Source organism: Trematomus bernacchii, unplaced genomic scaffold, assembly GCF_902827165.1.
Source record: "Trematomus bernacchii unplaced genomic scaffold, fTreBer1.1, whole genome shotgun sequence".
In the NCBI taxonomy this organism is placed as follows: Eukaryota; Metazoa; Chordata; class Actinopteri; order Perciformes; family Nototheniidae; genus Trematomus; species Trematomus bernacchii.
Window position 1 is genome coordinate 13741740 of NW_022987705.1, and position 288358 is coordinate 14030097.

The following is a 288358-nucleotide window of genomic DNA, read 5'->3' on the forward strand; positions in this document are numbered from 1 at the left end:
GCAGCCGAACCATTTATTACAATGCATTCATGTGATGACTTTCAAAGAGTAAAGCAAGCACTGCTGAATAAAGTATGATTTTATCTTTTACGAAACGTTTTTTTTCATATGGAATACAGTCGGAGGTCAACCAATCACAGAGCTTGAGGACTAATCACGGGGTTTGTCGAGCAAAGCGGAACGATAGCTGAGGATTCTGGGTAGTGTAGTGTCTTCGGCAATCCTAAACTCCGAAAAAATATTTGTTTCTCCGAATCGAAGGGGAAAAATACAAAAGCATATACAAAAGCATATACAAAATGTAAACCAATCAATGTTGTGTAATTAACAAGGATAATCTGGTGTTTTTGAGTTGAGTAGTGCAGATATCACTGTAAAATCAATCGACAGTAAGGAGAATATTTACTTCCGGGTGTAAAATCCTCCGTTATCCAATGAGAATGGATGCTCACATTGCCTTTAACTGCCGCTGACATGGACCGATGTGGTGCTTCCCTGAGCGTCAAATACCGCCGCCGATGGGAATACATTGCAATCAGTTGAAAGCTCTTTGCGTCCGTTTATGAAGCTGAAGGAGACTCGGCGCATCACAACTGCACGCCAAAGGACCCTGACCAAGCGTCGCTATTGGACTATCAGGGAGTGAGATTGTGTTGCCCACACTGCCTCAACTACTAATTAAACATGACAAATGAAGGGATGTGCCAGACACCAAGTTTCAGCTCTGTTGTTCCAGTTTTTTCCAGCGGAGTCAGATAGTGACCTGGAAGAACTCCGGCGACACCTCAGCAGCTCTGACTCTCCGTTGCAGAGCTCTAGAAGCCTCTCGGGGGCAGAAGCAGTGATTGGCGTTAGCCTTGACTTCCATTCCAGCCTCTGCCACCTGTCCCACTCAGTCAATGTCAGTGCACATTTCCTGAGCAGGCCAAAAGCCATCGGCTAGATATAGCCACTGGCTCACAGAAGGGTTCCTTCACGGGTCATTACTTACCAGAATAGCGGGCTGTTTACGAAGCCATTACCGCAGGCGCTCAGGGTTTTTCAGGAGTTTTTCGGGGCTCTATTTGATACCAGTGTTTGAGTGCTTGGTGTATCTAATTATATCTCATCATCTGGGATCGTGTAAGGGCAAAGTATCCAGTTGGATGGGGTGAGGTCAGACTTGGCGGGGAGTCAGAGGCTTCATGTCTGACCCACCATCATTAATTCCTTCTGTGAACTTTTTAAAATGTCCTTCATTCACAACAGGGTTGCAGTCGAGGTCCGGAAATGTTATTTAAGAAATACAGTAGTTGAGGAAGAATTTCCTGTCAAAAATAGTGGTTCCCAATTTGGAGCATACTAAGAGGACGAAGGGAATATTTTTGATTTTACAACAATATTTTGTGTTACTGTGACAGTGTAAAATGTTTGAGGGTAATGTAGCAACAGTTTTTTTTAGCTTTGTTTACACACTACACACTCAAATAAATATGGTTCTTTCTTTCAACTTTCTCACAACTATTATATTATATTATTATTATTATTATTATATCGTTGTATAATAATAATATCTTCTTTAAAAGAAAGCAAGCAGTGAGTAGCTGTTTAAAACACATGAAAGCATATCAATTGATTACCTTTTCGCAAGAGAGCAATCCTCTTTTTCCTAGCATCTGTTCTATCATTTCAAATACAGGCCTCTTTGGACAGGGTCACTCCAATATCCCTCAACTTAGTCTGAATAAAGACATTCATCTTTTTGCTAAGGCATTAATAAAATCGCTCGTATAATTGGACACTCCAGTAAATTTTGATTAAAGACCTCGAACACTTCAGCCGCCTGATGGCCGTCTGAAAGGAAAGCCCTACTGTATGTCATAAAATCGTTGAAGAACCCCTCAGGATGAAATATAAAGCACCTTTCATTATCTTTGCTTATTTCCGTCCCCAAACTGAGAGGCAGTTTGTTAAATAATACGTTCTCAAACGTAAGATAAAGGCTAGGTTCAGTAATTTATCTAAAATGCTAATATTTTCTCTGGACAAAAAAAAAAGGCAGAATAATTTAATACAGTTCAACTCTATTACATCCCGGTGCAGAGATAAGGGGGAGCTATCTGCTGGTGCTGGCCTTTTTGAATGCTAAGTAGTGTCATTTTGTGGTCTAGTGAATTATCTTGTGCTGGTAAAGCTCTGAATAAACACAGAGGTGATAAGGACTTTTTGGACTTGTGTCATTTCAAATTTAAATTTTCGACAAGCTCTAATCTTCCAGCAGTGAAAAACGTTGCATAATCAAAATCATTTTTGTAAGTGAAATATGTGAAGTTTATGGTATATTTTTACCCTTATCACAAATACTCATAATGTCGTTTTTGATACTTCTAGTGACCTTTACTATACGTTGTCACAGTGACACTGAAGCCAACTATGATTTAATAAAGTAGACTTTCATGTTCACCTTACTCAAGACCTTACTGGATTGAGCATTAAAGTGAGCTATATTATTTGTCAATACACTATACACGCTTCATTATGTAGACTTTGTAGAAAAACAATATTAATGTTGGTACCATTTTCAACTCTATCAAAAATATTTTTATTTTTTTCGTCTAGTTTTTTATTTATTTATTTAATATCTAAGAAAGATGTATTAAATATTTTTAACTGAAGTCGTATTGACATTTTTAGTTCATTTTAATATACTGTATTTCTGCAAATGCTTTGATTTATTGCAGTTGAGTTGCTTAATGCTGTAACTGCTTGAGGTGCAACTTGAAATCCCCTTTTGTGAGTCACTCCTATCTAGATTCCACTTATCAAAACATAAAAAAAACAGAAATGATCTCTCAGCGAGGTTGAGTTTTTTTACTTCTTTCTTGTGTACCATTACTGTCGATTACAAGTAAAATGTGCCGTGGATTTCTCCTCAGACAGTTGAACCACTGATACAAGAGGTGATATATTCTACGTCAGACCGCCTGACTGGCATACATTTGGAATCCCTGCCTCAAATACAGCAAAAATATATAAACTCATTAAAACAAAAAATAGGAAAAGTGCAGCTGTAGGTAAAAGGGTTCCTTTACATGTGGGACTTCAACACTGGCTGTGTATGCACATTCCCGGAACCAGGCTTAGGGTTTTTGCAGAACCAGGTTAAGCAACTTTTGTTAAAGTGGACCTATCATGCTATTTTTAGGCAATAGCATAGGTCTCAGATATATAAAAATATAAAAAAACATGTCTATGAAGTGTTTTGCTCAAAATACCAAACAGATTCCCCATTCTAGCCATGCCTCATATCCCTCTATTTCACTTCCTGTTTCAAAAGTGCTGATTTGAGGTATAAAGCTTTAAAAAAAAAAAAAAAAATTGATAAAAAAAAAAGGAAGGGGCTGAGCTCATGCGGGAGATTCTACCTGCACATTCTGCGGTGATGAAACGCCATATCATGGATTATCAAGGATTATTTCTGAAACAGTATGGAGCTCAAAGGCTTTCTCTCTTGCCGGTTATACCACAAGGTGAGTTCCTTTTTATTTCCTGCTTCTTCACACACATTCTCTGTGCAGTACAGGTTTGCTCTGAGTGTTAGCGATGCTGGTGTAAACCTACCATATTACGTCCAAAACAGTCGGGCATTGTTTCTGATAGCAACGTTTCTGATAGGGCCGTGGGTGTAAAGGCAGCCTACATTTCCGATATTACGTCATATCGGACGCAAATCTGGATCAGCTCCGTTGTAGCCCCATTTTTATAGATTTGGGTATTTGAGGAAAAGAGAGAGGGTTTTATTTTCTGACGCTGCGTGAGTTCCCCGACACACCGGGGACACATATTTATGTATAAAAAACATAAAGTGCATTTTGCATGATAGGTCCCCTTTAAAGTTTAATGTGTCTTTGTTTCTCTCAACACTGCACTTTGCTATGGCAAATATTTATTGACTCAAAACTTTAGCAAAAAGTACAACCATATATGCAATACCAGAATAAATAGAGTGAACACACTCTTTTGCTTTTAAACATCCTCTTTAAAATACATTTTGCTCCTCAAAGACTCACCCTAAATTATGTTCTGGGTCAGTTCCTTTTTTGTGTGCATGGAGTGAAAGCCTCTTTCTCATCACAAACCCGCCTTTACTAAATTAGTAACTTTATGCTGTGAGTTCAGTGTTTCCCCTAGGATGGAGTCATAGCAGCGGTGCTAAGGCACATGCAAAATGCAAAATGTGAGCGCGGAGCGCGTGGAATTTTTTTGTGTGTGCACGTGCGAAGTGCGCCCCGCCAATATGTTTCTATGTGTCTGCCAGCACAAGAAAGGCTCTTGAGGCCTAGTACATACAGTGGCAATGTCAAGATTTAGCAAAATACACCTTTATTGAACATACAGTAACACAAATACTACAAATCCACATAACAAACAATCAAAAATCAAAAAGGGTCACCACTTATTATTATTTTAATAAAGTGGTGACGCATATCTGCGCCGCCGCTATTTGTATATAGGGGAAACACTGGAGTTCTCCCGGAAATGACTCGTGCTGACATTTCTATGAAGGCGATCACTCTTTGTTGGCACTGTTTAATCTAGCCTTTTTCCTCGGTGCATCTGCAATCTTCAATCATTATAAAGTCAGAGGAAGAACCTGAAAAAAGCTCAATACAGGATAGATGGAGCTTCGCTGTCTTTGTTTTTCGTCGTTGTTGTTTGCCACTCGCTGCTGTCTCTTATTTGACTGTCTTTTCATCAGATCATTGTGACTGTGCTTTTATTCCCTTTTAAGCAGAAGCATAAGAACTTTCTTGGACGTAACAATGAACATGGTTGTACTGTTTGAAACGCAAGGTTGATACACAACACAGTTTGTGGGGTGAACTTAGTATTCTCATATGGCTGGTCATTTGCTTTGTAGCCTGGAAACCAATCATACATTTCAACAAAACATCATATTTTTATATTTTCAATCCTGGATTTGATCAAACTACTGGTCACTGAAAGGGTCTTCACACCTGTGATTGTGACTATGAAGCTTTTTTTCCACAAGTGTATGAATGTGTACATGTGAAATATTCTAGCTGTATGGAATTATTTGACTGAAAACATATCTATGTATGAGGTCGGCTTGAAGGATTAACACTGGATTGCTCCATCTGAGTTATATGAAGTGAATGTGGCTTTAGACCCTTCCTGCCCTATAAATGACCATATATATCATACTTTATGCCCACAGTTTGTAATAGAGGCTTTCTGTTATAAATGTGTATTCTTCAAGCTAAACAATCCCTGAAGGTACCACTATAAAATGGTTTTGTTGTTTTCAGATGCCAAAAAATGATTTAACAGGCTGTGTACTCTTCATGACTTGTTAACTGACCATGTGTAAAATGTTTCAAAATGACAAAACAAGCCTAAATCAACAGGGAGTGTCTCTTACAGGTTCACAGTTTGATTTAGGTCGTTTTTGCGATTTTCAGTTATAACTAATGTCAGGGAAAGCAAACCGAGCACACCTCCGACATTTTGGATTTTTCAAATGTTATGTCATCATGCTTGAATAAATATCCAAACAAGATCAGGATATCATTTGCAATACTCAATGTAAATCTCAAAGCTCTTGTGAAAAGCTTCTTTTGTTTCATCATGCCTCGGGCTCGGAAGCAGGACGCAGAGGAAGGACCGGGTGGGGGGGGGGTTTAACTTTATATCAATTTCAAAGACTATTTGCTGTGGGAGAGGAGACATGGCGGCCTAAAACCTAATCTTGCAAGTACATTTGTATCTCCTCAAAAAGTGAATTTTAGCCAAAGAACACAGATGTGATTTTCATGATTAGCCCTGTGTAAGATAGCGGTTTGCAGATAAGACGGTGTTTTACCCTGATGAGCTGATAACTGAGGACAGAAAACCACTTCCTACTGCTGGGACAGAAAGGCACACATTTTCCCCGTTGCTGCACTGTTGCTCAACTCCCAGGAGCTGATCAAATATTTTTGTGCTTTTTCAATTGCCGGAAGGCACTGAGGCAATGAACCGGCAACTAGTGGTTTGAAAGGCTTGGGTTTTGAGTAACAATATGTCTACCGAGGTCTATTTTGCAGCATTTTGAGAAGTAATAGGTCTCCCTGGCTGCTGCTGCTGCTGCTGTGTTAATGGGGGTCACAAACCAGCAGAGACTGGGATATCTGCGTTCTGGTTCTGAGTCTCACTGGTCTATTTCCTGGTTGTAAAGAAATTACAGACATTCACCATTTGCATTTGACATATGCGTCACCGGTCTGCCTTCAAGACAATTTGACAAATGAGTCATAATCAATCTCCCTTTATGTTTTTCTCCTTTGAAGACAGCCATTAAAATAACCCAAATGTCCAACCATGTAAATGTTGTGCCCTATCTCCTATGAACTAAATGTGTTTTGATTTGTCTTTTATAAGATCAATGTGTTGCTTCTGACTGGATTTTTTTAATAATTTAAGTTTAATGATCAGCGTCCAGAAACTGTAAGACTTTAAACTAACTTGTGATTTGCTTACAAAGACATAAGACTTGATATAAAATATAAAAAGAGCTCTGACTGCTGCTACTGTATGAACGTTTTTACTTTTCTAACTGGCAGTTAAGCTTCTCCATATATAGAATAATACATGTGAGGTGCAATCCCATTAGATAAACATGACCTTCTTAGGTTGTCATAGTGGGCTCATAATTGAACCTGTGTCTGTCTATTTATATAGACACTTATTTGTGTTGGTATTTCTCATGTCAGAGTTTCTGTTAAAGCGTAAAGGAATGTTCGTCCTTCCTCCGTCTGCGTTGCTGAACATAGCTGGTTGTGAAAAAAGTGACAGCCAAAAACGTCAGTATTGCGATGGATTGCACAGCTTGTATACTTCTTTAGGAGTAAGTCACCCTTTTCCACAGCTCAGCAGAAACCACCTCTGCCCAGAAACATTTGGTGTAAGAAATGACGGATGCACTCTAGCTAACAATGAACCACTCAATCTCCTGCAATGGAAACGGATGCAGTAAAGCTCATTCTGTTTTTTGATGAGACTGTCAGAGGTCTTGGCACCGTTAAATGTCTTCCTGTCAATTTAGTCAGTCTGTTCACCTCTGTTTTTTTAGTTTTTGCTTTAATCAAATGTCCTCATATTCATTCAGACTTTTCTTCCTGACACATTACAGACGTTTGCAACTAATTAACCAGACTGGCAGTGTCTAATGCAAGTTGAATTTTAACGTTTTGGAAAGTGACACGAGAAAAATGTCAGAGCTCTATTAAAACACATGCAGCTAATTGGTATTTACCTTGATATCCCTCACTTATCAAGCTGCCTTTGTCACTTTGATTTAAAGAAGTCACTGCCTGAATAGCTAATATTGAAGTTGTAAACCATGCACAATGAAAGGCAATATAAGACCATCAATGTTGTTTTATCAACCCATTTGGTCAATAGATGTGGGTAAAGATGGGATCTACTTCATTTGCTTCAACTTTGTTGTTAATTCTGCAGTTTTCACCTAATTTATTTTACCTGAACATCACCAAACCAGAGCCTATAGAGTTCTTGAATGACAAACAGTTTGCTGTGGGGTTAGGTTAGTCAGAAAATGTGTGTGTACTTGCATTTAGAGGTGTTTATCAGAGGTTTATAGCTCATGTCTCCCATTGGATTTACCTGCACTGTTCTGTTGTTGTGAATTTCAGTGATAGTCTTCACCCACTCTGTGTGGTGGCAACATCCAGAGCTGCAAGCTGAGGTTCCCCAAAGTGCACACTGCATGCTAATTACTTAGGGCAAACATATTTACTGCTGAGATCTATAGAAATGCAGTTGGCATCAGTAACAATATTTCAATATTATTTACTTAAATGCTTTTACTAAAAATATGACCCATCGGGTGACTTAAATGAGCAAAATATTGTTGGTCGAAGCAGTTTCTCCGTGGGCTGAGCAGAAATCAAGCTCTTTATGCCTTAATGTTATTTTGTAGTTACTGTAATTACCTTATTTCTTTTTTTAAACCTAAATAGGGGTCATGTCAACTCCTAAGTTGTAATTACAACTGGGAAAAGCTGAATGTTCTGAAAGGTATAATTTATCTGATTTGGTACTAAATTATATATTGCATTGTTCCTGGTATGAGAGAAAACATAGATGTCATTGTTCGAACACGAACACTCACAAAACACATCCCATTAACACCTTCTCTGAGGATGTGATATCTTTATAAATGTGAATGTTTATTTTCTGTACCATCAGTTTCATATGACATTATTACACATAAAAGGGGCTGAGTTTCACTATATACAGTACATACAAAAGTACACTCATGAACGTGGCAGTACATGAGTTGTATTCAGTTTTTTTCACATTTGATGAATTTGGGTTGAGAATCGAATATATTTGTGGACTTTTTTTTCTTTTTTTAGATTCTTTGATGTTAGTCAGGCTCACAAGAATGTTGTAGGCGTTTTTGAAATGCCTTGGCCTTCGTGAGATGTGCTTGTAAACACTTCAGATTTTGTTCTGTTCTCTATTCTGGGGACCAGTAGTGTGAAATAATGCAGTAGGTCACCTCCTAAGAAGTGTTTGGATTAAAGAAGAAAAACCAAGGATAAGCCTCTATGCCTCTGTGGATTCCTCTATATCCGCACACACAGCATCACTCCTCAACGTTGTTTCTTTCCTTTCTTTTTTTTGGCTGTCACATAAACACACACATGCACCCCGTCCCACACCACCGCCCTCCTGTTATTTGTTGCTGTTCTGATCCGACTCCTAATATAATGATGCCACAGGATACACATTGCCCTCCTGCAGCCGGCAGACAGGCGGGTCATGATGCAGAATTAATGACTGTGGTGTGGCCAACTGTTTCTCCTGGGACGTTTTATTTTCTAACACAGAGAGCTTTGTGCAACACTGTGGGTTCGCATCTCCCCGTGGTCGTTTGTCTCCAAACCCAAGCTACACTAACACAGCTTTTGGCTTCTCACAGAATGAGTCGGAACAATTCACGACATTTTACTGATCACAAATATTTTATTTGGCATTGTAGATTGATTTATTATCATGTTTTTATTTTAGCTTCTAATATAGCTTCCAAGAACTAAATATTGTGTCTAGTTAACAATTCTTCCAAGAGTTTCTCTTACTGTCCAATATGCTGAGCAATCCAGAGACATCCAAGCAAGATTGGTTGGTTTGATATTTGTCGAGAAGAAGCGTGTATCAATAAGATCAAATAGGATAAGGTAAACCTTTATTGATCCATGTAGGGAAATTCAGTTGTAAAAGCCGCATCGGGTATAAGATTGAAGCACAGCATAGGACAGTTTGGAGTTCACACAAGGATATATAAGAAAAAAAATAAAGAATGTAAACAACAGTATATTAATAAATCTGAAAAACAGAATTAGGGGAAGCTGTTTCTCTGATATCTCTGAAGTCTATACCTTGAAATATTCAAAGAGACTTAAACCTTCGGCAAATACCAATTGAAATGTAATATGTGGAATTTGATCCAGGGACTTTATTTGATCACCGAAAAGTGGGGGTAGATTATTGAGCATGGACTCTCAGACTGTCCTCCAACAAAAGCTCCTTTAGCTGTGTTGATAGATCTGGAGGTGGAACATGAAAAGAAAGAAATATATGAGACGTCAGCCAAAATATCATCGTTCCACTAATTACCAACACCCACAGGGTCAAATGCAGTTTAATGTGATGGGATCGCCAAATGCAGAATGACTCATTGTAGGAATAACATTTTGTAATGCTACAGCAAAAAGAAGGAATTGAAATTAACCTAATTAATTTGTTTCATCATACAGTAGTTTTTAATTCATATTGCAGCGTAATCCTCAGGCATACTGATTATTGTAAAATGTCAGGCACAGCCTTCTCTGAAAACACAATGAATTGCTTGACTTGGCTCAGGTCGCATTAACTTAGTGTGAAAACTTTGATTATAAAGCCTTACAATTACATTTTAATGAAGCAAATGGAATTATTTTGCTGAACCTGGATTTCGGAGCGTTATGGGCTATTCTTAGCATGCACCTTAGACTGCCTCATGGCTCAAAACTGCACCTGGGAAATGTATATGGAAATCTAAAGTAGCACATTTCTGTGAGGAAAGATCTACGTCTTTATTTTTAGAAAAAATAATACACAACAATGATTTGCCTTTCCAGCATCTCAAAGCACCATTGCAAACATGGACTACTAATCCTTCTGTTCAGTTCCCGGACCCTGACTGATGCTATGCTAACAGTGGTATACATCCGACCACTTCTCCCCACTGATATCCACCAGTCCATGTCAGTGTGACACCGGCCGAGGCGTCCTGCGTTCGTTTCAAACTGAACTTTGCGATTGAATACTCACAATAGCAGCTCTTCCTCTGCCTGAGCAGCTGCAGGCATTATTATAGATGTGTGTACACTTCCTAACAGGAAAGAGAAGAAGTTTGTGAATAACCCACAGCAGCTGGAGGGGTTTAGACTGTATCTTTTGGTGTTTGATGTTGCGGCGCAGAGTGTGTGTGAGCAAAACTTCTCACCCTGCTTTATCCCGCACCGTATCCTTACTTTTGACCTGTTTCGGACGGTTTATTTATTTATTTCTTACACTTCCAAAGATTCTAAGTCATACAAAACCATAGAAAAAAGAAGACATTTTAATAATGGGAAAGATGACTCTAAGATAAGTGATTAAAACTCTTGACATTCAGATCAGTTCTGGTCTATAACTCAACATAATGTGAAGAAAGGGATCAATTCCTCCTCTCTGAAGATATTTCATATTAAAGTTTCTTGACTTTTCCATATCCATTTTCTAGATCTGAATTATATCTGCTTGGAAATAAGAGGTTGACTTTGACAATCATTGTATTGGAATCTATTAATAAGACCTATTAAATAATTGGTTCAATATAAATGCTTGATGACTAAAGTGATGGTTGTCTGCTATTGAGTCAGTCATCGTTCCATTCCCTTTTTTGCTAGAAACAGGCTGATGTTTGTTTGGAGTTGTGTGTCCATTGCATTCCAACAAACACTTAGAATGTATGGATATTAACATTTCCCTTTACTTGATGCAAATCATTATTTCAAAGCAGAAAAGAGCAGTTTATAAACAAAATCGTGAGGTTTTAAGTTAATTAGAAGTTCATTGGAGTTAACGAAACAAGATCAGCAAAGAGCAGAAAGTGTTATCGCTCAATGATGATTCACTCTTTTCAAGTTAAACCAGTCAAATGATCTTGGTTTATACTCGGGAGATATCAAGCTTTTGCCTCCCAAGACTCTGCAGCAAACTATCAATGTTCGGTGGGCCAAATTCAATCTTAAAACCCATATGTTGTGATAAATCTGAAGTCCCGCTGGTTATGTGTATTTTATTCTTTATGGGTTTGACAGCACTTTGGCCTTTTTAAATCTGATTTATAAAAGTATTCCACTTAACTTGAGAATTATAGCTAAAGAAAGATTGCCCTAACCATAGAAACAGAAGTCAGCATTTGTCATTTTCTCAAGTACTAAAAACCTCCCACATGTACCCCTTCCTGGCAAGTGACTCTCATACAATTATCAGAGTAATGACTTTATGTAATAATAGAAAATGACTCCTGGAGCCAATTTCACATATGATTGGTTAGGTTGAGCTCAGTCAAATGCAATTGGAAAGCACATACCGGTATCATACAATGTAAATGCATGTGCTTTACTCGCAGCAAATAGAATAAACGGCTGTTTGGGCAAAGATTGTCTCAATCTGACCCTGCATGAGAGGGTTGGTGTTGGTTTGGAGATCATAAAGTCCTTCAAAGTATAATTTTGGGTTTGTGCAATAGGTCGTCATCATTGTTATGGTGGTGGCTAGCTCATGATGGATGGTTTGCAGTTTGTCATTTCTTGTACCAAAAGTCAACATACAGTCGTTTTTTAACACTGCATCGATGCATTCCTAATAATAACTGAGTACCTTCATAAGCCTGGAATTAAAGCATACTTTACCTCAACCAGTAGGCCTTCTTTTTTTCTTACTGGGTCCATAAATGAGGCGAAATGACATGCTTCAAATCTTGCCATCATTTAGTTTCCGTGGTTATACTTATTGATGACAGCCTTCAATAATTGAAATAGCTTTGCTCCATAACGCTTTGAAGCCTCAAGGCATGACGTTGATACTTTTAGTTGTCTCTGACTTTTTATCGCATCGTTAGTGTGAGTGCTGAAGGCAGAGTGCATTTAATTCTGCAGGAAATGTAGTATTTTAGTTACATGTGGAGCTTATACTGTCTGACTAGTTCAGGGTTTTTTGTTGATGGGTAAAAAAATAGAAACCAAAGAGATTAACCATGGTGGTAATAAATGCATCACAATCATCTCAAAACTCTTGTGTTTGTTAAGCTGCATTTGCCATTTGGAAAATAAATAAGCAATGACTAAGCAATGAGGAGCAGTTTTCTTTACCTTATTTTAGATTTCTATTTTAGTTTTCGAAAATAGGCATAATAAATAAATGTATCCACTTAGGTCGGTATCATGGGGAGGAAAATATACTTAGTACTTGATGGATATTAATGTTAATAGTTCTAAGCGTATTTGCATCCAATACAATTGGTGACAATGCAATCTCCCTCAGATTTATTACAAACACATGCGCCATACAAATATGCGCTGTTGTTTTGTTGCCTGATATCAGCAGCATGCTCATTCAGTAATCTTCAACATATTGGTTTGTGACAAATGGCTCAATCGGAGTCGAAAGAGGAATGGGAAGCATTTGTAAACAGCCAGAAGCATTCTTCAACAATTATTACTGAGAAATTCATCTCGATCAATGTTAGCAGACACTTTTAATTGTTGTGTGACCCCATATGTAGTTGGTAGTTGTTACATCCGGTCAACTAACTGTCCCGCCTAAATAAATAAAAACTTAAGCTTGAAATGTGAAACATATTGAGCTCTTTCTTATGTTGGAAGTCATATTCGAGTATGGAGTGTTGTTGTTTTACAGATTGCATTGTACTGTTAGGTGAAAATGTTACTTTTCCCAAGAAAAATATAAATCAATGGCTGTAGATACTCATGTTTTGTAATAAAAACACTCCAAACAGACATATACACACACAAATATATATAAATGAAAGATTAATTGTATTACATTTAATCAAAACAGTCAAAGTGATAAATAATATGTAATCTGTAAACTAATCTGTCAGTGTTATTGGAGTAACTACATTTTGACACTTTTGTTGTTCCATTGTAGTCTTGTGAACATTCTTCTTTGTTTCTTCTGGTTGATACAACTTGCCCTATCGTAGTTACAAATCTTTCTGCATCATGAACAGTGACAACCTTCCATTTGTTCAGTCTCTCTGGAGCTTTTTTTGTGAGATAATGCAACAAATCTAAAACTTTCTATGTTAGTATCTTCTCTCTTCTTACTTTACGGTTGAGTAAAATGGATATTTGAAATAACTTTGTGAAATTGTAATCCTGATCTAATCCCCTCATGCTGTCTTGACTTTAGCTGGTATTCATAACTCAACATCAAGAACAGAAACTGCATTTCAGATGTATTATGTCCAGTCTTCCAACACCCACTGCTCTTATAACAACATTTCTGCACAGCAAAGACCGTATCCAGTTGCTTTATTGTGACTACATGCTGATCCAATGCCGAGTCATTTTGCAGAGATCTGTGTGTCATTCTCTGTTTGGGAATGAAAATGGTAGCGAGACAGGGCTTTTATATGCTTTATCACAATGGGCTCATATTGAAAGTAGATTACTGCACCTATCCGCCTGTGATGGCATGCGGTCCTGCAGGACGACCGGTGCACTTGAATCCTATAAGACCAGCAGCTAAGACCCTGTTGGGACCCTGCAAATCCTCAGGCTTACACTGCTGCCTTTTGAAGTGAAATAAATCACTACATGACTCCTGAATGAGGTTAGGCAGTGGGAGCCATTGTACAGGTCTTTGCTAATGCACCTTTCCTGCTACTCTACTGGATTACTGCTGCACATTGTTCTTTTCTTAAATGAAGACAGTAGTTTAAAGTGATCTGAAGTTATGACGAAAAGGACAGAACATAGTGAGGTTTTGTTCTACTCAAGACTATTAGGTTAGGCCCTCCATGGAGAACTTGTTTGTGCCTTTACAGAAACCTTATATTATCAGTGGTGACTTCCTTGAGTTAGTTGAGCACTTCTCAAATTCATAGGGATTTCAATAATGTATCTACTTTTTCTCCAAATGTAACTCATTGATAAAAGTAAAAGATAGGGAAGACTGGATGACTCATTATGCCAGGATATGACTCAGCCTTCAAATTTGTTCTGTGTTTCGGTAGACAACTTTTGAAAGTATTCACAAAATGAAATGATAAACTAGATTGTTGAGGTGAAATATCTTTGAAAGATGAATTGCAGGAAAGTAAGCTTTCAACATACCATTCCTTATTTGGTCACTTTATGAAGATAACTTTTTATAGTTCTTTAATTTTGAAACACCTGAGCAATAACAAAAAAAAATAATTTTGAGATCAGTTTAGGTAAAGACTTTGGATACAAAAGACATGTGTGTGCATCATGATGGCAGTCAAAACCAGAAAAAAGACTAGAGCATGCCCAAGAGACCCGAAAAATACGAAATATATTTTTCAGTATATCTAACCACCGACTACTTTTAAAGGAAATAATGGGTCATTTTGGATTATGGTATTCACTCCTTTTCATACATCATTTGAAGTTAAGGTAAATGCATGCCAGCTGAATATCATATTTGACTGAGGGCTCAATGTAATGTAGAAATAGCTAAAACTGACCTTTTTTCATTACTGAACTGGTGTAAACCATGGATTATGCATTTGCATTTGAGCAGGTAGTGAGTGTTGTATCTGCTCCATTTACTGGGAGGGAACAGTTGTGCCTTTTGGTATTTGCTTTCTAATGAAAATAAGATTGCACATCACATTTGCGGCTCATTTTCTGCTTGGTGTTCACATTTCTGAGAAACATGTCATCTGTAAGCCCTTCTACTCATCTGTGACCTCTCTTCTCCATCTGTTCTCTCTCCTTCCTTGACGCCCTCACACTGATCGACTCTCTTCTGTTTCGCCTAACTCTTCACATTTGTTCTGCAGAAATCCAGCCTTTTTACCATCTTCTTTCATTTTTCATTTGCTTCCGCTATTGTCTTCCCTTCCTTATTTCTTTCCTTCCCTTCGGTTCCTGCTAGTGTCTTTCTGCTCGGCTGTGTCACTTCAGTATGCGTGATCCGACTCTTCAAATGCGATCGCTGAGCTAGGTAACTTCACGGAGAGCCACACCACTGTGTTCGTTTATTAGGAACTTTCAAAGAGTTTCAATTTCCCCGAGCAGACTGCAGTATGAATTATTCCCCCGATACATCCCACTTTCTGCTGCTACACTGCTGGTATTCAGTTTTTTATTTTACCTCCCTATTAGCATGAGAATTTAGAGTATTTCGGAACATGACTCGTTCATTGCAATTGGCAAGAAAATGAGCAACGACATTATTTATCTTTTGCTTTGCTGTGTATTAACTCATTTGTAGGTAGAACCAGACTCCCTGCTCTTAATTTCTTTCTCTCCACAATTGCCTGGACTGTCTCTTTACTTTCGTCTTTCCCCCCAACAACCACTTAATCTACTTCTCTCTCCATCAGCAGAGCCCTCAGTCCTCTTTCACTCTCATTTCTATCAGGAATTCCATTTAGAGCTTCTTATCCATTCAATGTGCGTCCCCCTCGTACCTCTGTACAAATGAACAAGTGAGCCAGCAAACAAACAAACAAATAAATAAAAAGTCAAAATCATATAACAAGATGTAATTCATCAACACACAATCAAGAGTGCAGGGGAAAAGCATGCAATGTCAAACCCAAAGTCAATCTGCAAAGACAGGAAAAGCAAGAGCAAATGCAAAGAATACGACAAAGGGACGTTCCCTCGACAGATTTGCATGAATTATGGCTCTAAATTTGAGCAAGCAATGATTGTTAGTCTCTATTAGAGGGTCTGTCTCTTTCTCTCATCAGTGTGGGGCAACACGCTGAATAATCATTGGTTTCAAGGACAACAGAGCGATTTTAGCGAGCTCGCAGCCACACTGTGAGAGCATCACCCACTGTGGGTTTGCTCACCCGTGGGTGCTGGCATTAATCTCGGTCACTTCTCGCAGCACTCAGACCTTCGCGGCGCACCCTCAGCCCTCTGGTTTACTGCTTGTACTAGCAACTCTTTCCAGTCCGCCCTCCCGGGGGCTCCGTGCCCTCTGTCCCGTGCTCCGGGGGCCTCTGCACCCCCGCTGCAGGGTGGTGCACGCCCGGGTGAGGCCGGTTGGTGGTGATGGTGGTGAGGCATTTAATGCTGTTATCACGCCCTCTTAACTTCCCTCTTCCGTCTCTCTGGGCGTGACTTTCAGACAACTTTGAACCACTGTGCAGAAACGTCCTTGATGACGGTGTTGTGGATGTTGCCGGAGCAGAATACGGATGCTTCTACAGAGGCATTGGCATGGCCGATTGTTGTCTTGTGTTTTTTATTAAGCGGCAAATAATGTTTGCGGTCAGACAGAGGGCGAGGACATACAGGTGGTCATATTATATTAGAGTTTCCAGAGACTGTTTTTCTGCGACCTTCTCCTCCGTCTTAAGGACGATCCGTCCATTCGTCTGCTGTCCTTCAGGATGATAAGAAATCATTATCTCTCTGGATATTTGAATGTGTCTGTAAACACAATGAATCCGTTTGTAAATAAAAGGCCAATCATAGGTGATGTGCTTTAAAAAAAATACGTAGTCCAATTGAAAAGGCATACACACATCTTACCTAACACATTCCAAGCGATTATTTGTACCAACATTAGAAACGAAACCTTAAGATATCAGAAAATGAAAAAACCTATCATTCATAAACTTGGTTCCTTTTTAACAAAATTAGGGTAGGTAAATTATTCTTACGTTGGCCTTGATTTTCAATTTAAAAAGTGTGAATCTGTTCTACATGTCCCCCCAGTTCTCATGTTGAATGTTGGGTAATTGATGAATAAGCTTAAGATTGATGTGTTTACCATATATATATATATATATATATATATATATATATATATATACCACATACCATCACAATAATAAGATGAATGTTTTAAATAACAGAATTTGGTTCATGTTTTCCTCCTATCTGCGGACACTGTTTCAGACACCCTCTGATGTATAACATTACAATGTATTGCTACTACAAACTGATACGTGTGATTCAATGTAATGAGATCATTAGATCATATTAGCTTGTTAACTTGCAAATCATAGCTTTAACTGCTTTATTGTAAACTCATCTGCTTTGCTCATGAGCTTTGAGAAATGGACATGTAATATTACCAGTGAACAAATTATGCATAAACATACAGTATTAGCATTAATTAGTATGCCAAGAGTTGTATCATATTCAAGAAATGTGCTTTAATGCATAGGCACAGTTTCAAACGCCCACACATACTTAACAGTGTCAGCTATTTAAGTAAGCTAACACAATATGTGCTTCAGAGCTTAATCATATAGTGGAATCTGGTGGAAGGTCTTTAACAGAGGACAAATCACATACTGTAAACTGCACATCATAAGTCAGATTGAATAAACACAGTAATGCAGAGAATACAGAATGTAAAACAATTATAAATGAAGAGTTATAAGACAAAAGATTAAAGAAAAAAAGTGCTTTATCGCCACCAACAATGTGTCCAACAGCATCGTACCAGTCGCCTTCTCTGTATGTAAAACACATACTTATCTTAATGTAAAACTTCCGTTACAATCACCAAACATGGCGGGAGGGGGGTGCAGTCAATTGGGTGAAACTTAGCCGATCGATTGGCTCGATGTCCGCTCAGAAGTCAAAAGACACAGCTCGCTAACTGTATGGGGTTGGAGAAGAATATGTTATGCATGCTGGAGGGTGTCAAGGATGTTTTCTCTAATACATTTCTATTGTTTTCCCTAAAATGCAAACAATGCTTATTAGCATACAAATATATAATGGAACAAGGCAGCAACATAAAACAGACAATTGAGCAGATAATTCCCCTTCTTATAAGTAGGAGTGTAGTTTATGTTTGAGGCTACAACTGTTTCTACTCTGTTTTGTTGAAATACAAGTTGTAATATTGCAAGTTGTTCATGTTATTGTGCTCCAGTACTATTTGGGCAGACACAACAACAGGAACACTGTGCGAATATTGAAGCTGTTAGCAGCTACTAACCTCACTCAATAACAGATGGTTGAACTAAATACATTCCAAACGGGAACTAACAGTCTAGAGTTTCCTCAAAAGCCTTTTTAAACATGTCATTATAACAAAGTCATTTAAGAATGTTTTAAGTAATTTGGTATGAGAACATTTTGATGATTTAAACAGATATCGCAAAGCTTTTTAGGCTTTTTAATGGGATTATTTGAAAGAAAATAACTAGGAATTTTAAAGCAGTCATTCACTATAGTTCTGGCCTTCACATGTTTTTGAAGAAATACCTGTGCTGATATCTTTCTGTGGGAAGGAGGCGGGAAGAAGATGAGACAGGAAGATAAAGAGAGGGAAGAAGGGAAACATGTCAGATGCTATGTTATTGAATTTATTGGAACAATTATGGAGCCACAGCCGACATCATTATCGTACAAATCTGTGCAACCATCAGGCACGAGCTTTGTCTAATCACGTTAATAGAACTCTCCAACCGCAGACATTGTGCCTTGTCAAACACAGGTGTAACTAATTATATTAATGATGGCTGCTTTCTATTTGCTTGTTCCTGCTCATATGCCCAGGTAATATGTACACTTGTGTACAGATGCAGATTACTGGGACGAGCTTACTTTGTAATAATGCAAGGGGAAACACTTTAATGACAATATGAGGACACAAAGCCCCCAATCTTATAGATTGAAAATAGATACAAAATCATATGAACAATAATGATATTAAGAGGGATTATAATACTTTTTGGAGCTGTATTTTATTTATTTAATTATCTTTACCTTTTTACCTTTTTAATTTGTTATTATTATTTTCTTTACTTAAAAAAACCCAAATACTTTGGGATCTAAAACACACGATAAGGTCTGTATTTTGAACAAAGCAAATGTACAGAATGGATAATAAAAGTCAATAAACAGCAAGTAATACAAATAAATGGAACTTAGCTATTATTAATATTATTCCGTTACACCAGCGCTCTTTGCTATTTAATTGCAACATCTGAGTTTTTATCATTTATTCTTAAATAAAATGCTCTTAAACAATATCCCTCAGGGATTGGTGGCATATCATGGAGAGTCCTCTTTTTCACGGTAACCTACTCAGATGTGATGAAAGAGTCTGATGAGCGTTTAGAGTCAGCGGGAAAACAGAGGATCCAGTGTAACATGAGAGAGGCCTTCTGTGCTGTGACTCTAATGAACACAGCGGTTGTTGGAGAAAAGGTCAGTGGATTTTGTTGGTATTCTGCAGCCGTGCCCTTCTTTTGGCAGGACACTTGACGGCTCAGTGGGCACTCGAGCTTGAAATGATGTTGCCTCCTCCGGCCAGGAGGCGATGGCTCCCATGCCACACAGCAGACGCAGGATGCCATAAATCCTACGGTGTAAATAAAGACCCGCCTCGCTTCACCACCTCCCACTCCTTCTGTGTCCTTGTGCTTTTTATAAACACTGTACTGTTTCTTTACATTTTCACTCTCCTTCCCTCTCATTTTTCTTTCATGTGTTTACCCCTTACTATCTCTTCATGTTTTTTTCCCAGTGGATGTGGTGGTAAACAAAACTGTGTCTGACTGGAGGGGGACCTTTTATTTATTATATATATTTATTTGTAAAGCTGTACCACCAGTGCCAATTCTAATGAACTATGTGTCTGTTTTATCATCCCTTATTCTTTATTTTTGTTTGTCCCCCATACTGGCTCATTCTTGTCTTTGAAATAGATTCTCTCTCAGCTGTTATGTAAAACGTTATCTTCATTTTCATCTGACTTTGTAGCACTACAATGCCGTTTGAAAGAGGGTGTTACGGAAAAAGAAAGGGAAGGTACATTTAATTTAGTCACAGTTTGACTTTATTAACTGCACAGCAGGCAGTGGCAGAGGTTTATCCTTTGACAGATGTTTTGATTGCTGCTTGTGGTGTTAGAGCACTACCCCCCATCAACTGGACACACACAGACACACACACACACACACACACACACACCCCCCCCCGCAGTCCCTAATTACAGCCTCACAACTCCCCACTAAGCTACAGCATTCAGAGCCAGCAGGTATATCACTGCCATTTTGGATTCTTTGTTGCTGTATGTCTTTCAACAAATCCAAACAGCCTTACAATACAGACCACATGCGTCTCACACAGAAGGCGGCCATCTTTACTGAATCCAAGCCATGAAGGCGCTATGATTTGTGTTAGATGTAGTCATAGCGAATCACTTATTTATGCTTGGTGGAAGACGCAGTGTCACATTTTTTTACAGAAATTAAATGTGAGATTTCCCTAGACAATAGCTGACACTGTCATCTCATTAGAGGAGCACATCATTTAATTTGAAAATAAAAAAAAGTGTGTGGGGGGTATACATCAGAGTTTATGTGGGCTTTTCCAACACATACTCCACGGTGCACAGGCCCAGATCACTCATCATACAGTGTTTGAGCTGTCCATCAAAGCCATAGTAGCCATTCAATAAAGCCAAACTGTCGACACACTGATGGTGATAGCTTCCCTTTTGAATCCTACCTCAATAGCTGAGACGCTATGTTGCTATGATGCCGGAAATGTTAACATATAGCCCTAGACATACTAAAGTTTTGAAGCTACTGTTCCTCCATGAAACATTACGACCCCACCACGGTTTACTCCTCTTTCACACCAAAATCACTTCCTCTACCTTTGTTTGCTCTCCCTTATCCTCAACCTATGACGATTTGTCACTTGACACCTGCAGAAATTCTTCAAGCATCATGCGCTTGCGTCAATAGTTATTTTTTTGAAGATGTGAAGTTTTTGTTGTATTCCAACGTGCATTTGTGTGCGGTTGTTGGTTTCATGTGAGGTGTGTGAAAAGACCGGTCAGATCGGATTTGGGGTAAAATATCTGAATTGACGATAAAGCACTGTAATGTGGGCATAGCATTGAAGATACGAGTATAGCAATTTTCGGAGGACTCAAGAACGGTTGTTATTGATATAAATGCATGGTGATAGAACATGTTAGAACTTTTTCTGAAGTCTACCACAGAATAATGAACTTGACCTTACTAAACTTTTTTAGTTTGGAACGGTGGAGTTGTTCGGGTCAGTGGCCTATTAGCCATATCCAACCATAAATAACCATACTCAAAATCAGTTACAGTTTTCTGCTTAATTTTCTGACCTGAAAGTGACCTCAACCTGCTCATACAATGTGCTTAAGAAATTGTTGTGCAGATTCAAGAGACCCTGCTGCCCTTCTTTGGTCTGTTAGCATTTTGGCGTGGGAGTGGTCAAGGCCAAGCAGTTGGTCTTCTTCCAAAATAGAGGTTTTCGCATATTAGGCAAAGATTATATATCAGGTCTTCTATTCCAAGTTCCTGTCCCTTAATATCATTTCCATATCAACATTTAGGTAAACTTAAGATTGGCTTTGACAGCACAGTGGGACAATGAGGCTCATTACCCACATTTTTAAACGTATCTGAAAAAAACACATACTTTTTTCTACTTAGACATATATTAAATAAGTGTTGTTTTTAAAAGTTATTTTCCATTTGTGCTGTCGAGTACTTTTTTTGTAAAAGTGACACCTTTTCTTTAACACTTGATATTTTCTTTAAAATAAACTCTAAATGTCATTCAGGAATAAGATGTTATTAGACTAGATGTAAAGAACGAACTTCATGAAACTACATGCAGCCAGTAATCATCTACTCTACAGTATAATGAGGAATCCATGCCGACACCTTTCATTCAACTCATTAACAGTATCCATCTTGTTTTTAAAGTGTCCTAATGAACTCCATTACGTTGAGCATAAGGAACAATAATTAGGTGTATTGCAGTCCATTATGCTCCTGTGTTATGAGAGTGAGAGGAGCTGATTCTATTATACATCGGGACTGCATTAAAAATGTGATTTTACTCATCAGTGACTTTCAGCCTTAATAGCCGACTTTCCATTATTTGGATCACATCCGTCCATTAACACTTCTTGTGAAAGCGCTGGTTAGAGCTCTTTATGCCATCCTGAAATCAGACCTAAGCTCTCTGGATCGAGTCGTGACCGTTATTCATTCCTGCTGCCAAGTTGTCTGGTTACTCTTGTCACACAAAATATATAAGGCTTCCTCGTATATGAACAAAGGGCCAACAGTTCAGTTGACCCAAATTTGAAAACGGAAAACAAGTATCATAAATAAACCAGGTTCTACTTTTTCTGTTTGTGGATGTGTGTGTTCTGTGTGTGTTTTCATTCTTTTAGCACCTGTGTCTTTCAATTCAATCCTGGCACTAAGAGTGTCAAACGTCCTTCAAAGTCGACCGCCAACTTTATTTTGTGTTTCCAACGATTCGTCTGAGCGAAGGGGGAGGATGGGAGCTGGAATGTTCTGATGTCAATGGATGCTTGTATTCTTTATGGGGTAATTTTGAAATGCTAGAGGTACCTTGATTGAGATATAATATCTTTGAAAGGATCCTCCTGAGACATATTGAGGTGAGAAGCCAGGTGTCTCTTGCGTCCTTAACTCACACATGTGCACTCTCTTTGTAGAGGCAATTACCAACACTAAGACTATGACAAGAACAGCAACATATGAGAAGCTGTGAATCGAATGTGACAAGACTGAATAAATGGCAGCACTTAGCAGCCATTGTTTTGCTTCCGATGTTCGTAAGTAACTGATGAGTGGATGGCTCTGCAATACATTACAGCAGCCATGAGAATATGTTTAGGTTTGACACACCATTTCAGCTATACTTTAACAATATTTGGTGGAGAGCTTTCTGCTTTTATTTAGACAACAGGGAAGAAGGGTTTACTTGGCTGTCTTTCAAATGCTTCCAAGTTCTGCTTGTTAATAATAATTTCAATACCTCTTTAATGTTAAAAAAAAGCGTAATTAACATGATTTAATTTTGACACGCCCTATTACTGACCCTATTGTGGTAATATACAGCTGTTTTTACCCTTAACCGCACTATTGCACAGCAAATGTTTTACAGTCTTTTGTAAAACCCCAATATGGAGAGTGTTTTTAATCAACATTTTCAAAGATAATAAGGGTATGGGTGAAGTGAATTGTAAGTTGTTGTTTTTCTTGCTATTGTTATGTTTTATTCTCAAAAGAAGGGTGTGAGTCAATACGATTTCCCCGATATATGACATTTAAATTGGTAGATTTTAGGATGAATCAGTTTGCTTCATTTGGGCCTCAAAGGATATTCAAGAAAAGAGCATTCAGATTTCTTGCATAAACGCAAACAACTTGAAAGATAAAGTGGCACATTCTCATAATTTTCCTCTATTCTACATTAAAACAGAATCGTTTTGGTTTTTCTCTCCTAAGCACTACTTTTCTCCCCTCCTAAAGATACAGTAAACCTCAATAACTGCTGTTTAGACTCAATGTTTGATGTGAGGCGAAGTGTATGTGTTAGTGGGCCGACTAAGAGAGGTTTTATAAATGCGCATATTCTTATGCCATATGTGTGGAGAGGCTGGTAATTTCCCTGTAATGAAACTCGGTTCCGGCAGCTAACAAGATTATAGCTGAAAAATGAACATGCAGAATTTTCCTGCGAGGTGCAGACAGTTTTGTTTTAACAGCCCTCAGTTTCATAGTGCTTTGTCTCATCACTTTTCACAGATTGTCTCTCTGTTTTGCTCTTGCTTTTAGCTGGAGCCATTACAGAGAACCTGTTCCCAGCATTTACAGTCATGTGTCCTACCTGAAGTGCAGCTGTAGCCATTGTAGAAAATCTCGATTTGTTCAATTATCCTGCCTCATTGGTTTCACTGAAAAACTAAATGAGCATATTATGACACAATTTCTAATTTCTGATGACAGTACAGCTTTGTCCAATTAAAGCAGCACATCTCAATTAAAAACCTATCCAAGAGAGTGTGTTAAGTGTTTTTGAGCACATGCTGCAGAGTCAAAGAAGAAGTGTCGCAACCAAGCAGAGTGTCAATTAAATCTGTAGACACCTCTGAACATGGAATACATATCGTGGTCACCAGTTAAAATCCCAGGGAGCATTCATTTCATATTACCGAGTAGTTTGTTGAATGGAAACCTAATGAAGCAGAACGTAGCTGTTCATTAGTTTCCTGGGCTTGCTTCCGCTTCAGTGTGTTTCTGTGGTTACGCAGGTCGGTTAGGACATTTGTGGGCAGCTTATTAATTAATATCAGCAATTTAGATCCGCGGTATGAGTGTGTTATTGTAAAGCAGAATTAATCCTCTTCATTTGCACTGTATTATCCTGTTTGTGCATCAGACCCATGAAAAGATTCAATATACAAATATTGTTTGTTTAGACTTCAAACAGATATACTCAACGCTTTTGATGGCACATTGGGAAGCTGATCATGATCACACATTTTTTTTTTACACATCTGTAAAGAGTCCGCAAATTCAAATCAGTCAGAACGTAGAGTGTAATGCAAACCCTCTAGCAAGGATGGAAAGAGAAAATAAAGTATTATATATTTTTTCTGAAATACTTTACTGATAATGCAAAATTGACAATTGATGTTTCCACATAATATTAACACAATGAGATTATTTATATTTAATCAACAGTAATTTCTAAATAATGACTAAGTGGGCAAAGGCACGTCTTATAAAAGCCACACAGTCCGTTATATTAAAATTATTATAGAATTTGTTTTAATATATTACAGCCTATAAAACCATGGGGAAGAAAACTATTATGCCATATTAAGTTGACAATATACACTCTTGTATCACTATATTGATATAATATTGATGTATTGGCCAGCCCTACCCTTAAGGACCGAAAAATACTTTGGATTAGATTCAGACAACATGGTTTTTGCTAATTTGGGTCAACAGCAACACATTTTGTGAAATAAGGTTACACAGAGTCGTAGTGTTTATTCCTTCCTCCCACCCAGCCTCTCTCTTTTTTCCCCTCCAACTCACTAATTACCTTTGGTTTTAAGTAGCTTCATTAATTCTGTAGTAACGATGCTGCATTGACCACAGTACCTGACAGTAATTCATAATTAACACATAACACATCCACGCACACCAACAGGCAACTGCCTCCAAATTAACTACGGAGCAATATGGAAGTGTCCATGAGCTCATGGTGAGATTATTTGGGTGAAATGCTAATATACGCTTTTGGAAACATTTTCTATGAAGGGAAGTGGCTTTCTGACAAAGTGCTGTCATCAGCATACAGTGTATGATGTGCTCAGCTACAGTAAGTTGAGAAAGAATAAGACAACTCTTTTAAGCCTCAGCACCGTTCCTCCCATTCTTTTGAGCGTAATATCTTAGTAATGCCTTTAGTGAATGTATTCAAATTTGGCGAAAACTTCCATTCGGACTCAAGGATAAACTGATCAGAATTTGGTGGTCAAAGGTTACCGTGATCTTACATCCGTCCCATTCTAGTGATGGCAACAAAATATGTTAAAATGTGTTTCTGCAGTAGCTACAGCTTTATTCGTTTTTTTCCTCTTAATTTCTTAACTCTTTTATACTACTTTTTTCCAAACTATGGAAATGCACTCACATACACACACCCAACTGTTATTCAAATGAACTCTGGTTTGAGCAATGGGTCCTTTTCTTTTCGAACAGTGAACTCTTTGAACAGAGTCCTGACAGAGATGGAGTGCAGGAATAATTGTTTCATTGCTCCGTTTGAAGCAGGCCCATCCATCAGGCTGCCTGTGTCCTACAGTGAATGCGTACAATGTGTGGATGATGAAGGGATTCGGTGAAGATGGGGATCAGAGAAACCAAGTCGCTGTACTTGAAGTGACTGCTCGAAGATCTGCATTGGGATGCATGACATTTTCCCTCCATTGTATACAGAGACAAATCGCACAATCCTAAAGGAGCTTTCTCTAAATGGGCGGGATGGAGCTATACCTTAAGGGAGGCTGCTTAACATTACATGGACCTTGTCAATGAAGTACGAGGCTCCCTTTGCACCGTACGGGTCACATTTGTCTAATTTAAGTTTGAAGTGCTCTTGCAAATTAGAAATAATGTATGAGTTGGTACCTTGATATTCAGAGAGCATTTTTAAATTGATAGGCATTTTCTCAAGACTTTACCATTATTATGAATTAAGGTTAAAGTTAGTAGAGTTTTAGTTTGAACTTCTGATTGTCAGAGTTCAGGTTTTTTGCAACGGGGATTAACCCAAACACAGACGCTGAAACCGTTTCAGAGGTCAAACAGAATGGCATACAATATGTGCCTTTGTGAAGGCAGTAAGACCAAGCTAACTAATCCTAAATGTATCATGTGACAGCACTGCTGAGGTGGATGGGTAACGGTGTGCAGACCTGAAACCAGGAAAGATATGCAGAAAGGCTCAGAACAGCTCAGACTGAAAGCAACATCTGGCTCAAAATAAACTCTGATCCTGTCTCTCTGTATAAGATAAGGAGATTTTCTCAGGCTCATACATGAGTGTAACTGAAGGGCACTTCCAAGTCCAAAACTCGTAAAACTTGTTTTGCCCGGTTTGTGTGTAGACCAACTAGATTCATACATATATATGGTTTTCTATGTTGACAGCCATTTTGCTTTCCAGTTGTTGTATACTGTTTTCCTCACAATACAGCAACTTTGTAAAACAACTGTATTATCTGTTGTTTCAGATGTGCATTTATAATTGTCTTCACTTGTCTTTTATCCAAAGCGACATACATACTCAATACTGTGGACAATTCCCCAGGGGTGAAGTGTCTTGCCCAGGGACGCAACGACATGCTGACTGCAGTGGGGTTTGAACCTGTGACCCCCTGATCCCCAGACCAAGGCTCTATCCACTGCGCCACACGCTCCCATGTCACTGCCACCATTATCATTCTAACCAAGTAGTGAATTAAACCTGTCCAGATTTTGTTATTCGCCTACTCAGTTAATTCAAGATGAGCAGGACACCAAAGGTCGGGGTTGGTCTTTCTGCTTCTTAGTATCAGAAGCTCTCCCTCCCTGAACTAAATTACACCATAAATCAGCTGCTTGCAATATAGAGCAGCCAGTAATCCAACCAGTGGGAGGCTGCTGTGTTTGTGTGGTTGTTGAGACTGAGTGCATGTAAGTGTTTACTGCCTTTTTATGATGCTGATTGCATGCTAGTATTTCCTTTATCACCATACAGTGGAGCCTTGGCTGTTTATGTGCGACTACTGATATGCGTGTGTGATGCCATACATTTTACCAACACCCCCTCGGTTCTTGAACTTTTATAGAATCTAAGTTTTCTTGAAATGGTAACCTGCAATTTAAGTCTGAGCTGTATGCAAATAACTTTTTAATGATATCGTTTTTCTCTCAAAAGAGTGGAAGGGATAGACAAACATGTTTCTGAACTCGCTCTTATGCACCACTAGAACCGCTATGAATAACATATTCATCGGTCATATTGGCAAGGCATTTTCTAGGGATGATGACCTCCAAAAACTAATATATACCAAATGTAGTCATTTATGGAGTGCAGTGATGTGGTTGTGTTCCAGAATAATGTTGCCTGTTTGGTGAATTAAAAATAACTTTAGTGCATTTCGCAATAATTATACCAAAACTACACAACAGCACCGGAGTTTGTATTTAACATATTGACACACAGACCATAACTGCTTGTAATTGACTTAAAGTGTATTTTTCAATGATGGTTTCAGACTCCCCGCATATACAGTACAGTAACACCAGTTGTTTTGTGTTTGTAGTCAAGAGAAGAAAAAGTGAAGCGGGGAGTGAGTTGGCCTAGTTTCGGATTTACGGTATAGACTAGTTTTTCTCAAAAACAAGACACACTGTCAGCATACAGCACATGTCAAAACATCTGCAACCACCATTGACACATGTCAGTGACATCTCTTTTTTTAACAGCAGCAGTTTCATCACATCCGCTCCTAAGACCAGCGCATCAGGAAACATCATTCTGAGGCGCATTTCAATATGCTGATCATGACAGCCATTTCCTCCCACCATGTCATTTTGCAGGGTGTGTTATCTGTTTATATAACTCAATAATGTTTAAAACAGTCACACATTTAGCAAAGTCCTGATTAATGGCCACATTCAACTGTCTTAATTTTTCTTTAATGCTAATTATTAAGCGTTGTTTGTGAGGAACTATTTGATTGTAAGTCACAAAAAACAACAACAATGCTGTCATTTTCCACCACAGATCCATGAAGCTGTCAGTCCTTCATACTTTTATTCCTTGGTTTAAAACTATTTGTATCATTAACATAATTTAAGTGTTCACTACCAAGGGACCGAACAGCTAACACTTTAGTTTTATATTATCACATACATAGTGTAAAAACTGTTTATTCATGTTCACATATGAGTACTTCTTCAGAAAGGTATAGAAAATCAAAGCAAATATTCAATATGTCATTTAATATTTACTCATGGTCCAGGCAGTTAAAAAGCCAATACCTTGGATCCACTGTCACATTACAATTTGATCTTCGATCATCATTTTGCAACCAGCTAAAAAAGACATCACCCTAAATAAAAAATTTGCTGTGTCACACTTTTTGGGTGGTTATAATGTAACTACAATAATACACTGCTTGATGTATTCCAACGTCAGCATTTTTATAGAGCAATTACAATTTGATTTCTGCAGATGAAATGACCACGGTCCCTTACTAGTTAGCTTAATTACAGTCTCATTAACCCATCAATGCTTAGATTTAATATCGCTGATGAACAAAAACTTTGCCTCATTTATTATACACCAGGAGAAATTTGAGAATGAAATAAAAAGAATAATAACAAAGGTTTGTTATTAATTTATGATACAAAAGAGCTAATATTTCAGAGTTAAGGGAAACCGATACCACTAAAGTTTAATGAGAAGAGGAACGTGAGAAGCCAGCAGCGCCACACTCGGCTCATCTCCTCAAATGAATATTCATGAATATGTAATCACAGAATATGAAGCAATGGAACAGACTCTTGTTAAACTCATTATATCTGAATGGTCATTTCAGTGGAACAAAGAAGCTGCTGTAGCGAGTGACGTTCATTAAATCCAGCAGCGTCAGTGAACAGCATAATCTCCGAGAGATGATGCGTCTCCATGAGATGCTGAGTATCTTGTCAAAGTCAAGAACTCAACTCTCTGCCCTATACAGTATGTTCATGGAGTTTCTCAAAATAATGCTATAATGTATGTGATCAGCATTTTGACGGACACCAAAGAATTTAGGCCGGGTTCAGTTTAAAGGTAATCTAAAATCAGGCGATCAAGCAGCATCATGTAGAGAGGAAAGGGGTTTCAATCAGTAAAAATAGCATCAATGGACATGTTTCACATCATAAGACTTTGCAAAGAGTCTGCTTTTTTCCCTCAATGGTTGCAAACATTAACATACTAAAGGAACGGAAAGAAAGTCCAAATTACATAACAAGGTTTAGATAAAAACATTCTTTTCCATTGTTAGAAAAAACAAAGTGAATAGTAAAACTAATAAAAGTTGATCAAGCTGCATAATATGGATGGACCCTAACCTTTCCCTGATTCCAAGACTTTTGAGGATGTCGTTTTTCCACAACTCTAACAAGGCTTAGACACAAAACAACATAAAATAAAAATCTGATGAACTAAATGTTAGCTTCTGCGTGTCCAAAAATAATGGTCTGTAAATGTGAGATATTTTGCAATTTATATTTCCCTGAGTTTAAAAAAAATACCCATAATCAAACCTGTTTAATTGAATCCTCTTCATGAGGCTCTCATTATGGTGCCAGCACTTCCGAGAGATTCTGCACAACTTGGCATCTGTCAGCAGCTGCAGAATCGTCCCAGTTTGTTCCCGTCAGCCTGAGGGGAATATTGACATCTACACTGCTTCATTAGAGGAGGTTGGTATAGTCAGGGAAACATACATCACCAAGTTTAGTGAATAGTTGTCAAAGTCTCTCACTTTCTCTCTCACAATCTGCTGTCTGTCTTTTCTCAAACTCTAACTATTTCATGTAATCTCCATCTTGCCTCCTACTTTTCTCCCCATCCTTCTACCTTCGTAAGACAAAAACAATGACTTGATCTGCCTCATCATTCTGGCTCATCACAGCACTGATTACATCACTAATATCTAATGACCTCCACATGTTTCATCATGGTGGCTCTTTAATTGTTCGCCTCTACCAGCCGTCATAAACTTTCTAGGAAAGTTAGTTAAGACTTTAGAGGAAATGTTGAGTGGCACTGAGGAGCAGATACTGAAATTCCCACACAGAAAAGTTTAGAATGTACATAGTGTCCTACATGTACGTGGACCAACAGAACTATCCAAAGATGAGATGAAGCATCATATTTATAACTTCAACAACATTTTAGTTGTTATCAAGTATCTCACAGGAGAAATGGTCATGGGCTTTTGCCATTCAACAATAGTGTGTGATTTGTTGTGATGCTGCTAGAAAGACACATTCAAAGACACAATTATGGATCCAAACAATAGGTTCATGATCAAATAAAATAACCACCTCGGTATTTTTGCAGTTGATGCCACTTTGTTGGAGCTGGTAATGTTCGGTTTTCATTGAGACTGACAGAGGCATTGATTCAAATCACTAGTGATTTTTCTTTTACAGAAAACAATCCAATCATGCATCTTTCAGCCAGTGTGGAAGATGTTCTGTCATTACTGAAAGTACTGAAAGAAACTGTTTATGATTTCTCTTCAACTCTCTCTCATGAACTTGCACTATTATCAAAACCATATTTTAAATGCTTCAATTCAGGAATAGAGCAATAGAAGGAAACAACAAACAGTGACATGCGTTCACTGAGGGTGTAAGGTGTGGCTTATTTTAACAGCTGTTAAAGAGCCTGATAACAGTGGAGACTAAAAATAGAATCTCTTGAGGGTGAAAGTGTGTAAGCACATATGTGCTGGTTAAGTTTGAAAATGTTGCGTGGAAAGGGAATAAGGGCCATTTTCTCTTTTTCACTTTCAAACTCCCATCAAGTACCCTTGAGCAAGGTACTCCAGCTGCTGCAGTGTAGCTGCTGAACAAACCTGGCTGTGTAACTGAGCCAATGTGAGGCTCCATAATGCAAAAAAAACAAACAGATGTAAGGTCTCGAAGAGCATTCTCATCCCTGAATGAATTAACATGGAGAAAACATGGATACTCAAGTGTTTTTCAGCTGGATAATGCTGTATTCATGTTCTCGATTTGCATCACTGGTTTTCATCTTCAAAGGACTTGAGGTATTTTTCTCCGTGCTTCTATGCCTCTTTTTGTCACTCCTTCCCATCTGCTGGAGAGAATTAGCTCATATTAAACATCTTGTGGAAATGAGTTGGCCAGTGATTAACAATTGAAGCCATCTAAAATGATTTCAATCCCTAATAATGCATTTAGTGTCTTAAAGTGAAGAAATGTTGTATAATAACTTTCAAATGAAATGTACTCAATGTAATATTTAATGTTTATTTAATCTAAATCCTACTTCTCCAGTAAAGCTGCATTGATTTGGAGTCATAAGATAACATAAAACGGGCGCTATTGTAAAAAAAGAAATTAGCTTTTTAAAGACCATACAAAATGGGTGGGTGGTGTAAAGCAATACACAACAAACTGATATGAGCTGAAGAGGTGTCATTGAGGGTGTATTCATTGGCATTCATAGCGTTGGTATTGTCTGGTTTTATGTAAAAATGTAAAAATAAAAAAAGGTTGACCCTTCATAGAGGACATGTCATTTCTAAAAATACATCATGAAAAGAAGAAACGATGGATGAATAATAGGTTTAATAGGCTATATGAACACATACAAAAACACATGTATTCCCTCTCCTTTCATACACAATTTCTCTTCATTTTTTAATGCCGTTGGGATTGTGGGATAAGAAAGTGGCTGACTCACCCCTCACAATGCCACATTAAAGGAGCCACCACAGCACCCCTGGGCTAAGACTTTCCAGGCCGAGCACCATCACGATTCAACTATTGCCCCAACCTGCACAAACATCAGCCATGCTTTATTTGCGTTCAATACTGCATCACTCATGACTGTAGCTTGGATTTTTATATTCATTTACCGTTTTAATTATAGCAATAGTCAATAGTTTTCAGCTCATAGAGTCCACAGTAGCTCTCTATATCCAATGGTAGCAACATCATGGTAGCAAATATGGCCTCTTTCTGGTTAACTGCCTTTTTTTATCCTGAACATTTCTGAAATGGAATCAGCATCCTCAATAACACCCAAAACCACTCCCAAATTGTCCAAATCGGCCAAGTCATTATTTTTGTAGGTTATAAAGCCATTCATTTTATATAATGCAACATTTTGTTATTTTGTAATTTGCCCAACATATGCGAGTTAGCATCCAGCAGTTTCTATGTGCTGGGGACCTGTACTATACATTTGTATCATACAACTTTTAGTGTATCTTTAAATATATATTTTTCTACCAAAAATGTCCCAAATTGGGATCAATAAAGTTCTATCTTATCTTATCTTACTCAACGTTTCCGGGTCCACTATGCTGGCAACTAGACTATACGGCTTAAAGTTGCTCATTAGAGGCGAGGGTTGTTTGGGTAACAGGTGGTTGCCATCTCGTCTCGCTAGCTGCTTCGCTGCCTCAGCTCCATCAGCGAGGCCCATTCTGGTACCTGTGTCCATTGACTTTGGCTAATATGGTACTTTGAAGGACATGCGTTGTCTAAACTCCAGAAGTGTCATATTGATTAGTATTATGCAACAACACTGCAATATCCAGAGGAAAGCAGTGGAAATACTTTAGTATTGTCTCTGAATTGTGCTTCATTTTGTCCTTTTCAATTTTGGTTTGAAAGAGATGCTGCACACAGTAAAAGGGAGGGCACTTTTTCAGGTCACACACATTTACTCACACACCTACATATAAATCAGATAGACACAACATGGGAGCCCACATATGCTTTAATACACACTCAAACACACACTGATGGCTTTCTTGGAGATTCACTGTGGCTGTAAAATGATCTTGTAAAAGAGTGGTGGGGGCCTTCCACTGCAGCTCTAGAGGGTTCATTAACTGACAAACACACACACACACACACACACACACACACACACACACACACACACACACACACACATTCACACACACACACATTCACATACCCACACACGGACATAAAATGATACCTGCAAGGAATTCATTCATGTTTATGCCCCTCTTACCTCATAGCTGTTTATTTGTTTTCCGAACCATTAGGTAAGCAGCTTTTTAGGACGTTATCACTTTTTTCGGTTCCCTCTCAGCTTTATTCACTGTAGCGCTAACTGTGTCCCAAGAAGGGGAGATGGTCTACTAGAAATGGCTATAAGAACTATATACTGATGTTTTTTGTACTGTGGATAGTGTACTTCTTCAACCTTTTCCTTCTACTACCTTAGCTCTGATTTAAAATGTAAATGATTCTCAATCGTAAAGATCGTAGCTCTTGAAAACATCTGACTATAATCAAACAAGCTTTTGCTAGTAATGGTTCCTCTTTTAAGTGAAAAAACGGCAACAAAAAAAAAGGTAGAGTTAAAGGAGAATAATGCATTTGTTATCATTGGTATTTGAGTCTCTTAAAAACAAAAAACTGAGTTTGCAAAGCATTAAAGAAATGTAAAGTTTTACCTTGGACTGAAATTCATACCATAGGGAAAAATATAACGTTCAGGAATAAAGCAACATAACATCTGACTGTGTTTTCTGTGGGGAGCTGGTGCTAGAACGACTGTGAGCACAACGTGTTCAGCAGCACTATCGGAGTTCATGAGGTTAAAGTCTCTGTTGATGTGTACTTTCTGCCTCAGTGCTCTTGTTCAGCAGCATGTAACAACCACAAAACAAAATAGTCACACTAACCTTGTGTTTACCTCCCTCCCTTCACATGTTTACCACCTACATCCCACCAGACCGTGCTCCCACACTCATTTTCTTTTGTAACATCAAAGAGCGTGGCAGGCGAGATGTGATTCGTATCATTTTGATGTGCTTCATTGCACTCTGCTGTGCATTAAGAGCTCGACGAAACAATATAACAGGATTAAGGAAATAGGTAATTATCTTTAAAGCTCCTATGTGAGGAATATTTATTTGATTATGGCATATTTTAAGATCTGGAAGAGAGACTTTAAGAGACTCAGAGGAGAATGAAAGCAGTCCATTACACATTTATTCTCATGTATTTTATTTGGAAAAATCAAAACAAAAAAAACTTTACTGACAGCATACTGTACCAGATGACAAAGTAATTATCAGGGAATGGGCACATTACATGACAACAGTGTGATGTTAATTCAATTAAAACAGTATGGTGTTAATGTGCCACATTTAGCTGACTGGATAATCATCATCAGCAGTCCTTCAACAGGTAAACAATTCAAAACTAAAACTAAATTAATTAATTAAAAAAACATAAGGCAAGATAAAGCACACAGAATGACAACCATGTAAAAAAACAAAAGTGCATGCATGACAACTTTAAAACACAATTGCGGTTTGTCCAACCATCCCTTTTAGTTCCTGCTAAATAGTCTCTAACTGCAGTCCAACCACATCTCCTTAAAAAGGGGATTTTTTTAATATAGTAATAATTAGCTTAATATGCTTTGAGAATATATGTCAAGTTTAGTATGTTAACTCAATGTACTTATCTGGCAAGTCAAATCTCACTTAACATATGATAGAGAAACCTAATTTCATTGAGTTACAATCGTTATTTTTGGCAAACATTCACCAACAAGCTTCTATTTTCAAAACACAAGCAGGACTCAGGTTGTGAACCTGAATTGTTAAACATTAGAAACCCACCTTTCACCTCCTACTTGTGTGTGGTATAAAAACATATTGCTTACTAAAATCGGCAAACATAATCGAGGCAGAACTTCTATTTCCCTTACAACATATTTTCAGCAAAAAATAAACGTAGACACTAAAAGACAGAGTGGCACTCTGGGTTAAAATGGTTGAGTAGGACTGTCTTCATGCTGCAGTGATGCTGTCCAGATGGTAGCAGTGTAAATAAGTGATGACGTGAGTGGGTAGTGTACCTTATTTAGACAGTGTACCCTCCTGCAGACTCTCCAATGTCCTCCGTGTGAAGTGCTTTCCTCCCTGTGGTCCTGGTTGGCTGCTTAGCAAAACTGTCAACCCACTTCCAACATTTCTTTTAGACGTGTACCCAAACGGCCCTATTATGCAGGCGTGCTTTGATAAGGATGCAGCTTAGGATGTGGCAGACCTGGTGAGTCTCTAGGCGATTCTGCATTCTTACACATTTAAAAAGGTAATTATCTTAACACCCTTACTAGTTACTGGGGAGTGGTTTGGATTGTGTTGCCTTAAATCAAAACAATCTTTAGTTTTGTTTACATTGAGGGACATTTTGTTCTCCATGCTTCACAAGGCAACCTTCCTGTCCCAGATATTTCTATTATTGTCATGCATGGGGTCAATAACAGTTGTCAGGAAGCTCTAAACTAATATTTGCATGTGATGTTACATTTCTTCGTTGTCTGAGCAGGTGGTGTATGCTCTGTTGACCTTGTTCCTCTGGGTTTACAGTCTCCTCCTGTATATTCATGTCAGCATATTCATAGCTCGCAGTGAACCATCTGTGAACTCGGCCTGTGCCAGTACAACTTTTCTGCCTAAGTGATATGAGCCACGTTTGACCCACACTGCATCATTTTGCTAATGTATGTACATCATATGGAAGGTGGAAAATGATGATGACAAGACAGGTTATAGAGATGAGAAGGAGAGTCTATCTGTATTTCAGCATAGGAAACGGAAAAAAGGGAAGCTTATATCATGTAAAACCAGAGAATATGATTAGTCATTCATCGCTGGGTGAATAAAGGTTAAAAGCAACATCTCTGTAGCAATTTGTTAGCCATGGCAAGTGAACAATGCTGGGAATCAATCAAGCAGGATTTGGAATACACCTGAAACCAGAACTGACAGTCAAACTCAGACTGTTTTTCAGGAAATATAATGGAGAGAGCAAGGACTCGTGGGTGTGGTGGTAGTTAAACCCACTTACACTGAATTTAACCAGCGTTTCCAGCTGACCTTAATCATTCACATCGGTGAAAGCACTTGTTTTCTTCATCTGAGCAAATTTGAGGTCAGTTCTTTCCGGCGGGAGCTACAGTTTCTCTCTGACTGAGCATCAGGCTGATGAGTGGCAGAAGCATTTTGTCACTTGTTTTTATAAAAGTGGGTGATAACAACAAAAGTTTCTGCGGTGCTACTTTCAGGGTTAGACACCGACCAGATTCAATTTGAATTTAGCTATTATGAAATTGCTTTTAGTCACAGTTGCAAAATCAAGCAAAAGTTAAACACATTTTAGCGGATTTCCACACATCCATCTATATTTGTCTGAAAGTGTTCTTACATTTACTACATTTTCACATGTAATTATCAATGTTGAACCATTTGTAGTCAGACAAGTATTTACAGTGAACCCAGGTCATGTATCTCATTGATGAAGGATGTTGGGGGCGGGTTCGTTTAGTTAGGGTGGTGTAAAGCAATACACAACAAACTGATATGAGCTGAAAAGGTGTCATTGAGGGTGTATTCATTGGCATTCATAGCGTTGGTATTGTCTGGTTTTATGTAAAAAAGTGAAGAGTAAATTAATAGAAAAACAGAATATCATACACACTGAGCTGCTGCAGTTTTAAGCAAAAAAACAAGACCTTGAAAATAAGTAATTCCTAAAGCTAGCCCCACCTCCCTTCTTTTTAGTATCCACCTCAGTGAAAGGAGGCAAAGAGAGGTTGATTTAAAGAAAAAGCCTTTGTTGTCTTTCGCCAAGTTCAAGGCAGGAAGTAAAGAAGATGAGATGAGGTGAAGGGAAAGGAAAACAAGACAAAGGAGAGGGTGATGAGACTAGTGGGGCCAAGTGCTGTTGAGTTATATTATGTTCAGGATGTGAAGAGCAGTGGAGGAGGTAAGGTGAAAAGGCAATGTTTCTCTTAAAGGATAAGACGGAAAAGGGCAAAGCTAGAAGGAGGAGTAAAACAAAAAGTGAGTGTAGAGCAAGAGGATAATATACCACGGGTGATATCGAGTTGAGTTGGAGGGGAGGGGGTTCCCAGACCACCTGCATGGCCTTCTGTCCCACAATCCATCAGGTCGTCTGAGGCTGCATGGCCACACGCCACAGTGATAAATCTGCCTTTCAACCCAACACGGTCCAGCATGACAACTTGGCATTTTAACTTTCAAACTAAGATACTGAAGACATGAAATCCACAACTGCAGAGAGAACGGGTATTTATTGGTGGCGGCTAAAAAAGAGAAAGTACTTCTTAGTTACGGATAATGATAAGATATATCTTTTTTAATGGAATGTGATCCAATTAGTGGGCAAACGATACTTGTACAATAATATCATGTTCATGTGGGAGGATTGAGATGAACGCAATATGTGTAACCATATATGTTGGAGTGCAGGAATGATTAATACTGTAGGATTGGTCTTTACATAATTATATGTACTTTATGAAACATGGTTAAAGTTATGCAGACATAAAACTTGGTTAAGTTAAAAGGAGAGCATAAATTGCCATTCTGTGATACAGTCTCTGGTCTCCATACCTATCTTTTTACCCAACCGCCCTTACTTTACATTATGTTCATTAAGTTAAATACTATATGGTAGGGCTGTGCGATTATGGCAAAAATCATAATCACGATTATTTGGGTCAATAATTGATATCACGATTATTTTGACGATTATTCATTGACCATTTATTAAACTTTAAAACAAATAATATTTTACCAATAAACAAGGTCAACACATAATGGAGCGCACTTCCAAAACCATACTAAACATATATTAATATGATAAATAAAAATAAATTAGACCAAAATAAATTAAATCAAATATGTTGCAGTGCACTGTCACAACCTACTGACAACTCCTTAACATATAGCCAACATGGCCACCATGGCAAATGCTGGTAGGGCTGCTCATGTCATCTCTTAAAGATTTTTTGCAAGAAAAACCAGCCTGTTTACATGGTCTGGTTTCAGAGACGAGCGCAGGCAGGTGACAATATTGCCACCTGTACTGAAGACCCTCTCTGAAGAGGAACTTGTGGCTGGGATGCACAGATACTTCCTTGCCAGGATGGAGAGCCGTGGGTAGAACTTCCGGGATTCCCTCCACCACTTTAGTGGGTCCTCCTCAGCATCCAGTGGCACTGCCTGGAGGTAGGACTGTAGCTCAAGAGCTATGGCCTTGTCCTTTTCCAGAGCAGGTTGAGGTTCTGCAGCTTGGTCTACGGTGGCCTTGAAGAAGCTCCCCAGTCCCTTCTTTTTCTTCTTTGGTGCAGCTGCAGCAGCATCCTCCGTGTCATCTGCAGGCACCGCTGCCGTCTCAAGAGGGGCGTTCTCCTTGGAGTATTATAAAGAAAATAAGAATGACATGTTTAATCAGACTAAATGGTTATGGGTATTAACATTTATACCTAGAATTACATTATAACACTTTGACAACACATTCATTCACTTAATTGTATTTACTGTCAAATCTGTCATTTTAAATTTTTATTATTATTATTATTACCATGAGTCTCATCACCCTCCTCATCTCAGTTGTCAGGCTGGCTTCAATGGATCCTCGATTGTCCTCACTGACATATTTGAGCTTGAATCTCGGGTCCAGGGCAGAGGCCATGTCAAGCAGCTCTTGTGTCGCTGCGTCATCATATTTATCATTGAGATAGTCTAGTATCTTCTTTTTTATGCTTTTTGTGAGGTCTGTGTCATCCTCCTGCACTGCCAGCAATGAGTTGTTGAAGAGGTGCAGGGTTGGTTTAAAAAAAGACACACTTACATACTTCTCTCCAGAAAGTGTGTCTGTGAATTCCACCAGAGGGCTAAGCGACTTATTGATTGCCTCCAGTACATCAACGTCCTGCCACGTGAGGGAGAGATGTCTGGTTTTTCGGTCGCTGGAAAGGACCTGGGCAATGGCCTTCTGCTGCTCGAGGACCCTGTCGATCATGGCCTGCCTAGATCCCCATCTGGTTGGACATTCTGTCTTTAGGGAGTGTTCAGGCAGATTCAGCTGCTGCTGTGCCACTGCAAGTTCCCTCTTCTTTTTCCAACTGTAGGAGAAGCTGCTGACCAGCTTCTTGCAAAGCCCCATTGCACGGCCGATCCTGGGATCCTTCATTGCATTCTCTAAGATTACAACAAATACATATTATTTAGTATCATGATGATAATCATGATCTTCATCAAAGCATAATTTGGTGTGTTGTGTGTGTGTGAGAGAGAGAGAGAGAGGGAAAGAGAGAGAGAAAAAAAAGAGAGAGATGACAGAGTAGCTCACACATAACATAATAATAATAATAATATGTAATTAATATTATCATATTAAGAGAGAGATCATCAATGTTAATGACTTACTATTGCTATTATTGTTGTTGCTGTTGTTAAAATGACATATTACATACAACAGGAGGAAGGAATCCTGCTCACCTATGGCCAAGTGGAGTCTATGCCCGAAACACTGGAGCCTCATCCATCCATTGACCTCAGGCGCCAGCTTTATATTTGCGGCATTGTCCGTAGTCATACAGACGAGTTTATCCTCTTTTAACCCCCAAGCAGCCATCGCTTCCCTCAGTCCATGGGCGATGTTTTGCCCCGTGTGGTCTTCAGGGAAAAATGCGGTTTGGAGACACTTTGTCTTCAAATTGAAATCGGCATCGATATAATGAACTGTGAGGCTCATGTATGGCTCCATGGTGCGGCTAGACCATAGGTCCGTTGTGGTGGCAAAGTAGTCAGCTGAAGCCACATCTCTCTCAACTTCCCCACGGCATTTGTCATATAGCGCAGGCAGCGCAGACCTGCTGAAATAATACCGAGACGGCATCGCGTAACGCTTGTCCAACGTGTTGACAAGTTGCTTAAAGCCCTGGTTGCTAACAGTGCTAACTGGGCACATATCTTTAGCGATGTGAAATGTAATGGCACCTGTAATATCTCTGTGTCTCTGCGAGCTCGTCGCGTAGGCCGTTGCTCTGTGCAATGCGTCCTGAATCGATGACTGTGATGATGTTGTGGATGAAGTCGAGCGGGCATCTTTTTGGTCTGCTTTTTGTTGTATTATTGCCCCGTCGTATTGCACTTTGTGGTTGTATTTCAGATGATTAAAGAGATTGGTTGTGTTAGCGTGTGGTGCCAACACAACCTGGTAACAAATCCTGCACTGTACTTTGTTTTGCTCCACGTCGGACTCCTGAAAGCCAAAGTACTTCCAAATAGTGGAAATAGTTTTACCCTTCTTTTTAACGAGTTGCTGCTCTTGTTCTGACATCTTCGCTCGCGCTGAACACTCACACATGTCACTCCCACGTGGCCGAGTGGGCTTTTAGGGAGGGGCGAAAGCGCACCCAGCAAAATAATCGTATTTTGTCAATTATGCTGTTTTCATAATCGTCGCAAGCCATAATCGTAATCGCGATTAAAATACGATTAATTGCACAGCCCTACTATATGGTACACTTCCTTTGCATTGTCCTTTATGGAAGAGGTCCTATGCCCTTGAATATGGTGCCCTTCCAATTTGTTTATTATAACAGGTTATACTCCGTGGTTCCATCATGCAAAATGCAATACAACAAAGACATGCAGTCCAAATGACAAACCTTTTAGAACAATGCAACTTCTCACCCAAATTTGACATATTTATACTGTCAGTCTGAGTCTCTTTTCCTTTAAAAGTATTTCGTACACACAGATTGGAGCATGCATACAGACAACTGCTATGATATAATATCTCCTTGTCACAATAATACAGCATGGGTCCAAAGTCATCTGCCTTATCATAAGGAGAAGTATCAGGGTTTAGTCTTTTATCAGTGTGCTGAGTTAACAACATAAACATTACTTTAAACAAGTCAAAACATATAAAGCATATGGAAGAATGAAGACATTAGTCACCCAGAGACATATTTTCGAGGCAGAGATATGCAGGACTTTTAGTAATATCAGATATGTGGGCAGAGGTCATTTCTCTCCTTCTCTCTGCTCTCTCTATTAAACAATACACACCTAATTATGAGTAATTTGTTGGATGCTGACTAGTTAAAGTGCTATGCCTTGAAGTAAAGTATGCTTTAAAGACAGTTCAGTCAGACAACTCGCGTGTTTCTTTAACATGCTTATTAGAAGCAGCATATCGTTGAGTTTGGCGTCTAGGCTCGGGCCTCATCACTCCACAGATATACATAGCACGATGAGTGATGATTAAATGACTAACCCCCCCGAGCCTACAGGTGGAAGCTGGGGTGGTGGTGGGGCAGGCAAGCAGCAGCGACGTGGAAGTAGCTGCAGCAATAGCAGCAGCAAGCAATGCATAGAGAGAGATCTGGCAGGTTAAATAGAGCGGCATATTAAGGAGACTCTGATTGGTTGGTTGTAGAGTGGCAAGGGGCGTTATGTATGAATGCAGCATAAGTGCTCGAGTTGACTGCCTGAACTAGCTCGCAGGCTTCGCCCCATTTATGTGAGTCATTACAAAGATTCTGATCAAAAGCCACTTGAAATGTTTTGACGTCTTTATCTCTGTGCGGTTAATAAAATGGAGAATTGGTTGACAACATGAAGAATAAAATCAATTTCGTTGTTTCATATTTCGTGAAACAGCAATATTACCATGGCATTGTCTTTTCAAAGGCATGTAATTGTGAGATTCTTATTCCAGTGTAATGATGCTGTGAAGAAGAGAACAAAGCCTCACGCTCTGATTTTCATCAGTTTTTTTGCCATTTTTTCTCTCTCGCTTTGACCATTGTTCTGGTTTCTCTGCATGACTTCTGTTTCATTTTCTGTCTTTCATAAGCTGCATAAAATGTCTCAGTCAATGGCATGTATTCTCATTTTTCGAGTTACATAAGCTCTGGGTTTTAATGTCATTCAGGGACATGGCAGGGACATTCAGGGACATGAGAACCCTTTTGATGTTGCATATACGCAACATCAAAAGGGTTCTCATGTTGCCTGCAGTAGGGCACTCATTAGACCAATGACATACAGGTCAAAACGTCAGTATTTGAATTTGCAATTGAGAATCAGGGACTGATCATCAGAGGCCCAAAACATCCAAGAGTTCATCAGTGTCAGCAGGTTTAATGGATAAATATCAAATAAAACAGTTATCTATACCATAAACATTTGGCTAAAGTTAACTATTTCTCCTTAAAATCACATTTCAAATATTAAGCTTATTAAAAACACTTTTCCTGTGACAATGTCCTTGCCATATGTTGCACTGCTAACGCTCTCTTAGCAAATGCCTGTTGTGTGCTCTGCAGCCTGGCTTGTCCTGCTTGTTTCTCATTAGTTATGCAGGTTGTGGTGAGATGCAGGGTGGTTTAGGTCATGTAGCTCCCTGGAGATTCCCATCATGCTCCTGTGACCTCACTCACCACATTAGCATCGTGATGAAGATTCTGAACAAAGCTGCGGCATATGTTGCAGCCTGCTTTACTCTCTTCTCTCGTATCATCCTTCGAATATCCAAGGTAGGGAACATGCAGTAGATATGTCTGTTTGTACAGAATGTGGCTAATGCTAAGGTTAGAGAATAAGAAATACAATGTGTGAAACTGTTTAAAGTTGACATGTTTGTAGTTTCCTGAGAGTGCTGTATGCGCAAGAGAGGCAGAACACACTTAAAACAAGTAGCTTGCAGCAGAAGCTCAGTCTTCAGATGACTTCAATGAGTTTGGACATTCTTCACACTGCATTTGAGCTCCAGACATCTTGCAGTCATGTGTTGAATGTGCCCTGTGTTATTTGGAGAATTTCAAACACATAAAGGAGGCAAAGAATATCTCACTACATTTCTCTGCTCTGAAATCCAGCAAAAGCAAATGCAGTGATATTCATTCACATTGAATTTAAATCAGCAATAGCTTCAATATTTAGTTATTGGTTACAGGGCAGTGATCTAATTTGGAATTCTTTATCTTTCTGTATAAATATCACACTGCTTACTGAAATATTTCCCAGTTCAGTGGTTGCATATGAATGTCGCTCTGTTTCAGGGCAGATAACTTTGCAACATTCATTATATCATAGTCCACTGTTTTAGTCAGTGGACTATGATATAACTTCCGTATTCAGGAAATATGTTACCAGTTTTTGGTCAATATATATAATTAACTACCCTCATATTGAAAAAGCCACTGCAGCAAGTTAATCATAGAAGTTAAATTGGAGTATTTTTTCCTTTTGTCTCTCTCTATTGCAAAACATTAGGAGGTAGATATGTGTATGACATAATGGGATGTCAAATTAATTTGATCACAACCCTATAGTCTGTGTCATAGGCCCAGTGGTTCTCAACTGGTCAGGCCTCGGGACCCACTTTTTTCCTTTGTCAATAAATCGTGACCCGAAATTTTGAACCACTTGCTCGTGCTGTAATATATACACTTTTCAACATACAATATTAATTAAAGTGAAGTACAGTGCATATATCCCTTATATCCCTTCACAGAACTAAAGTATGCTTTTAAAAAAGGTTTGACAAGATGATGGAATCAAAGCTGAACTGTATAACATAAAAGGGCACACATGCTGAAAACCCAACCCCAGAAGGGGATCTGGGGGTATTCTCCCCAGGAGATTTTTAGAAATACTAACATATAAACTACGCATTCTGATACACTCTGAGAAGAAAATAAATACATCTATTACTACCGGACATATTAATAATATTTTATGCCATTGTTTATTTTTCACTTTGTTCTGACAGCTGAACTTGCTGCTCCACACAGAGAGAAGAGCAAAGAGGAGATAGTTTGTGTGAATTACTTAAAATTGTGGGTAAGGGTAGATAGCCCCCATTGTTCTGTGACCTGTCAATCATCAAACCGGAGGTCATATTTATCTGAAGTTGTACCCATGGATGTATAAAGAATAGTTCTACCGGAAAGTTATTCTCCGTGGGGACTTCCGGTAACAATCTTGATTCTGATTGGCCAGAAGACTCGAAAAAATATCTTTAATTGAGAAGATGATCACCACGTGACAGAAGTTTTCAAAACCGTTTATGGTCTCCGGTACTTCCAGTCCAACGCCTACTGCATGCACAGCGTTAGAAAATCGGGCCTTCAAAATTTGACTGTTTTCCCAAAAAAAAAAAATGGAAACGGGTCCGCGACCCGCTTTTGGGTCGCGACCCACCAGTTGAGAACCACTGTCATAGGGCATACCAAGATTGTTAGGAAACTAATACAAGGCGACTAATAGTGCATCATGTTAAATCAACGTTAATAAAAAAAAGCTGGTTCATTATGCCATTATAATGTTTACTGTAGAGTACTCTCCAGAATAGTCAATGGTTGTCCAATTGATGGCAGCTGCAATGGTAGTGTGGTGTGCAATGGAATTCAACTTGACATTGGCCATTTATCTAACTAACTCATCATTAAAAATGAAAAAAACATAGTGTATTACATGATTTGTTAGATGTGATGACAAACGTATAGAATAGATCAACCCATCTATTAAACTGCTGCTGCTAAAATGCAGGAATGGCAGTGGTTAATTATTTGCTCTACATGTTGAGCTTTTTTTATGTACAAGCTTGTGTGTTTGTTTGCACTTAGTTTGGCGTGTCCCTTGTCAGGAGAGGAGAGTGTTTAACAAATGACAGCCAGCTCAGGGACACAGGGGCCAGGGACCTCTGCTAGAGAGTCGGCCAACAATAAATCTCAAAAATCAATATGACAGGGCCCGGGGTAATCAGTATCAATGATTTTAAACTGGAATAAGTCCCTCGGGAGAAGAATGATAAAATCCACTGAGCTCCGAGTCTGAAAAACATCCCGAGGATGAAGGATGGAGACGAGGAAGAAAAAGAGGAGGATGGGGGAAAAAGAAAGAAAGAGATTATTGATGATTTTTACCCAGAAACCCCTGCAGCAGGGTTAGGATCTCTGTTGTGCTTTCTCTGTCTGACACTTGTGCTCTTTCCAACTTTTTTTCCCTCATACCTATCATCACTCATTCTTCCACTGTCTTTTTGAATCCCTCTCACTCTCTCTATACACTCCTACCCCCTCTTTTTGTAGTTTCAACCCACTGCTTTTTGCCTTTAATGTATTCTGAGTCACACTCTTTGTCACCATTCTCCACTTTCTCTGTGTTTATCTCTGTCTGTATCAGTTCTAAATGATAACAATTAGATATTTGTTCTGTTTTGTGCGAATCTTCATTTTATTTTTTGATACCAGCCTTTCCCTTTTTTTTTATATTTTAATCAAACACTTCAGAATCTAGAGGCCAAATCATGTTTAAATGTCTCACCCACTGATCCATACCAACAATGCTGTATATTGTATTGATCTATGTGGTGGGACTGAAGGGGGTACTTTCCACAGTGATGAGAAAAGTCCCAGCAACTTTTATGCATTTATAGTTTTACCTACAAATATAACAATAATGCCTTTAGTTCTTATGGTCACTTTCAGCAGCTGTTTCCCCAGTTGCATGGCAACACTGCCAATCAAAGTATTGTCATCATCCTGCACCAAATCCAGGAAAATGGCAAAACATTTTGGTGAGATGCAGTCATACAGTTTATTATATATTGACTTAGAAAAATGACAAATTGCTTACAGTCTTTAGAAGCTCTGACACCAGCGTTTGGTTAAACGACTTCTGGAGATGTTTGCTTTTCATTTGTACTGTATATCCTGCTCTTTATGTGAGGCTCATTGTTGGCGGAACAGTTGGCTGATTTGGGTTTCATGTGCAGTACCAGCAGGCCTCTGGAACTGCAGCTTGTGCCCTTTGCTAAAGACAGTATGATACCCTGTCATGCTTAAAACATCTGGGCTTCTCTGTGGGTAAATGTCAACAAATAACATTCTGTCAGCGTTTTAAACATTTATCTGCCGGAGTTTCTCTTTACCGAGCGTCCTCCCCCCCTGCACTGGGCTCCCCCCTGGATGTATTCTAAACCCAGATAACACCCTAATACCACAGGCATTCATTTCAAATATTCGTTGCCTCTTTATTTCCAGCAGATAAATTCTGGCATCCATAATAACTCACATTCAAAGGAATGTAAACCACTGAACGCAGAGCAGGCAGGCCTCATTTTGGCTCTACTGATACGAGAAGGCGAAGCGAGCCTGGCAAGCCCAAGAGAACCAGCTGCACAGCATCTTTCACTATCACTAAATACACTTGGTTTGTAAAACATAGGAGTACAATACTTATTTTTCTATTTTAGGGCTTTTATTGCATCTGTATTTAGCCTGATGTCTCTTCATTATATTCTTTTATCCTTAACTAAAGCTGATATCCTTAACAGGGCTCTTATTTTTCTTTATTCACCTGCTCAACTAGTAAGTGATAAAAAAGTTATTGTTTTTGTTTAAGACAAAAGACAAAACATAAACCTTGCACTTCAACGTGAACATATAGAGTTTTATTGGGGTTGAGGATTTATATCCATCTGATAAGCTATGCTGGTTTCCCCTTTCCCTGACATAGTTTCTCATTATTAAATACCAAATCTGATAAATACAATATTTTGAAACATTACATTCCTCAACAATCATAATGTAAGAGACAAAACCAAATTGAATAACTTCATTTAAATAGCAGGTTATGACACACACAAAACTTGAATCCTTTGACTTCTTGGTCAAAATGTCCACCATTTGACTGGGTAAAGCAATGTCATATCTTGAAGGGAAGCAGTTGAGCTCAGAGAATGTTAGTCATATAAAAAAATACAAAAGTGCCAGATCTTTTTTTAATAGACTTATAAATACATAAAGGTACAAGTATTCAAACCTACTTAGCCATCATTTTCATATGCATTTTTCACATGGGGTAAGTGGTATCAAGACAGGACCAGCCAGGGCCATCAGTTAGCATGCTAATATCAGTAGATATCTCTGCAACACAATATGTAGGTATACCCATGTCTTTGATATCAAATCAGCACTGTTACCTCTAGTTGTATTAACATTCTGACATATGGTGTACCTTTAATCCCAAGGGTGAAATATTGTTTGTATCTTCAGCTACCACTTTATGTAATGTAGGCTACATATTGGTTCACCTGCCTAATTGTTAACATCGTATCACTCACCTGCAGTATCCAGATTATTCCTGATGTTTCATAGTGAACAGATGTCTGATATGAGAATGTCATGCTAGATCAGAAGAGAACAACAGTCCATCTTAAAGGTCAATGGGGGAGGGGAATAAACGTATCATCCACCCCCACACTGCACATTTTGACTTTCCCACAATGCTATGCAGGGATTGGGACTGTTGGGTGGTAAAGCAGACGAGATGGAATAGAACTGCTGCTTTTTTGTGGTAATCTCCTCAGTCGGAGAAATCGAGAAGCTTTCTCATTTCTTTTATTTTGTTGTCTTTTTGCTCACTCCACTCATGTCTCCTTCTTCCCTCGGCCCCTCTGCTCATCATTTCATTCCCCAGCCTCCCCTCATTATCTTTCTAGACTCCTACTCATCATCTCGTCATGTTCTGCGTCATATCTTAACATTCCTTCCCTTCTCTCGTTCTCTCTGTATCTGTCTGTCACTGTCTATTCAGAGCAGATTAGAAGCCGTCAAACTGCCAGCAGACGCTGACTCATGAGCCTTTGAGACTGTGTTTGTGTGTGAGAAGCTCAAAGAGCATCAAGGTTAATCTTTTGTCAAATCTTTGAGTTTAACCTTTGCTGTTAGTACAGATGACTTTGTTTTCTAGCCTGCTTCTGCTCATAGCGCACACACACACATTATAGTGTATGTGCTTACATGCTCAAACACACGTATACACAGGATTAATGCCAACATGATAGAGGTTAAACTGACAGGCAGCAATGATGAATTACCCACCTCTGCTAGGTTTAACCTCTTCGACATTACTAGCAAAACTGCACTTTCTGCTTCAACAACCTGCCGCAAGTCTAGAAACAATACAAACTGTTTTTATTTCATTTTAATCACATGTGCACAATATTCAGCGTGCATTTTGTATACATTGAGTCATAAATGAAATCAGTCGTGAGGTTTTTGAAACACGAGAATAGCCGAATAGTGGTGTGAAAAAGGTTTAGATATATAACTCAAATCTTGGCTGGATTTTGGATAGGAAGTGAAATATTTGGTTTTCATTCTTTAGAAAGCATTTCAATGACCATATTTCCATTATTTTGTTAGAGCCTATAATTTACACTCATATGGTAATTTAATGCTGTTAAAAGAATACAAGCCAGACATCCGAAGGACTTTAGCTTTTTCACCAAATTCAGACCAGTTTCGTTCTAGCTGATACATTTTAGTCCTGGTTTTTCGTGCAAATTATGTAATAAGAAAGACATCCTGCAGAAACTACGTAGAGCAGTTTAAACAACTAGTTTATCTTCAGTGTCTGTTGTTTGAAAGCTTGAGAGGAAGATGCTCGATGTAAATGAAAGTGTTCTCAGTTGTGTTGTTGTTACTGTGGATGACGAATCTTTCACAGTTGGGGCCATACATCATCAGAAGTCAAAGAAATGTACAGCAGGTCAATTAGCAGTCAGACAACGCTTTACTCTTGCAGCCTGACCTTCTGGTTTGTGAAGTGCATGTCTGATAAACAGCCAGAAGGTAGCATTATTGGTTGATCCATCTGTCTTGCACTTTAATCAAGAAAATGGTGTCTTGGCCGGGAATGACTTGAAAATGGCATAATTTTGGAGACATTTGGAAAGCTTTGTATGACCTTACGGTTTTTACTTTGATACGTCCTACCTAGTGACGTAGATCTTCTAACTCTTAAGGAAAGAATAATCCAGAAAATAATATTTTTCAGATTTATTAGGAAAATATGGGAAAAACATACCAGGGAATATTCTACGCATATGATAGTTCAGTATAGAGAACCGCAAGATGGTTTTACCTCCGGTAGAAAATAGATGTGAGACCTTTTGCAGGGTGAACAAGCGCACAATCTTGATGTTGATATGTTCTCTATTTTTAATAGGTATTTCCATTTCCAGCTAAAGGTCAAGGGAAAAAATGAATGTCCGCTACACAGTGCACCCTCTGTTCGTGCTGCATGATGAGAATTATGAGGTTAAGTTAGACTTAGAATCAGGGAAATAAGAAGTGGAGGTATGGGGGAGATGGATAAAGTTGTTGTGAATTCTGTATTTCCATTTTCTGTCCAGACACGCAGGCAGAGGAATGCTTACCTGCACACACATTTTAGGAACACACACACACACACACACACACACACACACACACACACACACACACACACACACACACACACACACACACACACACACACACACACACACACACACACACACACACACACACACACACACTGTGCGGTCATAAACCCAGTCATGCCTCCTCTCTGCGGAGCTGTAGCGCAGTGTTCAGCTTTGATACAGCTGGTAATAAGTCATCAGAGCTGTGAGAGCTGAAGGACCCGGGGAGGTTTATTATTCCTGTCTTCACACACAGGAGCATCACTGACGGCTCAGGATTTACAAGATCACACACATTTGTTCCGGTGGTGAGTGTCCAGGGAACATCAGGGCGTAGGGTTTTGCTCTAGACGGTACTCTGGTGTCTCCCTAGGGAGATTTTATTCACAACAATAATTTCACATAATGAATGTTAAGGCAGTCATAAAGAAGACACTAAATTAATGTTAGCAAATATAATCAAATGGAGTATTATTCAGATAATGGAATCTCTTAAGGTACCACAAGTCCAAGTGTTTAAAAGAAGTAGACTATGTATCCATCCATTTCTGCTGCTTGTATTCGTGTTTTCGCTCTTTCTGTCATAACCCATCCTTAATGACCATAGGTGAGAGTAGGAATAAAGATGGACCAGTAGATTGAGAGCTTTGCCTTCTGACTCTAAAACGATGACAGATAAACAATAAATGTTAGTAATAACAGCAGATGTCTTTCATTACATCAACCCAACTGAGAGATTGATTTGCCCTTCAGAAAGTAGTCCAAATATTCACAATTGCAAAAACTCAACTTGTAGTCTTTGCCCTCATCCAATGCTGACTCACTTGAGGACCTCTATCAGATGTCTCAAAATGAGTAAGTTTTCACGTGTAGTACTCCCAAATACCTGTAAACTAGACTTTAATGTGTAAAATATGCGTACCCCATTAATCATATTTTATCAAATTGTAAGGGACATGTTGAGCAATAAACCTCCAAAAAGCGGAAAAAGTAATTTTAATCCAACTTTATTCGATATTTTACTAAAAATGAAGAATTTGACTTGTCAAAGTTGGTGACAACCTTCAAGAAAGGATACATAACCAGAAAGGTTACCTACCACCCCCTCTTGTAGTTGTTCAATACAAATAAAAACATTCCACCTCCAGTTCTTTACACCAATATTGTATACTGTCATTTCAAGATCACAGTACATTTTAAAATGTGTTTTTCATAAAATAAAGCTATTTTAAATATGCCATTAACTCTGTTGGCAAGGTTACTCATCTCAAATCTGCTACGATTTTAGTAAAACAAGTTTCTAAAGACACATTTCAACAGTTGTGCATGTTCTTATTTTGAATTGGATAGCCTTTACAACCCTAAACGGAATTTTTTGCATAATTTTCTTTCCATCTCTATAACACACTGCGGGAAGCCTGCCCGCTTACATGGTGCAATACATTTTGAACCACAAAGTATATACATAAGTGAAATGTAGGTAAAACAATTGTATAATGGATTATAAACATAGAAAATGCTGGCATATCTTTTACATCTTATACTCACTAATAGGCTGTGAGGGGGTTATGAAGCTGCTATTAATAACTCACCCATGTTCTGGCTCTGTGGACTAATTAGACAATACTGCCGGATGTGGAGGCATGAAGCTGTGTGTTCCTGTATTCCTATAGGACATAAGCTTCAGACTATTCAAATCTGAACATTTTTGGACAATCCTTTCTTCAATGGTACAATATTGGCTTGATGCATCCAGTAGTGGAATCTCATACAGACATTCAAACCAAATGGACAACAGCCAACCATGCTGAGGTAACACAAACATCTCTAAGCCACAACACAATAGGACATTTTCTGCCACCACATTTTTTTGTGATATTGCAGTTATTGATTATTCTCTCGATTCTCACCCCAGAGTGTGTAAATGAATGCATGTGTCAGCTTTCAGGTTTGGTTTATTTGCAAAAACATTGAGGGCTGTATTGACGATCATGCTTACTACCCCTTTATTCAATACAGTATTAATGAGGAACATAAAATGCATAATTTCCTATGCAATGGCAACATTTGTGTTTGTAGGGATATAGGGATATCAATGTGAGGAAAAGGAATACTTCACCCATAAAAGGACAGTTTGTATATCATTGTCTTGTCCCCTGTGTTAAATTGTTGAAAAATATTTATTGCAAGTCTATTGTGAATCAAGGATAAAAAACTGAGGCAAATAATTGAGACATTTAAGTAAATGGGAGCTTCATCCGTTTTTTTTACTGGCGTACATCCTTATGGTCCTGCAAGTGATGCTTTAGACTTGAAGTGATGTACCTATAAGAAGAACAGGAGCAATGAGACAACGTGTATGCAACACCATTTGTAAAAGCACCAGGATTAAAAGGTTGGTCACCATTTGTCCCTCAGTTAGTGTTGATTACTGTATAGGGTAAGGTAGGATTAAGAAATAAAGTGCAACATCCTCATGAGAACATACAGTGTAGGAACAAAGGTGTGTGTTTGTGTGTGCTGTGCCAGTTTCATTGCCAGAGGTTTTCCTCTCCACTAATTAAGCTGGTAGGCGCTGCAGAGAGCGAACTGCCTGCACAGAGTGAACTGATGGCCATTAACGTGACTTCTGCTTCCGCTTTAATCTTTCTTAGCTGGAGAGAGATGGATGAAAATAGTGGGTAAAGGATGAATAGCTGACCTAGAAAGGAATGCAAGTTTGAATGGGGGAAACCAATGGAAAATGTGAGATGAAGTTACAAGGAGCAACGGAAATCCAAACGAACAAGAGAATAGGGGGGGATTAATGGAGCAAAACAAAGTGCACGTTTTAAAATAAGAAGGAAATGCCATGAGGATAACTTGAAAGAAAGACAATTTCCTATTTGGGTACATCTTTTGGCTGCAACAAACAGTACGGTGTTTAATCAGGCATATCTTATTTCACCCTCAAGCTTTCATTAGTTTAATGCAACCTTTATGCCTCTCTCAGTAATTAATAAAGTCAGTCAACATGAAAATGAAAAATAAATATCATCTTTCGGTGCTGAGGGCGAGTTCTGTGAACCGTACTTCAGTATTAATCCCCCTGAATGTCGTGATTCTCATTTATGTGTTTCCATTCTTCGCCAGAGAAAGAAAGGATGCTAATAAGTCCAAATGTATAAAGAAAACATTGACGATTGCTCAGTGCCCTTTCCCATCTTGTGTAACAGGTGTCTTCTCATGTGTGTGCTGCAGACATGATAGCCTCTTCTTCTCAGGCTCAGAGCGTGTTGGTTCAGTGCAGCCTGATTGGTTTGCAGTAGCTCATTTCTCAGCTGCGCTCGCAGGATGTTTGCAGTGTTCAGAGTTTTTGAGTCCTTGTGAGCCCTGTGCGCCGTCAGCCGCTGCTTCTGCGGGGCTGCCTAGGAAATTGAAACCTTCAATTTCCCAAAAGAGTCAGTTTTCTGCTTATTTTTGGTAATGCTGTTAGATAGAATCCTCGCAAATGCAGAGTCTCCCGCTGGAAACATGTTCACTTTTAGCTTGTTAAGGGAACAGGTTTGTTTCTATTATGCAGTTGTTGTTGTGTCAGCAAGTTTAAATGATTCTGTGGATGTTTTTCAGTTGTCTGCTTGGGTTTTCTGACTCGTATAGCTATCGGCACGTATCTTACTAATAGCTACAGATATACAGACAGGTTTTTCAGGGGACTACTTTGATCATTATAAATTGCAATATAGAATAGGAAGGTCTAGATAAATAAAAAAACGAAAGATCACTCAGGTATAACATGTTTGCTCTCAATTCAACGTTGAACTTTTAGCAGTTCACAGCATCAAATGTATTGGAGCCTCCTCTTTTAATAACACATACTCATAGCACCTCAACCACAGCACAGATACATTTTATATGTTTGGAGTACAGGACAACTTTGGAGGGTGAACATACATAACACATTGTGCAAGTGAAGACATCTATTAACGTCTTTAACTTTAGACACCTTTTCACCCACCACATGTCATGCTTTTGGTGTATAAGTTGAGTTTGTGTAACACATATATACATCTAGCAGATACAGAGCAACACTAGCATTCATTAGAAGTCTTGTTTCGTAAATTCAATTTCTATTTTCTTTGTTTTGTCCAGCTAACAAGCTATGTTGTTTCAGTAGGCTGTTGGGTTACAGTGAAATCAGCACTTTAGACATGATTCCATTATCAATTGTTATTAAAGAGTTTATCCTGATTAGAATAACTTTTACTTGCAGTCAAATCATCAATGGTACGTACATTTCACTTAGTGGACGTTTTATTTTCCAATAATAATTTTTTTTTTTTTGTCGTCTTAGTTTCCCTAAACTGAAAAACCAAGTATAGATCACTTGTAAAATAAATGACCATCTCAAATAAACACATTATTTAATAATTATTCTGCACTAGATAATTTATTTCTTTTCACTTCCAGCTTTTTTTCCATTTTCTTCCAGGAAACAGAGAAAAATAATGCCCCGCAGGCTGACAGCAGACTATAAAATATGACTCGTCACTCGCCGCTCTCACAGCCGCCGCTCAGCACTGCAAGATAGTTTACAGAGTTATAGCACAAACACAAGACAGCGTGATGATAACAAGTTAGAAGGACGCTTCTGTGAAACTTTATTTGGACACAATATACAGCTTTACATTTCAGACCTCAGCAGATCAGCAGCACCCTTCATTAACCTGCTCTGACCTGCTCATTAATTCACATACCTGCTCTAATTGGGCGGCGCAGTGTGTAATTGGTGTTGTGTTCTCCTGCTCTCCATGTAGAAGAGAAAATAAGTGATTAACAAAAGGGACATTGGTAAGAGTGTCAAGTATTCACATCTCAGTCTTAGCAAGACAGCCATGAGCAGCAGGTGTGGAATTAATAGTGTTTTCATAAAGGATGAAGACGTAATTAAATAAAGGAGTAGGGGGTCAGCTTGCTCACTTCATCATATAAATAGTACGGAATGGGATCATGTAATGGCTGGAGTGGATGGAGCCCTTTTGCCTTCTTTGACAAAGTGCCAAAAGGTTGGTTGTTACAGTCACTATAATAGTTGTGAGAATGTGTCTGTTACTCTATTGTTAAAGTAGCAACAGGAATACGATAAAAACACAGATAGAACAGGTAAGAGTTAACTCGGATAAATACAAACAGAATACAAATATTGTAACTAACACTACAAAATAACATGTCGACAATAAAATTAGCATTTCATTGCTTCAAAGTTGTGAGTAAGGACACTTTCCTTCACTGTCTTTTTGTATTTTCTTGTGAACAAACAGGAAGTGTTTTTTTGTTGGTTAGTCATTCTGTTTCTGTAGTTGTTGTATTTAAAAGAAAATGTCCCCCAACACAAAGGTTGAATTACCATTTAATTTCTTAAATTGTTTCCATTCTGATTTAATTAATTTAGAGCGCCCAAACAAAGGAAATGTGTGTTTCCTTTGCATGTTCTGTTAGCGTTGAACAGCTGGAAAATATCTTTTGTGAGATTATTTGTTAAAACCAATAAACACGTTGTCAGCTTGCATGGCATATTATGCTTGTGAGCAAGTAGGTGCTAAATTAATTTAGGGTGATTGATTGTTGTGGTAATCGAAGGTAATGCTCAGTTTTCAAGTGGTTAGTCAAATTGTTTTCCATCCACAGTTAGTGTGTTTTTTTATTTGTAGTAATACTCTTGGGGCTGAATAGGAACAGTGAGCTGTGGCAACATAATGGCATATATTAAATAGCTTTGGAGAGGCACAACCTTTATTAACCTAATATTGACCCAGACCAGTTCAGCTTTTTTAAATTAACATGATAATCAATAGGTCGTAACATGTTATTAGACTAAATTGTAATTACATTTTATTTTAAATATAAAATAAGGATATTGGCCACGAACACCAGGCAGCTGCTGACCTTGCCACGTGAAGCGGTAAATAAATATTCACGGTATATTTCAACTTTCCTGTAAAAGTGGCCGTTGTGACTCTCTATGGCTCATGCTTATTTGGGTCACCATGCCATTCTAGGGGATATATTTCCTTAAAAAAGCATGTGTGTTTGTGATTCTGATGTTCATGAAGTTTGAAAAATGTACACAAAGGGGTTAGATGTTACCCATGTGACCCATAAAGGCACAATGGAAAGATACATGGGAAGTACAGTTTGGGAGATATCATATTATCTAAGTTGTTAATGAATAAATAAATCACAGTCAATCATTTCCATTTGATATAGTTATAACTTCATTATAGCACTTATATAATATATGTTGTATAATACTATGTCAATTAGTCATGCTGTATATTGTACCATCTGATTACAACTTGGCCATGTGTGTGTAATTCATGTGAGACATACTGGTGCAATGGTAGCGTGAGTTGTGGATAGGGATGTTAATTGACCTAGTTGAGCTTATTATGCTTCAAGAAACACACTGAAATGCATATGCAGTGCATTACATTTACTCACACATGCAGATACACACTGAGAATGCTGCACAAAGGATCCACTTCTCACACTCGATAAGATTCAAACTGAGTTGCCTTTAAGTAAAAGCTGCTGATTCGTCCACATTTTTAAAACCTCCATATGCTGCGGGGCTCCACTCCACTGAGCCCCTAATTCCTATAACAGTATCTTTATTCCCCAGCCTAAGAGGGAATCATTAAATGCTCAGTCCAGGTGTGTCACATGCGTCTATAACAGCTTTGAACAATGGCTTTTAACATTCAATCTCCTCCAAACTGTCTTCTATGCAGTTCTTATTATTAACAATGATGGATACAGCTGAGTTTATGGCCAAATGTGTTTTTTTCTGCAAAAAGAGAGAAAAAAACACCAATAATGATAAATATATCCTGATTTCTATAACTAATAAGTCTTCTGGTATGTTGCTCTATATGTGAGACTGTTCATCGCTTCTGCCAGTTTGTGCTTTGCTTATAAATATGTGCTAACATTTCAGACCTGCATCAGTTTTGAGATATAGATTTTGCCAAGTAAAGTTTTGCTGCATTTTAAACATTAATGCGGCTGAGCATCATCTACAAGCTCTGACTTTCTCTTAGATTTTTTACACACATTTTAAATGTACTTTAGAAATTCTAATTTGTTCTTTTTTTGGACCGACCGTTTCCTTTGTGAAGTTCCAAAAGCTCTTGTACATGCTAACTGTATCACTCTTTATCACTTTTATTTGTGGCTCTTTTATTGTCAAATGAGGCAAAAGGCTGTTGACCCGGAACATTACACTATTTTCAGACACCCTTTATGTAACGATATTCTTATAATTTTCTCAATTAAAGTGGTTGGTTGAATTGTTGCATGATATAGTGTTTTGTTAATGCCACAATATTGATTGTGATAATATTTTTCAACTTTGTAGTGAAATCAGTCAGTTGTGACCTTTATTCTCTAGTTAACACCATATTAGTAACACTTCTTGACAACACAACACATTATTACAACCAATGAAACAACTAACTATGAGTTGTTGCTAGGTATAGTCTTTACTATAACAGTGACACGGTACTAAATACTGTACAGCAGCTTAGACGTTACTGTGAACACACTACATGCATTCATTCGTTTTCCGCATTTGTAATATGCCCACACTGGCTGCAATATTTAACACAACAACTCAGAGTTGAAACGACCTCTGGAGCTCAATAAAAACTGCGTTTGAGAAGGACTTTTGAGGAATTCTGCTGATCCGGTCCCTCGGTTCTTTCCGATTTTGCTGTTTTTCTCTGTAATGAAAGCGATGACTGTGGGAGATCTGTGCACTGATCCCACATCAGCATCTCTTAATTGGAAGTAACTTGGGAAATAATAATATGGGCCTTGTGGGAGATGATCAGCTTAGAGGGGGCCCATCCTTCACATGCTGCTGACCCTCTCTTTCTACCTCCTCATCTCAGGTGATTAGAGAAATCCCCCGGACCCTGTCAGAAACCCAGAATCAGCACACTCATACACTGAGGTGAGTTAACAGTATATGTGTGTGTGTGTGTGTTTTTCAGTCTGTAATCTGTGCATGTAGTTTGCTCTGTCTGTTTGTTCCTATACGTGCTTGAGAGCAACCGCACAAATCTACACCAGTGGTAGAAGGAGTAAAGTTTGTTACAAACAGACAATCTGCATTAAACTATAGTTTTTTTGTCAACGTAGGTGTTACCTTTGTTCATTATGTCTATTTGTAAAAAAACAAAGCCGATCGACGTGTTCGGTGTACCATTAAGTATTTTTGTAAGCAGGACAGTGTATGTGGGATAAAGTTAAAATAAACTGAAGTGTGAAGAGTATTTTTTATAGTTTTTGGTCAACAATGGAGCTCTCTGGTACATAGTTTTATGATGTGTTAGGCTTTGCATACACAGATAATACTTGTTTGAATGGGATTTGTTGGCAATAATATATATCCCTGGCCTTTTTTCCTTTAAGAGAAATTCAAACTCATTGCATCCTAATAAAAGAGTACCATGCCCCTTATTGGGTAAACCCAATCTAAACATTTCTAATTGTAGGGATTGCAATGATGGCCAGAAACAGAAACTTAACCGAACCAACCAATATAGGCAATAAGTGTTAGCCAATCTGAGGCAGCAAAGGATGGGAAATGCATTTTCTGTAGTTGTGTTCAACCTGGTAGTTGATTGAAAGTGGTTAGCATCTATGAAATTACACATTTTGGAACTCAGAAACGTGCAGACATGAACCATCTTATCACTTGCTGCCACTACTTTATAATGGGGAAAAAAGCATGCCAGAGCTGCAGACTATAATCAGCCAACTAGTGTTGAAACACAGATTGACATATACCAGAATTGTTCTTAAAGTACAGAAGAAGAATTACAGAAAACTATCCACACTGAAAAAACTGAAACGTTGACTTTAATAAATGTATCATGTCAACACATTTCAGATAACAGTATTAGGTTAGTTGAAAGCAATAATATTAAGTTGAAACTAGCTAACCTAATACAGTTTTGTGAAATCTGTTGACATAATACGTTTAATTAAAGACAGCGTTTCAGTTTTTCAGTGCAGTAAAACACATGTCACTGAAAAAACAAACAGTTAATACAGTTAAAGTAGAGTGTGACAAAACAGATACTCAAAGTATATCAACATGACACTACAGTACAGCACCTATGCACTGAGTTACTTTCCACTACTGGTGTTTTAAGTGAAGCTCAGGTGCCTCACCGGAATTCAGACCTAAACAGCATCTGCTTCGGGGAGTGACGGTAGCCGGTCGTTTCTTTCTGCTGGCTCTGTTTTACTGGTGTGAATAAAAACAAAGGCACAGAGCAGTCAGCTGCATTCTGCCACATATTGTCATGTTGCCAGAGGAGCGGTAAGACTGATTTCACAGGTGTTTCCTAAGGAATGAAAGCACAAAATGGCTTTACAAAATAAAATAAAAGCACAGAGAGAGGCTATGCCTGGAACAATAGCCAATGCTGTCGGGATTTGTCGACTCGTGCATGTTTGGCTTACCTTGCTGACAGTGGATTGTCAAATAAAAAGACCCACTTAGACAGGAAAGAGGTTTGATAGCATGTGTGTCAGTGGCAGTGTGCACACTGGGCATTTGTAGCAGCATGTCAGTGTGGTAATTGGTTTTGTTGCTTATCTTCCGTCCTGCTGGTTAGATTATCTTCAGTGTGAAGACCAAGATATGGGTCAGCTTTGGGTCACCCAGTTCCTCTGAGGATTAGAGTCCTGAGCATACTGTGAATGTAGAGTGCTCTTTTCTCTGTTCCGATATCATTCGAAGGACAAAGGTCCATAAATCTCCCTAAATGTATCAGTAAATACATTGGCCAGTAAGTGTGAATGAGAAGCTGATATTTCTTGGTTGAATGATATATCAGATACACACTGTACTATTTTCAATCATTGAAGTTGCTTTTTTCGAATGTTAGTACAAATACAGCAGTTCTAGCAAAACTGGAGAGTATTGAAATCTTTCTCAACGGTAAAAGAAAATGTTTCGCTCTTCTCTGGACTGACCTCCAAACAAATTTGATTGACAAATGGTTTAGCCAGTAATCTGTCACGTTTTTTCAAGAGCCTGCTTTTTCAAAACAGTTGTGTTTTGTGAAACAAGATGGCTTTTGTTTCACAAAACATCTGCTGCGTCAGGTTTTGGTTTTCAACCGTTCCCCTACAGTAAATGTTTCTTTTTACTTTCAAATGTAAGTTTGTCTTGGTAGCTAAATAATCTAAGTTATGAATGGGAATCCTTCGACAGTCCACTGAGGTTTTGTGATTTATTTCTTCGAAACGTTGTGTCTGTTGTTTTTAGCTTTAATTTTTGAACACACTCTTAAACACAGTTTTCTTTCTAGCAATAACCTGCTTCGTATTTAAACAGTGTCCATTCTATAAGGGTTGGAATGGATATACGATACATACATATTTGACTGCCTGGTGTTAGTATGTTAATGATTCTGAAGAAAGGTACAGTAAGTAATAATGGGAGAGCGGGGTCAAAAATAGAAATAGAGGTAAAGGTTCAAGACACAGGAAGAGGAAATAAACAGTTGAGGGAATCTGGCAAAGGAAAAGGGATGGAAAGGGGACACAAATATTCCTTTAAAGACAACACAGTGAATCAGTGTCACGACCGATGTATATCCCGTCTGCCTGAGGTCAGGATTACCGCACATTGCAACACGCATCGAGGCACAGATTGCAACACAAACCAGGAGCTGCCTCTCATTTTCTGAATGGGTTGCAGGTTAATGTATTACACTTGCCATACCAACTAGAGAAAAAATAGATTTCTGATGTTTTGTGACATTTCTTTATCTTCAAACAAAAAAAGAGTCCCAACAAAAATCACAATTAACCATCTTTGAAGTGTTTTTCAACAGTTTTTAGAAACATATAAGGTCCCGATATCAAATACTATTTTCTTAAATAAAACCTGACCATGGACTTACCTTGTTTTGGCCAAATGCATTTCAGCATAATTGTTTAAACAGACCCAAAAGGCAGCGAAGGACATTCATACCTGGTAGGAAAGAGAACTAAAGATAGACCTGATACAAAATGTGAATGACCCAATCGGGTAGATAAATTGGTTAGTGTGTGAAAAAAGAGGAGAGCTAAGCCATGGAGGAAAAGTGTTGTGATATGTCCTTGTTAGTCACTTTATTTCTGGAGAATTGTGGTAAATGGATGTCCTCCCCTGGAAGTAAAAACAGGCTGTCAAAAGTTCTAAGTATTAGTTCATAGTGATGCTAGTAGAGCACTATTAAACGTAAGCTTCATGGAATTCCAATTTTGGTTTTGACAGTGTAATGTTCAAGAAAGATTGAACAGAGATTTAACTGCACGATGGATTCTGGTGGAAAAGCGCAACAAGAGATGAAAAGATGCGAGTTGGAAGGGAGATGCTGACAAGCGAGGAAATGCAGAAGCGTAAGAAGGAGGGATAAGTGAAGAAGTAGGCTAAAGGAGAGAGAGGGGGAGGATGGATGAATGGTTGCGGAGAGAAAAAAGAGATTCAAATGTGTGAAGGAGGAAAAGCAGAGGTGGGCAGGCGGTGGAGGATAAAGTGGAGAGCGGCATATGACGTCCTGGATTATCTCCAAAGACTCCCAGCGCGATCCAGCTGCTACTGAAGGCCACTCTGGAAAGCCTGTTAGCATTGCCAACAATAAAGGGAGGAAAGTAGTGAGCCTAGAAATGGGAGAGAGAAAGATGGAGAAGAAGGAGATAATATATCAAAATATGTAAAGCGAAAGCAATCTGAAAAAAGAAAGGATTAACTAGAATACAGTTGAAAGGTTGATCCTGACAAAATGCAACTGAGGGGGAAAATAAACAAAGACATTACCTCCGAATTCTCAATGCTGCTCCTGTGACAAACAGCAAATACTACATCATTTAAATCAATCAACACAAATGTTCAGCTGGGAAAAGCTCAATTTTCAAGCATAATAATTGTGCAGACCTCATTAAATAAAAAGTTCCCCTGATGCGTTTTGTGTAAAACATTTACACTAAATAATTGCCAGAATCCCCAGTTTCTCGATACAGTTGTATAAAGCCTCATTTTCACAGTGTACAGTCTCAAATCAGGCAACTTTAACTTTGCATTTAAGTTTGCACATTGAATAGAACTGTACAGAAGACTCTAGAGAAAAAAAGGTGCCCATTAGAAAATACAAATCAAAACGGCTTTTACTTTGGATAAGCATATCAGGGGTGTCTTATCTAAATCAAAATATGGCAAGACATCTGTGCCGGAGTTTTGAATTCACAGCTTGCATATTCTCAGGGGATTTCAATCTAAAATGATCTCCCCAGGTAATAATGATTCCTGTGGGACTTCAGGCACAGGTTGGGGACGTTCCAGGCTGGGCCTCCGTTATTTGCTTGGATTAAAGATATGTTTTTTGCATATATTGTTTTCCTACCTCTCAAATGTGGGTCTGTTTAGTTAATGTCAGTGACAATGTTTGTGACCCTGAAAAGGTTGTAACATTTACTCATATCCAAAATACATTTAATACTTAATAATAAATTATTAACCTAACATAAAGTCAACCAGCCGAGCTCACTGATGCACAAAACACCATTTACTGTGTATGTAACACACCAGGCTTTCAGCTATAAATCCATCTCGAGACATTTTAAGATTTCAAGCTACTTGCATGTTCCCATTTTTCTAATTATTTTACTCATGTTTCACTAAATATTCAAGGTCTTTTTTACAGTTCCTAAAATATCAGACACCAGGTGCTCATGGACACTGACCCTCTCTAAATCCACAGTCTGTTCAGAGAATGCCAGTGTCACTGTCCCATGGTGCTGAGAAGGTTAAAGTCATTTGGTAACTTTAACGATGCCTTTTTGCATATAAGAAATACCTATAACTCTATGAATAAGAAGTTATTGCTCTACCATCTTGTCATTCCAAACATCCTTCTCTCTCTTCGCCAAATCTGTTAAACAGAAATGATCTGCTTTCTGCTCATCTCTAGTCTGACTACAGAAACAACAAAGTAGTGAAAGAGAAGCCTGTTGGCGTTTTAAACGTTCTCTGTCACTTCCCACGGAATAATGGTAGCAGGAAACATCCTCCCATGAGGCTTTATGATAATAGGCCCATATGTGCCGGGCCACAGTGACGGTAATTAATTGCTACAGAAAACTTGTGAGGTCGCTCTGCGGCGTACAGTGACCTCCATACACGGGTGCAATGACACAGCGGGGTTTTTACAGAGCGGAGAGCCGCGTCGAAGGACGACTGTGAGAGGGGGGCAGATTAGTTAGCAATTTGACCTTCCCCATAAGGCACCAGCTCATCGCCTACTTCCTTTTGTCACTAGATTAGAGAGTTTAAATGCAATGGAAGGCCTGCGGGGTATTAACTGAACAGTACTGTAGACCATGGCTCTGTCACCATATTTTTTGAGGTCCTGTTGCTATGTGGAAAACGCGAGGCAAAGGACAGAAAGAAACTGAAAGAGACACAAATGAGCAGTCATGACTGTACAGTACGTGTGCTTAATTTATTTCCAAAGTTATGATACACCCATGTGGATATATTGTATATTTGATACACATGTTGTGGTTTGGAGCTTTGTAGTTTTGGGTCTGCATCATTTTATTTCATCAGGGTTTTTCATCTCATGAAACATGGAAGATGCCACTTGGCAGTCCACGCATTTCAGTACTGCTTTAAAAAAAGCAAGATGATCACAGAGTTGTGCAACTGTGGAGCGTAGAAACACGAGCTGCGATGCGCTCTGACTCTAGTACAGGCCATCAACATTACTTCACACATAATGCTGAACAGGACATTTTAATCCTTTCTTTTCTGTGAGATCTTTTCTTGAAAAAAACAAGAAGTGCTGCTGCCACTTAATTGGCAATCCAGTGCACTAAAATATGTCATATTGTCTGAGTGGTTTATTCATTTCTATTAATTGTGAATGCATCTACTGAAAAACGTCAGATAATGGCGGCATATCTAGTTACTTATTGATCATCAAAACCTTCTGCTAAACTAAAGTGATCAAATAATATAAATGAACTACTGTAGTCTTCTACATATGTTGTTCTTTTGGGAAACGTCTATTGATGATGTGTTTGAATCTGTAGCCATCCAGCGTAAAGATATGATTTAATATGTACAGTTTTGCATTGTGTTTTTCTTGGCAACAGTGAGTGGATTTGATTGTTTTCCTTTCTTTTGTTTTCGGTGCTTGACAAAGACTCAAGGCTGTTGCATTGTCTACGTGACAGAATGCCAGATTTCTCAGCTGACGTAAAGGATACGTTGCTCAGTTTGTGCTTGGGCCAATAGAAGAAAATAATCCACATTGAGCATTTGGCTGCTGCTCAGCTTTGATACACTTTCAAATGTGACTATGCACTGTCAACCGATCCAAACAGTCTTGCTAAACTAAATCATATGTTTTCAAAATGTGGTTATGAGATAGCAGTAAACAATATTTAAACTGTCCATGTATAGTCCAGTAGCAATCTTAGAAGGCAATTCATGCTCGCTAGCGTTAGAATGTTTGCATCTATCTATCTTTGTTTCAAGCTAGGATGTTTCCAGTGTTCACATAAGGAACTAAATGCCAACCAAATTAGTGTCAAAGGACATATTTAAGTCTGAAAAAAGCTTTGTTCCAATCCAGTTGAATCAATAAGATAAAAGAAAAAAAGGGTTATTAACAAATGTAGTTACCTTTTAGTTTATCAACAGTTTTCTGTCAATGCATTTCTATGCAAAGCCACATGATATTTTCACCCTTCTGTGTTTTTTTTTATTGCCAAATATCCAGTTAATTAATCAAAGGAACATTCATATTAGGTAAGATATTTCCATCAGCAGTTGATTTATTACCCCGGCGGTTCCTGGTGTATTCATCCATTTGCCCAATGCTTTTACTCATACACACAGGACTGTGCTCCCCTATCAGTAATAACAACATCCTCCTGACTTGCCTTCGGCAGCTGCAGGCTGAGGGAAGAAAGAAGCAGCACTTGAATAATTGAACAAATCAAGGTCTCAGGCTATATATTTATATGATATTGGTAATGAGGCCACTAGAGATAGTGCCTCAAGTTGCAGAGAGGAATAACATCTTTATAAGCTCTGCAGCCTTTCTATACTCCACTGAACATGTGCTCAGGTGATGACTTCACTGACCGCACTATGCTCTCTTCCTTTCATCCCCCTGGACCTGCTGACTGATCACTAATGTTATTGTTTGTAATATCTCCAGATTCTTAAGAGAAGCCCCTCCTAGAGTTCATCTTACTGTGTGTTGGTCTGTGGGTATCTTTTTCAGTGGTGTAATACATTAGATTATATGTGTGTGTTAGCACCAGTTGTTTAATCCTTTCTATCTATTGCAATTTGACATATTGAGCTCCTTCAGTCCCATGTGACTCTGCAAAGGCACCAAATAAACCCGGAGAACACAGTGGATTCAGAATTGGGGACCAATTTGGGGCATCTGCCAGGCTTTTTTTACATAGTTATATATCCCTATAAGGATTAAACAAATCCAATTTAAATGACCAAACCTGTACACCTGCTTCAACACACACACACACACACACACACACACACACACACACACACACACACACACACACACACACACACACTTGATCAATCATGTGAACCTCCCATTTCCAAAGTATATCCTCAACCATTTTGTTTTTCTCACTCCATCCGTTATGTCATAATGTGAGAGTTGAAGGAGTCTCTTTTTTTCCAATTATTTCCTGTCTTTTCTGTCTCCAACATTATTTCCATCTTCTGTCATTCCTTTTGTGATCTATTAAAGCTCTTCCTGTTGCTGTGATCTCAAACTCATATGCAGAGTAAAACAACTGCTGCGAGCCTTCAAGTGTGGCCTTTACCTCATTCTCCTCTACAGGAAACAGCCACCAAGTTTGGGACAAAATGCCTGATTATAGGTATACAGTCACACACATTTTCTCTCTGACACACACTCCTCTAGCTACAGTTGAGTGGTTGGACGTGACATGACTTCTCTCTGGGGTTCATCGTTTCACCTGGCTGTCCATAAAAGACCTGTTTCATTTTCGCTGCGAATTTCATCCCTGATCATTTTCTGCTGACGGGCAGCGGCTCACTTATCAGATCCCAGCTCTCCCTAACCCAGCCCTCATCCATCAATCCCTGTTACATTATTTAAACTGTGGTTTTAATGTAAAATAACAGCCAGCGTCTTGGCTCTGCTAAGGGAGAACTGAGTGTAATCTCTGTTGAGTATTTAAGGAAATGTTCACGATAGATTGAGCAGAGCAATGCTATCACAGTGATGATGTGCAGGATTAGCCAGGCCATGGCAGAGCAGAGAGGTTCAGAGCAGAGGTGGAGATTTTGAGGTGGAGTTTTATATGCTCACAGTTCAAAAGGAAGTCCAGGTATTTTTTACAACTGGACACAAGGTATCACAAATAAGCTTAATCCGTTACACACACACTCCAACATATGAACATGTTTTTCACAACATTCTGTATGTTGGTTAGTTATTCTAACTAGTTTTAAAACCAAAATATATCCTGAAGATATAATTCCTCCCACACATGTTTAGAACAGTAATGGTACAGATTGATGTTGGGTGACATCAGTTGATACCAGTGACGTGCGGTGAGGTTCATGGCTGGTGAGGCACTGACTCTTTCAGAGTCAGATTTACAAATATTATAGCCTATTTTGACCTTAATCGAAATATTCTGTTATTTTCAAAAGCTTTTTTAGTCTGATGCTATGATTAATTTTAAACAGACCGATCAACAAAAGGATACCCAAAATCTAAATATTGGATTGTTCTTTCTAAGTAAGATCCCATTTTCATTACAGTTGTGGTCTTACCTTGACTTGAAGATGAATAGAAGTCCATGCTATCCTTCTGGACAACAATCTCTATTACTGTTTTGTAAAAGTCGTCCTTATCTTCCTGTAGTTTCAAAAGTCTAGTTTGTTGTTTGCGGTAGAATTACAGTAGCAACAAGAACCTGTGGGCTCACGTGCGCCCCCTTCAGTGCGGCAGGGGTTATGGCTGCCTCCCCTGGTGATTTTTTCATTGCCGTTGTATATGTGTAGCGAGCCTAAATATCATATATACGTGAAATAAGTTATTTAGAGACTATGGATGGCGAGGATAAATGTAATAAAGGGATCTACAAACATTACATTGGTGACCTACAGTGAGATGGTAACAGGCATGCGCTTAGGGCCCGCTTTCCAGACAGTTTCTGTGGGGTGACGCATTCTGAATTGAGGCAGAGCTCATCTGTGCCTCACCTCACCCCACAGTAAATGGCTTGAGCGCGCTCACAAAATAAGTGGCCGCGCTAAATTAGTGCCCGCGCTCCAGCAAGTTACTGTGGGCTTACGAGAGGCAGTGCTCGTGCCTGCCTCACTTCTCATCGCTCCCGTAGCGGAGCTCGGCCAATTTGCTGATTTTGACTATAAAATGCGATTGGAATCATACAGAAATCACATTTACAACACAGATCAGTGGAGACATTTTATTATTATTACTATTTAGTTTTTCTTTAATTGTTTTTCCGTTACATTGGAGTATGACAGGTGAGGCTCTGCCTCCCCTGCCTCCACTGACTGCACGTCGCTGGTTGATACCCACTACTACTATTCTTATCTGTCAATCATTGTTCTTGGCAAAAGTCAAAAACATGTTTAGTGGGATTTCCAATTAGATCCATACGTCTTAATGTGACCCTGTTAACATTCACATGGTTAAGTTCTGGGTCCACTGCTTTTCATGTTTAGTTTAGTATGCTGACACTATAGGTTAAAAAGCATGAGCTATTGCTCTGCGGATGACAAACAACTCTTTATAGCTTTTTATACTGGTGATATCACAAATATGAAAAATGCATTTCTAACATCAAACAATGTATGAATGGTCCTAATAGTGTATCCGTCCAGCTCAACAAGTTGGTGTTGTAGTACATTAACAGTGTTGGGTGTAACGCGTTACAAAAGTAACGGAGTTACAGTAATGTATTACTTTTTGCTATAACGAAGTAATGTAATGCATACTAATTAAATGTTGTTAATGCTACCCGTTACAATTCTCAGTAACGCAGTTACAACTAATTTTAACCCGAAATGAAATGGTGTTTTGTTTTTTAAGAATTCACTAACATCGCGAGACATTCCGACACCAGAGAAAAATTGTGCCGGTAGATTAGTAAGCCTGGTGTTTATCAGTCAGGCTGATCTTGATGAGCCTGAAGGGTGTTCTTTTCCCTATAATGACCAAGTCGCTGCACATTATCCCGCTTATTCCACGGCCAGATACTAAACAAACTAAGGAATCGACTCCCAATATTAATTGAAATTATTTTATTGACTTAAAATGATCGTATTTCTTCCGCTAAGAAAAAAAAAAACTCCGTTCCTCGGCGCACCAACGGCTGGAACTGCGACAACAACAACTTTACGGCAGCACTGTCCAACTCTGTTCACAGTTTCTGATCCACTAACAAGTCCTTAAACACTGCAGAGCCCATACCGTGTTCCTGTTAGTGTTTTCTTCCTGTCTGTCTTCTTCTGTTCATTTATCTGACGTCCAGCGCTCCATCTTTTACCCTCTTTTACTTTCTCTTTCTTGATCCTCCTTAGCAACGGAATTGACCAATCAGAATCGAGTATTCAACTAAGCCTTGTAATAAAAGTTGTTAGCCTTAAGGGCCTACACAGTTGCTGCAATAAACTACATTTTAGCATTTAAAATACCTAGCCATTATTTTGCGGATATTTTGGTGAAAGTAACTCAAAAGTAATATAAAAGTATACGTGTAACTCATTATATTTCAGAGACAGTAATATTGTAATGTAACTTATTACTTAAAAAAGACAGTAATAAGTAATATGTAATGTATTACATTTTGGAAGTAACTTGCCCAACACTGTACATTAATCAATATCTTGCTCCCCTGGACCTGGATCTAAGGAGGCGTGTGGCGCAGTGGGGGAGTGTTGGTGTTCAGATCAGGGCACAGGTTCAAACCCCGCTACAGTCAGCATGTCGTTGTGTCCCTGGGCAAGACACTTCACCCCAAATTGCTCCTGTGGAGATTGCCCACAGTATTGAGTATGTAAGTCGCTTTGGATAAAAGCGTCTAACAAGTAACATGTAATAATCTTGTTTAGAAATGATAATCAGCTTTGATCTAACTTTCCATCCCAATAAAACAGCAGCCCTTTATATAAAGAACAGATCAGGCCGATTCCTTTGTCAAACTTTTAAGATTTCCATTTTCTATAATATTAACATTTCACTTTCAATATGAGAGAATTGTTGTATTCACACTGGGCACATCAATGCACAGACCTATTCACTCTCTGCTTTTGTGCAAGATGCTCTCTAACATTCAATACAACTCACAGCTCAGCCGCTTCACTGCCAGCGCTGACACGTCGATCAGTCTGCATATGCCAAACATTTCATTGAATAGAAATGTCTGACATTCAGTCGCAACAATCCCGACAACACTAATCAAACAGCAGATACAAGGCTTACAAACACACACCAAAGCTATGCGCTTATCAGCAGCCGGCAGCACAGGTCTGTACTCTCTACGTTAAGTTCATACCAATAGATGGACATTTCAATGGCACTTTGAAAGTGTTCACTCCAGTAAGTTCAGCTTTATTCAGTTTGACTCCCTCCAGCTCAATGCAATTTAACACATTGAATGCAATTCTCAGCTTATATGAAATGAGTCGCGAAATGTGTTTTTGGGATTGTGGCCAGCCCAGCAGTTTGTGTTTGGTAAGAGCAATCTGATCTCAGATCTCACCTCAGAGCAGAGGTGTTTAATCCGCACTGTAGTCCCTTTAAATCATATACTGTATGGGCATAAAGCTAATATGAAACAAGTGTATAAGACGTCTGACAATCTCCAATAAGTGTCCACATTTGCATTTAAATGAATGTAATTGTGTCACTTTAAATAAACGTAAAAGGAATTTAGCAGAACAACAGTTTAAACTCCTTTTTCCTTAAGTCACTGTTTCCCCATAAATTAAACCCTAATTAGATTTTATGTGCGGAATATTCTTCCTAGAGATTGGATTTCCATTTCATCTCAGCAATGGAATTAAGATACACTAAAACCACGACCCACTGACCTCACATTCATTTAGGATTGTAGCTGTCCAACCCTATCCATTGCCTTGACATCTGAGCCCCGACCTGGGTCATAATGAGATTTTGCTGAACCTGATCACTTAAGAATAAGCCAGAAAAAGTGACTTTATTGGAACACAAACATGGATGCTTAAATCAACTTGTGGCATATATGATGCACTGTAGCTTTAAACCTTTACTCTTGATCAATCATTCCTTCATCAGCATCACTTTCCTGTAAGGTGAGAAATTGGAGCATTGCAGGAGCGTGCAAAAAGAAGAACTTCTCGCTGAACTTTGCTGCTGCAGGAAACCGATGAGAAGCAACATCCTCCTCGCTGTGCCGTTCAATAAGCCGTTTGTAGAACAAGGATTCCCATTTGCATTTGGAAGCAAAAAAAGAGAAGATCCTGAGATTGTGGATTACTCCCCCGGCTTTGCTCTTCAAGGGAAGAATTAAGAAGAGGAGTTTTGGGAGCTTTACAGGGCAAATATAATTTAAAAAGGACGGTGTGTGTGTGTTTATACATGGGAGAAGCTTGCAGACCTTGTGTGTCTCTATTTGTCTCATGTTGTGTGTGTGTGTGCAAAAAGCAACAACTTTCCTTGCCTCTAGTTGAGTTTGGAAAAGGGAATCTGTGTAAATTAAATGAGAAAAATATGAGAAGCCTTTATTAGTTTTTATGTAATGTTGAAAAGTCAATTAACACTATTGAATTGTTTGAATATCTGTTTGCAGGTTTAGCTGAGTCTGCTACTCTTTATATCCTTCATCTACATCCATTTATCAGTATCTTTACATCCTTTATAGAGAACCACCCTATTTTTGGAGTATGCTAAAACAGGGTGGATTCAGGTATAATCTGTAATGGATATTATTGTATCCTGTGCCTCTACACTGCAAACATGATCAACAAGTCAGTGGAAGTAATTTCCTGTAGAGCTGAGAGCAAAAAAGTAATTTGGTGAATGTGTTGACTCTAGCTAACCTTGTCTACTGAGAGTGTGATGATCACTGCTATTTAAAGTCCTTTCTATTTGTGAACACCTACTGGGATGGCACAGAAGTGCAATGGTTTGCATTGTTGCCTGACAGCTGAAGAGCATCATGCAATTATAACAATGAAGGGATTTTGGACACAGCCAATCACTTATTCAAAAAGCCCCATGGAAAGGCTGTTCTGTTACAAAGGCAGCTTTGGTGCGGTTACCGGTCCAGGGACAGAATAAGTCTGGTTTATGCCCCAACTGCGTAAGGCAGAGATGTCTCAACATTTATTTATTGATATGTCTGAGCTCCTACGGTTATGCACAATGTAACAGCGCCTTGTATTAAGAGCATTGACCTCATTGTTAAGCAGATTACAAATTGAGTGTTTCTTCTATGCTCTCATGCATATTGACCGATATAGTCTGAATCTGTATATGTCGTGCACCTGGGAGCAGAGGTTGCTCAACATTTACATAATTCATTTCCCTTTAAATCTCTTTGACCTTCGCTTTGCAGGATTGATAGACAAAGTCCCAACTCTGCTTTGAACATTTAATGTGTAACTGTAAAACCTCAGGTTCAAGCCCAGCTTTTTAAACATGTCAGTCCTCATCTCCCTCTTAACCTTTCTATTAAACCCACCCTCAATGTGTGCTGTGGCATACACCAAATAAATGCATCTTGGAGAAATTAGAACAATAAATGTTCCTCGTGCTGTTTAACCACAGCTTACTGTCGGCTCTATTCTGGCCGTGTACAGCTGTGTTTTGGAACAGTGTGTTGTGTAACGACGTAAGAGATTGAAACCTAGCCTAGGGCAACATTCACAGAGAGAGAGGCTATGCATTCAAGGAAGCTAACGGGAGATTTGTCATGCTCCTGTTTGTTCTTGTCCTTGTCTTTGCAGCATTCAGTGTGTAATTCTGTTCCATTTCCCAAACAGAGAAATGTTCCTTCCAGTGCTTTTCCCCTGCGTCCTCTCAAAACTCTCTGCTAATACCTCCTTTGAGTTTGTCTAGACAGCATGAGGTCCAGTGGACTTCTGTGACTGAGCCATGAATTGAGGATGGGTCATATGAAAGGACAACCAATTGCTCTAATTTCATGCTTTTTCATCATGTTTCCCTCTTCTCCCATGTCCTTCCGTTCTTTTGAAGATGTAGACAAAATGTGACAATTGTCAGTGTCAATCTGCTTCATCTGAAGGCTCTATTGAGTCACAGTTACACAAGTCCTTGCGATATCCTTTTGGTGCAGATGGTGGTTTGTTTATTTTGAGAAGGGCTTTTAGATTGAAAAGTTCCTCATCTCTTTGTAAGTGCTCTCATTCTTGGTTGCCCTTGGCGGAGCGCACTTGATATGCGTTGCGCTGCAGATCCATACCTCTTCTGCTTTTGCTCCTAAGATAAGCTTTGCTAAAGGATTGAAGCCCTTATTTGCTTTCAAGATGAATGGGAAAGGCATAGGAAGGATTTATCACAGTCACATGCAGGTCTCATAGCCGCCATAGTATATTTGCAGTTGCATGCTCAAGCATTACTTTGCCTTATGTATGACGTTGCCAAAAGTAGCCTGAATCTCTAGATGTGTATCTTAAGATATTAGAAAAATGATTGTCTCAGAGCTGCTATCAGTTTTCTTGTGATGGAACAATGATCATGCGAGAGCTGGGAGAAAAATGACTGTGGGGAATTTGTGATGGTTAGGAGATTAACCACCTCACCAGCTTTTCTCACTGCATGGCAAACTCAACAAATCGTATTGCACAAATACAGCCAGTTTTACAGTACACTGCTTAATTACTTTGCTTTTAGCCTGAGGAAGAAATATCCATTAAACAAATATAAAGGACTAAGTTAATTCTCTTTTATTAAAGCTCCGTTTCTCAATATTATTATATTAGTAGTGGTTTCTCACAGCAACAAACTGACAGAGAATTATCATTAGGTATTTGAGCCTTGTAGTCTTTTTTAAGTAAAGCTTTGGGTTATACAAACAACTTGCTGTGAAACATAATTATAGGACATTTCAGGACAGAATAAGGTAAATATTTTTGAGCTCTTGTACAATGGGTGACTCAGTGACCTGCATGATCGATTTGTGTTGATTTAAAGGTACCGTTCAGCTCAACTGACAAATCCCCTTTGATGACCAGACAATGAGATAAGGGAATTAGTCACAATCTCTTAATGTCCCAATCTGAGGTAGTAAGCTCTGTTTGGCCTCTTATGGAAACCAGTTTATTGAATTCTTAATGCCAGGTTGTCATCTTGTTCCCTGAAGTGGCCAGCAGTTATGTCTTATGCCAAAAATGCCATTTGCTTACAGATCAATATGGCTTTTCCTACCTAATATGTTCAGTGAGGAAGAAGTTGTGTGAAAGTAGTTTTCTTCTTTTGTTTAGCTGAATATTTTTACCCTAAACTGGCAGTTTATGTCACCAGTTTTCACAGTTTCACAGACTTTTATTTCATAACCATTATCTCAGCCTCAGTGTTTCTCAGAGGACCCAGAATGCAATCTGTCATCCGACAGTGACAGTCACACCCAACAAAGACGGCCTCTTCGTTTCTGACTCACTGAACCCATGGCAGCGGTGCCAAGCGACGCTAAACGTTGCACCGTTTTTTGTGCTTTTTCTCGTCCTATTCTCCTCCAGCGGAGTGTTCGCTCATCAGAGCATGCCTGTCTGCCGCGTGCCAAAGTCATCATCTACATCACCGCGCTCCAATGGAAACACAATCACTACTTTCTATGGAAAACCAAACGCCAGGGTATAATAGGAGCAATATGTTTAGCTTCTGTCTCCATTCAAACAATGTTAGTGAAATGGTCAGAGAAGGCGGGTGTATGAGGGAGAAAGAAATTAGTAAATGAAACAGAACAAGATCGACTGATGGTGGAAATGATATGGCTGGAAATTAAGCAGCTGTTCCTCCCTGGGGTTAAGATCTGCTTTAGAATACAAACATAGAATTTAACCTTCACGATGAGTTAAATCATTACTTTAATATGTTTTCTGGCATCTTCAAAGTTGTGAAATCCTGTTGTGCTGGCAAATAAGTTTTTATATTAACACTTTCATTTAGAAATTCTTACCCAAAACCATCACATGGGTATTACAAAATACAAAGTACTACAGTATTCTTTACAGTTATTCAACCAGTTTTCACCTTCACATGGAGTTTGCTTAGGTCCAACAGACTTTAGAAAAACTACAGCTACTTTAAGTTAAAGCAGCCTCAATCTTTACAAAGAGATATTTGCATATGAATGGAGAGCAAAGGGACAAGATTTTGCTTAAGGAAGCATCCTGGTTTCTATTCAGTAGTCCCAGGCCTAGGATCAATACTAATAAACAGTCCTTTTGTGGAAAAAAATGATGATTTAGGTTTCCATTAGTTCAAAAATAGTTATAACCGTCCTCTTTCAGCTGGAATTCAATTATTGCGTCTCAAATTGCTAAATGCCATGGGGTGTAAATCACACATGTTATCACATATGATATATTAATATATTCACCCTTTGTGGGGAGTGCAAAAAAACTGTGCAATTGTTTTTAATATCACACCAGATTAATTTCTATTATGGTGATTCATTACTATTTAAAATGTAAATTAAGAGAGGGATAATCAATACCTAGCCACATAACAAGAGATACATTTTTGTTTAATTTAAATAATAAAAGTAGGAAACTCATTTGTTAAATGTCCACATTCATTAAAATAATACATTTATAATATTTATTGTATTTATTTAACATTGTCTCACTTACTTATGTCTTATAACAAGGTGTGTTGTAGTCCGTATATGTACAGTAGAAAGCGAACATGCAGTCCATGTAACATTATGTCTCAATCCATACAGTACACTTAAAACAAATTGAGGTCACACATTAGCACAATAAAAATGACTTTGGGAATCACCTGATACCTGATGTCAAAAACTTCTTGCGTCTTCTTTTGTATTATCCAAAAAGTGAACTTTATGTTTCAGACTCTGTAATCCTGTCACTTTTAATGGAGTCATGGTAGCCATTAGGATACCCTGTATAGATTTGCTGTCAATCATGCTGGCAGAATCTGCTCACTAAGAAGCAAAGTTGCCACCGTACTTGTTAGCATCACTGTCGCCTTTAGCTCAAATCCTAATAACCCGGAAGCAGGCGCTGGACTGTACCTCACACTCACTCTCACATTTAATGAGAATCTCTACCAGATTACTACCACCGTGACACCAATTACCTCCTACCTCCTCCGTAGCTTCAGTTTTGTTCAGCAGAAACTGCTTCCCTTATGAGCTAACCACATGGCAGGAGCCTGGCAGATGGCACAGTGGTCATTATCCTACTGGTCTTGTCTCTATATGCACCTTTTCTCTCTTAACTCCACTCTCACCTCTTGACTCCCAACACTTCCCTCAACTATCCAACTTTGAGGCCATGGAGAGCTGAGAGCTGTCTTTATAGTGAGTTCATGAGGTGAACTTGACTGTTCACTCTTTGATTCTACGGTAGCTTGCATATAGTGGGATCAAATCATAGTTTATTAGCAATAGAACTGATTTGAAGGATGCTTTCAAAACCACTTTAGACCCGCTTGAAAGAAAACAATCTCACATCTGTTTCAGACAATGAAACCATCTCACTCAATCCAAAGTTTTTGAAACACTTGTGTGCATAGTTGTTTTCTTTCTCTGTGACACATTTCAAAGATACTACATCTCTGATTCTGCAGCAGTAAAGTGTCCCTGTGCTCACTGTAGCTTAGCTGCTAATAGGAATTTAATGAGAAACAGTTCCATATTTAAGTTCAATTCAGTGCAGCCGAGTCCACAATTGGTTGCAATCCTACAGTGTTTCTGCAAATATAACAACTGCACATTTTAACATTAGAGTTGACTCCATTCAGGCTTGATTCCTTCAAAAACCCTGTTAATTTCTTGTTAGAGCGTTTGCGTATTGGTCTGCACCCTACGACGTTCATAGCATAGTCCTTATGATGATTACTTACTGAGCATACAGTATCTGCTTATATTGCACATAAGCCGGAAGGCCATTGTTACTTATTAAAAATGCATGGGGACAAACTTTACTGATGCAATACTGTAAATTAAACACAGTGGGTTGGTTTGTTGCGCACAGCAGCGTTTTGCGAGAATGGATAATGGTTTCTGTCGAGCTGTGATACAACAAAAATCCCCTCTAATCCATACAAATGACTTTGAATGTAACGTTTTTATGACAAAAACAAATCACAGTGTCGGAGAAAATTGAAGGCGAATCACAGGGTAGGAATACAACTCGAGTCAACGTGCTTTGCATCAGCTGATGGTGACTGACAGTGTCATTGATTGTTAGTGATTTCAGATCGCTCTCAGGGATTTCAGTGAGTCCCCTTCCTCTGATAGAAAAAGACTTGCCTTCTGGCAAAGAGGAAGGCAAGAAAGAAGATAAGACGTAGAACACAGCACACCACCATGGAAACTGTGAAGAAGGATATTAGATCATAATAGTTAGACACATTTCTAGAAAAAGGCCTTGTATGACCTCTGGTTCCAGTAGCTGGTGTAGCAACAGCAATACAACAAATTCAATTCTACAGCTTAAAGTATAAGAGAGTAAACTATCTTAGAAATCACTATTCAGTGCTTTAGAGAAAGAAATTATAATATGTTAGAACAACAAAATCAAACGTTCTATACTTTTTCTTTCTCACGGCTTCAGTTTATATGTGATGGTTTGCCAATCAGGATTTTGTTTTTCTACTAAAGTGGCTTTCAAAATGGCTAATTAAGGGGGAAATTAAGTTAAAGGAGCTGAGGAAAAAAGGAAATAGCTGAATTAACCTCTTTAGTTCTGAAGTTTCAGAGCTGTGTCAGCAGCACTGAGCAAGTTGTGAAAATAAAGAAGTTACGGGAAAATAAGCACTCGTCCTTTAATAGTTCAAACATTGATTTGAATGTCAAAAGGTCTTGCATATAACACAGTGTTACTTTATATAAACACTTGTGCTTTTATTTACATATTTTAACCTCTGCCGAGTATCCTCCCGAAGTTTCTGTGTCTTTATTGTCTCCCCTCATTCTCTTCCGTCCTGAGATTTTGTAGAGTAACAAGGTTAAAGCCTATTGACAAGATATCAGTCCTATACAACTCACATAATAATTGCCTCACTTTGAACACTAAAATCATTTTATAGCTATAGTTGGGTGTATTATTGCAACTCTTTTATCATCTTTCATTGGTAACAATAAATTGGATTATGAGGAAATGATTACAATCCAAAATGGAAATATAGATTTTCTTTGGTAATAAACAACCTCTGGCATTGTGCTCATATAAGATTAAACTGTAAAAAAGGCCCCACAAGAGATTTTTAGTCAATTTCCAAATAACTTTTGCATCTGATGATGATAATCACCTCGTATTCAGCCTTGCTCTGTTGTTTTGTTTTGGTCTGTGTTGCTTTAATATTTGACAGCATCTGATCATTCCGATATTGTTATGAGGAGGAAAACAATAAGGCCTTTTTGATGAACTTGAGTTAATTGTTTAATTAAGAAAACATCCAAACTGCCTGATGTAAGCAGAACAGGACTCACCCAGAGAATAAAGAATAGAGAAAAAGTGAAATTGTATTAAATAACTATATTTATTCATGATGACATCCATGAAACAATCCATATTCAACCAAAGGTGTCTGCATCTGGACTGGCTGTGCGGACAGTCTGGGCCTGTAATTGGCTGTTTTCATGCACAGAGTGAAGCAGGCTTGGCATGATCCAGACACTCTGGCTGTAAGGGGCAGGTTGGGGATTTTCTGCCTTTGGTATGATTCACACAAGAACACAATACAAACAACAGCATCCATTATATATCACTGCGGGGATGACGTACAGAGACATACCTGGAGGGACTCTCTGACAGATGAAGAGCTGAAGCTGACAGAGAGACAAATGATGGGCAAACAATATAGAGAATGGCAAGTAATGTTCCCTGTGTATTCTTTCATCCATAGAGAGAGTGATGAATTTACACAGAGGCACACAAAAAAACAGGCAAGAGTAGATAGATGGTTTATTTGTTATTCAAACCTTTCCCAGACGCAGAAATTATCTATTTGGATGAATTAAACATCCGAAAGGCGGAGCATCAGAAGCATAAGGGTTCTGGAGAAGTGACCTCAGATTGAACTATACTCAAAGATGCAGGAGTTGGTGGAAAACTGTAGCTGCAAACCTGACTTTAATGGGGAGAAGTCTGTTAGTAAACCAGCCTGTATAACATTGTGTTAACAAACGTCATGTACATTTTTATTTATTTTGTTCCTGATTTTTTGGCAACTATGTTTGGAGACTCAAAAGAGGCACATTTCTAGTAAAACAAGGAGGAGTATTCTTATCATTTTCCAGTTCCCATTAGCTCCTGCAACATCAGTTGCTTATATTCCTGGGGTCAACACAAAGCTTAACGTTGATGAGTTTTCTAGCATCTTCAGGTAGATTCTGGAAAAACAAGTCAAAAAAGTAAAGTTGTGAAATCCTTTTGTGCTGGAAAGTACGTTTGTTAAAGTAACACTTTCATTGAGACAGGCTTACCCAAAACCATCACATAGACATGTAGTATTGACTCAATGCCAAAGTATTGTTCAACCAGTTTTCACATACACATGGAGTTTGCTTAGATTTAACCGACTTGAGAACAATTACGGATACTTTAAAGGTCACCTATTATGAAAAATCAATTTGTTCATGTCTTTTAACATTTGTGTCCCCTCTGTGTAAAGAGATTCTGAAAGTTTCATGAAAAACAATTGTCTCTCTTTTTGTCCTGATCCATTTATATAAAAACCTGTCTGAAAATGAGCTGATCAGATTTTGGCCTCTTTATGATGTCATAACGATGTTGTGGCTTGTGTAACCATTAGCCAATAACCAACCAAGGTAACACCTGCCCACCTTATCACCTGAATCTCTTCCTAGAGCACCATTGTGTTCTTTTTAACCAAATATCTCGCAGAGGGGAGTGGCTCCTTATTTTCTTCTAAAAGAACAGACAGAGAATCAGCACTTTTGAAACAGGGCTGAAACAGAGGGGATTATGGGATGCTACAATGCATGATCTGTTTGGTATTTCAAACCAAACACTTCAGAGACATGTTTTGTATATATCTGAGACCTATAATATATTGATGAAAAAGTGTATAATAGGGGACCTTTAAGTTAAAGCAGCCTTAATCTTTATAAACATGCATTTGCATATGAATGGAGACTTTTAAAGCATTACTGTACATACACTGACAACATCCAGTAATAACAGCATACATACAAACATTGCCTGACTCCTATTAGTTCAGCCCAAAATCTCAAAGCAATCATAATGTTGGTTAACCATGAACGACTGAAGTGTATCTATGCGATCCCCATGCTTTTAAAGGAGCAGAAAATACCTAATCATGCGGCGCTATATTGTGCAAGCTAAAGTTTTATGATTTTTTTAATACATTTTTTTGTAGCCCACAATCACACAACCATACACTTTTACAACAATATTAAATAATAATAATAATAATATATATGTTTGTCTGGTCCAGACTGCCTGTTAGCCATGCAGAATATTATTTTATTTTAAGGATGAACAATTGCACAACTGTGTGTACTGTACTACAATTCAACCTGAAATGAGTCTGTTGAGATGTTTTTTTTTAGAATTAGATTCCAACTCCACCCACTGACATTGAACTCAAACAATGAGTCTTTTTAGAGCATCTGCCTCCACATCAGCTTTGCTCAGCTGCCATGTCTTCACAATCTCATTCATCTTCTGTTAAACTCTTTGAAATTGGTCTGTGCATGTGATCTTCTGCCTCGCTTCCCCTGAATATTGCCCTCACTATATCTTCATTATGAGACCGAGCCTCCCTGTGTTCCCCCTTTATTTACTACAGGCCTATTAGGGATTTCCCCTTTATTTATTGATTAATACATCATCAAGTGGAGCGCCAGCCGCAGCCCTGGGAACAACGGAGAATTTCCCCTGGTGTCTGCAACCTTCATCCCGACTGCCCACTTAAGATTCAGACTCGCCTTGCCTGTTAGACAATGAGTGTTATTATTCTTTTATTTATTGATATCTTTGTTCTAGCCACCAATGCTAGTGAGAAAGTGGCAGCATCTTCATCGTGGCTTATGTAAGAGTAAAAGAGAACAAACAAAAACTCACAATTGTTGAAATAACCAGGCTTCAAAAGTTTTTTTTGGGCGTGGACATGATGTAGCTTAACCTGTTTTATTGGCAAATAAAAGGATTTGAACCTCTTTTAGCAATAAAGCACCTTGCTTTTTTCTTATCAGAGGCAGGCGCTGTGAAACTGCTGGATGTTACATCAAAGCGTGAAGTACTCCCCTAACCTATAAAATCAGCCTCACCACAAACAAGCAGGCAGAGAGAAAGGGATCAGTGTGGGAGCGAGGAAGAGAGGAGGCAAGAGGGGAAAGGAGAGGAAAGAAAGTGGAGCTTTGTAGGAGAAGCTTTGTAAGGCTTTTTCCTCCCTCGCTGTCAGGCCACAGAACATTAAAGTGGAGGAGAGGAATTTGCATTCTTTAAATCGCTTCTTTCTCTCTTTCCCCCGCTCACATGCTGACCGCCGTGCACGTGCACTCACACATGCATGCTCTTACATAATTTACTGAACTTTCCTGCCAAGATGTTTCCATTCCCCACATGTTGCTAAAGCAAACGGTTACAGAAATGTATGTAAGTTATGATAAATACTCAGCTTTACAGTGTTTGAGGGTCAACTCAAAAACAAGAAACACCTTTTTGACAGCCCATGAAGTTGAATCTGCACCTCTCTTAAATATCCAACACTGAAGACTTGAGTTGGAATTCAATCCAAGAAATGCAACTTTGAGACTTCAATAACTTGAGACTTCAATAATGGGCTTCACATGAAACTTGAAAGCAAGCTAAGAAGGGATATACTTCCCACAGTCTGCAGTGAGTCAGTGGAAATGTAGGGTACAAGAAGAGGTATCATTTTCCTGAAGGTACATCATATTCAGTGGGAGAACACAAGTCTGCTTGGCTGGAAGCAACTAAAAGAAAACATTCTCATACATTGGAGCAACAAAACACAGCTGGTTGTTTTTCAGTGCCTTCCAAAGCTGTCAACACACACACACACACACACACACACACCTCATGTGCAAACAACATCCTCAAAATGTCAAACATCTTTGCAAAAGGACAAAACAAATCTGAGCGATTTCCTCAACTAATTACACAGTAATCAATCAATATTTATAAATCAAATACAAATACATTTTTTAATTATAAATATGACATAAACAGCCAAATGTCCTGTTACACTCAAAATGATATTGGCTTATGATACGAAATACAACTCAATCAATTATTATTATGCAAAAAAAGAATCAACAAACATTCCTTTTTGTTTTTCATTTACTGTAGATGTGGAATGGCAGAAACGCAACTCAAGCCACACAACAAGAACACTTACATACACCAAAAAACAAATCCTCCCCATTCCTCACAGCCATCAGATATATAAGAAAAAAGAACAGGATTAAATCAAATGTAAACGTACTGTATATAAATATATAGCAAACTTGAATATGTAATTCACTTTGATAGATCGAATGTGCATTTAGAGAAAAACTTGTTTACTCTGAATATTAGGATGTTCACATTATTCCACACATCTATGAACAGTGGCAGCTGTTACACACATAATGTCCAGACAGTAGACTTTGTTTACAACTTATTGTGATATACTGTATGTCACAAAATCCACACAGAAAAAATAACCCAAAATCCACACACCCCTTATACACAACACACAGCAGGGGCAGGGCTCACAGTGTTCGAGAAGGAGGGGTCGTCATGACAACAAAACACTCTCAGACAAGTCCCGCCTCTCTAAACTTCAAACCAGAAGCCCACATGTGTCTCTGCTTCTAAATCTGGCAGGAAGGCAGGGCTGCAACTCAGAGTGCTGGAGCAACAAGACAGAGCCTTCAGGGGGAAAAAAGAAGCAAAGAGCCGGGTCACAGGAGTCCACCACGCGTCCAGGAAACAGCTCACAGCTCAGGGACGGGGCCAGAAGGGGCGGGAGGAGTGTGTTATTGGAAAAGCTGACAAGAGAGCAAGGCAGCGGGGAGGGGAAAGAAAGAGAGAGGTGGCTGCCTAACTTTGACTTTGGTCAGTGAAGGCCTCATGCAGCTTCTTAACAGCAACTAAATCCCAGTTGTATCTGCCTGACACACCTCGACCCTGAGCAGGAGTCACCGGGAGCCCAGTGTGAGGAAGTAAAGAGAGGAATAAAGAGGGAACCATAAGGGCAAGTAAATATGGTAAGTTTGGTTTCACTGCCTTGTTTGGACTGCTCATTAAGTGTGGCTGTGGTGGGCGGGGAAGTGGGCTGAGCTCTGAGTGCTGCTACTTATTCCTTCAAACAGTGGACCAAATTAAGGCTTTAGGTTCTTCGCTTGCAGTTTGCTTGTTTCTTTTGGCAGAAATGTGTTTTAATTATTTCCACTTGGTGCTCATTGGGAAACAAGGACAACATTGAATACTTAACAAAAGCAGAGCCACTGAGAGTGAAGCATTTCAATTAAAATACTTGTTTTGAACTGAGAAGTTGCAAAGAAACAAAGCTCAGGAACTTTTTTGTTTTCCTTTTAAATTGTAAGAAAATAGTTGACCAAGACTGCTTGCTTTAAATCTCCCCCTTTTCCTTCAATCTGTGTGTAGGCTATACACAGAGGAAGGAGAATTGTGGGTGGACTGTCCGCCCAACTACCCCATATCAGTCCCGGCAACACATTTGGTTTCAATTACTTTGTTCCTCTGGGGAACACGCTGCTATAAATAAGTAACAAGAAGCTGCATGTGGACAGACTGCAGCCTACTGTCAGGGTTCGACTGTGGGGGAGGAGGGGCGCCTCAACACTGACTCTGGGTCAGCTCTGGGTGGGAGGGATGAGTGGCGCGCTCAGTTGTGGAGATGATATGTGTGTGTGTGTTTTGGAGGAAAAGGTCTTGTTTGGCTCAAGTCTGTGTGTAACTCAGTTGGTATAAATAACTATGTATTTGTTTTGAGTCTATTGAGACAAATTCAATTAAATCTTTTAAAAAATCAGGGTTTGACATCCAACCCTTGTGTCAATTCCTTGATGAAAATGTCTATCTTAGTTCGAAAATGTTACGTCTTTAAGTTCTTGGTAATGTTGATAGTTACAACTTTTTTCTCCAACTGTGGACAATGACCCAATCTTTTCGATTTACATGTCAATTATCTTATTTCCCGTAGATTATCCATCCTTTTGACCAATATGAGCCAAACATTTATATTTCTGCATATTTCGGCTTCTATACTGCTTCCGTTTAATTCACCTTGAAAACCTGCTGAGCTTCTTTGTTATAGCTTTCATAAAAGTGAAATTACTTTTTTGTAATTGCACTTTATTTATACCTATACAGAGCTGTGCTTTTTCCAGAAGACTTTTCAAACCCAAATGTGCTTCCACAGGTTTTGCAAAGGTCTCTTTATCCCCATGTGTTGATGATATTTCATGGAGACCTTCGCAAGCGTGACAAGACAGAAGAGGGCTAAGCTTGGTTATATTTACTGATATGCAACATATTTGCCCTTTTTGGTGTGGATAGTCGGGAACATGGAAGTTTCAAATCAAATATTCAGAAGGGACCAAATGCTCTGTTCAGACTTAGCTGAGTATTTATGGTATCCTGGCTCTGAGTGATGCAGAACAGTTGCTAAGCAATTGTCGCATGGATTTCTGTCAGTTGAACTTTGATAATACAAAACAAATTATTCCATCGCGCTTAAATAATAGCAAAGTAATATACTGTTATTTAATAACAATGCATTTCCATGACATGTCCTTGAAGGGGGTATTTTTCCAGTTAAGTGTTGGACTATTTCAATGGTTCCCAAAGAGTTTGGATGAATTATGTTACAAAAGAATACAAAGAAGCAGGATAAAACATGCCATACGGCCAATTAATTTCTTACTTGCTTCTCTTTCATGAGAAACAATGATGACAAGATGCCAAGGAAAGATGAAGGAAATTAGCAACAATGGCTGTGTCTTACCGACTGCCAGCAGCCGTTTTGTGTCTTTACACTTGTTGTGACATTGATTATACATTCGCTGAAGTAGCCTCTGCCACCAGAAAACTCTAGAGTCCATTTCATCCTACTGTGACTCAAGCATGTAACACAGCCCACCTGCTTCAGGACACAGCAGCTGTCACTCCACACCCAGTTATATTGGGAATAGAGTCAGAGCTCCAAATATCTGCTGACCTTCCAGCCCCCAGCCCCGACTCTCTGTCTCTGTCTCTTTATAGGCTTTTGACTGTCTGTCTGCATGTAGCTTCCAACTGTCTAATGTTACCTCTAACTGAAGCCAATCCTACACTCACTCAGATATAGTAACATAATAACAAGCAGTCATTTTGCAATCTGTTGAAACACACGGACATGAATCCATTCCATTTTGTTTCCCTCCATTAGTTAAACCCTAAGCATACAACACTAGAATAGTTAATTAATGTAAACAGTAGCTAAGGTTCATTGTTCCAATTTCACCAAAACAATCCTCAATACTTTAAAAGGTTCTATATATGGCATTCAGAGTATTCATTTCATAACAAAAAACATATTTTCCATGTAGATATATAGTGGTGTAATTGCGTCCTGAGCAGAGAATAACTGCTTCCCCTCTTTAGGTTGTTGTAATTCGATCTTTGTTTATGTGGCCGGCCCAGGCATGTGCTTCTTGGTGCTTAAGGTCCTGTGTATCCCACTGGCTAGCTAATGGCCTCCACTCACAGCCATGCTAAAATCCTCCCTCAGTTTAAAACCGTTACCATAGTTGCAGTTGTTTTCAGTCTTCGCACCGTTAGCACGTTTTTCTGCGAGCCGAAAGCGCAGCCTGTTTTTCCATATGCGGTGGAATTGTTCAATGTTTTAAATTGTTTTTTCTTCGGCTGATAAACTTTAATGTATTGAAGGCAGCAGGACACATATATGATGAAGGTGTTGAAGACACATGGCTGTTTACTGTATAATAACTCAACGTGTGATTAAAATATGGCCATTATTTTTTGAATTACTTTTGAATACACCCTGACATAATTAGCTCTAAGTATACTATCAAAGCTACTTTAAAAAAAATAATATATATATATATATTGCTTTTTGCAATAATTTGCTGCTGTGATGAAGAACATTAAATACTTTCCTGCAAGTATTTCTTTCAAGATTGTTTCATGTCAGGACGTCTGTGACTGTGTAACCGTGGCAGCTATCCAACCGAGGAAGCTACACTGGAGATACCAGTATGACCAAAGTCATCTCAGCCACCACTGAGAGCATTTTGCTGTTTGCTGAGTGTCTGCGAGGTTTATACTTTCCTGCTTATCTATGCAGTAGCAGTTTAGCACATTAGAGCCATGCTTCAAGAAATCTGCCTTTATCTCTTCAGATCAACATTTAGCATCTAACTTGCTGTTCTGCTCCACTTGACAGGATGGAGAAAGAAAACAGCCAGGCTACGACTATTAGAGTCCCTCAAATATTTTCCTAAATCATTATCGCTACTATAAAAAACATTTGCTTTAGCGATTTGTTAAATGCTATGAAAGCAGGGAACTTTTGAGAAAGTGATACAGTCTGGCCACAGAAATAACAACACTGCCAAAATGTTGCTAACAAACACATCTGAAAATTATTTGTTTAAAGTTTCAGCTACATTTATGGTAAAACGTGCCATTTGTTCCACCTACTGTAGTGTCGATATAAGAGACAGAAGGCACAGTTAAAGCATGGATATGCCAGCCCTTTGAGCAAATGTTATATATTTGTTATTTTTCTAAGAGTTGATTGTTTCTCTTTTGAATTCCAGAAAATGTGCAGAAGCTCTCTGAGATACAAGTATTTTCCTGCTGGATAGAGGCTTAGATGTTTATTGATCTTTCCACCAATTTCTTTTAGCACAGTCCAGCATGAAGAAGAAGTATATTATTATTACATGTATGGAAACAATTTGTACACTGTATGCTTCTGGTCTTTTGGAGCTGCTTCAAAAGACCAGGATTAGCCTCCTTTTTTATTTCAGTTAATATCGTGTTCCAGTTGTTATGGTAATGAAACCTCTGTTAAATAACACACATGTTAAATGTTTCACTGCAGGCTATTGTAATTATCCCTGCAAGCTAAGGTTAGACAGCATTGTTGAAATAATTCATTTGCTTCGGCGTTAAGTCTTGCAGGCACAAGATGTTTATGGATAGAAAATCTCTTACAAACATTTAGCCAAATCATTCCGCACCTACAGTATCAGCAGAGGTATGTTCAATACAGTACCTCTGACCATGACACCAACCAACGAATCTCTGATCCAGGAAAAGCTTGATCTTCAGAACAGCTTTTAAGCAGTATTCCTACCCATAAACAGCACTGTATTTAACAGCTGGCAACGTGCCTTAAGGACTCATACTTCAGCTTTCTCCAACCATAAAACCACCCTAGTCTGGAAAATTGGGAAGAATGACTCACCAGAGCTTTTCAGTTGTGTGCTTATGACAATTTAGTTTGTTGACATGGGACCAACTCACTGTCTGAATGGCAGTGTTGGGGTGGCAGAGACCAACAGTGTCAAAATGTCCTGAGGTGTTGAGTTGCATTGTTTCTGAATGCAAAATGGTTGCTAATCTGTTATCCATAACAGCTTTATAAAATAATATTATACTGTATATTGGATATTGGACAATTGACAATTGGTAAAATTAGTTGAGTCTTTATGATACTGTTAGTTTGAAGCTACTGTGCGTACATAACTTGTTCTTGCCTTTGAAGACACAAGAGTGGTGTCAATCTTCTCAACTTACTCATGAAAGAAGAGAGGACTATTACGCTAAAACTCTAAGACTTCAATTCCTTATTTCCTAAGTCTTAAGAGCATGTTAAATCCATTTCACAACCCATAAAACATGTTCAGAGCCCTTGACTTTAGCCCCATTACCCACAATTCTGGAAGCTTATATTACATTTGATGCAAATCTGCTCTGCAACACGACTGAGCCACCTGTATTACAAATCTCTCTCTTTTTTTTTTATGGATCAGGGTTCTCAACTTTAGAAATGTGTCTCTTTTTTGTAGCGCTGAAAGGAAATATGAGAGGCATAGAAGTGAGAATAGGGAATACAAAAGGGGAGAAAAGTGAAGCAGAAGAGAACAGGGCGATTTGCTGAGTGAGTGATACATTTTGGATTAGACTTTGAAGCCATATTCGAGTTGCGCCGAGCGAACCTCCTCGCACATCCACTTGTCATTGGGCTGCAAAGTAATTTCCATGTCAATTTCGACCCGTCCCTCTTTGTTCTTGGTTATTTGACTGCAAGGTAAATATTACCTGAACCCTCGAGAGCAGAGTGATTTTAATAAGAACCACAGTCACAGAGATCCTACAGTGACATTGCTTGTATACCTGTGTGTTTGCTTGATTCTCTTGTTTTTTCCTCACTGTTTAATGTGTGCCGTCTGTAAAACCAATTGGAGACCTGGGGGTCCGTCCATTTCAGTCTTCTTAGGATTTATTTTCTTTTTAAAGTGGGACCTAGCCATTAGGGAGGACAATTAAGAGGGAAAGTTCTTATACACGGTGATGGATTGGCAGAGCCTGCCTTCTTTCCGCATCATTACAGACTCCTTAGACCTCGGACAGACTTCACTGGTCAATCATTGTTTCTGGTCTTAAATGTACAGCGTGCCTCAAAACAAATAATAAAACCCAAAGAAGTAGATACAAAAAGTTGGAAACTGAAAGTTGTTGTTGTTTTGACCAGTTTTTTTTACATTTGTTGAAACGTCAACAATCATTCAGCTGTTGATTGTTTGACGATCTTGAGGTGCTGCATCTGCTTTATTTCAAGAGAAACCGTTTTTTATTATGCTGCTGATTGTGCACAGTGTGAGTTCAGTGATTGCTGCACAGTGGAACCGCACATTTGAAACTTTAAAATTGAGTATTTAACAAAACAGAACTCCCATCAACGTATCCCCTCATAGACATTGATTGCTACACTATTTTGAAAATGAAATATCTGCAAATTACTTCTTTTTTTTTCACTTTCTTGACAACATTGTTGTTCAAAAGAGAAAATAGATAAACGTAGTGAAAATATCTGATTGGTTGCTGGATATGTGTTTAATGGAAAACAAGTTATGCTGCAGCTGCTAATCTGCTAAAGTGTTGCTTAGAGTGTGATAAAGATACATAGACTCCAATTTACATTTTAACATTAACAAAATACAAATAATCTGATATGGTGAATGTATTTAAGTTTAAATTGACAGTATTTAAAAAGTAGAATTCGGGCCGAATTTCTTCTGCCTTTATTAGTTTGGTGCATTTGTCTGTAAGAAAGAGAGAGTGTGGCAAGGATGGGCCAAGGAAATCAATGTGGGATGTATTATATGCCCATTTTAAATAGTGAAAAATAGGAACATCAATACTGTATGTGTTGGTCAAAGTGGATAGCTGCCACAAACAAATGAATGGAACACTGATTTTGTTATCAGAGAGCCCAGCACTGTTGTGAGAGGTGTTCAGAAAAACATTTTACTTTGATATATTGAAAACACGTTATATTAATCACTTTAAAAGCTGTTATTACATAAGTGGCTAATTTCTTGGCTCATTTTCTTATTTGTTGGAGCACTTCTTTAGAAAACTGTTGAGATACAACTGGCGACAAAGTCTAATGACAGAACACTTTTGCAATCAAGGGCATTTTGACCATGATTTGATGTTTACACAACTTTGAAGCTGATTACAGCAACAGTTCAGCATAATGATCAATTTCAAACAACATGTTTTTTGGCAAGGTGTTTGTCATAGCCCGGCAGTACATTATATTGGTGTATTATGCTTTTACATTTAGTTGGTGCTTATGAATCCACTGATTTGCTAGTCCTTGCCAATTTTATATGGATAGGTTTTGATTTTCTAATCTTAAATAATACTCATGCCAAATGTTCTTTATGTCAGGTTGCAAATTGTCCATCCTGTTCTTTGTGGCCATGTAGACATACTGTATCTCTTTCTATTCTGATAAATATTTAATACAATCCACATTCCTTGTTCCATGTATTTACATTCTTAAATTATGCTGAAGCTGATGTCCTTCTAGCCACCAATACTATGCCCGGACCACAATATCAATATATATATATGATATACTGTATGTTGTAGAATTACCGGTCTTGGACATAATTCTAAGGTATATCCGGCTGTTTTTTCAACAGTGAAAGTGAAGTGTTGGTTTAAATGCATAGTGTACATTGTAAGTGCAGGACTGGTGGTTGACTTCCTGCATGTGTTTAGTTTAAGCAACCATTTTTGTGCCATTAATAGAAGGATCCTGGTTTTGGTTGGATACTAAAGAAATGTAACACCCTTTTTCGTAATTCAAGTCACTGCTGGTGCTTCAACCCTTTAACCCATCAAGTTGTTTCCAGCTTCAAGGTTATTCTCTCTTTGTGCCTCTACGTTACTCTGGAACACACAGATATCTCTTTTTCTCATCTACCTCAATCTCAGTATCTTATTCTTTGTCTCTTTCATTCTGTCTCTTGATGTTTCCTCACATGTACACTCGCTGTCTCCTCCCTCTGCTCCTCCCTCATTCTTCTAGTTCCTTGTCTCTGTTTCTGTCCCTCTGTCTCTTCCACTTTTAACGCTCATTTCTCAGTTTTTTTCTTTCTCTGTTTACTTATCTGCCCTCTTCCTTTTTTAACTCTGTTACGACTCTCAGAGAGTACAACATGACCTATTGGCACTTACCGTGAAAACAATGGTTGTTCTTAATAGTCCCAGACTCCCAAACAACTCAGTGCTGGGCTGAGTATGGATCAGAGTAAAATGGACAACTGCAGCAGAGCATACAAAATGACGATGCTGTGGATGAGCGCAGTGTGCGGTAAATAACACAGACGTTTACAGGGAACCGAGTTTGACGTGCAGAGAAGTCAAAACCGCCATTAGTCAGCATGTGACGGCCAATACATTTAATACAAAGGGCTTTACTCCAAATTCAATTCTCCTGTTATAACAAGAATCCTGATACGCTAAAAAGGAAAAAAGGACATCATGTATGTTGACGTATTTGGTGCTCGAAAAAAACATGTCACCTAGTATCATGTGTTGCATCTTATCACCATTAGGTAGAAGAGAGCAACTTTGTAATGTAATAGTCCGTCATCATTTGACAGTGCCTCGGGAAGCAATTACAGTTTCTTTCAACCATGTTAGCTTTTTCTTACCACAGCACCCGTTTTTTTACCACAGCACCCGTTGGATACATAATTGCTCAAACTTTGAAAACACAAATATTGGTGGTGGACGGTGTAATGCTCATTAAATTCTTTCATTTGAAGCATTTGTTTTTGAACACTTATTTATCTGGCAAAAGTCATGCTACCTGGAAAACGACTATGCCAACAGAGCTGAACAACCAGGCGTTGTTTCTAAGAGTTTGTTTTTGTGACTAATTTCCTGTTCCTGCCTTGGTGCAACATTGACCTACAGTTCATGCCTTATTCTGCAAACACAGTGTAGTGTTTTCTGTTTTGTAGGCAATTTATTACCAACACTTTTGGTGGTTAAGCTAATCTGGCTGAATTCATGTGATGTTTTGGCAGTTCATATAATTGTTTCCTTTTTAAGCTTAAAGGGGTTGTCGTCACCGCTAAGGTCAGGTTATGCTGAAATGCATAACTGAATAGTTAATTAAATTGTTTTTAAACTCAATGACATGAAGTGCAGTCACGTACAACCAACATTTCCCTTTAAAAAAAGCTACCTCATGAAAAGTACCTGAGCCAAATGTGGATTTGGGAGACTGAAAGACAAGATAGGAAGTCTAACAGGTAACGGGTGTTGAGATTGACAGAAAAGCCTCTCCTACACAACTTTTTCAAAGTACAGTTCCATTCCAGAGCTTCAAAGTCAGACAAATCCGTGCATAAGCAATCCAATGTCAAAAGTGCCAAAACCTTTGACCTGGTTTCATCTAACAGTTAAAAATAAACTGAAACTTCAGGCGGCAGCCACAGGGAGGTAAACTCTTCAGACAACTCCAGTATCGCAACAATGTTTGCACATATCTTTAGATCAAGATTGACCTAACTCAATCGTCCAGTCCTTTAAAATCAATGACTCAACTTTTCCGAAAGCTATTTCTGTTATCTTTCTTTCAATGTTCTTCATTTTAACTTTCATACTTGAGCTTTTATTTGTTTGGCCCTTTTTGCAGCCTTTTTCTCCAAAGTGCTGTAGTCCCTTTTTTTTTATAAACTGAAATCTGAAATGCCTCTTTTTGTATTTGTGCAGCACTGCGGAGTCAGCCAGTTCTTTATTTGTGCCCACTGAAAGTCAAAGGACTTGTGTCACTCTTTGGATAAAAGTGCTTTTCAAAAAAAGCTCCTTTGAAAGATATATGAAATGAAGCAGTCACAGGGAAGGTTGATATTGGCCAATTTGACTCTTTCTTTTTCACATGTATTGAGGACTTCCATCCTGTAATTGAACATGTCTTACTTTGCTGCCAGGCTGACTAATAGCAGGTTGCGAAAAGAAAAGCTGTTTTTGTTTCCATGGTGTACAATGCAACTGCATGGAGAGTGTCATGTAGCCTTTTCTTTTCTTTGCTCTACATGAGACTGTTTCATTAGATTTATTATGATGTTATATATATATATATATCATAATCCTTGTAGAGGAAATGAAAGTGTGTCAAAAGGAAGTCAGTTATCTTTTGTGTTTGCATAATGTATGATGAAAGTTACCAAAAAGAGCAAGGGTGCTATTCACTGCCTCAGTTAAAAATGAATGGCTTCTCATTAAAATTGAACATATAATTATATATATGAAATAAATATATAAACATGATCTTGGAGGATATCATATCTAAGTTTGATGCTGTCTTGGCTAGGAATGTGTTTATGATATTAGTAAGCCAACATGTCTATCTATCTGAAAATGTTTGCTAGATTTAGAGTTCTGCAAAGAGACACAGAGAGGATTAACATCTGTGCTGACATTGTTAACATATGCTTCTGTTGACTCATGTTATAGCCTTTATTCTTTATAAAAACATCTGACTTACATGGCAGCATAATTATGTACCCAGAAATCCAGCAAGCTTGAACAAAAGCACTGCTTCAATTGTATTCTGCCTCAATCTGCTACTGTCAATTTGATCAACCATATAATGCACCATAATCATTAAGGTTTTAAAACTTCACTCTGCTACAGGACCCTAAGGCCCTTTTACGTATGTATGTATGTAAATGTACTGACAAATGTAGAATTCATCAAATTACCAAACAAATTGACGAACAGTAAAACCTTTGAGCCACTGTAATGCAGTTGATATAAATGTCCATCTCTGAATCAGAGGTTCTATCCCCATCACCTGTAGTCAATATGTCAAAGTGTCCTTGGGCAAGATACATAACCCCAAAAAGCTCCCGTTGTCATTTCTAAGTAATTGAAGTGTATGTGAGTTGTTTTGGCTAAAAGCTAAAGGATACAAATGACATAAGAGTCAAATAGAAGATCAGTCCTAACTAGACGTACATCTGAAATGAGAATTGATCATATTTTTAATAGATGCAGTCTTAATACTTTGAATTTGATTGCTAGAATTAGATGGACAAAATGTCCAAAAATGAAGAAAATGCTCTTTCAACTTAATTTACTCAATAACAAGTTATTATGAATATGGAATCTTAAAGCCGGAGAGATTGTTTTCTGTTGTTGGAGACCCCTGCTGAGCTCAAAAGAAATGTAGAGGCCCACAGCAAACCCTGCAGACGTTCTTCCGTAGATCTGTACCCTGGAAGCAGCTTTTGGCTGTCGGATTAATATTTATTTACTGTGGGTTTGGAAATGGAAGTAGTCTGCCATCTGGTTGAGCCACAGAAAGTCCAAGAGCTTCCTCTGAACAATCCCCCACAGACTGGTCCAATAGGCAGGGAGATCCTGCTATCGGAAAGGCAGCTAAGCCAGTAGAAGTTGTATGATATTCTCTGGATCAGCATCAATCCCCTTGTAATACCAATAAAATACTATACATGGACTGAGACTGAAGCACTGAACCAACCACTTCTCAACTGGAAATTATTTTTGTTTGTTTTGTACCAACAGTACTTTAATCTATCTCCTGCGGCTGCATTTAACTTTTAGTAATTTAACTGTAACATACTGGAGTTAAAACAACAACGTCTAATGGGTCCGTCCTCTTTTCCACTTCCTTAACTATTTCCTTTTATATATACATATATAATTGCAGTGGACTTTTGAAAATATTGTATGTAAAATGGTTTATATTAATAATATTTACTTGACTTGACATCATTTGGGATATTGCAGAGACAGGGATGGATATGAAGTGCAGCATTAGTTCTGCAGGCACGTCGTGGACTTCATCTTGTCCACTGTCTCACTCTGAATCATGCTCTGTCTCTCCTGAGATCCTGAGATCCCTTATTTTTCTGTTTCTCATAAAAAGTAGAAAGTTCAAAACTCTGACATATTTAAAACTCTTATGTGTCATGTCCTATAAAATGACATTTAGACTGTGGTTATAAATCACCATTTATAAAAGTACTAATTTGTTTGTGACACAAAATAGTCGGATAACAAGTTTATCATTTTTGGTTTGAATAAATTACATAATATCGTTTTATAATCAATGGATTTATGACCTGGTATAATTTCCTTCGCCTTCATGTTGTGTTTTTTTTTTTATACGATACCTATTGTACTTGAAGTGCTGTCTCATTGTTCTTTATGTATGTAAACACAAATAAGCCGTGAAAAGTTTTCACTAAAGTGCTCTTCAAATAAAGTTATTGTTATTATTCAGCACCATTGCTTCCCCCGAGGCTGCTTCGACCGCCGAGCATATGAGTGTTTATGGTTCATGACACAATTATTATTAAGATGTTAGCCTCTCACAGCGAGGGGGAGAGGGAGGGGGATACATAGAGAGAGAGATATTTAAAATGAAAAACTGAGGGAATAAGGGAGAGAGAAACAGAAAGAGAGGGAGAGCTAGGATAAGAGCCAGGCAATTTAGCATCACTGTCTCTCTCCTGGGATAAAGGCGGCGGCACACTGCTGACCTGTCACTGTGCTGGGTGTGATCGAAGAGGACTCCTTACATCTCTTTCCCATACAAAGACATCGTTACCCACTTTAAAGCCTCCATCTCTATCTTACAGGCTATTCTGACCATTAGGTTTGAAGTCAACCCAGCCAGGTTACTAATATTTCATAATTTCTTAAATCATGATAGGCAATTTGTTGCCAACATTAACAACAGTCCTGCTTGTAGATGCGATACAAAGTCTAGCGATTGATTGATTGATTAGGTGGTTCATTGGTTTTCTTTTCTTTATCCCGTGGTACCATTTAATGAATTTACAAAACATTAGACAAAATCAATAACCACATATAAGATCACAAGGACACACATGGAAATCACAAACCTTTTGTTTTAAAAAATGGAAACACATGGACAAATGTCATATAACCAAGGATAACTGAAGTGTCTGATTTGCCATACTTCTTTAAATATTGATGAATTATAAATGAAAATGAACATATTTCATGTAAAATGTAGACTTGTGTTTTGCCAGTGTGACCCACAATGAGAGTTAGCAGCAGAAGTGCATTGGATATGGTTTTGCTTGATTGTGTCTTCACTACTGGATACAAGGATGTCTACACTGACCAACAACATTCTGGTGGTCTGCATGTCATCTGAAGCCACTACCGTCCCAATGTGTGGTTGATGACTGTGTTATTCATATCAGCAAAGATTATACTTAATAAAATACTGATATTTATATATTTCTCAAGTCAATATGAGTGTGTTACTGTGTTTAAGCAAATAAGAAGGTTTCAATCAGCAAAGACTGCTTTTCGCCATCGTCTGAACACTTCCTGTTTCTATACTTCATTCCTCAACTCCTTCCCCTACCCTCCTCCCCCCTAAACTCTTTATTTCCCATGTCTGCCTTTCTTAGTAAGCTATGGAGGTTTTACTTCTCTGCCTCGTTGAAGTCCAACACATCTTAATCACAGCGGGGTGCCGATCCAGACTCTGAGCTTAGCAGTGTCACTCCCACTTCTCTCTTTACTTCTGCTTGCACTTCTGTCTCTATATCTGGAAGGGAATGTCTTCTGGGTTCCTTCTTTCTGCTTGACTTCCTCGCTGATTCTATATGCTTCATATTCAGTCTATGATTAGATGTTTTTGTAGATAATTAATTCATGTTAACGGAGAGCCTTTTAGCTTTGATAGCATTAAAGATTGGAAGTTGATTTGTTCTTGTTTAGGATTGCATCAGGGTTTACAGACTCAGCAGGAAAAGGTTGTTTTTAGATGTAAATATGTTTGGTAAATAAGCAAGGTGTGCAGGTATCCATAGTACCATGGGTGCTGTCAAGTTGCCATTGTGTTTTACCTAGCTTAATAATGTAATAACCAAACTGCCTTCACCTCTTATGCCCATGAAGAAAATCATGTTAGGAAATGTGTTTTACTGGGTTTCATTAACATTGTGATTGTTTCACTATGTATTTAAACTACTTCACTTAGCTAAATAACGAGAATGCAAAGACGATTTAAATTATTCGGAGATGCATGTTTTAAACTGCTGTTCTTTTGGTCTGCATCCTGTACTATATTGTGAGACATTCAACCTCTCACTATTGCTTCTGGCATTTTATACTGCACCTTCAAATTGGATTGACTGCATTTTAGGGAACATTATTCAACACCACCCCATTCACGCATGAATACATCTGGGATTCAAAGCTACATGGCGGATTCTTTAACCTCCAGGCTCTTTCCACCCCAATGTGACCTGTAAAGAGTGCTTAAAAACATGATTTTAAGAGCACATGCTATAAAAGATGTGGTTCCTCACTCCTAATTATAAATACACAGATCAGTATCACATCTTTCACACAGGATAAAAGCAAGGTATTTGCCAAATGATCCTTATCATGCTCAACAATGCTGTTAAAGAAAAAATCTGCATTTGCACCTGTAAAAAGAAAATGGTCAAAGTTACTCAGCTGTTTAAGTGTTCATTACCCTCCCAGTTAGGCATGGCCCCAGGCCTGGACTCACATCTTAACGGCAGAATTAGCAAGTGAAATTGGATGGTTTCTTATTATTTTGCCATTTTTAGTTTAATTACTTGAAGGAGCTCTAAGATCCTTAACAATGTGGCTTTTATTAAAATGGTTTATTGTTGTTGTTTTTTACCTTTTTCAGTATAGTATCTGTAAGTATTAGCCTAATTGTTCTCCTCTGCAATGGGCCAGTAAGCTGCTACAGCACACAACAATAAAGGGTTGTGCTTGGAATGTATCCTCAGTGTTAATAAGTGGCAACAACGTGTTGCTAGTCCACTCAGCAAAAAAACTACTGTACTTCTAAGACAACAGAAAATGCATGTATCTCAGTTACTTCGATGGCATAAGGGAAGTCTGTTTTATTTTCTGTCTTATTTTGTTATCTTTTAATTTTGGCCTTAGTAGATATGTTCTTAAAATGAATTGCAAAGATCTGCAAGGCAACATCACTATTGTAAGTGTAGTAGTATTAGTAGTATCTTCAGAAGTTATTGATCTTTAAATAAACAACATAGTTGGTTTAGTATGGAAGATGTTTTCATCACCGTTTCATCAGATTATCTTTGCTCTTCGCCTCCAATGGCCTGCACTGCTTTGGTGCTGCTCTCTGTTTCTGTTGAAGGGTTATACAAGGCAAATAAAAAAACCTTGTAGTGAAGTTTCTGGAACTTCACCCATACAATAAAAAAGTAATTGCTATAGGGGCCCTTTAGACCAAGGAAAAAGACAGTTAATATTAAAAGAAGAGTTGTGGGGTAAATGTTAGGACAGTATATGGATCAGGATAATGGGAGATTGCACAACATAAAAAGAAAACCAACACATGCTGAAACTAAAATCCTTACCCTGAGCGCAGGTTATCAAAAAACACAAGAGCTAATAATCTATAGCTGTTAGCTTGTAGCCTAGTAGCTTCTGCCTCTTTCTGCTAGCAATTATGATCATGACCCTGAAAAACAAACCGTGAAATACTTAGTATCTATTCAGTCAGCTGTTCACTTTTCTCCACTTGCCCGTTTACCCACACATTGCAATGGCCAATAAACTGCCCCTGGCTGTCGGCCATTTTGTATATTCACACATTTGGAGGCGTGCGAGCCCCAGTAATGGCGTATCCATTGGCAGCAGCCTGCAGTTCCTGGTAGCGATCCACATGTTGTCTATAAAAGTCCTAATGGGGCGCTGCCTGGCTATTTGGCAACGGGAATAACCAATAACAATTTGTAAAACCTCATTTCTCTCTCTAATCAGAAACAGACTTTGTTTTTGGACCATTGGGATTTCTTCAGGCTCTCTGAATGAATAGTTGGCTTTAGCAAGAGTTACCATTGGACATCAAGAGTGTAGGGAAAAGACTCAAAGGCCGATGATTTGATTTGCCTCCAATTTGCCCCTTATTTTCTTCCTCCCTGGCTCTTTAACTCCGCTTTCTTAACACACACACCTTCACTCTTATGTGAGTGGCTATTATTTAGCTCGTAACCAAGCACTACTTTCTTTTCTCAGTCAGCCGGTAGCCTAAGTGCTTATTGGAAAGCTATCAGTACTCCTTGCATGTAGGTTGAGTATGTGGAAAGCACAGACGAGAGAAAAAAACATTTCAATAGTGCATTACATTTATTTGATTTATGATACACTTTATAAGAGAAGCTAAATCCACAATGCAATACAGTACATGTGCAGGAATACGATAAACAAATAGGCCATGATTGCGTTTTCAAAGTATAGAAAAAATATTATGTATTTGTTTTCATGTTTGGATTTTTTATGAGAGTTCCATTTCTATTTGTTAAGCTACTGTAGAAGATGAACTCGTATGATGTCAACCAACACTTAAAATATAAAAAGTACTTATATCTGCATAGCCCTATATATATAATATACATATAGATAGTGCTACATAATATATGCAAGGAATGAAACTATACTACTAAATACTCATCGACATTAAAAGTGTCCAAGGTAACAGTTAACTGATGGTATTAGCAAACTAGTCTTCCGGACATTGTACTGTATGCTGATATCTTACATTTGTATGGAAAACAAATTGGTAAGCAAGTAGCATTGCTTACATACTGGCCATTGTACCTTTTTAAAAAGTAATATCCTTCTTGAATCACCTTCACTAAGCTGTGTCAATGATTATTTACTATTTAGATATAGTATATACATACTACTCAGTTAAGGTTGTAAATGTTTCCTCCCTATATTTTTCACATTTTCGAGATTTATTAAATTCTCAAAAACCCTGTCTCATAACTTTGATGTTGTTAGACTTTTTCATCTTCTTGGTGCTATCGGCTTACCAAATTGTACTGACGTGATCTGGTTTGTTTTGAAGTTTTTGCTTCATATTAGTTTCAGGGTCAGTTATCTGAAGCTGTCACATCAGATCAGAACAAATCAAACCCAGAGAGAGGAAATTGGAAACCTGCCAGTCAGTCTTTGAATATTGTGTTGTTTTTGTTTTTGTCATTATCAAATGCCCTGGTTTAAATAAACATCACCTGAACTGGATCCGGACAGCTGTTTGTTCCAGGGTCAACACAGTGTGTCTGCCATTTTCTGGCATCCATTGTTGGAAGCTCTGTGCTGTGGCAGGTGCTTGCAGATGGAAACATAAAATAAAATGTGATGCAGGATCAGGTGTGTTATAACATAAATCTCCACTCACAGGCTGCAGCTTTCTATGAGGACTTTGCCAAAGAGCTGATCAAACATCCTCAGTTACTTGTGGCTCATATAGCTGTTTGTTGTATATTTTAGTTTTTCTATATGTAAACCAAACTTAAAGTGGACCTATCATGCTATATTTGAATAATATAGTGTAGGACCATACCTATATAAGGCATATTTATACTTTTTTTTTTTTTCAAAATACCAAACAGATCATGCATTTTAGCCATGCCTCATTTTGCTCAATTTGACAATTTCTAGCTCTGGTCAGATTCAGTGAGAACAGCACCATCTACTGGCCTGGCATATGTATTACAGCGTCTCCAGCGCTTTCGAACGCCAATGGCCATGGCTGTCTTCTCCTGATTGGTGGAGTTGGCCCAATAGCCGTAGCGCCACTGTCCTGACGTCAGGACAGTGTTCAAATCTGGATCAGTTTTTATCAGATCCGTTGCAGCCCCTTTTTTAGAGATTTGGGTATGGAGGAAAATAGAGAGGGTTGTGTTTTCTGACACTTGGTGAGTTCCCTGGAACACCGGGGACACCTATTCATGTATAAAAGATGTACAAAAGTGCATTTTGCATGATAGGTCCCCTTTAAAGAACCAACTTATACTGTTGCTACTTTGATAGAGAAGATATTGTGTGTTATGTGGATCCAATCCAAGATAATCTCCACAACTATTGCCATGAATTTGGGTTTAGCTATTCAAGGTCCACAGAGGATAATTCCCCATAATTTCTGCAAAACCTTGGCCTGGCACCAGTATCAGCTTTCCATAAGCACCATTATAGTATATATGTCTTATATCTTGTATTGAGTGGTGGTTAGTAAAACGGAGTATCTGGTTCTGCATGAGGTGTCCTTTAGGTTTACTTTACTTTAGCACTTACACCATTGTGTATTCCAAGAACTGCAAAATAACCGATTCCCTCAATGAGTCAATTATGTAGTCTATTAGGGCTGTGCGATTATGGCAAAAATCATAATCACGATTATTTGGGTCAATAATTGATATCACGATTATTAAATACGATTATTCATTGACTTTGAAAAAATCTATTTATTGAACTTTAAAACAAATACAAATAATAATTTGAACAGTATCTTTTTAACTGTTGATTACCCTGAACGTATAATTCAACTGAAAAACCAATACAAAAATAAATAAAATAAATGATACATATATATTTACATTTAAATAAATAATATCAAAATAATAAATACCAATAAACAAGATCAACAAATATTTTGGAGCGCACTTCCACAAGCTACTAAACATATATAAATAATACAAATAAATTAGAACAAAATTAATTAGATCAAATATGTTGCAGTGCACTGTCACAACCTAGCAAAGCAAAATAATTGTTTTTTCCGATTATGTTGTTTTCGTAATTGTGGCAGGCCAAAATCGTAATTGCGATTAAAATACGATTAATTGCACAGCCCTATAGTCTATGTATATATCTGGGACTACATGATGAGATTGTAGTGGATGTCTGTGGCCTTTTCTTGCAAGTAATCACCCAAACTCATATGCTCCGGGCTAATGCAATTATTAGTTTGTGAAAGACATCACTCATTAGGTCGGTTCATGAGTAAACTGGCAATGTCAAGGTTGTTACTGAGCACAATATTTATTTCCCAACTAGGGGAAATGGTGGTGGATTTTGCCATTTTCAATGACCCTATTGTTTCTTCCTCATATTAATTTCTGTCAAAGCTCAAAATAGGTTTGGTTTTTAGCTCATTGATTGTGGTTTTGCTGGGTAAAAATGCAGCTCTGCTAATCAGAGCTTTGAAGGCATGTTCAAAAAATAGGATTTTAGCATGGACAGAAATAGTAAAGCAAACAAAAATCCCAGAAACGTTACATTCTGGTCTATAACTTTCATTCTGCATAGTGAACAATGCGGGATCTAGTGGACCCTAATGAGCTTTGTTTGTTTTTTGGTATTCCAGCTTTGTTTACTCTCATTGTACTGATTCCCCTATTCTCCGCCAGCCTCAACATTCCAAAGATGTGCCTCTTCATCTCCCTGCATCTCCCGTCAAACAAAAATGAAAATCCGAACGTACACAATTAGATTTCCTTGTTTTTGCTGACTGGTGCTTTGGAGTCTCGTCTATAGCTTTCAGCACTTTTTCACTGGGCCCCTGTCTTGTGCCATTTGTTTCAGTTAGTGGGTATTGTGCCTGGTTGTCAAAAACGATTGGCTTTGGTGGTCTGAGACTTGCACTCCAAAGCACGGTGGACAGTAAATTGTATTTTTCCACAGAGTTATTAGGCTATTATTATGGCGCTTGAAGTGAACAATGCCTCCTCGTCTTCACACGCACACAATTAGAATCATCATTAATCGGCACTATCAGCACATCAATGGGGCAGAGGGGGTATAATGGAGTTATAGACCACTTATGGGGCAATCAATCAATGCGATTGCTAACTAAACTGTCTTTCATCGTGCTTGTACAGAGTGGCCGGTCAGTATTGGAGTGGAGTCTGTGAGATGAATGTTTATGGCATGTTATTTGTACTAATGCTCAGATATAACCCATCTTTTATCTTAAGGTCATTTTCTACACAGTCTCTGCAGCTGCATCACAAATCTCTAAGCAATCATGGCTCGCTTCACCATGGAGGCCCAATGGCTGCAGGAATGGAAGAATACACAACAGCCAGACAAGAAAATGAGACTGTAAATGATTGCTGTTAATTATACAAAGAGTGTCCAGCACCAACAAGCAAATAAAGTTAACATTTATCAGACCAAGCCACATATGTTTCTCTCAGACGACTTAATAGAAGATACAGGAGGAATGAATATTGGACTTATATTCAACACGACTATAACATTATGAAAATGTTTCCCTACTGAATGTTACAATATGAAATTTCACTGACATTTCCTTCAATAATAATAAATGTAATTTTCTTTCTGTCTCATTTCAGATGACCCAAGAACAGTGCACTCATAGGAACAATGTCCAGAGTTCAGAGAAACCCCAAGTGTACAAAGTGGGAATATACGGCTGGAGGAAACGCTGCCTTTACTTCTTTGTCCTGCTGCTGATGATCTTGATCCTGATCAACTTGGCACTAACTATCTGGATCCTCAAGGTCATGAACTTCACCATAGTAAGTCATCATTTATCTTTTATTTCTTTGGAAACAAGTACCAATGAAGTGCATGAAGTAGTCCTCATAAAGTCATTTTGTTCAGGGGTGGGATTAGTTGAATCCTTCTATGATAAATATTTGAGTTACCCAACTTATCATCCCGGCAGTGGCGAACCGTGTCTACCACAACTGGACCTTCTGCACACACCCCCCTGTACGCCGCCGTTATAATGTCCGTCTTTTCACTGAATTGTTGTCTTGAAAAGGGTACTGACAACAATTCCGCAACATTATCATCTTCACCTGTTGCCATTTCAACGTTAAAAACAGTAAAATGGCAAATTGCTACGTCGCATTTACCTAGATCCTCTGTCTCGAGCCAGTGAACTAACGGGCCTTCTAGAATACCCTGGAACCGAGGGAAACTCTGAAAGAATACGCCCATTGGCTACAAATCGATATATGATTGGTTGATCAACCTGTCAATCCAAACGTACGCTCTCATTCAGTGCAACGGCCAGGGCATTCTATCAAGGATATGGAATACCTTGGTTGAAGGATATTCTACCCAGAGACCCAGAAAAAGATCTGATTGGTTGCATTTTTTTTCTAACACAAAACCACTCAAATGCGTAGAGCATGGTCCGAGAAGGACAAACAAATCAACCTAACACTGTAATTTTACAGATCAACAACACAGATACAATTGTCATGTATTCAGTTTTATTTACATTTTATTTATATAATTAAATCAATTTTTTGTTTGTTTTATCTGAGTGTTCTAGGGTATTCTCTGAATACTTTGAAGGCCCTCACGGTTCACCAATGCATCCCGGGTTATTCATTAAATGTTTAACAGTGACCCTCCGATAACACGGTCACATACTGTATATATCTTTGATGGTCCTACCACCACTCTATCTTACATTTCATACAGACCTACATTTGCTCCACACTGATTTTGTGTTCTTCTTCACAATCCATCTGTATCACATAGGTTACGATGTTATCTGCTTGTTACATGCTGCCTTGATTCACGTGTGAAAGTTTGGTTCAGTTTTCAGAGTAGTGTGATCTACACACTTTGTAATTACTCTTTGTTGCTACTATGGACAAGGCCTGTAATTGGTCTAAAATGTGTTTACCATCAGAACTCAAATCAATAGAGTAAAGTAATTGGTACTGCCCAATGATTTCCCTGACATTTTCTCCAGTATATTTATGCTGTGACTGTGGATGTTACCAGAAGCTGTGAAGTATTATTGATTTAATAACACTTTTGTTCTAAACTATTAATGCTAGCTATCCTTGCTTTGTTGTATTTATTCCATCATAATTGTTTTGTTGTTGTTTATTTTCATTAACCTGATGAACCGTTCATCAGATTAATATCCCAACAAACTCAAAGTAAAAACAACTTAATTTCCCATGTTACAATCGGGGCATTACTGACACCAGGAACCAAATGCATGAAACTTTGTCTATAGTAGGTTCATGAGTTAACCTCTGCTTACACAAATACATAGACACGCTTACACATTAGATTTGTCATCAGCAAACATCAAGGATGTAGTTTATCCACAAACTGTACATCTCTCTATAACTTCATGTGTTGGGATGTTTGTGTGTTTTTTTGCGAAACATATACAGTACAACTCCAATTTTCAGTATCTGATATGGCATTAGCTTACTTTTTTTTAATTTATTTTATGCATCAGGCCCCAGGTGTTGGAGGTTTTACAAACCGGGGTTACAGTCTGTTTAAGCAGTCAATTATTGTGCAATAAAAGAGAGAAAATATGCATTCCAATAAAAAGTACCATGGACGATTAGTTTAGGTATGGTAACGAGAATAACGATGTTTGTAATTATCAGATTATTCTTCCATCCATGTTTGCAGTACTGCCATCTTCTCATCCTAGTTTCCGTTTGCTAATTCTCAATGTTTCTGTCAGTATGCTCCACTCTCTCCCTGCTTAGTAATCCACTGTGCCTGTGATGAGTCAGATACAGATTCGACAGACTACGACACACACACATTTGCAGTATATAGCACATACAAACACACACACACACACGCAATCGTTGCTGTGAATAATGCATAAGGTTTGCCTCGCAGTGGGGCTTTAATATGAGATCTACATAAATCAAAGAGCATGTTTCTCTGATGAGGAGCTGTATGTTCTGACGGAGCGCTGCACTTAGGCTTTTACAACCTTTTTAATGCATCTTCCTGAAGATATAGGATTAGAAAAACATTGGAAATGAGTTAGATAAGTTTGAAATGGAAGCATGTAGCACCACCCCCTTCCTGTCCTAGGATAGAAGTTTATCAACTTTATGTCTTTTTTGCATCACATGACTTTCAAATCAGAACTGTTTCTTAAGTTCCAGCATATTGTCATGGCTTTTGTTGAACGTTGGATGTGAATTGGCACATTTCTGAATAAACTAAGTTTTGGTACAAACATATACAGCTATTCATAAAAAAAACTAAAACCTTTTTCATTAGATATTTGCCTTTTTTTTATCAGGAAGGTTGTTGCGTTTTCATTTGGATGGACAGTGCTTGTGCTTTCTACTAAAAAATGGTTGGCTAGCATCTGATAATATATGCTCCCTTTTTTCTGTGATTGGATTTAATACAGGGCCTTTAGGGTATGAAACTGTAACTTTGAGACAGTGGAAGGCAACACATTTGATTTTTTCTCACATACAGCAACTTGCAGACTGTGTGGAATGCTAAACATTGCCTAATCCTAAGGCTAAAGCAAAAGCAGTAATTTGGAGAGCCCACACTTCTTAGTCAGGGTCACACACTTAAAGAGCTCAGGGCGGTAAAGTCATTATAAGTTAATAGAATACTCATAAATTAAAAATGAAGGGTTAAAATGTTCCCAATTAGGATTGTGCAACATTTGGAGCATAGTTACTCTCATTTGACCCTGTTTAGGATTTTCTATAAAGCTGTCAAATAGGGCAGTGTCTGCAGCTGGTGTCTCCGTCTCTGAAGGTCCGTTTCCAGCGAGGTCGTTATGACATTGAATGATTTTCTTCAATCCAATGCATCAGCACAAGAGTAGTGTGAAACAAAGTAATGGGCCTGTAGGATGTAATGATATGTTTGCGTTTCAATCACTATAAGGCTTTGAGGTGTGACTGTTATCTTAGTGTGATAGTATATGCAGTTCATGTCTGTTATTTGTCGTACAGGTGTGTCTGTATGTGTGTGTGTGTGTTTGAATTTCCTTGCCTCTGTCTCCAGAGATCTACAGCTCGTAGGCCGTATTTCCTGCTTCTCATCATGTTAAATAGGCTCGTTGTAGCAGCGAAGACTGCCGAGGGCTCTCAGATTGAGACAGATTGAAATGGCTGCACCTCATGTACATGGCGGTCCAGAGTCGGTGTGGTAATGAGGAAAGAGAGGGGGAAGTGATATATTTGCTGCCCTTCCTTCCAGGTCCTTCCACTCCAGTGAACCAGGCCTTTGCAGCAGCCAGACAAAATGGCCTGGAGTTGGAAAGGAACAGATGCAATGGTGAAACTTCAGTAGTGTTAAGATTTGAGTGTCAGCTTTCCGGTTTTTGAGCTAAAACTATCAAAAACTGGGTAAAATGATACTGCACAAAGGGCTGGGGGTTTGTTCCCATTGTGCGTAGACTCTATTTGGAACGTGGAAGCACAGTTTGCTTCATACTGATAACAAAACATGGTTAATATATCATATCTTCAAGTTTTGGTCCAATTTTATCACTGCTAATAGTTATAATAATAATAATAATAATAATAACTTAAACGTATGTAGCTCCATAAACCCAAGGATGCACTGCTGTTTGAATTACCATTAAGGTATTTAAATTAAGAAATTAGTGCCCAAAATGTTTTAATAGTTAGTGTTTAATTCTTGTTTTTGTTAAGCATTTAAAATGCTGTATCATCACATGTTTGAGAATCTGCAGCACTATTAACATTATATTTCCCATACTGTACATACCCATACATTCTGAGGTTATGATGATAGATAGATAGATAGATAGATAGATAGATCGTACTTTATTGATTGACAAAATATACAAGAATAGAAATAAAATAAAATAAAATAGAAAATAGAAAATATACATGTCGAAATAGAAAATATACATGCAGATATTATATATATATATATATACAAATATATATATATATATATATTCAAAATATATGAAATATGGAGTATTAAATATGAAACAGATTATGTATGAGTAAAATAAAATGTACAGCGTGGTTTTATTTCAAGAGAAACTATGGAGCAGAGAGTTCTCTTCCAGCCAGAGGTGATTTATTGTACAGTGTTATTGCAGTGGGCAGGAATGTAATGTGTGCTCTTTAAGCAAGAAACATTGTTTTATACTTAAGCAATAGCTCACGACAGGCCGTGGTATATGCTCATTATATCACAGCTAAGGGGCGTGGTTCGGCCCGACGCGAAGCGGAGGGTCGACAACCCCCTTAGCTGTGATATAATGACCTTATTACATGGCTTAGTTGAATACTCGATTCTGATTGGTCAATTCAGAACACGTGACACGTTGTTAATCCAGAACAGACAGACCGCTGTCAAGGACTTATTGACCGTTGTTAAGGACGCTCACATCTGCACAAAGAAGTCCGTTCGATTTAACTGTGTATACAGTTTTGGCCGAAAAGCAAACTGCATGCAGTTTGCTTTTCTAACTGACAAGACAAGAGCGACAAGCAAACAGCGGAGAAGTAACGGGCAGAAACCCTCCTTTTTACGCAGCGTCCAGACATAGACATCAAACGGCGACACATATTCAGTTGCCAGTTACTTTGGCATTAGGGCAGGGATATCTAGATACTTTCCAAGGTTTGAAATAATGAATTGTGCTACTTTTAAAGCAAGCAACGATGTTTTCAAATCTGTAATCAAAAAGCTCCGCCTTCCTGCCGTTGCTACGTTTTTCAAACGGTAAACCTTGGAAAGTATCTAAATATCCCTGCCCTAATGCCAAAGGAACTGCACACTGAATATGTTTTTGCCGTTTGATGTCTATGTCTGGACCGTTGCGTAAAAAGGAGGGTTTCTGCCCCGTTACTTCTCCGCTGCTTTCTTGTTCCAGTTTGAAAAGCAAACTGTATACTGTTTATCTCAGACGCGGAGGGATACTGAGTTGTTGTGAAAAGTAACTTACAATTCTACCCGTGGTATACGCTCAGTATACCACGGCTAAGAACCAATCAGATTGCTTGATTTTACTTGTCCGTTTTATAAATAGAAACATAAACTGGGGACATCAAATGGACAGATTTGAAATTTGAAGCATCATGGATGAGCAAAGTGAAAAACAATTCATCAGACATAAGCATGTTTTTTTTACATACTACTTATTATTACATTACATGTTACTTGTTAGATGCTTTTATCCAAAGTGACTTACATACTCAATACTGTGGGCAATCCCCACAGGAGCAATTTGGGGTGAAGTGTCTTGCCCAGGGACACAACGACATGCTGACTGCAGTGGGGTTTGAACCTGTGCTCCCCTGATCCCAACACCAACGCACTAGTCCAACACACTAGTCCACTGCGCCACACGCCCCGCCCTATTATGAAAAACATCCTTATTAAAGAAATGTGCAGGTATAAAGATATTCCTCAGGACAACTACAAAACTGCCATTACATACTGCTGCTGAGATCACCAAAACATTGTACCTGAAACAACATCACGTGGAGCTGTATTCTTACTGCAGCAAATGTTCTTCCTGTGAAAGGTAAGCTATGTTATTGTAATGGTCTCAGGGGGGTAGATAGAGGAGAAAGGAAGGATAACGGGGAGGAGATAGACATTCAGTCAGGGAAACAGGAAAATAACAGTTTTTTAACACACAGACATGGACAAAATGCACTATACTTTTGATACATTGTCGAAATATCAAGATGCTTTCTGCTATTGTATCAATACAAAATCTCAGAAGGCCTACTTAAGCTTCAAACTTTTACTCAAACGTTTAAGTTTAAATTAGATTGTATCGCACAATTCTCTACAAAGAGAAAAATTAAGCAAAATAAAGAGCAGTTGTATCAAATCAACAAAATAATGTTATTTAAGAAATGTTAGGAACATGTTCCACGCCTTTCAGACATTATTCTGTATACACAGTACATATTCAAAGCCTTTAAAAGCAGTAGTTTGACTTACAGAATGCCATTATTCTGACTGATAGGAGTTAACTTTGTTACCGCGGAGCACTTTTACAGGACAAACAACCAGGGACGGTCCACCTGGCAGCAGAGATTAATCAAGGGGAGAAAAGGATAAAAAAAGCTCCAAACTCTTTCCATTTTCTGTACCTGGTTCCTCACTGGAGCCGGTACTCAAAGTGAGGTGAACTGTTGTGACTGCGTGACACGGCTCACTGCTCCAGGGAGACGGATCCGAAGCCCACAGGAGGAGGGTTGCAGCGGCTCCACACTGTGCTGTTGAACCAAGAGCCTTTGCCTCCCGGAGTCCCAGAAGAGGTCAACTCGAGGCCGGCAGTGCCAACAACGCTGACTATGTGTTCTCAGGGGGGAGGATTGACCTTCCCCTATTCACCCACACAATCATCACTCACCAACTCCCTAAAAGCCCACTGCCCCATGCTGTTTATTCATGTTTTCTGATTTACGGAATACAGATTTCTGCAGGAAATGTTGCAAGGTCATAGTGATGTTGCTGAATTTGAAGTTTGAGCTCCTCTAATTTTAGAAATATAGAATATTTTAGGTGGGTTTTTTTGGACTGGGTATTTAGTATATGTTTGGCAGTCAAACGGCTAAAGGAAAGCTGACCCAAAATGATATTTGTTTACACACAGTAGTTCTAATGGTATTTAGTCATGTAGTCTTTTTGACATATCTGCCTCTATGAATGTTTTACTCCTGCCCACCAAAAGATTGAAATGATCTATACATCCCATCGGACAAACCGGACACATGCAACTTTCACACACATACTCTGAAAGTAACACTGAAGATATAATAAGATGTGGCATGATGAAGAAAATGTATAAACCAAAACACTGATAACTACCTTTTGGCCCCTTATTAATGTACAACCAGTTGATTTGTTCTGGCGTAGCTCTCTTTTCAGACAGAGTGTAAGCTCATTATATACCAGTATACCGTCCTCAACAGCATACTTTAGCAAACGTCTCATGACCTTTACTCTGACATAACAGTGGAGGCTTTGATACGATTCACAATGTCAGGACGGGAGATGAACTCGGAGCTGCTGAAATGTTTACTTCCTTCTGTAATCTGAGAGAGGAGTGCCAAACTTTATTTAGGGCTCAGAGACCAACACAAAAGCACAAACGCAACTATGTCAGTATCTGTTTCACTGACTGTGTGTGCTTGTTGTGGTGGTTTATAGGGCAGAGATATGGGCCTAAGCAGTGCAGCAGCAGTCAGTATTATCTTCTAAATATAGTTTCAGTTGCTCTTTACTTAGCTGACGATGTAGAGTTTTGACACCATCCTTTTGAGTCATCAGTGCCATGTAATCTTACCATTTTTATAAATGTTTACATACATAAATGTGGCACATGTAGGATTGTTAGAACAAGGTGTTTGCTTCCCATTATGGGAATTTCAGAGAGTACTTCGTTCTACATGGCTGTATACTCTGACACAGAGTGCATGTAGCAAATATCCAGTGATATTGGACCACTCAAGGGTCATCTATTTAGTTATGTAAGTTCTACAGAGAGCTACAAATCATCTGACATCATTTTTGAGGATATGATCAGTTGTACTTTTCAGTATCGACCAACTCTCAGGAGTCAGCATTTCACTATAATATAGGTCTTTGAATTCCAAAACCTTTGAAACCCAACTTATTTATAAAGGAAACCTATGCAATTATTTCTGTTTTTGTGTGATGGGGGGGGGGGGGAAAGGACATACGATATAAGTCCATTCTTCCTTTTTGCAGATTGCAGTTCAGTCATAATGCATTTGAAGACTTTCGATAGATAAACATCCCTGGCTCTGCTGTTGATTGCCGGTGATGGCGACAGGAGAAAGAGCAGTCATTTTCCCTCTGATTGCAGCCTGCCTTCCTCAGAGGCAACATTGATAAGATTTCTCACAGCTTTTCAGGTTTCAATCATAGAATAAAGGGGATGGGTACAAATAATTCAAACAAAGAGAAGATGAAGAGGCTTCTTCTGCTGTTGATGAGGATGAGGATGAGGATGATGATGATGATGCATTTGACTACAGCCAAAAAAGGAACCCAAATGGCCATGTTTTTTCTTTATTGGTTGCCATATTATATTAGAATGATTCCACTGACCTGTGATATTTTTTTATTGGACCTTGGTTTTCTGTATCATCCTCAGTCATGAACCGTCTGACTTATTCTGCATCTTGGTTGAGAAAGCAAGATGACTTTGAGGTTGTTGAACTTCACCTGTGAAATAATTGATGTAAAACATTTTTATAACTTCAGTTCATCGTTTCATTTTCATCAGTGTTCTGCGATCCTTCTAAAAGGCTTGTCTTTGTCATATTCAGATTTTGTTCTGTTGGTACATGGACTAAAGGAAAATAAAAAAATCGAATTGTGTACATTTTAGGGTGTTATTTTTGGAGTTCTGACCATCACTCTGAAAAGTAAAGACAAGATTTTAAGGACTCAAGTCGCAAATCTGGAGATTAGTGCACCATTGACTCGTGACTTATCCGCAGCCTCATTTGGGAGTTGTTGGTCTTGACTTTGGACTTTAACTTTATATCCAAGACCTGAGAATATATTAAGTGCTACGTGCAAAAAATTACTTTTTCATCCACCACCACTGGGTGTGTACAGAAAATGCAATGCATTAAAACACAAGCCTGCAGCCATGTTAGAAATTGTGGACTTTTTCAATGGTAATGTTTTTTCAACTTTGTTCAACTATTTGGATTTTTACAACTTTGAAACAAAAATCAGTGACTCTTAATCATCATCTCTTCAATTTGAATTCAGGTCCAGACTCTTCTCTCCCTGATTTAGTCCAAATCAGCATCCAAACTGCCTATTCTTGCTTCTCGCCAACAGAATGCAGAATTGGCTGCTGGTGACATTAAATCCTATGCTGTTGATGAGGTTGGAGTTACTGGCTCTCATTGGGGACAATTCAATCTCAGTACCTCCAGAAGCCTTTACTGAAAGGTCAACAGAGAGAGGGACGGAAGAAAGAGCCATGAGGGAGACAGAGGGAGAAAATAAGTCGACCCGAGACCGTCGGCAGGATGTTTCCACAGTTCACCTACGATTCATTTATGCAAAAATGAAAGGAATGATGAGAGTGGGACAATAAGCATGCATTTCGGAAATGTGAAATGGAGTTACAGTCAAAGACACTAATTACATTTGAGGCAGAGGCTGCTTACTTCCTGACTTCAGTGCTCAGGGAATGACTAATAAAGCTCAACTTCAAAATGTCATAGTGCCTAATGGGGAAATTAGATTGCTGCAAAGCAACCAACAAAATGCATAATTACAAAACATGAAGAGATAAAAACAGCAAAACATACAGCAGTGACAAAGAACGGTCGCCGGCTGAGAGATATTTGAATGTTGCTGTGAAAATATTTAATTTTGACCCTGCTGTGTAATGCCCAGAGAAGAACATCCTGGGGGGTTATATGAGACAGATTGAAATGAATTAAATGCAGATATGTTCATCTCCCACTACTGTGTCCCACGATAATTAGGCTTATTGGTGACTGTGCTCTTAATTGCCTGCAGAAAGTCAAAGAAAAAACGATTTAAAATGTGAAGTTGGAGCAAGGCATGACTATAATCATAATAATTAAGTCCTAATATAAACCCCCTGCAAAAGACCTAATATAAAGAAAAATACAGAAGCAATCTTTGGGCACAATTATTACCATCATTTAATTGTTACTGGCATATTCAACATAAATCAATTCCCAAGATGTGTCCCTTGGCAAGACCTTACAACACAAGACATACGTATTACACCATACTCAACTAGTAAAAAAACGTTCTAAATCATTGTAATTGACCAGTCATGTTATCAGCTCTCTTAAGAAGCCAAGAGAAAGCAAATGTGCCCCCACTTTAAAGTGTACTTAATGTAAGTGCTTTATCGTGGTGTTCAAATACACCAGCAGCAGTGAACAATACTGCTGTCATTATTTTCATATCTACAGCGCCACCAAGGCCTCAACAAAATCTCAACTAAAACTCATGACTTAGTTGTTAAAAGATTAATTGTTGAAAATACTATTTATAGACATTGGATTATATTACCAATCCAAAGACTACTAGTGTTGTTAGTTAGTGCTGTCCACAGTTTGATTTATTGAGTGAAGCTCATCAGGGTTTTCTTTAAATCCAACTCATCAGGTGGAAAGAACAAGTGGTCTGGTGTAATCAGCAGTAATCAATATGGCCTTGTGTCCTTCTCCCTATATAGAAAATGATTTTCTATGTAGGACAGATAGTTTGCTGGATTCAACCAACAAATTATCTCAGATTAGAACAGCTTCAAACAGACAAGGACTCATCAGTGAAATCACCCGCCGAAGTGATTGGTTCTGGTAAAAGTCTGTAGAAAGCTTCCCCTGACTGAAACTTGCCTCGAACAGAGCATTTAATGATCAAAAAGGACAAAGTAATCAAGCATTGTGAACTATTCTTGAAGTGTAATTACCTCGGCCACCATCAAAAACCTGCCTAGTCACAAAGACTTCAACCATTAGTCCGTCCAACAGCATCGTGTCATGAAGTTGATTTTAATTAATATCCCACATTAATCAGTCCTGTGCTTGATATAATAAAATCAGCACATGCAATATTCCGGGACACAAAACATGCTCATGTTACCAAGTACACCAAACATTTAAAAGTGTCCTTGACAACTATCATCTGCACTTTGACTCCTCTTTAAACTTATTTGAGAAGCAATCTACCCTGTTTAGTCCAAAACTTGTATTTAGTAACATTTATTAAAAGATCAGCAACACTGATTATTATTCAAAACCTTGATTAATCCTTATTTGCAAAAAGAGATTATTAATACATTTGTAACCAAGTAGTGTCTTTCTGTATAATAATATTATAAACATAATCATTTTAGGCTGAAAACAAGCTATGGGGTTTTATAACATGTTCTAGAATAAACAGCAAGTCCATACATTTAAAAAATATGATCTTGACTGAAATATAATACTCTAATATTAATAAGATTCCTAATTATGAGCATGAAATGTGCTTAGGTCTAGCAGAACCAGACCATCGAGTACACTCAGTATTGATTGGTCACTAGTGATCTATTTTGATGGTCCTCACAATTGTTATTTGTTCACAGAAATGTGTTCATCTGAATGCCAGAAACTTTCTTAACACTTACTTGATCTCCAACAGTGAGAGTCCTAACTTTAATTGTTTTGACAGTTTAGTTTGACATGACTTTGTTTGAGAGGGAGTCTGTCGAAATGGATTTGTTCTTAGTCAGAGTCAAGTGACTGACTGCATTTTTTTCCCTCCAAGTTGGAATAGGGTCAAGGGAAGTTCAGATCTAAAAAGGCATGAAACTGTGTTGAACATTTAACGCACATACAGTAACGATCCATCCATCCCACGAGCTGCTGTCGTCTGAACAGTATTGAGTCTGATATTGATGGCGTTGGATGAATAAAGCGTATCACTGTAGAAAAGTAAGTTCTGCTCGGGGCTAGTGTTTGATCATTCACAAAACACACACATATACAAACAAACGCTCTGCTAATGAGGCATCGGGTTGCTAATGTTAGAGATGAAATGATTGGGACCTGAAGTCATTAATTTGAACCTGACAGACTGAAACATCAGCTCTCCCTTTCCATAATTGCTGCAGCTGACATACCCTTGAGCAATGTCCTTCACACCCGCATATGACATAATGAGGTGTGTGCAAATAACCAAGCAAATGCTAAACCACCTCCAAGTTCTCTCAGTTAACCTTTTCTAATCAGTCTTAATCAGCTATCTGTGACAGGTCATGCAGGGTTTTGCTTTGAATCCTTAGTCACGTAATCAGGCAAATGTTCTCCAGAGAGAAGATGGACAGAGCTACTTTTCCGTCGACTGAAAATGTCTAATCAATATGTCACTTACTGTACTACTGATCGGTAAGGGCGGAAGGCTAACATGAACACAGTGGGTTTGAGGCTAGAGAAATGGTGGGAAAAAAGCAATCCAGTGCTCTTCAATGTAGAAAAAGAAAATCTAAAGCTACAGCTACACCAAGTGGAAAAGCGTCAATTTTCTGAGATGCATCAACGTCATCGACCGGCACTGTCTGGTGTTGTGTCTGCGCTTTTATTACACTCCAAAATATATCTCAGTTTCACAGGGTCACACTCTTGCTGTTTGGTGTCATGCTTCCCGGGTTACTGTCGGGGTTGTATCAGCCTCCCTTTTATGAAGGGTGTATTTCAAGAAATAAGCTTCAGGCAGCACATTTTCGCTTTGCTGGTGAGGTAAGGCTCAAGAGTCTTACTCAGCAGCATTTCAAGAGGTGATTTGGCGATACAAGACCCTTGAGCCTCCTCATACGAGACAACCTTCATGACTTCCTGGGAACCTGACTGATAGCCTTGTTGGGGGGGAAGTCTAGCATCTTCTTAATGGCTTGTTTTTCTCTGTGAAGATGGAAGCAAAGTTCAGAAGAAGACGAAGGAAAGAGGGTAAAGTGAGAGGCAGAGGGCAGAAAGACAGAATGGAAAGGACAACGGGCAAAGTGGAGAGAGTTAAAAAGCATTAGAAGTAACAAAGAGGCAAGGCGAGATTTAGTAGGGAATACAAAGCAAGAGATTATTCAAAGGGAGTGGGTAAGTGATTCTAAAGAGACTTAAAGTGGTAGCCTATAAAGAACAGAAGAAGAGCAAAGGAGAGGGAAGGTCAGAGTTTCTTTGAAGTGGTGTTGGGCTCCAGGAGGAGCACAAAGCTCTGTAGTTTCTTTACTCGTAATGGAGTGTTCCAGTGCTGTGTTTCATTAAGTTGTTGTTGTTAGACAATGTTTAAAGCATGTGAACAATTGCCAAATAGCTCAGAATAACAAGGATCAAACAAAGCCAAGCTCTCTACTATCCTTAAAAGAAGATCATTGTATCAAAAATGCGATTTATACTTCAGTGTTCAAGCTGCATTTCTGAATATATCCTAAGATTATATGGAGTAGACTGTGAAGGGATGTCGTTTTGTGGTTTGACACATACTGTATTTACTGTTTGGTTCAGTGTTGTTTTTATCAAACTGGTTTTCAGCAGTAGTCAGCTTTTTTACACACACAAGTTCTGATCAATGTTAGACGTTTTGAAACCTGATTTGCCATTTTGCAGACTTTGAAAGTCATCTGTGGAAGTATAAAACATTGGAAATGGTTCTGTTGTCCCTTCGGCGTAGAAAGCAGAAGCCTGTTTGATGAGCTCCTGTCAGCGTTGTGTTTTTTTTTGATGCTGATAATAACTGTCTGTCTTTTGACGTGCTGTGAGGATCAATATTAGCATGACTCATCAGGCTGTTAATATGTCCAACCAGCAGGGAGAACAGCAATGTTGTTGTACTTCACACCAGGTGGTCCAGTCAGAAATAACTCATGTCTCTGAGTCAATGAAAAAACTCAGGTTGAGGGAAATCATAATTTGGAAAAAATCAGGTGCATCAATTACTGCCTCTGTAGAAAAACCCTATCATGCTGTGAATCTGTCTCAATCCCCTGATCTCTCTTTTTTATTTATGTTGCTTACCATTAACAAAAGCCATTACAAAAGACAGGATTTAGTGTTTGTGCTACTAATGCATACAGTACATCTACAGGACTAAACTAATATAGATATTAAAATATCACAGATCATGTATTTCACAGCAAGAGGTTCATTTGTTATTTAGAGCCCTTAAGAGTGTTTTTCAAAAGGATAGATGGATGTGTTTGTTTTAAGTGCACTTTTGCTTTAAAAAATGGTGTGGATTTGTTTGAGAGATTTGTTTGAGAGAGAGTATGTGTCTGCTGTGCGGCATTGTGTTTATGTATGACTTCCCAGGCATTCAGTAAAGTCCCATAAGGTAGAGATCAAATGGCAGGGGTTGCAGATAAAGCTGACAACTTCCAGCTATGCCCGCCCTGACTATTTTTCATATTGGGGATTGAATGGAGTGTCTGAGAGTGCACACACACCATCACCACAGAACCCAGCAGACTAAACTGAAGGGAACAGGGCTGCCAAGAATATTTTGCATGCATAGCCTACACATTTTAGACATATGATAAAATGATATTGAAGAAAATGTATTAAAACGGGAAGGAAATTGACATCTTGGCACTCCAGGAACAGAATATGAAAAAATTGTCCATCTGTATATTTTCCATTTAAAAATAAATGTATTACTGCACTGCCACATGGCCATGCAATCCATATAGGGACAACAGATATAAATATATGAATATCATAACAGGTGGACAGATTGGATATGTATCCACTCCACTCTCAATTGGCTCCCTTAGATGTGAATAATAGTTATTTCTCCAATTCCACACTTGAGGACGAAAAGAAATATGACAGGTCTGAATAAAGCACCACCATATATCAGTACATCTTGCTTATCTACTTTCATATTAACCCTAATACATCCAGATGGTCTTTAACAAGCAAGGTCCGCTCTTCTGCCCACATCAGCACTGAGACTATTTGTATGTTTTTCCTTCGTCAACAATGGAACTTTTCCTGAAAACCAGAAAAATAAATGTTCATTTGTTTTACACATATAGATATATATTCATATTGGAGGTGCGCACCAAACTCTTTTTTATTTTACTCATAGAGATTTGATGGCAAGCAAGACAAGGGCGCTTTGTTATTTTTAAGTTTAAAGAAAATCACACATAATAACATACCGCTGCAGTTCAGGACACTTGTATGAATCAGTAATTTATCCTATTTTTTCAAATGCACCGTATAATGGTCAAGCTTGCAAATGTTTGTTCAAAACTACCGTTTGTGATCCTTTAAAGGTTGGCATAGATGCTGAAATAACATCAGTTACATCAAAATATGGAGTATGTGTTCATTAAAACTAAAGCAAAGAGATACACTGATTGAATATTCTCGTTTTTATCCTGACTGGTTTTGGTTGGGTTCGATATGTATCCAGAAAGTTGAAAGGCTGTATAGGAGAAACTGTTTTAAAAAAAAGTCACTATACAGTAGATGTAAAAACTTGAATGTGAGTTAGCTGGTCTTGTCTCTATCTGTGTGTGTCTGTCCCATCTGCCTTGCAGACATCGAGGTCCCTTTGATGGGGCTCGTGCCTTGAAGACAAAGCTATTCAATCTAAGCAACCCTGACATTCAATGAAAGTTTGTACATCGTAATTTTTTACATGATGCAGAGAAGGGCAAACATTTTATTGAAGGCCTCTTCAATGCGATCTGGAGATACGGGCAATACTTCATTTAAACTGTCTCTTCCCAAGAAAGACAAGGGGAGGAGACGTAGATCAAAGAGAGGGCTGCAAGTTTAAATGTAATATTATAATCTGTGTTCTTGTTTTTACTTTGTTGAACCTGACCATCACCTGTATAAAATGCAGTAACACTGCTGAGATCATTGTTTCTACATTATATACAGTTGTTCAGCTTGTTCTGAAGGGATACATTACAAAGTGTCTCTTATACAGAGCAACTACTGCTACTAATAAAGCATGCTAACACTTTTGTGTATTTTCATGAAATAAAGCATGACATATTATTAAAATAAATCACAGGCTTATTCTGAAAATCCATCAGACATTCTGCAGCTAAATAGCAGCACTCCCTTTTCCTGTCACCACGACATAGTAATGCAAAGGATTTTAATAGACTAGGATATATATTGTGTTTTGACTGACACAGATATCCAGACATAGTTATTTCAGACATACAGCCAAAGGAATGCAATATAGGTAGGTCAATGTAGCACACATTGAGACATGTATTGCCCACTTAATCAGTACTGCTGCAGCACATGACTGCATCCTCACACATATTAAACTAAATGCTGCTTTGGACGAACGTGGCTGTGACAGTGACCGAACCGCAATTCTGTCTCCGATAAAACTTCATCACAAAGCTGCTCTAAGAACCATAAAAACAATAACTGCTTCCAATTAGCCCACAGTAATTACTTAATAATCAGGAGATAATTGCACCACTTTGACTACTCTCACAATTTATTCATAACTGTGTGTGTGTGTGTGTGTGTGTGTGTGTGTGTGTGTGTGTGTGTGTGTGTGTACTGTGTGTACTGTGTGTACTGTGTGTACTGTGTGTACTGTGTGTACTGTGTGCCATATTATTATGGGGACTTAATGTCCTTACAATGTTTGAAGGTGAATAGTGTAAGAAAGTTCGGACACTGTGCTATTTCTTGCAGCTTTTTCTAAACCACAAACATTTAATAAGTGTAACCTACGAGCAATAACATGTGTTTGTGAATTCAGGAACGCTCATGGCGTCTTGTGTACAATCCCCACTCCTCAATGTGTCTCTTATGCAGCACACTGAGACTGCAGGCTTCTGTATTCACACGTCAATCACTGCGGCTGTGAAGACCTTGATACTGGCTGCCATCAGCCTCCGAAGGCCACGCAGTCCCTCCCAGATGAAGATGAAGTTAAAAAGAAATCTATCGGCCTGTGACACTGACATGTGGCAGCCTCAGGCACAGGGAGCTTAGATGGAGTCTCTTAAAAGATGTTCTAAGCTGCCCTTGTTACTGTTCTAAAGCATTTAATTACGAGCAAATACAACAATTTACGTCCTAACTGCCTCTTGGAATTTGAGAGGATTTTTTATATATCACCTGGTCAGAATATGTGTAAGGAGACCATTGTTGCTCAGCCAAAGCATCACTTTCACTAAATATTAAAACGATCACAAGTCTTAGGAGTTGAGTTGCATTTGCTGATAATATTTTGACTTGATGATATATAAATGCCTTTCGTCTTTTGGCAAATTTACCTTGCAGAAGTAGCTGATTTCTCGTACCTAAAATGCACAATTTCTACATTACTATGAACATAGACATGCAATATATGAATATGTGCTTTTTTGAATAGTAATATTACATCCTATTAACACGTTTACTGTCATGCTAGCAACTCCAGTAAGTACTTTGGGCTAAGTGATAATGGTTGGCATGTTCAAGCAATGCTAACATGGTGATATTAATGTAAGCTGGTTTATCGACTACAGTGTGTTCACCATGTTAGTGTAGTGTGTAGACATGCTTACATTTATTAGCACACACATTTGGTTTATAAAATACTACTTCACAGAGATGGCTGAATGTGATGGACAGTTTACTTTGTAGAATTGCTGCTAAACAAAAGTAATGGGTCTGCATTTGTGAAAGGTTTATTGAAGATTGTACCAAAGAGGGTTTTTAAAAAGATCTCTTCTTTCTGTCTGCACTGTAATGTGAGGCCAGTCTTTTCCAAATGATACCATGGAGAGCATTTTTCTAACAGCTTAGAATGTGAAAGTGGTGGCTTAAAGTGGATGTAATAACCAAACAGAGAGAAAAAGATGGCTTTTCACATCCATTCACATTAATGTGGACGTGAAGTCTCTCACTATTTGTCCTATTTTTTCGCAGTCTCTCACACTTTATTTTTTCTATCCTTCCAATGTTTTCATCACTCTCCCCCCACCCACCTCTCTTTACACTTGCAGTCATTCTCCTCATTTAAACCCCAACACATAGTCCATCTCATTTTTTTTTCTCACCCTTATCGTGCTCTCTGTGTTTATTTATCTATTATACCCAGTCGTATCTCTACCTGATTTGATCAATACCTCTACTTGCTCTCCTTTCTATCATCTTTCATTCTGGGTATGTCCCTCCCCAAAACACCCCTCCCCCATCTGCTTTCCTATCCCATTGATGGATGATGTGGTGTAGCGTCGAGGGCCTCAATCAGGGTTCGCTGTGGAGAGCAATCTCAAAGCCAATTCCACTGATAGCCATCGCATGGTGTTGCAACATGACGTTGCAGATATCACCTGTTGAATGAGAGAGAGAGAAGGAGAAAAAGAGTGAGAGCAGCTTCTCCGAGTTCCAGGTGCTTTTCTCAAACTTTTGGATGGAGGGGAACACTTTTCTTCTGTTGAGGATGTTGTTGTGGTAGTTGTTGCAGCAGTTGTTGTTTTTGTTGTTGTTATCACATTGATCAATATGAAAATGTATTAGTTTGGAGTTCCGCCATTTTAGCGCCTGGCAGCCAAGCAGGACCATCAGAGGCTGAGTGAAAGAGCACTCTGTTGCAGGATTGGAGAGAGAATAGATGGCAGGAGAAGCATTGTTGCTGCTCAATGGTGCTTCATTTTACTCTCCAAGTGCTTTTTGGCAGAGGGCTAGCAGGTGGCCAGTGTTGTATTTATTTGCATTTTAAACACTAATGCAGGTTTTGCTAGTTAATGAGAGAATAAACAAGAGAGCAGCTTCTCCTCGAACCTTGTATGTTTACCTGTGGCAAACACACAGCTCCGTTCTACCTCTGAGCCCCTCATCATTATTTGCTGACATGTGCTGGAAGGGAAGTGTTTAAGCTGCCTGGAGGGGAGGATTTACACAGGCTGTAATGTAAATCTGGTAATCCGCAACGCTACATTATTTACAATTTCTATTTTCCTATTGTAATGCTTTCATGGTATCTGACTCTCTGCCATGAAGGTACAACCGTGATCAAATTCATGAAAGCTTTTTTTCTTCTTTTTTTTCCTTTATAAGTTACAATTAAAATACTCATTGAAAAGGAGCAAATGAAAATGCCTGAATTATCCTCAATTTTTATTTGACCAGTGTGACTTTACAACCTTTGTGGTCCTATAATAATCGTGGGTCAGTCAATTTGTTTTATGTGAATATAGCATTGGTTTTGTTAGATTTAGTTTGTTAAATGAGGAGGTTGAAATCAGTGCATGATTGTGCAAATACCAGGAATATGTTAAATACCCAATGCTAACATTGTTTAAGCCAATCACATGTTAAAATCATTGAACAATGGTCAGTTTGTTGACCATTGGGTGGTAAACTGTTGTTTGGTCAACTTAAATGCACCATTTGGTTGGCTTAAAGCTCCCATGTCATGCTTTTCCGGTTATTACCCGTCCCCTTGTGTGTTATGAAGGTTTTTATGCATGTAAACGGTGTGCAGAGTCAAAACCCTCAAAGTACACCCTGTAGCGAGTAAAACTCTAACACAGAAAATACCTCCCCAAAACGCCTCGTTGGAGATACGTCACTGCCCATTTGATTCTTCCGGGTACCGCCTGATGTCATGCGGTACCCGGAACGAAATGGACCAATCCCGAAGAGCTATGGCCACACCAGCAGCGGCGTGTTCCTCCTCCAGAGGTTCGAAGAACCGGCATTTCACAGACGAAAGCTTCCAAAACATTGCCCAGTTTGAGGCCGGATATGCACAGCTTGTTTGGACCGTTTGGAGCAGGGGAAGATCTGGGTATACAACCTGTAAGTTTGCATTGTTATTTGTGTATTTAACAAACAAGACTGTTTAAATGTGTAAACTGTGTTGGACTGCTAAGCCATTGACACAGTGCTAACTGTGCTAACTAAGTTGCTAGAGTTTCCATATATCAACTCTAATATCAGCAGATGGCCTTGCATACATGTATCTCATAGCAGGAGAATGTCTGCATTCACACACAAAATACCTATTGACAGTATACTCCGGGTGATTTGCCGGTCAGTCGAAACGTAATTACATTATAGCTGGCGTAGCGATCTAACACACGGAGCTAGAGCTAGTTTCGGTCAGAAAAACATTTTTGTGATGCTACGTTGCTAGCGTTTAAATATATCAACTACAATGTCAGCAGATGGCCTTACATGTTTGTCATGGCAGGAGAATGTCTGCAGTCACACACACGGAATACTCATACAGTATACTGTACTGTGATTTACCGTACATTGTGACCGTACATATACTGCATGTAGCTAACGAGGCTAGCTGTATGCTAGCGCAAAACAATGTATTCATGCAAGTTACATTGTATGACCGAACGTAGCAGAATACCCGTATACGATTGCAATTATAAACACGTTATTGCTAGCCTAATATGAACCACTAGCTTTTGTTCATAGTAGTTTTATTACACTGCATTATAGTTGCCTTTCCTCCAAGCTAACGTTCATATCGTGTTAGCTACCAAGGTAAACAAAGCTAGGTTAGCATATTAGCAGGCAAGCTGTTCATTACACAACTACTACTAACGAATCTAAAACAACTAAGTTTCTCTAATATTTTGTGATTTGCATTTGATTTCGTCCAGCCAGATCCTGGCGGACAATCCATGACGGGGAAGGGATTCTACTACTACTGAGGGTGCTAAAAGGCACCGCACCGACTGTGCGCAGGCAAGATGCGAGGAGGAGGAATGGATGATATACCGTGTATATATGTATATTTATGTTCATTTTGTACATTTCTAAAAATAAAGTTTAATGGAAATACTTAGTAGGCCTATCCTTTCTTCGATGAATTCATATATAGCAAACCATGATTTGATTTCTCATCAAACAGTAGTAGTTTATAACGGGTAAAAATAACTTACTCTTTGTTATGAGAGTCGCTCGTAGGCCACAACGGAAAGACAAGGAGACATACACGAGTTTACAAAACCACGGCACATTTATTGTAGTAAATGCAGAGACAGGTGGTCGAGGGGAGAGGGTCGCTCAGTTCGTCCTTCTGCAGCCGCTTTGGAGAGAGACTCCGGGCCGCTGGGATTAATAGCACCGGCTACGGAGGTGTCCGTGATCGCGCTGATTACCCTCTTCAGCTCCACCCCACCGTAAGACAAAGGCCCTGAGGCCGTCACACTCTTCTATAACAACAGTTAAAAATATATATGTATATAAAATATACCGCTGTACCGACGCCATGATAAGACTGATGTTACGCTGAGAGCAGCCGGGAAAAGCACTGACATGGGCGCAGCCTCTCTGGTGGTTGACTAATCAGAACGAGTGGCCGAGCTGACCAATCGGAGCACACTAGGCTCACAGGGAGGGGGGGGCAAGAGCTCCAACGAGTCGTTTAGTGGAGAAAGTGAATACTGCTGAATACACATGCTTGACAGAGATGCTGTATACGAAACCAATGTGAGTTTGGAAAATTGCACAGTATAAATCTATTTTAGTATACCTCAACAATGTAATTATGATCAGTGGAAATGGCCATGACATGGGCCCTTTAAGGCTCCTTCATATTCAGCTTTTGATTTAAAAAACAATACTTCTTATGTACACATATGATGTTACCCTTAATATAAGAGCCCTCAACAAGGTATAAGAGATGTGTGTATCAAAACAGGAGTTTTAAAAGAAAATAAATCCACCCACCTTAACAGGTGAAGAAGTCTTTGGCAACAGATAATATATTTTGGTCACATTATGAAGTTTGTGTTGCTTTTCATCTTTTTGCTGTTTATTGAGCCAACGCATAACACTTGATCCTAGAATAATGTGTACTGTGTAGGAGTTTCAAAATGCAGATGTTAACTTAAGTTATGCTGTAAAAATAAAGTCAGACTCCTTGTGATATATTCCCCGAAGCTTCAAGACGTCTATATTTGCTTTAGCTTTGGGTGGTCGCTTGATGCATATCGATGCCGACGCTCGATAATAGACCGAGAGCTCTACAGTATTGACTCCCAGCTCTCTGGAGATGTTAACTGGAGATGGAGGAAGACAACATTCAGAGAGAGACAGTATAGATAAAGACACAGACGGATACAGATAGAGGACATAACAGAGCGATTCAAAGACCCAGTCAGTCCTTTTATTTGGCCTTGCTCATTACTGACTTCTCTACTGCCTCCTCACGGTCACTGTCGACCCCCCTCTGTCTCTGCTGTTGCACACACAGCTGAACCAAATAAATCTGGAAAATAACAGAGGCGAGCTGAAGGCACAAGTGTTATTTACAAGACAGACGTTCTCTCCTGCACTCACACAGACACAAACAGCCAGGTAAATAGAGCAGCTAGCCACAAGCACATATCTAGTAAAACACACACGCGCATAGACTTCATACACAATGAGTCTAAGAAACACACTTTCAAAAAGAAGCCCAAGTACACACACACACACAATAAATTGTCAATAGCCATAACACTAACAGAGTTGTGACAGAAGAGGCAATGCTGGGTTGAGTGTAGATCAATTTAGTCCTTGTTGCAGCAAAAGCTGGAGAGAGAGAGAGAGCGAGAGGATGAGAGAGGAAGAAAGGGATTTAGGTGGGGGAGAAATGGGTAAGGTGGGAAGTTGTGCAATGAATTATGTCCAAATCTCTCACAACTTCAGGCAGGCAAAGGAAGAAACAGATCCTTAGAGTAAGGCCTTGCTAACCCTTTATAGCAGCGTTTCTCAAAGTGTGGGGCGCAGAAATGTGATAGATGGGTCGCGAATGGACGCGATGAACGGGAGATTATTATTATTATTTCATTTTTTTAAATACATTTTTTGGACCTCAGGCCGGAATCAAACCTGGGTCCTCGCGGGCAGTAGTGGAGTGTTACAGCCGGAGACTCGCAACGGCGGTGGACTTTTTTGGGAAAGTCCACGGCCCACCTATGCCAGAGCCAGCGGCCCACCGAAGGCAGCAGCCCACCAACGGCAGCGGCCCACCGGAAAAAGTCCCAAATCTCCCGATGGCCAATCCGAGCCTGCTCACACACACACAACTGAAACCAAAATCATTTACAGACATATGTAAAAATCTTTCATACACACATGTGAAACGCTCTCACACACACACACAACAGCGTTGCAGTCGGGAAGAAAAGCAATGTGGAGCGGCATCTCACCACTTCATAAGGAGTTTAACCGTGACACGTGAAATATTTCCCAAGGCCCATAACTTGAGGGCATGTTCATTTAATAAACTATGAATGTTTTATATCCATGTAACGGGAAGAAACTCATCTAACTGATCATTTTTATTTATTTAAAAAAAAAAAAAACACAATGCTAACGCTGAGCCTCTGAATTAGCAACGAGCGAAAAATGCTAACAGATTTACTGCACCAAAACTCACTCATAAAACCGTATTATTTATCTTTTCTGCACATCCAACCCATCGATCTGATCGTGAGATGACACAGAATCGATGGGTACATACATTATCACTCTATGATACGAACTTGCGACTTTATAAACAAAAACAGACATCAAAACATGTGGCGCTAGGTAGCTAAAAACGCTAACATGGCTTACCTGTGTCGTAGTCTGGTCAAAAGTGGTCTTCAATGGCATTAAAACGACAAAAACACTGCTGAAGTTAATCCATAGGTTAATCCAATATGTCTGTGTCCCTTTGAAATGATTTCTGATAATCCATAAGCAATAAAACTGCTTTTCCGTTTCCAGATGTCAGAGCGAGAGATAGGTTCGCTCTGATGCAAAACTGCATGCACCTTTTTCTTTTACCATGTGTGTGTGTGGGGAAATTCCCCTTCGATTCTATTGGCTCTAACGGTCAGAAAGAGATTTCATTCGTCAAAATCGAGCAAGGGGGGCCAGAGATATGGAAAATCCACCCAAATGACCCCAGAAGTGGGTTGTTTTTTTGCTAAATCTCTCTAAAAAGGTCAGATTTCACTTGTTTTGCATCAATCTTGATACAGGGTACTTATTATATGTTGTACTTTGGATTCCTAAAGCTTTTAGTCTACTAACCCATCATCCAAGGGTAGTTTTCACTATAAGTAAAAAAAATGTTTTGGATGGACACTAATTTACAGTTTTTTACTATGTTCAATCTGAATTTTCTTTAAAATAAAAAACCTCTATATTGATTCTGACTTTTCTACATCCAACTCACAGGTTTATCATTATTTTGAGAAGAAAGATTATTAATTTAACCCTTTTAGAAGGGAAGATATGGTCATTTGTTCTGGGAATGTCATTTTCGAGCCTGAGACCTGAAAAACAGGCTCAGGGCTTAACAGGTTAAAAAATGGTCAAAGATTGTATGTTTGCTGCAATTCACTACAATTAAAATAATGTATATGTACACAACAAATGTAATTGGTTTGTTGGTTGGTTGGTTGGTAGGTAGGTTGGTAGGTAGGTTGGTCGGTCTGTTGGTCCGTCGATCAGTCCGCCGGACCATCCATCTATCCATCCGATGGAAAACAATACAAATATAGACAACAAAAGTAGTTGCATGGATGGATAGATATACGGATGGATGGATGGAAAACAATTTAGTCAGCAAAAGTAGTTGGTTGGATGGATGGATGGATGGATGGATGGACGGATGGATGACACACCTTTGGAGCATGAAATTGTACATTTTTAGATGGGTGCATTAAATTATAACATTCTTATAACTGTTGCCGGTTTATTGAGTGCACCTTTCTTAAAGCAAAGCATTCACCTCTATGATTCAATGCAGTTCAACCGCACCACCTCCTTCGAAGCATACATAAAACATAGGATTTATTACAAGACTGTTGCATTAGACTGCATTCGATTTAGCTGTACCTAATGAACTGACAACAGAGTGTGTTGTGTGCAAGGTTAACATTTCGTCCTGGGAGTGGTGGTGGTACAGAAAAGTTTGGAGAAACAAAATCAAAAAGGTTAAAGAGCATTAATATGCTCACTAAATCCTGCAGGTAGAAGTCAAAAGTAGGTCTCTAGTCTTGTGAAAGATTTTGCCGTAAGAGATTGTTATCGTGCTGCTGAAACATGAGGCGTGTGGCGTAGTGGGTTGTCCGTAGGTGTTTGGATCAGGGGGTCACAGGTTCAAACCCCACTGCAGTCAGCATGTCGTTGTGTCCCTGGGCAAGACACTTCACCCCAAATTGCTCCTGTGGGGATTGCCCACAGTATTGAGTATGTAAGTCGCTTTGGATAAAAGCGTCTAACAAGTAACATGTAATGTAATGTAATGTAACATGAATCTAATAATAAAGAAACTGTTCTGAAGTCAATGGTGATTTTAAAACTGGAAAGATAATTTATCTACTGCAATTGTAGAATATCCAAAGTATATTTAGTGTATACTGGTTTGGGGAATGAAGATAATGTGGTGGTTGTGGTTGGTATAGAAAGGTCAGGATGTCAATAAAAATATTTAGGAAGTCCTCTGAGGGCCATAAATAAAGTGTTTGTGCAAACCAATAGATGTCGACAACTAAAGGTCAGCAGTGAACGCTGTCACTGGTGGAAATAAATATGCAATCTTTATTTGTCTCATTGTCTGAGTAACTTTATTGTAGTATCATTAGTATTGTTGTCATCACGATGACTGCCATCTAAATGATGACCTTATCTCGTATATGTCATTTCATTCTCACATCATGTTGTTTTGAATTTTTGCATTTTAATACATTTGCAGCCAACAAGAAGAGACAGAAAGAAAAGTTTTGAAGAAAAGATGGAGGTGAAGAGAAAGATCGAAAGCAAAACAAGTGACAAGAGAAAGTTAAAAAGAAGTAGGAGAAGAAATCGAAGGAGGAGAAATATGAGAGAAGACAGAAAGAGATAGGACAAGAGGACTCTAAAACTGACAAACAGATTGATCAGCAAGGGCACCGAACAAGGGCGAGGATTACAAGGAGTTGAAAGGCAGCGGGTGAAGGAGTGGAGAGGAGAGGAGGAGAGGGCAGAGGAGAGGTAAGGAGGCACACCTCAGTGTTCAGAGGCCTCCGTTCTGGTAAGAGCGCTCCTGAATTATTCATGGTTGCTCGTCTCGCTGTGCTGGCTGCAGCGCAATGCTCACTGCGGAGAATAAAAAGAAAGAATTCTGACTAGAAAAATAAACTGCAAACAATGTAGCTGTGTGAGACGTTCTGAGACCGTTTTAATTGCAGTTTTTTCAGCGGGATGAAGTTCATGATTTGATCGTATGCCGCTGGAATAAGTTAAACAAAATGAATAGTCTGCTTTCATTCTCTACTATTATCTTAGATTTGTAGTTGTATTCTCTTTGACCCTCTGCTGGATTTGTTTTAACTTTCGGATCATGAAAGCAATGGTGGAATGTAACTAAGTACATTAACTCAAGTACTGTACTTAAGTACAAAATTGAGGGACTTGTACTTTACTTGAGTATGTTCACATTACTCTAAACTTTTAGTCCACTACATATTGTTGGCAAATGTTGTAAAAAGTACAACATTTGCCAACAATATGTAGTGGACTAAAAGTTTAGAAATGTTGTACTTTTTACACAGATTTAATTACTTGTTGATTTGCAGATTTTGATTATTAATACAAAGATATATATCAGAAAATACATATGTTATAGGTTAGGCTACACAGTAGTATATAAAGTAATTAAAATAAACCCTACTTTTACCAAGTGCAAAATGAAGGTGATGAACACATATATTCATCAATATATTTTTATAAAATGATAAAAAATTGTTTGTGCTTAAATGGACCATTCTGCATAATGCATAATTGTATTTTTGGTATAAAGTATATTTTGTTACCAATACTGTTTTACTTTTACTTAAGTACAATTTAGAATGGGACTTTTACTTGTAACTGTTTTTACACTGTAGTATTGTTACATTAAAGGTAGGGTAGGTAAGTTTGAGAAACCGGCTCGAGATCGCTAGAATTTGAAAATACACAACCGGAGAAAATCTGCCACTTCCTTATAGAGCCCCTCCTCCAACACACACGAACGCGCACATGACCAATGAGGGCACGAGATAAGTTTGTGCACAGATGGAAGGCTGACAGGCAGGTAGGCCATCCAGTTATTTTAGCCGGGCCGGCTAAAATGATTGGTCGTACTTTTTACAGTATTACGGCTTCCACAGATGACATTTTTTTATGGATTTTTTGTCAAAGCACTTAAGATATTCATTGCTATCGGGACGTTAAGAGCATTCCATGGAATATAACAAAAAGTGTATCTCGAGCCGGTTTCTCAAACTTACCTACCCCACCTTTAAGTGCATATCTGTGTAATGAGTACATACTTGATATGGCGTCTGGATGGTGGAAAACAATCTGCTTCACTCCCTGGTGCTGACTCATTCAAAATAAGATGTCGAACACTATGAATCGTCTTGTTGATTCAGTCTATACCAGTTTTATTCCATCAAGGATTTTTGGAGGACACTATAGGGCAGAAACTGCCAGAATATAATAAGAAATAATTTAGACACACACATAAAATGGAAATGGATAAATACAAGGATAAATACAGGAAAAAGTATGTGATTTCAACAAAATGTGGACATACTGTATTATTTGCTCTTTTGCTCCTTGATCAGTTTTTAATATTGCGGGGACAACAAGTATATTGTATGTATCTCTCTCTTTATGGTCATACCACCATTGAAGATAAACTGGTCAAAGAAAGTCTCTATGAGTATGTTTCAGTAAAAGGACAGATGGACAAAAACTCCACTGAGAAAAAAGGTGTATGAAAATGAGAGGAGGAGATAGCGAATGAAGCACAACATCACTTTTCAGCTATTATGTATCCTCAGCAATTTCCCTGACCGAGATATGAAGTAGCCAGCGGGAGGAATCAGAGTACAGTATATGCTGTACATTTCTGCGGGTATCTCTGATAGAAACCAATATGTCTGTGAGGAGAAGTATTCAAATATATTCTTTTGAGAACCTCCAAGTTGGAAAAATATACTCCTTTTGTCATCAAATTGCAGGAAATTGGGTTTAGAAAAGATCGGCCTGCCATCTCTCACAGGCCTGCTGATTTCCACGTGGGGATCATTTACAATCCCAACACGTCCAGGACTCTCCCCCTCCGTCGCCACAACAATGCCAGAATTGTAATATGTTTTACTCAGTGGGGGGAAGGATTACATGAAGGAGGCTTGAAAACAGTCCTCAGTTACTTTGGGATTTCAAGGGGTCTTGATCCCCATTTACTCATCAGAACCTTAGGGATCAAAAGACGGCGGGAAAACAAAAAAGGTCTTTGCAGGAGAAGATCACATGGATAGCTTTTTCGTCTCTCTTTCTTACTCTTATATCACACCAACGTCTGTTATCTTTGAAATGATCCAGCGGGTGATCTCATTTAATATATATATATATATATAAAGACTGGATGGAAAGTGAAGGGTAGGCTAAGCCTTGCCAGTCTTTTTTTAATGAAAACAGACCCTGAGCCAATCTCCTCTAATCATTGCTGGTTAATATCCTTTGGTATGTGGCTGTTATAGTGTATAGACTTAGACAACATGAGCATCTGCAACACTGCTGCAATACATTTCACTCACTTGCAAGCTCCTGCATTTCCTCTTTGTCTTTTAATTATTTTTTAATTTTGGGAGAAAATGGCAATATGAATGTAAAATAAAACAAAAACTCAGCTTTAGTATTTTTTTGATGGCTTGACAGTAGTCTTTGTGGTAAATGGAAGCATACTGGTTGGCTACTTTCATACAGTCTTTTGTACCCTCTGAGCTACAATAACATGTATTTATTGACACAGTTCTATCAAATTGTATTCCTGCTGCCACCATAAAATATTTCACTTAATTTACTTAATACAGGATACCTAAGTATTTGTTGTGTTATTGAGCTTATCATCCAGAGAAAGAAACAACATGTCCCTTTGGGTGCCTGTCTGAAATACACAAACAAGAACAAAATATAGTGTAAGTGTTACCTTTACATTGAAACATGCTATTATGATTCTTATCAAAATTCTTATTGAAGTACGTAGTGTTTACCATAAGGGTTCCAAAAGAGGAAATGTATGTCCCTCAGGTGAATACATTTCCTTTTAATTGGATGATATGACACTTTGCACATTGAAACACTATGTACACATGACATCCTTTTAGATCTATAAGCAACATCTCTTCAGTTAAAACTCAGTTAAACTATGCATTATTGCTATTAATTGTTTGACACTAATAACCGTAACATTTTGGATACTAAAGTGCACCAAATTCACTTAATCCTCCTCTGAATGTTGCTCATATAATTAGGAGGATGGGCTTCTTCAGAGACTTCAGTTGTCATTAATACATTTGATACCATGAAAATACAGTGACTTGTCAGTAGCATAGTCTCTTGTACTTGATAATGAAGAATAGTAGGAGCCTGGACTCTATGCGATGTGCCATGTTTGCCAATGGATCAGTTTGTAATACTAATGCTTCAGTCAAGTATCAACCACTAACTCTGCATTAAAAAAGATTAAAGCGATTTGTGCAGCTGATCAACTAGGGAGACGGTTTAATGAGTCTGGTTTCGTCTGTGTACACTGTTCAGAGTGTGTACCAGGTAATCTGTGAGTGTGCAACAAAATAACATCTTTAATCACAACATCAGGCGTGTGTGATATTAGGTTTCATTTTCCCCTGCACACCAATTTTGCCACATAGATAACAACAGATGTGTGCTATCAGCCAGTGATTCCTGTTGATGGCTCTGCACCATATTGGCAGGAAATACATGAAGAGAAAACTGTGAAGAGTCTTGGCTTGCGAACGAGCACTGCACTGACTCATCGGTGATTTTGATGACGGAAGCAGAAATAGATCAAACATAATTAAAGTTCTACTTAACTTCAACCTTTGTTATCTCCCTTTGACGTCAGACTGTTTTCAAATAATATTTATTTACCGGCCTGTAACTGAGTGATGTTTGTTGAGTACACAAACTGTCACATCAGTGATTGTATTTAACGAAATATGGTTGGATATGGAGATGGATATGTGTGAGATTCACAACCTGTTGATGTGTACTCTAAAAGCACAAGAATAGAATATGAACTAACTGTCACTGTCTTTCTTTTTACAGGACGGCATGGGCAAACTAAGAATAACAGAGAAGGGCCTGAAACTGGAGGGGGCCTCTGAGTTCCTTGAACCCCTCTATGCCAAAGAAATCCAGTCCAAACCAGTAAGTCATTCACAAAAAACACACTTATGCTCTACTAGTTTTCATTTAATATTGACACATATTAGAATTTGATATTAAATAAAAGTTTACATGGCATAAATCATTCTAAATTGCTTGATGTGTATGCCACAACTAAGCAACACAGACTGACTAGATTGTAACACTCGATGAATAACATTTCACAGTATGAAGTGAGAAGGTCCAATGGTTTGAAGAGATGAGAGTCTAATGACTGTAAGTGTGAATTGATTCTTGGAGCCAACATCTTCATAGTGGGAAAAAAACATGTGAGAGAATCCTGTTGGGACTCACACTGGAAGCACCAAGCTGCAAGTGATTCCACTTGCATTTACAACTTGTATTGATTCCATTAAGTGTCTAAATGTTGCTCTAACAAAGCTTAAAGGTTTTTAAAGCCTCCCTAACATGCGTTCTAGGGAAATAAAAGGCACTACACTGCATATTCTTACAGCTGACAACTATTGATCCATTTCCGGCCACATGTATGGTCAGAATACGGTGTCAGTAGACTGAGCCAGAAGTCCAAAAGTACTCCATCAATCCCTCATGTGGGAATCTGAAGCCTTCCAAGGTCAGATGGAATATGTAGTCTGTGGAGTTTGCTGTGGGAGGTGGTTCTTTCAAACTGAAGGAGCAATAGTTCACATACAAGCTTGTCCCTGATGTCATAGGCCGAGCCAAATTACTCTGCAAAGACAAGTTATTTTAGCTTCTCGTGCCTGCAATCCTGTTTTTAAGGTCATCCTCCAAAGATTTGAACCATAAAGCTCTTACATACAGTGACTGCTAAATCAGCAGCAAAAGCAGGGTCTTTGGAAAAAAACATGGCTTTGTTAGCTTGGGATTTTTTTTTTATCGAGTTAATTACTGCAATTTTAGCCTGGATTTATTCTAGCATTAATTACAGTATGGTTTTGTAAAAGAGCAGATTCCAGCAAAAGCTCAAGCCTTCCAGTCACATTTACAATCTAAATCATGCCATGTCACGCCAAGAAATATCACGAAATGTCAGGTTATTATAATATGTTCTGTGCCATGCCATGTCAAAACAAGAGAAGATGTGTCATACTGTGTCACAACAAGGCTTGTCTTGTAATGTGATTTCATGGCAGAACATAACAAGATATGACAAAACATCCTAAAGTTTTGACAAGCACCATATGGCCCCATCAGTCAAGACAAGTTATAGGTCCCTTCGTATGTTCTGTTTGCACAATCAAAATTCTGATGTGCTTCGTGCTGCCTTTACTACAACTACAGGAGGAGTATCCAAGCCTAGAGATGTCAGAGAAATGGAGTGATGGGCACGATAAAGTGATACGCACACTCTCCCTATGTCTCTGTGCTCTGGCAGTAATAATAGCCAGGTAGTGGACGGAAGGTTGATAAGGCGAGAGAGTAGCATGCTTTATCTCTGCTGTCTAGGATCTTACGCAAGCTTAGAGAGAAAATGAGCGATGGAGAGCAGAGAGGAGCATAAGGGAATGAGGTAAAGCCGAGTGAGTATGGAGATGAAGATGAATAATGAGAGAGAAGAAGAAGAGCTAGTAAAAGAGACAAAAAAAACAGAAAGACAGATGGACAAGGACTGAATTAGAATAAGAGAAATTAGAAGCCAGTGAGCATATTATGACAGGCGGCAACGTGCAAGAAGCGGCCAAGTCTGACACAGACTCAAACAAACACAACATATTCGCAGTGTGATATCATTACACAGTAAAATATTCATATTTAAATGACGTCCCAATTCCACCAAACCGTACAAGAAGCAGCTATGAATGACTGCAGAATTCTACTGCATTCATTTGGCACTGTGTTTAGACGTTTTGGTGCAAGCAAACTTATGAATAACAATTATTATCAAGATGTTCTAACATATTAAAACGGCTTATATAGCCAGGGTATTTTGCATATTGAAGAAGGCTGCAGGTTGTGTTAGTCATTGCTCATGCACCCGACTGTACTTATTTATTATTTTAATTGATGGTGCCAGGATTTCTTCTGACAACGAAAATAAGCCTAAATAAGTATGGAGAAACAGAAGTAAAGGAATATGAATCAAAACACAAAAGGGTAAATAAAAGAGGGTAGACGAGATACACTAACGCAGAATTAGATATCAACAGAGGAGAGAACAGAGAAAGTAATTGATGGCTAGTACGAACGTGTTAGCCGAGCAGTTAGAAGAATCTTAATACCAAGAAGCAGGGTAGAGGAAAAAAGACAGACTTACAGAACGATTAAGAAAAAATAAAACATGGAAAGACCCCTGCTGTTTGTTGCAGTAATTCCTCTCCTGATACTTCCTTTCTCTTTTCTATTTAGTCTTCTATTCATGCCTCTGATCTTTAGCCTTTATCTTTCTCTTAGTTTAACTTTGTTCAGTAAAGCAGTAAAAGTCTAACTATACTAAAGACTCAGAGAGACTATCTGTTATCAAATGATATGCTGTATGATACATTTTAATCACATCTCCTGAATACTCTTATCAATATTTCAGTTTTAACAAAGCTACCGACTGGCTGGTAAGCATAGTGGGGGTTTAGCTGTTAAAGAGACACATAGTTCTCCTTTTAGGAATAAGTGTAAAACCAAAGATTAATGAATCAGAGTAAAATGCCAGAAAAATCAATCCTAGTGAAAGCTTATGTTTCACTATACCTGCCGGATGTGTACATAAAGTTAGCTAGCAAGCAATTAAAAAGTTGATAATAAGTCAGTGTTTTGTTCTCGGCTTGTTTCTGCCACATAACGGCAAATGGCTGCCACTGCCATTGATTGGTAGTGACAGATATGTTGTGTTTTACTCAATAAGTGAATAGGTTTACTTATATAATATATGATCTGTAAATTAATTGATTAATCAACTCCACCACATATCAACTATTGCTTACAACGTCCTACAATACCTGTGTGCCCTTTAACAAAGAGAGATCAACACTAAGCCGAGGAAATATTTTGATAAGACCAAACAACATTTCTGGAAAGCCAACCTGTTGATCTCAAATATGGTATTTTAGTTCAATTTATAAGGTTTAATTCAACCAGTGAGTTTTTATATCATCTTTGAATAAGTTCTGCCTCCAAAACATATTTATATATTTCCACTCAACATCATTCTCCATGTGTCTTTTCTCACTTCTCTTGTTTTTCCCTCACTTGTATTCCTCTCTGTGTGAGAGGCCTCCTGCTGGGAGTAATATGGTCTGTTGCATAAGTAATGAAGAGAAGAGGGAGACGTGGTGAATCAGAGTCACCACACAACAACAAAACAAACACTTGTACTGTACACAAGCAGCCCCAATGGACATTAGCCTCTCTGAGGAATACCAAGGGACTGAGCAGAGAAAAGAAAAGACGGAACGATGAGATGGCCGCTCTGGAACATAACACACTGAGCTTAGTAGCATAAAACACACTGTGCCTTGTATCTCATAAGGCTAGTATGAAATATATACATTTCATGGTTTCTCATAAAATCAAGGTAGTGCCTGGAGCAACAACTTGTCACCTTTAAACACATTTACTGTCATTTTTTAACATGCAAGTTAGTCCAACTTCATGTGGGTTAGGTGTGTTACTTTACTGGTTATTGTTAGAAAAGATATCACTCGTCACTGGCTTGATCTTCAATATCAGGATACATGTATGTATTGTCCTTGCAAGAATGGAAGTAGTCATCAAACACAGGGTTGCATGCGACAAATAGTTCCCCGAATAGTATACTGTATGCTTATATACAAGAGAGTGTTACAGTCACAAGATGCAGAATAATGGTTCAAAGCAGTATTCTATGCTTAGTTCAGATTAGCTAAGGCCTGCGTAAGCATTAGACATGACAGTCATATGTCTATCTCCATAGAGGCTGAATCATCATGTTAATGGTTGTCACATAGCTATCATATGCCTAAAACAGTGTGTCCTGACGCTCTTCTAGGTAATCATACTTCCTGTTATGTACACAGCTACATAGGGCCTTTGTTATCATGTGCTACTCTGATATTAGAAGAGTACATTCAGTATTTTCCCAATAGTTATGTTTGGGCTACTTTGCAAGAGGAAGTTGTTACAGTTTGTCAGTCCCACAAGACATCTCACATGCCTTCCTCCTGGTTGCATTTTAAATGTTAGACTAGTAAAGATAGTGGTTTAAGTTAAGGAAGTTCAGCATGTTAGGTGGCATAAGTTGAGTTTGTTGTATAAGGTAACTCACTTTATCGCTTTTTTTACGACGTCTGACTTCCTTCTTCTTTTCTGTCATAATTGCTATGGACACTGAAGTCAGCCCTGTAAGTGCTAAATGGGAATTTGGCATAGTTTAACACGTAGGGTGACTGACCAAGCTGCAGTATCTAAGGAGCTGTGAGTGAGAACGCACTGACTCGTAAAAATGATTCAAATTGTCAAAATTGAAATTAATGACAAAGTCTGTCTCATAGAAACTGTGTTTAGTGTGGTTTTTTTTGTACCCCATGAGAGTTGTAGGGAGCCGGTCCGGGTTCATAGTGACACACAAAATGACTTTCTTACAGAAGATCCATGCAATTTGTGGACAAAAAACACATGAGCTGTCGTTTGCTTCAATCAAATGATGTGAAACATTTTCAGTGAATGTTTTGCAGATACGTTATTCTATGCGCTGAGTTAGATGAATGAATGTGATAATATTGTATTTGTTTGAATACACTGACTGATATTGCTTCTTGTCACACTGCACATTTGTACTTCCTGTACACAACCTTGAATGTTATATTGATGTCCACACAGCTGAAGGTAATTAGAAATAATGAGCAAACAGCCTCCTCAACACACTGAGGCACTGCTTCCGGCCTTAAACATTGTATGGTCCTTGGTTGCATGCAAACATTTATAACACACACACCTCAACCTTTAAAGACCGAGTTGACTTGTCGAACCTGACACAGTGAAATTACTTTCTTTTCAAACTTTTTTCCAGATTTGCATTCAGGTCCCGACACATTGTTATTGTGATAATGTCTTGCTCGCATATCGTGCATTTAGTGTATTTACTGTGAGAACTTCAATACGTTTTCCAAGAGCCATAATGTTATCAGTTTTATACACACAAGGCATATCCCCTCCTCGGCTGCGAGCGCAGCACAATGGTCAGGCCGTTATCTCTAATTAAGAAGTTGACTGAGGCATGAAGATTAGTCGGGCACAGAAAGAGCAGAGTGTCCAACGTGATCAGCATTACAGATGGGTGCAGGGCACTCTGGGAAATACAAGTTATCAAACCGAACAGGGGGCTTAAGTCTCTGAGCTTTGACAATTCTGGTGGTTTTGTTTGAGTGTAAAGTTGTACATTTGTATGCATGTGTATCTATGTATGTGTGCTATTGTACTCATTTAGTATTATAGCTGGCTCAGCCAATGTAAGCCCAACCCCCAAGTCAGCACAGCTACGTGCCAATAAGGTGATCCACCTGAAGCTGTTGACAGAAAACACCGAACTTAACAATCAGAACAAAACAATTAAAGACTTACAGTCTACAGCCACTATATTAAAAGTCATCGGTTCAACAAACTCATAAGGATTTGGTAGCCCGTTTTTGTTGAATTTTATATTTGTTGTCTACTTCATACTGGGACAGTCCAGGTAAATACCTCATCTCCAATATTATTGTCCCTGTATAGGACAACAAAGTAAAAATATTGGGGTCATTAAAGTAATCAATGTTATCCTGAAGTGGGTAGACATAGAGATACATTGTCAAAAAGCAGTAGGGAGGAGATTTCCAGCCATTAACCGTGCTGGAAACCATAACCATTTTGTTGTGGTTCTTTGTCTAAACTTTACAGGACCTTCACTTTAAAGGTTGCTGATGAGCAAACAGTCATATGAAATGTTCATACAATATATGTCTATGAAAGTCAAGGGGTTGGGAACAACAAACCAAAGAACAAACCTTTTGATTGTAAAAACAAAAAGTGTGTATATGATGTTTAATCTTCAACCTGTGATGTTTTGTTATTTGATTCTATCCTTATCCGTCCTCATTCTCGTTCCTCTAAACTCATCAATAGTTGAATAACCATGCACGTACCACAAACTAAATAAATAATGGTGTCTCTTTCTTTGCAGGGCCGCCCGCTGTTCCTGCAGTCATCCAGAAATGTGTCGGTCAATATTGTCAACAGCAAGAACCAGCTGCTCACACAACTTGTAACAGGTAAGAGCCAGCGTGCTTTCTTGTGTTGTATTGAAGTTTTCTTTTGATATTATACATGTCTTCTTGTTTCAAAAACATCAAACCTGACAACACTGACGACATTCACTGCAACTGCCCGACATGTAAAAGTTTTGATGTGTGCCACTAAGAATTGTGTTTTAAGTTCTCATCCATTTTGACAAAATATGCATTATTGCCATTGGGAACTTTATTTTGGCATAATTGTATTCTCATACCAGTTCAATATTAATACAGTCAATCAATGCAACTGACAATCAAAAACTAAATTAGTAGAAGTGGGAGGGCAGAAAGCATAACTTATAAAAGAAAAATAGCCCTCCTGTTAGTCGTCCATAAAAAAACGTCCATAAAGGAAAAAATAAATGAGAAAAACTGCATTCTTTTATCAGCCATGTTATTTCTCACTTTTATTGTGATTGTGTGATTTTATTTTTCTCTTGGGACTCTTTGGGTAGCCCAGACTGTTGGGTCAGGAACCACTGTTCAAAAATGTGACTGCCTCAGTTTTCAAGGATTACCCATTAGCATGTTATATATTCTTCCTCTCTTCCCCTTTACTGTGCCAGCAGAGGCCTCAGTTGCACCACCATCAATCTGAGATTGCACTTTCTGCTTTATATTCCCCCATTTTCTGCCTGTCACACTCTAATAGAGTTGGCAGTCTTCTGTGAATGGAAATAACTTTGTGTAAACATGCACAGTCAGGTAGTGTCTCTCGCGTTTAAAAAGTGATCTGACATTTGCCTTGTGGGTTTGAGGAGGAGGAAAACGAAGTCTGTTCCGATGTTTCTCTTGGATGGCTCAGCTGGGTTTGTGTACGGGGAGGAACTTCACATCCCAGATGGAGAATGACAGAATCAATTGCGCGCACGTCAATCACTCACCCCCAGCACCAGTGTTTTCTGTCACCGCGTGAGACAAATCAATTTGAGTTGGAGGGAGGTGACTACATTTTCTACTTCTTGTTTGTTGTGACACCAGTTATTGTTCAGGCATCTTTCATTTGAGTGTTTTTCCAGTTGCCTACTCTCGTTCAGTGAACTACCGGTGGTGTAAATCTATTTCACCAACAGGTCTCATCTGGATGAAATAGTTTCTAAACCTTTCATCACAATCAGTGAAAAATACATAACTCCGTTCGTCTCGAGATGTCTTACTTTATATTTTCCCGATATACATTTGAATGTATTTACTCAAATAATTAAAGTCTAAACGATCAAGGGATAAAATCAAAGCGGGTACACAAACCTTTATAGTGCTGTTCCAGAACACCATGCATTTTTGTAAGAGCTAAAACTGATCATCCTTTTTCAAACAAGCTGTCAATATTCTGTTTGGCGGACTGATAGTTTCAACAGCGAGTGTTTGATTTTTATTAATAAAGGCTAATCTAGTGATACATCTTTATTTTTATTCTTAAAAGGATTTTAGCAATTGGCAAAGATCTAAAACATGCAAATAGCAGTCGTTTTTTAATTTTTTAAGAATACACCATCTTGATCTTAGTCGTGATTCCTTTGAAATGATATCAAAAGTCACTGTGTCAACAAAACATTACAACTAGGGCTGTCAAGTTAACGCGTTAATAACGCGTTAATAACGCGTTAACGCAAAAAAAAAATTAACGCCACTAATTATTTTAACGCGATTAACGCATGTGTATTTTTTGTCCTCGGCCGCCGTAGTTTCAGAGCGCATCGAGTGTAAAATACCATCGACAAGCTGATGCTGACAGCCCCGCTCCTGCCGCCCGCTTGTGGCAGACCACACTTCCACGCTCACTGGCAGGCCCGGACTGGCCATCGGGAGGACCGGGAGGGAGTGTGTATGTGTGGCGCGACTCGCGCGAGCGAGGCACACCTTCCGTGTTGTTGTTGTTAGCATCTGGTGCTAGCTAGCTGCGCTAACGGATATAAGCAGCTGTTTCAATGACATTTCGCCGACAACTGCGCCGAGCACTTGACTTTATGCAGGTAGCCAGACAGTGGGACATTGTACGAAAAGTCAGCACACTCAGCACGGATAGTGCGCGCAACATGATTGCAGCGTCCAGGCAGCTCCCATTCGAGCATATATGCCTTGAGCTGCACATAGCTCCAACGATCCATCACAGTGTCTCTCTCCACACACACACACACACGCACGCACGCACGCACGCACGCACGCACGCACGCACGCACGCACACACACACACACACACACACACACACACACACACACACACACACACACACACACACACACACACACACACACACACACACACACACACACACACACACACACACACACACACACACACACACACACACACACACACAGTATTATTGTATGAGAGAGGTTCCAGGTTGAATTGAGGCGAATATTTGTAATGTTCAGAGGTTGTTGTGTTTAATATTCATGAGAATATTTGTCATTGTTCAAATGATAATAAACAAACATATAAAGCATATTTGTCCACTCATATGTTGATAAGAGTATTAAAAACTTGAAAGATATCCCTCTAAGGTACATTTAGAACAGATAAAAAATGTGCGATTAATTTGCGATTAATCGCGATTAACTATGGACAATCATGCGATTAATCGCGATTAAATATTTTAATCGACTGACAGCCCTAATTACAACACGTCTAGATAGACTTCTCATGGAAGGATGAACCAACAGTGAATATTATGTTACACTGAAGGTCTCTCTTAGCTGTTTTGTTTTTTTACCTCAAAACTACTGTTTTTTTAAATGTTTACCTCCTTTTAATGCATGTTTCAAACTCCAGCAGGCTGCACAGCTGTGCCAACAGCTCTGATAAATCTGCTGTACATAACCTGCCTCGCACCAATCGTCCTATAGTTGTCATCAGGAGTGGTGGTGACCAGAAACAGAGCTAACAGGAGCAAAGAGAACAACTTTATCATATAAATCAAATATATATCTGTGTTAATATATGAACATGAATTGCTGTGTTTAGACAGTTCCTCTGCGATTTGGTGGCAACAACATTTAAAATATTAGATTAGGAAGTTGTAAGCTAGTCGGCAAGTCCTACCAGACAACTTGAATGTCTTCCACCTGGAAGCATTTTAAATGTTCAAATGCTGAGTTAATTCTCTAAAAAAATCAGCTCAAGCTACAGTAGCTCCTCTTTGATGTCTCCTCTCTCTCCCTCTGTGTGTTCTGTCCAGGATCGAGTGGATTTCAAGCAAAAGGCAAGTTGTTTGAAGTCAAATCCACCTCTGGGAAGCTCCTTTTCTCCGCTGACGAGCAGGAGGTGGTGGTGGGCGCCGAGAGGCTCCGAGTGATGGGTGAGTGACCAGATGACATGTATGCAAACTGACCCGTTGTCAAGTATGAAATTAAAACTAATGATGTTTGTGTTGTTCTGACAGAGGGCATTTTGTTTTAAGGACCATATTTGTTTCTTACCAATGTGTGATTCTGTGACTTAGGCTCTTGTTTGGTTACATAATAATAGCATCATGGAGTTTAAGTTGCTTTTATTTGTTGAACTCACTTTTTGGAAAAGAAAGAAAAGATTACATTTACTTTTGTTTAGATATAAAAGGTGCATTTTCTTATCTTAATCTTTTGCGAGTGGACGTATAATTGGATTTCGGCTCTTATTTGTTCATTGAACTCAGGGAAATTGGTTACTTTACCTATTCCAAATGGAAACATACACACTACACACTACACACTACACACTACACACTACACACTACACACTACACACTACACACTGCATCACTGTAACTGAGCTGATGTGCTGTATGACTTTCAAAGAAGAAGAATATAATGCTTACATGAGCACTGTAAGCAGTCAGTAGAGAGAGCAAGTTACAGATGTGTGCAGGAAGTACATTGTGTATGAGCGGAGCAATATGACAACTTGCAAGAGAAGATAATATTTGGAGATTTTTTGGGAGATAGAAGATGAAAGCTTGGTGAGAATCATGGGAGAGAGCTCAAATATCCAGAAGGGCTCCTGGGGGGGGGGGGGAACTGACATGTAGTCATTAGACAGGAGGTAAGAAATGCAGACGCTGTTCTGACTGCAGTGATGCTACTGCGACAGATGATTTTCTGTGAGAGCAGGGAGGCGTAACTGGAATAGTGAGAGGAAATGTGTTTACTATGAAAACATGAATACAAACTCCTGCTGAAAGGAGCAAAGTAGAAGATCATCCTGTAGATTCACAGCCAAGTTGGATGGACTTTACTTTTCTGTGGTCTGTATCACAAAACTTTTGCATGAACCCAGATGTGGTTTCATCAGGGTTCAAGTGATTCAGGATGTTGCTGCTAGGTGGAAGCAACAATGGATGCCACTTTGTTTATTTATTTGGAAGAAATTAACTTTATGAAAATAACTAAGAAGCAGTTTTTTCTGTCTTGTATTTTTGAACATGTTTACCACTCACTGAGTAATTAGTCTAGGTGTTGTGTTGTAAATCCCCTTACACACTTTTATTCCAAAAAAGTAAACCTGGTTTATTTGGTATCTTTGTAAACTTTTAGATGTCCATTAAAATTTAAAGAATGTAGAGTAATGCTGCGTTCACACAGGACGCGATGCGAATATTCGCTTCGCTCTAATCGCTCCTATCGCATCGCTCTAAACGCTCGAGTTTCACCGCGGCTGCCAGCTGTGTTTACTCGCATCATCCAAACAAGACGCGCTGGCTCGGGAGCTACAACTACAACAAAATGAACATATTTTACCGTGATTAAATTGTAATACACGTTTCAAAATGATGCCGAAGTAACAACATACTGATACCGGTTAGTAAAAACCATGAATTAATGCTTTGACAAGTCTGCAGACAAGACGGCAGGTGAAAAACCTTTTAAAATGCTTGTTTTCTGAATGAAGATCGGGTCGACCAGGCTAAGCTAACGTTGTATATGCTCATTCCACACTCATAACAACGGCCTACAGACATAAATAAAGCAGCGACTGTATTCGCCATGGCACAGACAGTCTGTGGTTTGTACTTGTTTAACTTTTGTCCAGTTTCTGAACAGATATGAGGAGCTGTGAGCTCTGTGTGCTAACTGCTAACAGCTAACGGCTGATGTTGTGTGGTTGAACGTCAGTGACGGCAGGCTGAGATCCTCACCGCTGATTGGCTTCCGCGAGAACGCGTCACGTGAATTTGATGCTCGAGTTGAAAAAATTGAACTCTCGCGTTTAACGCGGCACCGTTCAATCGCCTCAATCACGTGATTCGCGCCGCGTCCACCGCTTCATGCGCACCGTCGGAGCGAATTCACGTCTGTCCGCGTCTCTGCATTGACTTTACATGTAATCGCGCCGCCCCCAAACATCGCATCGCGTCCGGTGTGAACGCAGCATAAGTAGTGACTGACCCATCAGCCACTCAGTGAAGTAGACCAATTATTATGTCATGATTTAACATGTTTTAGGTAGCAGCAAACAAGGACACAATTCCTTCAATCTATTTTGTAGTTCTGAACACAACGCCATTGTATCTAATGTTTAATGTAAATGAAGTATATGTTGCATCTTGTCCACTAAAATGAACGTTAGTAAATGTCAATGGGGCTAGAGATCGTTGGCTGAAATAATGAAAATAATAAGTTAAATAAGTTGTTGATGGAATCATAGAAAATGTAACCTTGAAATTATATTACATTACATTTCATTTAGCTGACGCTTTTATCCAAAGCGACTTACAATGACCAATTACAGGGACATTCTCCCTGGAGTAACTAAGGACTAAGTGCCTTACTCAAGGGCACACTAGTGGTGGTGTTCCTGGCGAACTCACAACCTTCCGATCTTCAGCCCACCTCACTATCCATTAGACCACCACTACCCCTTATATATCTGTGTTTCTCCATTTGATGCAGAACGCAGTGCTTGCAAACCAGAAAATACTTTTTTTCAGACTTTCTGTTATAAGATTTCAAGAAATCAGCTGACCATGCTGCGAGAGTCCAGATTTAATCATCGCTTATTTCTAATATGATACACACTCACTTATACAGCAGGATAATTAGGATGGAACTATAATAACTTGCTGTGAGGATAATTAAGATAATAAAAGAAAAAGATCCGCTGAATGTTAAGCACAAGTGAACTCACACTTACAGTTTTCCTCAGATTCACAGTTCATCCAAAGTTGTGTTTCACATATTTTTGTATTCATCCCATCTCTTATTCTAATTCCTTCCTTTCCTCTGTTCTACTTTAAAAAGTATTGCCTTTTTCCCGTTTCCTCTTTAACGTCACCCACCATTATACTTCCATCTGCCACCATTCACCATCACCCACCCATCCGCCCGCCCACCCGTTCATCAATCCATCCATTCAGGCTCATTAATAGATAAACAGATATTTGAAGCGTCTCCCTCTTGACTGGGCCGCACGATTTCCCTTAGGAGCTCTCATGGGTGCGCTGTCTCTCTCTGCTTCTGACATTCTCTCTCTGACACACACCTTTCAGAGCCCTCTTTGTGAGCAATTACTCTTCCTCTCCCATCCTCATCTACATTCATTTACATCCTTTCCAGCCCTCACTGAGTCAGAGTTCATTACCGTCACCCACCCCAGCAAAGTGCTCCTCTTAACAAAGGGAGACACAGAAGCAGGGTGGGGATGGAGGGTGGGGGGAGTCAGGGTTGTCTCATAAGGAAGGCATTTCTTTCTGACACAATATTTATCCCAAAGTCAAAACTATTGCGGTATTCATTCACTGCTGCCTTTTTAAACTAAGTATTAAAGATTAGAATCCTCAACATCCTGACACACAACAAGCTTGTGTTTACCAGAGAAACCTCCTGTGATCGCTGTTGTGTGATGTTCACAGAAGCACTCGAGGGTCCTCTTTGATTCCCTACTTGAAACTGGAAAAGCACTAAAAATGTTTTTAGGGTTGTTGATCAATTCTGTGCAGAAAAAGAGAGGCTGAAGACATGATTTTTACCAAGTTTAACAGGACTAGAGTTGGAGGGCAGTCTACTTTATTTATTCCAAAAGCACCATGCAAGACATTGTAACTTATAACAGTGAAATCAGTAACTCTGCAAGGAGCTTTTGTTTCTTCTGTTTTCAAAATATTCATATATACGTACATTATAATGATCAGTGAAACTCGTGCAGACGTTTAGTCCAAACCAAGGTGAAAATGTTAATTGTTTGTCCACCAGTGAATTGAATGAATGTTCAAACTTTACCAGCCACTCAGAACAGGTTACTTTTTTTCTTTTTTGGTGATATAAATGTTATAGCCACTTGCATATTATGCCAGCATTTATCTTGTAAATTGTGTTGGTCTTGCACCCTTATCCTAGTGGTCTATTTTAATCTCGGCTAATTCAAGAAACTCGACAAAACATATCAAACTTATTGAGAGCTTTCAAATATAAAATAGATAATTAATTGTTCTGTGTTGAGCTGGGATTCACAATAAAACATCAGTAGTTGACTTTATTTTGATATTTTCTGCCATTTGACTCCACTTCATTTCAATCTGACTGCACGTTTATCCTTTTTTTCCCTCATGAATACAATCTAAGACAATCATAAAAATCATCCATACATATCCGGAGACAGAGGTAACAGAACCAGGAAGTTAAAAACACTATTTAATCGACGGTTATTAGTTAGTTGAGGTGACACCATTGTAAAGCCATTGGGAGCAGGTGTAGGGAGAGAGTCAGAGCAGGAACACAGAGGAAGAGAGTGCCAATGATTTGCCAATTACTGCATTTATCTCCACAGCCCTTTGATGAGGCCGCTCAGGGCTGCCAGGCTAATCAAACACCTTAGCAACCGCTGACTCGGCACAAAGATACGGCCCTCTGAGTTTACCAAAAGGTTTATTACGTGGAGCACCTAGTGTGTATTCCACTCTGAGGCTGTGATCTCTGTACCAATTACAAAACAAGACTTGCTCTCTTTTTTATCTAACAAATAGGACAAACTTCTTAAATGAAAACTCAAGTACAGGCCAAATAAAATATTGACTTTTTTATAGTATTTGACAACATAATATGTCAAATAATTGAATTATCTTCCCAAGCATTTAGTACCAGATGGTACTTAAATTATGTTCTCAGAAAGTTGGTGCATGGACATGGCACATTGTTGTTACAGTGACACAGAAGATGTCATACAAATATATCTTTAAAGGATCACACTCATTTATCTGTGCATGTGATTCTTAATGTCCACCACACACCAGTGAAACAGAGGCAGTTGAAGTGTATTCTGACCTGAGTACGAGCTGCTATCTGTCCCCTCGTCCCTGTGATGTATGAAGGCACTGTGAAGGCTTATAAAGCTGCCACATGTCATTACCTAGTCATTCCTTCTTCACCAATAAAATTGATAATTATACCCTGCATATAACTTTAACTGGCCCGACTGAGGTCATTGGAAATCTATGCTGCTGCTATCATTGGCTTCATTATGGCTTCCATTTACAGTCCAGTCAGACATGCTGACGGGCTCCCAGGAGACAGACAGTAAATGAGAACACAAACAGGGCGAATGGGATGATTGTCTGGGTCAAAGCACAGTAGAAATACTTTTTTATGGTTTGTTTCTGCCCATTCTGGCAGCAGTTGTGACACAGATGAGAATTCAAAGAGCTGTAACACACATAATCCCAGGATTGGTTGATACAGTTTAGGATTAGCTAGAAAATAACTCCTCCTTGTTTCAAAATATGGTTCCATTAATGCATCTTTCAGTAAATAACAAAACAGTAAAAACAAATAAATAAGCATTTAGTAACATTTCAGTAAGCAAGGTCATGACACCAGCCAGTTTTTTTCAATTTATATTTTAATTTATTGTAAAATATCATACATATAATTTAATGTAATTGCTCAAGTCATTTAAATGCAAGAGTATATTTCCCTGCATTATGATATACATTTTGTTTCAATGTGATCTCTATAATGTCACGTTTTCTAATGGAGAATACAAAAACACCTCATTTTTAAATAACTGTTATACAGTCAACAATTCAACATTATTAATAAATATAGACTGCTATTTTAAACCTATCCAGAAGCAATCTTGTAAAAAAAGAAAATCCCATTAACATATAATGTAAATGAACCCCTGGAGGGCAGCTGCTTGTTACAGTAGTAGTTTGTAAGTCAATGGGTCAGGTCATATATCCCTGCCATATTTTCCTGTGAGCTGCACTCGCTCAAACCAGCTTTGAATCAACCTCCAGTTCCAAAATAAGCACTGCTCACTCATGCGTTGTGCTCATGCTGTTTTCCTCTCAAAGCTCTGGAGGAAACCACTGAGCAGCTGACTGCACTGATAAATACAGGATACAGCTTACAGCAAAGGGTGGACAAGGCCAGAGGCATTTAAACTTTTACAGGCCAAGAGCCCACAGGGAGGAACGCAAAAGTCACCTTGGTGCTCGGGATCAGAGTCATGTTAACACAAGGAGAAAGGCAGGTGGTTATTTATACAACTTTAATGAACATAAGTAGTGTAATGTGATTGCTTACTGGGCTGTGTTGGGATTAAAGTGTGTGGAAGTGTGGTTGCTGAGGTGTACTAAACTCCTGACTAACTATGTCTCATGCTATTAGATTTCTTGTTTTTTATATTTTATGTATGCACCATGACATCAAGTCAAATTCCTAGTATGTGCGAACCTACCTGGCAATAAACCTGTTTCTGATTCTGCTACAAGGCAACATTGAGGTTTAAATTATTCAACCAGGCACACGGTTGTTCCTTTACCAAGAGATTTTAGTTGCCTATAAATAATTGATGTAAATGTCAATCCATCTTCATTTGCCAGAGGTGCATGCAGAATGCAAATGTTGCAAAAACAGTCAATATGATCATTATGTTTCCTTCCAAACATATTGGCAAGTGTAAATGACTTGTATATTGATGTAATTTGAAGACACGGTTGAATTACCCAACATGTTTCTTTTGCAAATTTGTGCCGTTTGCTGGCTGAAACTTTAGATTTATAATGACGAACCCTAATAGGAAAATGTGGCCAAGGTTGGTATTTAAACCAGGGTTGTTAAAGTTAAAAGGAAGAAGACAGCAGAGGAGAGAGAAAGGCAACTGGAAGAGATTTGACCTGCTCTTCCCGTGTATGAGACTGGTTATCGTCTGTGTTGATGCACTCAATACACGAGTCCCACTCGACATTATGCAACTCTGCCTCTTGCATAGTTTCCACAGGCAAATCAAGGATGGTGAGGCTATTACGGATCTTTCAAATATGTAGCGTTGTAGATATCTGGTATTGTAAGAAGAGAGGGGGGAAGCTCCTTGGTAAAAATCATTATTTGTGATGAATTCAGGTTCAGATTAGGCATCATATATAACAGCAAAACACAGTTAGCTACTTCATGTTACATATTACGAGATCAAAAAATTAACATAAATCTATTTCAGAGAAAACATTAAGGCCTCATGTTGTTAACTACAAAACGGTATTTCAATGCTTTTGTAAAGAACAATTTGTTTGTTTAGTTTTTTCTTATCAATGATCAAGAGATTCACATGAATAAGCACATCTCTTGTTATTTTATATTATCTTCTCTAAATCAAGTTGTTGAAGGCCTATAGATTGAAAGCAGTTTGATCAAAACTTGAATGGCTAACTGCCCCTCAAAAGTCCAGGATGTTTTTGCCAAATCCTAGCAGCAGTTCAACTCACAGGCAGTGAACCGTTGGACTGAGGTAACATCTGCATCTCCCACTCTGGTCCTTCGTAGCCCCACCTGAGGAGGATCTGCTGAAAGTGGGATCAGAGTCAGAGCTTCAGAAAGCATATGGATGAGACACTGCCAAACTCTTTAAAAGCCTCTTTGAATAAAGAGAATAAAAACATAAAAAATCAAGGGGCTTGGGAGAGGGTTTCACTTAAAGGTTAAAAATGAATGTTTAAGTGGTGTGTTTTTATAAATTGCATTAAAGTGCGAAGAACCTCTGTTTGAACTCCCTGTCTGGATTCAGCGAAGAGCAAAGCCTCCCTTTCTAAACTTTAGTCATTAGTTTTTTCAAACTCAAAGAAAAGGAAGTTTCAGATATATATATTTAACCTTGTTCACTCTGTACTCTTCAGCCCTATATTTTACCTGTACTGTATGAAAACCAAGGCCAAGATAATAAGCTCTGGGGTTACATTTTTTAACTGTGAGAAAAAATAACGTTTGAGCTCACCTTATTAGTGTGTAGGATTCACCGCCGCTGAACATCCATTGATGGAGCCCAGAACCTAAACTTGTGCAATCATTGTGGTCACGACCTGCAGAAGTCCAATCTAACAATAGATCCCTGGGAAGAAGAGACATCATAAAACATCACTCCTTACAGAAGACATTGAGGTAAACTTCAGGAAGTTAATTGGGAAGTTTTAAAAAGCATCACCTAACAAACAAAACTCTCTCTCGCTCTTTTCCTCTACAGTTGAGCTCTTGGATAATTTTAACTGCACCTTTGACCTCAGCTTTCTTTCCTTCAGGCTCTGATTTATTCTCTTTCATTACTGAAACAACTCCAACCTTCAGCATCTGTGAGTGAAGCTCTCCCACGGCTTGCATCAGATTCATGATCACAGGGATCACACCTGAAAAGGGCTCAGAGTTCAGCTGCCCTCTGACACGCTCTTCCTCAGCTGTTTTGTAATGAGGAAAGTCAGTTTGTGTTTTGATGTTTGCCTCCCAGTTGCCCTGAAGGAGCTGGTTTTATTCTGCCCCAGTCTTCGCCCCTTTGGACTCTCAGTAGCCTGAAGCTAACCTTGCATCAGTCTTTTTGCTCCAGGGTCGCTTCGGATTTTAAGAGGCGTCGGTTGGAATATTTGCCCTCGGGAGAGTGCCTTTTCTCAAGACTACCTGTGAGGATTTTAAATTATGTTGTTGTTATTTTTATGCACTGGACCATTTTTCAGTGAAGCCACACATAAGGGTTGGGACAGACACAGAGGGTGAAACCATGCTGCAAAGATCCCAGGACAATTTTGAACCACAGAAATCAAATTGAGCCAATTGGTTCCTATGACAAAAGAGTCTTGTTTTGCCCTAAATTGAGCAACCCAGGAGCATTCATAGCAAAATGTGTTCCTGGAGACAGCTACTGAAGCTACTGTAGAGTTACCACACAAGACTTTCAGGTATTGTGCAAGGTTTTTTTATATTCACGTTTTAGTAGATTATGCAGCATTGATAGCTTCATAACCATGAACAATGCAGTGTTTACAGGTGTTTTGTTGAGATGAAAATGGAGGTTGAATTCAAAGAAGGGTGTTGTCTGAGAAAATAAGCAGGAAGTAGGATGGGAGGAAATGGGGAATGCACCATTGATACATCCCGGCTAATGTTAGGAAATCAAGCTAATTTAAGAACATGCATGAAATATTCAATTTCAATTTAAAGGTCTCCTATTGTACTTTTTTTCAACAATATATTATAGGTCTAAGATATATACAAAACATGTCTCTGAAGTGTTTGGCCCGAAATACCAAACAGATCATGAATTGTAGCATCCCATAAACCCCTTTGTTTCAGCCCTGTTTCAAAAGTGCTGATTCTGTGTCTGTAGCTTTAAATGCTAATGAACTGCCCCCCACCCCTGCCCCTCTGCGAGATGTTTGGTTTAAAAAATGAAATGCAATGGTGCTCTAGGAGATTCAGGTGATAAGGTGGGCTGGTTTTACCTTGGTTGGTTGTTGGCTAATGGTTGCAAAAACACAATCACAAAGTGGCCAAAATCTGATTAGCTTTTTGTCAGACCGTTTTTTATATAAATGGATCATGATCACAAAAGGAGAGAGAATATTTGTTACTGAAACTTTCCAAATCTCTTAACACAGAGCAGGCACATATTTATGTATAAAATAAATGAAAAAGTGGATTTTGCAAAGGTGACCTTTAAAACAAATCAAAATGGAAAGGTTCATATAAAAGAAGGATTTGGCAGAGACAAACTGACTTCTACTACTTTGGGGCCAGTTTCAATGAAACAGACTCAACATATTTGTCTGTAATAAACTTCACCCAACACTTCTGCACTATCTACCTGAACACATTCACTTGGGTGATCCTCATCTTTATGTCCCATCAAACCTCCCCATGCTCAGTCATATTTTCACCCTGAAAGCTTCAGTCTCAGGGTTTTATTTCCAGCCCTCCTTCCCTCGGAGTGGAGTCCGTTAAGCCGTAATAAGAACATAAAGACACCTCAGAGTTACTGCGTAGGGGACGTCACAGCGTAGAATTTATTCAAGGCGAGACAGAGCCTACATTTCACGGTTTTATCTGGAGTGAATGGGAAATGTGCTAGTGCGCTAGCAGTCATTGGATTCCTGTCAGCCGACCACGTTAAGGAGATGATAAAGAATCCATTAAACTGCAACTAATAGTGTGAGCTCATCTGTACTGCATTGGGTTTCAGTAAACCAATAATCTAAGTGTTAATCTGCAGAGCCAAACACTTGTAAAACACATGTGGAGATGTATGTTTAATGGTCATAACTTTGTTTGGTTTGACAGTGCCAGTATCATTCAAAGAAAAAGTGAGAGAATATTACAAGTGTTGCTTTTCTGTACATTTCCCTGCATGCTGTGGGACGATCATTGATTTAGATTTTCTTTTAGCATGTTGATTCACATCCCCGGACTATTGTTCAGATGTGATTAATGGCTGCATCATTGTCAAAGCAGAAAGGCCAATACATCAGTCATCCACTACAGTCAAGTAAAAACCTCTGCACCTAAAAACTAAAGAAAATATGGTTGACAACGACCCCCAAAGTGCATTTCAGTGAAAACCATCCAAGCAATCAGTCCACAGTCCGGATCTGGCTCAACTTGTGGATCAACAAAAGTGTTCGATTGTGCACAAATGTATCACAAAATGAGGACAGCTGTCTTAAGAAACCTAAAAAGAAAACGTTCCTCTTCATGTATGTCTAGTTGTTCGTGTGTGTTTGTGTCCCTCACACCTGGCTGGCTTCAGGGTTAGAGGACATCTCCTGCAGCCTTGTTTCATGGCTGACATAAATCCAGGCGCCAGCAGTCATGAAGCCAGATTAGATTGTGAGTGTGGCGCTCTCCTCCTCCTCGGCTCCGGGCGTCTGCAGCTGGCAACGTCCCTGACAAACGAGGTGCATTCAAGAGCCCTGATAAAGCCATTTTACAAAGATCACGGCTGGCTTTGTTTGCTTTTCCAGAAGCAGTTATATGTCAGTGACAGGCAGTCAGGGTCCTATAGGCGGTAGAGGAATGTAATGTTCTCTCTGTCTTTATCCCCCACCAACACGTAATGGGCCATCTGTGAGAGAGAATGAAGGCGAGTGCAGTTAGTGCTAATGTAGTCATAACATCTAGCATGAACGCATAACCGACAGCCATGATGCAATTCTTTCAACAATGATGGCAGAGTTTACTCTAAGGTGACTTTCACAGTCATACAAGAAGTGTTGTAAAGAGGAAGGAAGGAGAAGATGGGAACATAACGAAGCTGCACTTATAATACTTTTCTTGTTGTGTCATCTGTTTTGTACGTTTTTTTAAATTATAGTTTTGTAATGGCACAGAATGACCTTCCATTTCTGTTTTAAATGAGAGAAGCAGTCCATGTGAGGACACTGGATGAACGTTCTTCGTTGCTAGCACAAATTGAAACAAAGAAATATCCCTGCAAGTAAAACAAATTTCTACTTCAGTGAAAGGTTGCTGCTTATCTTGAGGTTTATGTGACCGGTTATGGGTATCTGGGTCTGGAGCAAGATAACAGAGCTGAAGATCAGTCGGACTTGGAGCTATCACACAACACACAACTGATGTGTACATTGCTACTTTGCTACAAAGTCGGTACAGATGGCATATCCTGGTGAATAAACAGCCTGCACAAACAGTCCAGGTAATAAACCACACATACACATTTAGGCGAAAATGTATTTTCGGTCGGAAAAAGAACTTTAGATGCCACCATCATAATCGTCATTTTTGCAAGCCAAGCCCTCGGGAAAAGTGCTGTATTGTGTTGTAATTTTAACAAAATGTCCACACTTTGCATTACGGTGTCAAGTGGTGTACATTGATATGCCGACCATTCCACCTAAGCGAGGTACATTACCATTTTTTCATTATTGCTATGTGTTTTTTATATCCAACAGATGGTTAGAGACATATCTAAAAAGTGTTTAGTAATTTCCTATTCTACAAGATCAAATCACATTGAGTGAGTAACTACAAATTGGATTTCGACCCTGAGGTTAAGAGGCTCTAAATGATGCCCTCCCTTCTCTCACCTCGGCGTGTTTCACTTTGACTGGAACAGCTGCAGAGAAACTGATTAATGCACACACAGGAAACCAAACATGAACAAGACAAACACGAGTCGTCCCACCTACACATCGTGTTCTAATTGTCAGCAAGGATTTTTTTTGTTTTGTTGTGTAAATACTCTGCTGCTTGTCATTTGCCTGAGCGCTGCCTTCATTTGTGTTTGTGTCTGCCATATGGCTCTCTCATTAGCATTATAACAGGCACTGATTGAAAGGGAGGCATACACCGTGAGGATTTGACCATAAGTATATGATTGAACAGTCATAGCTTTCTTGTGTCCGTTTGGTTATTTTTCATTTGTCTCTGCATTCAATAAGCTAGATCAAGGTACTGCACACTGTAGTTTATTCAATAATCCATGAATCCAATGATTTATGACTATTAAAAAGGGAAACAGTCAAACCATGACTTTCAAATTGGAACATTAAGGACTTCTTCGACAGGATCACTATTGGAGGTGATTTTCTCATTGAATCTTCCTCTAATGCTGCATGCAGAAATGTGAGGCTCAAACCAGACCCCATGAACAGTACTGGGCCGTGAGGCAGTTGTTTAATAAACATGAAATATTGGAAGTCATGTGACACACTTGCCCTAAAGGACTTTCAAAAACATCCCACCTCATGCATTAAAACACTTAATATTTAATTTCTTAATATTTTTTTCGTGCAGATTTCTTCAAGATATCTAATAAACACTGACTGATATCATTTTTTCATCAGTATCGGCTTTAAAACTATCTGTTGAGCTATTAAGTGCAAGTATTAACCCTCCTTAAATCTGAACATTTAATCATTTCAATCACATCCCGCCTTTTCAAAATCACACTGTTCTCATTTATAATTAAGCAATTTCTGATTGAAGTTACTCCTTTTTTTCCGTTGTGAAAGGAGGGTTTTAATCGCCTGTTTAGCGCTGCAGGCTCACTTGTTAAATGTGTCCGGTGGCTCGTTTTGCTCTGTTTCTGCCCAGATCCTCCTCAAGCTCTCTTTGACTTTCTGTAATGAGATGGAGGAGAGCTAAATATATTTCACGATAATGTGCAATCTCACTGTCCTGTTGTGAGAACGCTGCCTGGGGCCCTGTCCAGCCCCTGACCCTCATCAGCTGTACATCAAGTCCAACATGCACCTTCATCCTCCTGCGCTTTCATCTCCTCCCTGGTTAATAACTAGAGTTATTAAGAAGAAAATCATTTCAGACGGACACAAAGAAAGAAAGAAAGAAAGAAAGAAAGAAAGAAAGAAAGAAAGAAAGAAAGAAAGAAAGAAAGAAAGAAAGAAAGAAAGAAAGAAAGAAAGAAAGAAAGAGGAGTGATATACAGACAGACAGATTACACATATTCATGTATAAAAGACGTACAAAAGTGCATTTTGCATGATAGGTCCCCTTTAAGGTTTAAGAACAGTATATGTCCTATGCTGTGTAAAATCCCTTGGGCAAATCTGTGATATTGGGCTATATAAAATAAAATAAAATCAACCAGCAAGGAGGTTGAGGTACTGAAGTGAGGGTAGAACTGCAGGATGTGCTAAAGGGACCTAAAGTAGTACATTCATTGGCTCTTGTGGCTCGGATACAAATGTATGTAATTGTGTTGGTAAATGGAAGGAGATGCGGCGCAGCCAGAAGGATGGCACTAATTTCCATGCTATGGGCCATCTGGAGCATGTTCAGCAGCGACTTGCAGGAGGTTCCTTATTACAAACGATGAGGGGATATTCTGCTCTTCAATCTAACTTGCAGCTAATAGCATTCATTTAATGAAGGGCGGCAAACAACAGGACAACAAAGAGTTTCATGTGCTTAAATTGCTACACTTGCTCTTACACTCCCACTGTGCCACAAAGTGTCTGTTGAGAACAGATATCATTGTTGGAAGGAAAATAAGTTTCTAAGTGTAAAATAAATCTTACTGATGTTCAAAGTTGCTACTTTTTACTTTTTGTGCAGTGTCAATCTGAACCAGTAGGAAGAGGTTAATGTGTTAGTAACATAACATTTGTGTTGTCAACAATTGACATCTTTAGATGTTTTAACAGTCAACAAATCCCCCCTGAAAAATCACTATTTTATAAAACGAAAAAGCCACATACTTTGACAATTCAGACGCTGGAACTCAATAATATGCTTGTCGTTTTTTACGCCCAAAACAAAAAGACTAGTAATAATAAGGTACAATAACTAACTAATCATCTTAGCAAAAGTAATTGTAAGAATTTAAAGAATCCACATGCATAACGGTTGTGTATCCAGTGTCAGATTTGTTAGTTTCTTTGTGCGGTATGAGACCATGATGGCTTCACGCTGGGATGCGATGCTGTTCTCTGTTGCTCCACAGGTTGAGATTGTTGAACATATTTATTACACTGAGACTTGCTGAACATAATTTACCATTTATCCCAGATTCCTGTTAATTATAGACGAGCATGCAGCCTGACATTTGCAGTGTGCTTGCAGTCTTTCTATTTGTTAGACAATTAACTTTGGATGGTGTTTGAATTGCTCTGACATATTGTAAATGTGCTGACGCAATCCTAATTAAAAGTGAGCTTTATACCCACGTGTTTGTGTGTTTGTTTGTGAGTGTGTGTGTGTGTTTTCACAACACTTGGTGGAAGCTCTGGGATTTACAGGAGCAGAGTGAGATCCCCCTGGAGAGGGAGTCTAGAGTTTCTGGAGCAAAGTTTGACTTTGAATTTGAATGTGTCTGTGTTGTGTGTGTTTGTTTGAGTGTGTGTTGGGGGAGAGGGTTGACAGCTTTTTGTGACAAACCTTTTAAGGTGACTGCTAGTTGTGGTCTTAATGGCCCGGGTCTCCCAGAGGAAGGTTATTTGGAACAGATGGTTGGTTGGCTTATAGACCTAATAGAAAAACACATCAGAGGCTCCACAGCGTTTTGAGCTGCTCCGTCATTTCCTCCAGCAGCTCGAAGCAACATCAACTGACTGACAGTCTGGAGAAAACATACAATTCTCTATACAAAGCCACTCTGGGCTGTAACACACATGAAACAGCAGTGGACCACAGTAGTTTGATATAACTGTATATAGTACAGCGGATAAGCACAACAATTGTGCATTTTATGAGAAAAGCATGACATTTCTAACATAGTTAGTGCATACCATAAGGTTTATTTTCAGATGTGGAGGGAAGTCAGATTTGACCTGTGAGGACCGTGAGAGGTCAAATCCAAGATGGCCGCCAGTCTCTCGGGTCAAATGTTCAAACGCGCTTAATTTTGGAACCAAACATTGTAGAAAAACATTTAAGGTGTCATATCCAACTAAATTAGGGATGCCCAATCATTTGGTGATACTTTTGAGATCGCCAGAATTCAAGAAAATGAATTTAGGTGAAGATAAAAGTAGAAATTGACCAAAAATAAGCTGTCAATCAGTTGAAATTTGCAAAATGTGTCTGTGTGTGTGTGTGCGTGCGTGCGTGTATGTGAGTGATGTGGTATAGTATATTCCAGTGGATTTATGGTCACCCAGCGCTAACATTAATACAGAGACTGGAGGAATATGGCTTTACTTGGCACAGTCTGCATGCTGAAGAAAACATTTTTTTTTGTCTTCAAATACATACTTACATGATTGTGACGAGCATAATATTTGTTCCCCGCCCAACTCTCTAAGTCTAAGTGCTTGAACTCCGTGACAGGAGGATGAAGTATGTCTAAATGGATGGAACTATCAACAAAACAGTGTTTTATTCCCCAATGTCATATTTAATAGAAAAAAATGATGCACCACTTATTGGAGAAAGAAGAATGGGGAACAGAAAGGTTTAGAGAAGGACAAACTGCTGAAAGAATGTAAACCAAAGAGGGAGTTGGAAAACAGTTCCATGTAGAGCACAAACAGCTCTCTTAACCCTCGCTGTTATAACAAAGGGCTGCACTCAACTATAAGGTTCACCGCTGTCCCTTTCCACTTATAGAGGGTTGGGGTACGATTCCCTGCCTGTCCACCTATAAAGCGCCCAAGGTAGCGCAGCTTTTTTTCTGTTCTTTAGTGGCTCACATGGACACTTAGAGGTCATGCAAAGAAAGGGTTATGTATGTTGTGTGTGTGACAGAGAGTGCAGAGAGAACATGGGCAAAGGGGATTTGTTTGTCCTAGCATTGCTGTACAATTACAAATACAAAGGTTTACCCATTTAGACTCCATGGTATGGAGAAAAAAACTAATTTTAAATGAGATAACAAGTTTTATCCGAGCTGAACATAATATTGGAATTATTACTTTTAAAATATATATTATGCACACCATTTCGTTGTCGTGGTGGCAATAAATGGTTATAAAGGGATGAAAAGGGACTATACTATAAGGTGAACTAAATTCAAGCTCAAGCTAAAGTGCAAGGAGCCTTCCTTTTATGTAGAAAATCAATTAACTTAAATATCTCTGATAATAAACTTAATTTGGATCCCTTGTAGTCATCCTCTTAAGATCTACAAGCCATACATAACAGCAGAGACATGATAAATGTCCACACTGATGCTACACTAATCCTGTACCGAAGCCCTTTTTAATTTGTGGTTGTACGGGATATTTTCAACCTGAAATAACTTAAAATCATGAGAGAGTAAACAACAAAAAAATGCAAAATATTCCAATATTTCGCATTAAAAAAAATACAGTAGCGATTTTGCAACAATTGCAACATTAGCTAAATAAAACGTTTGAAAATAGATAGGTGCTTGCTAATTCTTAAAATATGAATTTGACATAATTTCCTGTTTTGCTAAGGTTGCTTTTTAGTGAAATACTTCAACAAAAATTAAATACAATACATAACTGTGCCATCTGCCACACACACACACACACACACACACACACACACACACACACACACACACACACACACACACACACATTGATATTAGTACGTTTGTGCACAAATCCACACACAGAGTTGTAGAACATGACACCTGCTGAGTCAAAGTGGTTTTGGGGCTGTAGATGAATACAGAGACACACACACACACACACACACACACACACACACACACACACACACACACACACACACACACACACACACAGCAAATTTCAACTGATTCACAGCTTATTTTTGGTCAATTTCTACCTTTATCTTCACCTAAATGCATTTTCTTGAATTCTGGCGATCTCAAAAGTATCACCAAATGATTGGGCATCCCTAATTTAGTTGGATATGACACCTTAAATGTTTTTCTACAATGTTTGGTTCCAAAATTAAGCGTGTTTGAACATTTGACCCGAGAGACGGGCGGCCTTCTTGGATTTGACCTCTCACGGTCCTCACAGGTCAAATCTGACTTCCCTCCACATCTGAAAATAAACCTTATGGTATGCACTAACTATGTTAGAAATGTCATGCTTTGCTCATAAAATGCACAATTGTTATAATATGAGAGCTTATCCGCTGTACTAATAGTATTAATACGTTTTGGGGTGTTTAATGTAGACGGCCTTCCTATTTATTCCATTCCATATTCAATGGCACTCCACTTTTCACTCTCATTTTTGACAGCTCATAATTTACTACGGTGGCCTATGGGGGACAGTTGCCATATCATATCATATGTACACAATATCTGTTTTCTTTTTTTTTTATTACTGCCGAATCTTATTCCATATTTTATTCCATTTTATTCCATTCTATTTCTATGTAAATAAATACTGCTATATTTTACTATATTTTTATTTATTTTTAATATGTATTTGTTTATATTTTTGCAAATTCGTGTCAACCTACCTGGTAACAAACCTGTTTCTGATTCTGATACTGATCAATCAAAGGAGAATCTTAACCTGGTGATTCGATCATCAATGCCTGTCCCCACCCTATTTTTTGAATTCACTGACAACTGACATTAACTTCTACATCAATTTATTCAACCACTACTTTGTGAGCCATAAATGACTCAGTGTATTCTTTGAGGCACTATACACTGCAGTATTTCCCTGGGGGGTTTCACCTTGGCAGTAGCTCACAGTACACATGTGCGTACAATAACCATCAGAAAGGTTAGACTTGTGCAAAAGCTCAGCAGCATTGTGGGTTCCCCCCTGGCTCTGTAATATATCTGCAGTTTTTTTTATTATAATACCCTATTTTCTCTATAATACCCCATAATTCCCCGCCACCAATGGCTCGGGTCTGGGTAAACAAAATAACTTCTCGGTGGCAGATGGCCTGAAAATCGAGTGTGAATGCTATCTTATGGGTTTTATAAAGACTGTTAATCTTTCTTCTCCAATTTTACTTTGTTTTATTTACTGTTTTTACTCCGGGGCGTTTCTTTATCCGTCACATTTTCCTCTCTGCCCCCGTTTTCCTCTTCTCCTCCTCCTCCTCCTCACCCCAGTTCTCTCTCTCTCTCTCTCTCTCTCTCTCTCCGATGCTGCTGTTCCTTATCAGTACCATTCGCCTGCCGACATGAAATACCATTAAGTGAATCTTCATGAGGCCTCCAAACACCGCTGATTTATCCTGCTGCATGCTTCATAAGTTCCTGATTGATCTCAGTCGCGGACGGCAGAAAACTAAGGGAGGGACTAGAGCAAACACAAAGAGAGAGGCGGAATCTGACAGGGGAAAATGAGACAGAGGAAAGAAGAAACAGGTAATGGAAAGGAATAAGAGCAGGTTTAAATGACAAATAAACAGAAGAAGAAAAGGAACATGGAGAGTAGAGGCAGTATTGTGCAGAAGCAAGAAATGGAGGTAAGGAATGATGTGTAAAACAAGGGAGTGAGTGAATAATAAACTGAGCAAGCAGAAAGGAAGGAAATTAGGACAGTATATAGCAACATAGTTGAGTGAATAAGGAACAGAACCGAGAAGAAAAGGAAGAAAAGGAAAGGTGCAATAAAGGACGAATTCTGGAACAAAAAAGGAAGGGATGGAGAGTGGATGAAACTGAAGGGAGGGAGGAAGAGAGAGGCAACATGAGGACAGAGAGGAATGTGGAGAAGGAGCAAAAGAACAACAGGATAAACAAGGGAAGAAGGGCACATGGCAACGTAGTCTCATGGGAAGGCGTATGAATAGTACAACACTTTTAAGGACATTTTGCTTGTCATGTCTGCGATTTATGGATTGTCTGTGACCTCGTTCTCATTCCCCACTGTTCACATAGAGTTGCAGGATCAAGTTTTAAACACATGGATAGCGTTGTGAATAGAAACTAAATGACTTGCTTGGTGTTGGGGAAAGGTTCGTGTTTGTGGTTAAATTGTTTTGTGTTAGATAAATTGAAGGGATAAGGGACACAATTCCAGTCTTTTTGTTGAAGTCACATGCAACACAAATAATTGTGTACTGATAACACTCATAAACTAAGATATGTTTGTGTTATTCCTACTCCATTTTGTAATACCAGTCTGCACATAAACAGGTAGTGATGAGGAAAGACGTGGAGCTGTGACACCAAATGAAAGAATAAAGAAATGAAAAGAGCGCTAGTGAGTGACTGAGTGGGAAAGTAAAGCAAACATAAGAAAGAGCAGACAAATACAGGAATTCCAGAAAAGAAATCTTAAAAGAAAATGAGTGAGAAGGACATTAATGAAGGGCGTTGTGAAATAATGCAAGTGATACGAAAATGGAGGGTAAAGTTGGTGGTATGGTAAGTTAGAGCATGACATGAGGATAATGAGGGAGATGAGAGAAGGGGAAGCAGGTAGGAGAGAAAATGGAGGGTAGAAGACTCCTTGGGGAGGTAAAGGAAAGGATGGTGGAAGGAAAAAGAGATGAGGCAGAAAATAATAAATGAACGGGTCAACTGCGGGAAAGATTAGTATAAGAAGTGAGGCGGAGCGAGATGAAGAGATAAGGATGGACACAAGAAGAAAGGAAATAAATAAGCAAAGAGGTTACTGCATTAAGAACTGGGGAGAGGGGAGATGAGTTATGTGGGATGACAGAGGAGGGACGGAGTGAAGGGGCAAACTCGAAGAATAAGGAAGTGGGAGAGAGGGTACAGAATGAATGAAGGAAAGAACATGGAAAAGAAATCTAAAGCATTGAAACAATGATGTCATAAGTAGCAGAAGAAAAAGTAAAGTGAGGAATGGAAGAAGACAAAACATAAAAAAAGAAAGTAAGACTACATCCGAGGTTGCGTTTGAGAAAACCTACTGATGAAATCATTTCATAGGAGGAGGCGTAATATTTTGGCTGTAAGAAGTCGAAATAAAACCCCCGGAATGGGTTTTATTGATCCCTCTTGGAGTCTGTTTGTACATGTTTACGAGGCAAATAGAGAGAGAGGAAGATGATGAGAGGATGGGTGGAGAACAAAGTGGTAAAGAGTGAGCGTGGAGGCGGCGAGCGGTGTGTAAATGCAGGTGGGCCGTATCGATCTGAGTCTGCAGGCTTCTCATCGACTGGGCGGCAGATGAGGACTGATTACACCGCAGTTAAGAAGCACATGAAAGGAAATGTTGGTAATAGTCAGACAGGTTCCCTCCGTAGCCGTTAATGGTTCTGAAAAAAACATCACAAATACAGCCGCGACCTGCAAGGTGTGGAAAGTCACAGATAAGAACGATTATAATCGCTTGTCATTCACAACGTTGTACTTTTAAGTGTCCCACGTCTCACGTCTTGATAAAACCCCAGAATCCATTTTATACGCTCACATTAACATTTAACTACATGTGTGCACTGTCATTAGCCGGATAAGAAATCTGTCTTGTTTTTATACCCAATGATAACACCCCAGACCGAGGGGGCACCGGCAGTGTGTGAAGTACTTTTCGGATCTAATCGTGTCTAGAACTGGGAGGCTGCCAATGACACTTTAGTTAACTTTTTTAAAGCAACAAATATGGCAATAAAGAGAGGTTGGCAGAAGAACTTGTCGGTGGTTTACTATAAGGATAGCATGTGATAAAAACATAAGCAAACCTATATTAAAGCTTAAGAAAGCTTCTAGCTTTTACTTCAATTCAATTTGAAACATAAAATAAATATTAAAAAACTAAAGGTTAGCTCTAAATTGATTATGTTTTAAATCTCGGTCTGTTGATTGACAGAGTGATATTAATGGGGGTAAGAAAACAATCCCCCAGAGACCTGCACGCAACTTCTATTCCGTCAAACTATTTGGTTTCTTCATTTTGTGTTCATTGAACACATATTTGCCAGGAATTCATACCAAATTAATGCAATTGGATGTAACCATTGATGAAAGAACAAGGATATAAAAAGTGATACTCTGCTTAGATATGCCTACACGGTCTTTATTTAATCTATTAATTAACACTTTTGGATTATTGAGTCATTATGCAAATTGAAGTGCCTGACCTCCACATAAAGCTGTAAATAGCATGGGAGGATGCTGTTGCTGCGTTTAGACGTTAGTGCCAGAGAATGCAATTAAATAGAAAGAAAACATTCACTATTTACATATTACTTTAAGTGTGTGATTTGATCGCTTGACTTTAAGTGAACTTCTTTAGCTCACAAGAATAACAAAATTAAACATGGAGCCCAATGCTTGGAAATAGAGTGATAACTTTGGCCCTACACTCTACACTGTCAAAGTGAAAAGTCAAAAGAATGACGCTGTTCAATCATTTAATGTGCTATGACACACTGTGATCGTCCTTCTGTAAAGTGCATTTTGTAGTGGAGCAGAACGAATGAAAATGGACATTTAGATCAGCTTCAGCTATGTTGAACCGCCAGATCAGACACTCCGAATATATTTGCTACAAGCATTCAAAAACGTTTTGATGTATATGCTATTTTCAAGATGCCTCTAATGCAAATGAATGAACTGAAATGATCTTAAAACACACACAGAAACACACACACCCACACACATTCCCTGCTTTGCTAATCAGCTTGGCCCAACACTCTTAAAGTCGACGTCCCCTGCAGGCCCATTTGCAGAGGAATATCAAACGTCCTGCTCACTATCAGTCTTTCCCATTAGAGGCTCAGGACTTCATTACTGCCGCCCCGCAGGCTGCATGCTTCAAACACTAACACACACAGACACTGACAGACACTGACAGACACACACACACACACACACACACACACACACACACACACACACACACACACACACACACACACACACACACACACACACACACACACACACACACACACACACACACACACACACACACACATGTACATACAGGCAGACAGACATCAAGGTTCAGGCTCTTTACTTATCTTGTACGATCTGTTTAAGATTTGAAATATGTTACCTGTAGGCTCAGTGATGTTCATCTGTCTGTCTGCCTGTCTCTCTATCTTTTTTCTCTGTCACCACTCCTGTATCTGCACTGCATGCCCTCATGATACCCTCCAGACAGTCATGTTGCTTGTTTGTCCTGTGAGAGGCTGTGTTTTATCACCCTTTCTGCATTAAAACTGCCACTAAAACAAGAACATTAGTTTAACACTCTAGTGTGTTCGCATGACTTTAGCAGGATAGTAGTGACGTGATCATGATATGTTTGTAGTTTTTTCAACATTTTGTATTTGCTTCTAAAAAGAAATAATGAAGAGTCTTATTTTTTTCAATTTTTCATAAAGAAAATGTTCTACTTACATTTTGTCCTATTATTTTGTGTAAAGAAGCCAATCTTTGTGAAAGTTTCATAACAGACAAGCAAAGTTCTCTCGTTTAAATCAGTATTTAACTCATTTAGTTTGAGCGTGCACCTTTAAAACTAATTTTAGAGGACAACTTCATTATGAGTTGTCACTTTTGTTTTGAGTTTAAAAACTCTTGTGGGAGAAGCTCAAGATTGTGAGAGTGCTCTGGAAGTAACATGGTGTGCACAGGTAGTCACCGGGTGCAGCCTGACATTGATGTTGCCGCTGACATGCATTGTGGAGGACAGCTGTGTATCCTCTGTGGGCGATGCCACACCGTCGTTGTTAAAATGTCTCTTGCTTTCTCACCGATCACTGTCGGGCACGCCTGTCACTCCGGTGGCAGTGTCTCTGCACTCCGTCAGCATATTTAGGTCGGGGGAAAGAAAAGAAATAGCAGGCAGAAGTTGTGGAGGGATGTGACCCAGTGTAAATGATTGATATTCACCTGCAGTGTGGGAACTTGTCGGTGGCTTGTCACGTCTTTCCTAGCGAGCTATAATCCACCTGCTGCATACTGTATGTGACGAGTCGAACTTGAGCTGAGCAAGAGAAATCCATCTGTCAGCTGCTGCCATGCTTAGCTTCTCATTCTTTTTTTTGCGGGAGTGCTTTCTCACATTTCTTTTCTGCTTTTTCCCTCTACTCCTCTGTCTCCACTTTTGCTGTTAGATTCTAAATTTAGTACTGACTTTGAACTCATTTCTTACTTTCTGTTCTAATGTGCTTGCTGCAAATACTATTTGACAGCCTAAACTTACTGTCAAGGTGGTGAATTACCCCCCTCAATAAAAGCTGCTGATATCTTACAGCATTGAGAGGAGAAAGGACAAAGCATCTCGGCAGGGGTCTGGTTTCTAGAGGTTTTAGCTGCCCTCCAAGTCTGACTGGAGTTCAAAAAGGGAATAATATTATAGACTGAGATAATAGAGGTAAAAGAGAGAAAATATTAAAATGGAGATTATTAAACTTCCCTGAGCTGCAGGATTCTCAGAGACAGGTTTTTCTGTCTACATGATGGTAAATACTTGCCTCCAGGAGTTGATATTTCCAAAACCTTCAATAGGTCAAAAGGCTGGATGACCAATTCAGCCAATTTACCGACTAATTTATTAAAAATTCTACTCAGAAATACCACGTTTATAAAGACAACATTATACTTGTTATGTACTTTATTGTACATGCAGGATTTTCCATATGTTTTCAACAATGAGGGATTACATTTAAAAATCAAACTAAAGCACCTCAAAATGTTAATTTGAAACTATCCTATTGGAATTAATCCATTATCAAAAAGCACATAACATCAACATAAAAAGTGATATTGTTATGTAGTCACTAGTAGCAGTAAAACTGCCGAAGAAACACTCTATTCTCTGTACTCTCTCTAGAATACACACAACAACCTCAAAGGTCTCAAAGTCATTTTTGGAAAATGTAGGCAATCGTCATTTGCAGTAGAGATGGTTGAGGCAGATTGTGGGGAAAGTGGGTACACCATGATAGTACATTACAACACTTCAACAGAACGCACGAAATATCACACATCGGCTTTATCTAACAGCTTGAGTGTAGGATTTTCCCTGACAGGATGAAAGTGTTTCATGCAGTTGGCCGTCCGGTCAGTGATCATAATTTCACAGTTAGACATCCAGCAACACAGATTCGTTGAGCGCCTGCCTGCAGGGTTTATAACCTGCTGTCAAAGTTTAACTGGCATGCTACAGCTCCAGTGGGGTTGTGATGCTGAACAGTCATCACGTAACAGTACATAGGTTAAGATGAGCTGTGTGAATATGCAAGCTAATCCAGCTCATATGTCATACTATATCTGTAAAGCGTCTTTGAGCACCTGTAAAAGCGCTAACAAAATAAATGTATTATTATTATATGTATCAGGGGGAAATGTAATATATGAGTATGTGTGTCTGGGTACCTGCATGTGCGTGACTGCATGCATTAAATTCAGCAAAACACTGTGTAAATGTAATCTAATATTGTAGGCATTGTCCTTTTCCATCAGGTTAGACTCAACTTTTAGATTTAATATCCTTCTTTTATCAGTATCACATCAGCAGCAGCCATATATGTTCACTTCTAGCAGGAGATGAGAACAACTTTTCTTTCATTTGAAAAGAATCAAGGATGGATTTGCAGAGACTTCTTTAGGTTACTTTTCAGTTGATGGTAACTGTTTGTAAGCTAAGCAGTGATGGAATGTGTTGTCCAACTAGAAGCAGGCCATGGAGTCCCATTGTAGGGGTGAACATTTGAGATATTATGCTAATGTATCACTTGTAGTTAAGTCTGTCATACAGGAAATGACCCTGTAGCACATGGATGTAAAGTTCGATTTGCCAGAGAAGGCTCTACTGTTTGTAGAATAGCTATACAAAATATCAAGTGAGAACACATACTTGAATATGAGATCTTTGTTACATAAACGATAATATGATAACAAAGCTGTATTAGGAAGTGGCCGTTAATAATGACAGGGACAGTTTTTAAAGGCTTCCCAAGATACTGTGTGAGTCAGCAAGTAGACAAAAAGCAGACTAATGAGCCGGTGATAGGAATCATAAATGAAGCAGATAAAGCCAATCAGGTGCAAGTATCACACCAGTGCTCCATGAGACCAATACTTTGCTCATTTTAGTTCAGTGGTGAATTGGTTTAAAAACAATAAAACTGTTTGTCTTTTTCATACTCACTATCTCTCGGTTTTTTAGTTACTTATGCAGGAAACTCGAATAAATTGCATTTTCTATGAAAGACTACTTCATCTTTGCAGTGGAATCTAATTGATTTGCCTTCTACCAGGCCCGCTACCGCTGTTGTAGATGGAAAAGCAAAACCATTCAGCAATATGCGCTGAAATGCATGAAGATAAATGCAGGATTTGAATTTCTAGTTATTGTTGCAAGTCATGTATCGTCCACAACCATCACCAATCATTGGAATTATTCCTGGAGGGAGGCTTTTCTGTGTGCTATTTGTCTCTGTATTTCATCACCTCTCAGATACTTCAGGCCAAAACTGATGATATCCAGCCCTGGTCTCACGACTGCCTCATTCACACATATACACAGATACACATGGACACACAGCTGCTCACACAGACCCTTAATCTTTAATGGCATCATTTATATTCTCACCGACCCCCCCCCCCCCCATTGGTCTATGAACATGTCAGAGCTGTGACGTATTGCTGCTGTCTGCTCGGTATTCATGTTGAGCGTGTGATCCGAAAATCAGATAGATCAAGTTTTATGCACAGAGGTGCACATAAATGGAGTCGTCACACTCTGCTGAATACAAATAACGTGAGCTGAGCCAAAATACAAACATCTGCAGTGTCATAAAGTCAATAATATGTGACATTTAGTACAAGCAAATGTCTTGTCCTTATAATCTTCATCAATGTCTAATACATAACTAGTGCCTCACCCTCATGTGTTTTGAACTGAAACTGATATATGTGAGTTTTAAAATCTATTAGTTAATATTAGTTGACATGAACCTAACATACAAACATTTTCAACCACCAATACATTATACCCTATGTATAAGATAATAGACCGTATACTATCCTAGGATACATAGTGTTTCTTGAGGCTAATACACAATTGAATCTGCCAGTATGTTTTAGAGCAGTTACTTAGAAAGCCATCAATATCTGTTAGGTTGACCATGAATTCATGAACAGGAGAACATGCATTATTTGCCGCATGTGAACTCTATTGTTTTAAAAAAAATAAAAAAGGTCTTTAGTCTTTTCCAGGTCTAATAGGTTAAACTTTGTTGAACACATTTCACCAAATTGAACTACTTCCCTTATGGATTTAAGATACATTTTAGATCAATTCAGCAACATTGCATGTCTATTTCCCTGATTGCATCACAACATATTCCTATTTTTCCATAGGTAGGATTTTGCTGTTCTGTATGGTCACATTTTCACCGAAATAATCACATTTTCTAGTACTATTTAGTGAACCAAACTACAGGTTAATGTCATACTGCTGTGGAATAAAGCACAATTATTTACAATCTAAAGAAGCTATTTAGAGTTCTACATTTTACTGGAGACCCTTGTGTTGATGTGTATTTGAAAATTGAAGTAATCATTCAATTAAAATAAGAAATACATCATTGTAGAGAATTACAATAGTCTGTTCGGACTTTCTATAGTGCTATATAAATGGTAGTATGAATTAAGTTAAATGACATTGGTTTTATCCTTTAAACTAGCGATTGAAGACAGCGTGACATCCAGGAGCAAAGTAAAGAGCTTTTTGTTCTTTTTATTCCAACTGAGTGCCGGGATTTCTAATGTTAGGCTTCTGTTTTATCTTCACTCATTTTACTGCAGGAAAGAGTCAGTGGCACGCACCGAGGCTTCCACTTCACTTTACATCCTCCTCTCTGTATTCTAGCTCTAACTGACTGAACAGGTATTTAAATGTCACTGGAGCTTTCATGAGATAATAGAAAAAGTAGTTTTTTCTTTTCCCTTTGAAAGCCCACCATTTCTTTAACTTATAAGGAAACCTGAGGAATTAATATTTAAAATCCCCCAAAACAAAGCACTTGTCCTTTATTTCCTAATAAGAACTTTTTTGTCAAATACTGGCTGGACAAAGTTACCCAATTATACCCAATGTGATCAAAGTGCTTGGGTCAGGCCTATTGCTAAGCTTTCTCATGGACCACCCATCAACAACTGCACACTACACACACACTACACTACACTCCTGGGGTCCTGAGCAATAAAGCTGCCATGAAATGACTGCATCCCCTTGTAAAGCTAAAGTTTAAGGGTCAGTTGGGTGCAAATGCTTACAAAAACATCAGTCGCTGCACCTAGCATGCCGTATGGCGGTGTACCTGCACTGAATACAATGAGATAAACTGTTGTGAACAAGATGAATGGAGTCCTTCCATAGAGTGGTGCAGTAATGAGTCCTACAACCCTGAAATTAGTCAGCATTTTACCACTTCCTGTTGCCGTGTCACACCGTTAACGTTTTTATGAATGTGTTTTTGGTTAGATGACTGAAATACAGTCTGTGGTTCACACAAGCTTAAGAGACATTTTGTTCTACGAAATAAAGACATCATGTCCGTAGCTTCTACGTACTGTACATGTGTCTTAAAAATGTAAGGTGCTAACGCCATCACATTGAACATCAGCAGCCTTTGGTTAAGCGTGCAGAACATGAAGTCATGCAGACCTGATGTAGTTTGTTTGAAGCTGTTAGCGATTGTAGTAACGTTACAAAAATCATAAACGATAGTGTTAATTGTGAAGATTATTCTCCCGAACAAACGTTTAAATACCACAAGCGTTTGTTTGCCACAGATCTTATTTCTTGCAAATCCAATGATAAATTCCCATGCTTTTTTTGAGAGTCCTTGCAATGCTAACTTCAGGATCGGCTATTTCATCACTACACCACTGTCATTAGTTAGATATTTCATGCTATGGCTAGTGTATTTTTAAGGATTAACAGAACCAATAAAACCTGGTCACTTCAAGCAACATTTGAACAATCCACCTTCAGTCATTAGGACTAGAGTTATCTATTCCACATGGGCGAGACGAAGGTTCTGCATTGCGTAAAGATATTTTATTTCCCTTACTTCTCAACAGCTTGAGCGGTGTTATGAAGAGCCCCCAGGAGGAATGTGAGTGTTGTAAATATCTCCAGAAATAAGGGGAAACTCAACCATTAAATGCCTGTTTAACTGAAAAATACCCAAACTTGTCAAACTTGTCCTCCCACAGCTAAATCTGTCCAGCTGGCATCAACATAATTGATTTTAATAATAAGAAGTTTTCCATTTTAGTTTGGGTTGCACATTTAAAATGACTTTTATAACTATTGCTGCACTTTGTGATGGCTTTCCCAATGTTCCCTTACCCACAGAGGATTTTATATTATGTTACGCCAGCAAAGCTTTGAGTGGCTCAATTGCTTTTATGACTGTTGAAACAGCCATCAATGAGCACAACACTAGACTAGTTTAAATCATTGTAATAATCTGAAATGTAGGCAAAAGTCTGAATCCAAGTTTATAAATGAAGCCACTGGGAAGTCCCTCTGTTACCTGCCTTTCCCATGTGTACTGAAAAGGAATCTAACTTCGATACAACCAACGTTATATCCGATACCGAACTCCGGTGCTGATAAGGCTCCGGTGAACGGCCGTCCAATCCTTTTAGGACTAAACCCCCCAGAATCCACACGCAAGATCAACGTAATCTGTTTAGGGGGGCGTTTACAGCGTGGCCTCAAACACCAAACTGCCTGTCGTAAAACAAATAAAGACTTCTAGTAATAATATGCAATTTTAACAAGAGGGAATATGAACATTTTTCATGAAAGCAGAACACATTGTCAATGTCATGTTTAGAATCAAGTTTTTTCTTTAAACATTTAATTTCAAATATGCAAACTTTATACTTTAATTTATTAACAGAGACTTAATTTATTAACAGAGACAATAAGGACAGCTTGTCTCTATGATTCGCTGGCCCAGGAAGTTGATTCGACCCTTTGCGTAGGTCGCCTGCATCATGTGCTTCATTGTCTTCATACCCGCTGTAACCGCTCTCAAGGTGTCAAAAACCACAAGCGCCTTCTCAGAATTGTGGCTGGAACTTTTACACTTGTATTGCCCCATCTAGAATGCATAGTGCGCATAGGTCAAAAGTTCAGAATGTTCTATCTAGTTTCACATGCCTGGTTTCACACGTCTGAAAAGACATGATGGAAACATACATCCTTTCTATTTACAGCCAATTTAGCATCTTTTTATCAATGGTAAGCTTAAAAGAGGTAGGTGAGGTAAAGGTCAGGTCTGACACGGCCACTTAAACACCAGAACTGTCAACAGTACTATGTAATGTCATTATAAGCTCAGAGATGTATTTCCATCACACTTTTGCATCTTAAATGTTATCTCCATGGTTCATTAAATAGAGTGTTTGTTTCTTCCTATTTTAAGTTTTTGCCTTGTTGCACCTTAGCATTGTTAAATTAAATAAAAGACAAACACTGACGTGTCAAGATTATAAATTAAAGGGCTGAAAAATATGTCAAATGTACATGTATATAATCATTCTTGACATCCATATACCACTCTATTACTCTACTTTTCAATCATGAAATATGGATTTTGGTCCTTTTAATCTTTTCAAACATGGGATTCTCACAATCAAACTCCACTGTCACTGGAATATATTTTTGTTCTGTAGTATGTAGGTTTGTTTGACAGTTGACAGCCCATTTTGGAGATATCAAAAGTGAGACAGTGGGTCCTCACCTGTACGCATACACACTTATTTAAAGATTCGGGGTAAATACCAACAACAATTGCATTGACAAAGTCGGATCATTCTGTCTAACTTGGATGTGTGTCACAGACTGAGAATGTTTGGATTCCCAGCCGGGCCTCCAATGATTTGAAACACATTTAGTCATGGCCCAGTGTTTCTCCTACCATTGTCTTGGAGGGGCGCTGCCCCCCGCCAACGGAGCCCCGCGCCCCCCCTGAAATTCAAAGTGTTTTTTAAAAAAAAGAATTATAATTTTTTCTTTTTTCTTTTTTTCTATATATATATAGCACCAAATTGCAACTAATCTATATCTACTGTCACTTTTCACATTGAACATGTGCTCTTTTATTAAATAAACGCTTTCATTTTAAGTTGTGAGTTTAGTGTTTTTGACCCTAAGAAACACTGATGCATTAATCAATAATAATAATCCACAGCTCCTCTCTCTGCTCCAGAGGATTTAAAATATATATATTCCCAATGCCACCATATCAAAGAACGTTGTCCTGTTGCTTATATGTGTGAATACCTATTGACATTAGCCTTACAAGAGGTCAGTGATTGAAATGCAAACATGTTATGTTATGTTTTCCAAAAATCAAAGACTTTGCAATTAGGAGTTCATGTTTTACAGAATTTTCAGTATTGCTCTTGCTGCAGTAGCAGAAGCTTTAAATATATTCTTCCTTTTCCCTGAATTATGAAACAAGGTATTTTTTTACGCCCCCCTCATAATATTCCATCAGCGTATGTTTCCCTATCAAATGTGTGTGAGTTATCAGTGAGGCAAGGTGAGCTGAGGGCCGCTGTGCGCGCTGACTGGAGCCGTATAGATCAGCGGACTCCGAGAGATTATGTCCATTGATCGGACAGGAGTGGTTTGTGGTTTCAATTGACGGCGGCCTCCTGTCTGATGTTGTCTTCTGTGATTTCAGGAGCCGAAGGAGCCGTGTTCAGCAAATCGGTGGAGACGCCACATGTCAGGGCCGAGCCCTTCAAAGAGCTGAGGTGAGTCAGCATTTGTTTTTATCCTGGCACCCATCAAACGCATACACAGTCAATCAATACATCTCTAATCGTGTGGAAAGTTCCTGCACCTACACTGCATAAATACTGCGGTAATTCAATGAAACAATTACACTCAAACAATAAATACAAACATACCCAAGCCTCCACAGAGTATAACACTCACTTTATCTCACACCAGCACAGATATATGTCTACATTTGTGTGTGTGATCATAAAAGAGCTGAAACAATTAGTCCATAGATAGAAAATTACATTTAAATATTAGATTTTTAGCTTAAAAAGTCATGTTTCAAAAACATTGAAGATGCTCTGTTTTCTGGATTTTAGATTTTTGATTGGATTAATTGAACAAAAAAGATGCCAACTGGGAAAAATTCCTATATTGTATATAATTATGCTTTTTTCATTCATGAATGGGTATTGGTGAATAACTTTTATAACTTACAACACTTTTGTGGTCTCAGCCGCACTTAGGTTTTACATGGAAAAAAAGAGACACTTATGGAGCTTATGCAATAGGAATTTTAAAGGTCACCTATTATGCAAAATCCACGTGTTCCTGTCTTTTATACATAAACATGTGTCCCCTCTGTGTAAAGATATTCTGAAAGTTTCAGGAAACAAGATTCGCTCACTTTTTGTCCTGATCCATTTATATAAAAACTTAACTGAAAATGAGCTGATCAGATTTTGGCCATTTTATGATGTCATAAAGATTCTTTGGCTGTAACCATTAGCCAATCACCAACCAATCTATGTTCAATCTGAATTTACTTTAAAATAAAAACATCTATATTGATTCTGACTTTTCTACATCCAACTCACAGGTGTATCATTGCTTTGAGAAAAAAAGATTATTAATCTAACCCTTTTAGAAGTGAAAATATATTCATTTGTTCTGGGAATGCCATTTTCGAGCCTGAAACCTGAAAAACAGGCTCAGGGCTTAACAGGTTAACAAAATATCTTGCAGAGGGGTGTTGGGAGTGGCACCTTATTTTCATCTAAAGCAGGGGTGGGGAACCTTTTTCCTCTCAAGGGCCATTTCAATTTTTTTAACATCCTCCGAGGGCCGTATAAATTATTGAACTCAACCTCTGCTTAAAAAAACAAATATCACAGCCCATTCATTTCGCCTTTCTTTCATTCTGTGCAAAGAAAAAGCAACCTCTTAATCCAGATATCGTAACATGACTCGCGCATGCATGCACGTGCACTGTTGTGGCATGACCACCAAAACAGAAAGATATGGACACAAGATGTGTGCAAATGTATTTAGTATCCTATCCATGTGAAAATTATTTAAGTGGAGGGTGGACCTAACCTCCTCTAGGGGGGTCCGGGGGCATGCTCCCCCGGGAAGATTTTTTTTAAATGTTGAAGTTAAAAGCATCAATCTGGTGCACATTGAGAGCAAAATGAAGAGATCTATGGATAGATCGCTCAACATCCATATGAAACAGAACTGTAAGCAGATTTTCTTTTTCTTTATCAATCAATCAATCACATTTATTTATAAAGCACATTTAAAAACAACCCACGTTGAACAAAGTGCTTATGGATATTTTACAAATCACTCCCCCTGTAAACTGTATTCTTGTTTATTAATAACAACTTTTCTTTACTGTCATATAGTATTTTATATCTGTTTTTCATTTATTCTCTTATTTTTTTATAACTATAATGATCATATAAAGGTGTGCCTTTACCTCACTGAGCTGAGGTTATTTGAGCTTCTCTGTCAGGAGAGAGCTCTCTTCCACCTGGTTGTAGAAAAAGCTCCTTATATTCGTTAGCATAGCTAGCTAACCATATGCTAACAATCCTCGGTACCGCTCTCTCTCTCTCTCGCTCGCTCAAACAAAATGCGCTAGTGTCACACACACACACACACACACACACACACACACACACACACACACGCACACAGAGCCGAGCTTGAATGACACACACAGACCCAGAAGTAGTTACTGTGATGTAGCATATTCTTTTCGATGGCGTTATTGACTGTATGATCAGTATGATGACAGATGAACAGATTGCCACTGGGCTTACAACTAAAGACACAGCCACGCAAAAAATGCGGCATGTGTACAGCTCCTTATGTGTACTACAATTTTTGAAGTGCTGGAGCGGCGTTCCGGTGCTCTACACCTCTTTCAGACGAGACATATACCACGTGATGACACGTTAGGCTTGTGTTGTGTTCAAGGAACCTGTCCTTGGCCAGGAAAAACAGGCACTCGCTTGTTTAATTATTTTGCGGTCTAGATTTCGATAAAAAAAAAAATGTTGCGCGTGTTTATAAATGACCTCGAGGGCCGTATCAAATGGTCTCACTGGCCTTATACGGGCCGGAGGCCGGAGGTTCCCCACCCCTGATCTAAAGTAACGGATGCTTATGGGATGCTACAATGCACGATCTGTTTGGGATTTCAAGCCAAACACTTCAGAGACATGTTTTGTATATATCTGAGACCTATAATAAAGAAATGAAAAACAGTATAATAGGGGACCTTTAAGGGTGCTCCTGAATATATCCTCTAAAATACAGAAGGAGATATTTTAAATGCAGCCTGTCCTCCTACAAAAAACTACCATATAGGTTGATTGTTCAGCAGCTAAATACGACCCAGAGTCACGTTGTAAAGTGTAGCACCTCTAGTGGTCGTGTAAGAAACAACATGCTCCCGTTGATTGCAAACGCTCCGGAGGGTGGTATATTCACAAATAACCCTCTCTGGAAAATCCTAAATTGTGGAATAGTTTGGCCATTAAAATGCTTTTTTATTAGATTTCTAGCGAGAAGTGTATATTGTACTTTTATAATCTACGTCCAGTGGATGTGTAGGATCTATAGTTTGATAGATATTACGAAGATGATTTGAGGTCTCGCCAGGAGAACGTGTATATGCGGCAGCTTCCATGTAAAGTTAGCGTGGGTGAAAACAGTATTTCCGGTTTCGAAGTTTTCATAATAAAACTCACTGTCAAATGATTACACAGTGATATCTGCATTACTCATCCACTACAAAAACATCAGTTTATCCTTGTTAATTACACAATATTGATTGGTTTAAATTGTGTACAATGTTTTTGTGTTTTTAACCTTCGATTCGGAGAAACAAATTGTTTTTTCGGAGTTTAGACACTACAGAGTTTCCGAAGACACTACACTACCCAGAATCCCCAGCTATCGTTTGGGACTACAACATCCGCCTTGCTTTACAAACCCCGTGATTAGTCCTCAAGCTCTGTGATTGGATGTTGGAGTGGCAGTGCGACAAGGTTACGCCGAGCGTCAAACAGCTCTTTGAAATGGAATGGAACCACGGCAGACTATCCAAAACTGGACTCGGACGGGTCCAGCCCAGCCCTTCCCCCCCAGAACTACACATGCTGGCTATTGTGTGTTTCGCAACATGTTCTATGGCACGTCTCTACTGGGAATTGTAGTTTTAAAAGACGTTTTCGTATTTCCCACAATTAGAAGTTGCCAGTATTAAACTGTTTACACCCCTGGAGGTTTAGGGGATACGAAAGACATTGGTGTTATCAAATTTAAAACATATAATTTATAAATGGGTGAAAATTGCTTGTGTCCATAATGGGCAGCATTAATATATACCCACATGACAGCTAAGGTCAGAATAGCTTTATTTAACAGCTGGTCTTATGTCTGTGACCCCTCCTGTTGTTAATTGATAAGCTTGAAACATGCTTGTATAGGTTCAGAGGCAAATTTTGCAAATATGGCAGTAGCCATCGATCATCTTAAGATAAGATAAGATAATAAAAGATAAGATAAGATATACTTTATTGATCCCAAGTTGGGAAATGTTTTTGTTACAGCAGCATGTACTACTTTGTTCTACTCCACTACAATTCAGAGGTTAACCTGGTATTTTTACTCCACTACATTTATTTTAGTTACTTTGCAGATTCTGATTAATGATGTGAAATATAAACAACCCTTAAATCAGACTTTAGTTACACCTGAGTCAAATTCAGGGAAGGTGATTGTCAAGTGCCAAAATAAACTATGCAATATATTAGACGTTAAGTACTTTGTCAGACTTAATATGTATCTGTTGATACCCCCAACGTTTTTTTCTTATTCAAAAGAAGACCTTAACTTAAAGTATTCTTTAATGTTTAAATAAAGCCTTATTAGTTTGTCTGTTTTGCACATCCTCCTATTAATATCTTTGGACGTCCTGCACTAAACTGTTTTATTGTAGACATCACTACAGTATCTTCTTGATATTTTCTATTCTATATTTCTATCATTGACCTTCTACTTTCCCCCTATTTTGTATGTAGGCTACTCTTAATATTTAAATGTTTTCATCAAATATAACTTATTCAACAACTAAATTCAATAACGTGCTTTAACCACAAGGCGATGCGGGTTAAAAAAACAGTGGTCTAGTTAATAAAACATAATAATATCAAACATAATATTACTATTAACTTTATTGTGAAATTAAAACAGAACGGGAAAGGAAAATACAGTTTCAGTCTCTCGATTTGAAGCTTATGAATTGTACCATGAACCTGTATAGACCTGTAACAGTCAACTGCATGAGGAGTTGGAAAGGTAGTTCAGTAAATCAGTAATATCTTTGCACAGTGGTGCACAACGGTGCACAGCTGATAGAAAGTCCCTTTCTATCAGCTGTGTCCCTTTCTATCAGCTGTGCACCGTTATGGTGTAAATACAGCCTATCTACCAATTGGATCAAATATAAAAGTCAGCCAAATTAGTGTTGATACTGCAAGGAGACGTATTGTGTGAAAAGAAATGGAAGATGTTGTTTAATTGCTGATATATTTATGATCCACGTCACGTATTCAGTTTTGGCGGCATTTCTTCCAGTTTGTCCAGAAGTCTTCTAATCAGGGCTCTATAAATAAAGAACTACGGCAGATGTGTAGTATTTTTTTTAAATGTTTTCCGATTTCATATCGCATAAACACCATATCCCGACGTGCATTGCGGCTAAAACATCCAGGATTATGGGTGTAGTTCGATGTTTTAGCCTATCAAAACCTCTGAAAAAAGAAATGTGTCTCTCAGAATCGAAAGAGAAAAACCTATGGGAAAAACACAAAAGCATTGTACACAATTTAAACCAATTAATGTTGTATAATTAACAAGGATAAACTGATGTTTTTTAGTGGATGAGTACTGCAGATATCACTGTTAAATCATTTGATCATTGGTTTTATTATGAAAACTTCGAGACCGGAAATACTGTTTTCACCCCGTGAGGGTTGGCTAACTTTACATGGAAGCTGCCGCATATACAAGTTCTCCTGACAAAACCTCAAATCCTCTTCGTAATATCTATCAAACTATAGATCCTACATATCGACTGGACGTGGATTCTAAAAGTACAATATACACTTCTCGCTAGAAATCTAATCAAAAAGCATTTTAATGGCCAAACTATTCTACAATTTAGGATTTTACAGAGAGGGTTATTTGTGAATAAACGACCCTCTGTAACGTTTGCAATCAACGGGAGCACTAGAGGGCGAAAACTTTAAACGTGATTATAGGTCGTATTAAGCGCTTGAACAAACAACCTATTTGGTCGTAATAAGGGCTTGAACAATCGACCTATTTGGTCGTATGAGTTGGAGGACTTGTTTAAATGACCACTGATTTTGATTGATTATTACTCATTGAGCATTACAGCAGAGGAAGTAAAACGTCTGGAAAAAGTAGGTGTGAAATCTGCGGATATGGATCAGTCTCCAGTAATCGTTCAGACAATAAAAACACTGCAGGCAGCAAATGAAATGCATTATCATATAAAGGGTTTATATCATACCGCTTACAGAAGGTGCAATGATATTGTTATATTGTTTAATATTCCAGTACTAATCACAGAAGCACTACACTTAGGTGTCTCTGCCAATATTTGAATTCATGATGCATGGTGAAATGATGATTCATCGATGCTTTGCTAATGGCTTAAATATGTTGTTTTGATACATCCTGCGTAAATAAGCCCTTTTTAGTATGATTATGACCAAAGAAAAAGCTAGGCTGTCTCCAAAGAAAATAATTGAAAGTGTTTGAATTTATTACTAATTTGTCATTTACTTTTGATCAACTTCTGGTACATTGTATATGCATCATTTTCAGCCCTGAGGTATCATTACTTACTCATCTTCCTGGAGGTAGAAAGAACACTTTTCCATTGGCTGTTGCCTCTCCTCTCCAGTAATTTCCATGTATATAAGCCAGAGTCAGTGTTGAGTAATCTTCAGATCAATTGGTCGATCTTTGGCAACAGATGCCTTATCGATCTCCCAAAGATAAGATCAACACATCCGGAAATGAACCGAAGAATTATAAGATGTCAGGGAGGATTAAAGAGAAGCAAGAGCAAGATTTGAATAAAAAAAGAGATGTGGAAATATAAACATTATTAGATGGACAACAAATGATGGGAGGGAAAAGATTATGAGATCAGCAACTGGTTAGAGACTAAATCAAAATGGCCTTGGAAAACGGAGCAGCGTATTAGACAAATATATTGTTCTTTGGTGGAGAACAAGCTTATCTTTTGTCAACTAAAAAAGTGTTAATTTTCTCTGCCAAACATGCTTTACAGACTCAGTTTGCCACGGGGAAACAATAACAGCCACCTCTCAAGCCTGAGTGTTTTATCATCACAATGTTATGACTCTAAGGCAGAGAGATGTCAACGTGTTCAGCTTCCTGACACACATCAGTGTGTGTGTGTGTGTGTGTGTGTGTGTGTGTGGACAACCAACGATGTCACCTTGGTGTAAACGTCTTATTTATCATCTTTCCCCTACTTCTGCTGTCAGATGCGATGACAGTCAATCAGACTCACTGTGTGTGTGTGTGTGTGTGTGTGTGTGTGTGTGTGTGTGTGTGTGTGGACAACCAACGATGTCGCCTTGGTGTAAACGTCTTGTTTATCATCTTTCCCCTACTTCTGCTGTCAGATGCGATGACAGCCAATCAGAGCAGAGAGAGAGTGAGACAGTGGAGAGAGAGAGACGTTTATCCATAAAATGATGGAGGAGAGAGCTACAGCGCTGCGTGACAGGGAGGGAGTGAGAAGAAAACCCATATTTTTCAGAATACTTATAAGGATATAAATGTTGAACCCATTGACTTTTTCTTCTTAAAATCAATTCCTTACCATGTGTGTGTTTTCACTTACTTTCCCTGTCTCAGGGTTCAGTGGGCGTGTACAGACTCTCCCTCACTCTCCTTTTCCCAGCACTCACGCCTTCAACCTCGCATAAATCTAATTAAACAGATTATGGAAACACCTGTTAAGGTGTGCAGCACCTTTGAATGCTTGAAAAGACACAGCTGGTGAAAATGTGTTTTTTAGTTTTCTTTAGTCAAAAGGAAAATACATCACAAAACAGCTGCTGGCCATTCTGTGTCTAAAATGTAACAGCATGTACATTTACCCTATAGCCATCATTAGGCCAACTGTTCCTCTTACAGCCTACCCTACCCCAAGACGTTGGTCCATAACAATGTAGCTCCGAATATAATAGCCAGCTTGTCATGAAAACTGCTGTAGATATTTATTTTCTCAGACAAAACTCATACTTTTACACAAGAAATATTAACAGGGTGGACCTCTGGACCCGAAAAGCGAAGCCATTGTGGAATTGCCTCAAGAGTGCATTTTTTCCAATGGTCAGCACTTGCAATAAGTCATACTGTATTCTCAAAGAGAGAATGACTCTATTTCTCAGGTAATTAGTTATCTTGTAAGATTTGATGAAAATGGCCAGAACCTTGAAGCTGATTCTCACTTCTCATACACAGTTTTTTAATATATCAGACTAATCACAATTGTTTTCATTCAACGTATTTCAGCCGTATGTTCGCTTGCAGTAGGCTAACAAATTCTAAATCTAATATAACCTTTTCTTTTTTAATTTTCTCTCGAATAAATGGTGATGGACTCTTTTTTAAAGTCCATTTGGTATCAACCATAGACTGATAAATGGACGTAGGGTCCGTGACGTCACCCATAGGATTCTGCAGAAGATTGGCCCAGATCTTTGTTTTCACAATAAAAGTGTAGTTTATTAGTGAATGTCCTGTACTGGTCTTAAAATCTCATAACATCAGCTTTTAATTTTCCTCTTGGATGTTCTTCTTGACCCTCAGAGAAGGAGAAAATGTTGAGTCGTGTCTTTCAGGCATGTCCTTTCCTAACAAAAATTACAGGAAACTTAAAACATATTATTGCAGAACAAGTGTGTTATTTATGAAAGATGTGTGTTTGTGTTTGTAGGGGCTGTAGATATAATTATTTTGTAATTGTAATGTTTTTATTAATTTCAACAGTGAGCTACAAAGACAATCATATTATGAATGAACAGTATGACATTCATCAACATTGAAATATATTTTATTATCAAAATAATATTGAACTGTTATCAAAACTTAGTGCAACTGTAGAAGCTTGCTCTGTTGTCTCACTGAAATAATCACTTTTACCACGTTTTTACAGACAATATTGAGAGATAAATAGTAGCAGTTCTCACTATGTTTCAAATATATTTGCCTTCAATACATTCAATTAGAAAGCTGACAAAGTCATATTGCTTGTTAATATCTAAATGTAACTTTTTGCATAGAAAAACCCCTCAACTTCACTGATGTGTAGGTGATCTAGTATTTAGAATTGTTTAATGGAATGTATATCAGTGTATTAAAGTCAATACTTCATTTATTTAAACCAATATCTTTCTTGATTCTTTGTACAGTATGAAAAAAGAGTATTTGTACCTGTGCTGAAGTTCACTGCTGTGAGGAGTCCAGTTCTGTCTCTCACTCTCTGGTCCAGCCTGTCTGCATCACCTGCACACTTTAAACAAACAGATATATATGTAAAGTACCATGTGTACAAACAATATAACTTATTCTCTTCTGTTGAACATGTTGGATTGTGTATTTTCCGAGTCAGGGTCCTTTTTATTTTACTGTAACTTTGGAAGAACAAATGAAATGCAATGAATAAGCTTAATTTGAAATGAAGCCCACATAACGTCTGATCTAATATTTTTAACAAATCATCCCTAAAGCATTGACTAGGCTATTCATCGTTCTTAAATGCAGGCATTAAGTTACATGTTCACGTTCTACAGCCACAATTAGTCGGTTTCACAAGTGTAATGAAAATCAAATAAATAGTAAACATTGGTATTACCAATGCTTACTATTTATTTGATACCAATTTGGTAATACAATTAATAAAAACAACAAGGTTTGGGTTCGTTCTTCAGATATGAATGTGACGTTAACGTGTAAGCTCAATAATGAACTCCAGCTCAACAAATCATATTGTAATATCTAAGTAATCATCTTGAAATATGACATTAATAATTGTAATACACACACATCTTATTGTGAGGTTGATTTCACATACACTACTTCGACATTAGCTTGTCTACATACTCGAGCATAGCTAATTTAAATTAACCTTAGCGATGCATACAGTTACCTACATAATACAAATATCTCTCTAAGTTACAAGGATGACCTTATTTTACCAACCTCCAACAGAAGCCGTTTGTTCTACAGTATTATCCCACTTAACGGTTAACACTTCTCTATTTCGTTTTAACTTGGAGGCTACGATTAGCATCGTTAGCATAGATGTAGCTAGCTACCACTCGCTAGTGATGTGTCGGTCGCGAACGAGCCGATTCTTTTGAACGGCTCTTTGGTACGAACGAGGGGAACCGAGTCGTACTTGGTGAGAGCCGTTCTTTTTATCATTCAAAATCCACTCGCCTTTTAAAAAGCTTGATTTTGTTCCCCAAACGTATTCTGTGAAGACCCGCCCCTACTCTGATTGGTAGGTTTCAGCACGAGGAGTGAGATGGAGTGGGTCTTAACGGAATACGCGCGAGAGAGAAGTCATAACAAGTGGTAGACAACATGTTTTTCGGATGGAAAATGAGCCAAACGCGAAAATGCAGCAGCATTTGGATGCACTTCAACCAAAACCCAGGCAGTGATAAAGCGCACCATTTGTAAAGGCAACATATCCTTTAAAGCACGGTCAACAAATAATCTCCATCGCCACTTAATTATCATTATGACTGGTGATTATTGCGCAGATAAACCTAGTAACCCCGCCCCCTTTAAAAAAATGGCTCTTTTGAACGGCTCTTTGAAAGGAACGGAGCCATAAGATCCGGCTCCCTTCAAAGAGCCATAATTCCCATCACTACCACTCGCTAACACGCTAACCCAAGCCTTAAAGGTAGGGTAGGTAAGTTTGAGAAACCGGCTCGAGATCGCTAGAATTTGAAAATACACAACCGGAGAAAATCTGCCACTTCCTTATAGAGCCCCTCCTCCAACTCACACGAACGCGCACATGACCAATGAGGGCACGAGATAAGTTTGTGCCCCGATGGAAGGCTGACAGGCAGGTAGGCCATCCAGTTATTTTAGCCGGGCCGGCTAAAATGATTGGTCGTACTTTTTACAGTATTACGGCTTCCACAGATGACATTTTTTTATGGATTTTTTGTCAAAGCACTTAAGATATTCATTGCTATCGGGATGATAAGAGCATTCCATGGAATATAACAAAAAGTGTATCTCGAGCCGGTTTCTCAAACTTACAGTACCTACCCTACCTTTAACATTCATTACGTAGCTGATTAAAATCATAAACACATACATTTCACTTACTGCAAAACCACATTCATGCACCGTCTGTTTTAACCGCAGAGCGAGTCACAATAGTCCGATATAAGCATGAAGAACAAACAAACACGGCCAAGTTCAAGTTATGTCCCCCGGATGAACTGAGCAGGCAGAGTCTGTGTAGCATCACGGAGCTGCTAGCAGAGAGACAAGAAGCTTACAGCAGCAGTCACTTGACAGAGCTGTCACTCAATGTGACCACGCCCTAATGTATGCATAACTTTAAGACTGAATATTATTTAAACAGATGAGTTGAGAAAAAATTCACCCCCCAATCCATAGTCATGAAGGGGGAATCTAACTATACAGAGAATATTGTATTTTGAACCACAATATAAACATGTTTATTTCTGCTGTAAAGTTGGGCATTTTAACATGGGGGTCTATGGAAATTGCTCCCTTCTGCAGACTGCTCCTACTGGCCACTAGATGAACTGCAGTTTGAGGCACTTCCTTATTGGCCTCCCGGCTCTGCCCCAGAGTTTGCTGCTTGGTATCAACATTCTCCTCATCAATTTTTTTTAAATGAATCTATAGATTACAATTTCCCCTTTAAAAGTATTCAGCTTTCTATGGCTTGATGCCAGCAACACACGATTGTGTTTATGCCCTTCATATTAAGAACATGATAGAAGTAACAGCCTAGCAACCCACAGCAACACCAGCAGTCATAAAGATTTGTCCTCGAAACTACATACCAGCAATACCCGGCTAAAACCTGTTCTAGTTCAAGCAGAAGCAAGACCAAAATGTTCTTTGAAAAATGGTTACATTGTTTCGATCTGAATTGATTGAGAGGCAGGGAGGGACAGTAGCAGACTGTGAGGTGAGGATAAGACAATCTAGTAAAAAAATAAATGACAAAAGTACAAAGTGTGAAGATTAAAGAACAAGAGTGAAGGAGAAAGAAAGACACATGGGCAACAATGAAAGAGCTTGAAAGGACAGACTATATGAAGATGGCAAAAGAGAAACATTAGAAAAGAGGCCTTTTTTGTCAGAAAGAGAATAAGACGGAAGTATGAAACAAGAAGAAAAAAGAGACAAAGAGGGTGGAGAGATAATACGAAGAAAGAAAAATATAGCTTTGTGTGACAGAGAAGAAATGCTGCAGAGATGAGCGTGACGGGAATTAGGGGTTGGATAGAGGACTTTGATGACAAATATCTAATTACACTATTTCAGTGGTGGAGCACCGAGATGAACTGTGATTCATCAATCATCGCAGCTTTCCTTTCCAAACCTTCCTTTCGAATAATAAAAAAGCGAAAAAAGTCCTGTCAGTGATGTGCAGATCATTTCTTTGTGTCGCTCCAATGCCCCTCATCATGCGAATGTTCGTCTAATATGACAGTCAGAGTCGACGCAATGTGTTTTTTCCCTTTCCCCTTCCCCTGTGTTTATGAATCTTTGGTGACAACTCGCCAATTGACAATGAAATATGGCACAAACTATCCAATTATGTCAGAAAAGGGGAGCGAGCTTGTTGGAGCATGGCTAAAATCTAATCTTACTCTAATCTCCCCCAACCCCTTGGCAGGTAGCAATCGAGGACTCAAATCCCATTTGGGGATATCATATTAACACTGATAACACACACACATCTCCCACCCAGAGCTGTCAGTTTCTTATCGAAACTGTAACTGCCATATCCATCTGCGAGGTAATGTCTTGTCAACATGATGTGTCCTTGCATCAGACAAACGCCTTTGTGAAAGTTAAATGGCAGCGTGGACGAATTTGCTAGAACCTTGATTTATTTCCCGACCAATTCAGAGCACAGATAAAGGGACGAAAAAATGAAGCAATAACAAGGACAATACTTACAGTAGTGGGACAGGATGAGGAAGGAAAAAAATGCAGTGAGGAGAATCGTGAGGTTCCTTTTTTCTTTTACAAGGTGAATTGAGATGTGAAGGGGCTCACTTCCTGCAGGAGCTGTGTAGCTGCACGTTTTCACATCATGAAAACGTTGATAGACTCACATTAGACTCACAGGAACTGTCCCCCGGCTCTTTCTGTATGGACGGTTTTCAGTGCCCTGCAATGTTCGCTCTACACATTATGGTGCTGAGATTGAAAGTGCGCTGACGGACAGACATGCACAGCAGGAGGCTGCATTCAATATCATCTGGCACAAGAGGAAAACGTTCACATGTTTTTTACAGAGTAGAGCAAACAATCAATCAGTAGGGAGGGACACAGTTATTGAATGTATGTTGACCCTGTCATCCTTTTAAGCCACTATCTACTGAAGAAACTGCAAAGTTGAATTGATTTAAATGTATTATGTCAACACATTTCACATAATTTGATTAGGTTTAAAGCAATAAATTGCTTTAAACGTAATATTATTACTTTCAACTAACCTAATACATGTGAAATCTGTTGACATCACATTTAATTAAGCCAACTTCAGTTATTTTTGAGTTTTTTCAGTGTGTTTTATATCACTCTACATGCTCGCATCCTAATATAATCAATGTCTATTAGTTTGTCCCTTAAAAAACATACAAACTGTATACATTTTTGTATTAATTTAGTATTTCCTTTAACACCATATAACACTAAATGTATTTCTATGTATCTCCTACTGTACGTTTGCTCTCAGCAACACCTGTTTCTGTAGCTTATCAACATCACACAATGTTGCAGAATAATAATCATTGTAATCACTAGAAGAAGCCATCTCACTGCAAACCCACCTGAACACTGTGGTCAGACTTTCATTGAACGTTGCCTTGAGCCCTTTCCTCTCTTTATCCTCATCTCTACCTCTCAGCTCTTGTTTCAACTCTTGCCATCTCCAATCTCCTCTGCTCTCACCTCTCCATTCTCACCCTGCCCTTATTTACCCTCCACCCTCCTCTTCTTCTTCCTGTTCAATTTCCTTCATCTTCCCTTTCATTCCTGTGTCAACGACACCCCTCCACTCCGAGCCATATATTGGTCTTCTTTCTTCTCCTATCATCCCTCTGCCCTTCATATTTTATTCTCCTCACGTGCTGTCTTTCTTTTTTGTTTTATTGTGCACCCCTTTTATTCTTCCATATTAATCTCTGAGTCTGAACTTCACTCCTGTCTCTCAGTTCGACCTTGTTATTTGATTTATCATAACATTTAACTGCAAGAGCCATTATAAGTTAACCAAAAAACATAAAATAAAAGGAATTCACAGTAAGAAAACCAACACATTACTTATTACACTTAGCTGACGCTTTTATCCAAAGCGACTTACAATAAGTGCATTCGACCAAGAAGATACAAACTTGAAGAAAACAGAATCATATAAGTACATTAGGTTTCATAGAGCCAAAACATTTCAAGTGATACTCAACAGGCTTTAGATAAGCCAGTCCTTGGTTGGTATATAAGTGCTTAGTTAGTATCTAAGTGCATTTTTTCTTTTTTTATTGCTCGAAGTGGAGTCGAAAGAGATGAGTTTTCAGTCTGCGCCGGAAGATGTGTAAGCTTTCGGCTGTCCTGATGTCAATGGGGAGCTCATTCCACCATTTTGGAGCCAGGATAGCAAACCGAGGTGTTTTTGCTGATGGGAACTTGGGTCCCCCTCGCAGTGAGGGTGCAGCGAGCCGTTTGGCTGATGCAGAGCGGAGTGCACGTGCTGGGGTGTATGGTTTAACCATGTCCTGGATGTAGGAAGGGCCAGATCCATTCACAGCATGGTACGCAAGTACCAGTGTCTTGAAGTGGATTCTAGCAGTTACTGGAAGCCAGTGAAGGGAGCGGAGGAGCGGTGTGGTGTGGGAGAATTTAGGAAGGTTGAAGACCAGACGAGCTGCTGCATTCTGGATGAGCTGCAGAGGTCGGATGGCACATGCAGGTAGCCCAGCCAGGAGGGAGTTGCAGTAGTCTAGGCGTGAGAGGACGAGAGCCTGGACCAGAAGCTGCGTCGCTTTCTGGGTCAGGAGGGGACGTATCCTCCTGATGTTGTAAAGAGTGTATCTGCAGCAGCGGGTTGTTGCAGCGATGTTTGCAGTGAAGGACAGGTTGTTATCTAGGGTCACACCCAGATTCCTTGCAGTCTGAGTTGGGGAAACAACAGAGGGGCCGATGTTGATTGTTAGGTCAAGAGTGGGACAATCTTTTCCAGGAAGAAAAAGCAGTTCAGTCTTGTCAAGGTTGAGCTTGAGGTGGCGAGCAGACATCCACTGAGAGATGTCAGCTAGACAAGCAGAGATGCGTGCGACAACCTGAGTTTCAGAACGGGGAAAATATTAAATTAATTGAGTGTCGTCAGCATAGCAATGGTATGAAAAACCATGCGGGCTAATGACAGATCCGAGCGAGTTTGTGTACAGAGAGAAGAGGAGGGGACCGAGGACAGAGCCCTGAGGGACCCCTGTAGATAATTGACAAGGGTCGGATTCGGACCCTCTCCAAGTTACCCTGTAGGTGCGGTCTTTGAGGTGAGGAGGGAAAGTGCAGAGCCTGAAACTCCATGTTCTTGGAGAGTGCAAAGGAGGTTCTGATGGTTCACTGTGTCGAGTGCAGCAGACAGGTCCAAAAGGATGATGATAGAGGAGAGGGAGGCTGCTTTAGCAGTGTGCAGTTCCTCAGAGACAGCAAGGACAGCAGTTTCTGTGGAGTGACCTGCCTTGAAACCAGACTGGTGCGGATCAAGAAGGTTGTTCTGATGGAGATAACAGGAGAGTTGTTTAAAGACAGTGTGTTCAAGTGTTTTAGACAGGAATGGAAGGAGAGAGACAGGCCTGTAGTTTATAACATCGGACGGGTTGAGAGTGGGTTTCTTTAGGAGAGGGTTTACTCTTGCCTCCTTGAGAGTGTTTGGAAAGTGACCAGAGGTTAGAGAAGTATTGATGAAATGGGTGAGAAACGGTAGAATATCAGGAGCGATAGTCTGAAGAAGGTTTGAGGGGATAGGGTCCAGAGGACAGGTGGTAGGACGGGCAGAGGTAATGAGGGTAAGAACCTCACTTGGAGAGAGAGGGGAAAAGGAGGTTAGTGTGTGGGTGAACGGTGGGCCTGGTGACCCAGTGGTGAGTAATGGTGAGTTGGAAAAAGAAGAGCGAATATCATCAACCTTTTTTTCAAAGTAGTTAACAAAGTCGCTTGGAAGAAGGGAGGAGGGGGAAGGGGCTCTGGGGGGGTCGAAGAGGGTGGAGAAGATAGAAAATAGTTGTGTGGGATTGGAATAGGAAGAATGGATCTTATCTTGAAAGAAAGTGCTTTTTGCCTGAGAGATCGAAGCAGAGAAAGAGGAGAGGAGAGATTGATAGAGTAGGAGGTTGTCAGGGTGTTTGGATTTCCACCATTTCCGCTCAGCTACCCGAATGATGGTTCTATTAGCACGCAATGCGTCATTTAGCCAAGGAGCAGGAGGGGACTGACGAGCCTGCCGAGATGTGAGAGGACAGAGAGAGTCAATAGAGGATGAAAGAGTGGAGAGGAGAGTTTCTGCAGCAGAGTTTGGAGGCAGGAGTTGGAACGAGTCAGAGGAAGGGAGGGCTGAGAGCACCGATAAGGTAAGAGTAGAGGGGGAGAGGGAACGGATGTTACGGCGGACAGGTGCAGGATTAGAAGGGATTGGTTTGTTATGTTTGGAAAGGGGTAGAGAGAATGATATGAAAAAGTGATCCGAGGTGTGGAGCGGGTTTACAGAGAGGTTAGAAGTAGTGCAGTTCCTTGAGAATATGAGATCAAGGACATTGCCAGCTTTATGAGTTGTTGGGGATGGAGACAGTGTGAAAGCAAAGGTGGTTAAAATAAATATTAATTCAGATATCTTCTCCATCTGGAGGTTGAAGTCTCCGAGAAGTACAGTTGGAGGGCCAGTTTCAGGGATGTGTGAGAGGAGATTATCTAATTCCTCCAAGAAGTCTCAAGGCGCCTGGTGGACGGTAGAGAACAACAATGGTTAATTGTATGTGATGGGTTACAGTATCGGCATGGAATTCAAAGGTGGAAGGAGTGAAGTTAGGCAGTTGGTAGAGGGACAAGCTCCATTTAGGAGAGAGCAGGAGACCAGTGCCACCTCCTCTGCCAGTGGGTCTGGGTGTATGGGAGAAGGAATATGCTGTGGAGAGAGCTGCAGGGGTGGATGTGTTGGATGGAGTAATCCAGGTCTCAGTGAGAGCAAGGAAATCCAGAGACTGCAGGGAAGCGTAGCCAGAAATGAAGTCAGCCTTAGGAACAGCTGACTGGCAGTTCCACAGGCCACCTGTAACTAGATGTTGGATCTCAGTGGAGCATGTGGGATAGACGAGAGCAGGCCGGTTATAACGATTAGGAGATGCACGGGGCCAGTAATAATTGCGAGAGGATACATGAACAGGAATGGAGAATATACACATGTTTTAGCAAGAGGGGATAAAAACACCAGCGATACTTAGCTCAGTCAAAGTAGGATTTGCCTCCTCTTTGCCTCCCTCGTGACTCCTGCCACTATTGTCTTTGTCAGTCTTAGAGACTCCCGCAGGACTCTATTGTCTTTGTCAGTCTTAGAGACTCCCGCAGGACTCAATTGTCTTTGTCAGTCTTCGTCTGTCTGACGCTCCAGGAAAGTGCTGCCTAAAATGGACACCAGTCCTGATTACTGAGTTGTCACAGCTGTGGGGCCATGCCCCTTTAATTAGTTAACTCTCTGCAGCTGATGGGCAGCAATAGGAAATTGAAACTGGATTAATCCTGAGTTCTTAATGAATCTTTAAGTTTACAATTACATTAAACCCTAGCTAATAAAGTTATGAGGTTAACCCTTAATACAGTTACCCCTAGTCAATAAAGCCCTTAGTGTTTAATGTTTAAATCAAAGTAAACCCTAACAACCAGTTAGTTCTGTTTTAAGGTTTCTGTAAAAATAATTGTCCCACATTTCTGCCTGAAAATACTTTAGCGGTTTTGAGATTAAAATCACAATTTCAATCAGATCAACTACAGAACATTTATACAGAGCACACTGAAACAGAGAAGTCTAAAAAACAAAATGTTACTCACACAGTTCTAGAAGTCAGCAGCAGTATCCTATCTTAAGTCGAGTTGCACACTGACATTTTACTAATACAAATACTGTGTACAAAATCACTACTTAAGGTGGCGTTTGCCATTACCACCTCCGAGCGTTCTCTGAACAAGAAAGAAGAATCAGGAAAAATAGGTCGCAAATTAGGATACCATATCCATGCTCTGTCTTCTTGAATGTCACAGTCATATCTTTTTTTTTTCCTCTCTACCCTTGTCATCCTCCACACCTTCAGCTTACTCTGGATCAGTAATAGAGAGGATGGTGTGTTACCCAGAAAAATATCGGACCGTTCACAAAGCCCCGCGAAGCAATAAGCTGCTCTCGTATCAGCCGAGATTGCCATTTAACCTATGATTCGCAGCTCATTTCCACTCACCATAGCTTGCATTTTTTATAACAGCAAATTGTTCTGACCACTGTGTTCACACCGCACACGAAACAGTTGCAGATAATTCAAAGAAGGCGATGTCGCCAAGGACAAAATGAGCAACGTGTCGAGCTGAAGGAGATTAAGAAAGCTGCCCACAGCTTTCAGACTGTGCAAGTTTACAATTTCTGTCATGTCAAAAACCTCCAATCATTTCTGTTTTTATCTGAAGGCTGGCGATATGAGGCGGAAGCTTGAAAAGTTATTAACCTTTGATCCCAGTTGCAGATACTGAATGCTGCCAAGAAAAGAGTGAGAACGGATAAAAGGATGTACAAAAGTTAAATAAAAAAACAAGAGAGCGAAAAGGAAACTTTATTGATCGCTGCGGGGGAAATGTTGTGGCAACCATAAAAGCCAAAGGTGACAACAGGGATATAAAGATAAAAATGGAAATCAAGTGGTGAATTACAATAAGGTGACTTGTTATTAATGGGTGAGATGACCTTATTGCATGCATTCTTTACAGCTACAGGTTGCAATGTGTACTTATACTTGTTCTATTTATATAAATGGGTGTTGGTTACATTCAAGCCTTTTCAAAAAAGTCTGCTGTGTTTTTATTTTTAATCTGGAGAAACTTTTCTTGTAAGCCATATTCGTAGCCGCTGCACACACCTAAAAAGCTTTCAATGACAGACTATTTATTCAATGTAGATATTCATTAAATAGAAAAAAGGTAATATTAGAACCAGGCAGAAATAATACTGAAGGAAATAGAAAAAAATAGACAAGCACTGTGGAAAGGAAATTAAAATGACTGTAACCCTCGCACATAAATGTTTTCTCTCCTGACTCCCTGAGGAGCAAACTTGGAGCAGGAATGCCTTTAGAGGGTGTATTTCACATCCATAGACACCAAATCCCCCTGAGTTCTTTTCAATGCTAAAGAAACATATTTTTCTCCCTCCTCAGAGTCTTTTTAGTAGGGGTAAAGAGCAAGAACAAGGTGCTGCAACATAGAGCCACTGCACTCTGTCATATTATGGACTACACCTTCTTATGTATGCAATAATTCCCTGTGAGGAATTCATGTCCTGAGGTAAAAGGCGTTGGTCCAGTCTCCACAAATTGGTTTATTGGGTGTTTAAGGATGCCCAACACCAAACTCCACCATCCAGTAAGTTCTCCATGCATCGTTGAGCTCTTAAGGTCTAAAGCGTTTCAGTATTCTCACCACAACCCCTGTGAGATCAATGTTTACTCTCTTGTTTTGTAAAGCATAAAAAGTAATCCATGTTGACTTAATGTTCAGATGCAACAGTTTTAAATTGTGCTGTCTCTAATCTGTTTTGATATGCCCTCTGGTGGCATCGGTTAGTGAGAATACAAATAGATTGTGTCAACACTGTTGATGCAGGCAAAAACAGAGAAACAAACAGAGACTGGCTAATGGGGTGATTGATTGGTCTGATGTGTTTAGAGTTGAGCGGAATCAAAAAACTACTTATTTCAACAATTGTATCCAGAGCTTGTTTAAAATCATCCTATAAAATCTGACTGATAATAAAATTGCTACAATAGTGAGGCAACGATTAAGTGCATTTAATACTTTACCATTTTAGGCTAACCAATTCATATGTGCTAAGGCATGACCCTCTGTGGTAGAGAGTAAGGGGTAATATAAGGTGCATTCAAGTTTGTCTGTACTGAAACAGATGTTAAACTTGCTGCCGTTTATTTATTTCCCTCAACGTTTAACTTCTGTAATATACAACAACATACTGTGCTGCATCTCCTCTCACCTCTCCTCGTTTTCTGGGGAATTTGGGTCACCACTGTTCATTTAAGCTGACAGGAGCAAATTCAGGGAGTGACACCAGCCGACTGCAGGGAATTACATTAGAAATAAGATAGTTCTTCTTCAGTCATTTCGTTCTCCAGATTTTCTTCTTGGATATGTGAATACGTTTTCATGGTCCAAAAAGAAGGCTCATGGGCAAAAAACGAAACCCACAGCTTATGCCGACGCTGATCCTACATTGACACATTAACATAGAAATACTTACTTAGACCCTGAACACAAGGGGATGATAGATAACATTTACCGTATCTGTGCATAAAAAAAGAACCTAGATGTTCCTCGCTTAGAGCAAAAGCCCCAAATCCTCCAGCACAATACAGTGTGTGTTATCAATGAAAACCTTCCCTGTGGAGAAAATATCACAGGTTCTATCCATGCCTGCCGTGGTGACAGGAAGACAGGAAGTCTACAGAGACCTCCTTTGCAGGTCTGAATCTACTGAAGCGTTCTGACACCTTTGCTTCTTCCTATAGAGGTCGGCTTGTGGCTTTGAGGGGTTTTGTCAACACCGGAAAAGGAGTTGGCTGACTTTAAATCCTCGTACAGAAAATAGTAAACAGCCACAGCATGCAGGTGGGCTGTGATGTCAGATCAACTCAATTTAAACTCCATTCACTGTGGTGTTCCACAAAATCGGTTCTTGCTTCTGAATCTTTCTGAAAACCAAAGCAAGTTTTAGACATTAAGACTGAGGATGTAATGCCCTGTTTTAGGGGAAGGAGCACAACAATGAACAAAAGAAGGCTTTTACTTCCATAGTCCCCAAAATCCTCTGAAAACAAGTTGTTAACGACCTGAAGTTCATCAATCACATTAAGACATTTATAAAGTCAGACTTAAAAATATCAAGAATGTAAGGACGTAAGTCTAAGCAAGATTTGGAAAAACGTGTCCATGCTTATTCTTCAGTATAGACTCCACTGTAACGGGGTCTTTTTAGGGTCTTATTAAAAAAGTTAATAAGTAGTTTATAGAGCTGCAGCTGATTGGGAACGCTTCTGCTGGAGCCCTCACTGACACAAAGAAAAGTGGGTCACATCCCTCCAGCTCTGAGGTCTTTACACTGGTTTCATGCCAAAGAAGTTAGGACCAAAATACGTGTTGTATTTTCCGCTACATTATGAGCCATCAAGAACTCTCAGGATCAGGTCTGCACTTTGTCCCCAGAGTCAAAACTTAAAGAGAGGGCAAGTTTTTATCTGGAACAAACTTTTAAAACAAGGCTATCCAATAAGGATTATTTCTTGCTCTTCACTGTTACATTAAATACTTTTATTTTACACATGTCTTGTTCTATTTTAGCCTGTTTTATTGAGCATTTCTCTTAGTTCTTGTAATGACTTCTGTTAATTGTATTTAAAAGTTCTTTATAATCTCCTTCTTTTTCACTTTGTTTTATATGTGTTTAATGTTATGGGTAAAGCACTTTGAATTGCATTGTTGTTTGAATGAGCTATAAAAATCAACTTTGCCTGCCTTAAAGTAAAATAACTTATTTATACAACAGTATAACAGGGAATGAGATCCACCCCCCCTTTTGATTGACATCATGCTTAGGCATGATGTCAATCAAAAGGGGGGGTGGATCTCATTCCCTGCGTTTTGTTTTTGTTATTTGCGAAAGTGATAATAATCTCTTATGAATTGTGCAGTGTCAGGATGACAAATTGCTTAAACAATCTAATGAACAGGCTGCTTGAAAAATTGTTTCTTTAGTTTACCAGGTTCCAATTAGGCTGTCCAATTTAACAAGATGGAACAACGTCTAATATTCTACTCAACAAACTAGGGATATTCACAGAATAAACGTACATATATTTAATTGTTTTAAGAATCTCCTCTACTACTCATTCAAACAGTTTTCAGGAATACATGTGTTGTGCCTGTGTGTCACCCTCAGGCTGGAGTCTCCCACCCGGTCCTTACTGATGGAGGCTCCTAAAGGCATCCAGATCCTGGCTGAGGCCGGAGACATTCAGGCCATCTGCAGGAACGAGCTGCGACTGGAGTCCAAAGACGGAGAGGTGCGTCAACCTAAAGTGCAAATTAACTTTTTGTCTGTTTGAAAGTCGAGAACTTCACCAACTCAAGTCTTATTGTCATGGCTTCGGCGATGATGGCATTACTCATTATAAAAAGTGAATTGCTGAGATCTGGCAACACTGATAAATCACTCAAATCTAGTCTGATAGGTCTGAATACACATGCAGTCAGAACTTATTTAAGGTAAGAAAAATACTTCTTCCAGCTTTGACTTGGACTATACTTAGTGTAGCCGTGCACAAACAGTTGTCCTGTGCAATGAGTGAATATTAATATTGTGATATTTGTATCACTGGCATCCTCATGAAGTGGGGTAGACAGTGTGGTATTAATAGAACGGAACGAGCTCGAAGGGGCTGTGTAAAGATATATTGGAGTAGTGTCTACCTGAGTGAAGAATGAAGTCATGCTCCCTCTTTGCCCTTTTTCTTTATTAGCACCATTGGCCTTTTCATGATAGAAATGTTGACAGGTTGTGTGTTATTAAATAATCATTGTAATGATGGTTCAATTCTATTGAGCTACTTTGATTTCTGTGTCTTGGTATTGGACATGCAGACTTTCTGTCATGAGTTGGGATACCTGACCAAACAAAGTATAAAAACACTTTTTTTGTTGGTTAAATGCAGTCCTCTTATGTCTAAAAAGCCTTATACACAAATACTAAAGCTCCCACTCTGTGTATTGGCAAGGGTATGAATCATCTTGTATTGTCCTCAAGCCATACTGGCTGATAAGGCTTCTTCTCAATTGAAAATGGTGCCTGTCCAAACTTATTTTTAGCAAATAACAATCCAAACAATAGTGGACCAGGACCAGCTTTGGCTTCTGGCAATTTCCCACATGCTGGCGGTCCACCAGAATCTGTTAGAGCCTCACAGAAGAACAGGAAATTAGAGAACAGAAGTTGATTTGTTTTTCTCTTTGTTATGCTCATATCCTCCCTTCATTTCCTAATTCAGTTGTCTTTGGTTCTTTCGCATGTGTACTTTAACAACTTTCTCTTTTACATCCACTTTACATTTTCCTATCTTATCTGAACCCCTCCTCCTTTCTCTGTCCTCCTTCTGTCTTTAACTTTGCTTTTTTAACATCATTTCTTCACTGATTCCCTCGTCATTCTCATGATACTTCTTTATTTCTTTCCTCCCTGCTCTTAAATTCCTCCAACCCTCCTCTGATTCGTTACACGCATCAGTCCTCACATTCATCACGCTCGGCTGCGCTGATAAAAGGATTTCCCTCCTTGCGTTGCAGCAGTTGTGTCATGTCAGATCTGTTTAAATCACCGAAAGGAGGATTAGGGAGAAGAAAGTGTTTCAAAAGTTTCCCACAACAACATTTAAATACATGAAGACAGGCTCTGATATGGGATTGAGGAAGAGAGACACTGTTTCTGGAAAGTGTTCTTGGATTCAGTTTGGTTCAATTAAAAATAACTGCAGGAGCCACGCCCACAGCACATCAGTTTTCACGGCTGTGTGATCCACAGTAAGGCTGTTCACTTATGATGGTCAATTCACATAATTAGAATCACGTTCTCATGCTCCATTAGCGTGCAAAATGTCCATTTGTCAAATCTTTCACACACACACACATACTCACACACACACACACTCTCTACCCTCTCCTCAGGACCCCCTTGGCACCACCACTGCAATTACAGAGTGGCTTTGGTCATTAGACACCCACAAACCACACAGGCAGATACAGAAATAGACACACACACACACACACACACACACACACACACACACACACACACACACACACACACTCTATCTGAAGCTATTCACAGTCACATAACTAACACTTATTAAGGGTGACCTCACTCAGTCTGATCATCCGGTTTAAGATGTCAGTGTGCTTTTTCCGAACCATGTACAGCAGTGATTTATTGGGGTACTATAATATCATGCAACATCACAGCTGGGTGTAGTCACAAGTACAGACCACAACTACACCCAGTGTGGTTTATCCATAGACTCAATAAAATAGGGCCAGAGTGTCTGTGATATCACCCATGGGTTTCTGAAGATATGATGGGAAGCTGAAAGTAGGCTGTTCCACAGCATCTTGGCTGTCTAACTCCTGGCTAATCCAAAAGAATTGCATCGTTTAAGGGACCCAGCAGAGCAAATATTTAGCAGCTAACAACATACGAGAGCACCAACTTGTAACTCAAGGCTGCCTTCCATTTAAACGTTTTCTTTTGTTAGGGTTAGGGTTAGAAGTTTCAATTCTACTTGGTAATCGATAATATCATCAATACCTTAAAGTGGACCTATCATGCTATATTTGAATATAGTATAGTATTTCGCCATGCCTCATTTTGCTCAATTTGACATTTTTTAGCTCTGTTTTTGCAAGGGCTGATTCTGTGAGAACAGCACCATCTACTGGCCTGGCATATGTACTACAGCGTCTCCAGCGCTTTCGAACGGCAATGGCCGTGGCTGTCTCCTCCTGATTGGTGGAGTTGGCCCAATAGCCGTAGCGCCACTGTCCTGACGTCAGGACAGTGTTCAAATCTGGATCAGTTTTTATCAGATTATTACATGTGCAGCACTTTGGCTCGACCAAAAAATCGCTTTTAAATGTGCTTTATAAATAAAACTTGATTTGATTTGATTTGATTTAGATCCGTTGCAGCCCCTTTTTTAGAGATTTGGGTATGGAGGAAAATAGAGAGGGTTGTGTTTTCTGACACTTGGTGAGTTCCCTGGAACACCGGGGACACATATTCATGTATAAAAGACGTACAAACGTGCATTTTGCATGATAGGTCCCCTTTAAATTACCTACCAATACCCAGCCTTATAATTTGTATTTGCACTATACATGATAACTACAGTGGTAGTGCATTGGGTTCTGGGCCCTGGGATGACCCACATTCAGTGCTGTGCCTGAACGCATCTTATAGACAATGATGGATGCTTTAAACTGCTGCCGCTTTTCTGCTTACTTGCACTGACATTGAGTGTAATTGTTGAGGTTGCATGGCTGATTCTTCCTCTACCAGGTTTTGCTTAGTGTATAAAAGTGTAGAGTAGGCTTACATCTCCACTGTGCTGCCGGTAGGAAATTCCTAATAAATGAATATGAGACAACATTGAAAAAAGTTCATTCAAATGTATCGAAAGTCGGTTCGAAGTACTACCTGGGTATTCTTCAGTAAAAAATCTGAAAATGATTCCTACCTTTCACTCTATGTATATACTTCATGTTCTTTGTTATGCTAGTGTACAACCATGAGCACAAGCCTCAAACACACACACACACACACACACACACACACACACACACACACACACACACACACACACACACACACACACACACACGGAGGTCTACCCTGTTTGCCCCTCGTGGTGTAAGATTTGCTCAACAGCAGCTGTCTGAGGAAGTCAGCTGAGACTCTGCTTTAAAAGGGTTCCAGGTCATTTGATGGTGATGCCTCCCAGAAGTGCCCGGTAATGGCTCCTTTACCTTTTATATGGCTGGAGAGCTCATTCCCTCCTCGGCCAGTGAGACAGCAGCCCTGTATGAGCCCCAGGAGGCTGGTAGGGAGGAAGGATGAGAGGGGAGAGAGATAGGATTCATGCAGCAGTGCTTTGTTTCTGCGCAGAGGGAGAAGGGCAGTTTTGTTCAATCAATGAGGGGTTGAAGAGGGTAAAATGAGTGGATGAGAAGCTGTGTGCGAGTATGTGTTTGTGGCGTTGTAGTAAGGAATTTTCTAGTATATTGCTCTTTTTTTATTCCTCTAGAGAAAAAAGGAATGACCTGGGACTCAGCAGACATTAAACACATTTTTGTTTTTGTTTTGCCATCCATTTTGTTATCTTCATTATTGTGTCTCTGGCATTAAATCGTTTAAAAATATAAAATGTCGGTTGTAATTTGCTGATAGATATCTGACTAGGCACAGCTGTTTTTTTTGTCTGTAAGCATGGATCTCGGAGTGTTTTTCGCAATATCTTCTGGCTATTCCCGGTTTTGAGAGAATTACTTTTACCATTCACCTATGTGTTGTCTCATGCTTCAGAGATTCAATCTGATAACCTTTAGGTGACAAGCTCTCTTGTCCTGTAGGCTACAATACCAGGCAGATGCATTCTGGGTGGCTTTTCTCATGGATATCACTCTGCCATATATCAGAGCTCACACTCAAAATCCAGCAAATGACCTTTATCATTCTCTTCACTCATACACTGTCGGTGTGCACTGAATATTAGAAAGAGCTGGAAAACGCTGGAAGAACGAAGGGAAAGTTCTCTTATACACAAGATCCGTTGTCAGGGAAATTGCATAGTTGCGAATTGAGTTCAATCTCTAGACTTAACATTCTAGGAAACCAACAAAGTGGAGTGCTAGGGTTTTATATGCCAAAGACACTATTTGTGTGAGTACAATCCTGTGAGTTAGAAGTTCTGCAAAGAAAAACAAAAGCTTAGCTACGGAGAGCGGGTGAAGAGATTTGCTTTGAGAGCAATTAGAGTGAAGAGACGAGAAGAGACACATGCTTCAGCGGGGGCTAGCTTAGGTAAAGATTAAAGGGGAAAAGACGATTATTTTAGCCTATAAAGAAAGAAAATGGGTTCCTCTTCTGGTCTGAATGAAGAGTAGGATCTTAGGGAGGTTGAACGTACTGTATATTAAGTTGTGATATAGGTAGAGACAGGACAGGCAGATGCAGTTTATCAAGGTGAGGAGAAACTGTAGCTGGTTTTCTGCCAAAAGTCACACATCCTGACCATCGACAGAAGAGTCAGTCGTGTCCAGTTGGCCTCTGTCCAAACACCTTAATTCACTATAAGCCAACTACTTAACTTGGACTTGTCCTTTGTGGGTTACATGTCCAAAGTCACTATAAGTCCAGACTTCAACCTCATACAATGAATTGTGGTTTCTGCAAGGTGTGAATGCTTTCAAACAGAACTAACATAGGTAGCATGGGCCTAAATGGGTTGTACTTACAATCGGCACTACAATCTAAACCCATGTTTTATGAGCAAAGATGCAGAAAAAAAAGATCCATATTTATCCGAATAAGCGGATGTTGTGCTATGTTAAAGATAGTCAGATGTTTTAATGTGTATTGATTGTTATGTGTATACCTGCCCAAGGACTGCAGATGGAAATCAGTTTACAGCTATAATCTGGCATAGCATCTCTTATCTTTGAGATTAAGTGTCCTATCATGCTAAACGCACTTTTTGATGTCGTTTATACATATATATATGTGTCCCCGGTGAGTCAGGGAACTCAAAAAGTGTCAGAAAATAAAACCCTCTCTCTTTTCCTCCTTACCCACATCTCTAAAAACGGGGGTACAACGGAGCTACGTAATATCGGAAATGTGGGCTGGCTTTACACCCACGTCCCTATCAGAAACGTCGCTATCAGAAACAATGTGCTACGTGTTTTCGAAGTAATATGGTCTTTGTTTAGATTAGCAAGCATCGCTAACACTCAGAGCTAATGCTGTACTGGAGAGAGAATGTGTAAAAAAGCAGGAAATAAAAAAAGGAACTCACCTTGTAGTAAACCCGCTCCATACTGTTTCAGAAATGATCCTTGAAGTGGTTTGGAACATGATATGGCATTTAATCATGGCAGCATTTAGCTGAGTATTTGCAGGCAGAGAGGAGACCTCACTGCTTGCCTTGCCCTGCTCAAAAGGGGGCGGGGCCAGCAGCTACTGACCCAGAATCAGCACTGCTCTAACAGGGCTGAAATAGAGGGATATGAGGGATGTCTAAAATGCATGATCTGTTTGGTATTTTTAGCAAAACAGATCATAGAGATGTTTTTTATATATTTGTATATATCTGAGACCCATAATATATGCCTAGAAATAGCATGATAGGAGATAGCACTGTTGCACGTCGGTCCTGCTCATCAGGTTTATATGTGTAGCACCCTAAGGTAAAAAAAATCATCAAATCATTATAAATATTGAATTCTTTGCAGCCCAGCGCAAAGTTGCATATATTTCCTTCGCAGTGGGTCTGAATACGTGTAGCAAAAAAAATGATCTCAAAAAACTTTTTTCTGTTTCTTTAACAACTTCAAACTGGATTTCTACATGGTCAACCTCTTTGACTTCACCTCCCACTTGACATACGCTCATTATGTCTCCTCCCTTCTTCCCATCTCACCGCTTTTCTCTCTCTCTCCTTAGATCTCGCTGGATGCTCGGAGGATTCGCCTGATGCGGTTGCCTGAGGGGAAGGCCTCCACCAGCTCCTCGTCCTCTGGGAACAGGCAGACTGTCTACGAGGTTTGCGTTTGCCCGAACGGGAGGCTTTTCCTGTCCCAGGCGGGCACCGGATCCACCTGCCAGATCAGCAACAATGTCTGCCTCTAGGACTGATATATACATATATAAATAAATACACAGATATCCTGAAAGACAGACGGGCAAAGACGGATAGATGTTCACATATTGCCCGCCTCCAGGACTGATAAACAGCAATCACAGACACAACATACAAAGACTGCCAGAGCTGATGGAAATATAAACAATAACAGATACTGTAACTATACAGACACACTGATGTAAACACTTCACAAACAATCGCAAACAATCACACTGATATTTAGGCTCAACCAATATGTTTCAACAGGCCAATACCGAAAATCTTGGATTGAAGCTGCGGACAGCTGATCTTTTGTGCCAATATTTCAACACTAAAAGATATTTTCTCCCCTAATTTTATACGTTTCTGAAAGGAAAAGCCTTTGAAATCAGCATTTACAGCATCACGGACAATACAACTCTCCACTGAGTGTCACATACATCTCTCTAAGCTCTTTATACATAAAGTACAGCACGAGTTACATGGCTTTTAAACTGAATTACATGAATAAATGGAAAAACGTGTTTTATTGCAGGTTTTAAAAAGGTTTTAACACTGAGATCAGAAAGACATTTCAAACTAGTTGCATAGAAAGGGCACTGACTGCAACAAAAGGACAGTATTGGTAATATATCGGTCTCAACCTATACCTGACTCTGCTATTTATTTATAGCATACAAACATGAGGATGCACACACTTACACATTATACACATTTAACATGGTGTATGCACACACTCACTCTCTTTGCTCATAGGAGCCTCCTGGTAACTGAGAGGAGAATCTCCAGAGATGTACTAAAAGAGACACCGATCTGTTCCTTTTCTCTCTCAAGAGTGTTTCAGAACGAGAATCACTAGGGTGATAACCCATAGCAACAGGCCACTCCCCCTCCCCTCCGTTTTTCTTCTCATTTTTCCTAATTTCTCTTTTTTCTTCTCCGCAGCGAAGATAAGTGAAGGGTTAATACTTTTGCTGTTGTTCATAAAGCATTTGTAAAGCCCATAGGCATGCTGGAAGCACTTAATTAAGGCCATTCCTTATACAAATTGGGTCAGAATATAGGATGGACTAATGCAGTGGTTCTCAACCCAGGGGGTCCACAAGATTATTTCTGAGGGTTGCCAGATGGCTGTGCAGAGACGGAAAAAAAAACATTAATAATAAAATAACCTATTTTAGACGAGGGAAGGTTTTTTGTTTACATATCATTGCCTGTAACAGTGTTATCATTTGCCTTAGAAAACGAAAAGTGTATGGTGTGTGTTCGTGAGTAGGGGATTTCTGTGTCAGGGGGAGAGAAAGTCCGATTTTTAGTGCCTAGAGTACATTTAGCAACGCCTAGGTAAATGCTGTTCAAGGTAAACAAACACTAAAGAGATTATTCTGGGGATGGTCACGACACAAAAAGGTTGAGAACCACTGGTGTAATTGACAAAAGGACTGCATGGCTTATGAGTTTAATGGATACTTCAGCTCAGCCAGAACACAGACAAATAAGGTTTTCAGTTTACCAACCCGCTTTCACTATGGACTTTGCTTTGGGATGATGTCACTCATGTTAAATAATTTGTTCTGGTTTGGCACATTTGCAGGATGTGAACATGGAAAGAGTTCTGCCTTGAAAACCTTAACCTATAAACTACTGGTCTGTTGTGTGTGTTTTCTCTATTTTATTTGATGTAGTCATTCTATTTTTAACTGAGTAAAAAGCTGTTTGATTTTCACATAGTGTTTTGCTTTGCTGCGTAAATTATCGGTCTCCTTAACAATGTCACAACCTGTTATAACGCTTTCTTTTCACACAAAACATTTCCAATGTAAGCTGACGGGAGCTCAGCGGCGGTGGTCACCCTACTGGTTTCTTGCACTGGGATATTTTTTAGAAGAACAAAAACAAACTAATGCGAGCCACTCTGTTGAAAGAGGGGAACTGTGCCTGTGCCTTATGTCAATGCACTTGTGGCAAGAAGAAGCACATCACACAGACTTTCTTTGGCATCAACGAGTAACATAATCTCTGATTTCAGTTCAGCTTCATCCCAATCACAAACCTCTCCCTCTGTGTGAGTGCAAAGACCTTCAGCCATATCTGACTGTAGCCCCCCTGCTGTCAGCACCTGACTTTGCAAAAGGATGAGAGGATTATCTTTTCTATTTACCACTAAACCTCCCCAGTTTTGGATATTTTTGCTTTGGTTTTTTTGATCAAATATTCTGTGTGAAAACATGTATGTGTTTCTGTTCATGTAAAATGTTATCTTAAAAGTTTCTCAAACAAGGCTATGTGTTCATTTCTTCCCATCTGGTGTCCTAAGATGTCAACAGCATTTTCATTATTTGACTTATTTGTTTATTTGATACCACAGCACTGTATTACAGCACCCGAGCTCTATTCTAACCCCAATATAATCATAATTAACACTATAACTACAGTGTACTTCCCACAAGCAAGTGTTCTAAAAAGCATCACATTTAAAAACTCTGGAAGTAGATGTAAAAAATGTGGTTGCGTAGTGATTCTGTTTAGGCAATATAGGTGAATTTGCAACGGCCAATACTTAAATATTTTTAATAAAAATATCTTAAAGGTTTTACTGTTCATACTGAAGGCATAAGAAACAGATGTGTTGCCAAAGGTAACAGCCAACGACACAGAAGCATCATCATTAGCATTATAATTCGAAAAAACGTGGCATTAATACATGTTTTACTTTATAAGGCACCAGATTTTGACCTTTTCTGATGGAAACACTTGACTACGTGACAAGACGTAACAATCTGGGTTACAACAGAAACTACATCTTGTGTCTTGTGAACACTCCTGAACATACCCATAGTAGTCATGACATTTATTTATATCTTGTGATGTTTAAAGCGTTACATCCTTTTTAAGAGTCAGGTGTACCGACCCTCTCGCTGTCTCTCAGCTTCTCTGTCGCTATGTATTAAAGGACTCTCAGAAATATTTCAGATGATACATGCCGACGAAAGAGAAACACTGATCTTTTGCAAAAAGGAAAGCCTTTTTATAATGTACATCAGTATGTGTTTTTATACTAAAATGGCAAAAGATATATAGGACTCATTGAGTTAGCATGTACAGCAATGCATACAATGTTTGCCTGTGGAGAACAAGCTGGTTTTGTTTTTATGCCTTCTCCTTCCTGTACTACCTGCTGAGGTCAGATGTTTTACACAAACCTGCTTTTTTCCGTTTTTTGTTGTTATTGTTGTGTTGGGTTCGAGGTCTTTGCATTCCCCCAAGTGTGCTGTGTGTGTAAATCTGTGCTACTATGAGTGAGCTTTTGTTTTGCTTTTCTGCTCCACAGAAAGTGATGAATGATTCTCAGAGAAACCAAAAGTAAAGAGAAGCAATGAAGGAAAAACATGAGCTGCAACAATGGGATAAATACAGAAATGGGCAACAAAAATATGATCAATTAATGAATCTTCAGATCAAAACCAATATGTTCAATCGGAGACAAACTATTGAGAAAGCAGAAGTATACTTTAATATTGGATTGCGTAATGCATAAATGTTGTAATAAAAGTAACCTACATTTGATCCAATGATGACACTGATGAGGCATGACCCAGTGGATTATATGGCTGATTAAATAATAATATTGCCCGGATCACTTTCTGTGATGCAGCCCTGTGTGTTGTCGCTGAGTGCTCTGTACTTCCTTCCTAACATCCATCCTGAATATTTACATTTTCCTGCATTCTTCAGTCTGAAACTGCCATTCATGGAGTAGTTTTCAAAGATGCCGAAATAAAAGGCGTTGTTCAAATTGACTGCGGTAGTCATTGGATCAAAATAAACTAGAAATGTTTACATAGTAAATGCAATTGACAATGTTTCTCTTTCGGCCCACAGCGTTTTGCCTGAGTGTAATTTATTGCTTTATTCGCCTATCATCAACACTGATGGGACTTTACCACAAAAGGTGGTGAATGTCCCTTTAATATTTAATTGAGTTTTCACTAGACTACAGATAATGGCTCACCATTGACATTTGTAGTTCTTATAGCTAAGTTGGTTGTATCTAAGCTGTTCAAAACAAAAATCGACTTTTAAGTACCACGATGATGCTAAGGCAAACGTTTTAAGCACTTGACTGCTCGTTGTTGTTCAATCTTTGTTAAAATGACACCATGTTTTAAATGTTCCAGTATATTTTCCCTCACCTTTGAATTTTGACAGAAAACATCCGGAAGATGCCTGATATTTTCATAAATGTGAAAAAATAGAATGAGCAACATAAGATAGTAGCTAGCTAGGAGGCAATGTAGCTTTGGCTTATAAAAGTCAGTGATATCTCTAAAACCTAAGAGTAGTGATAAGCTGATGTTGCAACAGGCTTATGGTCATATTTATTAAGTTTCCCTTCTTTACTTTCTGTTTTTTCCTTACCTGCTGCTCTGAATAAAGTAAATCAAAGTAAGTCAAATGTATCCCACTGTTATACAAATAACATGGAATTCAGCTGTGAAGTCAATAATAAGAAAGTCTAAAGTGTTCAGAGGTTCAGAAGCTGGTTTCAGGCATTTGATAAAAATTTGATTTGAATGTGATTTGTCTCATCTTTTAAGAAACAGGAAGTTATCTGTCGCCTGCGGCCGAGCATCTCTGGACCAAGTTCCTTTTCATCTGCAGTGCAAACATTTCTGCAACAACGTGCAGGGTGAATACCTGGTGAATGGAGGACCGTAAAGATAGCACAGAATTATGAGGAAAGCCGTTTCCAAAATATCTGGATCCAGCTTGTAGTGTTTATTTCAAGCCATAGATGGTACAGATGCCATTAAGGTCATGTCGTCAGTCTTTAATCTTCTTTCTGTGATTTATTTTGTCCTAAGGGGAGAGTTGCAAATGATATATATATTTATGTTTATACATTCAATTACAATAAAAAAAAAGACATTGGAGAGTGAAATCGGATTGAATCTTTCAAAAATAAATTGCTGTTTTATCTCACAATGCTTCTCGATTCATCCAGTTTCCACATTTCCCTGATGTCTTCATCGTCTTCATGGCGTTCTGATGGATGATGATTAATCATATGTGTGAAATTGTTTTCCTGACAGCTTTCATGCCTTTTTCATTGTCTCCGAGCCTTAAAATCATCGAAGGAGATTAGATTTTTTCAGTTTGGAATAAAAAGACTCCCTGGAGCTTTTTCGCACGCGTTAATGAAGCTTTTTTTTCAAAAGAAAAAGGACTGTATTTTTTAAGAATGGAAAATGTGGACGGTTATTTAAGTCCAGGCCTTTTTGTTTTTACCAAAGTCAGATATTAAATCCCACAAAGCAGACAAATGAGTCTGTTTAAAGCCGCTGTAGGGCATCACTGGCCACATTCGCTCAGAACTAACTTCAATTTCCTTCAGCGTATTTTAATTTGATGGTTTTCAGCCGACCCTAATGCTTAGCTCTGGCAGAGTTCGTTCTAGGTCATGCCTCCTTTCTTGTTTGCAGTTTTATCAGCAAAGTGAACCATTGCTACAGATTAATCCGGGCTCCTCACTTTCTTCATCTCATGATGGCAAGCCCACTGCAGAGCGACTGTTTGATCAGAGAAGCTGGCTCGGAGAATGGGAGTCAGCGGGTTGACTCATTAGCAAATCTTCACTGAGCGACGGCTAACCTAGAGCTACAGATCTGTTGCGAAAAGCATTCATCTGAGCATGTCGTTAGCGTTTTTGTCCATATATTAAAACAACTGACATTGTCTGCATTAGAGTAAAACTGGCAACAAATCACATTTAAATGCCTTTTGTAAGAAACTTTTACATTATATTTCTTAAATAAAAAAAGTTAGAAGGATTGGCGGCTTTCCCATCAATATGCAATATGCCAATTTAATTATGTTAAAAGGGGTTTTGACAATTTTTTGCAGCTCTTTCTTTGTCATTTGAACAACACTACTGGCTAAGTAAGGACGTTTCAAAGTCATGCGTCGTTGTCACAGAAAGGCAAAGATTTTACATGATTGTGTGCCATTTCACAGTGGTTCTTTTAAGAAAAGAGCTTCTTCATACAAAGAGCCACTCTCCTAAAGATGACTTTTCTCTTGGATTATTGGAATAAGAATCCCACAAAGCTGAGGGGGAGTTATTGACTAGCTTTCTCTTTGCCTCATGATTCAGCTGAAAAGGAGAAAGAAAAAGGCTTTCTCTTTTTATCAAGGATGTTACCTGAAGGGCTGCATGAAAAGGAATTAAGTCTTTGTAATGCATTATTCATTGAACTACAGTATGAATACGGAAAATGTTTTAATACACATATAAAGGATTATGGCTTGCGGCTGGTTGGATCAGTGACGCTGGTGCTATTTGTCGAGCAAGTTTCCACAGAGAAGTGATTTCACCTGTGATTAAATATTAAAAATCACCTTTTGTCTGAGGCTGGTTTGAATATTTAATGCTTGTCTGACACACTTACAAGTCAGCTGTTTAACGGTGTTGGTTCTGATTGACTCTGCTCAACTGTTGCACGTTTTCTCCTGTATAGTTTTAGTATGGCAGGAAAAGCCACTGCTGTCCCGTGGTTTGATTCTACTATAAAAGTCCGTTATGTGTCTCTCAGTTATTTTATCTGATGGATGAAAATGTTGTCATATAAGTTTTATTTATCACTTATCCGCACTGGCTGCTGAGATTCATCAAAAGTTGTGAAGTGTCATGAATTTGTCATTTTGATTTCTGTTTCATCTGCAGTGAGTGTAAAACCTTAATAATTGTGTCTGAGCTTTTTTGTGCCTCGTACGTACTGGATGGTATTTCAAGATACTGTACTTCCGAATAAAGTGCCAGGTGCACCAGGTGGCTGAGATTGAACTGCACATGAATATTAACACATAGCTGTAAATTGGAGATAAAGAAATCGGAGGTAAATCATCCTCTATTTCAATGTGGCTTAAGTTAATGCTAAATAATATACAGTATTTGCTTACTTTGCATTTACTTTGCCCCTTTGTTAAAGCATAAGAGTTAAATCCTGTGATTCTGAGATTTGTGAGATTGATAATTTTATTTGCCATTTTTGTGTCGCTCAGGATTATATAGTTTTTATTTATTTTCATTTTTTACTGTGATGACAAAGGGAACACATTATATGTCAAACATATAGGGTAAAAAAGCCATAATCCAATGAATTATATCAGTAAATGCTCTAAAATGTTGCTTTCTGTACACACAAAAGATTACTTTTAGCTGATACATTGATTTAAATGTAAATGTTTCCTTATTTCCACTGCAAATTCTTCAAACACACACAGAGCAAACTTTTCTATATCTAGAGAATGTAGTTACAAATGTTCACAGATGACAGCTTGCCAAAACTCTTGGCCATAAAACTAGTGTTTAGAATTTGGAATTTTGGACCTGTTTCAGTTTTGAAAGTCAAAAAATCTCAAGCAATTACTGAGTGCCTGGCAGTGATCTGATCTCACAGAGCCAGATGTGATTTTGTCACTTAACGGTACAAATAAACACTGTCGACAAGGGTCACATTCTGGTCTCACATTGCATTAAAATCTGCTTCTACAAAGCACAATCCCCAACGTTGTTGTTACCAATTTGATGCATTTATTAAGAGAGAGATGTGCCCGGATGCAGTCACCACACCTGAGAACTGTCATATATTTGTTTTAATAGTTGTCATTTCCAGAGGTGGGAAGTAGTGGAGTACAAATACTTTGTTACTGTACTTAAGTACATTTTTCTGGTATGAGTACTTTACTCCACTATTTATTTTTCTGACGACCTTTTACTTTTACTTCTTACATTTTTAACACAAATACCTGTACTTTCTACTTCTTACATTTTCAAAACAGGTTTGTTACTTTAGTTTTAATCTGCGTTTGGTGTCTGATCATTATTATTCAGAGTCATTGCGTGCCTATAGATTTTAACACGATCCGTGTATCCTTCATTTCCTGGTCTTCTCTAAAGAAGAGCGACCAATGAAAACTTTGTCATGTTGCCGTTGTTCAGCAATGAAACATTCATTAGCTAACAATGACATTATTGTTCTATTAATATAAAGGGAGGTCAGTTACTCTTTAAAACAGATGGTGGGTACTTTTTACTTAAGTACATTTCGAAGCCCATACTTCTTTACTTTTACTTGAGTAAAGAAGTTTAGTCCATACTTCTACTTTTACCAGAGTATTTTTAAACACGAGTATCTGTACTTCTACTTGAGTAAAGGATGTGTTTACTTTTGCCATCTCTGGTCATTTCCGGCAATTTTTCGTGCCATTATCATGTCAACATACTAACTCATGGTATAACCACCCTCTTATGATGGCAAGTGTTTGGTTATTCAAACTCACTGCAATCTGTCAAGTAGTCAACATTAATTGACTCCTGACTTGTTGGGGATCAGGTGGATTATTAAGGCAAATGGCTTTATCTGTGAGGTGGGAGTGGCAATGGGTTTCTCTCTCTTCTACTGGCAGCTTCCAACTATGTAATGCAGGGTTCAAATGTCTTTAAGATTGGGAAAAGTGCTGTTTTTCTTTTTAGCTCTGAGTTTTTTCACTGCTCAACAAGAAAACATTTTTATAATGGTATATCGATGTGGACTGCACATGAGCTAAAAGCTCTGCACACCAATGCTAACCCCACCAGGTGATTTCACTTGTTCCTTCACAAGGTTTGCTGCTTTCTTTGTATTGCTACCCTGATGGTACTGTCACACCTGATTTTACCAAGTAAAATGTACTCTATTCTCTCTTCTGCTTTTATTATTTCACATCGCAGCTTCATAACCAGGGATATAAATATGAGCCGAATTAGCAACAAAAAAACTGCACTTCTCATACTCTTTCCCGGCTGAAACTGGCAGCAGGTATTACAGAACAGTCCAGACAATCTACTTCCCTTTTTCATCTTTTTTTTTGTGGTCCATTGTGGTCAGTAGTTTGTGCTGACTGAGCTTTGTGTAATGTCAGTATTTTCTCGCTCTGCGGGTGTTGAGGTGCCAACATTTTCTTTCTTCTGCTTCAGGCTGTGCACTCGCTGGTTCGGATCTTAAACTGTACCATTTTTCCTCAGCCCACATACACTGGGAGGAATCACATGAATGATCAACAGTGGTTACACAGTGGTTGCACTCTCACCAGGGAACAATAGTCACATTCATGCATCACTAAATAACAACCAAGCAATGTGAAGAGGGCGAACGTCTATTAAAAGGGCATTGTTGCAGCTAATGTTTAGTTTGCAGAAACTTTACGAACTGTGAAGGGCGTCTTTGTCCACAATCTCTGAGAATTCCTGATCATTACACTCGCATGCATACATTTTTTCAGAAAGTTCAAATTCTACCGACCGTAGAGCAGTTACTTTGAGGATACTTTACGTTGGATACTGAGACTCTCACATTTTAGCCTCCGGATTCAGAGAGCATCATAGAAACAGCACTGGTGACAGTTACAAATGACCTTCTAACTGCATCAGACAAAGGACTTGCCTTGTTGGATCTAAGGGCTGCAATCGAGACCATTGACCATCACATTCTATTAAAGAGACTGGAACATCTCATTTGCATTAAAGGAACAGCACTACACTGGTTTAAACTGATACAAAGACCCAAGTGTTGGTCTTTGTATCAGTTTGAACATGTTAACGATGAATTCTCCATACATGCCAAAGTCAGTCCCGCAACGTTCTGTACTTGGTGCAATTCTATTCACCTTATATTGCTTCCGATATAGGAAAACAATGCATTAATGTTCATTGTTATGCAAATTATACATAATGTCAATCAAGGCAGGTTGAAACTATTAAGTTATAAGAAATAAAAGAATAACCCTAAGGACATACTGTAAAACCTGGATGACTTGCTGCTGTTATTTTTAAATATTTTATTTGACTTGATGCTTTTACCTTCTAGTTTTGAATTTGAAATATATCCCATTCTATCACCTGTATCAAATCAAACTGATTTGTGTCACTATTGCACCTTAACTTGGAGGCATTGCCTGATCACATTAAGGTCCTGACTCTCTATAAACTTTGTTTGTTGACATGATGAAGAGCCTTTAATGAAAAGAGGCTGGAAACAGCAGGAGCTGTGAAGGACTTGTGCAGTGCAAGCTGGGAACTAATTAGCTGTTCAGTGATTGAAGGCTGGCGTACAGGAGCGAACCTTCATGTTCGGCTGCAGTTTTGGAATACCACTGCGGTTCTTTGGCAACTAAACAGTGGATCAGGATGAACACGCTGTTAAAAACTATTTTAATGGTCCTTTTATACCCTTTACACGGACAGACGTGGTATTTTGGGAGACAGGATAAATAGAACTGTGCAGGACTAATTAGTGATGTTTGGCTGAATAATCTTAATGAATCCCGTGGTCAACGTGGGATTTAAAAGATAATGACAGAAATGTGTTGGTGGATACCTTTTTCTTCTTTATCATCTTATGCAACATTTGGTACTGTAGTGAGTATTTCTAGCATCAGGACTCGTATAAAGACAAAATAAACTAAATTGTGTGTTTGTTCATGAAGCTCACCCAGTGCACCCAGTTGCTTGGTGATGTGTGAAATAGTCCTTGGAAAAAAGCATTGAGCGCTATGGCACAAAGTATAAATCAGCTCGATACACACACATACATTGATGTTTTGGTATTTACTGATACAGTATGTTGAAAAAGAGAAAAATAACGCCACCTTATCCGTTGATATTCCTCAATTTTAAATGATTTTCACTGAATTTAAACTAAAACACATTATTTTGTGTTTCTCAGACCCTCGCATCTTTCATTGTTTCATACCTAACCAAATTGATAGCTGAATGTGAAAAGTTGAACTAAAATGATCTAGAATTATCTAATTCACTCAGTGTTTTTCTTTCCCTAAATTCACTGCAACCTGTCTGCATTGTCTTCCCTTTAAACTATACATTACAATGATATAAAAACAATTCTCTGTCATCATAAAAGTAACCTTTTGAAATGTTACATGAGCATTATTCGGAGTAAAGAAACCAGACTGAAAAACTTTTTTAATTATTGGCTGGTATTCAGGAAGCTTTGCTGCTCTGCTGGGCTGTAAAGAGAAACAAAAGATATAAAGGGAGAGAAAAGAGTGGGTGAGAGTATGAGGGTGATAATGTGAGACCGTCGGGAGCCGTAAGACTGATGATATCCTCTGAGGCTTCCTGCCTTGTTGGGATGTAAACAGAGAGACACAAAAGAGCCTTTTAATATCAACCGACATAAACATGCTGCTCATATCAACATGTTGTACAAATATGATTTAGAAGGCATACAGATATATCCGGCATTAAAATATGTGTCTAGGAAACATAATGAAATCAGATTTCTCGCTCGATCGTAACACATATCTGTTTGCATCATAAAAGATGTATCTTCTGTAAGAACACATAACAATTCATTGTGTGTTCTTGCGGGTTAAATCAAAACCTTTATTTAGTATTAAAGAGCAACTTGCAGGTTAGAGACCCCAGTGAATAAATGTGTAGGAAAATGATGTATACCAGGGTTGCCAACTTTGGGTACCTGGCTGGAGTGAGATTTTGATATCATGGGTTTAATTTGGTTTAATTACACATATGCGCACAAAATGACTGCTATCGTGTCAGCAGCGGGACCTTGGCATATAGGATATATATACAATATATACAAATACACAATAATGGACACAGACTATAAAGGGCACACAGTTTCATTCACTAATGAAAGTCAAACATGTTTGTTTCCACTGTTTTATTGTGTGCCTGTCGCGATAAGCAATTAATTGACTTATCGTACGATAAATAAAAATGAACTCGATAACTTTTCTGACCTCGATAAATTGCCATTTACATGAGGATGTGACTAGCAGTTTGAAAGGATGTACTTGAATTATTATTATATATTATCATTATGTCAGTGGTCTAAAATGGTCATACAACGGTGCCGACAATATTATCGTTTATCGCAATAATTTCCGGCAAAATGTATCCAACAAAATTAATTATCGTGAGAGGCCTATACATGAAACACACACACACAAACAAATCTACAGACTTACTCCAAACTGCCAAATATATTAATTAACACACTCTCACTCTCATATACTCTTTGACTCTATTTTGGCTATAGTAGAACAATAAGCAGCAGACTTTTACTTTTTTATCATTTCTACTGGATCTTAGATCTGCGCATGCGCAATACGGGTCGGCAGTTGCGGCTCCAGAGTATTTTTGTTGGGTAATCTATGGTAGGGCTAACCCATACAGTGGTGGGGCTCAAGTCAGTATCTGCAATGTAATTACATACACGCTCCCCCCGACAGTGAAACGCCACGCGTGAGGTTTAGATGATTTCCCTGTCTCAATCCGAATTGAACTGTATGAAATAAAAAGGCACATTTGTCTTGTAGTAAATAAAAAGGGCGACCTGGAGCCAATCCTGCAATTTCCCCTCAGGTGAAAGGCATGCTGAAGACCCAACCCCTGCAGGGGGGTCCGGGGGGATTCTCCCCCAGGAGATTTTTTTAAATACTAACATAAAATACACATTCTGGTACTCTCTTGAGAAGAAAAATAAATAAATCTATTACTACACGACATATTTAAAAAAATGAATGCCATTTTAGCTTTGTGTGACTTTGTTCTGAAAGCTGAACCTGCTGCTCCTCACAGAGAGAGGAGGGAAGAGGCTGTGTGAATTACTTTACATTGTGGATAAGGGTGGATAGCCCCCATTGTTCTGTGTGTCAAAATGAAAGACAGCCCACACCGTCAATCATCAAACCGTGGGGTCTTATTTCATTACGTGTTGATTTCTATCAACACGTAATGTTGTATCGATGTATAGAGATGTACTACAGCAAAAGTATTCTCCGTCGGGACTTCCTGCAACAACACCACGCCGTTATCGTGATTCTGATTGGCCAGAAGACATTATCAAAGATGTTCTATTGTGAAGACGATCACTACGTGACAAAAGTTTTCAAAACCGTTTCTAGTCTTCGGTATTCTTGTTTTTGGCGTGAGAATAGTTTGGGCAGCGTGAGAGCGTGAGATTGAGAGTGAAAGCGTGTGTCACACGCCAGATGCGTGAGAGTTGGCAACCCTGTGTATACACTAGATTTTCAAAAAAATATACATAAATATACACTACAGTGACATCTGGCGTATTTTTTGTAGGACATTTTTACTTCCGCATAAAAAAAGACCACCCGCGTGTGACGTCACATGAGGAAGAGCGGCCGGTCTAACATATTAATAAACATGGTTCACAATGCTAGTTTTGACACAGAAGAGGTTGAAAATGTATATTCGTATGCATAGGACAGACCACAACCTTATAATTATGAGCCTGCTAGGCGGCCAAGAGACCAGGAGCAGCCAAGGATTAGAAGAAATAATGGCCATCGGCGAGAAATTGAGCTGTGGTGTGAGGAGAACCAGTGGAGAACTGGGCAGCTGTCTTGGTGAGTGACCGGTGTTAGCTACAGTTAATGTTAGCTAACGTCGGTCACATCACAACATTGTAAAGTTAGCTATCATATATCAGGCTATAACTAAAGTAGTATTGATAATATAGTAACGTTACTGGCAGGACTGTTGATACTGATCCATAACAGAAACTAATGTGCAAGTATCAGCCGTATCTCGACTTACCTAATGCAACTCCACAATACGTCTTACGGTGCTGTGTACCGGAGGGGAGAGAGAGAGCAGCGAATGGGGGAGAGAGAAAGGAACGAAGGGGGGGAGAGAGATGTAATACGGTTTTCTGATAAATATTTTGTTTGATAGGCCTCAGCTGTGGAGAGTATGTGCTGCAGGGAGGTGGATGCACCTCACACAACGCACCCAGGAACGAAAGCTAGCTCCGGTCCTTTTCCTGTTAGGGAAACTGTGGACTCGATGTCCTGACAGGCTGGAGCTCACCATGATTAAAAATGGTGAAATGCAATGTAAAACTACCGAAAAAATACCAGCTCACTAAATCAGAACCGCTTAAACCAACTACAAACTACTACCGCGGATTGGGCAGAGAAGGAGTCCGAGAAAGTTGCTCCCCCATGTGACGTAATATGACGCGTTTGACGTACATGTATGACGTTAAAAAAAATATATATCAAATCCTGCATTAACTTTTTTAATTGTAATTCTCAGGCAAGGTTAAGCATAAATCTAGTTTAAAAAAAACCTGCAAGTTGCTCTTTAAGGGTGGTTTGACATCATCTGGTCTTTTTATTGAAATGTTAATCCTAATTAGACAAATAAGCCCCCAAAACATTGTCAACTAGTGATCAGAACATAATTTTAAGCTTTCACTAAAGGCAATGTATTTTAGGGTGAGGGAAAAGAGTAGGAACTAAGATGTATGCGCCACATCTATACCATGAGCGCATTGCTCCTAAAAAGTTGTTCTGGCACTGACACGAATCAACAGTTGTGCGTCGACTCGACAGGGATCAAGGCACGTGTATGCCTCTCCCTGCTTCCACCGTCTACACACACAACCAAATTACATCTATACCATCAGTGAGAGAAAAGATTAAGAACTAAGATGTATAGGTGAAGAGGCAAGAAGAAGAATTGTAGGAGGAAATATCAATAAATGTGTTTTTAAAAACTCCCATTCACTGTGCCATTAGTCAGTCAATAAAGTGTGGGGTAAGTGAGGCATTCATCGTCAGTTCTCTACAAGGTCAAAGTAAAGCTTTCAAACTCTCTGTGAACAGTCAGCTCAAGAACAATATACAGTTAATGGATCGCTTCATTTATATTCACTTTATGCAGACTTCATTAGACTGCCAGCTCGGATTGAAGAGATAAGGTAGAATATTGTGTTTTCTGTCAAATGTGCGCAGCAATATTGTTATTATATCTTGATATTTGGGTTTTCTTTTTGTTTCGCTAAAATGTTTTAAAAGTAAAACCACACTATGATTTGCAAAGACAGACAACGAATAATTGCTCAATGTTTATTTTTCAGCTAATGTGCATTGTGAGTTTCTTTTTTACAAACCACTCACACATTATAACTTACAGTGAATGTCGGCAGTACCTGTTTCTTTCAAATATTGCAAAGGTAGAAACACAGAAACACTTCTAATGGAACAAGCAGGAGACATAAGACATTCATACATTTCCATTGAAAACAGAAGATCTTGTCCTCTTTTTGTAAGGGATCACTAGAATGAGGCATTTTTCTCATCGGAATGGCACATCTATTCATTCTTTCATTCAAGAGCCGACAAATGTGATGTCTCCAACTTGGCAAAATGTATGGTTCAAAGTGCCAATTCCAGAGAATCTTCAAAATGTTTCTTCTTTAGCACTTAGCGTTTTGTCAAGACATTTTATTACACTCGCTCCTACGTTATCATACTTATATCAAACAAACTTAGTGTGTCATGCTCCCCTAACAGGAAAATGCTTCAGACTGAAGAGAGTATAAAATAGGAATACAAATGAAATGTGCAAAGGTGAATTTTTAGTTGAGTAGACACCAAACAGCTTGCTACTCGTGACTGCACCCACTTGATATAGTTCAATCAGCAGAGACTTCATTTTTGTAAATATAAATGTTATAGTCTTTGGCGATTAAACCCCGCTCCTGATATTGTATATCTTAAGGGGGAAATGCAGCCATGAGTATGATAGGAAAACCCCACAGGGTCTAGACACTGGTGTTGATGTTGAAGTTCTGGATTTGATGGGGAGATGGGAAAAAGAAGATGCTGAAGTTCTGGATTTGATGGGGAGATGGGATGAAGAGGATGCTGAAGATCTGGATGGTGTGAGTGTAACCGGTGTGGTTAAGCGGTCTCTGCGTTGTGTTGATAATGGACGAGACCCGAGCCAGCGTAAAGTTGAGACGATCTCTGTTTAATGACTGACAGATAAAAACGATCCGTTTTACATCAGTTTCCCTCAGTGACTCCTCTCATGTGCAACGTTTACAAAAAGGAAAGAGGAAACGGGAGGGACACAATATATAGGGGGGAAAGTCCTCACAACAATAAACTCCTGAGCACAGCGACCACACTTCAGAGGTTCCGCCCACTGATCTCCGTCCTTGCCGGGTATTTAACATTCAATAAAATGAAGAACACAGAATAAAATAATATAAAACACAGAATTTGTGTGATTATACAAAATTAAATTAAATAAACCCCACTGCATATTTACATCTGTTACATGAGGAGATGGGATGAAGAGGAGGTGGGCTTTTTGGATTAGCTCTCCTGGGCACTGGACATGATGACAGGAGGTAGATGGGGTGAAGGCGGGCTGATCATAAACACCTGAAATCACAGTTGACTGCAGGAGAGAGGAGAACAATTTTAAAGTTTGACTGCTGCAGCACGATGATTGGCTGCTGGAGATTGTGGTGAAATGTAATTGGTTAAGAGAGAACACCCACGATGAGCTGATTATATGCCGCTGTGGAGTGAATGAAGGTATAGCCAGTATTCCTGCTTGAACCATTGCTGAGCTATCATTTTTATAATATACCCTCAATATGGTTAAGGTGAGGGAGTTATAGAGATGTGCGACCCCCATACACTTGTAATGAATGGGCAAATTGGGTATGGAGACCGAAACCATTTTTTTTTAAGCAGACTGCAAACATTTTAACTATTCAGCTTTGTGCAACCGATGAATTTAGACGTGTAGTCTAGACTATTAGTCAAATTAAAAGAATAACTGAGCACATCTTTGATTGATGACCTTTGAGTGAAATGGTGCATAGTCACAGAACATAAATAAATAATTGTTATTTCAGTAATAAGTTAATGTACTATTTTGGCTTTTTACATGTGGAATCTTTGAGCTTTACTGCATCGACCCTGACAGTGTGTGTAGGTGTGAGTGTGCATTCACATCTCTTTGTATCTTCATTTTCAAAAAGTATGTTTGTGTGTAAACGCCTGAGTGTGTTGTCAGCGCCTCAAACTGACAGCTGAACTATCCACCCAGCTTAATTGAGTTCACACACACATTAGGTTGCCTTTGGGAGGGAAAAAAAACAGAGAAAGAAAAATGAAAACACCATCCGCGGCCGCGCCATAATTTCTTTCCCTGTGTCGCCTCCTGACACCTCGCAGATTGAGGCAGAATATTAGCGAGAGATTACATTGAATTCAGGAAAAGTTGTTTTGCCCGTGTCAAGCGCTCGGACTGACAGACGAGGAGGAGCTGTTTGAGTGTTTATCAGCTGCCCTAGTGGACAGAGAATGAGGGGGAGGAAAAAAGAGAATCATCTGCTGAAATCAGACAGAAAGAGGACGGATGGATGAATGATGGACCAGAGAAGAACAGAGAAAAGATAATTAATGGGTGAGAGAGAGGGGGAGTGAGTGGTGTAGAGAGGAAGGGTGAGAGGGAGAGTATGTGGGAGGAGAGACATGCAATACATGAGGAAGTGAGGCGGTGAGTTTGAGACCTAATGAATGTGTGTGGGAGTGGATGAGGAAGATAGGAAAGTAGGGAGGAAGGGAGTAGGTGCAATCAGAGGAGGTATAGTACTCAGATATTGTAATTTAGTAAAAGTAGAAGTATGAGTGTAGGAATACTCTGTTACAAGTAAAAGTCCTGCAATCAAAAGGTTACTCAAGTAAAAGTAGAAAAGTATTGGCATAAAAAAATGCTTAAAGTATCAAAAGTAAAAGTACTCATTATGCAGATTGGCCAATTTCAGAATAATATATATGATATGTTTTGATTTTAATTATCGATGAATTACAGTGTTTATTACAGAGTAAAAGTAAATCATACACCTCTGATTTGTAGTGAAGAAGAAGTACAAAGTAGCAAAACATTTAAATACTCAAATAAAGACATCAATTTGTACTTAAGTACAGTACTTGAGTAAATGTACTTAACTACTTTACACCACTGGGTGCGATGAGTCAGGAAATGATTAGAATTCTTCAAATGATTGTTTATTTCTCCTGGAGAAAGTGGGTTACATATTGAATGTTGATCCTTCTCAGCCTTGGTGCAGACAGCAGATCATCTGGATCACAGTAGATCCACAGATGTGATCTCCTCTCCCTCTCTGTCGGGGGACGCTGGATGAGCCTGGGGAGGTGGAGTGTTTGTTTTTTACCCAGCAGGACACGTTATGAAAGAAAATGACAATTACACTGTGAGTTGCATGCTGACTAAATTGCCTTTGAGTTTGTTTTCTGAAAAAAATGTTGACACCACCAAACATAATTGTGTTCCATCTCTCTGGGTGATCCCACTCCTCCATCTTTCTCCGGCAGAATGTATTCTCCTTTCACACCTTTCATGATGTTCACAATAATTAAAAAATAGACACATAACATATTTTTCTCCAAGGAGTTAATGCGCCTTACAGCAGCAGATTAAATTATAAACACACAAGTGCTTATAGCATTATTTTCTTTGCCATTTAATATCTGGTCTGCAGCGGCTCCTTTATCAGCTGCATTGGGGAAAGTAAGTAAATACGTGTCTTTCAATTTGCTTTATGATTTGAACCATGTTTTGTTAAGCAATTGTTTTTCTGTTTAGGGGGCATTTTAAATCTAAGGCTTGTGGAAAAGGCAATGTTCTGTTTCAAACGCACTCTTTTGATAAAATAAGAAAATGTTCACTGTTGCATTGGGATCTTCAAAGGGTTTACAGTAATCAATTATAAAGCTTTGTCTATTTAAAATGTATAGTTTGTCAGACCTTTATGAACATTTAACCAATTATATGCCATGAGGGAACAGGTCCAACTCTCTGTAGGGCTACTGAACAATTATACAAATAATAATTAAATAGACAGTTAAAATTCAAAATATCTCTTTATTTATCTTTTGAATTTATAATGTAATAAACTTTAAAGTCAGACCTTTAACGTTGCAGGAAATATTTGTTTTAAGTATTGTTTAAGTATAATCATCTTATCCCAACCTCAAGGAGTCTTGACTTGGTTTCAGAATAATAAATTGAATATATAAACTCATGGTTGACACTATTGAGGACAACACATATTCAACAATAGAGAGGAATATGTCCTTGTTACATTGGTGTACCATGGACCAATTAGCATCACATGAGCCATTAAAAGACATGCTTGCACATGCGAAAATGCAGCGTCAGAGCGGCTGCAGCCCAAAGCAGCGCTGCCCAGAGAGCAGTTAGAAGATGTGTAATCAAGACAGAGGTTGGCTTAACAGCTCAATTAGCAGCTGTAATTAAAACACTCGCTCAAAGACAGATAGCATGGATCTCCCACTTCCTCTCCTCTCGCGCTCTGAAACAAATGTAACCTTTGCACACAAGGGCTCATGAAGAACAGTAGAAAAAATGTGCCGGCATTATTGCAGCTCACACACTGAGAACATTACGCTCTTTCATGTATTCAGTAATGACAGAAACTAGGGACAAGCTACTCATGCATGTGATTATTAATCAGCACCACCACCACACTTGGCTCATCTTATACTGCTGCTGATGCGAGAATACCTTCTGTCTTCAGCTCTGATGCTCTCAGATCTGAAACATACATTTAATATCTATATCAGTAGTGAAGGATATGACGCAGTGTGTTTAATTCTCAGTGAGCTGCTTGTTCAGTGAGCTGTGAGTTTAATCACTGAGGGGCTATAAAAGTGCATTAGAAGTTTTTCCTGACTTTCAAAGTGTTTTTGTCCTTTGAGTTGTGATATTATCTGACTTCTCAAAGAGTTTGTCCTCCTGGAGTTAGGTTTGTGTGTCATGTTTCCCCAGTATATCACGGTATATAAGTACACTTTTAAAGACATTCAAAGTGCAACATGGCTGCAGACACACCATCACTGGCATTTATATATGATTTATGTCAGGGTTTGGCAAGAATGTGGACCCAAGAGCAATACAAAAAACAGGCAGATATGGGAGTGTAATAAAAGGCAAGCTTTATTAAAAATAAAAACTGTTACTAAATAAGCCCAACAACTACAGGGGAATGCAAGGTTAAACAAAAAGGAGCAAACACAACTCGAACAAACTGGGAACACTCAGGACAGGGAAATCCAGAACATGACATCAAGAACCAAACTGCGGGGAAAACCGATGACGAACTGACAAAGAACACTAGGCTAAATACACACATGGGTAATCACAAGACAAGATACAGCTGGGGAGGGGAGGTGAAACACAGGGGCAGCAGGTGAACACAATGAGACAATCAGACAGGAGGGAAAACACAGGAAGGAAGAAACCAGAAGAAAATATATGTCAAAACTAAACATAAAAACTAAGATCATGACAATTTAAGTCCAATATCAATACACATGCATTTCCTTTGCCTGTCTTTTTGATGCCCTACAGTTTGCCTTGGTTACAGAATACCAACCTCGTCTGTGAGGTGAGCTTGTAATTTGATTAATCTACTGGTTCACATGCTATGAGAGTATGTGGGGACCCATTATGTTGTCTTACGCTATTGTTTGATCTTACCTTCAACATTTTTGCTGGGATTTCAGATCTTTCTGGCAGTTGGTCTTTCAGGGTGCTATGAAAAAACGGAAACGTTGATTTTATAGGTCCCCTATACTGTTTTTCATCAATATATTATAGGTCTCAGATATATAAAAAACATGTCTCTGAAGTGTTGGCTCCAAATACCAAACAGATCGTGCATTGTAGCATCCCATAAACCCCTCTGTTTCAGCCCTGTTTCAAAAGTGCTGTTACTTTAGATTAAAATAAGGAGCCACTCCCCACGCCCCTCTGAGAGATATTTGGTGAAAAAGAACACAATGGTGCTCTAGGAGGAGATTCAGGTGATAAGGTGGGGGGGGTTACCTTGGTTGGTTATTGGCTAATGGTTACACAAGCCAAAAAATCGTTATGACATCATAAAGTGGCCAAAATCGAATCAGCTCATTTTCAGACAGGTTTTTATATAAATGGATCAGGACAAAAAGTGAGCAAATCTTTTTTCCTGAAACTTTCAGAATCTCTTTACACAGAGGGGACACATGTTTATGTATTAAAGACATGAAAAAGTGGATTTTGGATAATACAGTATAGGTGACCTTTAAATTAATCTATTATACTAACAGTTTTCACATAACTGTGTTAGGTAACTGTACAAAATATTAGGTTCAACTTAATTGTATCGCTTTCAACTAACCTAATACAGTTGTGTGACATTTGTTGACATAATACATTTAATTAAAGTCAACGTTTCAGTTTTTTCAGTGTGTCTGTCCGCCAAAGGACGCTAACGTTTAGCATGGAATTTAAGTGATGTATTTTTGTGTGTGTGAATCCATCCACATGTGGATTCATTCACCTACGTGTTTGCGGTTAATGAATTCACATTAAATTCCAAGGAGTAAGTAACAGCATTTAGTAAATGTGTTTTGCTTCAGACTCCTTTGATCCTTCACACTGAACCTCTGTGGCTTTCTGCAGTCAGAGGTGGGTGGATAAGTCACCAGTACCTGTGATGCGATTTCATTACAGCGTTATAATCCTTTACAGCTCGTCCCGTCCTACACGTTACAACAATAAATCTAATCAACATGAGTGTTCAGGGCTGAGGGAAAACGAGCACAAAGAGACAGTGAGAGAAACATCTTTATTTCTCTTGTCACTTTTTACTGTATCATCTTGTTTCTTTATGCTTTCTCCCGACAATATGTATGCTCCATTGTCGAAAACAGTAGAGTTTTTATCATCCTGATTTGTTGCTTGTTCTGTTTTATTTATTTATTTAGTAGTTTCCTTCTTTGTGGAAGTCCTTGTTTTTAGTTTTGTGTTTTTTTTTTTTACCATACTTTATGCATAGGCTACATTTACAACTGGCTGTCCTTTTTCAGTTTTTTCATTACAATCATGATTATTTTAGAGCTATCCGCTAAACAACATAACCCCCCTTGGCCCATAAAGTATGTTTGTGTTATTGTTTCATCAGGATTTCTTCTGTTCTTCTTCTAACATTTTTACATATTCAAATTCAATCCTGATAGGCCGACATTTCATTTTGAAAAGCTAAAGCTAAAACAATGGCGCTGAGGAGCTGAACATCATGAGCTGAGAGGGAGGAATTGAAATCTCCGTTACTGTGTGTCACTTTAAGAAAAGCAGAGCCATAAATCAACAAGTGGAGGATATTGGACAGACTGACAGTTGCTCATGTAAAGGATAAGAGGACAAGCCTTCAGGTAGCTTCACAAACAGGGGAAGAGGGTTGGAGATTGGCAATTTAACACTTGCTAACAGATGACTTACTCAGTCAATGAACATTATTAGCTCGGGTAGCTATTTAGACTCTGCTGAATCTACTGTAATGTGCCCCTGCAAGATATAACTCGATTTATATGCATTTTACTGATTTATTCATTTATCTTTTCAAACTGTGACCAACACACTAAGGCGGTGTTTACACGAGAACGAAACGGGTTGTATCCGCTACTTTTCTCTCACGTATAGCCCGTTCGTTCACACGAGGCCGTAATGGAACCGCGGAAACGGACCCCGCAAACGATAACGGGTCCCAAGGTGGATAGATCTGCAACCGGAACGCTCTGGGGGGCCAAACGGCTCAGTGTGTACGCCCTATACGATCATTTTCCTGATAACGATGAAGCCATTGCCCCACCTCTCCCCACCTCTGCTGCTCACTGCTGTAGCATGGTCAGTGGCTACTGTCAGTAGCTACTGCTACTGACCATGGTACAGATGTTAGTGCAAAATCTACAGCTCCTCTACCACAACCATCAGCAACAAGTGGACATGGAGAATTACATGAACTACCTGTTGCTAAATCCACCACGGGGCATAAACAGAAGGGCAACCATGGCAACCATGCTCGGGGGTCTTCTTCGCTGCTTTTGGTGTATTTTGTGGCGCCACTTACAGGCCCGGCATATGTACTACAGCGTCTCCAGCGCTCCCGAGCGGTCTCGTGTGAACGGAAGACTTTTTTGAAAACGAATTTGGTGCGTAAACACAAACGTTCCCGTGTAAATGGGGTCTAACTGTGTAAGAAATTCTGAGATAATAGTCTAACTCCAACTGAAGTGGCCTTGGGTAATTGTTGAGATCAAGTCAGTCTGACACCTCCCAAGGAAAGCTATCAGCCTTATCTTAAGTCCTCTTGCAATATTTTCAGATTGTTATTGAAGGCATAATTTCCAGGAGCCTGATCATAGGAAACCACATTGTCCTCTTTGAAATTTACACTGGGATGGCGCCATTGTTGTTAAATGTTTATTAACTTGACCTGGACATCACATATACTTAAGGTAAAAACTCAATTAAAATGTACTGCTAGAGACAGAGACTAACTAAACTAGGCTAAAAATGAAAATCTGGCTTTTGCAAGTGAACCAAGTTCACGCTAATTTATATTTCTAAAACAGAACCATATGTATTCACATATTTATAAATCTAACACAAATAATGTATGCAGTGAATCTTAAATATTAACCAAGGTTATTTCCCTCTTTGTCGGATTGCATTTTACTCAGGAAATTAAACAGTTGGTTTACCCAAATCATATTAAAAGAAAACACAGCCATTTTAACACTTATCTAATCATGTCCAGCCATGCAGACAGCTTTAGTTTTATTTAACAAGGGCTGGAGAACTTAGAGCAGAAGTGGACAGGATTAACCGGCAAGAGATAAAAAGTAGGGAGAAGATGGGAGGAAGAAACAAAGTTGAGGTGAAGGGAGGAGAGGTGAAACGTGTTCTAATAAGCTGCTGCTGACTCACATCATGCTGTCGGATTAATAATCAGCTCTGGATGGCCTAATTGAGAAATCTCATTGTCTTAAATAAGCGGGGAATGGCCAGCAGACACAAGAGGAAGAGCAATTTCCTATTTCCTGCAGCGGTGTTTTCATCAGTTATTAAGCTGCGTTGATATTTTCCCTCAGCGCACCATATGGGAGTTTGAAACATTTTGAACAAATGAAGTGTGAGGAAGCAGCAGTTTAATGCGGACAGCAGTGACTTTGTGATAAGAAAGGTTGATAGTTTTACTCACAAAAGCTTCAAATGATGTGACCTTATGTCAGGAAAAATAAATCTTCTACAGCCATCTTTTTCATGTGGAGAGTAAGAGGTCTAAAACTTTGATGGTTTCGACCTCACATTTAGAATGGAAAAATGCTCTCACTCCTTATTTGAATCAAAACTGTAATGGAAAAGTTTATGTTGCACAATGTGTTTTGTTCAGATCCACAGAGAACAAACACACAATGAACCAGATCAAGAAAAATAAAGTGTATTCATTCACAAGCAGTTTGTTTATTGGAGTTAGTCTTTATTGGATGCTAATGATCAGCTATAAACATCCATCTTATAAACAGTTGTGTTCATTTCCTGTTGTTGTTGAATTTTATCTTGACTTGGGAGATGCATCACTGCTTTTCATTTTTAAGAGGTCTGTGACCCAAACTTCGTGGGGACCTGAGTGATCTGGAGCCTGAACACTCAAAACATTGAATACACTCCACCCTCACTAAAAAAAACACTGCTGTGTCATTTGTTTTGGATTCTATTAATCATTTCCTTGTAAAATAAAAGTAGTTTTCTTTGCAGACTGAGTCCTGACAAACCACGTATACAGTACGTGTATATATAAATGTATAGGAGTCTTAGGGCCTTTTCTTTAATACAGACCTTTAGTTGTGTATGCATTTATATTATATACTACTAAGAAGCCTGCCTGTTGTTGTTTGTTTGCTCTCAAGCTCAACACGCTCTCCATGTATATACAATTTTCTCCTACTCCTCTCAATCTGCATCTTCCCATGAAGAAAGTGCAGTGATGTAATATTTAGTGAGTATTGATTCATTGCAGTAAGGAAGATGTCTATACAGTACATCCAGGTTATATGTAAGTCAGTGTTTGAACTTACAACATTGCAACATTATTCTTTGAATTTGTTGTCTTTTAGTCTTAATGCAATGTATGGCTTGAGAGAGAGAATAATATGTATGTATTTTTAGAAACACCAGCAACTCATATTATTTGATATGGTAGAGTTTGGATGGAGTTAACATTGTCTTGACAATGTATTCCTTCATGCTTTTGTGTATCCTGTAGTATTGCTGCTTGTGTCGTGGTTTGTGAAATATGTTTGTTTCATTTTCTCTATAAACTAGTTCATTGCTTGGTTTACGGAGGACTTTGTTTTGTTTGGGTGCTTTGTCTCTTCTTTGCAAAGTGATGAATGTGTTTATCCCTCTTGTGTTGCCGTAGCCCTGTTCAGCCTTCTCTTCCCCTTCACACCTGCCTTGTATTAAGTCTCTTTGCTGTGTTGGTGCCTGCCACACCCTGTTTGCCATTGTTAGCCAATCATTGTGTTTCCCTCTTTATTCCTGTGCCGCCTACTCCAGCTGTGTTTCGTTCTTCTGATTAGTTATTTGTAGATGTTTCCTATTGTTCCTGGTTAGTTTGAGTCCATTGTTTCCTATGTGCAGTTATGAGGTAAATTAACTATGCATTTCTCTTCACTTGCTGGTACAATGCCATGCAGTTTCTTGTTTGCATTTGGGTCAACATGCATACATAATCATAATAACCCCAAAGGTTATAAAGTAGAGCATGGATTTAATGAGTTATTGAGATATGCAAAGGACATTCAAACACAGACAGAGATACCCTGCTTTATGGTTAGATATCAGCTTTTATTTTTAGACAATATTACTTTGTCAATATTCTTTCAATATCACTCTGGTTAAAGTTTTAGGTTGTAGCCCTTATGTGTTTCACAGCAATCTTAAATGATATTGCTGGAGGGGAAGTAGTCCTGGCTGTTTACAGTTCAATGTGCTCACTGCTGTTCTGTGTCCGACTGAACTAAAGGCTTCAAAGGTTCAAATTCAGCAGCTATTTATTTAACCTATACTGTTTAAACTGCAGGCTGCAGGGCACACAGTGAACCGCAGGTGGTAGTTTTAGATATAATTCATTGCTTCTGTTTTGTTCTGGCGATGTGTGCGCTCCATCCATCACTGCTGTAAAAACACAAACTATCTGTTCAGTATGCTTCTTTCTGGACCACCCACGGTTTGTTACGAGCAGCTGATGAAATATATGACTCTCCGTAGACTGTTTGAACTCTTCTTGCATGACTGTCTGTGGGTTTGTTTTTGTATTTGTTAGATTGCAATTAGCGAGCGTTGTTTGTCAAACGAGTGAACGTCAGTGCTGCGGGTGTCCAAAGAGAATGATAAACAAAGCATGTCAGCCATAATACGTCTACTCTGCTCAGATTGCATCCATATGCGGCGGTGGACGCCTGTTTAGTTGTGCAAAGCCACCTAAATATGCAAACCCAATCATCAATGAATTTAACATGCACATAAACACAGAGCCTTACAACACTTATGACACATTGCAACGCATGCTAACACTAATATCTGTAATACGTACATGTATGACACAAAAAAGTATGACTGTAAAGAGTAGAAACATAAAATAACAATGGAATGGTAAATTAAGTAAAACTGATAGGTATGAGATATTTCATACATCTTCAACTATGAATAAACTACTCCAAAGTAGTAGTTTTTGTTCCAAACCAGTTGATGTCAATGTGTCTGATTTACATTCTCTTTTACAACTTTTCAAAAGTAAGCCTAAAAATTGCTTGACAATTGAATGGCAACACGGCAAGTCTAGAGGTGATTACAAAATAAAACCTGTTACGAATAACAATGACAATTTTTTAATGATCCATTATTTTTTGGATCTGTAACTCTTTGTAAAAGTTTAGTTTTCTGTGAGCTTGTTTTCATTGTGTGTTGAATTTACTACAGCACATCTGTACCTATCCCTGTATTGTTGCATTCTACGGCCACAACATTACTCACCACGACACTTAAATTAAAACATAACTTTAGTCCAGATTAATGGGACCCTATCATGCAAATTTTCTGGTTCAAATTTGCATTTTGTGTCTCTACTGTGACATGTTTGCATGCTTTAATGTTCAAAAAGGTCTTTATTTGTATCATACTGCCTGTGCTGCAGCACCTCTTTTCACCCTCTGTCTGAAACCAGAGCCAAGTCTGCTCTGATTGGTTAGCTGGCCTGCTCTGTTGTGATTGGTCCACCGCTTGTCTGGCATAATACTCTAGGGCCCCTTTAAGTTAGCTAAAATGTGTCCTCTTTTTTTTTTTCAACATACCACATAAACAAAACTCAGCTAGAATAAGAGTTCAATACAATGGGAAACTGTTTCATAGCTTCACTGCAGATTTCCCAAAAAAAAACCACCATCGCTCTGAATCACTACAAAGTTAAATGACTTTGAGAGAAAAGCAACGATTGGGTGAGTTTTACTAATGTCATTTACAATTTTCGACACTTTTACAAATGCTGCATGAATAGATTTTTGGCCACTTGGGTACAGATGATCTCCACTAAAGCTGACAGACACACAGCAAATGATCCTTGCAATCCAGGAGGAAAGCCCTGTTGTAATCGACACTAAAATTGTACTGCAGTGATTTAAGTAATCGTTTTGTTAAGCGGCCCATGCAGCAGATGCAGAACAAAAATGGATCTTGAACACACAATAGTGAAAATTATAACAAAGTATGGATGACATTAGCCAATAAAATAAAAACAGCAACACTTTGGTGCTTGTTATGAGGACATGTTTACCACTGCAAGCTACTGTGCCTGTTGTCACAAAGACTGGACTGCCAGTGACTTTCCTTCGTTATCAAAGCGAAGTCCTGCCCCAGAGAAGTGTTGGCATGATTATGCTTCAGTTTGTTGAGTATCTTGAGTCTGCATCTGACGTATGTTCAGTTAGTGTCCACACCTGCTGTTGCCCAGCAAGGCATTTTGGGTTTCATGTCAAAATCAGTAAATAGTTCTACACAGAAAACAAAATAAAGCACCTTCAATTCAATATGTACAAGCCATTAAATCATGTTTGCACAGACCCAAATTAATTGGAAGCATGTTTCAGTGCAGTGGTCAAGATGATCTGTATTGTGATTAACTGTTTGTTAGCTCTGGATATCTTGTTTGGCTCTGAATATAGCACAGCAATCAGCCACATTGATTATGTGCATTGTGGGTAACACTTTATATTAAGGTACACAAATTCACCATCAACTAGTTGTTAATTAACATGCATATTAGCAGTATATTGGCTCTTTATTAGTCATTATAAAACACTTATTAATGCCTTATTCTACATTACCATATTCTACAAGTAATAGGCCATTAGTTGAGTTTTTCCTCAATAACCCTCTAATTAGTGCTTATTTATTGCAAGTAAGGAAGTTGTTGTACATGAGTTGTGGTCTTAATATGCTCTGCTCAATATGGGCCTAATAAGGCAGTAGTCCCATAATAACACTTAACAAATATGATCTATTCTTATGTAACAAGACATTAAACTATAAGTGTTAATTGTGTCTAAATAACTCAAAATTAGGTATTTCTATCTAAGAATATTTTCCCTATTTTAAAGTGAAGTCTTGTTCATAACCAATAAGCTAGTAGTTTGACTCTAATTGACCTGAACAAGTTCCCTATTCTAAAGTTGCCTCCTCTTCACACTTTGTAAATACATTATAGCACACAACTACTGAAATTAACCTCAACAGTACATGAACAAAGTAGGCACAAGTTGAAATAGCTGTTTTATTAATGAACCACTAAAGAGAGGTTCAGACACATGTACGAAAACATGTCAAGTTTCTCCAAGCCTGAGAACACATATGCAGCCTGTACTTTTTAAACAGATTTTTAACAGAGTTTATGTACTTGTGATCAGGGCCGTATCCAGGATTTCCTAAATACCGAGGTCCAAACATGCCAGGGGGGTTCGGGGGTATACCCCCCCCTGAGATTTTTGGGATTTTCATGATCTAGTTAGGTGGTTTTTAAGTCCTGTGGGGGGGTCACAAATTGGATAATATATTGATTTCAAACCATGTCAGTGGGCTGCAGCATAAATAATTTTTGAAAGTGTAATGCATAAGAATCAGTTGATTGTTACTATTAATGATCTGGACATGCAGAAGAGGCTAAAATGATCCCAAAACATTGTCAACATTCATTTTCCATGTCTCTCTCCTTTCCATAACCTGCACCCTCTCTTCCATCTTCTTTAGTCTCTCTGTCTTCTTCCTGTTCATTACTCTCTCTGTCCTCTACTCTTTGTTCAATCTCTCCCTCGTTGTTCACTGTTTGCTCCTTCTCACTTGTCGCTCCTGCCAGTGAATTAAAAGCAATTCAGCAATTTAGTTCATTTCACTTGTTTGTTTGCATTATTTTTTTTATTTAAATCTGTTTTGTTTGATTCTCAAAATAGAACAAAGATGTAAGCAAATTGTGTGGTTTTATACAATTGTATGTTATTATGACATCATAACTGCAATAGATATATGTTGTTTTAAAATTATGCTTATTGTCTATAGTGTAAATGAAGACTATTGTTATAGATCAGGGGTCTCCAACCTTTCTTCATCTGAGAGCTACTTTCAAAAAATGAAAGTGGCCAAGAGCTACTTGCATCACATCGCTTACATTTATTCACATAGCCCTCATCAGTTGAATTAAGCTATACTTTTGTACACGTGTGAAATTGCAATAACTAAAGCTTATCACAAATCTTAACTTCACATCAAGGTCCAAGAAAACGAAGATTTCTCACATATTATTATGGCCCACATAATAAGTACATCACTGAACATTCACATAAATGTCCTTAATCACCACCTTACAAGCATGTCACTCTTTTGTTAGTGAGATGAATGGCACTGCATGGAGTCCACCATACAGGTGTATGCTGGACCCACTTAGGTTCACTCTAATAGAGTCATTTAAATGTTCATCAGTCAGTATTGTTCTGTATTTAGATTTCATGACATTCATGTCAGAAAAAGCTGCTTCACAAAGGTATGTAGAACAGAACCAAATAAAGCAGACATTTTCAGTGCTGCTTGGTGAATGTTCTATAGTTTTCTGGGTCTACAAGGCTCCAGAAATGTTGTGAGTTTTGCTGAGACTTAAGCTGAACATTATTTTGGAGATCTCCACAGGATTGACACTGAACAGTTGTTCAGCCATCTTTTTCTTCTTCTTCTTCGTCTTGACATTAAATTATAAACCATAATAAATCAATTGTATAGGTCTAGCCTCCCTATATCTGTGTGTGAAAATGGTTCCATCCTCAAAAACAAAAAACGAATACTTCTGCAGTCTAGCTGCAGCTTCTAGCAACGGTCTTCTGTTAAAAAAAAAAGACACTGAATGTCTTGAATGTGGCATCACACACAGGACTTGAGTCTGAACACAGCAGACAACAGGAGTATTTAAAAAAAAAAAAAAAATAGTGCATGTGGGTGCACACTTACATTCTCTGTCTTACTGTTACATAAATCCCATGAATGTATGAGATTAAGTTAGCTTCATCATATCTCAATCAGTGATTAAGTGAATAATAAAGTTTCTATCGGGTCACTATCAGCCTGTCACTCATTATTTTCAGGGAGGGGGCGGGGTTTGGAGGAACAGAGGAGACGGTGATCGCGGAAGCTTTCCTCCTGCCTTCACAAACTTTACACAAGTATTTATCAACTGAAAATAGCAAGAGGACATTCATACTCTGCAATCCAAGACTTGATTACATCCACCAAAAACTTGACATGACGATAACGAGTGTTTTTCAAAAAACACAAATCCCTCCCTGTGTGTCTCTGAGCCGCAGCGACAGGGCCTGATTCAGAGCGGGTCATTCTGCTGTTGGTTCTGGACTGGTGCTGGTGGAGAAAGCAGACTGCTCCGTGTGTGTTGTCGCTGTGGTGCTGTCACGTCTGTTCCTTGATCTCTGCGTCACCGACCATTTGATATTCGTGTGACAGAAACAATTCTAAAATAAAAAAACTTTATTGTCCACCCGCAGCCGAAAAATCAATAAGCAACCATACGCTATCATCGATAATCGAGCGGCGAGCTACTGAAAAGCTGCCCGCGAGCTACCGGTAGCTCGCGATCGACGTGTTGGAGAGCCCTGTTATAGATAAATAGATAGATAGATAGATAGATAGATAGATGGGGTTATTAAGCCTACATTGTTTTTGTGTGACTGTACCTGCAGTTCCTCCCTGACTTCCATCACTTTCTCTCTCTCTCTTTCTCTCTGCCTGTCCTGTCTCTTCCTTACCAAAGCTGAGCTTCGACTGGCGTAGTCTTTTCATTATATCTGAGTCAGCGTAAAAAGAAAACAATACAATGTTATATCTTCAATGTTTTACTCAAATTGAAATGAAAGAAAAACATTACAACGTTTATTAAAAGGTAATCCTTCTGACATTGGATGAATGTAATTAACTTTAGCTCTCTAGCTAGTTTATTCACGCAATTTAAACCAAAGTTTAGCCTATAGCTGCAATATAAGTTAGTGTGCATGTTGTCGGACGTCCACTGACTAACGTAGAGCGTTCACACAGCATCTGCTGGTCATATGATGTCCTGTGAGGAACAGAAACACAAGCAGCCCGCTGGACTCAGATCTCTAGATACCTCATCACTCCTCCGCTGCTCCGATACAAGTCCGGGCTGCGGTGGTTTGTTGATACATGTCGTCTTCTTCTGTTTGCTTTAATCGAGGCTACGTAGTTATGCAGTGCCCCCATCGGCAGTAAATGGAAGTACTACAAAGAACCCCGTTTAGTGCAGTTATTTCACACGTTTTGCTACACAGCTCGGAAATTATTACCGAGGTCCGGACCTCGGTGACCTCAATGGTGGATACGGCCCTGCTTGTGATCATACTGTGTGACCTGCTTGTATCCTACTTACACAATAGGTGTACTATTCTCTCTATGTGTTGTACTGTCTCAGTGTGAACATAGATTAAACAGCCAGCCAAACTCTTTTGAGAGCCAGGGAATGAGCAGCCATGCTCCTTTATGGACTTGATTGCAGTCCACTGACATTCAAACGGAGTGAAACTATAAAAAAAGAAGTTACAAGGCACTTAATGATCTCATACATGCAAGTGTAACATACACAGATTAACACATAGGACCGCTAAGTGTAAACAAGGTAAATATAGCTAATGCTAGCTCTGCAATAAGCATGTATACAGGCTAGTATGGCTAACACTTGCGTGTATGCTAACGCTAGCGCGAATGCTAGTGCATTTTCTCATTGAGTTTAAACATCTCCAAATGTCATCACATAAACACAATACATGTTACTAATCCTTACAATGTAAGTGTAAGGCTTACACTTACACTTACAGGCATTGCTTTCTGACGGACGTGACCCTTTTACTATTCAGGTTGCATAGGGAAAATTAGTACTGCCAGGCTATTCAGTTCACTTTCTCCTACTTCCTGTACCCGGTTTCCTGTCTAACCTTCAATACACATTTTACAAAAATATAAATGTGCAAATATGAAACATACAGGTCAATATCACCTTGCTATTGGTAGCTGAACTGTCAATACCCCAAAACATATTCTTAGGTAGAAATACCTAATTTTTTGTTATTTAGACACAATTAACACTTATAGTTTAATGTCTTGTTACATAAGAATAGATCATATGTGTTAAGTGTTATCATGGGAGAATTACTATTCTTGTGGTACTACTGCCTTATTAGGCCCATATTGAGCAGCGCATATTAAGACCAAAACTCATGTACAACAACTTCTTACTTGCAATAAATAAGCACTAATTAGAGGGTTATTGAGGAAAAACTCTCAACTAATGGCTTATTACTTGTAGAATACGGTCATGTAGAATAAGGCATTAATAAGTGTTTTATAATGACTAATAAAGAGCCAATATACCGCTAATATGCATGTTAATTAACAACTAGTTGATGGTGAATTTGTGTACCTTAATATAAAGTGTTACCGCATTGTAGACTGCAGCGGTTCTCAAACTGTGGTCCGCGGACCACCAGTGGTACTGCAGGTGGTCCAAAAAAGCTAAATAAAATCCACTTTTTATTATCAAGGATTTTCGGGGACCACCTCATATGTGACTTGCTCTATCGAAATCAGTCGCATTGACCCAAAGACACATTTTGAGTTGTATGCACTCTTGGAAAGAGGAGATTCCTAGCTTTCTAATGATATCAGGCAGTGGGGTAGTGGTCGTTGGGCTCATCGGACATTTCTGAGAGAAAATCTCTAATGTCCGAGTGCAACTGAATGCACCACAAGACACGAGCCTTGTAACCCCTCCCCCGGCCCTGGCGCAAGCGTGGAAATATGATTTCATTTGAACGGGACGGCGCAAAACGAGAAGCATCCGGACCCAAGTACTGTAGACGGAAGGAACGAGGTATTTGCAGTCTACAATGACAGAGAAGAGACTGTCAAGTTTGGCTGTACTCAGCATAGAATCAAAACGCACTAAAGCTTTGGATCTTAATCAGTTTGTGAGGCGTTTTGCTGAACAGAATGGTAATCGCCGCATCATAACAGTGATTGACAGCTGATAGGAATAATATGATTTGTTAATATTATCATATTAATTCAGACAAACATCGATGAGACAGTTAATTAATGTACTTATTGCAGCAGTCTGCATAGATTTGGTAGGCTACCACTGGTCTAAGAGTGAAACAAACTAATTCAGTTATTGTTCAGTTCAATATTTGTGTTGAGCGCAGCGCCGTCTGCTTTTTGCAGTACAGTAGAGATGGCAAATCCGGATCCTTTTACGGACTCAGGGTCTTCTGAGTCAGTCATTGAAGAGATCCGGATCATACGAGTCATTTGAGTCATATGAGTCAGCATCACCAAGACCGTAGAAATCCTATCGGTGAAACCGAAAAGTTGTTGCATTTCACGAGCATATTAAACTGACGTTATATTAACCTACACAGTGTATTTTGCTTTAATAAAAAATGTTGATCACAAAAAAAAGGGTAATTTTGCGATTTGGCAAATCTGAGTCTGCTGTTGACTCGTGCATGAGGACGAGTCTGCTGGATCTCTGGATCTGCTGCTATATGGCTACGGCTCTGAGTTTGCACGAGTCTGCTGGATCTCTGGATCTGCTGCTATATGGCTACGGCTCTGAGTCCGCACGAGTCTGCTCTGCTGTGTTTTGCACAGTGAGTCAGGATTTGCGAATCTGAGTCTGCTGTTGACTCGTGCATGACGACGAGTCTGCTGGATCTCTGGATCTGCTGCTATATGGCTACGGCTCTGAGTTTGCACGAGTCTGCTGGATCTCTGGATCTGCTGCTATATGGCTACGGCTCTGAGTCCGCACGAGTCTGCTCTGCTGTGTTTTGCACAGTGAGTCAGGATTTGCGAATCTGAGTCTGCTGTTGACTCGTGCATGACGACGAGTCTGCTGGATCTCTGGATCTGCTGCTATATGGTTACGGCTCTGAGTCCGCACGAGTCTGCTGTGTTTTGCACAGTGAGTAAGGATTTGCGAATCTGAGTCTGTGAAGTTCCGCTGACTAACTCGTAGGCTACTGGTCTCTCTCGATCATTGACCTGGATTCACGGATCCCGCGATTTTGATTAAGTCCATTATGTTTCCGGCTCTAAATGAAGTTTCAGTGTAGACTTCTAACAAAATGGTCATGTTGTGCAACAGTCTCCTGCGTGTAATAGCTGCATTTCCAATAAGGATCTTACTTGGCAAAACGTTTATTTTGAACATAGCACACAAAAAGAAACAAACAATGACAAATGATAGCAAAACAGAGTTTGCACGAGTCTGCTGGATCTCTGGATCTGCTGCTATATGGCTACGGCTCTGAGTCCGCACGAGTCTGCTCTGCTGTGTTTTGCACAGTGAGTCAGGATTTGCGAATCTGAGTCTGCTGTTGAATCGTGCATGATGACGAGTCTGCTGGATCTCTGGATCTGCTGCTATATGGTTACGGCTCTGAGTCCGCACGAGTCTGCTATGTTTTGCACAGTGAGTCAGGATTTGCGAATCTGAGTCTGCTGTTGAATCGTGCATGATGACGAGTCTGCTGGATCTCTGGATCTGCTGCTATATGGTTACGGCTCTGAGTCCGCACGAGTCTGCTATGTTTTGCACAGTGAGTCAGGATTTGCGAATCTGCGAATCTGCGAGTCTGCTGTTGACTCATGCATAATATAGCCGCGGGAGCCGGGTGCTGGAGGAGGGGCTATGCTCGTGCACATGACGAGTATGGATCTCTGGATCTGCTATGCTATTACGGTTAGGAGCCGTCGGCTCCTCTGAGTCCCCACGAGTCTGCAGGAAGTTTCACTGATCCGCATCCCCTCCCCTGAGCCAAACAATCACTTCTGGCAGCTATCCTACTTGCTAAAGGGTAGGCAGATGGACTGGGGTACGTTGTAATGTGATTTTACATGTTATAAAGAGAGTAGCGAGTGACGCAATTTATAGTTTTAATTTGTACGTCACACCAAGTGTGGGACTCAAAGGACTCGGGTTAATGGAGAGGGGAGACTCGTCACGACCAGCTCATTTCTAGGATCCGGGTTAATGATCCGGATGAATCAGGACTCGCCCATCTCTACAGTACAGTAACTAAAGTAGGACTAAGCATACCGGTAGTTTTTTGTAGACCTGTCTGCCCGTTTTGTGAGTGCACTGCGCGCGTGCGCACTTGTGGCATTGTTTGGGATGACCTAATTAAAATACCGTCCGCCGTCCTCTTTGAGAAACATACACAACGCAGACAGACACCGGTCACAAAAGTATCAGATAGGCTTCAATTCACTTTGATTCTCTATAATTAACTATAAAAAAATATCGCGTTTTAACACTACGTAGGCTACTTATTTTTACGGTTTGCATATGAGGTGGTCTGCGAAAATCCTTGATAATAAATAGTGGTCCGCATAAACAAAACGTTTGAGAACCCCTGATCTACTGTATTAACACAATATGCCAACAAAATGACATACACAGTATATGCCTTCAAGGATTTTTTAGACTATTTTGGAACATCTATTTGAACGTCACATGGAACAAAACACAGAATGGTAAATTATAACCAACAAAACTGTGTTTAGTTCCTGATCTTTGTTGGTTTAGAAGGACCTTGAATGCCTTTCAAACATAAGTTTCTTCTCCCTGCTATATCTGAAAGTTGTTTCGATGTTCTTTTCTTAGATTTGTATGCCATATGCTGTTTTTGACAAGCATATAAACAGGGTCACATTGAGCTTCTCACTGTGTAAACTCAACAAAGGTCCCTTATCAGCCTAATGTATGTACAGTATAATGTATATCAGCCATCACATTCATGTTGTACCGTCAATGACGGAAGGCGGCTGTGGATGTCAAGCAAAAGAGAAGGCCTATTACGCATGCATTAAAACTGCTGTTGGCCTGTGTGTATCAAGCCATTTCTGCAAAACAAAATAATATCTGTGCCAGGAGAGACTGAGAAGGTTATCAGCAAACAGAGCAACAGCAACAATGCTCATTACTATTCATTGAAACCGGCATGTAAATAGAAAAAAAAGTGGTGCATGTGAGGCACAGACTGCCAAGAGCTAATGAAGAACCTGAAAGTGGAAGTGCTGAAAAAGAGACAATGCTCGAGCGATGCTTATTAGTTGCTGTGTTCCTGCGGCACTGCCGGTGCCGGCGTCAACCTTTGACATCAATCTGTTTCAATCAACTGTCGTGATAAAGGCCGTGTGTAGCATGAAGGGAAACAATTACACCTCAATGTTTTGCTGCTATGCTGAAATATACAGGAGAGGTACCAAGTTTAGGACCTCTGAAGGTTGTCTGACATTGTTTAAGAGGGCAACTTTACTTGTAGTGCTCTGCCCCATGCATGTGACATGCACTGTTAGGGCCTTGTTACATTAATATTTAAGAGGGCATTCAATGAATTCATTGACTCACAGAGGCAAGGTGACAGTAATGATATTCTAGAGAACCAGAGTCTGAAATCGGAGATATTTGACAGCTTATATAATGGATTTAGAACACAGTCCTGTTTTATATAATCCAGTTTTGGAGAATTAGACACAACGCCAAGATTTCTCCTAATTTTATCTCTTTTTCCTGAAGCAAAACTTGTAATTGATCAACGGAAGCCACTATAAGGAGCAATATAAGAATAGCTTTTTTTCTGATTTAGTGCCATAATAATCCTGGCAGCAACACTGACCTCAGATCTACAATGACTAGAAGCTACCGTTAGCAGGAGTCAGCTGTTAGAGTAATTTTAGCAACAAATACAGATTTCTATCTGTATGGACACTCCATTCATCACAGAGTTAAAGCCGAGCAGACCAGGGATATTACAGTAGATGGGAATCCCAGAAAATATATTTTAGAAAATATGATCCAGTTCGTAAGATTGTTCGCCAATTCTACAATAGAAACTGAGAAAACGTATATAGCACTTCTTCACAAATGTATTTAAGTGGACATCAAGTACAGAGTTTCCAAAGCAAGATTATACAGACACAATTTAACTTTCTTCAGTTTTAACATATCAAAGACACTAAGGACCTATAATTCTCTTCACTTGAGAGCAATAAGCTCCCAAGGCAAATCTTTCCTGAAAATTGGCAGCACAAAGCTTATTGTTAAACCTTTGTTAAGCAATTAGTATATTGCAGTTTCCATTTGAAGAGACGACTTGCAATAAATCAGCATTTTAACACACATGCCAAAGTACACTGAAATGCATGCTCAGTGAACTGTTCGTTATGGTGCTTGTTTGTATATGCAGCAGAATGTCCTGCCAGATCTAGTTCATAATTCAGTGTCTGACCCAGAAATGTACTATTTTGTGTACAAAAAAATCACTGACACAGCATTGATAGCATCGAGGGATGTAAGTCTATTTTAAGCTTTTAAGGCATAACGACCCAACATAACCTGCTGTAAAGTGTATTGAGATCCAAGATAACGTATTTCAGATCTCTAACAGATAATCAACTAATGTAAACACCATAAGATGCTTATATGCATAACCAAATATATGAATGTCAGATATTAAAAATATGTTTAATGGATAGAAAATAAACTCGCGTTTGAGCTTTTCTATGTAGAAATAGTCCAAAATACCAAAGAAACCCAGATGCGTCAGTCTTTGCGGTCACCAGGATGTGTTTTAAAATAGTTTTCTTATCTAATATAATTCTTAAAAAGTTTTCTGTTCTCACTTTCAGTTGTTTCTATTTTAACTGGGGACATTTTTGGCAGAATTAGGTTTAATGTAACACACTTCTGTCACATACCTGCAGTAGTAAAACCCCTGCCTTCCCTGCGGTTCATCTGTCCTGGCCTGTTCGTAGGAGTCTTTGTGTTGTGTGTATTCAGACTCAGAGTGGTCAGAATGTGAAATCGTCGGCGTTGGTGGACCCCGGGGGACTCTGCTGACAGAGAAACGTTCTCTCTCACTCTTTGAAAAGTTACCAGGTCTGGGTTTTGTCTACTCTTGAATAATGTAAGACTCTCACATCCCTGTTGTGTGTCTGTGTGTGTGTGAGCTGTCTTAACGCCGCTACTGTCTGTCTGACCTTGTGGCTCAGAAAACATTCAGATGCTCAGCATGCCTTAAGGCAACAGGAGCGCAGGTGCACACAGCAATGATGAGCTCTCTGAAAATAGTGCTGTGGACTGTGAGTCAATGAAGCATTGTCTTTTTATTGGAGTGGTTCATATTTCTTTCGCTATTCTGGTTTATTTATAATAATAATGCCACAGGACATGCCACTTTTAGAGCCAGCAATCATCTGCCATTAGTATTTTATTGATTTGATTGCAGTGGGGTTTATGGGTGTTGATGGTCACATTTGGACAGGAGTGCTCTAAGCGCCCGAGCTGAAAATAGTTGAACATATGAGCAGATAAAAGAACTACATTATTCTAATTCGTCTTTGATTTATCTGATTTGGTATTAAACATTAGCTTTTTTAGTCATTACTGTGTCTTTTTAATGACTAGCTGAGGCTTAAAAAGGGAGCCAGCCTCAAATTAGGAGGTCATACTTTGCAGCACAAATAAACATGTTAAAAGTCTGGTTACAAATAGTTTTTGGCCTCTATAGCTAATATCCCTATTCATAAAAACTCTACGGAGGTACATTTTAATATAACTTTACCGCTTCACAACAACTCTTCATAAGCCAAAACTTTGACTACGTCCATATTGTATAGTCTTTGGTTATCCCATAATCCGTACACATTACCGCCATCGGTGTCTATCAGTGAAATTGCATGACACTGTCAGCAGGAATGTGTATCATGTTGCCTGCATGCTAGCTCTTAGAAAGACATTCAAACACAACACACAAACATGTGTCTGAAGTGTCTTTGCATATGTTTAAGATGTTTTGCTCAACTATTCCAAATAAAGTGGCTTTTTGATACTGAAAAATGAGATTTGTGTTGGGGTGTCATCTTAGATCTCTTTTGTTCCATCTGCCCTGCTCTTCTGTTATGGTTTTTTCACTCCTTCATACCTCTAGACCCATATTATTTTTTAGGGCCCTTCCATGTGTAATGGCTTCCATACCGAGGAGCTATTTTTTTTAACGAGCTGAGCGTGGGATTAATGTTTGCCAGTGGAGGCAAATGGCCGTCCAGGGAGTTACCTGTCAAGACCCTGCAGTGTGCTGGCCCTCTCCACAGGGCAATGGATGTTACACAACAGCGGGAGATGTCACCACAGAGGAATGTGGGAAATGAGAGGAGGGGGGATCAGAGGATGAGGGAGAAGAGGGGTTGGGGCTTCAGTTACTGCTGTGATACCCAGACATGAGTCACAGGGAAATGAAATGGGTCAGTGGATACCAACCTGCCGAAATCTCGATCCAGTTGCACAATATGTGGACGTGTGCAGACTAAAAACAATTGTGGGCTTACAATGTTTGTGCTTGAAGCTATAAATGTATATTTTTCTTTAGCATATTACACACTATTTGATAACACATCATACCTTTTAAGTTGCTTGTGTGCAGCTGTTGAAATTAGGGTGAATGCAGATAGAGCAGCCCCAGATCTTTCAACATCCACCCATCTTTGATTTGTTCAGCAATTGAAATAGGTCTTGCATTGATAGCTTTTTTTTTGCTAGTTGGAATTTTTTAGATGAGACCTTTGTAATTGGGTTTGTTTGACGCCAAATGCAGCACAGAGGAAACTACTAAAGGTTCATAATGGCATTTAGCCTACGGTCACGTCTCAGCAGGTAGGCAGAGCAGATAATTAACATAATAAGTCCAGTCAGACAAACTACTGTATGTCAGGGCCAGGCAAAGGATAGGATCTCAAGCTTGGGAACAGAAGGTTGGTGGGTTTAGCGGGAATCAGACAAGGAAGGCACGTCATACGCAGGTGAGGTCGGCAACGATTAAATCAGTCCGGAACAAAATGCTGGAGAGTATTGCATGGAAGGCAAAAAACATTACTGCAGTGAGTGTACGACCATGAGAGGCTTGAATTCAGACTTGATTGCATATGAATGCAGCTGGGAGCACAGGTCAGCTGATGAGGTTGGAGTGGCTTGCCAGTGGGGTGAGGTGAAGGCGGGGATTGTGGAAAAGTACTGAGGTGCAGCAGGTACAAAGAGGAAAGCAGACTGTGACAACCTTGGTAGAATGGATGTGGGAATGTCATCTTCCTACATAGCTAGCTAGCTAGCAGGCTAAGTGCATAAAAGACACTTACCTTGTCTTTACTATTAAAGAAAGAGTCTATGGTTCAAACTACAATCTGTAACTCCTGACTCGGTTGTGGAAACCATCTGTCTTGTTTAACTTGGCCATCTCAAGAAATACATACATTAGCATGCGAGTGCTAAGGACCCTAACCATACAGTAACTATTTCTTTCAGTCTTTGTTTTACCAAATGTAATTATGAAATCAATTCCCTCTACCATTAGCTAAGCACCAGTGGAAACCCCATACGGACCCCTGGACTTCCCTGAACTTCTTCTTTGTAAGATGGTAATTAGCTGCTAAAACTTCCTTGCATTTTGAATCCAGTCGCACAGGGAGGACATGGATTTTCCGCCCATGGGTTCCTGGGATCGGAGCTCATTAAAAATTATACTTTTGTTATAAGAAGACCCACTTGTACAGTATTCGTCCTGAGAGCCATTCTGGGTCCTGACCCTCAGCATAACAATTAGTGCAGTAGAGGCCAGAGTCTGTCTCTGGCTCTCCTCACACAAATGCACTCACTCTGTCTCCGTCCTGAGACGTCCTCATGCTGTAAACACTGAAGTGATGCAGTAAGCAAATACAAAAAGAAGTGCTTCTCTCTAAACACGGAGATGGATATACATTTAAGACATTAACTCCATTATTTCAACCTACACCGGCAAGGTTTTGGGAGGTAAGTGCCCACAGGTGGGATTTGTTGTTCATTACAATAATAGGGCAATGTTTCATGGTTATTTTATTGTTTTGTTGTTGTGAGCTATAGGTCAAACTTAAAGAAAAGTGTTCATCATGAGGATTGCCTTTCAACCAAAAGACTAACACTGATGAGGGAACATAGACCTTTTGAAAAGAACTACTGTATATTCTGAGTTGTTAAACATAGATAAAGCAGCCAGTTTTTTAATAATACAGGGATTTGGAATGATTACAGGAACACAACCATGCAATTAGAATGCATTTATTTATTTATTTTTCCCTTTCAACATGGCCACTTAGGGGACACAGGAGTTTTCAATAGTTGTCCGAGTAGTTAATGGCTAACGAAGCTCTGCTTATTTTGTGATGAACACACATTTCCTGTGACTGTGTTGCAATAAAGTCTTTCATTGGTTTGCCAGTGGGAATATGTGCCGTCAATCATATTGAATGTGATGTTTGACAAAAGTATGAAGAAGTTGCTTACAGAAGAACTGAGAATAGTAACGCTTTTTTAAGCGGCTCCCTGATTAGCACAACATGTGTCACTGCAACAATTTCCATTTTTGATTAGCGCTGCAGTGCTTTATGGGAATCATCTGCACAGTTGGGAAGCTCCTTTATCGAAACACATTACTTTGCTGAAACAACATCAACATCAAAGCTGCACGCTGGGACAGCCAGTTTGTCAGCCTGAAGTTCAAACAATTATAACAAATCCCATACAGATTGAGATATTTGCTGCATTTGTCTCAATTGATGGATTGTAATTCCACTTTCCTCTTTTTGGTTTCTATGAACATCATTAATGACCAAAAAGATTTTTGAGCTCTTTGAAACAATGACCTTTGGCTACACTCATCAGAGCCTCTCATTTAATTTCCCACACATATGCCAAATCATACAAAGGGTCCATTTATGGCATTTAGCAGCCCCTGCTGTGTGCTGAGCGACATTGAGCTGTTTCAATCCCTGTAGTTTCTGCCCCTTTAGGCCCAGCAAAGGGGGCAGCCTGCTGGTTCAACACAGGGGACTAAAAGTACAAAGTGCTTTCAGCCCACACACTTTGCCTAAAAACTTCCTTGTGTTTCTCTAGGCCAGAGACATGTAGACATTGAGACTATGAGAATAAGATATAAGACATCTGAGGTACAGTTCATTTATAAAGGGCGCACTTAACACAAGGAAGGTAAATCCCCAATGAACGCATCTTTATTAGTGTTTTTCGTTGTCCCTTACTAGCAACCTTTTCCTTGACCACCCCTATGTTTGTCTATGCTCTAATTTAAATGTTGGCAAATGTTTTAAGGTGTAAATCTGGATAGCCAGCTGATTATATCACACACATATCCTGCTGTATTTGTGTTTCGAACTTCTTAACCGTATCTACCGGATTTATAGAGGTTTCCATATTGTCTGTCAGCTTGGCTGTTTCACTAATTGTGAGTTTGGAAAAAGAAAACATACAAACACTGTTGATTTTTTTCCCATGTAGCCAACTTTTTTTCTATACATTTCTGCTGCAATTCATCCGAAAGATGTAGATAAATGTTTACAGAAGAACTAAGCAGTATAGCTTGGCTGACAGATGTTGATGTCTTGTCACATCCTGCTCATGTGCTGCTTATGTCTCGCTTAAATCTTGCTTTCAGTGGGATTTTCCATTATCAAGAGGGAGAGAAAACCATTATTTAAATATTATTCAGGGTGGTTCCAATATCAGATTCTCACACCATGGTCAAAATAATTGACAATAACAACATTATCGCAATATTAATGTAATAGAGCATTCAAAAAAAAAATTCCCAATTATTAATGCTGATTGAATTAATCTTTAATGTTGTTGAATACAGACTGTTTTCACCAGTTTGCTTATCACTCCTTGGTTTGCCTTTTTGTGTAAAACACTCTTGTAAAGTGTCTGTGTTCTTTTCTGCATCTGGCGTACATACTGTAGGGGGACTTGTTGGGTAAAAGAGAAAAAATAAAAGCAACTTTGTTTCTTGTCTCGCACGATTTCATCTCCGAACGTTGCATGTTGGATCCTCACTCACATGTCTGCAGGCTGTGTTCAGTGATCAATCCATCATGATCCCATCCTATACCCAAAGCTGCCAGCCTCAGCCTTTCCTGAATGTAAAAAGGTGTGTGTGTGTGTGTGTGTGTGTGTGTGTGTGTGTGTGTGTGTGTGTGTGTGTGTGTGTGTGTGTGTGTGTGTGTGTGTGTGTGTGTGTGTGTGTGTGTGTGTGTGTGTGTGTGTGTGTGTGTGTGTGTGTGTGTGTGTGTGTGTGTGTGTGTGTGTGTGTGTGTGTGTGTGTGTGTGTGTGTGTGTGTGTGTGTGTGTGTGTGTGTGTGTGGTGTGTGTGTGTGTGTGTGTGTGTTGTGTGTGTGTGTGTTGAGTTAAAGTATAGGAACATGCCTTCCTACCCCCCCATCCATTGTCAGACATAATTCCAGCAGTTAGAGGGATGTTGGAGGGCTTATTTGTGTTGAAGTCTCTCTGACGTGAATCCCAGTTTCCAGGGGTATTAAGGTAGACATGATGACATCACTCCAGGACCTAAGCATCAGCAAACCCCCCACGAAGCTTTCAACCCACAATAGCCATCCTCTTTCTGAGCCCACAAGAAGAGACATGATGGATTTCAAAGTAAAGTTATCTTGATTCTCCTTATAAAGCCAGGCGCTTTCAGGATCGCTGCCACTGCAAAACGCATCTTTACCTGTAGAGTTTCCTGGAAAAGTATGTGGGGGTTGTAGGGAGAATGCAAATGATATAATGGAAGAGAAAAACAAAAGTTGAAGGTGAAATAAATGGACACAAAAAGTGAGAATGAAAGAGATGAAAGGAAAATGAAACCGAAAAAGAATTAGAGATGAAATTAGAGAAAAGTGATCCATTTAGAAGGCATTTCACACCAACGACAGATTCTCGTTCGTAACGTTCTTATAAATGGTCGTAGACCCTAGTAGCACGCAGATGCTACTAGGAGAAACATCTTCACCTTCAAGCAAATGTTTCGAAGGTTCTAAAATGTGTGACCAAAAAAGGAAATTGCTGCATATACATGTCGTAAAACCAACCGTCCTTTAGCCTAAAAGGCTCTGAGTTGCAATTGTTTGCGTTTTAAAACAGTATTTTCTGATATTACATGAGAGAAGGATGAGGACTGTTTTGTTGGTTTTACAACTGTACACCTGTTTAACCTCTCCACCTCAGCGAACTGACATTTTTTGACGGGATATCCACCAAAGGCTCTCCCAGTCCCTAACGGGGCATGGCACCATATCGAAACCAAAATAAATCCAAAGAATTGGTCCATTTTCTGAGCAAATTATTTTTCTTCTTTCTTTTAGTTGGTGTTTTGGTAGGGGAGTAAGGCCTGAAGACGATGACAGGGTAGAGAGAAGGTGACCTTGTTCAAACGTACCTGTGTGGTCTTTAGACAAATGCAAAAGAAAAAAGTTTGATGTCCTTCCTGTTGAGCACTTCACGTCTTCCTGATGTGATTTCGGAGGACACAATGCATTTAGTATCGATCCGAGGAACATTAGTCCTCCACACTGCCTGGGGTAGAGAGTGTCGGAGCAGTCAGACCCAAAGTCAGTCAATCAGTCAGTTAGTTCCTCACTCAATAATTAATGCTGCGTTCATGTCCTGTGGGACTTATTGTAAATACAGGTTTCAGACTTGTTATAGCCTTTAAAACCTCCATATACAGAAATACTTAATAATAGAGATGTGCCTGAAAAGCCTAACAAATGAGGATGCCTCAAATCACCGTCTGACGTTCAACGTTATTCAACCAACAGTGATGTATATACTGTGCTATTTTGCAGTGAACCATCCCTTCTAAGACTTCAGTCCATTGATATTAAGACACAAGGAAACTCAACAAAGAGGGAGCAATGTTGGATATATAAAAAAAAAGATGAGAAGAACAAGGGACTGATGGACTGATTTACATTGTTTATTTCAGGTTAGGGCATCTGGTAAGACCTTTATACATTTCTTCCAACAATTAGGATCGTACTGCGAAAGTCATTGTAATTTGTGATTGTGTTGGTTTTCATTGGTTTGCACAGTTATGTGTTCAGTGTTCCTCTGTCCTGTTCCTGTTGTGCGAGGGGATGTGAGGATGTGTTTAGTATTGATCCTGTCTGTCCCCTGTGTGCAGATTGTTGTGCACCGACAGAAATGCTAGAGAGATGCATGTTATTTACGTTTGCTTTCTCTCATTCCAGGCTTCCTGATTATTTTCACCTGTGTCTCCTGTGCTCATCAATGTCAGCCCCGCCCCTGATTGGTCCCACCTGTGTCTAGTTACCCTGTGCTTATATTCCCCTGTCTCCCAAGTGTTCTTTGTCAGTTCGTATTGTCTCTTGCTATGGTCAGGTCTATGCTCTTTGTACTCTTGTAAAGTTTGATTCCTCACTACGTGAGCGCTTTCATTTTGTTCCTCTATTTTTGTCATCTCGGTTAGAGATTTGATAGTTACCTTTTTTGTTGTTCATTGCTGTATTTTGGAAAATAAAGTATCTTACTAATACTTTACCTCTGTCTCCCGGGTCGTGCAATTGGGTCCTACATCCTAAGTGTCTGAGTTCGTAACAGAACGAACTGACCATTATGGACCCAGCCGACCCAAGAACGCTTCACGCAGCGCTGTCAGCACAGGGCGTGAAGATCTTTCATCACGAGGAACAGCTGGGCCTAGTCAACCAGGAAATGCAAGAACTAAGAGGACGCCAGGCCGGGATTCAGGAAGCATTATCCACACAGATGCAACAACTGGCTGTCCAAATGAATCATTTTTTCACTCGCCAACAGACTGCTCCTCCGGTGACGTCATCCACAACTGAGAGGTTGCCTGTCAATGCTCCAGCTGATTTCCCAAGTCAGGCTGTTTCTTCCCCTTTACGGCTGGCTCTTCCGGAGAGATTTTCCGGAGATTCTTCTAATTGCAGAGCCTTTTTGGTACAGTGCGATCTGCATTTTCAACACAACCCAGGAGCCTTTTCATCGGACCATGGTAAAGTGGCGTTTATTGTGTCTCATTTAACGGGAAGAGCTGCAGCCTGGGCTACTGCAGAATGGTCAAGAGAAACTGAACTATGTTACTCATTGACCGATTTCATAGAGACTATGAGTCGTATTTTTGACCACTCATCGCCTGCTACAGAGGCCAGCAGAAAACTTTTTCATATACGCCAGCTCAACCGCCAGGTGGTTGATTACGCCATCGAGTTTCGCACAGCAGCAGCGGACAGCGGATGGAATGTTCCGGCTCTTCGTGACGCCTTCATGACGGGACTTTCGGAACCGATAAAAGACCAGCTGGCTCCACTGGAGACACCCCGGGATCTGGAATCTCTCATCGCCGTGGCCATCTGGATCGATAACCGTCTTCGGGAAAGAGAGAGGGAGCGTCGACGCAACCGAGATGTTATTCCCAGCTCCCAGAATGCATCTTGGTGGGTCGCGCCGCCAGCCGAGGATGTCCAGCCCATGTTACCACACCGTCAGAGGATTACACTTCCGAATGACTCCGGGGAACCCATGCAGCTGGGAAGAACCAGGCTTTCTCTGGAGGAGAGGCAGCGCCGTCTACGGGAGGGTTGTTGTTTCTACTGCGGCCAGTCGGATCATCAACTCGCTTCATGCCCGGGAAAAGATCGTGCTCACCAGTCAAAAGGAGGGCGCTGGTGAGCAAGTTTCCCGCAGACTTTCCTCCTCGACCTGTTACGCAGGTAAACATTTGTATTAACAATCAAACCATTGACCAGGGTGTGTTAATAGACTCAGGGGCTGACGAAAGTCTTATGGACTGGGGCGTAGTAAATCAGCTAGAAATAAAGACTGTTCCGCTATCTCATCCTATTAATGCCAGTGCCTTAGACGGCCGCTTGTTGTTCACAGTCACCCATTGCACTGAGCCCATTCAGATTACTGTGAATAAGGACCATACCGAGAGCATGCAATTCCATATTTTTGAGTCGGCTCAGCACCCGATTATTTTGGGGTTTCCATGGCTAAAGATCCACAATCCTCACATTGACTGGCGTTCAGGGAAAATTAAGGAATGGGGAGAGGATTGTATGGGCAGGTGTAAACTTTCACAACCTGTTAATGCACCAACAGACTCTCGTAAAATCATTATAGATCACCCCGACTATCCTGATCTACAGAAGGTACCTTCCTGTTACCATGATTTAAAGGAAGCCTTTAACAAATCCAAAGCCATGTCGCTACCTCCTCACCGAGATTTTGACTGTCCCATTGATCTCTTACCGGGAGCCCCCATTCCCAAGGGGAAACTTTATTCGATTTCGAGACCTGAGAGAGCAGCAATGGACGAATACATTTCCTCTTCACTCAAATCAGGAATTATCCGTCCTTCATCTTCTCCAGCCGGAGCGGGATTTTTCTTTGTGGGAAAGAAAGACGGGTCTCTGAGACCTTGCATAGACTACAGTCCACTAAATGACATTACGGTGAAGAACCGCTATCCTCTGCCACTCATGACATCTGCCTTTGAACTACTTCAAACTGCCAAAATATTCACCAAGTTAGATTTAAGAAATGCATATCACTTGGTTAGAATAAGAAAAGGGGATGAGTGGAAGACAGGATTCAACACTCAGAGTGGTCACTATGAGTATCTAGTAATGCCCTTTGGACTATGCAATGCACCGGCTGTGTTTCAAGCTCTTGTGAATGAGGTTTTACGGGAATTTTTGAATATTTCAGTGTTTGTGTATCTGGATGATATTCTGATTTTCTCCCCAGACACTAAGTCTCATGTTAACCATGTCCGTCAGGTTTTGCAGAAACTGCTAGAGAATCAGTTATATGTCAAGGCAGAGAAGTGTGAGTTCCACACAAAAGAGGTATCCTTCTTAGGATACATAATCTCACCTAATCATATGCAAATGGATCCGGCTAAAATCAGTGCAGTATCCCAGTGGCCTACACCAGACTCCAGGAAGAAGGTCCAACAGTTTCTAGGGTTTGCTAACTTCTATAGGAAGTTTATTAGGAATTTCAGTTCTGTTGCTGCCCCTCTACATGTTCTGACTTCTCCTAAGGTTCCTTTCAAGTGGACTCCCCAGGCGGACTTCGCTTTCCAACGTCTCAGAGAGAGATTCACATCAGCCCCCATACTCACCATTCCAGATCCCCAGCGCCAGTTTATGGTCGAGGTTGATGCTTCCAATGAGGGAATTGGAGGAGTACTGTCTCAACGTTCTGCAGAAGACAACAAGATGCATCCATGTGCTTACCTGTCGCGGAAACTGACAACGGCAGAGCGGAATTACGACATGGGGAACAAGGAACTGTTAGCTGTAAAAGCTGCCCTCGAGGAATGGAGACACTGGTTAGAGGGTGCAGAGCAGCCGTTTTTAGTCTGGACAGATCACAAGAATCTGGAATATATAAGAAAGGCTAAGCGTCTCAACTCCCGTCAGGCCAGGTGGACACTATTCTTTAGTAGGTTCAATTTCACCCTCTCTTTTCGTCCCGGGTCTCAGAATCAAAAACCCGATGCTTTGTCTCGTCTTTATGATCCGGAACCACTTGCGGTAGAGCCCAAGACCATCCTTCCACTTAACCGTGTGATCGGAGCCTTTTCCTGGCAAGTGGAGTCGGACGTAAAAAAGGCGAATGTCAAGAATCCAGCACCTAGCGAGTGTCCCAACAATCTGCTGTTTGTTCCTGAGGCTCTTCACTCCAAGGTCATCCACTGGGCTCACTCATCTGTGCTTTCGTGCCATCCGGGGGTAACAAGGACAATGTTCAGGATACAACAACGTTTCTGGTGGCCAGCCATGAAGAAAGATGTGGCAGAGTACGTAGCGGCTTGTCCGGTGTGTGCGTGTAATAAGACCTCATCACAAGTCAAGATGGGCTTGCTCCAGCCCCTGCCGATTCCCCAACGTCCTTGGTCACACATTTCAATGGATTTTGTGACAGGATTTCCTTCATCCAGAGGCAAGACTACGGTCCTAACAGTGGTGGATCGATTTTCAAAGATGGCTCACTTCATCCCATTGACCAAGCTTCCCTCTGCCAAAGTCACCGCAGAGGTCATGATGAATCACATATTCAGGATCCATGGATTCCCTGATGACATTGTTTCCGACAGGGGTCCACAATTCATTTCCGTTTTCTGGAAGGAGTTTTGTCGACTCATAGGTGCCACCGTCAGCTTGTCATCAGGATATCATCCTCAGTCAAATGGACAGTCAGAGCGTCTGAACCAGGAACTAGAGACTACGCTACGTTGTCTCGTCTCCCGGAACCAGACTACCTGGAGTGACCACCTCACATGGGTCGAGTTTGCCCACAATACTCTTCCTACGGCAGCCACAGGTCTCTCTCCATTCCATTGTGTCAATGGTTTCCAGCCTCCATTTTTCCCTAACAACGAGGAAGAGGTGAGGGTTCCATCGGCTCATGCCATGATCAGACGTTGTCGACGAGTTTGGGCTGGTGCTCGCCAGGCTCTTCTCCGAAGTTCAGCTCGGATGAAGGCTGTTGCAGACGTCCATCGCAGGGTCGCTCCCTCCTACAGACCAGGCCAAAATGTTTGGCTTTCCACTAAGGACTTACCACTCCATGTCGCCTCAAAGAAACTGGCTCCGAGATTTGTGGGTCCTTTCCCGGTGTCCAGAGTCATCAACCCGGTGTCTGTACGCTTGCAACTCCCCAGAACTATGAGAGTACATCCGACGTTTCACGTCAGTAAAATCAAGCCGGTGTGCGAGAGCACACTTGTTCCCGCCTCCAAGCCCCCTCCACCGCCCGAGTTCTTTGAAGGGGGTGAGGTTTACAAGGTCCGTAAGCTACTGGAGGTCCGTAATAGGGGGAGGGGGAAGCAATTCCTGGTAGACTGGAAGGGTTACGGTCCTGAGGCTAGAAGCTGGGTAGCTGCGTCATTTATCGTAGACAAGACGCTTATCCACGATTTTTACAATCAGCCTGGGCCATCAGGAGTTGGCCCTAGAGGGGGGGTACTGTTGTGCACCGACAGAAATGCTAGAGAGATGCATGTTATTTACGTTTGCTTTCTCTCATTCCAGGCTTCCTGATTATTTTCACCTGTGTCTCCTGTGCTCATCAATGTCAGCCCCGCCCCTGATTGGTCCCACCTGTGTCTAGTTACCCTGTGCTTATATTCCCCTGTCTCCCAAGTGTTCTTTGTCAGTTCGTATTGTCTCTTGCTATGGTCAGGTCTATGCTCTTTGTACTCTTGTAAAGTTTGATTCCTCACTACGTGAGCGCTTTCATTTTGTTCCTCTATTTTTGTCATCTCGGTTAGAGATTTGATAGTTACCTTTTTTGTTGTTCATTGCTGTATTTTGGAAAATAAAGTATCTTACTAATACTTTACCTCTGTCTCCCGGGTCGTGCAATTGGGTCCTACATCCTAAGTGTCTGAGTTCGTAACACATGTGTCAGGACTATCAACCAGCCGTCAGCCAATCTCTTCAGACGAGAAGTGAAGTGAGCAATGGGCTTATTGGGAGCTTTTGTCTGACAGCTTACCTTGGCTCTGTACGAGATGGTGGTCTGTGCTGCTGGGAGATTATACTCACAGCTTTGTTCTCAAGAACACCGATCACCAGTGTTGCTGCTTTCATTGCTGTGTGGAAGCTTATTACCTTTAACTATTTTTGTATTTAATATATGTTTTTGAAGTAACATTCATTTTTCATGCCAGTCTTTCACCTTGAGTGTAAGTCAATTTGATCACTGGAAGAATCCAGTCAAAAGCGAGCTGTGTGGGCAAACCTGAATTTGTATTTCAGATTTAAAAAATGTATTGGAATGGATTTCTCTTTTTAACCAAAAAAATAAAACAAAATTCCTCTTGAGGGCATGAAGTGACAACAACTTTCAACATGTCTCCATTAAGAGCCATTGTAAATTCAGCCTGATCTATCCTCAGAGCAGCAGCTGCTCACCTATAGTAAATATGCCAAAAATGCCACACTATTGACCCGAAAGTGCACAAAAAGCACACTTCAGACGCTCAGGGTCCTGGACATGCTTGACGCGTTGACATTTTACCGAAAGCAGCTACCGTTTTTAAACTATAGTTAGAAATGTTAGAGGTTTATTTCTCATTCACTACTACTTACATTTAATATCTAACTCCTTCAGCCTACTTTCAGCTATAAACCATTCAACTATTAACTTATTCAGCTATTTCAGGACATTGAGGTTATACATTGTGTTGTTTATACCTTTTTTAAACCTTTTCTTTTAAATATTAAGCTTCTTCACTATTTTTTTCTACTCTTCCAGTTTAACATTTCACTTTCAAGTTTTCAACAAAGTCATTGCATTTGAGCTTTAACAATTTTGATTCAAATCATTTCACTTTTCTGCATTTCTCCGCTAAGTTCAGCAACACACTTACTTGGTTTTTGTAGCTTAAAGCAGCTACAAAGACCATTCAACTAATAAAATATTCAGCTTTTTTCTGCATTTTCAGCTAAATTCAGCAACAAATGTTCACAGTTTACACTTACAGCATTCGCACGCATTTTCAGCAGGAAATGCATTTTCTAGTCTACATGTGATCTACATTTATGGAAACCTACACACAAAGATCCAGTATTAGTTTAACTTTAATACAGGAAAATAAAATACATTTTTAATAATACGTTAAGTCACACAACGTTTAACAATTGTGTCTCAGAATTTCGATAAAGCATTTTGCCTCTTGCAGGAAGGGTTTGACTCTTTCCCTTTGGACAGATGCACGGCCATATGCAACATATGTAACTGGTTAATGCCAGCAGCTGTTCTAAACTCATTTGGCAAACATGTTACACTGAAAAAGCTAATTGAGTGTACAATAAATTCAATAATGACAGGCAGGACAATCACAGTGACACGCACACATATTTTCCCAACAAACACACCAGTTTGGATGACTGCATCAGATGGTCAACGGTCTTGGCATATGTTGAAGATAGCTCTCTGTAGTTCTGGGGGTTTTGTCTGGCTATGTAGTTGTTTGGCCAATTAATACTGCTAAATTGGTGCATGAAAGGCAGCTCTCTGGACATTCAGTGTGATGGATTTCACTTATAAACTGCCTTTTCTCCCTATAATTATTTCATTTGTCTTTACTGCATCCACATTTGTATGAGTTGTATGTTGCACAGTATGCTAGTGTGGCCTAACAATTATGTTTGACTTAACTTTTTGTTCAGCTTTCCACCACTCATGACATTTTGTACAAGCACTGAATTTCCAAGCAAGTTTGAGATTGATTGGACTGCAGCTGATTGCACCCATCTAGAAATGAATGATCATTTGTTACTTTAGTACTTTCTTCTTTTAAAAGAAGCACACAGAAAAATATTATATGCAAGAGTTTTTTCTCTTAACTTTTTAATCTGAAATGTATTTTTAACATGTTTAAAGGAGCATTTTCATCTTACTTCCATATCGTCACAACTTGGGTCCATTCCTCACTACTGGATAATAGTATGGCACTGTATGAGCCTAAAGCCTTGAAATGTAATTGTAGTGACATCAGCAATAAATCCAGATAGGATCGGAAAAAAACAGCTTCGATCATAGCCAAGCATTCACAGCTGACAGTGTTGTGTAATCCTTACATGTTAAAGTGTGTTAAACGTCTAATAAAGCAGAGAAACACACACCAGGCCGTCGGTGCGTCTTCTATCCCCAAAGGCTGTTTGAGGTTGTCATAGTTTTGTCAACATTCCCATGCATAAACGCGCAAGAAAAACCCTACAGGTACTGAATAGCTTAGCTTGATTATTCACGCTCGGATATCTGATGAACGGAGGTGATGATTGGTTGTTCCACTAAGCTGCAGGTACCTTTGATCTGTGGCTTTGAGGTCATGGGATGAAAGAAATGTATATTGGAACAGAGCTCTGCATGGATCAAACGCCGAGCTGAGGTATACGGCTCCCCGCGGGGCATCTTTATCTCCAGCCGCCATCTCAAGAGCCAGCGGACTCAATTTTACAGATGCTGCAGGTGTTAGGACATATTTCTTTACAGGATGGTAAGGCCCATGAAATAAGTCAGACAATTATTTCCATCCTCACTTTTGCTCAACCCACAGTTTAAGCCTGTATGATCGTATCCCTCTGGGGAATTTCACACATACAATGCATCCTTAAAGGAAAGTTATTCATTGACCTCTGACAACTTTCACCAAAAAACAAAATCTTTAACCGTTTGGAACAATTAAACCGAGGAAAAATCAGGAAGTTTGATCAGCAGCAACAGAGAACTGTTTTGCTTTATGCTGAATCAGGAATCAGTTGTTCCAAAAAAGATTACTAAATGAGTGGGAGCAGCTTGATATCACTGCATCGTGAGTTCAAGGTCATTATTTTGACTCCTTGCCCTTCTGTTTTTTCTTAGGTCTGTACTTTTTGCAATTCATTTTTATTTGTCTTTGTTGTATTTTTTCCTATTGAAGGAGTAAAGCTTCACATCTTTGAAAAGAAATGTGAAATTAAAATGCACACATTTTATTCTAGCACCATGATAAATCATGTTACTGCAACGAATATAAAGTGTTATTCTATGATTTCTTTTTACTACTTTTTTTTTTTTTTAGTACTTTGTAGCAGAAACTAAACAAATACTGTAGATTTGCATAGTGAGTCAGTGATCGGAGCGAAAGGGAAGGGCTGGTGAAAATAAAGTCAAGTCCTTTTTAATGTGATCCGGACATCAGGGGATCTGACGGGTCAAACTGGGCCAGAACAGGAGAAATGACTCTCCCCATGATTGGGCTCCTTATGCAACACAACTGCTGCCACGAACACTCAGTGCTGGAGTGTTTATTATTAGCCGCAGTCACGCTTAATCAGTGCAGCGTTTATGTAGCCACCAAAGGAAATGTGGAGCCCGCCGAGTGTCCACAGAAGATCCTGAGGATCAAATGAAGAGATGGAGACAAAACTGATCAGACAGGAAAGACATTAAGAGACTTTATTTGCAATTTGGCCCGAGAAACATGCACAGACACACTCAGGTCTTGCATAGTAATCTTTAGTGATGGTACGTGCTGTGCCTGAGGCTTCAGGGCGTGTTTCGAGTCATCCAAGATGTTTTCAGAGAAGTGTGTATTCGATAGCTTGTGTTGTTTTAGACTTCCTGACCCCTAAAGTTGAAACATCATTTTCTCTTCACATACTTTTCATAGTTACACAAGCACATTTGCTGCTCTATGTCTGGTTTAAACACCTTTTCATTGTTCAAAAACTGATATTGCCATTTCTATAGAGTTTTTGACTAAATATTGATTTGTTGAAACACATTTGATCCAGTTATCAAATATACTCTTATTCTCCGTGCTTGAAATATTGTCTGCACTCTGCTGTTTCACTCTTATCTTATCTTTTCTTTTCTTAACTTATACAATAAGCAGAAAATATACACTTTATTGATATACTGTAGAGATTACATGGAAATAGTTATCATTATACATATGTTTTCATTGTTGATGTACTGTGTATTTCTCCCAAGTCAACAGGTTCAAAATGCAGAAACTTACATCTTTTAGTCTCATTATTATCATCTTATTTCCATGTGTGGATATAAAGCCTCCAGAAATGAACCCGTTTTTGAATCAAGTTGCTTGAAAGCTTCATGTAGCTTCATCTTGGATTAACTAATTATCTCTGTTCTGACAAATATAAATAAATCAGTGTGCCACACAAAAATCTGGTAAACCAACAGTTGGCTCTTTATGTGTCTCCTGACCATCAGGGGGCAGCACTAAGCCAGGGTACAGTATATTTAGCAAGGTGAGGTCACAGGTCAACAACAATGGCAGGATTAACAAAGTGGAGGGAAAGCAGTGAAACCTAACATGTAAACTGACAGGAAAAGTTCAAAAGCAAGCTGAAGATCTTGGTAGAAGGCTTTTGCTCACTTCTTGAGCGCCTGAGGAGAGTGCAGCCTACTGTTTGCTGCAGCCAGAGGCCTTCATGCTGCTGTAAGGTAGACAGCTCATCAACATGAGTGACAAGCTTCTGTGCAGGAACAGCAGCAGCAGAGCAGAAGAGGAGCTGACTAACAAAACAGTCTGTGCCTGGAGGCAAGAAGTAGAGGAGAGGTGAGGAGGGGAGAGGGGTTAAAGAAAGCTTTTAGTCCTCTTGACAATCAAAGATATTGTAGGTTGTGGGCAGTGGGGAGCAGAGGAGGAGGAGGAGGAGGTGGTTATTTTTGCTGTGGGTGTGACCTTGTGTACAGTTGAAGGAGGTTAAATGTAATGTAGCCATCAATGCTTAACGAAAACAAGCTTTTTTCAATGCAGAACAAGAAAAATATGTGACTCGTATCAGCTAATATTAGAAGCTCAGGTTCACAACAACACATCATAAGGCGTGTTCACACCGGAGTACTTTTCCCACAATAGTTCATCAGAACTACGATATATTTGCGTTCACACCAAAAAGCCCCAGGAACTAAAGTAGTTCAAATTAGTTCATCTGACCCGCTTTTCAGTCCCTGCTAGAGAGCAGGGACTGTTGTGGGAGAAAATAGTTCATACGTCTGATTGGCTGTGCGGAATGCAAACCACGCCCGTTTGACTCTGAATTTTTTTTTTTAAGCGGCCATTGTATTTGCTCTTCGGCCAGCGCACCCGAAGAGATTACTTTTGTGAAAGCAGTTATTATAGCAACACTAAATAAATCATCGGAGCGGTGGAGTGATGAGGATGTGTCGGCGCTTCTGGCGATTTACTCGGAGGACGCATTCAGAAGCTTCTACTGAATGCAGTTTCCGTGGCTCAGCAAAGTTAGCAGACCTGGCAAAGTCATGTCGGGACGACTACGAAGGTAAAATAAAATACATGCACTGCACTGTTTTAATCTGCACAATACTGGTTTTAGATGTACTTTTATTTGCTCAGTAGATCGAGCTAGAACTTGCTATCATAGGTCCAAGCTGGCTAACAACATCTAGCTAGCTAGCTATTCTCAGCCGTGCCCACTATGAACACGTTTTGACTTGTGAATAAGTGTGCAATGTTCTGTAATTTGCTTCACTAACTCATGGCACTAATCGTGTGTTTCAGGCGAGGTGTTTCTCTCTGGATTAGAAACTAGTTTTCCCCTCCGGGATAAAACGATAATATAACGTTAGCAATTAGCATGCTAGCTGGACATAATGCTACCTCTAACAATACATTGTAGTTGCTATAATTTCAAGTCATTTGCAACATTCATTCTAAATGTTAATGGTAAAAGCTTAAACAGTTGATTACCTGCATGCCACAAAGACTGATGTTCTAATATTTTTGCACATTTAAGTAGAAATGTAATTGAAATTCTATTTATTTTTCCATTTTTTTATTGATTGTTATAATTGTAATCAGCCATGTTATGTTAGATGTCAATCCACTTACACTGTAACTACTCTGGCCTTGAAAGAAGGTTACACATCTAACTGATGTCCACTAATCCCTATAAAACAAAGTTCAAGCATACATTAAGCACAAAACAATAAATAAGCACTTTGATATTTATTTTTTATTTGATATTATTTGATCCTATCTTATCTTCTACTTTACACCTGCATTTTGTACACTGTCCCTGCCTGCACCATGTCCAATGTTGTCTCTATTGACAACCTACTAGGCGATTAAACTGATCTTGTATCTTGCTTATTTCTCCTTAGGAAAGCGGGCACGCAATGACAGCTTCCTTGACACCATCATGGCGATGGACCGCAAGGAGAATGAGGACCTGCGTGCCAAGGAGATGCACGACGAACGGCTGCTGCATTCACACAAGGCCCAGGAATCGGACGACCAGCTGCTCATGGTGATGCAGCGCCATGCTGACTCGGCGGCGCGCCAGGTGGAGGTGTCGGCGCGCCAGGTGGAGCAACAAAATACCTTTCAGGCTGGGCTTCTGGCAGTGCTAAGCGAGCTGATTAAATCCAACAGGCCTTCAATACAAAAATTAAGAAAAACTTGTCGTTGATAAACTGTACAATGACTTGTTGGGAGGCGTGTGGTGCAGTGGTCTGGTGCGTTGGTGTTCGGATCAGGGGAGCACAGGTTCAAACCCCACTGCAGTCAGCATGTCGTTGTGTCCCTGGGCAAGACACTTCACCCCAAATTGCCTACACCTGGGACAGTTCATTTTGTATTATTGTGATTATATATATATATGCCACTGTTATTAATACTGATACTTCACTTTGCACTAAGGTGTGTCTGCTGCTGAGCCTGCCTATTGTTATTATATTGTTATTATATATATATATATATGTTTTGATACTACTGACACTTTATTTGATATTGAAAATGTTAACTTCTATTTACATGCATACGACACACCTGGGACAGCGTGATGCTGTTATTGATATTGTCTTGAGTGCAATAAAAGAGAACCTACATGGTGATTAAAAGGAGCCTGTATCTTACATTTTTCATTACATTTCATGTAACTAAGCTTGCTTATTGACACTTTATCTTTACAGTGACCTGTGTAGCATCCTATACATCACATGTAAGTGATTATTCTGATACCATCATGTTTCATCGGTTATAAACTGGCGAAGCTTTATTTATTGTGGCTTTCAAAAAGATCATTTCATTGTATTTCAAAATGGCGTCCAACACAAGCACTATTTATTTATAGAAAGAGAAATGGTTAAGTTTGTTATTACCAGTGTTGTGAGTTCAATATTTTTAATTAATTATAGTAAGGGAACATCTTAGGAGTTAGTGTAGTGAGTTTCAGAGCAGTGTAATAATTATTTGACCTAAAACTAAATGTTTTTATGAACATGACATGGGGATTTGCTAACTTTTGATTTCCCCCATTTTACACGACACAAATGGAGGCCACTATGGGCCAAAACTAACACGTAGGGTTCATGGCAGACGGATGCAGTTGCTCTCAGGAGGATATATAATAAAGGTGTGTTAGCTGCTGAGCCTATTTAGTGTGCATATGACACACCTGGCACAGTTTATTCATTTCACACGTAGCGTAGTGCGTACATGTCGTCGTCCAATCCTTTTGTCAATCCTTCTTAACCGCCTTTGCTTCCGAATCAGCATTGCTATTGCATTTGACTGGTCGACGATCTGTATTTGTGTTTGCTTAAATAACTCAGACGAAGCTCATGTCTGAGGTCGGAAGGTAAACAGACGCCTCATTTACAGCAAGTGGGCGCGGGAGGTTTTTCTTCTTCTTTTTCTCTCGGTTTTTTGGCGGATTGCAACTTTAAGGTGCATACCGCCACCTACTGTACTCTCCGTGAAGTTGTTTGCGGCCTGCCAGTAAACCCAAAGCAGAAGAAGAAGAAGTGACATCAGCGGTTCATTTGCCTAATCCACTCCCAGGAACTCATTTTGGTGTGAACGCGATCTGCTTTAGTTCATCAGAACTAAAAGAGCTCTCATGAACTAAAGTTCTCATGAACGATTGTGGGAAAAGTACTTGGTGTGAACGCGCCTATAGTGATACACCTACCACAGCTGTGTAAAGTAATAAACTACATTTAAATTATTAAGTTGAGTGTTTTAATGGTATGCTACTTCATACTTTTACTACACAATATTTTTGGAAGCAAATATTTTACTTTTTACTTCATTAAATGTATCTGACTGCTTATTTACTTTAAAGATTCACATTATAAGCTCATACCAAAAAAATCAACTACTACTTAAAATTTGACATTTTATTATAGGTTAAGATATCAAGCAGCAGTATACAAAGTAATTACTATTAGCTCCCCCTTTACCAGCTGTGATGAACACATTCATTGCATCAATAATCATAAATCAGTAGTTTTAATGAAAAATAAAAAATGGTGTAGTAATTATCATTTGTTTTTAAATACAAAGAAAAATTATTTCTTTCACTTATTGGCCTGATGTAGGTGTTGTTGTTTTGTTAAAATTGTTATCTTTATCAAATTACACGGTTTTTAGCCACGCTAGTGTCCTTAGAGTGACTTTGGTCCACAATCAGTAATTCAATTTCCTTTACTCCCTAACTTTGCTGGCATAGCTTTGTTTATCTAAACTACTTTACACGAGGTGGCTCGCCTCCACTTGGTTTAAGGGGAAACAAATATTAAATAATATACATATTGTATATTGTAGGACAATGTGCACAATGAAAATGACAAGTTTAAGTCTTTTTATATAATATATTTTATTGGACATTTAACTTTTTTATATATACCTTTTAATTTATCTTTTTATAGCAATTTTTACAATAGCATCTTATTTATTTACGCATTATACAATTCTGTTTTTCTTTTTTGAAAAATCAGACCTTAAAAAAAGAAGGGCATAAAGACTGAAGTGATGCTGATGCTAATAAAATACAAGAATGGCAACACCGGACATCATTTCATTAGCATCACTTTGTGTCATTGTGTCACCAGTGGGGTACTTTAAAACAGTTGGTTTAGCAAAAAAACACCTCAAACCTGTCTAATTTATCTCACTTTTATTGTGTCACTATGGTTTACCAGATCTCGGAAACCAAAGGCCACACAGCAGAATCCTGCACCACTAGCCCTTCAAAGTGTCACGAGTAACAAGCTGAACTCCCACATGGATCACAGCGGTGAGTCATTCTGGATATGTTTATTAGTGAGACGCTTGAAATGCTTGTGCTCTGTCACAAGTTAGAAATGAGCATTTCCTTTCCATACGCAGTGAGGAGGGTTCAGATTGTAGTGGCGCAGCGTGCAGCTGAGTGTTATTTAATTACCTGCTTTTGGAGAACTGCTGGGAATGCAACTAATTTAGGTCTTGTTTGAAGGGTAAACAAATGTGCCAAAAGACGTCTCCCATCACACTCCCAGCAGAGGAAGAGGGGAGGGCGGGGGAGGCAGAAGCTGCTTTCTCACTTATTATAAAAGCCGTCTGAGAGGCTGGGGATTGAAGGCGTGCAGTAATGGTGACATTGAATAGTTTTAACTTTGCATAACAGCGCTGTGAAATGATCAAGCTTTGGGTTGTGCTGATATTCAAAGAGCGGGCTTTGTTAGGAGACACTTGGGTGTAGAGGCTTTGGAAACAAAAGCAGGAGAATAAAATGGAAAAGAGGTTTTCTTTGATACTGGAGCGCAATGTTTCAAACCTGCAGGTGTAGGAGGGAGCGGGGATGTTGGCTTTCATGCTGTCTGACATGTTGAGTAGATTTCAGATTGTGGATGTCTAATTTTGGAGCTAGAGGAAATCCTTTTTGTTCAAAAGTTTAAAATCGACAACGGTTTTGTTGTGGATAAAGTAGAATTCAGTGTTTCTGTGCTGCACAAACTTGATGACAAAGGTATTCTCTGTAATACCAGTGTGACATATACTGCTTCTGATGTCTATTTTTGAAAGAAGATAAAAGGTTTACATGTCAGGCTTTCGGCATTTGTCTATTCGATGTATACATGATTGTTTTCACATTGGATGTATTTCTCAGCTGAAGGCAACTTCAACAATAACTCAACAAAGTTTGTTGTTGATGACATTTTGATTGGCAAATTTAGCTCTCAGGTGACCAGGAGAGTGTCATATATAAACAGATTCAGCTGAACATTTACTGTATGTGTAGGTTGATGTCCCACTGATACCTTAACAACAACTAGTTAACAAAGCTATAAGAAGAGTTATACAAAGTGGAGAGGCCAATAAGTTGTGAGGAGGCAGGGTGATAGGGTCACACTAACAAAACCATATTGAAAATGGGAAATTGGTATATTGGAAAGTCTGCTTTCAAACATATTACATTTTTAGAAAATAATGACTTTGAAACCTGAAATAGGAACCAATCTGTAATAAACTCAGTATTTGGATTTTTAAGGAACAAGACTTAAAACAGAACATTTCCAACTTGCACTTCCCACCTGCATAAAGAATGTGTGTGTTCCCTTAGATGCATAAGTGGGTCTTTTTTGACCCGGTGAGGTGGTTTTCTTAGAGTATCTTTGTAATCACATTTTTTTTATCATTTCATATTCCAGCTATTCCTCAAAAAACATGTTTTGGATATCATGCCATTCAAAATTTTTATTTAAATGTTATACATTTTAAGAAATTGTAGTTTTTGTACTACTACCCCAAGCTTCCATAAATGGGTCAAAATGTACCCGCATGCATTTTCTATGGAATTTCGTATTTTTTTCAAAATGTAAAAAAAAATGTCTAAAATTACAAATAGTGAAAAGTTAAATATAAAATATTTCTAATGTGAACCAAAATATAATACTAAATATTATACAAGTGATTTTTCTTAACCAAAATGACAAAAATGGCATAAAAACACATAATAATACGGGTCCTTTTTGACCCACTTATGGAAGAGTGTAGGGTCCAGTCACTCATGCATCTAAGGGTTAACAACTCTTGGCTACATAGTCCTTTGGTGTTTCATTTTCTTCCATTTTCCTGTATCTACTTCCCAACACCTTGGCTGGATGGTCCTTCAAGTTTAAATGGCTTGGCTTCAGTTCTAATACCAAAACAGCACATTGTTGTATACTTTAGTTTGAAGTTGGACTTATTTTTTATTTAACAAAAAAACTATTTCAAATACTTAATTGGTCACCAACCATCCATCATTCATTTATACAGGAATGAGATCCTCTGCAAATTCAGACTCATGTGTTCTGACAATCGAATATGTTTTAATTATTTTAAGAGGTCTTAGAAGAAGGTCTACGTCAAATCACAAGCCATTTCAGATAATTCTCACTCAAGTCTTAAAGGTAGGGTTTAAGTTTGAGAAACCGGCTCGAGATACACTTTTTGTTATATTCCATGGAATGCTCTTAACATCCCGATAGCAATGAATATCTTAAGTGCTTTGACAAAAAATCCATAAAAGAATGTCATCTGTGGAAGCCGTAATACTGTAAAAAGCATGACCAATCATTTTAGCCGGCCCGGCTAAAATAACTGGATGGCCTACCTGCCTGTCAGCCTTCCATCTGTGCACAAACTTATCTCGTGCCCTCATTGGTCATGTGCGCGTTCGTGTGTGTTGGAGGAGGGGCTCTATAAGGAAATGGCAGATTTTCTCCGGTTGTGTATTTTCAAATTCTAGCGATCTCGAGCCGGTTTCTCAAACTTACCTACCCTACCTTTAAGTCTTTCACATCATGTCTGAATTTTCTCTACAGTTTATCAAGTTCTATTTAACACTAAAATCATCAAAACGATTCAAACATAACAAACCCACTATATGTCCAAGTCATTATTTAATGTCAAAGAAGGTCATAATTCCAGAAGGGCAGTCTAGTCACTAAAATGACACAACAACTGAGACCAAGTTTTTTTGAATGCATGTCACCCTTACTACCAGATCCTTTAAGGCAGGGGTTCCCAACCCCCGGTCCGCGGACCGGTACCGGGCCGCGGAGGTGTTACTGCCGGGCCGCGAAATAGCTGTGAGTTTATCGTAATATTTGCAGAATTATAAATATATAAAAATATTTTATCATAATATTTTTTTCAAAAAGTGTTTAATTTTCGCACCTATGCCACCAGTCATATTATTTCATCCAGTAGCTAGTTAATCTTTCACCAGAAAACCGTTGAAAATGGCTTTTATGATGTTCCGAGGGATTCGGCGGCACAGCCTAAGGTCTCAGCCTCTTGTGCGCACGAGCATGTTACCGGTGCGCCAAGTAGGAAGAGGAGCGCACAGGAGACAACCGTTTGATTGCAGACTGTTATGTTTATGTGGGGGAAATGGTGGTGCATACATTATTTGAGATAGATTTCAAACTCGGACTTCATTTTAAGGACATGTCGGCCAGGGGTGTAGAGCTATTTGTTTAAGCACCGGATTGGCAAACCAGGAGAGTAAACCAGTCTGCCTTGATCTATGAATTAATGTCCGGGACTCTCACGGTATCTGCTGCCCGCAGCTGTTATAGAAGGAAACCCTCCTTCACTTCATGACATGGCTGCAGCATCAGGAGGCAGCGGGACGTATACTCGATAAAGAGCTGTGCCTTTTTACGCACCGCCTTCGCTGTGTTTAACTTAATCAGAACAGTTTAAGAGTGACTGCAGGCTGCTACGTGTTAACCACACACACATCTACACACATCGAACTGCCCGATTACTCCCCCTTTTATTAGTTTTATGAAGGAGATGTCCAGTCAGTCACCAAGGCGCATGATGTGTGTGTGTATGTGCTCTGCTCAGCTCAGCTCTGTGTGTTCGGTGTGTTTGTGTCTGTCCGACACCGGCATATATGCGGCTGTTCCCAAAATAAATTAGTTTAATCTTAATCTCGATGTAGTGCTAAATGCTGTCGGGAGTGCACCGGAACGAACGACACTATCATAATATCTTCTGAAAACAAATGCCAGTGTCACACACACACACACACACACACACACACACACACACACACACACACACACACACACACACACACACACACACACACACACACCCTGGCGACCGGACATCTCCTTCATAATGCGCCTTCTCCTCGTTTTCCCAGCATTCACTGGATTATCCGTAAATCAATCAAACAAAACCAAAACGTTGATTTATCTGTTTTCCCGTTTTGGTTTAAAAACTGAATAACATCGGTTTTTTGGTTTTCCGAAAAACCAAAAAACAACACCGGTTCTTTTTTAAACTTTGTTAATATGTTTTGGATGCATATTGTTCTAGTATTTGTTCAGGCTGTTACATACAATTAGCCTCTGTTGCTACCTGCTGGTGGTGAGTAAATATTAAAATCAGTTAAAATTGACAACCGGTCCGCGATTTTTTTTTAATGTATCTACCGGTCCTTGGCACAATAAAGGTTGGGAACCCCTGCTTTAAGGTATTTGCTTTCAGGTCTCGGAGCTCTTGTCTTTTTCATGGTTTCAGTCTGACTCTACAGCTGTGTGTGTATGAAAGTGTGTTTGTGTGACAAAGAGAAACAATTCAACTTTCTGTTTATAAAGCGAGTGTGTCTATGTTTCTGTGTGTGTGCACTGCTGATGTCTTTGACCCAGGTTAGATGTCATTTCCTCTCTTAAGGCTGGCCAAATCTTTTCACTTCCCACACAAACACACACGCACAAAAGAAAAACAGTTCTCACACTCCCTCGGGTTCACATTCATCCCCTTGAAAACACACAGATGTGCACTGACACACCATAATAGTTTTTTCATCCATATAAACAGTTCTCACACACAATTCCTTTTACTCACCCTTCCGCTCATACATGCACAACTTTATGAGGAGGAAGGGAGGGGACAGGGGTGTTTTTACAAATTACATACAGACTTTTTTCATCAAGTATCAGCCCCCCTGCCTCCTCTTCCTCCCCCTTCTTCTTTTTTCTTACTTTGCTGAACTCCTAAGTCAAACACGCACTGCATGACAGAGTATGCTGCCCACATGGGTTTGAAACTCTCCAGAAACGCAGGGTTTTTCCGTGGGAATATGTAACTGTTGAGTGTGGAATATGGCTCAGAACCCGGGGGTGAAATCTTCTCTGCGGAGATCCTTCAGCGAGCATGTGAAAGATTCCACCAACAAGGCTTGGGATGTCTTCTGGAAGAGCTTGAGGGATAGGCGGCTCTCGGGTGAGTTGGGATATGATGTGCATGTAAATTCTACAGGTGGTTCGAAGCTCGGAAAGGGGACGTTTCTGCAATGTTGAAGCAGCATCATGATTCAAGAATTTGATATTTGGAAATGGGAGATGAAGCTTAAATCTTCTTTTTAAGCGTATAAGTCATTTGAAACTGCAATACCATGATATAGCACAGTTTGTGGTAATGTCAGGCTTTGGCTACTGCAGTGAATGAAGAGGTGCATCTGTGAAGTTTACCCCACTGCCTCTGATGTTACGTCTGCACAAACTTGAAAGCTGAAAAATAGTTCATATGCAAGTTCTGGCTGGTTCAAATCTTAAATTGAGTCCAATAAGGTCCTCATTTTGCATTATGATTGTTTTTAGACATCATCTGAAAAACGTGTTAAACCCTTACTTAACACAACCAATTGTAAGGCAGTTCTCAAGCTGTGATGTCATTCATGCGAAATGAAAAAGATGTCCAGAGCAGGTGGAGTTTTAGAAACTATGCCTCATATCGCCTTAGGGAAACATGATATTGTTTTGTTTTCAAAGCTCAAATTCAAGGAACTTTATTGTCAATATTATGTCTGTGATATACAGACAGGGAGAGCGAAATACTGATTGTCACAATACCAAGAAAAAAAGAAAAGAAAGTTTACTTTTGTAAACATTCTTTGTGGATGATGCAAAGCTCAAGACTACTGAAAAAAATATTGGATGAGTTGTTAGAATTTGGGAACCAGTACTGTCTTATTGACATTGAGCTACTGTAAAATAAAAATACCGTTGCAGTGGTTTTATCCTTGTTGATTGCTATTTTAAAAAATGCTGTGTTCTTGTGTATGATTCTTAATGTTTCTGAATACTTTCTTGAAAAATCAAAAACATTGAACAATGAGCTGCATCATGCTTTGTCTTAATTTTAGGAGGAAAACATTATTGGTCTGAAAAAAAAGACAAAGAATCGTTATATTTCTCTCAAACCACTTCCAGAAGCTGTGATATTATCCTTGTCAGCTCCTGCGTTTTTCTGTCCATCATATAGTTGCAAAGCAGCTCCACAAACACTAGCATCTGAGCTACAGCTGTGACTGATGGTGGTTTCATGTCTCATTGAAGCCGGGTGTTAGCAGTGTGTGTTACTCGGTGATACCCTGGGTTCTGAACGGAGTCCTTGGCTCCAAACATCCAGCAGTCTCAGCATGTTCTCCACTTTGAGAGCTATTAAGTCTCTTTCCATCGGACAGATCCTGGGAGGTCAGAAGTTCTCAGGTCTGACACTGCAACTCCTCAGCAGGCGTCTGGTGGTGTTCATCACTATTAACACAAAGCAGGTTTCAATAGATCAGTGACCCACCACAGAGCTGTGTTGTGTGCTGGGAAAATGGTGTGTGCTTTAAGTGAAGCTGCAGGGAATTGTTTTGTTTCATTTCCCTGGAGGTGGATTTGTGGCCTGTATTGGTGTGTTTTCCCGCATGTGTGCATTTTGTGTGCCTGCAAACGTGTGCGGGCTTCTTAGGATAGCTTGTGAGTGGAAGATTATTTCACTGAACTGCCTGTGTAAATGTCAAGGTGACCCAAAGGGCAACACTTCCACCACCTGCTGGGTCCATGTGTGGAGAAAGGTTTGTCAAGGCACTGTTTGAAGGTCTAAAATTAGCAACCTGTAAAGGTGTTGTTTTGTGTTCTTCATCGTTATTTAGCCTTTTTTTGCATTTTCTTTCCTAGCTAGCTTGCTAGTGAGGTATCCAATGTTGCTAGCTTGTTAGCTAGCCTCAAACCCCTAGGAAGTACGACGGCATTTTAAGCAAATGTTCATTATGGCCAAATGGCGGTGCAACACTTTGGTTCTATTTCTTTATTCGAATTGTTCTGAAATTACCGTTATTTTCCAGTATCCAGTTCTTTTTCTGACGTAGTACTGTGACAGACTGTTTCGCTTTGTAGTGCGAAACAAGATGTAGACGCACGATCTAAGACTAGCTTTTTCAGGATAACTTTGGCTCATTACGTGCAATCACCGCTAAATGCACTTTAATACAGGGGTATCTTCTCTTGCACTTTATGTATCTCTTGTATCTTCTCTTGCACTTTATATGTCGTTGCTGCTATAGTGTACTGCCATGTGGTAAATACTTGTGTATGCTGCTCTTGCTCTTTTTGCATATCATGTATTTGTTTTTGCTATGTTTATAAATGTCATGTGTCTTAAATGTTTTATGTGAGGGACTGCGGATGGAAATTAGCTCAAAGCTAAAATCCGGCAGCAATGTGTATTGTCCCTGTCAAATAAACGATTAAATGAAATGAAATTATTTTTTCTTTAGTCTCCACAAAAATATGTGTCTGAAAATAAACCATCCATCTGTCTTTCTGAAAGAAGTTCTTTATAAAATGATATGTATATACTTATCTGAGCTGTGGAAATGTGCTGAGTCTAAATCCATAGCTTGTAACTAGACTCTTATACTGGCCAAAATTAAACCCTGTGTGTTTGCGTGTGTGCTGATTCTCATAGCTTAACTTTGATGACCCTAAAAATCCCCTCAAATCACACGTTAAAACACACACCAGATATACTATAATACTGCAGGAGTGGTGAGGCAGGTTTTTAAGCTGAGCAGCTTTTAGTCAAGAAGCTGCAACATTTAAAACAGCTACCTTCAGGGGTTTAAATGAATTTCAGTGATAATAATAATCCTTCTGCTGTACGTTAACGTCCAGACTCACTGAGCGGTTCTTAAACCTCAAGGAGTAGCTTTGATTCTTCCTCTACCTGTGTGTATTTGTCCGTGCAGACCTGTGAGTGTGTATGTGTGGGAACGGTATGTCTTTCCCTGGGTGTGTGTGTTTAATTCAGACAGATGGTTCTGCTTTCCCTGTGAGAGCTGATACCTGGCTCCAGCTGTGTGTACACTTACATCTGTGTGTGTGTGTGTGTTTGGATTAAATTAACATATGACGTTGGAGCAGTCATGCTCACTGATTGGCTAAAATGGGTTATGTAATCCTGTGCTTTGTAATCCTGTAGCACACTCACACATTTACACACAGCAGAGAGAAACAGAGCGAGAGGTCTTGCATTAAGCAGTGTGTACTTTACATACATTTATCCCAGTTTAACTACTTTATAGGCATCAAATAATTTAAATGTGCTTCTAATTATGAAATAGAGTTTACATCCTATAATCCACTCAAGCCCAAACGTTTCCATATGTATGTTTTAATATCTTATTACTAAAGTGTTAATCCCTTTTTAAGGCTCACATTTGGAGAGGTGAATTAAGTTCAGCCGGGAAATGTTTTTAAAAAAAAATGAAAAGACATGATGTTGGCAATGCAACTTAAAGGATTTGATTAGAACTTATTTTCGTAGATTTGTAATAAGTACCATTTATATAACAGGTTGACTGCAAATAAACCCTAGTTAAAAGTACATTTTGCCAAATAGTCTAAAAAGAAAATAACAAAAATGGACACATTTGAGAAAACACCAATACTATTGACAGTCAAAACTAGAATAAGATCATTGTTATAATCTTTCTTCCAGATACATGTGGATTGGTTCTTCTACTTAATTATTAGGGGCTGTGGTTTGTTCATGTTTGTATAAACTGACAGCATCATCAAAAGACTGATCCTTATCCTGACTATTTAGCAACTGCAGAACAGACAGTGAGACCTCTGATATAACATATGCAGCTCTGTACATACCGTACTATGCTCTGTAGTACATTGGATGTCTGTGTGTTGAATAATCCAGTACATATGTAGCCTGTGCATTAATGGTTTCCTGCTGTGCATATGCTTCTCAAACAGCTGACAGAATGGACTTCCCACAGACTATGGCTGATTACTTTGCCATAAGCCGTATGACAATGTGAGGAAGTCATATTTCTCTGATGGGCATGTGTGTGATTTAACCACATCATCTGGGAAAGTAATCCCACACACATATCAGTCAAAGCACAAGGGAGATTTGCTCTGGAGAAATCAACCCAGTTTGCACTCAGATTCGTTGAAGTTGCTACAACAAGTTTTTTTGACCGAACTGCTTGTGAACTGAACCAGCTTTGTGTCTCTCCTGAGGAGTGACGACAGTATTTAGCTGCAGTGTGAACATGGCCCGTGAGAATCGCTGCTCTAATCCTCATCTCTGTCTTGCGCTTTGTCTTCGATTTTTCTTTCATCACCGACTGTCCCTGAGTATCTCCTGTCCGTTCTCCTTCATCAGCCCGTCCTAATATTTACCCCTCTGCTAAAAAGTTGTCATAATTCACATCCCAAATATGGTCTTCCATTCAAACCTCGCCGGCGATGCTGTTCCAAATGCAGTCTTTGCCAGACGCACTCTGTAAACTCTGTCCTAACTTTTTCCTGATGTCTGGACTGACTCATCACCAATGTGACAGGGTGACGGTCTCCAGAAACTCCAGATCAAATTGGAATTTAATCCATAGGCAAAGACGTGTGTTTGGGCTGAACTAAGTGTGCTAGAAGATGGTTCAACACTACTGTAAACAATAGTTTCAAATATGCTAAAACAGTCCTGTCTTGTATTATTTTTGATAATGTCACAGGATTTGAAAGGACATCTGAAAGAAATTCAGAATTGTTTGGGATGTTTTTGAGGTCTTTATGTTTTTTGATGTGAGGGAAGATATTTGTTCAGGTTTTTAAAGGGGCCACAATTCATCACAGTGTCTACATTTCCCTGCAATAGAAGAAATCTTTTATTTTTGATAGAATTATACCATTTCTCTATCTTTATAATGTTTTTTAGTAGATTCAATGTTGTTTGGTTTTGAATTTGTAAACACATTTTTCAATGCGTTAACCACCACTGGGTTTATGATACTAGAATATGTTACGAGTGAATCCTAAACCAACTGCTTTTTTCAACCAAAAAGGAAGCCGACAGAAAACACAAAATGCTTCATTTCCTGTCAGAGCTTTCCAAAAGGAGCACTAGAAGCTACCACTGTTTATTTACATAAACAGACAACTAATTATGCATTAATTTCAAAGTTTAACAGCCTTGCATAATAAAGTGGTACTTGAGGATAAAGATGATTAAAACTGAAAATGAGGACGCAGAGAGACACTGAGGCTCTGAGCCAAATGTGATGGAAGAAATCAATTTTAAGGCTGCTGTTTATTCTGCTGTGATCAGAGATGGGCCAAACTAAACATCTACGTAGGAAACAAGGGTGGGAACCTGGGAAACACACACACTTGCACAGTTCCTCATCACGTCCCTGCAGCTTTGACAGAAAGAGGATAATACACAGACAGTCATACGCACTAAGACACAGACTCTTTATCATCAGCTTTCAAACACACACAGAGTTTGGGTTTTGTCTCGCATCTTGTGTGGTAAATTATTCTGCTCTGGGGCTGAGGGAGCACAATGAATGGTGAAAGGGAGAGCGTGTGTGTGTTTGTGTGTATTCATCTCTGTCCAAGCTGCAGAAGGCTGTGAGGAAGAGCTTGTGGGATTGCCACAGGGTCTAAAAACTGAAAACATAAAAAGAAAAGACAATCTATGTTCTACCTAGTTCGTATAGGGCCGGTTCATATCAGAAAAGGAATGTTAACAGTGGAAGTAAGTTCATAAAAAGTCAAGGATAAAAATAATGTTTGAGCGTTGCAGAAGTTTTCTTTAAACTGGCATTACCAAAACTTATCAGAAATACTATTACTTATAATATGTCATTGGGTGATTTGAACAGTACACCTTAGTTGCTCTTTCTAAGTTTGTTTTTTTTACATTTTTTATTTTATTTTCATTGTTAAAGGTCTTTTGTTGGGCGTTTTTCCTTGTCCAGGGTCCATGAACAGAGGTAGTCATATGCTGAACCCATGGGCCACCTTTGAAAAATGACCTTTTCGTTTTGTGATTAACAAGATCTATTATTCATTTTTGACGCACTCTGGCACTCTATTTAGATTAAAAGTACAAAATAAATTGCCATACAATAAAAAATATCTTATTATGGTTTATTAGAAAATGGTCCAGGGCCACCTGGTACTCTATTGGGGGCAGGGTTTGGTCTAAGAATCACTGCTGTACAGATTGCAAAGGTCCCTGAGGCAGATCTGTGCTGAAATAATAAAAGCGACTTGAGGAGCCGTCACAGCAGCATCTGAATTCAATCATGTTATTTCATTAAATGTCTTCTTGTTTGTGTTTTTGTTTGGCATTCAGCATTTATTGCAATTAGGATGAGCTGTTTCTGTTTTAGTTTGGGAACTTGCTGATGGGAACTTGGGTCCCCCTCGCAGTGCGGGTGCAGCGAGCCGTTTGGCTGATGCAGAGTGGAGTGCACATGCTGGGGTGTATGGTTTAACCATGTCCTGGATGTGGGAAGGCCCAGATCCATTCACAGCATGGTACGCAAGTACCAGTGTCTTGAAGTGGATTCTAGCAGTTACTGGAAGCCAGTGAAGGGAGCGGAGGAGCGGCGTGGTGTGGGAACATTTTGGAAGGTTGAAGACCAGACGAGCTGCTGCATTCTGGATGAGCTGCAGAGGTCGGATGGCACATGCAGGTAGACCAGCCAGTAGGGAGTTGCAGTAGTCTAGGTGTGAGATGACGAGAGCCTGGACCAGAACCTGCGTCGCTTTCTGGGTCAGGAGGGGACGTATCCTCCTGATGTTGTAAAGAGTGTATCTGCAGCAGCGGGTTGTAGCAGCGATGTTTGCAGTGAAGGACAGGTTGTTATCTAGGGTCACACCCAGATTACTTGCAGTCTGAGTCGGGGAAACAACAGAGGTGCCGATGTTGATTGTTAGGTCAAGAGTGGGACAATCTTTTCCCGGAAGGAAAAGCAGTTCAGTCTTGTCAAGGTTGAGCTTGAGGTGGTGAGCAGACATCCACTGAGAGATGTCTGCTAGACAAGCAGAGATGCGTGCGACGACCTGGGTCTCCGAGCGGGGAAAGGACAGAATTAATTGGGTGTCGTCAGCGTAGCAGTGGTATGAAAAACCATGCGGGCTAATGACTGATCCGAGCGAGTTTGTGTACAGAGAGAAGAGGAGGGGACCAAGAACAGAGCCCTGAGGGACCCCTGTAGTTAATTGACAAGGGTCGGACTCGGACCCTCTCCAAGTTACCCTGTAGGTGCGGTCTTTGAGGTAGGAAGTGAGGAGGGAAAGTGCAGAGCCTGAAACTCCAAATTCTTGGAGAGTGCGAAGGAGGATCTGATGATTCACCGTGTCGAATGCAGCAGACAGGTCCAAAAGGATGATGATAGAGGAGAGGGAGGCTACTTTAGCAGTGTGCAGTTCCTCAGAGACAGCGAGGAGAGCAGTTTCTGTGGAGTGACCTGCCTTGAAACCAGACTGGTGCGGATCAAGAAGGTTGTTCTGATGGAGATAACAGGAGAGTTGTTTAAAGACAGCGCGTTCAAGTGTTTTAGACAGGAATGGGAGGAGAGAGACAGGCCTGTAGTTTATAACATTGGACGGGTTGAGAGTGGGTTTCTTTAGGAGAGGGTTTACTCTTGCCTCCTTGAGAGTGTTTGGAAAGTGACCAGAGGTTAGAGAAGTATTGATGAAATGGGTGAGAAACGGTAGAATATCAGGAGCGATAGTCTGAAGAAGGTTTGAGGGGATAGGGTCCAGAGGACAGGTGGTAGGACGGGCAGAGGTAATGAGGGTAAGATCCTCACTTGGAGAGAGAGGGGAAAAGGAGGTTAGTGTGTGGGTGAACGGTGGGCCTGGTGACCCAGCGGTGAGTAAAGGTGAGTCAGAAAAAGAAGAATGAATATCATCAACCTTTTTTTCAAAGTAGTTAACAAAGTCGCTTGACAGAAGGGAGGAGAGGGAAGGGGCTTTGGGGGATTCTAAGAGGGTGGAAAAGATGGAATATAGTTTTTTGGGATTGGAATAGGAGGATTGGATCTTATCTTGAAAGAAAGTGCTTTTTGCCTGAGAGATCGAAGCAGAGAAAGAGGAGAGGAGAGCCTGAGCCTATGGTTAGGAGGTTGTCAGGGTGTTTGGATTTCCACCATTTCCGCTCAGCTGCCCGAAGGATGGTTCTATTAGCACGCAGTGCGTCATTTAGCCAGGGAGCAGGAGGGGACTGACGAGCCTGCCGAGATGTGAGAGGACAGAGAGAGTCCAGAGAGGATGAACGAGTGGAGAGGAGAGTTTCTGCAGCAGAGTTTGGAGGCAGGAGACACATCTCTTTGCAAACTGGCATTCACATAGGCTTTTTGAAGAAGAATGTCCCACTTCACATACGTCTCTCATCATAGCTGCCTGGATTTCATCAGTAGTATTACCTTATCCTGAGCATCGGGAACACATGCTTTCCCTCTCTTCCTTTCTTCCATCCAACTCCTTCTTTCTACTCCACTCTTCTTTCTTTAACTTCCTCTGCTTTGCTCCTTTTCTCTCTGTTCGCCCACTATGTCCTTCTCTACTTTCCTTTCTGTTTGCTATCACTCCAACTATACTCATATGCCAGGCTCAGGGGAGTGCTGAGAGTGTGTGTGAGGGCTTTTTATTATTCTGATTGAGGATATGTTACAGTTAGAAAACCTTTCCAGATGTGAAGTGAATAGAAAAAAATTCCCTAGCTGAAGAAAGAGGAAAGAAATCCACCTTGAATAAAAGAGTAAAGGATTCAGATTTCCGGTTTCTTGCCTCCAACATCAGCTAAGAGAGTCTTTGGAAATTGTTTGTTTTTTTTGTTTCCCGCCTGCATGTGTTCTTCCAGAATTCATGAATATTTTACTGTTTGGGGCCCTTTCAAAAACTGTTTGATTTCTGAAGATGCAATCTGTGAGTGGGAGAAGATGAGAATAAGAAGGAAGCAGGATTCCTCTCCAGAATGGCTAACAAGCCCAAACATCCTCGTCCCAGGTCACAACCTCAAATTCTTTCTCGAGGATCCAGCCTGTCAAAAGATGTTGTGCCTACTCTTCTCAATGTAGGTTCAAGTCAACAATGCAAATATTTTATGACACAAGCTGCCTTAATCGGCCAATACGTTCTACAAATTAAACAAAATAATTTGCTGTTTGTCCATGCTCTCTTGAGAGACAGATACTGTTGAACATTTTCTGATGTATCGCTTCCTCAAAGGCAGGACAGCATCATTTATCCCCGCCACCCAGATAGGACCTGGGAACACACAGCCTTATCTCCACCATGGAGACCAGAAAAGACTACACAGACTTACTGGAGCGGCGTATGTGACAAACGTTTAACATAACCAAGTGTTGCTGGTACTTATGGCTTCCTCAAGCTTGATTAAAGATGTGTTACAAGGTTTTCAGAATTGACCAGGGTCCCATCCACTGAAAAGCACACATCCTGATTTTCAAGATCATGTTCTAAGAAGTTATTCTCCGCAAGCCCACTGTTTGCTTTAGTGGTTCGGTAGCTGTGACTTCCTTCATCAGAAAACACTGCTTGACCCCCATACTCTTAACAGACAACAGTATAAATCCTGAGGCCTAATGAGCTGTTTGTTTTGTTTACCGCTCTGACCAGTGGAGAGTTGAAGAAAAAGTGTATTGACTCTTCCCTGATGGAAGAAAACAGCAAGGCAGTCAATATGACGAGCCAAGCGTTTTTTCTATTGGTTCTAGCAAAGGGTGCTGTGTTTTATCTGCCACCAATATATTTTAAGGTTGAACTTTTGTGATTTTGTAAAGTGGTACCAATGTTCAGGACTCAGGCTGCCAGTTTTAATAATATTTATACAATTGTTCTGCCAAAGCTGGTGACAGGGAGGGTAGATATCTGAGATGAGTGTTCTGCTCCAACTGCGCCCAACCTTTAAGTGTTTTCTTGGCATTTTTCTCTCTCTTAAAAAATGACAAATTAGTCGAATGCTGTAATCATAGTCATACACAATGCTCTGGTACATACACAGATACCATGTAATATCTGTATATTAATTCAAAATGCATTAGGTCACAGCAAAATCACAACCAGTTTAATACATTTATGATTCTAGCAGAGGCAACAAATACATCTCCAATAGCCGGTCACAGTTTGTTACCAGCACTTTAACCTTTTAAAAGACCTACTTAATAAAAAAAGATGTCCTTTTTGTCTTTCTCCGTTGAATATAAATACAATTATCAGAGCATTTTAAGCTTAAAGCATCAGAAATCTTAAAACAATTACTTATAGTTATTAGGGAACCTTTTACCACTGTTGTTTATTGTTGCCTTTAAGTCACTTTAAGATTAGGAAACAATACTTTTTGAAATATATAGTTTCAGATGTATATTTCTTATGTCATTACACTAAAGTGGAATATTCTTGGTCTCATCTGCATCATTTTATATACTTCCCCTAAATTGAGCCTAGAGTTGGTATTTTGTTTTGTATAGTTTGATATAAAGTTTTGATCAGTTGAATAAAGTCTGTCCAGTAAATATCAGTTTGTAAGGATTGGACTGTTGGTGGGGTTGCCGGGGTGTGTCTCCGCAATCAAAAGCATCTGAGGTGTTATGTAGGCTTCTGGTGGACACGGCTTTAAAAAGGAAGCACAGTGAAAGCAGGGAAAAAATGCTGTCGGCAGAGTCTTATATTCCACAGTATTTATTGTGTGGGTTTTAATATCTTGGAGGAAATACGTTTAAGCAGCTTGCAAAGAGAGCATGGAAGAGGAGGAGGCCACCTGAGAGCCACTGAAAGACCAAAATGGCTGCTTTTCTCATCACCTCGCTGTAGATTTTCAGAGAGGAAGGGTGTGTCAGTAAACCGGTGCTTATCTGAAATGATTCAGCTCTTTTGAAGCAACAGAGTGTCCTGTAGCTTAGAGAGTGTGTTTTTTAAAGGTACAACAGATATCTTTTCACTCTGAGCAGCAACAGCTTTCCCTGTTTCAATGATGTTGGAAAGTTATTCTTGGCCTTTGGTTACTTGCCACCAGTCGCAACTACTTTTTGACATAAAGAGTATGGCGAAAATGTTGTGATTTTTGTGTTAAAAGTTCAAAATCAGTCAACATAACAAACACATTTCAAATAAAAACAACTTCCTGTCAATATGGTACAGAAACCAATTGCTGGTGCAACAATAAAATGGTTTAAAGTCTGAAAGGACTGCTAAGAGAATGCAGGATATAACAAAAAACAAACTAATAATGTATGATCTCACCCCAGAGTCAATGCCAGAAATCATTAGGCAGTTTGCTATGAGGTTGTCTATTTTGTAAAGTTAGAAGAGTTGGAAGGATTAACAGCATGGGCATTCAGAGAGGGGGTTATATCTCACACAGGCTCCGCCCTCTACTGGACTCTATGGGTACTACTCTCTATCATGCTGTGCGTGCTTTCACCTACTGAATTTACGTAAACGTAGCCGGCCAATCGGGGCGAGCCTACCTGAATGCGCGCGCAGGCCCACAGTATATAAGGCGGCTACAGCCGCCGCCCCACTATCCTTTTTCTCTTCAGACGAGCTGACAACCGAAGAGTTAAACGTACGAAGATTAGAAGATTAGAAGAAACGAAAAATGGACTCACCATTACTGGAATCTCGGCCATGCCCCACCTGCCTTGGTTTGATCGCGGGTACCGATCTCCACCACCTCTGTTAGAGTGTTTGGGGGACCAGGATATGGCCGAGGCGGTGCCATTCACGTTCGCCATTCCAGCGGGGCGGATGGCTCCGTTTTCTGTGTCAGCCCCCATGCCAAAACTCCCTTTTATGGAAGGTTTGGCAGCGGAGTAGGCCACCAGAGAATACTACAGCTTCTTAGCTGTGGCTCCAAAGTCGAAAAGAGGCCCTGGTGCAAGAACGGTGGGTTACGTATATAGTGACCCTAGTTCTAGAGTGATGTGTGTGTGAAAAATGCATTTAGTAAAAACGATTGCATTTATCCCAGAGTAAGAGTCATATCTCTCCACAATTCCACATTTTCCCATAATGTCTCGTTGAGATCGGCAAGGCCGTTTTCATACGATGTTAATTGGACACCCATTATGAGGCGCGGCCCCCGTGAGGGTGGCCGCGGTGCGTTCAGGGACCTCCGCAGAAGAACAGTGCGTTACGTAGTGTAACTCTAGTTCTAGAGTGATATGTGTGTGTAAAATGCATTCAGTAAAAACGATTGCATTTATCCCAGAGTAAGAGTCATCTCTCTCCACATTCCACATTTCCCCATAATGTCCGTTTCAAGGAGACGGCATTATGACGACGCGCGGCCCCCCCCCCCGTGAGAGTGGCCACGGTGCGTTCAGGGACCTCCGCAGAAGAACAGTGGGTTACGTAGTGTAACTCTAGTTCTAGAGTGATATGTGTGTGTAAAATGCATTCAGTAAAAAACGATTGCATTTATCCCAGAGTAAGAGTCATCTCTCTCCACATTCCACATTTTCCACATTTCCCCATAATGTCCGTTTCAAGAGACGGCATTATGACGACGCGCGCCCCCCCCCCCCCCCGAGAGCGGGCCGCGGTGCGTTCATGGACAGAAGAAGCTCCAATTAACTTATTTCTCTCTAAGAGAAAACAGCATTATGGTGGAGCGCTCGCTCTCACGGGAGCATGCCGTGGTGTGTTCAGGGACCTCAGTTAAAAATCGGCCGTTTTTTTCTCTGAGTGGAAACTACATTATAGAAAAACGGCCCTTTCTGTGTCAGCCCCCCATGGGTCAAACTTCCTTTTATGGAGGGTTTGACGGCGGAGTGGGCCACCAGAGAGTACCACAGCTTCATAGCTGCAGCTCCGCAGCTGATTGCACATCCCCTAACACAATGTTATGGGGAATGGAAAATCAGTGGTGTATTAACAGAGCGCATGGACAGGACACTGAGACTGGGTTATTCACTCCAGTTTTGCAGCATCCCTCCTCCGTTCAGAGGCAGGAGAGAGGCACATCTGTCATCCCAGGAGGAGGTTTCCTCTCAGCATGTGCACTCTCAAGTCAGAGAGAAGGGGCACTATTCCCTGTACTTCCTGGTTCCCAAGAAGACAGGAGAATTCAGGCCCATTCTGGATCTTCAATGCCTGAACCAGCACATTGCATGCAAGAAGTTCCATATGTTAACTATGAAACAGTTACTGAGACTGGTGCAGCCAGGCGATTGGTTCACAACCATCGACCTGAAGAACGCTTACTTTCATGGCGAAATTGCTCCAAGAGCACAGAAAGTATTTGCGTTTTGCCTTCCAGGGGGTAGCCTACGAGTACAACAGACTGCCGTTCGGCTACTCCCTATCCCCACGCACGTTCAGCCACGACGCTGCAACCGCTGCGGGACCATGGCATGAGGGACGACCTCATAGTTATGGCCAGGTCCAGGGAATGGGCAATACTGCACACAGCCCAATTGATCCTACACCTAACCAAGTTGGGTTGAAAGAGAAGTTGCGGTCAATTGGAAGAAGAGCTCCCCCATACCTCACCAGCAGGTAGAATATCTGGGGGTGATGCTCGATGCAGGCAGACTACGTGTCACCCTGACAGAAAGCAGACAGGCATCCCTGCTGAGCGGGCGGTCTGCAGGCTGCGTCAGGGGGCGACGGTGACAGCTTTGATCATCATGCAGACTTTGGGTCTCATGACGGCTGCTCACTCCGTAGTGCCACTCGGACTGCTGCATGCACGTCGCATGCAGAGGTGGTTTACCGGCCTTCGTTTAGATCTTAAGACACAAACGACGTCTGGTGGCCATCCCCCCCCCTCAGTAGAGAGCAACCTCCGATTCTGGGGTCCCCAGAGAATCTGCGGAGGGGAGCTCCACTGGGGCAGGTAACCTCCTATATCACAGTCTTCACAGACGCTTCAAAGAAAAAGAAAGTGACAGGATGGGGGTGGACGTGTCTATAAAGGGCTGTGGGTGGTTGCTGGCCTCTGGCGGCACAGCAACCTCCTGGAGCTGCAAGCAGTGAAGTTGGTCCTACAGCACTGCAAACCCTTAATACAGGGCAAACATGTGCTAGTAAGGAGCGACAACCACACCACAGTGGCGTACATCAACAGGCAGGGCGGAGTCCGCTCAATAGCCTGGTTGACCGCAGCAGAGAACCTGTGGCTGTGGGTTTCACAGATTGTGTTGTCTCTAAGGGCCCTGCACATCCCGGGACGGGAGAACAGGGGGGCCGACCTCATGTCAAGAGGCGGACCCCTGCCAGACGAGTGGAGGCTTCACCCGGAGGTGGTGAAGCAGGTCTGGACTCAGTTCGGTAGAGCAGAGGTGGACCTGTTCGCCAATCGGCGCAACAGCCACTGTGCGCTGTTGTTCTCCCTGGCTCGGTGGGACAACCCGCCCTTGGGGGTCGACACATTTGCACACGAGCCATGGCCAAGAAAGCTGCTTTACGCCTTTCCACCGCTGCACCTTATCCCCCCCCCTCCTGGAGAGGGTGAGGCGGGAACAGCTGTCAATCATCCTGGTGGCCCCAGATCGCCGCCTGGCGCCGTGGTAACGCGGGGGTAACACAGATGATGGTGGGCCAGCCCTGGGCGATTCCTCAGGTCTAGGGAGCGCTGTCTCAGGAAGCAGGTGCAATAGGGGCTTTACCCACTCTGGGCCAACCTCTCCAGGCTTGGCTCCTGAGAGGGACAGGCTGAGACAGGTGGGGCTGTCTGATAACGTTATTCAGACTATCCAAGCAGCAAGAGCAGAATCCACCACAGCTTGTTACAGGCCAAAGTGGGCGGGATTCCGGCGATGGTGTGAAAGAAGGAGTCTAGAGCCTCTGTCGTGCACGCTGTGCTCTATTCTTACCTACTTACAGATACTGGTGGACAGGGGGCTTGCTCATTCCACAATTAAGGTGTATGCAGCAGCCATTTCGTCCTGCCATGAGGGATTTGGAGGCAGGTCAGCCTTCAGTCAGCCGCTTATGGCGCGGTTTTTGCAGGGGGTCAGGAGGCAGCGCCCAGTAGTGCACGCCTCCGCCCCGCAGTGGGACCTGCCGTTGGTGCTCGAGGCTCTGTTCACAGAACCATTTGAGCCTCTGGAGCTCTCCTCCCTGAAAGCACTGTCATGGAAGACAGCATTGCTACTTGCCTTGACTTCGGCTAAAAGAGTGTCCGAGCTGACCGCTCTGTCGGTACACCCAAGTTGTCTTTTGATCCGGGGTGACCGTAGCGGGGCGACACTCAGGCCGAACCCCTCCTTTACTCCTAAGAGTATCAGAAGTTCATTCAGATCAAGGGCTATTCAGTTAGGTGGCTTTAATCTTCCACCCCATATTGGGGCCAGGGAGGCTAAATTGCACCTCCTCTGCCCAGTGCGTGCGCTAGCATGCTATGTAGAGCACACGGCTGCCATTAGGCGCACTGAACAACTGTTTGTGTGCTTTGGGGATGGTGTGGCTGGAAAAGCCCTCTCAAAGAAGCGCCTAACAGGATGGCTATGCAGGTGCATTACACATGCCTATGGACGGGCGGGGAGAGCCCTCCCCACTGGGGTCCGTGCACATTCTACACGGGCTGTGTCAACAGCCTTATTCAGCGGCGTGAGTGTAGAAGATATATGCACGGCGGCGTCTTGGTCTACGCCAGGCCCCTTCATAAAATGTTATCTCCTGGACATGTCTGGCTCCTTCTCGTCATCAGTGCTTGCCGAGGCAACGCATGACTGGTGAGAGGGGGGTGGCTGTGGGTCAGCAGGTATCTGACCCCCCCCCCCTGGACATAAAGCACTTGTGTTTTTCCCATGCTCCTGAGGGACTCGGGAGACATGGTGCGCAATCAGCCCCATACAGGGCTGGACGACTCTCCCCGCCTTCCTCACTATTGTCCATGCCCACTCTACACGGAGCGTGTGTGTGTGTGGGGGATGTGGTGCACTTATGTTTTCCCGTGCTCCTGAGGGACCTGGGGAACATGGTGCGCGGTAGGCTCCAGACGGAGTCTCCGCACAGTTTTTTCCATGCACACTCTACACGAGGTAAGCGTGTGTGAGTGTGCCTTATCCAAGTTGCGGCCCCGACTTCTCCACGGTTACAACCGGATGGGAGGAAGTGGGGATGCAGTGGATGTTAGCCAAAAGCCGGTCAGGGACGGTGTGGTGGGTCGATGTTGTTGGACGACAGGGCGTTTATACATCGGGGCTCCCACTGTACCCATAGAGTCCAGTAGAGGGCGGAGCCTGTGTGAGATATAACGGGGGGTTACGTATTGTAACCCTAGTTATATAAACACAGGCGGAGCCCTCTACCTGGGGGCCCTGTCTTTCCTAGTCCGCTCGCTGAAGAGTGTATAGGATAGTGGGGCGGCGGCTGTAGCCGCCTTATATACTGTGGGCCTGCGCGCGCATTCAGGTAGGCTCGCCCCGATTGGCCGGCTACGTTTACGTAAATTCAGTAGGTGAAAGCACGCACAGCATGATAGAGAGTAGTACCCATAGAGTCCAGTAGAGGGCGGAGCCTGTGTTTATATAACTAGGGTTACAATACGTAACCCCCCGTTTCAGACTCTGTTTCAACCCATTTAACAAGCACTTTGTTTGAAGCATAATAGGGGACTTTATAACATTAGTCTTCTGTTGAGATTGTGTCAAGGATGTTGAAGATTGAACTTGTTCTTGACACGGTGATTTGTGGTGTTGTTGTACTGAATAGCATTATGATGTTAGGTTTACGAGCACAGTACGTGATCTACAACCTCAGAAAGTACTGAAGAGTTGATTAAGCACCGCTGTGACTCAACAAAAAATACACATGACAAGCTTCATAAATAATTATTCCAAGGCTGCTGTCTTGGTTTTAGATTGTGCAGGTGTCGATGATACTGTGTCCACTCCCCTGCAGTTTTTCATTTGTTTTTCTCACCTCAGAGCCTTTGTGATTTGAGACTGAGACGGTATCAGCTGTGTCAGATCCAGACGCTCTTCAACTAGTGTCTGTTTCATCCACTGGGAAATGAAAATTCACTACGTTTTTTTGTATAACCCGTCAAACCAAATCATCTCGTGCCTTTTGGTGCTCATAAGCTGATTAGCTCATCTTGTTGTTTTAATAAATCCTTAATGCAACTCCTGTGTCATTGTTCTACTTCCTGCTGCAGGCCCATTTAAGACTGAGGCCCCAGCATGATTTGTGTCGTGGATTTCATGTTCACAGCATGGGTGGTAGATTAGCTTTTTCTCAGATTTGTATATAAAAGCCAAAAAACGGGAACAAGCAAGGCACCTTTCGCTTCTGTTTATGCAGTGTTTAACTCCTGCTGCTGTTTCACAATGTGAGCTTCCTCAAGTACTGTGCCTACCTGAATGGAGGTTATTTTTATCGTCATATCTGTGATAACTCCCTGGATTTATTTACATTTGTATTTTAATAACTTTCCGTACAGTTACTTAGGAGAAAAATAAATGGCTGTTTATTTATTTCTCGCTGCTTTTCCTATTTTGTAGGGATACGCATGATAACGATGCAGGCGACAAATCGGTCGATCATCTCACACAACGGTCTTCTATTGGTTGAGGAGTTTCAATCTGTAGACAAAAAAAAATGCTCTTTCCTGATTTCTTTCTTACTAAACTGCTCTTTATAATTGGTAGGTATAGACAGTTTGATAGATTAGCTCCACATAATCAACACCGAAACAACTTCCTTCAAAAACAGTTTGATACAAAGTAAACTCAGTGGCGAATTTTCTGTATTCTGGAAGAATTTGGGATTTTTGACCTTCACCCCTGTCTATCATTCTGACCAAAAATCTCATCATGTGCTTCACAGTAAATATACTCAAATCTTTCTTATCCAAGTGCACAGCTCTTAAAAATTGCACATCCCAACAGTCAACATATGTGTCAGTTTCAAGACACTATCGGCTTGAACTTAAATGAAATTGGGTGTTACAATCGGGTGCAACTTTCTATAAACTGTCAAAAAGTTCAAGAGTTTGGAGAGAAATACTTAAACTTTGAAATAACTATATCACCAATGCAAACACTGCTGCATCAGTACAGTGTGCAAGTGTACATCCAATCCTATTATAATGGTTGGTTAATATTGAGTTTCTTTGTAGTAGGTGTTAGATTTGCCTTCAAAATAAACCCATATGCCAGATTCAACAATTATTGATTACTGACAAAAAGAACAACACATTGTAATATGCCAGCTCTAGGTAAATGTGTGCTAAAGGTTACAAAAATACTTACTGTTTCACCGTTGAATTGTTAGCCAACCCATCAGTAATATATTTTATTTGTTAGAGTTTTCCAGAGTTTCTTTGAAATGAGTGCATCAACATCATGCTTAATGCATGAACATGTATCTCTCAATAAGTTTTTGTTCAGGCCTGATTGGGTTTCAGTATATCTTACCTCTGCTCATTATGTGCAGCGGGGAATAGCTCCCTGTGTGAGAAGACTGTCAGTCATTGATATTACAAATCTGTTCTCCATTTCTAAACAATTGCAGCAGGGAGGCTGCAGTTCATGCATGTATTCATGTGTGGTAAATGTGTAGTGAAGTGAGGGGGTTTAGCTGCGGTTGTTCCCACAAACTAAAACACATCTCTGCCACTGCGGGTTTAAATGTTTACACGAGATGTGTCTCAATCACAACTGTGGTATTATATGATCATACTGCAACCGACATAGTCAGAGCATCAAACATGTATAATGCTTAATATCATTAATGTAGAATATTCGGTGAATACAGCTGGTTAACAAATGAAGCACAAATAACACGACTTATGCTCCACTGTTAATTTTTCTTATTTGTTTGTTTGTGTAATTTCTGGCACCCCAGTTATTAATTGCACTGCTAGAGTGACCATTCAAACATGTTGATTTTAATAAGAGCTGCCATCTGTGCTCATATTGTGCTCCATGAATCCAGTATTTATGAGTAAATATCTGTCTGCCTGTGTCTGTATTCAGACTCTGCACATAAGATATCATCAGTTTGATATTAGATGTTTTCAGAGTTATTTTGCAAGGAAGTCTGTTGTCTGCTTCTTCTTGGTAGCAGGAGAGGCAGAGGAGGCAGGAAAACAGGTTTTGATAATGAAACGCAACACAAACTTATACATTTTAAAATATCACTTGGTTGTTGCACTAAATATAAAGTTAACTGATCATAAGGGGGCATGAGTTACAAGAAAAAACTTTATGGCAATGTATGTAAAGTTTTTGACACAATTCTCCCACAACCATAGTGTGCCAGTCCATTAAATAGTTGTTGAGACATGATGAATGATGGTACCAGATGTCATGGAACTCAATCTAGTAGTTTCTGAGTTTGAATCTGGATACTGACTCAGAAAAACAATGCCTTCCATAGAGCTACGAAGTTAGGGTGATTACAATTTCTAACTCTTCGACGCGACTGCAAAAATAAGAACTTGTTGCGATTTCATTTGGACATTCAAGTGCTTTGCATGACTTTGGCAATCATGAGTCAAACTATTACAAAAATCTCCTCTACAAAATTAGATCAACTATACTTTTTCCCACTTTGTTCATTCTTAAATGTTAAGCTGCCCCTCATCATGACATGTGTGAATGAACTTGTTAAAAGCTTTAATGTGTTTGCCTTACATCACTGATATAAAATGATATTTGTAATGTATTTAATTGTTTTGTAGGTGCAATACAGCCCCTTGCCTCCCCAGTGCACCAACACTGGAAACTGCAGTTACTTGTATGTAACACAGCAATGTTCTAATTAACATTGTACAGCTTTTGGTTTGGTTCAAGTCAGCATTCCTCCTAGTTTTAGTCGTTTTTTCTCTCATTGGTGTGGACTCATTTGTGAGAACTGTTCACACGCACGCTGAGATGTTTTATTAAAGCCGCAGTCCCCCGAGGAAGATCTTTCTGTGGTTGATGAGTGCTTTGATCGTTTTGTGTCTTCTACCTGCCAGAGTCACTGTCATTCACATCATCATCTTTTATGGCCTCCTCCTGAAACTGCTAACTCATGAGCAGATGCTAAATGGTCCTCAGAAAGAGCAAGTGGAGCTTCTATATTCACTCTGCGTCTGATGCTGGTGTATGTGTCTGTGTTTGAGAATGTGTGTTGAAAAGCTGCGACAGGATTGGCTGTCTGAAAAACAGCTCTGTTGTTAAGGAACTTCTCTGGTGGAGTACAGACTCTTACATCAAAGAGCCAGACGCCGCATAGCCCTAAAAGGAGTCGGCATGTCGGGCGAAGACGAACGTCTGCGGTCAGGTCTATGTCTGGACCAAAGATCCTCGCGATTCTAGCATCTTACAAAACAAAAGCTTTATCTACCATCGCTTCTCAGCTAGGGGGGTGACTGGTTCAGTTTGCAGCCATTTTTCAGATGTGTTCGATGTGTTTGGCATGACATGCAGCTCTCACATTTTTAAAAAGGACTCATTACTTTCTGCTCTGAAAATTTGATTGTGAACATATTAGAAATGTATCTACTCTTTATTTTTTTTAAATGTATACTGCCTATTTGCACATTGCTCAAAGCTGGTGAACTAGAACCCTACATTTGTCAAACTGTCTATATGTGTCTGATATTTGTTTTGGCCTCTCAGCTTCCATGTTATTGGTTCACTCACGAATACATGTATCTTTAAAAATACTTAACATAAACTAAGTGTATATTTAAAAAAAACGAAATAATGTTGTGTAGAAAACAGGAGGAAATGCTGCATTTGTCACAGACCATTTTCAGTAGCAAATTAATGCGCATTTGTTGAGTATTTTGTGTTACAGGATGTTTTAGGACTGGATGAAATAAACTTGTGTGTGTGTGAAAGTCAGAACAACTCTGCCAGACTTATTCTTTACCTGCTTTGAGTACAGCAGCTTCTGTGTTGATCTCAAATTAAATTATTCTCGCTACTGGTTTGTTAGCTGATATAGTGTTGTAAAAGTTGAACAAAATAGCAAAACATTAACTTTTATGTTAATGTTTCATGATGGCCCTGTTTGGTTGTTTGGATGCACCAATGTTTTTTGAAAATTACCCCCACTAGCGCCCCATTGTTGTAATATTGACCAAAAAAAAAACGGTAGAGACAGAAATGTAATGGGATGGATTACTACAGCAGTAACGAGTGTCTCCCTGCAATCCCACTACAGCCCCTAGGATGCCCAAAATGTAACGTTTGAAGAACAATTTATCCCAACTAGGATTCACTACTTTTCATTGTGCCAAAAATAACAATGAGCAGCATCCTAAAAGCTAGGAAGTCCATCTATAAAGTAGACTTGAAATAGTCTTTAATGATGAAAACAGCTACAGCGAATGTACTTATTAATCTGCTCTGTAGCTGACCCTTGTTCTCCTAATTAGTCTTTGTTTCATTATACTCATTCATTTCTTAATATTACACTTCACTTTGATAAACCAAAACCTGCTGTTTTATAACTCTGGGACGCCTAATTCATCAATCTTCCATAATGAGTTTACTTTGATGCCGACAGTCGATTTGTCAGGGTTGCTGCGAGGGGTTGTAAGGTCCTCATTTACCTGGAGGACACCGTCTACCTGTCTGATCCCAGCTGTGCCAGACTGATTCTTCCAGACGGCAAACAACAGCTCAGTTTCAGCTAAGGCCTCTGCTGTGGCTTTGAACATTTCGCATAAAAAAATGCTGTGTTACATGGCATTATTCAGAAAACTATGTCATTCTTTGTGTACGCGGGTAACAATTTCCCGCCAAAATAGTTATATCCCCAGCAACCGATTCTTCTCTGATTGCTCTGTTAAATGACTGTAATCAAACAACCTACTAATTTCTTGCAAGTTTTGCCAAATGAACAAAGAGTGTTGGTTTTGTTTGTCTCGTGAGGATGCGACATGATTGCAGCAGTGGCACGGACAGCTGTGCGGATTTCTTTTATGGCTGTATCTGTAAACTGGGGAGTGTGGCTCCTACATTAATCCGGATCCAGTTGCTCTTTTTGGAGTCCTGTGATACTAGAGGCTGAGGATTACTCGGCTCTCGCTGTGTCGTTGGCTCCCGCTGCTCGTCGGGGTGTCTGCGTACCCCTCCACCCATTCATCTTCATGCAGCGTGAATGTGGTCGCTGCTGATAAAGCGAAGATGCAGCACCGGCGTTGTTCCCCTCGGCGGGAGAGAAGGATGTTTAGAAAAAAAGAGACAAGGGAGGGAGGAGTCTGATTGAGGTCCAGTGATGCGGCAGAGTCATTTTCATAAACCACCTCCAAACTCAGGTCCCATGCTGCTCCGCCTCATTCACATCGGTATCGCCTTTCCCTCACTCACTGTCCCCGCTAGCTGATAGAGGACACACAAATAACTCTTAAAAAGTGGAGATAAAAGGGCTGTTAAAATGTAACACATTCAACCTCTTTCTGCAATCGAAAGTCTCTTTATTTTCATACTTCCTGACTATGTGTACAATCCATTGTTAGTGTGTACTGTCAAAGGTAACCAGAAAAGAACTCTACTTCTGTCTCTCACAAGAAAGTCGTATAACACCCAGAGTGAAGTTGCAGCAGTCTAAATAATAAAATATCAGTTTTCATTATTTATAGGTAACATTTGTTCCCATTCAATCTATCAAATATTTACATTGCACATTTTAATATAAACAAAATAAGATGAATACATGACTAGTCAGAATGAAAGACTGTTGATGTGCTGGACAGGATGACTAAAGTATTTTCCAGGCTTTAAACATAGAAAGTTAATCTAAGGAGAAACTGACAATTTTCCCCTAAATTGTTCCCCTCTTTGATGCGGACCCCCTGGGGGGCCGTCTAGCAGCACTGGGCCCATTGATCTCTTATTTTCTACCTATCCTCGGTCCGCTGAGACTGGATGTGTGAGAAAACCAACTGAGCTCACTTCATGACAGCTTTATTAAAAACTAAACAAGA

At 39.5% G+C, this 288358-nt stretch overlaps 2 protein-coding genes across 3 annotated transcripts; one reads left to right on the forward strand and one right to left on the reverse strand.

Annotated features, from left to right (window-relative positions):
* Positions 1–38012: 38012 nt before the first annotated feature.
* On the reverse strand, positions 38013–40809 carry LOC117490192 (zinc finger BED domain-containing protein 1-like). The gene is made up of 3 exons (XM_034139808.1): positions 39799–40809; positions 38879–39498; positions 38013–38706 (listed from the first exon to the last, which is right to left on the reverse strand). Exons 1-3 carry the CDS (start codon positions 40667–40669, stop codon positions 38293–38295), a joined length of 1905 nt encoding a protein of 634 aa, XP_033995699.1. The 5' UTR covers positions 40670–40809; the 3' UTR covers positions 38013–38292.
* Positions 40810–49776: 8967 nt separating this feature from the next.
* Positions 49777–202988, forward strand: sgcd (sarcoglycan, delta (dystrophin-associated glycoprotein)). 2 transcript variants are annotated; one of them, XM_034140376.1, is made up of 9 exons: positions 49777–49881; positions 57505–57566; positions 101657–101842; positions 131684–131785; positions 137913–138000; positions 141204–141323; positions 172231–172303; positions 194203–194326; positions 200530–202988. In XM_034140376.1, exons 3-9 carry the CDS (start codon positions 101657–101659, stop codon positions 200713–200715), a joined length of 879 nt encoding a protein of 292 aa, XP_033996267.1. In that variant the 5' UTR covers positions 49777–49881; positions 57505–57566; the 3' UTR covers positions 200716–202988. The 2 variants fall into 2 exon arrangements, with proteins under 2 accessions (XP_033996267.1, XP_033996266.1); XM_034140375.1 differs by lacking the exons at positions 49777–49881; positions 57505–57566 and adding an exon at positions 81754–82129.
* The last annotated feature ends 85370 nt before the right edge of the window (positions 202989–288358 follow it).

What these genes read in the sequence shown, in the direction of transcription:
- sgcd (XM_034140375.1), top strand. An exon ending in CGAGAGGCTCCGAGTGATGG is followed by an intron (nt 141,324 to 172,230) that starts GTGAGTGACCAG and finishes CTGTGATTTCAG; the next exon opens with GAGCCGAAGGAGCCGTGTTC. An exon ending in TGGAGTCCAAAGACGGAGAG is followed by an intron (nt 194,327 to 200,529) that starts GTGCGTCAACCT and finishes CTCTCTCCTTAG; the next exon opens with ATCTCGCTGGATGCTCGGAG.
- LOC117490192 (XM_034139808.1), bottom strand. Translation starts at nt 40,669, where the DNA reads ATGTGTGAGTGTTCAGCGCGAGCGAAGATGTCAGAACAAGAGCAGCAA. An exon ending in TAGACTCCACTTGGCCATAG is followed by an intron (nt 39,499 to 39,798) that starts GTGAGCAGGATT and finishes TTGTAATCTTAG; the next exon opens with AGAATGCAATGAAGGATCCC. An exon ending in GGAGGGTGATGAGACTCATG is followed by an intron (nt 38,707 to 38,878) that starts GTAATAATAATA and finishes TAATACTCCAAG; the next exon opens with GAGAACGCCCCTCTTGAGAC.